General features: G+C 41.8%; 2 protein-coding genes across 2 annotated transcripts; one reads left to right on the top strand and one right to left on the bottom strand.

The window, feature by feature from the left end:
- Positions 1 to 64,840: 64,840 nt before the first annotated feature.
- On the bottom strand, positions 64,841 to 228,416 carry KCTD16 (potassium channel tetramerization domain containing 16). The gene is made up of 2 exons (XM_077825025.1): positions 227,585 to 228,416; positions 64,841 to 65,292 (listed from the first exon to the last, which is right to left on the bottom strand). Exons 1-2 carry the CDS (start codon positions 228,414 to 228,416, stop codon positions 64,841 to 64,843), a joined length of 1,284 nt encoding a protein of 427 aa, XP_077681151.1.
- A 25,874-nt stretch (positions 228,417 to 254,290) lies between these two features.
- Positions 254,291 to 266,050, top strand: YIPF5 (Yip1 domain family member 5). The gene is made up of 6 exons (XM_077824547.1): positions 254,291 to 254,396; positions 255,367 to 255,483; positions 259,592 to 259,764; positions 260,742 to 260,887; positions 263,961 to 264,142; positions 264,823 to 266,050. Exons 2-6 carry the CDS (start codon positions 255,377 to 255,379, stop codon positions 264,983 to 264,985), a joined length of 771 nt encoding a protein of 256 aa, XP_077680673.1. The 5' UTR covers positions 254,291 to 254,396; positions 255,367 to 255,376; the 3' UTR covers positions 264,986 to 266,050.
- Positions 266,051 to 288,358: the final 22,308 nt, after the last annotated feature.

Genomic DNA, 288,358 nt, shown 5'->3' with positions numbered 1-288,358 from the left:
CTAACGTAGACAATTGTATTCTACCTGGCTAAATTTTCCATATATTTTAACTGGATATGGTATTCTTCATTTCCTATTCTACACTGTTTTGTAGTGTGTTGCTTGGCACTGTTCAACACATGTTGTGTTCCAACCAAGAAGTGGCTGCATTTCAGTATTTTACTGGTGACTGTAGTGACAGATCTAGCTTTAATATGTATGTTTAGTAGCATCTATATCACAGTGGCATGTCAAAAGAGAGTTAATGATTACAAAAGCACTTCAAGATCTGTGGATGAAAGATACCGTGTGACTACTAACCATCCCTCCTATTTTAAACTAAGTTGTGTTGTCATTATTATTTATTATTTTTGAACTCCAGCAATGTGCTTGGTGCTATACATGACCCAAATGACAAGACAGTTCCTAGCTCAGGGAATTTAGAGTCTCAAAGGCAGAAAAGTAAGACAAGACATACTGTTTTGGGAGACCCAGGGGACGGAGCAATCATAGTTACTTTTAAATTCTGAGCTAAAATTCAATTTGGATACCACATCATGAGTAGCTTTCAGGAGCCAGTGAAAAATAGTAGCTTGCTTTCAAAGGCTGTACATTTCAGGAGTGGGCAGAACTGAGGTGGTGAAGGGATTCCCATTTACTCTGAAAATTAATTTCTCTATTACAGAAGAGTAACAGCTATAAGGAGCTTTAACCTAGATATTCTTCTGCTTATAGACAGATTTGCAGACCAATTGACAAACTAGTGTCTTATAGGGCACACAGGGAGCAGTACTCTATTGACACTGAGCTCCTGGGCTAGATTTAAGACCTGCTGAATTTTCTTACCATACAGGAGGTGCAGCTGACTGGTGAGGGAATATGTGATCAATTCCTGAATAATTCAGGTAGCCAGAGGCATTCCTAGGCACAGACGCACATAGCTCAAGCCTACATCACTTTCCATGTCCCAGTGTTGAACTTCTGGTGGCAACAGAATCCTTCTTTTCTGAGGATCCAATGCACATCTGTGAGAAAGTGCTGTCTGGGAGGCTTTCCAGAAGGAGTGCTATGAAAGGATGTTTAGACTGTGCTATTAAAATCTGATCTAATTGGAGACAGTCCCAAATAATTGAACTTGGATCCAGATTCATAGATTCTAAGGTCAGAAGGGAGTATTTTAACCATCTAGTCTGACCTCTTATATAACACAGGCCACAGAACTTCCCCAAACTAATTTCTAGAGCAGATCTTTGAGAAAAACTTTCGATCTTGATTTAAAAATTGTCAGTGGTAGAGAATCTAAGATTCTGAGCCTCCCTTTATTTTAGGGATTATTTAGATCCGGTATTTTGGTTCTGCCTATTACAGATATAAGGGAAAGTTGCAAAACTCAGATTCAGATCTATGTTTGGATTCCAGCCCATGTACGTTTTTGAGCCAAAGATTTGATATGGGGCCCATATCTAGTATAACACAGCTGCCTGTAGGACATTATCTCCTCAGATTTCTTTATTTCCCAATGGGCTGAATGTAATGAATAGTTCATGATTTTGGCCTTTCCCCCCTACATTATCTCTAGCTGGAGAGGAATAACATTTGATTGGGGTAAAGTATATGGTATCTTATATTGTTCTGGATTGTAATGACTGGATATTCAATAAAGTATGTCATTCTGTAGTGAGGCTGAGATTTTCAAAGCTAACCAGAGGATTTAGACATACAACTTCCATTGTAATTAATGAGATCTGTGTATCTAAATCCCCCAGTTAGCTCTGAAAAATCTGAACTTCAGTTACCACTGCAAACAAATGATTGTGGTACATTGCATATACAACTTCTCCACGTATTTGTGCAATTGCTGGATTATATCTTTGTCTGGCAACTAAATGTACTACTGCATATAGAATTCAAGCAGACAGCTAGAAGGAACCTAAATTCTTTGCAAACCTTCCATTACTTGTACATTCTTTCTTGGTGCCAATGTTTGATTCCTGATTTCCTGTAATTTGTAAAAAAAAAAAAAAAAAAAATACAGTTTTAGAAGTGAAAAACCACATTACTCAGCAGAAATAACTTTTATTGAAACTTTCTGGTTAAAACAATACAAAATGGTGGTTTCTCAAATATTTGCTGTATCATTTGCATGCAAGATCTCTTTAAGGTCAAAGGCCAGCATCAAAGGAAAATTCAGGGCAGTGATAGTGGCCCTGCAACCTACACATCAGAAAACAGGGTATAGGAAGTGGAAGCTAGTAACCTACATTATCTACCGGAACTGGACCCCTACTGTGTATGAAGGTGTTCTAGGTAGTGTGATTAGTTTCTGAAAGTTCACCTTCTTCAGACCAGGACTGGATTACCCTTACACCTACCCTAGAGTGCCAATTTAAAAAAGAAGCCCGATGCAAGTCTACAAAGGCCATGAAAATAAACATGTGAGATGTGTCATGAACTGCATCCTCTCTGTGTCATGTCTGCTCCTACTAGTTGAAAGTAATTGAAACAGGTCCTATATTAATATTTATAATTTCTCACTAAAACATTATTTGATCTAATCGTGTGAAATGCCACACTTGGGAAACTTCCCTTGAGATGGTTCTCAAGTGCTCAACTTCTCTCTGCATGTCTTGCATATATTATATACTTTGCCAGTGTTTTATGTATCACACTGAAGGGAGACAAATATGTCCCTTTCCCCCCATAGCTGGTCAGAGAAGACTGCTTACTGAAAGGTGCCTGTGTTCAAATAGGCTTCTTTTAAAAAAAATCAATCATGCATTTCTAAAAATGTCAGCAAGCATGCTTGGGGTCTTGCACCGTCATCAGTGTGGACTCTGTGTGATCTCTGAGGGGGCCTGCAGGACTCAGCAAGCCTCACTCTTAAAGCGATGGAAACGGTATGATCCTCTGCTATTTTCGCGACTCCAGAGTGCTAACCGCTCTAGCAGTTGCCGGATATCTGTTCTGATAGGAAGTAGCCCTGCATGGAGTTGACTAGAGATGATTCTAGGACTATTCACTGGGAATATGTATGCCTTTGTATGGCAGGCACAACCTTCTGCAAATGTAATCGCTATTTATAAATATCTGCTGATTCGTTTCAGTTTGCAATTATCAGCCTGTTGATTGTTTGTCAACTGTTTAATTGAGATAGTTCATGTTATATTTGTTACTGCTTGTATTTAACTGGTGTAGCTCACGCTCTCACCCCTTCTTATACAACTTGTCATCTTAGATTGCGATAGCTCTTTGCGGCAGGCATCCTAGGTATTGGTACAGCACGTAGAATGATGGCGCCTCAATCCTATAATTGTGTGATTTGTCACCTAAGTCACCCAGAATGTTTTCTGCTTCCGGGCTGAATGACTGTAGAACAGGAAAACAAGAGAAGATGAGTAATGAACATGTACAATGAATTTTTAAATGAATGCTAAAATTTGTGAGGCATTGCAAATATTTTCACAAATGGCCAACAATTGTCCAGATGCTCATAAGTAATGAATAATAGGGCTTAATGAACCTTAAGGACCTAAACTCAGCACTGTTATTCACAGAAATATTAATGAACCAGTTCTTTTTATTATTTTGTAGATTACAATGCCTGAGAGGACCACTGTCATCAGCTAGTTTAACCTCCTGCGTATACCGTTTGTGGTATCCCACTGTGTAATTACTTCATCAGGCCAAATAACTTGAAATTGATCTAAAACGTTTGATCAGCTTTAGACAAAAAAATCAATCCCCGCCCACTAGATCCCATTGCTCTCTTTAATTGAAGCGCATACTGCCTTTCACGAGTATTTGAGTTTAAAAATTAAAGTGAGAAAGCTAAGAAATTAGGAGATAACATTGCATGTCTCAGGCAAGGCTTAGACCCTCATTCAGATAACAATCCAACATTCCTAACTTCCAGGTCCCTGGTCTAGTTATAATTTACCATGTATAATCACACTTCACGGTTAGACACATACCCCAGCAAACAAGGAAGAGATAACATCTTTGCATAGGAGTATAGCTTGCATCTTATTTTTGGAGCGCAAGTGTTGCCTAGTCATTAGAGCAGGAAACTGCAAGCTAGGATTCCGAAGTTCCTTTCCTGGTTCTGCCACTGATTTGCTCTATGACCTTTCATAAAACCTATCAGTGCTTGGTTTATGATTCTGTAAAATGAATGTAGTAATATATATCCCCATAGGGCTTTATTCACTTTTAATGTATACATGTTTGTAAGTTACTTGAAGAGCTTCAGATTAAAGGTGCTGTATGCTATCAATACAATGCATCACTCCCTGCCCTGGAAATCCATGTGTAACTCCCACTAGGGATCATGGGGAGTTTGTTACATGCACTGAGCAGAAAGCAAGTCCTTGAATGTTTGCCTATATCCAGTGTAAGTATGAGAGTTTCTCTTCCTCAAACCTTTTATGGGAAAAACAGCCTATAGCTATAAACTGGCCATTATGAGCACTACTAGGGATGAAGAGGTTCATAAAAAGAGTCTTAGGGGTCTATCCAGCAAGATAATCCTTATAGGAGGGTTCTTATTCTTGGTCCACCTCAAGGTCTATACAGCACTCAGCCTTATGTGATCATTACAGTTATGGTCCATTCCTTCCAAGTGTTCATCCAGAAAGACTGATGGGATGCAGTAATCACAGTTCCATGGGCAGGCTCTATATAGCAATTGCCATTTCAAAATGAAATCTTCCTTGTCCTGTAAGGCCACTGAACTTGCCCTTAAAGGTTTTTCTCCTCACCTCCCATGCAGACAAGTATAACTTTGCACTGGGCCAGTGCTCAAATTGAGCAAGTATTCATAGACCTGAAATAGGAGCAACAGATTGGGGCATAGTTGCTCCTGCTGAAAAACAAAAACCCACTGCAGAAATTGAAAGAATGAATTAGAAGATTAAAGAGAGTGAAACTTGTAGATGGAAGAAGGAAAGAGAATGGATAATTGAAAAGTCCAGTTCAACTTTTTCTGTAAAATTCAGGCATCCTTTATTTTTGCTCTGCTCTCCAGCTCTGCATTCTGCTCCAGGTCTATAAAATGGGGGGCTGGTGTTGTATTGGGGGAGGTTATGCCTTTAAGAGCTGAGCTTCCCACGCCACAATTGTTAGCACTGCCTCTTATTAAGATTGCCCAACACTTCTCATTATAAGAGGTTTTTTTCAGATGCTTACAAGTAAGGCTGCGAGTTTGTCTTGGATTCTGTGACCTTCCATGACCTCCGTGAAATTCCTCCACTGCAGCAGCCAGTCTGCCAGACCCCAGGGCTGACCAAGCAACTGCCACCGGGGGCGGTTGCTCAGATGGCACCAAAGCCAGCCACACCAGCCGCTGCTGGAGCCGACCCCCAGCCAGCTGCTCAGGTGGCCCCGCAGCCTGCTGCAATGGCTGCTGTTGGAGCAGCCCCAGGGGCAGCTGCACCAGCTGCTGCTCGGCATTGCCCAGGCAGCTGGCCCCGCAGAGCAGCGGCCTGTGGTTCTGGCTGTGGGGCCCCACAGAGTAGGGGCTGGTGGTTCTGGCCCTGGGGTCCCCCAAAGCAGGGGCTCGACCCATGGCCCCCCAGAGCAGCAGCGCCCCAGGAGCAGCTAATATTTAGTCAGGGGTGTTTTATAGTAAAAGTCATGGACAGGTCACGGTGTTTGGCCAGTGTCTTGACAGTCTTTGTATGAACTAATTTAATTGCATGAGCTACCAACTGGCATGCAGTTGCCATGATGGCGAGGAGATTCAGTCCTTTTGGTTTTTATGACCCTGTTCCCATATGAACAAATCTCAGCTTTATGGCTTGTTTGAAACCGTTCATTTCTACTTTTTGCTGTCTGTGATGGGTCACCTACATCACATGCTATTGTTTCTGGTTGGGTGACTAAACCTTTTTACAGCAGAAGATTAACCAACAGGGAATATTGTTCTTTGGACATGAATATACCCATTCCCGTGCAAATATGGATATTTGTATGAAGAACAAACATTCTTCCTACACTGAAGCAGGCAAAAGCCCAGTAGCGAAAACATTCATGAAAAGCCAATAGCAAAGAGAATAAAAATGACCAAATCAAACAGCTGTTCAGAGAATTGGAAAGAAAGTTTGCAGATACTATTTTGGAGTACTTGACCGACCGGAACTATTAATAATAAATGATACTGTTTTCTCTTTACCACTGAAGGCTGAAGTTGAGGGAACAGGATGAGTCACTCTTTAAGCATACAAATAAATCAGCTACTTTTTTGAAATTTTTTGAAAAAATATGTATCTGTTCATAAAACAGTTTATTGCTTCCAGTGCTTGGTGATGAGGAATCTAGGCGAGGGGGTGATGATATCCATCCTTTAAATCTCTCCTAAAAACTCAGACCTCCTGTGGCATCTACAAAAAACAAAAAAGAACTAGATAGATTCAGGGAGGATAGGTCCATCAATGGCTATTAGCCAGGTGGACAGGGATGGTGTCCCTAGCCTCTGTTTGCCAGAAGCTGGGAATTGGCGATAGGGGATGGATCACTTGATGATTACCTGTTCCGTCCATTCCCTCTGGGGCACCTGGCAGTGGCCACTCTCAGAAGACAGAATACTGGGCTAGATGGACCTTTGGTCTGAGCCACTAGGGCCGTTCTTATGTTCTTATGACAATGACTAGGCAGTTGATGTGCTGTGATCTCTGCTTAATAAACTAATCATAATCATTGTACTGGTCCCTTGACTTCATCTGTTTGTTGTATCCACCTGTTTTCTCTCATCATATACTCAGACTGCAGGATATTTGGGGCAGAGACTATCATTTTGTTGGACTAGCAGAATGGGGTCCCCCAAACCCAGCTGGAGCCTCTAGGCATTGCTGCCACGCAAGTAATAAATTATAATAAATAAATAAAGTTAGTCATAGTAGTAACAGTCAGTGGAGGTGGGGTAGAATCTACTGCATCAGATCTGAACACTTCCAAACTTTGGGTGTGCCTCAGATGCGCTCTCTGAACTAAATCCAAGTTTCACAGAAGACCCTGCCCTTTATAATGGGCTGGAAAAAAAAAAAACAGTGGATTCAAACACCCCAGAACTCTGGAGAGTTTGCAATGCAAACTTACTTCCCTTTTATTGAAGACAGTAACATAGCACATGCTTCGCTCAAAATGCGAGGCTGGAGAAGTAAACACACGGGTGATAAAACAATGGTAACGACTCAGGAGATTTATGCCTCTCTTCGTTTAGGCAAGCTTCCGCCATCTCCGTACTATTCTCAGACTCTGCATTAAAATGCCCTCATAAATAGCTTTCAACAACTCTCCCTTATTACCAGCTTGTCCTTCATTTCAGATTCCTATTCGTCTTGATTCCATGCAAACCTTCTGCTACCACTTTTATTATTATAAATTATGTTGCTCCAAAAACACAGCCTGGTGAAGCTGAGGTTATTGTTTGTGCTAATGAAATGAACATGACAGAATTTCAAGCCTTCTGTGCTGCTATTTTGTCTTGGGTGTTTCTACCCCACTGCAGCTCCCATTTGAGTCTGTGTCACTTGGAAGGCACAGCAGAAGGCGTTACATTGAAAGGGGCCAACAAATGCCGCAGTTGCTTCTTTTGAAGCAACAAAGCAAAGGAAACTCAAATAAAAAATTGGATGCCGGGGAAATCAAACAATGACCTGGGAACAGCTAGATGGCTGGTTTCTTATGAAGATCCAGTGAATTCAGGCTGTTGGAAAGCCAGTGACCATTGTTATCCCATCTTTAGGGAATTGGGGACATTCCCCTAAACGAGAGACTTTACAAAATAGCACCTGTCTGGGGAGGGAGCCTTCTCCAGTGCTGAGACCTTGAGCCTGCAGCTTTGTGTGTCGTGCACAGCAGGAAGCATGGGGTTTGTGCGCTTGTGCACATGTGTTGGGATGGCTCTCAGGCGACATTGTAGGGGCTTGATGCTTCCAGGACACAAGTATGGACTGTTGCACCCGTAATTGCAAGGAAACAGTGATAAGCAGACCTGATTCTGCCACAGTGGGGGTGGAGCAAAGCTACTCCTGCTTAGTAGCAGGACTAAGACACAGAGGAGAGCCTATAGCAATGCCCCTCATTTGAATAATGAGAACTGGGCTTGAACCCATGTCGCCTCAGTAACACCAATTCTCTGCCCACCCTTTTTACCCTGAAAGGGACCTGATCGCCACACAACACTATCGTTAATGCTGCATCAGTTTTCCCTCTTCTGCCTGTTCTGTTCCTGTGTTCTTTAACCTTGTGCTTCTATGTACAGCATGCCCTACCTACACTGTGATGGATCAAGCGAGGCATATGGAATACTAGTGGTTATTTTGGATGCCAGTGGGCTTTCTATTGTCTCCTGAGGCGTGTATGCCGGAAGCTATAATAAGAAAGATTTGACTCTACATAAGGACTGAGCAGAGATGAAGAGACTTGTACTGGCAGAGTGATGATTATGATAAACTAGAAGCAGCTAGGAGCTGTCTGCCACACCCGGCTCTCTGTCTCTCTGCAAGCCTCATATCTAGAGAGCAGAGCAGCAGCGCTGGTACATTACGTGGGCACAAATGATAGAGGGTGAAACGTCCCAGCAAGGATAGAACAATTCCACTCTTTTCTCAGGCAATTTCTCAAGTATTAGCAACCATGGTAACTGGAATAGAAATGTAACCAGTGCACTGTGCATTCACAGTTTGACATAATAATAACAAAAAACCCTTTATCTACATAGAATATTCATGTTCCAAGTAAATGTAACTTGCATCAGCTGCCTCAGTTACTTAAGTATATGAGGCATGGTTAAACTGCCAAATGTTTGGTTTAGTCTGTTAAAAGTACCCAAAGATTCGGTAGCGCATGTGATCAATAGAAGCCAACGGCATTCAGCACCTCTCAGAATCAGAAATCTTCCAGGGGTGCCTAGATTAGAGTTGGCTGGACAATTTTCATCAAAAGTTTTCTGTTGGAAAAATGCCATTTCGATGAAACCGAACTTACTCGCAGACTCCTATTGCTTTTTGGCAACATTTCAGTTTGGAAAAAAGTACATTTTGAAAATGTCAAAACATCCTACTTCAACATTTTCTGAATGGAACGTTTCAATTTAAATGCTTTTTAAATTTCAAAATGTACTTTATTTTGTATTTTAAAATATTTTAAAAGGGATCAACATTGAAAAGAAACAGTCTGAATTTATCAAAATGCGATGTTTTAATCTGACCCAGACAGGTTTGTTTGTTTTTTCTGGAATTTTGTTTAGCTTGAAATTTTGTCTTTTCTTAAATTAAATTAAAAATCTTAAAATTTTTCATAGCCTGAAAAATCCATTTTCTGACCATCTGTAGTCTAGATTTTAGCCCAAGCAGCTTGGAAATATAACAAGAATAGGTCTTTTTCATTGTATTTCAGCACCTTCAAAATACCCTTAGTCCTCCCTCTGTTTGAAATCCTGAGATTAAAACATGTAGTTTGCAGCGTACCCTTTAGAGTAACAAATGAATCATTGTTTTGCCCTAGAAAAACAAAGATGTGTTATTGAGAAGGCAAACCTTGCACATAGTTTCTAGTCTGTGAGAAAAAAGGTTACATGTTTAAAATGTGACAGGGACCAATTAAATAAAAACATCATAGCAAAATTCTGCTCTCATTGACACTTGGTGGATCGAGTTGAATTGGTGTGAGTGGGAGCAGCATTTCCACAAAACGCCCAATCTGTTCAATAGAATAAGCTGCCAAGGGGGAATGTAGAATTGACATAATTGGAGACACGTAAGGTGAGACTAGAATTGCCATCACTGGAGACATCCAAGGCCTTCTTCCCTTAGTTTTGGCTTACGCAGAGGGAAATCATTTCTACCAAAAGGGGTGTGTGGGGGGGTAGCTAGAATGACGGCAGTCCCATATTGTTATTGAACATCAGCTGTATACGGCACAGAAATGCTACGCAGTCCAGACCAGCTTGTCAATGCAGCTCAGGAGCACACCTCACTGAGTAGAAGAGGAAGGGACTTTCAGTCATCTTTGGATTCCCCACATCATGGACCAGGTGTGCACCAGGCTAGAGCCTCTGGCATGAGTTAGAGCAGTAGAAGTATAATGGCCCCAAAGAGCCAATATATCAGCGATGGATTGTGGGGTGCAATTCAGCTTAACCACCTGTGCCTTTCTCCCAGCTATACAGACTGAGTCATCTGCAGGTAGAAGCAGGGCCATTTTGCTTGCTCTATGACACCAGAGGTTCCCCTATTCCAGGGTGGGCCTATGCTGACTTTAAGGCTGTTTAGTGCCAATGATGTGGCACAAAATGGCCCCAGCACTGTTTCTTTAAATTTCTACACTGGGGTTCAGTGCTGATGTGAAGCAACCTTCTGATAAAGTAGACAGAGACTGGCATCCACTGAGACCTTTATTTTAATTACCATGTCCAATTTTGCTCCACTCTTCTGTGGTTAAGGGAAATCCTTAAACTTTGACTGAATCTATAAGAAAGACAGCCAGGCATTTTCCATTAAGTAAGTATATATAGACAAGTTAGCTGGTTTCAAAAAAGATGATTGGTATTTCTAAAGTTATTTATTGTACAGCACTTCGAAAATTTATTACCAACCTAAAAAATCTAGAGTCAATGTTTACTCCCAATTGCACTGGTCTAAATCAGGAATATTTTAGATCTGATTTACACCATATATAGAATTTACCATATATATAGAATTATAGAATTTGTCTTCTAGCATGTATAATGTCACATGAATATGTCATATATCAAATTCTGCCACCCTTACCTTGTCTGAATAGTACCAGCAACACAATACTTTACTCATCCTGAGTACTGCCTTATACCACAAGTAGTCCCACTGATTTGTAAAGGATAATAGACTCTGACTTTAACAGAATCCATCAAAACACAAATGTAGGAGAAAAAAAATATTCAGATTTTTTTGGAAGGGTTCTGTTTGTTTCACCAACAATCATTGTTTAAAATTCAGATTTTAGTTTCTGATTCAAAACCTGTTTCACCCTTGCGTCTTCTTCACCTTTTTACGAAAAATAAGGGCTGAATTAATTTTACCAAAAAGTCACTAACAAGCTGGCCCAGTTTAAAATCAGCGTTCCTGAATTGGTTTGTCTGTTTCAAGCACTGACTCACTCGCTATGCTGGAGACACAGTCCAAACCTGGCACACATCTCTCATTTGTAAAGTTACAAAGAATTCCACTTTTGTCTCAAATGGCTGACTGGGTTTGAAAAGAAGCACACCAATTACTCTTGTAGTTAACAGTCGCTCTTCATTTTCCTTTGAATGCATTGGCAGCATTGATAGCATTTTGCCCTGCTTAGCTTTCTGCAGGAAAAGGTCATTAACTAACTTCACTCTGGCAAACCTTAAGAGGAAAAATAAAACAAGCTAAACAGCCACTAAGGTGTTGTGGGTTTTCTTTTATTTTCAAATATTTGGCAGGTGTTCCTTGTGTTTGCTACCCCAGCAAGGAAGAGAGCACTGGACAAATTTAAAAAAACAAACAAACCTAAGCTGCCGTCCTTAATGTGGTAGCAATTAATAAGCAAAAGCACATGGCAGCAGGGGGAAGGCTGAGAGCATATGCAAGCATAGGGATTACAACCTATTTTTCAGAGACAGGAACATCCTTCCCTCCCCACATTGGAAGATGTGAATGTCAGGGGGAAAGGTATAAATAGCATCGATTCCAGGCTGCTAGCCACCAAATTAGCAAGAGGTTAATAGAACAGACCACCATTTCCCAAAATGTGCTCCATTACACATAGAAGGCCTGATTCTTTAAAGCTTTAATGGACTGAACAATGTGCAGTAACCCCAGATGACCATTGCTACACCCCATGGCTGTACAGATGAAAAGACTTTTCTCCCTTTCAATTAAGATGTTACAGCAACTGTTCCTGCTGCACATGCCTGGGGCTCTTATCCAAGCAGAAGATAAAAGATAATTGTCAGTAAAGAAAGAGGGGTGTCCACGGTGTCTTGCATAACAATTCTTGTCTCAATGAAATAGGTTCTCCTGTGATATCCAAGGCTTGGTGAGGGAAGGGGGATCATCAGCATGCAGTAGACATGACCATCCTTGATCATACAGTCGCTGTACCACTGGAGCCTAGCTTGTGGCTCTGTAAAAATCTACTTGGCACATGAAAGGTGCTACAGAGAAACAAGTACTTGTAACTAGACCATGCTGGGCTCGCACTACACTGCAAAAAGCACATGCATGCTGGAGAAGCATGACGCGTAAAACTGACACCATTGCAGCATGACCCGTCTCGATGCTCTTTCTGGGGCAGAATGATCTGCTGAAAAGAGAGCTGGATAATGTGCTATCTGCCTGTTTTTGAAATGAGATTCAACAATGCTGCAGCAGTTCATGCCCTGTGCCAAAATAATCAGGGACTTTGCTGTTGCCAAAGTTGATTTGGCAGGGAGCCAAATAAGGAACAATCAACTGTCCTCCCAGGAATACATTTTGGGCACCTACATGTTCCTATGATTTCTTTGGAATCAAGGACTAGGAAACCTAATTGCTGATAAATGCCCAGAACTGATTCAGTGGACTAGAATGCATTTGTCAGTTACAGGAACGAATATAGTTAATCAGGCTTAACAAACCAGCACTGAACCTTCCCTATAACTAGAGCGTGCAAATAACTGGTTTTGTTTTGTGTTTTTGATTCAATGGCCAAATAAAAAAAATAAAGTCATTTCAGGTCAAATGAAACATTTTATTTAATTTTCAGGGTTTATAAACTTTTTAATTGTATTATAAAATTCAGTAAAATTCAAAATGTAAAAGCGTTTTGAATAAAAAAAAATCTAAATGTTTCATTTTGAAAATGTCAAAAATGAACATTTTGCTTTCTAGGGATTTATTTCCTCAATCAAAGCAGTTTGATTAATTTAACCCAGATTCACAAATTGTTTTGGTCACCCCAAAGCTGCATTTTTCTACCTACAGTCACACAGAGAGTAGGCTCCAATATACCTGCTGGTTCATGATGGAACAACGTGATGCTATTTTAATACTGGCTTTTGCCAGGGCGGAGAGGAGAGGAAAGAGGGTCTCAAAGCTTGCTGCCTTTTGCCTTGATGTGTTAGATAGTCACAAGTTAAATAAATGGCTTGTGCATGAAAGGCTGCTCCAGGATTTTAAAAAACAGAATGACCCACTATCAGATGGTTCAGTCTGTCTATCGGCTGTAATGCCAAAGGGGGAAGATACCCAAAATGCTACAAACACCAAGGGCGAAAGGACTGGTCCAAACAGACTTTAAAGAAACAGGGAGAAGTAATAGTTTTGTGGTTAAGATGCTGGGATGGGGGGCCAGGCAACCTAGAGGCTATGCCAAGCACTGCCACTGACTCACAGTGTGCCCTTGGACAAGTCACCTAACCTCCCTGTTCCGTTTTCCTATTTGTAAAATGTTTCAGAGCTGTTGGCCAATCCCCAACGCTTCAGCTGTCAGTCAGACAGAAAGACCTTATCTCCCATGACGGTAAGCCAAGAGAGGCGTATCCTGATATCAATCCATAGCAACCCTCAAGTCAGTGGGGCAAGAGGGTTGGAGTCTCAGGCTAGGAAAAGTGTGGGGTTAAGCAGCTGTGCATGCTGACTACCTTAGTGAGCATTTGGCCCTATATTCCAAATGTGTGCCTCAAGGACTTATTTATACCATAGCAACGTAAACGTGGGCCTATTGTACGGTACACATCAAGCATATGACTAAACAGATATATCTCATCTTCCTTAAATGGGATTTTTCCACGATTTGTCATCGGGACTTACATATTCTGCAATATTGTATTATCTGTGACAGCTGCCAGCAACAACAGATGGTTTGGTCTTCTGTCCCCAGCACTTTGAAAATGTGGAAATATAGTCATTTAAATGTTCTCAGGGCTTATTCATTGCCTTTGCAATTCTGTGAGTGCAGCAACACATGGGTAAGTCTGCACTGAACTCTGCTGGACTTTCTTTATGGACATCTTCATTTGTATGGTACCACAGATCCAAAGGTACCAAATTCTCCCTCAACTTTTTGAAATATATGGTCTAGCATTTCTTTCCCAAAGGAGCAACAACTTTGCCTATAAATTCTTCATCTATTCATCTTTGACCTAGCTTAGGTCATTATAATTGCTTCTGATTCAGGCCTATAAATGATATTTTGTTCATCGTACAAACATTAGTTTCACCTCCGTGTCATAGAGAGAAATAGATCTGTTGCTTTCTGATGGTGACGCATGATGCACTTTGTGAACTTGCATGAGTCTCAGGGTCATTCTCATGGACAAATAGCTATTAGTGGCCAACTAATTATTTGTCCTCAGGAAGGTTTATCTTCAGTGAAGCTATTTCAGAAGTTTAGTACTCTACTTACTTCTTAAAATGCTGCCTACTTCATTTAAAGATTAAGCATTGTACCCTTCGGCCCCAGTCCTTGCTAACCCCTGGGAAGCTGAACTCTTGCAACACAGTGGGAACAACTGCCCTTTGAAAGTTCAGCAAAGATTTGATGATGTTATTCAAAATAATAACTAATATTTCTAATGCATTTTTGTTTTGACATCTCAGACCCTATAGACTGCTGATCCTAGGGCTTGCTGAATCGTTACTGCATTTCAGTTAGACACTGCTAGCTGGTGGCTGCTGCCGATCTGACTTACACTTCATTTTGATCAAGGAAACAGGACCAATGGCTTTCACTGAGCGCTTCCAGGCAATTAATCTTATAGCATCCTCTCTCATCTATTGCTTAAAGCCTTCTAATGAAGCCATATCGAATTCTTATACCTGTATGAAAACATGACATGAGAGGACAACCTGATCAATGGGGAGGGGTGAAGACTCCATCATCTTGTCCCCAGGTGGCATTTGGCCAGTTTGTGTGCAAGGACTCACTCATTCACATTGTTTTCTTTCACAATAGTTGCTTCTTTCAGCTCCCTCAACACTGTGCACTCAATATTCTTTTCCGGAGCAGGAGGCTTGTTTATACAATGTTTATACAGTGCCTTGAAAAAAATGGATTCCTTATGTAGTTGCTGCCTCTAGGCACTGTTGTATTAATTTAGATGAAATATAGGGGACCAAAGAGTCAAAGGTGTTAACCTGACTCTGAAACTGTCCAATATTAAACAAGGTTCAGAAGTTGGTCTATAGAGACCACAGCCCACTTAGTACCATGGCAAGCATATTAAGAAATTCATGCCAAAGGTTAGAAATGTATTGACTGAAACACACACAAAAGAAAAACGAAGGGGTGGGGTGATGTTCCCCTAGTGTTATCTGGACCAGTGATCTGCTAGGTCACTCCAATCCTCAACTCTAGGAGCCAGCTTTACCCTGCTCTGCTGTGAGAACCCCCATCCAGGGCTGTTCACGCACAGCCTCTGGCATGTAATGCTGCTCCCAGCTACGTGAGTGAGCACCAGCTGCTGCTTGGATTGTGCAACTGACTGACACACGCCAATATTTCTGGTCCCAGACACAACCCTAGGAACCTCCATCTTGCAGTGTCCAGTTATGCACACTGGACGCTGCAAGCTTATATGAGTTCATCAATTTAACAGAGAAATTTATATGTACCGGGCTTGTTATTCCAAGGGGAGTCTCTGACACGCTTCAAACCAAACACACTGCTTCAGGTAGAATAAACAAACAAATTTATTAACTACAAAAAATAGATTTAAGTGATTATAAGTCAAAGCACAAGAAGTCAGATTTGGTCAAATGAAATAAAAGCAAAACGCATTCTAAGCTGATCTTAACACTTTCAGTGCCCGTACAAACTTAGATGCTTCTCACCACAGGCTGGCTGGTTGCCCTTCAGCCAGGCTCTCCCTTTTGTTCAGTGCTTCAGTCTCTTGGTGGTGGTGTCTGTAGATGGAGGTGGAAGAGAGAGAGCAAGGCAAACATCTCTCTCTTTTATCATGTTCTTTCTTCCCTCGTGGCTTTGCCCCCCGCCCCTTCAGAGTCAGGTGAGCATTACCTCATCATAGTCCCAAACTGACCAAGGGAAGGTGGGTGACTCACTCGAGAGTCCAAAAGATCCTTTGTTGCTGCCTAGGCCAGTGTCCTTTGTTCTGGCGAGGCTGGGCTGAGTTTGTCCCATACATGCCCTGATGAGGAGTGAACTGCCCCTCTGCTCCTGGAGAGTATTGCCTGGGCTTGTTTTAAGCCATGAGGTCACATTTTCAGCCTCATAACTATATACATGAAATTACAACCTATAACATTATGATAACAATACTCAGTGCATCATGAGCCTTCCGAAGACACCCAACATGACAAACTTTGCATTGGATACCACACAATCATATTATAAGGACGAACATGGGGGTGCAGGGTGTTCCCCCGAGGTACAGAGTGTCCTGGGTGTGGGGAGGGGCATCAAAACAAGACAACAAAGCACTGAAATTGAGTCATTATGCAAAACAATCAAAACCCAGCTAAGTCCCTTTTTGGAGATGGTAGATACTGGTTAAAGTTTTTTATTCAGTCAGACAGTCCTCCTTGGTGGAGAAGAAAGGGTTATTTCTGTTGTTCAGTTCTGGGCTGGGGAATGATAGTTACTTTCCTGGTTTTAAGAATGCAGACCGACACAGAAAGGATAGTAAAGATGGGGAGGAAATATAGCTTTTGTTGATGTTCTCAGGATACAGAATGGCTGGTCAGTCACAGGCTTTGGGCTAGCAGGTTGGACCCCAGCTCACCTCCCCAGTGAGGGATATCATCTGATTGATCTGGTCTGGACCCTCTCCTTCACTGGTCCTTCTCAGGGCTTGTCTACACTACCGGCCAGATCGACGGGCAGCAATCGATCCAGCAGTGGTCGATTTATCATGTCTAGTATAGACATGATAAATCGACCTCCAATCACTCTAGCGTCGACTCCAGTACTACACCTCAACAAGAAGCGCAAGGGGAGTCGACAGGAGAGAATCCCATAGACTGCAGTGAAAACACCACAGTAAGTAGATCTAAGTATGTTGACTTCAGCTACGTTATTCACATAGCTCAAGTTGCTTAACTTAGATCGAATGCCCCCCGTCCCTTCCCCCCCCCCATAGTGTAGACCAGCCCTCAGGTTGAGCAAATCTGTCTGGGCCATCTCATCTTGCTATGCTACTGCTGTGCAGTACCGCTGAGAAAGAGATAGAGCAGGATGATAGTGGGGGATGGAAAGGAACACAAGAATTGGGGGGAAGACGGAGCAGGATCTCACATGTATCAGGCTGAGGTCCTCACTGGTATAGTGATGATGGTCAAGCTTTCCCACTGGAGCATCAAGGTCTGGTGTCACAGCAACAACCCTTCATCAGTCTCTTTATAAGAGCCCCAAAAAGGCAGTGGATGGAATAATTTCCCCCACTAATTAGGCCTAATTTCAATTTTGGTCCATTGATTTCCAGTCCTTTCTCCTCTTGTTTACCAGTCATAATCTTAATACAGTCCTTGACTAGCCTCAGTAAACTCTTGTTATTTAAATTAATTCAGCCTGTCTCCTTCTCACACCTTTTCTTAAACAGTTTTATATAACACATCATTGTGACCGTTCATAAACTGTTACCCACTTTACACAGCCGAGCTCACAACTAGGGAAAATTTGTAGGCCCAATTATTACAACAGCACTAGCACAATTGTGTACCTCTACTAGTATAGTTTTACCCTTATGATTTGGGGCTTGCATCCATACAGCATCTACTCTATGGTCCTTTCTGCCTCAGTAGATGGTAAGAATGAAGAGTCCATTCCATTGAGTCAAAGATGTATCTGCACCAATCAAGGCCAGAGTTCCAGTCGAGTATATCAAATCCTGACTCCACTGCAGTCAATTGCAAAATTCACATGGGCTTCGGTATGACCAGGATTTGGCCCTGAATGTCAAAAGCAGCCCCTGAGAAGAGAAGAAAATAAATAAAAAGAACGTGGTTACCACAGCCCCAGTTCAAACCCCTAGCAAACTCCCAGTTCCACATAGCTTCCACTTTACTTTGATTGTTCCTGTACACACACACATTATGGATAAGGCCCTGTTGTGCATGTGTTTCGTGAGGGGACCCCAGCTGCCCACAGAATGAAATAAAGGAGACTGTTTGTTCAGTGGGGCAAAGGAGATTCATTAGTTCCCAGATTTATTAAATATGACTTATAGGTGCCATCTTAGGCTCTGGGCACTTATCCAATAGGTTCTAATACACAAAGCTAAGGACCAATGTCAACCCTGGTGTAAGTAGGTGCAGTGTCCACTGGTTTCAAAACTTACACCAGGGAGGAACTTGATCCAACTTCCACAATTCCCCTCACAAACAACACTTCTATATCCCATCTTTATAACCCAGAATTTGCTGCAGCTGCTTCTGAGACAGATGTTGAAAGAGATTGGCAACGTTCTTAGTGCCAGATGCAACATTTTTTGTTGACAAACTGTTAAAAAAAGATTTACTATTACTGGCCTGTTTTCCCCTTAGGTTCCTTTGCTACAGGGAATAATTTGAATTCTGTCAGTGTTAAGGACTTGTGGGAATACAGCGCAAGAATATACATGGGCTGTAAGACTCAGGAGTCAGATGGCGTTTCGCTCTCAGCTTTTTTTAAGGTTAACAGAAATCGTGTGACTCTATACTTCCATTCAGCTCATTGTAAATATCCATTTATTCAGGGAGTGTCTTGTGGCTATATTGCCATACTGCCTTTTTTGTACTGACAGGAATCAATAGCTGTATTTATGTGGCAACAATGTCCAAAACAACTATACATGTATATATCCAATAAATGGAGGAAATCATTGTCCAGCACAAGATGGTTTCACAAATATCCACTTGTCTCCGCATTTGCTTATTTCTCAGAGAAAACATTCAGTTACACGTGTTATTCAGTTCACCTTGAATGTGCCTGAACTCTCCAATCTCTCTTGAACATATTTTCAGCATTTTGCAATGTCAGACGTTGCTTCCAGCTGTAAAAGAATTTATCCTTTATGCTCCTTTAAAGTAAAAGCAATTTAAAACATTTACGTCTGTAGGAATAGTAGCGCCTTGTGGAGTCCAACACCCAAGAGGTGCTTGGTTTTATACAAAATTGGACTATATCAAAGGTGGCATTGTAGAGTAGTTAATGATTGCCTTTTCATGTCAGGTTTTAAATTCCAGTGTAGAGTCTTTATTATTCATACCAATCTGTCTTTTAGATTATCTTTCATAGACACTCCAGATTAAATTTTCTTCATTATCATTACAGAACTAGATGAATAAGTGGCACATCTGTTCATGAAGTGGTTTATTATCTGTCCTGATGAGGTTTTCGATGAATAGTGGAATGACTTAAATACGGAGCAGACAAATGCACACAGGTTTATGCATAATCTTAAATTCACAGCCAGTTGTGCTAGCTTAAGAAATCTGATTTTACACTGACGAGATAATCATTAACTAATGATCTGGATCAATTTAGCATGAGGAAAACCTAATGTAGGGACATGGCAAAACAAAATAAAAACCTGGCACGTGAAACAGTGCTGACAAAGACCCCACATTGTTTGATTGTTTCCCATTCCATTGCTGCAAAGCAAAATGTTGAGCTATGTAAATATTTTATAAACACACCAGTATTTCATCCTATCCATGTACAGCCAAATTGCATCAATAAATCTATTTATCTGGAAGCCATTAACTATCTCATTACAACTGCATCATTTACAAAGGAGAACTGTGATCATTGGTTTGTAGTACAGGGGCTCACGCTGAACCGTCAGTACACAGGTGACTGATGCCATTAGATATGATTTCTAGAAATACCTCCAGATGACTGGAACACATAAAAAGTCATGGTAGCTGTGACGTTATCTGATTAAAGTATGACCATATAGATCATTGCTGCAACCACTGTTATATATTTACAACAAATCTTGTACAAATGTGGCATGTAAGATGTCTATGAAAAGGTTATGATTTGCTGGTTATGATTATGCTATCTGTATGCATGTATCATTTTTGTATTTGAAGTTATGAGTATTGACTCTATACCTGTATTTCAAATATTTGCTCCTGGGGTAACACCCACAAGGTAGTTAGCCAGCACATCTTGAAGGGACTATTCAAATTAAGAGGCTCATCAAGAAACACTTAACTGACAATGGACCATGGGAGACACCCATCTACCTGAATGGACTGTCCAGCAAATATTCCATCTGAAGTATAGGTAATGGCTTCCTGCAATGACTAGGCGAAATGCATGGACATGTGACTTGCCCATGTGACTCCAACCATCTTGTTACTGTACTTTTCCACTGTACTTTTCCAATGGGTTTCTCTTAGGGTGACCAGACAGCAAATGTGAAAAATCGGGACAGGGGGTAGGGGGTAATAGGAGCCTATATAAGAAAAAGACCCAAAACTTGGGACTGTCCCTATAAAATCAGAACATCTGGTCACCCTAGTTTCCCTCCATGTGGCAGAAGATATAAAAGGCCCTGGAAACCCCTCTATTTTTCCTCTTTCCTTCCCAAACCTCTGCACTATGGACTATACCAATGGGAGTATTCTAACCAAGGGACTGAGGTCCTTCCAATGATTTGGAAGCAGCCCGAGACTTGACTTAAACCAGCAGTTTATTCCATCACTGCTACAAGCCTGAACCAAGAACTTTGCATTTATTGTATGTATTTGACTCCTTTAACCAATTTGAACTCTCACCTTTCTTTCTTTCTTTCTTTCTTTGAAGAAAACGTTAGATTTTAGATACTAAAGGATTGGCATCAGCGTGATTTTTGGGTAAGATCTAAATTATATACTGACCTGGGTGTGTGGCTGGTGCTTTGGGATCAGAAGAACCTTTTATTTGAAGAGACTGGTTATAAAGAACCATCTCTAATTTTAGTGTTTTCAGTAGTAATACAAGGACTGGAATGCCTGAGAACACTGCCTTTATGACTTCTTGTTAGCCAGTGTGGTGAAAAGGAAGTTTACTTTTGTTGCTGGTTTGGTATATCCTATGGGGGATTAGCCACTAGTCTTGGGGTATATCTGCCCTATTTCTCAGCAGTTCAGCCTTAATTTGGCATTCTCAGTTGTGGCTCACTGAGGCATGGTTACAGTAGTGGTAATGTGTGGCTGGCCCTGAGTGCGTGTACAAAGTGGGGGGAGTGGACAGGAGGTACAAATGCCAGCTCCCCGTTATGGTTCTGTGCTGTGGTCAGCCACAGTTGCAGCCTTTGTGTTCCGTGCTGCAGTTGTTTCACCACAAAAGGAGTAGGGAGAGCAAGGCTGTGAACCCACCAACCCTCTGAATCAGCCAGGGGTTATACATTGCACATTGTCCAGAATGACTCCGGGGCTTTTTGTTGCAGCATGGCCTTTCCTCTTCTCACAATATGGGCTAGGGGTCAAAGTGACAGGGCTAGATCTTCAGCCCATATTAAGTCTCCTTAATCCAGGACCCATGATAATTGGGGAAGGAGGGGAAGCAGAAAGGTGGTGTAAAGCTACAGGTGAGTTTTACAGGTGAGCCCTGTTTCACCTGTGGATTGAGCCCATCCTCTGTAGTACAGATGTGCTATCACACGTATCAGTATGAGGTTCCTATAGGAGCTTTTTTATTATTAGGAGGCCACTGTCATAACCATAAAGCTAAGAGTAGTCTAGAATTCCTCCTTACCTGTAAGGGGTTAAGAAGTTCAAATAACCTGGTTGGTATCTGACCAAAAGGAACAATGGGGAAAGAAGATACTTTCAAATCTTGGGCGGGAGTGCGGGGGGGGGAAGGTTTTGTTTTGTGTGTTCTCTTGGGAAGCAGAGAAGCATCAGGTCAGAAAACTCCTTCTCCTATAACCCATCCTAAAAGTCTCTCATATTACAAAAATTGTAAGTAAAAGCCAGGCAAGGCGTCGTTAGATTATCTTTTGTTTTGCTTGTGAATTTTTCCTTTGCTGGAAGGAGGTTTATTCCTGTTTTCTGTAACTTTGAAACTAAGCCTAGAGGAAGTTCTGCTGTGTTTTTGAATCTTTTGTTACCCTGTAAAGTTATTTTCCATCCTGATTTTACAGAGGTGATTTTTACCTTTTTTTTTTAAATAAAATCCTTCTTTTAAGAACCTGACTGATTTCTCTATTGTCCTAAGGGGTTGGGGTCTCCGATCACTTTGTAACCAATTGGTTAGGATATTATTCTCAAGCCTCCCCAGGAAAGGGAGTATAAGGGCTTGGGGGGATATTTTGGGGGAATAGGAACTCCAAGTGGTCCTTTCCCGGATTCTTTGTTAAATCTCTTGATGGTGGCAGCGTACCCTCCAAGGGCAGAGAATTTGTGCCTTGGGGAAGTTTTAACGTAAGCTGGTGGAGAAAAGCCTGGCGAGTCTTTCATGCGGGTCCCCAAATCTGTACCATAGAGTTCAGAGTAGGGAGGAAACCCTGACAACCGCTACATGTAAACAGATTATGTGTAAAATATGAAACAATGTAATACAGGAACATTCCATCTTGAGAAGCTAGTGAAAAATCACTTGAGGAACATCAGCTGACATAGTGTATGAAGTTGCCTGGAACAATCAATGAAATTATTGCCTTATACAACATGGTTGTTTATCTATTGTTATGGAAATAAGGTGCCATCAAAACTGTTGAAAAAACCTTGAGGATTATAGTATGCCACACAATTTTTAGGCATGACAGCAACATTTAATCATGTTATTCTGACAGGGCCTGTTCTTAAAAAAGTCATAAACATCTCCTGCAGTTGACTGCAGGTATCTGAAAGGCTAGTAATTAATATTATTTATTAGCTCTTAAGCAAGAACAAATTTGGAGCACCATACAGTGCCTCACCAGTCTGGAGTCCCAGGAGTATAAGTAAAATAACAAACAGAAGGTTATTAGCATGTCTTCCACCAAGGAGAAGTGAGGATACATCAGATCCTAGGAGGTGTTAATACATGTATCATCCTTCTCTATTTATATATATAAATCTGTACTTGAACTTTAACGATAACCAACAGAAGTTATGTTTCAGAGTAGCAGCCGTGTTCATCTGTATCTGCAAAAAGAAAAGGAGGACTTGTGGCACCTGAGGGACTAACAAATTTATTTGAGCATAAGCTTTCGTGAGCTACAGCTCACTAAGGTGCCACAACAGAAGTTAGCCGTCTAGAAAAGGGTCCCCACTCTGTTTCAACCCTATGTATATAGAGAAAAGAAAAGAAAAAAAAAGCCTCAAGACTTATGAAAGAGCAATTCTGGACAGTTAAACATGTGTGTTTGCTGTTCAAGTGCAGAGTAGCTATTCTGCTCTCCATTAATAACATTGCCAGCCTCACTGTCCCAGGATATTATGTGCACAGTCAAATTCTCAACTATACAGCATCTCTTAAGAATTGTAAATCTTAGATAGATAGATAGATTAGATAGATAGATGATAGCATCTATGCTGAAGTGGGTTTCAGCAAAAGATTTTTTCTATCTAAGTTACTTATATGGCAGCCAGCACCACGATAACTGAGAATCCCACAATCTTTCAATGTATTTATCCTCACAACACCCTTGGAGCTAGGGAAGTGCCATTTTACAGATGGGAACTGAGACACAGAAGACTAAGGGCCATTGGGAGTTAGGCACCTCAGCATGTTTGAAAATCCCACTAGGTGCTTCTCTGCATCTTTAAGCACCTAAAACCTTTAAAATGTAGCCCACAGTGACTTGCTCAAGATGATACAGGCAGTCTGTGGTAGAACAGGGACTTAAACCTAGGCCTCCTAAGCCCTAGGTTAGTGCCCTAACCGGAGGCCCATCCCTCCTCTTTCACAGAGAGTCTCTTAAGTCCAAATGTATATATGTAAACAGGTTACTGAATTCCTAAAATATAGATTTAAACAGCTTATTGAATTCCTTAATACTGACTTGTCTCCCTCCTTGGACTTATGTAGCTCACTTCACCACACCTATCAAATTCCTATTTCCCCTTATCATTTTCTATCTCAAAGAGCCAAATTTGCCCTTCAGCAGCTCCATCAATTTCAATGGGAGGAGCTGAGCACAGAGGAAGAGAATGACTCAGAGTAACTAAGGCAATTTCAACAAGCACCATTGAAGGCAAAGACTCTAAAACAGTTGGGATTTTTTAAGCTATTCTGTAGTTGATAACTTGAAGTCAGTGGAGCTACACTGATTTACATCCAAGGATCTGGCCCACTGCTGCACTAACTCCGAAAGTGTTTTGAGCTCTGGAACCTATTTAGTAAAGAAAAAGAATACTAGCCATTTGGAACAATCAGGTCATCTCGTTTGCTGTTCAGAAGTGCCACAGAGCCTTTAGCTTCCATCAAGACAGATATAAAGGATCATTCAATGTCTTATTTGAAAGATGGAGTATTTACCACTCAAACCCCTTCACTCCTAAGAAGACACAATGATGTTACTGTTGAGGATGAGCTCAGGCCTGATATGGAACGGAAATGTATTAACCTTCAGGCTCAGAGTTGGGAACACTCAAAAGTTACATTGATATGTAACTAACTGAGCTTTGACAATCATAAACATAGAATAAACAGTTCTCCTAACAATACATTTACAGTACACCTAAGATATGCCACTTTATAGGTAGGATATCAACATCACTTTCCATATTTATGTCTCAGATTGTACAGGTCAGGTTGGTCTTCATAATGATTTGGATAAAGAAATGAGATTTATACCTTGACTGCTGTTGCGGGCAAGTTAAATATAAAATCCATTTAGTACAGGTTAGCCTTAGAACATTATTTCTGTAATGTGTCGCAATGGCAGATACGATACAGAACATTATCCTCCTCCTATTATCAAAACAATCTCCTCTAGACTTGCCAACCCCTAAGGAGAGGAACATTAATCAGTGTATACTAGGAGAATCTAAATAAAATAAAGAACCCTGGCATGACTGTTTATCTAGCAAATATGAATGGATTGCAAAATGGCAGAAGAAGAATGTTTTGACTCAAAACCCACTATCCATGGCACTTATGTAGCCACAGCACTATATTAGCGGAGCACCTCACATTCTTGTTTAGTATATTTATCCTCACACCACCACTCTAAGGCAGGCAATGCTGTTATTTGCAATTTACAGCTAGGGCCCTGAGGCACAGAGACGCTAAGTGACTTACCCAAGTCCAAGGCTAATGCCTTAAACATTGGACCATCCTTCTTCTCCCTGCCCCGCTACATGTTACTGGAGCAGTCAGTATTGCTCAGTTACTGGCAGCTCAGCTTAATCAAGAGTTACGATCCCCTGGGAAATGCGTAAGACTTGTAATGTAATATGATGGGTTGTACAGTGTAATGATCAGTACTGCGCTCTCCAAGCAATGTGAAATGTATGAATAAAAGGACGCCTTTTAATTTAGGATTTGCATGAGAGGTGGGTTACCCAATGAATCCAAACAGGCAATAACATTGCTCTCTCTGGAACCCTCCATCTCCTTTCTCAGGCCTACATAACCAACATCCATGCAAGAAGATCCTGTACTGCAAGACCAATGTGCTTGTACAGTGCCTAGGTACAAGAAGCCCTGAATCTCAGTTGTGGCCATTAGGCATGAGTATAATCCAAATAAGTAATGCTAATAACAACAGTAAGTGATCATGCCATTTTTTACTGTCTTGTCTTTGAAATGCTCTCAGTGGGCACTGCTGCCCTGCATCTCTGAACGCGTTAACAATACTTTCTGGGTCAGATTTTCTGCCAGCAGCAGCAAAACAAACAAACAAAAACTGTTACAGTCTGGAAGCAGATGATAAGCAGGTGAAATAATTGCATCCCTAGAAGAGAAAAGATAGGTCTTGTCTCCTTTTAGACAAGAGGATTCATGGGAAGCAGAAGTCATTTGTATGGTGAAAGGAGATATTGAAGTCGGAAAGGCTAGTGTGGTTCATGGAATATCAGGGTTGGAAGGGACCTCAGGAGATCATCTAGTCCAACCCCCTGCTTAAAGCAGGACCAATCCCCAAGCTGTGCCCCAGATCCCTAAATGGCCCCCTCAAGGATTGAACTCACAACCTGAGGTTTAGCAGGCCAACGCTCAAACCACTGAGCTATCCCTCTCCCCCGAGATGGATTGTTTCTTCTGTAAAACACTTTGGGCAACTGGCTGCTTTTCCTCCTCAAATTAAGTGGCAAGTGGAACTCGTGCCTGGTGTGTCTCATCGTTTGGCTTTTTAAAATTCCAAGCTTTTGACTTAACATGGAAAACAACTGTATGTAGTGTCAATAATAAGACAGAGCTGACCCCCTACCCCCAGCACAGAATGTGCCAAAATCACGTGACCACAGCTATTTAACCTCAGCGACCATATTCCCCTCAATGTTCTCTGAGACTCAATGTTATGTTTGTCAGGAACTGGCAAAGCTGTTGAGCAAGAATGTAATTCAGGGTGAATGTAGACAGGGCTTCCAACAGCTGTTGTGAGAGGCAGGCCAGATTTGGCCTTCCTTTGGCTAGCAGTTTTCTCTGCTGAGGTCTGATGCCTTCTTGCAGCACACACACAGTTTCTGCCTGAATAACAGCTATGCCAAGGCTTTTATTTATGGTTTTTTTCCCGAGAGCTAATTCGACTGTGCTGCTTCCAAATGCAATCCCAAAATGGGCCCTGTTCTGGCTGCTTGCAAAGAAGGATGAAGCAGACACAATCAAAGCTAAGTAGGCTTTGAGATTGCCCAAACAATTTGAGATTAGACATTTGTACTACAACAAAACCAGCATTTGATTTCTGTAGTAACTAATCGACCGGAACCAATGTCAGAAGAAATGCAATTGTTTCTGTACCTTGCTAATGACACAGGAGCCGGTTTGTGCTTATCTTTTAAAGGAAGCCAGTGTTTTGGAAAAATAACATAGGGTAAATACAATGGATAGCAGGCAGGTCAGAGAGCTGCAGTTCTAAGCACTACCGCTTATCTAAGTGCATTTCTTTCTGAGCTTCTTTATTGAATGTATGGAATAAAACGTAACGCTGAAACAAAATCTTACTCTAAAGCCTCCATCATTTTCTGCATGGGTTATTTTAGTCACAGTTTAGAGTCTACTTGCAAAACATAAATCCCAAAGAATGGATTTGCTGAGGCTGAGAATTTCAAAGGACCGCTAGAAAAAAACCCACCTTTGTGATACTTTCTCAGAGAAGTGTGAAAAGTTGTTATAAAAGAGACCACAGAGCTAGAGCCCCCACCAAGGAATACCCTCAGAGCATGAGGCTCCTACCACCAAGGGAAGAGCTGGCTCTGGCAGTTCCATGCAACCCTTAGGGCAGGGATGCACGGGGGAAGGCCTGGGTGGACTAGAGGAGGAGATTTGGCATAGAGAAGGGTGGAATTGGGTCATTCTTATCTCCCCCCACCTTGATTCCATGCCCCTGCTTACCTCATACTGGCCAGTGGAGTAGGGGCACAAATAACTTGTGCCAGGGCTCACACCCATCCGCACTATTCTCTGAACAGGAGAGAGAGACAAATTCCTCTCTGCTGCTGCAACATTGCCTCAAACAGCACAGAGGTGAATCAAGCCTTATATGATATGACCAAAGCAGTTATGAATAGCTTCCCTGAGCATTCAATGAGAGTGCATCTTCAGTGCTTGAAACCAGTGACAGTAAACCGAGGACCCTCTGCCTGACTATGAAGGTAGAGCACCTTGCCAATACTGTGTTTTGTTAGCTATTCCCAGTAATATTGGAATCTTCTGAGAAAGAAAGGCAGAGCCGTAATATACAGCAGAGTGAGGAGCACATGAATAAGGACATCATAATTTTAAGCCACATAGTGTGTCAGCATGTGTAAAAATGTTAGCACTATACTAGACAAAAGTTGAAGCGTTGGTATGCATAAATGCATTTTCTTTTCTTCCTATACAGTTCAACTGAAGAATTGTCCCATACTTAATAGCCCCACATATATTAGCTGCAATAGTTAAAAAAAAGTAACATTATTAAAGCAGATTATACACTAATAATTATGCAAATATTCCTTCAGTGCAACTATAAAAAGTTTTGACGCTCTCGTGCATTGCTCTTATAAGGTTAGAAATATGTGGCAAGTGAAACTGAAGATCATTAACTTTAAGGAGTTGAGGGAATATTTTCCTAGAATTTAAATACATGATCTGGGTCTCCTTTGAAGGTTTAACTTGGAAGTGATTATTAGTTTGTGCTAAAATACAGCTGCAGGATGAAACCTGGATCTGCCTAGAGGAATAGTCACACAAACCAGATCTCAAATGCTTTGTCCTTTCGCAGAAAATTTTAAAAAATAGGTATTTATGGGAACTGGAATAACATTTGCAACTGCGATAAGTAAATGAAAAAGTTCTATGGGACAGGAAGCCTCATGCTTCAGGGCATAAATGAATCATGGGGGGTGGGATTAGGAACAGATTTTCCCCATTTTCTAGCGATGCACATTAGGCTGTGTATTTTATGGAGTGTGGTTTTTTTTTAAAAAATAACTTATTGACCATGACTGTAGGTACTGGACTAAATGGAAACAAGGAAGTTAATTTGTTGGCCCACTTGTAAATAACGGTCCAAAATTAATCTTAGAGCAGTGCTGAGACCTGACTTCTCACTCCATTGACAGACCAAGAATACACCTAAAATGACACAAGACTCCCATGGAGAGCATTTCTCTATATATTTTATTCAATCCATGTACAACTCTCAGGCCATGATCCAGCAATGCACATAAGCAGGTGCTTAGTTTTAAGCATGAGTACAACCATTGACGCCTTAGATACGGCAATGATAGGGACTTCATAAATAGTGACAGAGCTGTTCTGGTAGAGTTGCTTGTATTTCTTTGTTATGTACAACAGACTCAATTATTCTCAACTAAATATCAGCATGTACAGGGTATGATCAGCGCCCTAGGGTTCCTAGGTGTACCTGGTCAAGTTGTCAGAACACATGGTGAATTCTTAGAGCCATATTGCATTTGGTACATTCAGGAGCTTCCACTCAGTTAATAGGCTATTTTTATTTTCTATACAGATATCTCAGTGAACTCTTCCTTCCATTAATAATCCTTTCCTGAATTACCAGAGTAAAGGATGGAGTCAATGGTCTGTTCTACTGCCTTGGATCACTCTGGCAACACACAGGAGCTGGAAAGCCAGTTTACCTGGCTCCCTGAGGATGCCCACTGTGCATAATAATACCTAGGTAGCACAGAGTCAGGTTAACAGCGCCTACACCATCCTGTACAGCAGTGGTTCTCAAGCAGGGGTCTGGGGCCCACAGGGGGACCATGAGCAGGTTTCAGGGAGTCTGCCAAACATGGCCAGCTTTTGACATGCTAGAACCCAGGGCAGAAAGCCGAAGCCCTACCGCACGGGATTACAGCATGGGGCACTGAGCTCCACCACCTGGGGCTGAAGCCAAAGCCTGAGCAACTCTGCTTTGCAGTGTCCTCTGTGGTGTGGGGCCCCAGGCAACTGCCCTGTTTGCTACCCCGTAATGCTGGCCATGGCTTTTATATGCAGAAAAACAGTTGTTGTGGCACACCTGGGCCATGAAGTTTTTATAGCTTTGGGGGGGGGGACGGGACACGTGGCTCAGAAACAAAAAAGTTCAGAACCCCTGCTCTACAGCCCTGGTACAGAAGCCGTTGCTGGAGCATTGCTGTGTGTCAGTGACCCCACAGCTAGGTGTAAATAGAGCAGCCCAGATGCTGCTCTAATTTATGCTGTGGGCCTGACTGGCTCCGTGATTGGGGGAGTGAAAAGGAGGTGGGACGCCACCATGCCTCCCCCTACTGAGCAGTTTGACCAGACTAAGGCATCCCATCCCAGATGACAAGTAACTAACACATCAAGGTAACAGGAAAGGAATACTCACATGACTGCCCAAATTTATTTTAATGGGGAGGGGATTCCTATCATATTGTACTACTCCATCTAATGGATTCAATATTGCCTCATTAGCCAAATTACCACCATCTTATTTATTATTCTTATTTATCATTAGTGCTGGAAAATGTGCATGGCACTTTACAGTTGGCCAGATACAATCCCTGCCTAGAGGTACTCATGGGCTAAATGCATAAGTGTTCACAGTATAATGTAAGATAGGACATAACAGTACAGGCACGTGTCATCGAGGCACTCACAGATGTGGTCATTGTAGCTGGATGCTTCCTGGGATAGGTGGGTTTTCAAGACCTTCTCTAACAAAATTAGGGAGGGCCTTGGCTTATAGAACAGGCAGCTTGTTCTAGTCATAAGGGATAGAGTGAAAGAAGGCATAAAGATATGAAGGAAGGGAACTATCAGGAGGGTTGGCCCAAAAGAAGAGAGGAAAGAAATGTTTATACTGTGTATATATATATATATATATATATATATATGCACTCTAAAGATGTGTAATGCTTAGAAGATGAAGAGGAAAAGCTTGAAACTTTACACACTTTCTTGTTATGTCACATCATGTTAACTGAAAACCTGCTGTCAGATTAGCACATCATGCTTTGTGCGGTTCCACATCATCCCTACAGTAACTATTTGCCTTTAAAAGCCTGCACCTTGTGGTTGGGTGAAATGTGAAAGAGACAGATGGAATCCACATGTTATGGGTGCAGGGGCTCGGTGCTCACAAACAGCTCTGAATTAATCCCAGGCAGGACCCTCTTCAATGTGACAACCCCTCACCTCAGGGCATACTCTCACTAGGGTAAACCTTGACTTCATCACCTCCTGGGAGCAACCTTTGAGCCTTCAGCACCCCTATTACACGCCATGAGCTCCCCGCAGTCCTCATGAATAAAGTACCTGGGAAAGCCTTACACACACCCCAAAGGGCAGTCGTGCACCCCCAACTTCCACAGTCCACAATGGCTCTCAGTCAGCATTTAAAACAGAAGGGTATATTAGTTGTCTGGAACACAGCGTGAAAAAGTTCTTTGTTAGCACTTAAAACAGGAAATGAGAGCAAAGTCCATCTTAGTCAGACCAGAGCCCTGTCTCTCCCCCGCCCCCACCCTTCTACCAACCCCAAAACAGAAGAGTGTCCTGTTCCAGCAACCCACCCAAAGTCACGCGCATTTGCCCCTCCTCTGTCCTTCTCCTCTGTCCTTTGTTCCTCTTCCCCGGGCAAACAGGGTCTCCACCTCAGCTCTTTGTTCTCCAACTTGTCACAGCCAGCTCGCTTCTGCAGAGGATGGGTCCCCGGTCCTCAGTTGCTAGGTTACAAAAGGTCCGGCCATTGTCTGGTCCAGGCAGCTAGAAAACAGTCACACCTGGTCCTGTAGAGGTCTCAGCAAAGATCAAACACTCTTGTCTCACCGCCTAGTTAATCATGCAATACCTAGGGGAAACTGAGGCACACACACAGTATTCATACAGAACATTAAGAAAATCCCCCACTTTGTCACACAACCGCGGTAATAGTCCCTGTGTAATGGTATCTAAGCCATTAGCATGGATTGAACATGAGATCTTCGGGCCAGACCTTGACACTCAGCTATAGGCATAACTCCATTAGGTAGAGGTATTAGTCGACTCTTATGTAATTGGAGTAGCCACTAGAGGGGGATGTAACACAGTTATCCAGTGCGTTATATACTTCCCTTTACTGGGAAGCTGAGCCTGAGCAATACAGGCATTCATATCATTGTATAGGCCACGACTTTGCAAAAGCCCTTGCCTCTGTTAGCAGGGCTTGAACACCAGACAGCCAGATAACAAAAGTAGACACCTCTACCATTTGAGCTAAGAGAATAACTCAACTAGGTGGTAATAGTAGTGGGCTCTTATCCGTTATGCCTGCCACTAGAAAGAGGACATGACATATTTAGCCAATCCCCACCCCCAGGGATATTTGTTAAAAAATTAAACATGAGCAGCACTGAAAGCCTCCCGTGAAGCAGGTAGGGAACGACTGGGCGGGCTGATATGGAAGGATAAAATTGGCATAAAATACAACACCACGTGTAACCTTATTTGACAACTGTGTGAGTCATTTTCCGACAAAACTGGCCTATTGTTAAGCTAAATCAATCCATTCTCTTAAGACAGGACTCCCAAGGCAAAAACTCAGAGCTACAGTGCAGGCTAAAAGTTATATAAGCAAGCGTGGATGTGTGCATGAAGAGCATGACAAAAAAATATCTGCTCGGTGGATAATCTAATCAATAAACTAAATCTGCAGACACCAAAAGAGAACTAAATTGCAATCTGTAGTGATTTAACACAAGTGGCAACAGATGGGCATGGAATAATTCATCTCAGAATGACAGCCACAAACAGGAGACAAAAATGGAGAAAAACAAGGTGGACATGTGGGTAGATGCCTGGCTTTTGCTTAGGTTGGCTAAAGAGACCTTCCCTTCTATTTCTGAAGGCCAAATCATGCTCTTCTTGAGGTCAATAGCAGGTTTCCCCTCTGATGACGTTTTCTACTAGAGAACATGCTGCAAGGCTTCTGCTTCTGAGGTTGATATTGGTGTTAGTGATGATAGATTGAAGGAGTTGTTTCCTGGGGCTCTGGGGCCCATCTGTGTGAGGTCTGATAACCCAAACCAATAACCAAAAAAGGACCAAAGGAGTCAGTGTACCTGCTGAGATCTTTAATTAACCACTTAGCAAGGTGAAACAGACAAAACTCTTTTGGGTCAGCTGGTCGTGGAATTGCTATGTGAACAGTGGATCTGGTTGTCTGAGGACATTGTTCTGATGGGCATAGGAGTGCTCTGATTTCTGCAGGGTGACATATACTAAAGGAGGAGCATCACCGGAGATAATAAGCCAGCAATCTGTCTCTATATTCACGCTTGTTTTCCCCTTCACATATTCAGTGAAAAAGTCCATTAGGCGATTAATAGAGGGCATTCTGGGAAAGAATGCTGTAATTTGTGTGTGCGTTTTCATCATGTGAGTCACATGGGTGCAGAAGGCAGTTGTAGGGTGCGAATCCAGAAAGAAAGTGGGTAAATCTACAGTATGGAGCATCACTCACAAAAGTAAATTGTCTTGAAACCCCACCCTCCCTTTCTGTGATAGCAAAACAAAGATGCTGTGGGTAGTGAAGGTTAAGCCAGGGAGGTATAGGCAGCTTCCCAGCCTTCAGGAAGCCTTCAGCAGCTGGAGGGTATGCTAGACAGACTGGTCCATCCTAAAGTCTATGGGAGATCACTTGGATTAAAAGGATGGGATGAAGCCACTCAGGATGGAATTGTTCCTAGGTGAGTGATGATTGATTCAGTCATTTAGTTTGCAATTCTACTCCTGCTGCATTTGTGGGCAGAAGCTTTTTTGTTGTTGTCTTTTTAAGCTGTTTAACTCTGTAATGTAGAAGTTCAGCAACTTGTCCACATTAACTGTTGGAGATCACTTTTTATGTTATTGGTGTTCTGAAACTGCAGCTTTGCATATGTACTCAGTGTCACTTATGGCAGTGATAGAAGTTATCCCATTTCAGGATGAGCTCTCTTCAGATCTCACCAGTCAGGTAGGTTTTGGACCAGGTTTGATGGCAGGTGCTATGGGGAACGCAGTGGTTACAAGAAGTAGTAATATTTGTGCTTTTAAAAGTGAAATGGTACATTTATTTATCACATGGCTCTACCATTTATTATGTGGATATCATCACAACATATACTATGAACAGTCTATCTGTAGCTATAGACATACAATGATCAAGAAGTGTATGTTGCATTGCAGCCATTGGTGAAACTCAGCACCTCTTGGGTAGAACTCAGCAAGTGTTCAACACCCCACTGCCACAACACTCCACAGCATCTTATGGTAGAATGAAAAATAACGTGTTTGGGGATAAAATATAAATGATTATAGTGAATAATTATGAGTGTGTCACTGTCAGCTCTTTGGGCTAAGTCTGAAAATAATAAAACCTCAACTACAGGTACAAACTAGCACCTAAGTACTGAGGTAGGATGAAAATGCACCATCCTTGATTCCATTTATTTGTGCATTGTTAATATCACGGAACCATATACGTTACATAATGAGTGACATTAAAATTTTACAATCCCGGCTATTTTAGCTGAATCTTACTTGTAATTAACTGGGACATTTTAATAAAACAAATTCAAGAATGATACTGAGAAGGCAACATCACAAAGTGGAAATGATAGTATAAATAATATTAAATTCTCTACAACTACATGTAGCCTTGCAAATAGATGGAATGCAAAGGAGCTATTTTAATACCAGGCTGTAGTGTATTTAATTTCTGGAGTGTGAATAAATAAAAGAATGAAACTGATTTGTCTTCAAACGTGCAGTCAAGGTCACTTATTCCTTTTAAATCAATGTATATAGTCCATTCCATGCTTGAAGCTCTTTATCTCTTATTGTTCATCTGTTGTACTAGCTTATCTTCATTTTATCACAATTTATAAGCAAGGGAACAAAAAGGGGAGGAGGGAGGCAGAAGTTAATAATGTTAGGAGGATTTCATTTCTCTCCTTTAAAGCCAAAGGCACCTTCTTCTTGCTGGGTGAAAGTCTGGAATGAAAAGATTAGCTTTGTTTGTCTCAGTTCACTTGATGAGGACACTTACCTTCAGTCATTTTGTTGATGTAGCTGATTGACCACTAGACACTGAAATAACCTCAGCAGCAGCATGAAACAACCAGAGTTCTGTGCAGAGTGATTGCCAATATTCAGTTAGCCTACAGCTTTCCTCTGCATCCATTTCAGAGTGGGCTACCTGTCGCCTGCAATTCAAGAGATATTGGAGCTTAGAGTCCAGCTCAGAGCTGAGGCAATACTGGGGGGGGGAGGGAGGGAGGCAGAGGGGGTGGATTTGTGAACATTCATTTGGGAAAACCCTTGAATTTTCCTTCATTGACTTTTCCATTGGCTTCCCTTGGCTAGTCATACAAGAGATTTGCCGGGGGGGAGGCGCTTGCAAGAATGTTCATAGACAATGAATGTGTCATGCTTACCCATGGGGATATATTATTATGAATTTGCACCATAGTAGCACCTAGAAGCCAGAGTAATGGACTAATGCCCCATAGTGCTAGGTACTGTTTAAAAAACAAACCAGCCCTTCAAATGTATATTCACACCAGAGGAGCACAACTACTTGTGAGAATGGGAGGGACTTTATTTGAACCTGGTTATAAAATGTTCAGTCATCATCCAATCAGGGTGCAGCAACAATACCAAGTGAGGGATCAGATAGAGTGTCGTGAATTATGAATGGCCGATATTCTTCATAGCAGCTGTGGTCTCTTATTCATAACAAATCCATGGTTTGACATTTGTTTACATTAACATTCATTAAATGGGGTCAGAAAATTTACTAGTGTAAAACAGAGTTCAATTATGGGTGCTTCATATGAAGAAAAGCAGGTTACATTTGCAGCCTAAATTGTTTGCTGGGTTTGGTTCATCGAGCTCTAACTAGAGGATCTTGGGGAGAACTATGAGTTGCAGTGTCTTGGGTCTAGTCCTGGTACTGCCACTAAGTCAAAGCTGAATCTTGCTCCCAAAGAAATGAGTCAAAATTTTGCTTTAGTAAAGTCATGAGTAAAGGCTTCACATTTGGCAGCATGGTCCAGCAGGACTGGGAATAAGGTGAAATGGACTCTATTCCCAGTTCTGCCACTGATTTTCTGTATGCCCTATGGAAGTTATTCAAATCGTTGTGCCTCAGTTTCCCCTTCTGTAAGATAAGCGTAGGGAGGCACCCCTCTATAAAAGTCTATGAGGCCTACAAATAAACATTTGGCACAATGAAAATTTAATGCCAAGTATTATTTATTAATATCACAGATCTCTACTGGAAAATGTATATCACAGACAGCATGTTTATAATAGTTTATAGTATTAATATTTTCGATGGTTTTAATGAGCTTGTCATGAAATCATTTTTCAAAGGCTTTCTTTTGGGATCCAGCTAATCTACTTGCAGCTCAGTTACTCTCTATTTTGTTTGACCTGATATGCTTTAAAAATGTTGAGCGTTTGGGGATGATTTGTCAACGCTTAGTGAAGTTATCACAGACGAAGACTCCTGCTCTGTGAATCAATATCACACCAATAATCCTGTTACAATCCTTTCTAATGTGCAAGATGTATCTACAGCAAATAATGTAGGACCTGATCCTACTCCCACTGACGTCAATGGGAGTTTTGCTATTTACTTAAATGAGAGTGAGACTGGGGCTTTAATATTCAATCATTTAGCTGCTTAAATTCTGCAATTTGGTGTAGTTTACAAATCCAGGTGAGAAAACCTGGATTTGTGCTGGAAATGGCCCACCTTGATTATCATACACATTGTAAAGAGAGTAGTCACTTTGGATGGGCTATTACCAGCAGGAGAGTGAGTTTGTGGGGGGGGAGGGCGGAGGGTGAGAAAACCTGGATTTGTGCTGGAAATGGCCCAACTTGATTATCATACACATTGTAAGGAGAATGATCACTTTAGATAAGCTATTACCAGCAGGAGAGTGGGGTGGGAGGAGGTATTGTTTCATGGTCTCTGTGTATATAATGTCTTCTGCAGTTTCCACAGTATGCATCCGATGAAGTGAGCTGTAGCTCACGAAAGCTTATGCTCAAATAAATTGGTTAGTCTCTAAGGTGCCACAAGTACTCCTTTTCTTTTTGCGAATACAGACTAACACGGCTGTTACTCTGAAACCTGTCATTTTTTCATGGTTTGTGTGTATAAAAACGTCTTCTCTACTTTCCACAGTATGCATCCGATGAAGTGATCTGTAGCTCAGGAAAGCTTATGCGCAAATAAATTGGTTAGTCTCTAAGGTGCCACAAGTACTCCTTTTCTTTTTGCAAATACAGACTAACACGGCTGTTACTCTGAAACCTGTCATTATGCAAGGCACTCCATTTAGCCGTATGGAGTGGAAATCTATCAACTGCATGAAAAGACCTGTACAGATACAGACAGACATCATCTTCCTTTCCAAATGCAAACAGATGGACATCGTACCAAAAGGACTGAAGGTAAAAAATCCATTACAGTCTACATACCACACAGACTATGCTGACAGCTTGTGCCACACGCTCTCAAAGAAACTGCGGAACCACCTGATCAACATCCTTTACAGGAAACAGGGAAAGATAAAGAATGAGCTCTCAAAAATGGATACTCTCATAAAAGAACCAACCTTCCACACAAACTTCCTCGTGGCTGGACTTTACTAAAACTAGACAAGCCATTTACAACACACACTTTGCTTCTCTACAAAAGAAAAAGGACACTAAACTTTCTAAACTACTACATGCCACAAAGGGCCACAGCAATGGTTCCCTCAACCCACCCAGCAATATTGTTAACCTATCCAACTATACTTTTAGCCCAGCAGAAGCAGCTGTCCTATCTCGGGGCCTCTCCTTCTGCCCCTCCACCCCCACGAACATGATACAGTTCTGTGGTGACCTAGAATCCTATTTGACGTCTCCAACTCAAGGAATATTTCCAACACATCTCTGAACAACATACTAATCCACAGAGACCTCCCTACCAACACTACAAAAAGAAGGATTCTAGGTGGACTCCTCCTGAAGGTCGAGACAGCAGACTGGACTTCTACATAGAGTGCTTCCGCCGACGTGCATGGGCTGAAGTTGTGGAAAAGCAGCATCACTTGCCCCACAACCTCAGCTGTGCAGAAACAATGCCATCCACAGCCTCAGAAACAACTCTGACATCATAATCAAAAAGGCTGACAAAGGAGGTGCTGTTGTCATCATGAATAGGTCAGAATATGAACAAGAGGCTGCTCGGCAGCTCTCCAACACCACTTTCTACGAGCCATTACCCTCTGATCCCACTGAGCGTTACCAAAAGAAACTACAGCATTTGCTCAAGAAACTCCCTGAAAAAGCACAAGATCAAATCCGCACAGACACACCCCTGGAACCCCGACCTGGGATATTCTATCTACTACCCAAGATCCATAAACCTGGAAATCCTGGGCGCCCCATCATCTCAGGCATTGGCACCCTGACAGCAGGATTGTCTGGCTATGTAGACTCCCTCCTCAGGCCCTACGCTACCAGCACTCCCAGCTACCTTCGAGACACCACTGACTTCCTGAGGAAACTTCAATCCATCGGTGATCTTCCTGATAACACCATCCTGGCCACTATGGATGTAGAAGCCCTCTACACCAACATTCCACACAAAGATGGACCAAAAGCCGTCAAGAACACTATCCCCGATAATGTCACGGCTAACCTGGTGGCTGAACTTTGTGACTTTGTCCTTACCCATAACTATTTTACATTTGTGGACAATGTATACCTTCAAATCAGTGGCACTGCTATGGGTACCCGCATGGCCCCACAGTATGCCAACATTTTTATGGCTGACTTAGAACAATGCTTCCTCAGCTCTCATCCCCTAACGCCTCTACTCTACTTGCGCTATATTGATGACATCTTCATCATCTGGACCCATGGAAAAGAAGCCCTTGAGGAATTCCACCATGATTTCAACAATTTCCATCCCACCATCAACCTCAGCCTGGTCCAGTTCACACAAGAGATCCACTTCCTGGACACTACAGTGCTCATAAACAATGGTCACATAAACACCACCCTATACCGGAAACCTACTGACTGCTATTCCTACCTACATGCCTCCAGCTTTCACCCTGACCACACCACATGATCCATTGTCTACAGCCAAGCTCTGCGATACAACCGCATTTGCTTCAACCCCTCAGACAGAGACAAACACCTACAAGATCTCTATCAAGCATTCTTACAACTACAATACCCACCTGCAGAAGTGAAGAAACAGATTGATAGAGCCAGAAGAGTTCCCAGAAGTCACCTACTACAGGACAGGCCTAACAAAGAAAATAACAGAACGCCACTAGCCGTCACCTTCAGCCCCCAACTAAAACCCCTCCAACGCATTATCAAGGATCTACAACCTATCCTGAAGGATGACCCAACACTCTCACAAATCTTGGGAGACAGGCCAGTCCTTGCCTACAGACAGCCCCGCAACCTGAAGTGAATACTCACCAGCAACCACATACCATACAACAGAACCACTAACCCAGGAACCTATCCTTGCAACAAAGCCCGTTGCCAACTGTGCCCACATATCTATTCAGGGGACACCATCACAGGGCCTAATAACATCAGCCACACTATCAGAGGCTCGTTCACCTGCACATCCACCAATGTGATATATGCCATCATGTGCCAGCAATGCCCCTCAGCCATGTACATTGGTCAAACTGGACAGTCTCTACGTAAAAGAATAAATGGACACAAATCAGATGTCAAGAATTATAACATTCATAAACCACTTGGAGAACACTTCAATCTCTCTGGTCACGTGATTACAGACATGAAAGTTGCGATATTGCAACAGAAAAACTTTAAATCCAGACTCCAGCGAGAGACTGCTGAATTGGAATTCATTTGCAAATTGTATGCAATTAACTTAGGCTTGAATAGAGACTGGGAGTGGCTAAGTCATTATGCAAGGTAACCTATTTCCCCCTGTTTTTTCCTACCCTACCCCCCTTCCTCAGACATTCTTGTTAAACCCTGGATTTGTGCTGGAAATGGCCCACCTTGATTATCATACACATTGTAAGGAGAGTCATCACTTTAGATAAGCTATTACCAACAGAAGAGTGGGTTTGTGTGTGTGTTGGGGGGGGAAACCTGGATTTGTGCTGGAAATGGCCCACCTTGATTATCATACACATTGTAAGGAGAGTGATCACTTTAGATAAGCTATTACCAACAGGAGAGTGGGGTGGGGGGAGAGAAAACCTTTTGTAGTGATAATCACCCATTTTTTCATGGTTTGTGTGTATAAAAACGTCTTCTGTACTTTCCACAGTATGCATCCGATGAAGTGAGCTGTAGCTCACGAAAGCTTATGCTCAAATCAATTGGTTAGTCTCTAAGGTGCCACAGGTACTCCTTTTCTTTTTGCAAATGGAGCTAAGGGGCTCTGAAAACCGGGATGAGGGTATAACAAGTTGCGGCTCTCAAAGTCAGTGGCCAATCATGAAAACGTTGGCTTTACGCTTTGTGTGTCTCCACTGCCCCATCTGAAAAACGGTGTTAGCAATATTAACCTAAGTCGCAGGGTGACCATAGGATTCACTTCTTTTTTTTTAAATTGGTTTCAGAGCCTTGCATGTGTCATAAATATAAAGGGAAGGGTAAACCCCTTTGAAATCCCTCCTGGCCAGGGGAAAGCTCCTCTCACCTGTAAAGGGTTAAGAAGCTAAAGGTAACCTTGCTGGCACCTGACCAAAATGACCAATGAGGAGACAAGATACTTTCAAAAGCTGGGAGGAGGGAGAGAAACAAAGGGTCTGTGTGTCTGTCTATAGTCTGGCTTTGTCTGGGATAGACCAGGAATGGAGTCTTAGAACTTTTAGTAAGTAATCTAGCTAGGTATGTGTTAGATTATGATTTCTTTAAATGGCTGAGAAAAGAACTGTGCTGAATAGAATAACTATTTCTGTCTGTGTATCTTTTTTGTAACTTAAGGTTTTGCCTAGAGGGGTTCTCTGTGTTTTTGAATCTAATTACCCTGTAAGATATCTACCATCCTGATTTTACAGGGGGGATTTCTTTATTTCTATTTACTTCTATTTTTATTAAAAGTCTTCTTGTAAGAAAACTGAATGCTTTTTCATTGTTCTCAGATCCAAGGGTTTGGGTCTGTGGTCACCTATGCAAATTGGTGAGGCTTTTTATCCAACATTTCCCAGGAAAGGGGGGGTGCAAGTGTTGGGAGGATTGTTCATTGTTCTTAAGATCCAAGGGTCTGGGTCTGTAATCACCTAGGCAAATTGGTGAGGCTTTTTACCAAACCTTGTCCAGGAAGTGGGGTGCAAGGTTTTGGGAAGTATTTTGGGGGGAAAGATGCGTCCAAACAGCTCTTCCCCAGTAACCAGTATTAGTTTGGTGGTGGTAGCGGCCAATCCAAGGACGATGGGTGGAATATTTTGTACCTTGGGGAAGTTTTGACCTAAGCTGGTAAAGATAAGCTTAGGAGGTTTTTCATGCAGGTCCCCACATCTGTACCCTAGAGTTCAGAGTGGGGGAGGAACCTTGACAGCATGTAAGGTGCTAAAGAAATAAACCTTTGGCGTGTAAACACAGTAAACAGCATAGACAGCTCAGATAGGTGCCAGTGCTCATGACTACGCAGAATCAGAGAGTATAAGGAGAACTATTTCAGTATCTGTCTCTTTCAGATTAAAAAAACAACAACAACAGAGCACAGTTAGTGTGAATGTTTTAGCTTTAATACTTCCCATCACAAAGAAAACTAACTGTGCAGAGACCCTCCCAGTGATGCAACCTGCTAGCTTGTGTTAGTAAATTGACTATTTCAGGTTCACTGGTAGCATCACACATACCATTTGTCAAAACAGAGATGCGGGATTATTGTTTTTGCTCTAAACGTATCTTCTCCAGCTGTGAAGAAAATGTGAGTTTTACACAGCTTTGCAAGGGTCTCTTGCAGTTGCACTCCTGAAAGGGGTGTACAAAACCCCGTATATCAATCAACCTAAGGACACACTGCCCTTCTGACATCCAGTGAAACTAGTTTTGTCCTTTACTCTTAAAAGGAGCAAAAGCTTCTTTGTTTCACAGTGTGGAATAAGTAGCACATGGATTCCAGTGTTAAAAACTCTATGACAAAAGCCCCCATCGTTCACAGGAGTGGGGTCACTAAAATGTTAGCGTTGGCGTCACTCACAATCCACCCCTGAGGTATCCTGTGGCACAATTAGAATCTCTCTTTCTCCCATGTCCCTATCTCCGTCTCCATCTGTGCAGCCTGTCTCTCCCACTCCACAGCTGTGTCTTAATATTTCCTCTCTCTCCTTGAAATCATAATCCTCCATCTCTCCTCTCACTCAATCTCTGTGCCTCCTTTGTTGAGATACTATCCTTCCCCCACCCGCTGGGCCTCCCTCCTGCTTGTACACCCATCTTCCCAAATTTCAGAGCTGTCTCTCTGTCTCATCCATGAATGCTACTTTCTGGAGACAAATCCATGAAAGGAAGAACAACTTAAAAAGCCACTCCCCTTGAGGTATTTCCTCCCAACCTCGAAACGGAAAGGCCTAACTCAGAGATAGGCAACCTATGGCACTCGTGCCGAAGGCGGCACGCGAGCTGATTTTCAGTAGCACTCACACTGCCTGGGTCCTGGCCACCGGTCCTGGGGGCTCCACTGCTGACCTGGGGTACCGGCTGCCGGCCCCCTGCCAGCTGGGGTTCCATCCGCTGGCCTCACTCAGCCTGCTGCCAGCCCCGGGTCCCAGCCACCAGTCCTGGCGGCTCTGCTGCCAGCCTGGGGTCCTGGCTGCCGGCCCGGGGCTCTGCAGCCACCCTGAGCTGTGGCCCACTGGCCCCAGCCTGGGGCAGTGAGGGGTGCAGACAGGAGCAAGAGGGGGCACAGCTCAGCACCCCCACCTTAACAATTGTTCCAGAGCCACTGTACTGGGATATTTTTAAGTCCTGATTTGCTGCTTACATCACTCTCACACCACATGGAACAGCGCACTGCATTTGACGCTGAGATTAGAATGTACATGCAAGAACTGGAATCACAATCTTCTGACAGATTTCAAGATTTCCAGCGATTTGGCCCAATGCTTTCTTTTCTAATTAAACCCGAACTGTTCAATGAAAGCGACTTGGATTTGTCTATATTTCAGTGGATGGGTGTTGAAGATTTTGAAATGCAGCTTATTCAGTTAAAAAGCTCAGAATTGTGGGCATCAAAGTTTGGAGATCTGCGGAGTGCACTTGAAGCTACCAAGAGAGATCCTGGGGCCTCTATTCTGACCTGCTGGACGTCCCTGCCAGTGAAATTTAACTGTTTGAAGCAAATTGCATTTGCAATGCTTTCAGCATTTGGATCCACATACCTGTGTGAATAGGTATTTTCACACGTGAAATCTGTCTTCTGTCCCTCTCGGAGCCGGTTAACAACTGATCACTTGTGTGCAGCTTAAAGTATCCAAATACGTGCCAGACATTGGGAAACTCAGCAAGGAAAAGCAAGGACAAGGATCACACTAAACTGATGAGATCTGCATTTTAATTTAATTTCAAATGAAGCTTCTTAAACATTTTTAAAACCTTATTTACTTTACATACAACAATAGCTTAGTTATATATTGTAGACTTATAGAAAGATACCTTCTAAAAACATTAAAATGTATTACTGGCACGCGAAACCTTGAATTAGAGTGAATAAATGAAGACTCGGCACACCACTTCTGAAAAGTTGCCGACCCCTGGCCTAACTCCTTAATTTAATAGCTGATCAAAATCCAAAAATCAGATACAGGTCCCGCCTATCCCAAATTTGGGGTCAGGATTCTAATTGAATTCTAGTATTTTCTTGTGACCCAGTTCCATATGTTTCACCAGGCTCTGCCCTCTTGTAGTTTTGTGGCAAAGCAAAGGGTTCACAGATAAAATTTTCAACATAAAAAGAACTAAATATGTCCTTGTGCTACCTCAAATAATCTTCAGAATTACTATCTTACTTTTCAGCAGATCTATTCACCTGGAGGATCCCAATTAAAAACTTTATGTACACAAGTGTCAAGCTACTGACTTCAACCATCACTGACTGGCATGCCCTTGTGGGATGGAACTATGAATAGCACACCACGACAGTACACAACAGTGGCACCCAGAGCCGTAGGCATATTATGTACAATTGGCAGTGAAGAGGACCAGCAGCGCTGGCCATCTGCTGCCCACTCAGGTTTGACCTTATGTTCCTTTCACCCTGGATGGGGGGGGGGTCAAACCTGAGTGGCACTGTGACCCCAGTGCAGCAGGGTCATCATGCCACTCACTCAATTGTGGCCCTGCAACCCCTTTGTCATGACAGTGGGCCAGTGGGGCCAAACTTGGGTGGCCATTGCTGCTCCTTCTTGCCACTGCTGTAGGTCTGGCTCCTGCAGCAAGGCTCTCCCCAGAGGCCTGCCTGGTCTCATCCCTCTTCCAGCTGCCAGGTCCCCTCTCAGGGATGGGAAGTGAAACTGCAGCTGCATGGGCTGAGCTGGAAGGCAGGGGCTGGGCATACCATAGACTCAGTGAGCAAAGTGCTGGGGCCGGCGGCTGCAGTGGGGATGGCTCCACAGGGACTGACAGTGCGTACCATGGGAAAAATTTCAGGGGGGGACCCTGCTACTCAACAGTGTAGGGCAGAAAACAAAGAAGGGTGTAATAGCTAAATGAAATTATACAGCCGATGTACAATTAAGGTAGGGAGAGCATATATCCCAAATATTTCAATGTGTAATTTTACTCTTTGTGCCAGAAAAAAGTTACGGTCACTCATGGAAACGCTGACGTTTTGAACAAATTCTGAAATTTGCACAATGGTAGGGAACATCCAGGCATTTACATGAGTTCATCTAAGTCACACCCAGCCAAACCCAAGGGGGCCTGTGCAAGCTCAGCTCCCTTGAAATATGAGTGTCATCAAGCTATTTCCTGGTGAGTCCTGATGACCACAGAGAAAAAAGGGGAGAAGGGAGTAGCAGAAATAGGAGCCAGAGAGAATGATGTTAATACTTATAAAAGGGGTATCATATTTAGTTTATCATCATCTCTACTCAGAGCCTTTAGTCCCATTTCCCCATAAGGTCTCTTATCTCTTAGGAAAGTCCAAAGTTTTCTAAAGAGGATTTGGTTTCCCACTCTTCCCAGACTTGTACTTTTTTCCCAGGGTGTTTGCCTCTCCTTCTGACCCTTCTCTGGAGCTCTTTCAGCCTCAGTCTCTCAAACACTCACTCACACACACACTCCCAGCAGCCTCTGAGCGAATTGGAATCAGCTGCTTGGGGATTTGTTTCCTCCCTGCACATGTCAGTTCACTCTGTCACAATAAGACCCAATGTGTCCAAAGTTAGACACCCAAAAACAAAGGCACCGAAAATAACAGACCACTTTGGAAGATGTGTCCCTATGTGAATTGTCCAAGGACACACAGAGTCAGTAGAAAAGGCAAGGATTAGATCTCAGGAGTTCCTAACTCTCAGGCCGGAACTCAGTTCATTCAGTCATGCTGTCTGTCTGAGTGGTATTTTGTATTAATATTTAAACTGAATTTTCAACACTTCACTGACCAGAAACAGTACAGCACAGCCAGCAGCACTGTATTCCGTCAAATGTGTCTCACCATGGACTTTAAGGCCAAACGGGACCATCATGATCATCTAGTCTGACCTGGAGAGGGCTGGAGAAATCTTTCTAAAAGCAGACAGTGAGCCCATGACCTATCTGGTGAGCTGTCAACAATGGTGCCAATTAGTATAATTTTTACTGTATTTGTTGTTTTATTTTATGTTTTTAAAAATGGGGCTGAACCAAACTCCTGATCCAGATCCTTGTTTGGCTCTGAATTCCAACCAATTTCTATAACAGCCTTATCTGAATACTGGCTCTGAACAGCTCCACATTTGTGAATGTTCATGTTCAGATCTGGATTTCTAATCCACACACCTGAAAGTTGTGTTTAGACCTACTGTACAGTATGAAATTCAATTCTAGGTTTCTAACATCAGCACAGGGGCTTTGGTTCAGACCTTGTAGTGTCCTTCAAAACAGACCAGAGAATAGAAGACTTGACCGTAATGAATAAAAAGGGGATTCTTTATTGAAGCTGCTAGATTCAGATGGACTTTGTAGCTCCTGTGTTTAGCTAGTCAAGAAGCTGGGGAGCCAGAAAAAATGACAGGGTCAATCTGAATCCTGCAGCCTCAGTAAAGAATCTCCAGTTTATTCATACAGCTGAGCCATGGGCTGCCTAGATTATGTCTGGAAAGGTTAAACTGTTTAGTTACTTTTGTTCAAAGACTATGTGTGCAACTTTTGTAAAGGACCACTCAGTGCACAAGAAAGTACTGCTCTACTCACTACATCTACAGTTCTGCAGACTAGGAGGGAAGTGCTGCTCTATTCAATTGCATAACAAAGGAGGGGTGGTGAGGAGGAAACATCCCCTAAGGAAACAGGAAGATAAGGAAGAGGTGGAAAATGGCCCCTACCCATAAAACGCTGAATAACCCGGTTAACCCCCTGATGACCACTTTGCTACACAAACACTGGATCTCTCTAAGTCCTGGTCTAGACTGAGCAATCAGGGAAGACACTGATGGCAACAGCACAGACCCAGCTCAAACATTTATGTGGTATGGATACTTGTCCACTAGAAACTAGACTGAAACCAAACTTCATTTACCTAGGGCACCAGCTATCAGATGACATAGACTTTCAGTCAACACCAGAGTTGGATTCAAAGCCATGATGTACTCTCAGGTGAAAGACTCTGTATCTCATTACCAGCTCCCTGAGTTCCCCCTAGTTAAATTTTATTTAAATTGGGTTGGCATTGTTTTTGTTCTAGCTGAGAAACTTTCCTAATATCTCACTGTAAGTGGTGAAAGTCTCTGTAAGCGGGTCATTTTCCTATCATATGTCATAGCTGCAGTCTCATCAATGGGAATATGTGGTATACGTCTCAAAATTCACATGCAGTAACTTTGCTATTCAGTTCCGAGACACGCAGCCGCATATCTGAAGTCCTTTCAATAAATTTCTCATCTTGAACCTGCAAGACCTAAAAAATAAATCTGGAAGGGTCACTTTTATATCTGCTGCTCTGCACCATTCACTTTCCAAAAATAAGGCAAGTGCTTATATGTTTCATTTTCAGGGCCTTATTTCTCTCCTGGCTGAACTTGGTGATCCCAGAGTAATCACAGCAGATTGCTATATTTGTTACAGAGAAACTTACACTGAAATGTGCAATCTGATTTCAACAGGCTCCTTTTGGATTAGAACCATATTTCATTTTTCAAATAAAGTGAGTCTGCCGTGTCATTGTGCTGCCAGCTCCGGTGAAAAGACAGGATACAGTTCTGTTTTTTATGAGATGTTTTTAACGACTGTTTCATTTATGGAAGCAATTTTCCTGGTCTAGGAGGATATCTGGAGTAAGAGATGTACTGGGATATCCAGAGTCTGAGATTGTTTTGGCAGTGACTCAGAGGGGGGTGGAGTTGGAGAGGGGAGACAAGGAAGTTCACGGTAGTCAGGATCAAAGCAAGCAAATTGGGGGCAAAAATCATCCAGTTGTATGCTCCCAGATGCTACCCAAGGTTTAGAGTGTGACCCACACTCTGATGTCCATATATTGTGGCAGCTGTATTAATGAGATGGGAGAGTGGTGAACTCGGTATTGTGTGTAGAACTGGTGTACATATATGGAGTGAATTAAGGAATTAGTGGTTGAAGGATTCCTGTTAAACAAGAGGAGCAACGAAGCTCCATAACAATGACCTGGTTAAAGAGAAAGAGCTTGTGATTCCCAAAGGGAGGATTAGAGTTGTCAATACACAGCTCCCAGACAGAGAATACACAGAAGCTCTTACGTCACACCACATGCCATTGCATTTCACACTAGCATGTCAACCTGTTTCTTAGTATTTAGTCTCTTCTCTCTTCCCCACTGGCTACAGCTTTCACAGCCTTGTCTTGGGCATGAAAACAATTCCCTGTCCAATGGGAAACAGACATTTGAGATCAAATATGGAATTCATCCTCCTTCGGTGCGTTAAGGCCAGCTGTAAGGCTTGTGCAAACATCCCCATCCCTAAGTCTTAACTGGAGAGCTATTAAGGGGTAACATCCTTAGATGGCTGCTGACAAGGATGTGGGAAACTGAAGAAATAAGGTATGTCAGCAAACATTTATTGTCTCTTGCAGAATGATGAGAATGTTTGCCCTATGGCACTGGCATGGCCCTGACTAGATGGAATTAAGAAGGAACACTGTTAGTTTTCAGTATTTTTTTGGTCAATTGGTGTCTTGTTAAAGGTGCTGGATTTACAAGGGCAGAGAGTGCAGTCCTTTTCTGTTGACTTCAATGGATTGTAAGCATATGCTTAAAGTTAAGCACAACATTTAAGTGCCTTGCTTTACAAGCCTTTGCTGAATCAGGGCAAGAAGGCGCTGTCCCTTCAAGGACAAGAGACCATTTATCCGTTTGTATGTTTTCTTGTACCATACCCATCACCATGATATCTCTGCAATGCCGAGGTCTTGTTATAATGCCTAAGTTTTGAAAAGTAACTCGTGCTTCTGTTTGAGGGCTCCCACCTTCAAGCACCTTAAAGATGCCTGGTTTTCAGAAGTACTAGGGGCATCTCACCTCTGAAAAACAGGTCCCTTTAAGCTAGCTGAGGTTGAACACCCAAAAATCACAAGAGCTTTTGGAAAATTAAGGCCATGGAATCTAAAGTCACCTGGTCCATTTGCTTTACTCCAACACAGAGCTGTTGCAGAGGTTACAGGTTAATCGGAGTAAGGGAAATGTTTATTGTGCCTTTAAATGGCTTCGAGAGATTGCTGTGTTTGAAGCAGCCCATCTGTAAGCATTTCCTGATGACTCTAAGAATGTATTAATGAACTAGCAGGAGTGCTGAGACTTCAGTGTACTACCAGGACAGGACATTACTTGACTAATGATATAACGGCAACAAATGTGCATGATCTTAAAGTGCTGACTTGAATAATAGTGGCCCCAGGATAAGATACACAGCTTATAGCCCTGATTTTGCTGTCATTTCAGTTGGTGCAAATGAGGAGTTAATCCACTGAAATCATCTGATTACACAGTGTAAATGTATGAGTAAAAAAAAGGAGAATCAGACCATTAAATCGCATTCCCTAGACATGTTGGTCTACAAAGGAGCAAGGGAATGAAGAGAGTGTTCTGCTGTTACCCCTAGGTCATTACAGAGTAATTTTAGAGCTCATTTCCTAGGTGGGAAAGGGAAAAAAAATGAGTAACAGATGGGTTTGGCCTCTGGAAGAGAAAGAATGAATACCAAGTATCAGAGGGGTAGCCGTGTTAGTCTTTAAGGTGCCACTGGACTCCTCGTTGTTTTTGTGGAGACAGACTAACAGAGTTATTTGGGCATAAGCTTTTGTGGATAAAAAACCCACTTCTTCCATGCATCTGAAGAAGTGGGTTTTTTACCCACAAAAGTGTATACCCAAATAAATCTGTTAGTCTTTAAGGTGCCACCGGACTGAAAGAATGACTGATGCATCATCTACATATAAGAGTTTCATTGGGAGTTGTACCAAAGCAACTGACCACCAGTGGCTGCAATCAGGACAAATCCCAGTGTACACCAGGCCTTAGAGAAGGGTACAGTGAGCTGTTGTTTCTCAAGTCACTGGGAGTCTTTAACTGAAAATCTAGTGCTCAGTAGGAAGTAAAGTAAAGCGGCTTTACTATCTCCAGCATTGCCAGCGGGCTAGCTAGAACAAACTACAAAGTGTTATGCAACAGCATGTACTGGATTCTTCTGGGCCTCTCGCTCCTTCAGTTGTTCCTAAATCCTGCTCTGGAACGTGAACCTTTCCAGCACAATATGCCTCCCGGTATGGTGCCTGATACCTTCAATACCACCAAGAAAGTTGTTCCCATTCCCAAGTCACACATACAATGTCACATTATTGGGGTTTTTGTTTGTTTGTTTTGTTTTGTTTTTTTGGTCTTTGGTTGATTTTTATTTTTCAATAAAACAATACTACAAAACATGGGAAACAGCTGCATTAAATATAGATCTGCAGTTACTTTGCCAACTTTTAACCTGCTGTATTTACAGAGTTTTCTCACAACCTCCACATAAATATTGATCAGAAGGGACCCAATGGATAGTCACCACCAGCCAGGTCACTGAAGGGCAGAACCTGCCTCCCCTGGCATGTTTCATAAGGAATGGCAATCTGAAAGAGCACGAGATGCAGACTTCAGCTGCATTCTGTGCTAGCTAGTGCCAGCATGGCTGTGTCTCTATTCCCTGCAATCCCTATGGTAGGTCTCATCTTTGCCCTGTTTCTGCTATCTTTAAAGAAGGACAAGGATGCTGTGGTGGGATGGGGCATGCACTGACCTTTCAGAGCTGATGAGATTTTACAAACCATCCCAGTCCCACCCCTGAGCCCTGGTATCTTTAGAAAGGATCCTTTTTCACTGTGCGTTATATCAAGCCAATTTCCATGGTTTTACGTCACTCCAGTTTTATTGAGCTTTTAGACATGGTATTAATTTACTGCCATTTATATTGAGCCTTTGGACAGTTCTGACAGTTAACGTATTTCCTTCCCTGCCTAAAAGCTGCATCCTGTGGCATTTGCTAATATCAGGGAGTGGAGAGTAACCAAAGTATTAACCTGTAACCTTCCAATCAGAGACCTCCATCTGCATATTATAAATGCTCTGACAGCTTTTCATTTACTAGGTCAGAGATGCACTTCATCTCCAGGAAGCTGTCCTGTCCTCTTACAAAGATCTGGACACGTGACTCATTCTGAGTGCTATTCCTCCCACTCACAAGCACCTGTCCAGCCTTTTAAAATAAAGTTTCATAATTTCATGTCCAGCACAGGACAAGATTAAAATTTAGGTTGGGATTACTGATCTTCTGGTTTCCTACAATCTAGAGATGGGGTGGACTTGAACTTAATAAACAGAGATGGGGTGGATTTGAACTACTTGTTGATACCGCATGGCATCAAAGAAAAAAACCTTCTACTCCCATGTTCAACACATAGTTGGATTGTGATTACAACTGCAGCCAACTATTGGGCAGAGATTGTAACCTGAAAACTCACTATAAATTAGCACCAGCCTTAAATTAAAGAAAATAAAAATCACCTGCCATCCTCCTCCCACTCCATGTAGGATTACTGCAAAGATCAAAACTCAAGTTCCTGCTAAGAATTACACCACCAACCACCGGGGGAAATTGAAAATGGTCTTTACATAGTAGCCACTGGCCCAGCTGAAACCTCCTCAGGGACACCAAGTAAGAGCCAATGCTTGATCATCAGTAGAGCTGAGAAGGGAAAGGATGGCAGAGGCGTATGAACAGGGAACCAGAACAAAAGGAGAATTCTAAATGTATTTTTATTTTCCCCTTCTCTGAGAATCAGAGGTTGAGAGAGCAATGAAGAGTTGGATTAAGCTGCAAAGAGCCCAGTGTAAGGGCTTTTTACACGTGCACTGGAGAGAGCGAAAGAAGAAGAGAGGCAGAGAGTGGGTTGAATCACAAATGAGTATTTCAAAGTGTTTCTTTTTCCTCCTGATTTGTTGTGCCTCATCCTTATATCACTGGTCAGTACAGAGAAAGAGTTGGGGGGTTTTTGTGAGCACTGAAGGGAATTATCACAACTCCTCATTCCTTTTCTTCTCCTGGAGGTTCCTTACTCGCAGAGCCAAACCTCACTAATATGCATTTGGCTAAACTATACTATACATAATCCACACCAAAAAAAAATATGACTGTCTCTCCACTCATCTTAACAAAGATTTGGTAGCAATGACACCGTTATAGTGAAGCATCAGATCATTACCAGCACCATTTTTGCAAAATATACACCAAACACCAACTAAAACATAATTATTATCTTAACTAAGTAAAGACAAAGTAAATGAATGAATACGTAAGGCTCTACTACACTCTGCTTTGTGATCTCTTAAGACATTAAGGGAAAGCAAAGAACTTTTGTGAAACTAAAACATTCAGTCCCTGAGGGGGTTCTTTTGTCTTTGTGCATATGACCTACAAGTCAATGAAAATAGCATGGATTTGGTGTGGTCATCAGTGAGATCTCAAGAACTCAGAAGTCTTAAAGGAACTTTGGTGGGTTTGAATGAAGAGGTTCATCTTGTATTCCATAGATGAAATTCACGCCTGTCTGAAATCCAGTCCCATGCCTGTGCATCACTTTAAAATAGCGCTTAAATGGGATTTCTGGAAGACAATCATCCTTGAACTCTTAGGGATCGCTGACTGCTACGACTAAATGGGATTTAAGAAAATGATTAGAGCTGATCAAAATATGCTGTTTCATTGCAGCCACAACATTTCGATTTTGACAAATTTTTCAATAGAAAGGTTTTTCTGAGCTTCAGGATTTTCTCGTCACTTCTGACCAGAGAGAGACCCAAAGGAAAAACCCGACCTTTTCAACTGGAAAACAATGTTTTGACACAATTCCGAAATGTTGCCAAAAATGTTTGTAAGGCTTTGTTTTCATTGTAATGTGGACCAAAAATACATTTTGAAACTAAACAAGTTGTTGCAAAATGAAAATGTTGTCCTCTGGCCAGGTCTAAGAGTGGCCACGCAATCCTGTTTTACTGAGCCTGTTCCAGTTTTTTAGGTGATATCCTGGTGTCCAGGGAGTTTCTTTCAGGACATCTGATGTGTTGCAGTTTATCATGTAATCCATCAAAATATTTGTTTTTTTATAACTACAAAATGGTTGTTCCCGACGTAGTGCTATGCCTAGTAGAATTTGCTTTATGTTTACTAGGAAGAAACATTGCAGTGGATGGAGTGTTCCATTTGATAAACACTATTTGGAGCGAAGAGAAAGGAAAAGTGAAGTCAACTGAGTACATTATTATTTAGACAATAATATACTCAGCTCTAATACAGGCCAGTCACATCCCTCTTTATTTTCTGTGCTATCTGCATCGTTTTACTATCTGCTGCAGTATTTTCAAAAACCACTGCCATACATTATTCCTACATCTCTACCAACATGGATCATTGATTGAATCAAGACTGACTGTGGACAGCTGTTGTCTGGGAAACTACACTTGAAGCAAGTGAGTAGTGATGGACTTCCTAGCCTCACACTGACAGTTTGGCCACTTGGTCAGAGATTTCATTTCACAATATCACAATCTACCAATATTTCCTCACAATTTTTCCTGCCTAGTTTCTGTATTCTATGCCATCGCCTCAGCCCCCTGCGGTAGTTGGTTAGTTTAGAAAAAAATCAGCTGAGATCTATAATGGCTATTGGAAACCACAAAAGAAAACCATTTAAAGGCCACGATTGCTGGTTCTACAGAGCTGATACAGAGCGGATAACACAAAACAACAATGTGACAGAATTGTATAAGTTAGGGATAGATAAGTTAGATCATCAGGCCCATATTGCTACTAAGCCATGGTCCTGTGTAGGCTGCCAGTTACTAAGGCTTGGCACAATATGATGTAATATACAAATCAGTGCAGTGCACCACACTGCACCATCTGAGACCATTGAACTTCCATAAACACTTTGCTTTCCATATGCTTGTGTGGATTTTGTAACAGTAGCCACTTCTCTTCCATGGGGACACACCATTTGCAGAGAGCCCTGCAGATCCTGGATCCTGTCAGCATCCCTCAAGAACTAGCCATCAGAAGGAACTGTCCTTGAAGATCAGCAAGGTATCAACGATAAATAACTGTCTGAAAAACTCAGTGACACAAGTGCATAACTGTCCCTTTCTCCTTCCTCTTTCATATCTAGATTGCTTGCAGCTGCAGCACTTAACTGGAATTGCATTAGGACCGATATGAATTGGGAGAGGGTCAATGGGGTCACATCAGTGGAGTGTGAGATCAGAATCAGATCAGAGAATATTAGGAGTATATCAAGATTGAGCTCCAATTATCCACTAGACAGCTGTGCAGAAAAGGGAAAAAATATGATAGCAACCCCAAACTGTGTGTGCTGTTCAAATGCAAAAGGCTGTTTTGGGAAAGGATTAAAAATAGTTCCCACTCACCCCACCACCCCCCCTTCTATCTTTGCAACACGTAGAGGAGAAACCTTCTAAAGATCTAACTGCTCTTATGCAGAGCTGAGAGCTAGTGTGCATTGCTGATCCAGTTATGGAATGTAACACATGCCTTGGGTGGATGACAAGGGGATCCAACACAGAGAAAGTTCCATGGCTGTTTCTTTTCCTTTGTATCACATCTCTCCTTATGGGGCTTTCCCTTCCTTTGCTCGATGCCCTATATTCCCCCAGTTGTAATTCACCCATTGTCTTCAAGGAAGGCTCCTTGTCAAGCCATATTAAAAAGTACAGAAGAAAAATAAATATCTCCCTCTTCAGATGTTTTCCTTTCCTAAGCTCTCACAGTTCCAGCTGTAACATGTAGTTTCCCAGTGGAAGTATCATAGTGGCAGGTAGTCCATATCTCCGATGGGATGAGGTCAATCCTACAAATGCTGCTTTTGATGACAGTACTTTCAGCAGTGGCATCAGAAAAAACTGTATCAGAAGGATTGGCAGGTAGTAAACAAGGATTGGCAGATCCACTGAGCTGTAATTTTTGGCCCATCTCTAAACTAAAGTAGGAAGAAACAGAGTTCAAGGGGAATTACCTCCAATCTAAGACATAACAGGCAACATCAGTTGGTGCTAAATTATAGTGTAACATGTCAGCATGTACACATCTTTATATATGACAACTACATGATACCAAATGATTTATTATGATTTGTGCCAATACAATGTAGATGAAATTTTTTTTTGAATGGTGAGACAAAATAGCAGCAGATTTGCAGCCACACAGTTTCACAATACTGATAGCTGTATGTTTTCGCTAGACTACTGCATAAAGACTAAAACAGTATATGGAAGCTATTAATATCTAATTAGAATCACTAGCAATGAAGAGAGTAAACAAAACCGCATGATTCTCTGCCAGAAGTGCAGCTAAAGCAGAATGGTAAGAGCTTCAGTTATATCTACCATTGAAGACCCAGTGCTTTTGTATATAGGCAGTTTGTCTAGTAGTTGGACCAGATATGTCCAGCAGATGCCATTCCAAGAATGACTACTCTCAGATCACAGGCATCTCCCCCCAAGCATCTCTTTCTTTCAGGATTTTATTTTTAACAGGGAAATACAGCAGGCTAAAAGCTACATGTTTTACATACCACAGTAAAAACAGGTACTGAGTTATATTTGCTAGAGTCACAGTAGTTTATGTATATTTGCTATTCACAGACTGCAGAATATTGCCAAATAACCTCACTGGTGGGGACTGACAACATGGAGATACATGCATTCATGTGAGACCTTAATCAATGATGTCTATACTGTATTAAGCACATTCATTTTTTTAAACACCTTCCAGTAAAGTTGATTCCTTTAAACTTTTAGTTAAAACTGCATTTTTTTTTTTTTACAATTACTCACAAAATAACCTGTAAACAAGTTGACATTACACTTATGTACAAGTGAACCACATTGGAAAGTAGAAGAGGTAATTCAGTAGGTGCCACTTGATATACATCAATGTGCAACAGACTGACTCAGGCCCGGCAAAGTCATTAAGTGCTTGTATGAGGTCAGAAAATGTAATATGAGCAAGGCCCCGTATAGATCACAATATCACAGAAGTCACAAAAGAAACACAAAATCCTATGTTTGCTGTGGAAATATTGCATTAGATGCATTTACTCTATGGTTGTGTGTCTATGTGAAATCTAAAGAGTTGAGTTATATTTTTGGCTAGCTCAGTACCAATTGCTGACAAAAGGCCAAAATCCTCTTCTAACATTCCCTCCTATACTCCAGTTTCTCTACATGTGAGGGGCTCCCATTAATGATGTCAATGAGAGAGCCATGCGTGAACCAGAGCAGAGGTTTCTATGTGGAGCTGAGAGAAGAATTTTGCCCATTAAAGCAATTGGGCCTGATGCTTCACCCACTGACATCAATAGGAGTTCTGTTTCTGTTCTAAAGACCAGTTCCTTTTTATTTGTTCCTTGCCATAGATTCAAATTCACAACATCATAATCATAAGCTGATTTTCATTAGCAATATCAATGCCAAAAAACGTAAAATATGTCTTTAATGATTTGAACAGTGCTTTCTTGTCCCTTTCCAATACTCCACATACAAAACCCCTTTGGGCATGAACAATCCATGATACCTGGCAATGTTTTGTACCATGATTTACATGGGGCCTTATACATAAGGTATTTGTAAAGTCAAGTCTACATGCATACACATAGCTGATGAAATGGGGTGTATGGAAGGGTAAGAAATGGGACTACCTTCTTTTGGTTTTTAGGGCAAAGAAGTGGTGGGATGAGAGGGGGGATCACTTGATTAATTTCTGGTCATTGCCAGTAGTGATCAGACTTGCTTTCATTTTCTACTTCAGCACAATTCTTTGCAAAGAAAAAGACCAAATGGACCCATCAGAACTGGAATGAAAGTACAAAACCTGCCCTCCACTGCCACACTACTATGAATCATTTACACGACACTGGGAAGTACTGCACTTACAGATAACTTAGGAAAAAAAGTAACTGGGAGTTATGAAGATTTGTGTGCTCTTCCTTCCTCTCCCTTTTATGCTTTGAGTTATACTTAACTTATCGAGGGGTATATCTCTGTGTTTGGATTTATGAAATGAAACACCTTCAGAAGGGACAAGATTATTTTTCAGATAGCCACCTTAGAAGCTGCAAGCCAAATCCACTTCTTGAGGAAGAGTACACAAATCCACAGAAGCCCACAGAGTTGCACCTACTTACACCAGTGGTGAATTTATCATTGGATGGCTCCCATACCCCAGGGGTACAACACATCATCATGGTTGTGAAAGGTAGGTGATGGCAGCTGCATAATATATTCAGAATACAGTCACTCCAAGGTGCACTTGTGCTATTTACAACAGAACTTTTTAAACTATGTCTTAAGCAAATCAGCAACTGTACCTAAAAGATCACAAAAGGGAACAAGTTAACCAAAGACTGGTTTTGCAATGCCTTCACAGAAGTAATAAGGCCTGTTCACCACATAATACGGGTGGATTTGTGCCACATTAAAGGTTAACAGCTTTCCTCTCACTCACTCTCAGACACACACATTTTTATTACTAACAGAAGTTTAATTTGTTATTCAGGTCCCAATGAACTCAATGGAAGTTTTTAAATTGACTTCAAAGGAACTTGGATTTGGCCCTTATTATGTGTGGAAAATAACTCAAATATCCAGTTTGTTCCCCAAATATTTCAGAAAGGTAATTGCATTGCAATTTGACTTCAGATCTGTGATATAACTGACCACACATATTCTAACAAGGGGCATACATGGCTGGATAAAAATAAAATAAAAATGACTGAACCTATATTCTCAATCCAAACTCAAGCCCGATAAACATTTTTAGAGCTCAAAATATTAGCTTTTGAGTTTTGTTATTTCAATTTCATTTTCACACTCTCTGTATTACCTGGCATCAACCAGAAACAGAAATAGCAAAAAAAAAGAAGCGCATAATTTTCTGGTATTTCTCACTAAAGAAAAAAGTAATGGAAATATTACTAGAAAGGCTAGTCTCAAAACATACATATCTGGTTCTATTTCTAGACCAAACCTGTATGCCTAAGAATCCAAAAGTTAGCGTGCTTAATCAAATGGAATTTACCAAGCTTAGCCCTTACCTAATAAGTATTTTCCACTGTATTTTACTTCCAAGTTGAAACCTGCTGCCATTAAAAATCACTGGGAGTTTTTGCCATTGAGTTTAACAGGAGTTAGATTGGACCTTATGCCTCTTGCAGCTATATGTATACATTTGTAAGCAGCTGATATGTTACCTTAAGTTGCAAATACAGAATGCTTTGTTTTTGCTGTCAGTATCTGGTGTCTGATCCTTTGTTCTAACCAGAAACGTTTTTTTTTTTTTACTAAGGAAGAAAGGAATGTACTGTTGGCAAATTTTAAACAAGTGCCTTTGTAAGGGAATTGCCTGGTGATTTCCACATTCACAATGGAAGAAAATTCTGTTGCAAAGGCAAATTCCCAGGTCAAAGGTGCACAGTCAACCTGGGGATGCATTACAGAATCAGTTATTTTTAAGAGTGAAATCGAAATAGCCAACGGTCAGCTCCTCCCCTAGGTATGCACATAAAGCTTCTATTGACATCAATGGGAGTTGTACATGGGTATATGAGAGCACAATTTAGCTCCTAATAATTGTTTCTAAAATAGGCTAATTTCTTAAGCCCAATTGGATAAACATGTAGGGACAATATTGCTGCTGCCGAAGTCAATAAGACTTTTGCCGTTTGGCAGGCTTATTTCTAGTGGAACGGATCGGTTCTTTGCACCCGTGTAAATTATTGTGCATGGTGCAGGGCAATAGGATCTTCATGACTAGCCATGCACCTTAAATCCTCTGTGGGTTTTTTTACCTCTGTTTTTCTACTATCTTTTCTTCTTCCCTCTTTCAGTTTTCTCATTCACATACATAAGGATAGCTCGGACTACAGCCCTGACAATGGTTTGCTACCTCATTTTGTATAGCCAGGGGAAAACGCTTGAAAGGCCCATGTGAAATGAAAAGGCTCCTTAAATTTTGAGTAAGGATAACATTTCACTTCCATTATAGTTCTGACAGCTGCGACCGAGGTACAATTCTGCTACCCGCCTTCTGCAGGAATTACTCCTGCATCTTCTAACAGAGCGCTGTGAGTAGTCCTGTGCCCTATAAATCTATGAGAACAAACTCCACAAAGTCCTGTGTGTGTGGGTGCATACACACACATACACACAGATCAAGTCTTCCAAAGTTTATATATTACAGTTCTCAGAGAAGAAGAAAAAAATCAGCCCCTTGTTACATCTCTAGGTACTGTCAGCTGCTTGTGTTTATTATGGGGCCAGGTAAAGGATCTGCTGCTTGGTTCTAACCCATTGCTGCATGTAAATGAATGAAAAGGCCAGCACTGAGATCAGGCTGACAAGAAAAAAAAAAGAGTCTGTACAGTGAAGAGAGTTGATATCCTAATGTAAGAATTGTGACTACGACTGTCACATTGAGTAACAGAAAAATTACCCTGTCTGGACAATGCCCACGACGGCTCCTAATCTGGGGGTATGTAATTTCCCCTCATTTCTTCTACTTTAGTGTTAAAGACAGGTGCCAGAGTGACACTTCTAGAGTCCAAAGTCCTCTCTCCACAGAATGTGTACATCAGAGGCAGAAGCAGTGTAAGCTTCGCACATATCAACCCCTCCACCAATACCGCTAATGATTAAGTCTTAATTGTGGCTTTATTCTTCAGGCAGTAATGGGTAGGACAGCCCCACGCCACATCAGGAGAAGCACCAGACAGATAGGCAAATCTCTGCAGCTTTTCTGTGTGCACTGGAGGGGAAGCCAGGGAGGGAGGAAGGAGGAGTGCGGGTGGAAACAGTTTCCCTGGTGCACCAGCCTGCAGCTAGTGCCGGGGGGGGGGGGGACAGCCAACATCCCACCCCTTTTCAACATCCTGTTTCCTGAGTAGAGAGAGTGAGCAAACAGCCCCTTCACTCTACAAAGCATAGGGTGCGCAGAGCCTACTATCATGGGAAATTCTTGCATAGCTATGCAAACTGGGGTGTGGCTTCTTGTGCACCACCCAGACCCTGAGCAGACAAGCAAGGGCCTCTGATAATCAACCCCCCATATAGAGACCAAATTCCTTCCTCAGAAACCCATGCACCTACAAGAAATTAACCCGGTACAAACAGCAAGAATGAGGATAACATGGAGGGATAGTTTATATGCTAATAAACCCCATATTAACTCCCTACTATCCAAGCCTGGCCCGTCGTCCCACGGAGCACTGCGTTTTTACATTGTACATGTCCCCTTGTAGCTCGTCTGTTCGTCTGCGTGTCTCTCATCTGGCAGGCAGGGACTATGCTCTCATCATCAGCACAGCACTCACCACATTATGGGTGCTCCTGCAAACAACTGACAATATAAGACTTGTTTTATTAAAAGGGCCTAAGGGAGTTAGGCACTCATCAGCGATTGAAAGTTGGCACCTAACTTCCTTAAGTCCCAGCCATAATATGGAGGGAGCATCTTTAAGGGAAAAGTGTAGTTCCTTCCTATCTGGCCATTTTCTGTGACCTGACTCACAGAACCCAGTCAGTGCATGCTATTTCTTACTCTCCTTTCGGAAGCTGATATTCCCAGCAGAAGGGTTTGTCTTTTCGAGTAAGTGCCTAATTTTAGAGGATTGCTATGTCTAGGGTTCCTCTTGCATTGAGTAACAGGCTGTAAAAAAATGAAACATATGCGTTTGTTTCTGCACAGCACATACACTGTCATGCGGGAGCCGCGAGTTCCACATCAGCTTCCTAGCTCTGAGGCTAGAAAGGGATTGGGAAAACTCTTTGACACATACAGGCAGCAACAGGGACAAGTTTGAGTTTAGTCCTCTCTGGGCTGTTTTTAGGATACTTCCCATGCAGAGCTGTCCAACCTCCTTCCCAAGGCTGCACGTACCCCAAACAGAAGAATTTACTTAAGACACTTATGGGCAAAAAGCATTTCACTGAGGGGCCAGATTCTCATTTTCACGAAGGCCTCGTACACCACTCCAGCACTGTAAACCAATCTCAAAGTGGGTGACTTTACATTGCCAAGGCTGCGCAAAGTTATGCCTACACATGGAGCTGGGGGGTGCAATGCCTAGCTTGCTCTCATTGAAACTAGCACATTAAATATAATAGTGTCGTTGCAGCAGCTCGGGCTCACCACCAGGGTACAGACTCATGGGGTTTGTACTCAGGCTGACTAGCCTCTCCCACCACTCACCACTGTCTGTGCTACTGGGACTACAGTACCGTAACTCCTCACTTAAAGTTGTCCTGGTTAACATTGTTGCGTTATTAGGTTGCTGATCTATTAGAGAACATACTCATTTAAAGTTGTGCAATGTTCCGTTATAAGGTTGTTTGGCTCCCCTGCTCCACCCGCAGCTCCTTCCGGCAAGTGGGGTCGGGGCATGGGGGCTTGCCCCACTCTGCCCACCCGGCGCTCCTGCTCAGGAGTGGGATCGGGGCATGGGAGCTTACCCCTCTCCGCCTGCCCGTCATTCCTGCCGGGGAGCAGGCAAGCCCCCGACCCCACTCCCCGGCAGGAGCTGTAGGCAGAGTAGGGGAGCCAAACAAGCCTCCGTGCCCCAACCCCACTACGCCCCTGCCTCAACCAAGCTTCACAATCATCATTGGTGAGTACACTATTAAATTGTTTGTTTACAATTATTTAAAACTTATACTGCATATGTATATAATGTCTTTTGCCTGGCGAAAAAAAAATTCCCTGGAACCTAACCACACCCCCCATTTACATTAATTCTTATGGGGAAATGGGATTCGCTTAACATCGTTTTGCTTAAAGTAGCATTTTTCAGGAACAAAACTACAACGTTAAGCAAGGAGCATATTTAGCATGCTAGCTCGGAGAGAGCTAGCATTATGTCTACACAAGCTGGGATTCACCCCTCCAGCTTCAGCTGTAACCATCCCTTCGAATCAGGCCCAGGAAGTCTATACTGATGTTAAACAAGTGGAGCAGTCACTCTTTCAATTGAAATAATGAGGAGCATGACCTGAAATGGAGAGCTGAAATCTCCAGGGAACAAAGCTATCTTTGATGGAACTTCACCATAGTCAGTGGAGTTAATCCTGAGATAAATTTGGTCCTGGGAATGGATATACTATATAAGTTCCCTACAGTAACAAAGCAGAATATACATATAAGCTTTCCGGCTAGTGATCATTAAAGTTCAAGACTCTTATTTCGGTAGTGGTGCAGAGTAATAATCATTTAATCTAAAATGGGAAATATGAAGGCCACATGGATCAAAGCCATTCTGGTGCATTTCATTTGGTCTAATTTTTTCTGCAGATATTAATCATTGTACAGTCCTGTGCAAACTGAGTCAAGTCCATTCAAACTCTGAGAGAAAGAAAGAAAAACAGGGTACACTCTCCTTCTCTTGGTCCCTCATATTGTGTAATGCAATGTTTTGGAGATTAAAAAGAAAAAGTGAAACTCTGAAGCTGAGGATGCCAGGTTCTAGCCATTCTGGGTTATCAAAGTAGAGAAATGGTTTATGTTGTGCATGGAAATCTCAAAACAAATTCCTGCTGAAGCGAGAGTGAGAGTCAACCCTCTGCTCATTTTCTCCCTAATTTGCTAATACAATGAATTAATGTTAGACTTCTTCCTTGTGACTTGCAGAGAGCAGAACTGATAGTGGAGGAGGATTCTGCATAATGCCTGATGGTATCAAAACCTCGCAAAAGGCTCACTTTCTGATTTGGCATGTCTTCCTGATACTGACTGGCTCAAAATAGAAAAATCACAGTTTCGAAGTCTTAAAGTGTCAGAGACAATGGAGCTGTTCTCTGGTGTGGACATAACAAGAAAGAGAAAAAGCACCATTTAAGCCAATCCGTATGTCTTGGGAGCCAGCCTAGTGTTCTTGCTTTGCATTGACACACACAAGGAAAGTTGCAGGAAAACTTTTTAACACAGTGCTATCAAGAGTGATTCCAGGTCAGCAGCTGTAAATAGGGATGAGTGAATGTACAAGAGAGACAATTGTTTTTAAAAAGAGGAAAAGCAAATCTGTGGCAAGCAGATGTATGTGTGCAAGCACATGGATGTGCAAAGGTGCATGTGAATATGTGTGTGCAAGCATGTGAATGTGGGTAGGTGTGCATCTGAAATGCATCTGTTTGAGTGTGAACGTGTGTTTTAATAATTGAATTTGTTTACTGCCTGATCCTGTGTGGTGCAGAGCTGTTCAATTTAGCTCAGCACTTCTCAGGTCAGGCTTTTGCTTACTATATTTACTCTACACATGACAATAATTAGGAATCCCTAGAACTAGCATCCCTCTCTCATGTAAAATATCTTGGTAAATCCTTGCAACCTTAACTAGAGATGACTCCAAACTACAAAATCCAGATCTCATATCCCTGTAATTTGAGGGTGTTTTGATCTGGGGATTTGGTTTATGCTCAGCTCTGTTCACAAGCATCTCACATTTTTCAGTAGTTTGAGACATGTCACTTCCCTTTTGCACATGCAATTAGCACCCACAAAACCTGTACCTGCATTGCACTTGCAGTTCAATGGTAGACACAAATCTGAATGACAGGACCTTTACCTATCTGATTATGCAGATTTGCCATCACAGTTCATTTTGCAGGTGAAAAAAAAATGTAAGTTCAAATTATGTGGGAGCAAATTGCACCTGCAGGCAAGGAGACTGGGCCTCAGACCTACTCAAATATACTACGTTCAATCCAAATGTACCTCTATTCTATGCACACTTGAAGTCATCTCCCTTGTAGCATTGTGAATTGGGAATGCTAGAGATAGTGAAGCTTTAGAAATGTTACTGATTCTAAACAAGGCAATATCACCGCTTATAAAGCTATCGGCTTTATTGGTTTCTGTGCCTCTGCTTTATGTCTTGAGACATTGATTGACATGTGCCAAACTCCCCAGCTAACTAGCTCCCATCTGCAGCCAGTGGAAGGCCCACGTGGACCCACTGATGCAATGCATTTCTAGGTAACTGCTTTACAGACTGTTTAGACACCAATCTCATCCCACCAGATGCAGTCTGTCCCTGGGACTCCCCTTCATTACCTGACTCTTCACTTTTCAAATCCCATCCATGGGACCTTTGGCTCCCACTGGACTGTGGAGGGACATCAGGTTCTTACTGGTCTGTGGAAAGAATTAGCTCCGGAATGACAACTAAGAGGCAGTTTTAGGCGAACCTGTCAAGGAAGGACTGTGCTTTCTTGTTGTTGTTGCCTGGGCTCAGTAGGTTCTTGTACTGCTGTGCCTGCGTGCGGCATCCCTTCCTCCCCGCAGTCCCATCAAACTGAGCTTGCCGATAATTTCCCATTTATTACACATTATGGGTAACGAATGGTACTAAATTAAGCCTGCCACCCAATGGGTTATCCTACAGACTACAGAAAGGATGCTGATAAGGCAGTTTCCATTACAGAGTGTGTTTGGTTTCTATTCAATTTTTAATTTCCTTTTGAAATGTATCTAGCTGGAATGGCGTGGTGCCTGCCATTTTACCAATCAATTTCCTGCCAGTCAGAGCACAAAATGCATCTTGTTAGGTTTATCATTTCTTATAATTGCATCTGCGTCGGATGGGAACGGGAGGCGGCTCTCCTCATTTGTTTGGGCCAAAGACTCTTTGGCAGCAGGGTCTGGCAGGCTTACATAAATCAGCTGAGATCACTGGCTCAGCGGCTTGACCCGCCATCTCTGGATCCCCCTTTCCAATTTGAATCGTTCCTTAATAAACCCTTTGTCATCCGGAAGCTTTGGGGAAGAGGTGTTGGAACAAAGGAGATTAAAATATACATCATATCAAAAATTCATGGAATATTTTGCCCACAGTTGCAACAGACACAAACACTTTTACAGTGCTCCACTTCCAAACTCCCCCCGCCCCAAAAAATAACAGATGGAGAGAGATGGTCTTCTACTGTTCACACCTCATAAAGCTAGAGGGGAAATGGAGCACACAGAGTGCTAAGAATTGCTTTTTCATTGTTGTTGTTGAGAAAGTGCAGTTATAAGGAGAGAACCAGAAAAATTCATTATGCAATATAAATATACACACATGTATATGTATATTCATGTGTATACATACATATATATATATACACACATCCTTCATGTAAACTGACATGGCATAGTGTGTTTCTTTAAATCATGTACATCTGCCCCTCCCTGACTCCTCCAAATAAATTAATTAAAAGGAGAACTCAAAAGGCATGTAGTTTGCGGAAACCCCCCGGCCACTGCCTGATCATGTGTGGGACTTTCTCCACCGGTACCAGGTGCATCTGTGTGTGGGTTTCTTTAGTTGGTGATGTTGTTGTGCCTTTAGTGTGTAAAGTATTCATCTTGCGTAAGACTAGGAGCTTACAAACAAAAGCATTTTTCATTGTGCTTCCACAACTTGAAAAATATCATTACCCTGTGACTATAAATGTTAAGGTGAAATAGGCAAATTAGGCAGTACTATCAAGATGGATTTGTTTTGTGACCTAACAAATTGTTATGATTCCTTTTATTTCCTTATCGTTAAGGATCTTGATCTGTAAATTGCAATAAGGTTATTTTCCCCCTGCCCCGCCCCACTCTTATAGATGATACTTTCGTAGCAGTTCAGATTGCCAGGGGTGTTTCCTTTCTGGAAACCTGTCTGGGATTTTGATTTTAAGGAAATCCTGGATGCATTTTTCTAACTCTTCCTCAATAGAGAGCTTTTCTTTCACTGCTTTTTTTTTGCTAGAGTTGGATTCCCTGGAGCCAGACGTTAGAGTTCGGAGCAGGTCACTTTTTCTTCGGATTTCAGACTGTTGAAGTAGCTGTACTGGGCCCTTCTTGATTGGCCGATCTAGAGTCTGTATGTTGGGCTGGCGGGTGACAGGGCCACAGATGACAGTCTCTTGTGGGGAGCTGGCTTCTGATTGGCTGTCACAGCTGGAAGTGGATAGTTCATTGCAAGATGTGCCACTTTCCCCCTCTTTATCTCCTTTGCCATTTTTGCAGCAGCAGTCACAATGGGATGAAGACCACCTTGAAGGCTCACCTAAAAGAAAGAACAAAGCACACAGTGCGGTTACAAAAAGCACAGACATCTGGGCTGCCATACACACACAGCAGGGTATTCCTTCATATGCCACCAAATAAACTACTGTCTATTAAGTACACTTGTGGTAGCAGAAGAAAATGGGGAGGAAAGGAATCTAGTATAGTGGTTAGAGCAGGATAAAACCTCTCAGAACTCCTGGGTTCTAGTCTAAGTTTTCTCAGTATAATCTTGGGTAAGTCAGTGTGATCAACATCTTACACACATGTGGAAGTGCTTTGCTGGATCAGGAACTTAAACTCGCTGGGCCTGATTCTCATTAACAATAATATTCCTTTATTCCACTCTGCCAGTGTAAAGGGGCATTAATGTCCACTTTAAGGCCCCTTTAGATTGCCACAGCAGAGCAAAGACCCTTCGTGCAAGTGAGAATCTGTTCCCCTGTGTTTCAGTTTATGTATGTGTAAAATGGTTTTGCTGTTAGACTTCATTAATGAATGTTTGAAAAGTGCTTTGAGATCCTCAGATGAAACCACTATGTTAATGCAAAGAGCTATGTTGTTATTTTCTGATAAGTGAACAATGATTGTTTCAGAAAGCCGGGGTAAATCTCAGGAGTGGTTCATTTGCTGCTAACTCCATAGCAGTTTACTAACAGGCCAAATCCTGAGATGCTCACTCAGATTCTTCATAGCCAAATTCCCACTGACTGTAAGATCTGAGTAAAATCAGAATAAGGTCTTCAACCTTTGGCCCATTCCTTCAACCCTCACTCACATTAGTAGTTCCATTGATGCCAATAAGATTCCTAGGTAAATAAAGGTTGTAGGATCTAGCCCAGGATCACTAATCCAGAAAAAAAAGGTAAGTGATAAACTAACAGCCAAATGGAGCCAATATCCAGCTGGATGTCCCTCAGCAAAAATCCAGTGTTTAAGCTGCTGCCAATTCATGGACAAAGTTATGGCCTCACAACATGTAAATGGTCCACAAGCTCATTCTCATGTTTGGTCTTCCAAAGGTTTTGATTTAATAAGTAAAGGGCCAGGCAAAAGGGAACAAAACATGCTTGAAGAGAAAGGAATGAAGATATAATTCTTGTTCAGGGAATAGGTGTCGCAGAGTAAAAATCAAGCTATCCCTGAAACAGCTGCATAGACCTAGGAATTTTCTTACTTAGAATATTCAAACTGTTCAGGTATTGATTGATGAAATGTTATTCTATGTCCCGTCAAATTTCCCCATTAATAGTATGTTGTCAAGATTGATAGGCTCAAAATCCAACCTATCTTTTTTGCTAATATATGTTTGTAATGTCCATTAATTCTTTCTGTCTTTACTGAATTCTGCAATTATCTTTTTGTAAAATAAAATACGAAAGCCAAAAAACGTAGCACTCATGAGCTAGCCTACAATAACAAAACAGCCCGCACAGCTTAGTCTCATGAGCAACCCTACGACAACAAGCCAGGCTGAGCAGATTAACACTGACAGGCAGTCCTAAAATAATAAGGTAGGACATACAACCTACCAGTTATGGGCATCCCTACAATAACATGCTAGGGTGAAACCCTGACTCCATTGAAGCCAATAGAAAATTTGTCCTTAACTTCAAATAGGACCAGGATTTAATCCCCGGTGTTTACAGGCCAGCACTCACAAAAAAACCTACAAGACAAAGCTGGGAGAACTCCTCTGCCTAATGCGTTAATTTGAGTTACTTGGCTGGGTGCAGAGCACACGTGGGGACGCAGATGGAGTCATTTTGTATGCAGACACTGTTGCTGCTCTCTATCATTGTGTCCTTATAGTCAAGTGTGCACTGCTTCATCATGTGGCTCCATCACAAAGCTCCCCCCCCCCCCGCCCGCATGTAATGCATTGGTGGCACTCTGGAGCAAGATGCGATACTCCTGATAGCTCATTTGTTGAAAGAGCAAGAATAACTGCTCTGAGGTCCAGGGCAGGCTGTGAATGTGCTGGAGACAGCTGACATATCCCTATTGTAAGCAAACAGTGAGATCTACATTCAGAAGTAGCATCCTTCTCACAATGGAGCCCAGAGAATAGAATTTAATCTAGTGGAGTCGACACGTATGTACACGCACACAAAAATATACCCTAATGCATTGCCTTGGGAATGTGACTTCTTCTAAGGAAAAAACCAAAATGTTCTCTATGTCAAAATAAAATCCAGACTATAATGCTTCAACGGCCTGCAACTTGCTATTGAGAAAGATGCTGTCATTATTATTTTAATCACCATCCTCTCTATTCTTTCATTTAATTAAATGTAGCTTTTTATTCTTTTTAAAAAAGAAACAAAAAGCAGCACTAAAGTTCCAGTTATTGCAGACTATTTATGCAAAGTAAACATTTCTCACCCCACACACGCAAAAAATTTACACAACAGTCATATACTGGAAAAAAAGGGAGCTGACTGCAAGAAGGGGTTGTCTGTGTCAACATGTCTCTTGTCTACAAAGTACAGGGAATTCTTTTTTTTTTCCATGTTCTACTGGAGAACTGCCCAATAGCCATAATCCATGACAAAGAAGGAAAGCTGGCCCTGATAAAAAGTGTGTCCTGACCAAACTGCCGAGATAATCATGGATTTAAATGTCATTTGGAAGCATCCATCTTCCCAGTAAAATGTAATTATCACCTCCAACTAGTGCAGATTGGTAGCATTATTAAGGTCAAGAAAAGTGTAATTCAGCATGCTGTAGAGCAGCCTTATATCAGCAACACGGCATTTTATTCCACCCATAAAACAGACACTGGGCATGGCTTTTAGTGCTTCACATGCAATGCTTCACATTTTACTCTTCCAGGGAAGCTCTCTGCAATTCACACTGTACAAATGAAACCGAAAGAAAAGCAAGTAGTTTGTACTTTATGGAAAGATTGTGGAGGACAGACAAAGCCTCAAAGGCTTTCTGATCAGGCTGTTGGTAAGTAACCGGAAGGAGATGTCGTTCTGATTTCTGCATTATGTATCTTTAAATGTAGGGTTGTCTCCCTTTCTGTTGCAGAGGCTTCTGGGAATCACTTGCCATTTAGTGCTTCAGTTCAGCTGTGGAGTGACTGATATTTTCGCTCATGGAGACTTTGGGCTAGGTTCTCGTTTACACTACACAACGCTGCTGTGGTCAAGGGGCTTTAAAACGAAGGCACACACTACAGTCGTATCTTCTTTGGGGCTTCTTTACACACCAGAACTCCCTTAACTGGCTGGGCATTGTTGAAAAACATGGGCACAGAGGTCCTGCTCCAGTTCCAATGGGGCCTCTTTTGCCATTGCTCTGAACCTTGTGTGGGTGTGAAACACTTGCAAATCAGAATGGTAGCATTTGACTTCCACTTGGCACTCATTTTGCACTGATATGAATGACTAAATGAAGGGCAGGGCAGTAGTGAATCAGGCCCACTGAATGCAACAGAAGTGTTGCCACTGTACCCAGTACTAGCTAGACTGGCCCTCTGCAATCTTAACTGGGCCATGGCTGTTGGGCATATACTAAAACATATCGCTGAACAGAAACTGCTGATTTTTATTCCATGAGAAAGTCAAGCCCACTGGAGTGAAACAGGGCTTTGCAAGCTCACAAAATGCTCATGCGTTCTTTAAAAAGATGCACTGCTGAAACCTGCCGCACCCGTCTTTCAAATTCTCCATCTTGCTAGGAGCTGTGACCAAAGTTCACATCAATTATAGAAACAGTTGGAAAAAAAACTTCCCCACCCTGTTACTTGCTGTTCCCTGTCAACGATGAAGGAGTCTTGCAGTCTGTGTGGCGAAATTTAATTCGTAGACTTGCTTCAAGACTGGTTCTTTATCTAGTCTGAAAAAGTCAATAATGGCTAAATTGAATTTTTTTCTTATAATTCTCCCAGCTCTGGAAAAGACATTGCATACACGAGGCTTGGTACAAACTGATTGTGTGAAATTTGGAAAAACACATCCATAAGCCTTATTGATTTGCAGCTCCTTATTGTGGTTGACATTTTAACTTGATGGCATTTTTCCTCTGCTGCAACTACCTATTGTTTCCTGGTAAGAAGAGAACTGGTACAGAACTCCTGTACTGCATAAACAGAAAATGATTTATTCCAGCAAGCAACCGAAGTGTTCAAAAAGGCAGAAATCCATCAGGTGCAAACTAGCTGATAGGGATGTACGTGACTGCACAGTGGACTCTTGGAAAATATCAGGAATCCAGTAAATAGCTTTCTTAAAGTGACACTGTTAACTTAAAAAACACATTTTTTCTGAAAATATTAAGTTTGATACAAGGGAGAGATTAGAAGGAAAAATATGTTTCTCTCTTTTTTCCTGTGTTTACTTTGTCCAGTTGACAGCACTTTGTGCATAGTTATTTTCACTGTATTCCCCTGTACAGTCAGGCATTTTTCCCTGTTGTCTGTGAGTATCTTTCATAAAGCAACTATGGAAGGGAAACACTTACATCTTGAGAAAAATGCTGTTGTGAACCCAAGAAAATTAGTAGAAGAAGATTGGGAGCAGCAGTAGGAAATGTAACTACTTTTATCTTCTTTGTTTAATTGACTAGATTTCAAGTTGACAATTTTCAGAGTAACAGCCGTGTTAGTCTGTATTCGCAAAAAGAAAAGGAGTACTTGTGGCACCTTAGAGACTAACCAATTTATTTGAGCATGAGCTTTCGTGAGCTACAGCTCACTTCATCGGATGCATACCGTGGAAACTGCAGCAGATATTATATACACACAGAGATCATGAAACAATACCTCCTCCCACCCCACTGTCCTGCTGGTAATAGCTTATCTAAAGTATTTGAGCATGAGCTTTCGTGAGCTACAGCTCACTTCAACTTGATGATCACTTTAGATAAGCTATTACCATCAGGACAGTGGGGTGGGAGGAGGTATTGTTTCATGATCTCTGTGTGTATATAATATCTGCTGCAGTTTCCACGGTATGCATCCGATGAAGTGAGCTGTAGCTCACGAAAGCTCATGCTCAAATAAATTGGTTAGTCTCTAAGGTGCCACAAGTACTCCTTTTCTTTTTGCAAGTTGACAATGACTCTGTAATTAAAACTTGTAAAGAGGAAACCCATTTTAGTAATGCTACTCCTACCTATCTCTTATAGAGTACTTTTTTTCAATAGATTGCAACATGCTTTACAAAGGAGATAAGCATTGTGATCCCCATTTTACAGATGGGGAACCTGTGGCACAAGAGGTAAACTGACTTGCCCAAGGTCACCCAGTGGCCAAGCCATGAATAAGACTCAGTCTCCTCAGTCCCAGAGCTATCCACAGAAGTTAGAGACTCAGCTTATCTCCTTGCCTGTGCAGGATTCTTCTCTACAGCACAGTCTCTAGAGTTTTGTGCCAACAAGCTTAATGTGTCCCTAGTGATGGAGCTTCAACCACTTCCTTTGGGAAGCCATTCCACAAACTAATACATTGAGCTCATCAGCAGCAAGATTTTTTGATACCAACCCTGAATTTTTCCTTCCTTGACATCATCCCATTATTCTCTATTTATACCCCCCATCTACCACATTACAAGCCAGATCCTCAGCTGGTATAAATCTGCACAGCCCCATGGACAACAATGGAACTATGCCATTTACACCAGCAGAGAATCTGGCCCAGATTGGCTGTGACCATTGCAAAGGTGCACAGGGGGGGAAGATGACAGGTTTCAGAGTAGCAGCTGTGTTAGTCTGTATCCGCAAAAAGAAAAGGAGTACTTGTGGCACCTTAGAGACTAACAAATTTATTTGAGCATAAGCTTTTGTGAGCTACAGCTCACTTCATCGGATGGAAAATACAGTGGGGAGATTTATATACACAGAGAACATGAAACAATGGGTGTTACCATACACACTGTAACCAGAGCGATCAGGTAAGGTGAGCTATTACCAGCAGGAGAGTAGGAGGGGGAAAAAAACCTTTTGTAGTGATAATCAAGGTGGGCCATTTCCAGCAGTTGACAAGAACGTCTGAGGAACAGTGAGGCGAGGGGGGAGAATAAACATGGGGAAATAATTTTACTTTGTGTAATGACCCATCCACTCCCAGTCTTTATTCAAGCCTAAATTAATTGTATCCCGTTTGCAAATTAATTCCAATTCAGCAGTCTCTCCTTGGAGTCTGTTTTTGAAGTTTTTTTGCAGAAGAACCTGCCACTTTTAGGTCTGTAATAGAGTGACCAAAGAGATTGAAGTGTTCTCCGACTGGTTTTTGAATGTTATAATTCTTGACGTCTGATTTGTGTCCATTTATTCTTTTACATAGAGACTGTCCAGTTTGGCCAATGTACACGGCAGAGTGCCTGCCATGAACCTCCTATGCAAGGACTAGAGATAATCACCGACCATGCACTCAGGAGAACACAGGGGTTGCTCCCTCCATCCTTCCTAAAAGTAAGGGAGCGGGTGGACAGGGCCACCATGGGGAGGGAGCTTCAGCATGTACCCTAAAAGGTGAGCCTGAGTGCTATTCAAGTGCATCCCAGAAACAGAAACAGATCAGATTGCCCTTCCCTCTGAATGGAGAATCAGACAGAAATTCTGGGAGTGCAACGTGTAACCCTGAATCCAATGAAGTGAGCTGTAGCTCAAGAAAGCTTATGCTCAAATAAATTGGTTAGTCTCTAAGGTGCCACAAGTACTCCTTTTCTTTTGGCAAATACAGACTAACACGGCTGTTACTCTGAAACGTGTTTATATTGTGTACTAAGTGGTTTAGGGTACACCTGTGTTTTTAGTTTTCTGTCACATTGCCACGATGACTGCATCACTGAAATAGTCTCATCACCTGCAAATGGTCCAGGCACTGACCTCCTTTTGGCCTAGAGATAAAGATATACAAAACACCTCCAGTCAAAGAAAACAACTTGACTGATTCAGCACACCACAGGATTCAGCCCTGAGAGAATCAACTGGAAGTGTTAAAAGCAGGGACCTTTCAATTGCCATTTATCCTCTATGTTGAAAATACATTTACATCAGGAGGGAAAAAATCTATAGCTCTCTCCTTTTGATAGATATATTTTTGACAGTTTTGGGAAAGGTGTGAAACTCTGCTAAACATTCTCTTGAAGATCAAGGGGCTCAGTTTACTGGTTTCAAATTGCTGTAAATCAACTGGTTCTACTGGAGTTACTCCAAAATTACTCAGGTGTCAGTGAAATCAGAATCACACCCAGGCTTTCAGGCTACATAAAGTGCCATAAGTGTAATTTTTATTGGCTTCTGGCGACAACTTGTGAACCTCAAGGTTTTACACTAAAACCCCATGGCATCATCATTATAAAGATAACATATCACACTAGTCAGACCAGTACATAAGGAAACCTAGAGAAAGAGGAAGAAAGCAAGGGAGGAAATTGAATTGCCCTTTAACATTTAATGAAATGGGGGGGAAATAGTTTTCATTAGACCATCTTCTGATAATAGAAAAGGGGAGGAAAAGAAGCTTTTCAGAATTAAGCAGGAATGCATAAAATATATATTTGTGTGAATCAGTATCAAATTAATTACTGTACAGCTTAACCAGTATTTCAAATGTTAGTTCAAACAGTCCTGCCCACTGCATTTCTGCCACAAATTCCAGTTTCAAGTTGAGTCCTTTCTTCATTGATTTCAGAGCTCACCGTCCACTTTTCTAAATGTCATTCCAAGGCCCAGGCTGTTTTGCCACAAGAAGGGTGAACAGCTCCAATTTTTTTCCCCATGCCAATGATGTGCAAATAAATAATAACTGAAATATGAAGGAAAAGTTTTTCCAAGGTGAGAGCATCATCTGCAAAACAGTGTGAGCACCAGTTGTGCATAGATAGCTTTTCTTTCACGTGCACGAGGTATACCTGTGCATGTGAAGGTCTGCCTGCATGCACAGTTGCCCAGTTGTTATTTTGCAAACTCACTTTGTGTAATTTTGACCCCTGTCAGGCACTGTGGATTCCAAAAGCTTTCCTTAAATTCTTGGTTCTGTTGAACCAACCTTGTGCCTGTTGAAGTCAATGGCCAAACTCCCATTGATTTCAGTGGCGCAGGATCAGGATTAGGAAATCAGGATTAAAAGATGTGTGGATAAGCATAGGGAGAGCGTTCCCTGGTCTTCTTGGCTTGGGCAATTTGCTTTCCCTGAACTCCCCCTTTTCTCTGACTCATGATGTGAGTTCTCATCAGGAAGGGGAACTTGAAATGGAAGGAGTAGAAAGAGCTGATGCCTGGCTGCGGGATTTGAGAGGCTCTCGATCTCTTGTCCGGGGTGAAGAAGCAGCAACTTCTCCTCTACAGGAAGATTTGTCCCACCTGCTGGCCCCATCCAGTCTAAGAAGTAAAGAAAAGGAAACTCTCACATCAGCTGCCGCATTTTGCATAACGTGTGTTCTTTGAAATGTCCCAAACTTCTAACAGGCTGGACACCGCATCAGGTATCTGAACAATTTCTGGGGAAGAAGCTTTCAGACCCACACTTCATTCCCATTTTACTAGATTTTTTTTATCAGTACAAATACTCCATCCTGGTAGAGAAGGGAATGGGGAGAACCAGGGACGTACCCCTCACCAGCTGTACACAAAGAACACACACACGTTTCTTTGCTGCTGATAGGCCCAGCGGTGCTGGAACAATTTTTATAGTGAGGGTGTGGCAGAAACCATGTATCTGGGTTGTTATTACTACTTCAAGCCAGGGGGGCGGTAGCACTCCCAGCATCCCTAGTTCCAGCACTTATGTATGGGTTTACCTGGGGACAGCAGAGCCTTTCAGACAGATTTTTAATCCTGTCCCCATTCCTTTCCCTTTGCTGCGTCCTGTCACTAGATGATGATTTAATGTGACATCATCACCTCGTTACCAGTGGTGAGAGCCACCACAATTGTTCTGTTCCCGCCTCCTTTTTTTGGATCTATTTTAACGACTGTGGAGGTGAGAAGCAAAACAGGGAGAAACAGCCTGTTAGAGACCAGAGGGCCACTATCTCAACAGCCCGGCAAGAGAAGCTACTTGGACAACCAGCCAGCAGACCTCAGCTGCCAACCCAGGAAAGACAACCTAACCAGCTTGTATACTGAGCTAACTAAAACAGTCCTTGAGTCTACTATGGGTGAGTTTGGCCTGAAATTAGCTGTCCTGGTTTGGAAAGAAGAAAAATGTTTTTGCTCAACAGAAAGGAGACAGCACTGACTGTTCAATTATGCCATGGAGGCCAGTTTGACTGCTCTTGTCTCTCTCTATACACCGTACATTAAAGCACTTATTAGGTTAGGCCGTCTGTTCCTGCACACCTGCTGGGGGTTGCTTGATTGACTCCATTGACTGGGTGCCTGGAGTCTAATTCTACAATCAGGATTCATTATATTGTTTGTAAACAATGACAGACTATGATAAATATGCATTTCAGTTAATTATTGCCTTCCCGTGTGCTGTACCACTTTCTCATTTTCATCTGCATGTCACATCTTAGCACCTGATCTTGCCTTCCTCTGGCTGTGACTAAGTAGATCTGCTTGTGGTAAAACAGATCAGACAGACCCACATCCATGGCCAAAGCCTGAATGCTGCTAAGCTCCTGCTGTGCACCTTCAGTTACTATTGACTTCAGCAAAGGCTCCCTGAACCTCCCAGGAGCTGGTCCTCAGTTTCTACAAGCCATTACCCTATGATCCCACTGAGAGTTCCTGAACTTCCTGAAAAAGCACAAGATCAAATCCGCACAGACACACCCCTGGAACCCCGACCTGGGATATTCTATCTACTACCCAAGATCCATAAACCTGGAAATCCTGGGCGCCCCATCATCTCAGGCATTGGCACCCTGACAGCAGGATTGTCTGGCTATGTAGACTCTCTCCTCAGGCCCTACGCTACCAGCACTCCCAGCTACCTTCGAGACACCACTGGCTTCCTGAGGAAACTTCAATCCATCGGTGATCTTCCTGATAACACCATCCTGGCCACTATGGATGTAGAAGCCCTCTACACCAACATTCCACACAAAGATGGACTACAAGCCGTCAAGAACACTATCCCCGATAATGTCACGGCTAACCTGGTGGCTGAACTTTGTGACTTTGTCCTTACCCATAACTATTTTACATTTGGGGACAATGTATACCTTCAGATCAGCGGCACTGCTATGGGTACCCGCATGGCCCCACAGTATGCCAACATTTTTATGGCTGATTTAGAACAACGCTTCCTCAGCTCTCGTCCCCTAAAGCCCCTACTCTACTTGCGCTATACTGATGACATCTTCATCATCTGGACCCATGGAAAAGAAGCCCTTGAGGAATTCCACCATGATTTCAACAATTTCCATCCCACCATCAACCTCAGCCTGGTCCAGTCCACACAAGAGATCCACTTCCTGGACACTACAGTGCTCATAAACAATGGTCAAATAAACACCACCCTATACCAGAAACCTACTGACCGCTATTCCTACCTGCATGCCTCCAGCTTTCACCCTGACCACACCACACGATCCATCGTCTACAGCCAAGCTCTGCGATACAACCGCATTTGCTCCAACCCCTCAGACAGAGACAAACACCTACAAGATCTCTGTCAAGCTTTCTTACAACTACAATACCCACCTGCGGAAGTGAAGAAACAGATTGATAGAGCCAGAAGAGTTCCCAGAAGTTACCTACTACAGGACAGGCCTAACAAAGAAAATAACAGAACGCCACTAGCCGTCACCTTCAGCCCCCAACTAAAACCCCTCCAACGCATTATTAAGGATCTACAACCTATCCTAAAGGATGACCCAACACTCTCACAAATCTTGGGAGACAGGCCAGTCCTTGCCTACAGACAGCCCCGCAACCTGAAGCAAATACTCACCAACAACCACATACCACACAACAGAACCACTAACCCAGGAACTTATCCTTGCAACAAAGCCCGTTGCCAACTGTGCCCACATATCTATTCAGGGGACACCATCACAGGGCCTAATAACATCAGCCACACTATCAGAGGCTCGTTCACCTGCACATCCACCAATGTGATATATGCCATCATGTGCCAGCAATGCCCCTCTGCCATTTACATTGGTCAAACTGGACAGTCTCTACGTAAAAGAATAAATGGACACAAATCAGATGTCAAGAATTATAACATTCATAAACCAGTAGGAGAACACTTCAATCTCTCTGGTCACGCAATCACAGACATGAAGGTCGCTATCTTAAAACAAAAAAACTTCAAATCCAGACTCCAGCGAGAAACTGCTGAATTGGAATTCATTTGCAAATTGGATACTATTAATTTAGGCTTAAATAGAGACTGGGAGTGGCTAAGTCATTATGCAAGGTAACCTATTTCCCCTTGTTTTTTCCTACCCCCCCCCCCACAGATGTTCTGGTTTAACTTGGATTTAAACTTGGAAAGTGGTCAGTTTGGATGAGCTATTACCAGCAGGAGAGTGAGTTTGTGTGTGTATGGGGGTGGGGGGGTGAGAAAACCTGGATTTGTGCTGGAAATGGCCCACCTTGATTATCACGCACATTGTAGGGAGAGTGGTCACTTTGGATGAGCTATTACCAGCAGGATAGTGAGTTTGTGTGTGTGGTTTTTGGGAGGGGGGTGAGGGGGTGAGAGAACCTGGATTTGTGCAGGAAATGGCCCAACTTGATTATCATGCACATTGTGTAGAGAGTTGTCACTTTGGATGGGCTATCACCAGCAGGAGAGTGAATTTGTGTGGGGGGGTGGAGGGTGAGAAAACCTGGATTTGTGCTGGAAATGGCCCACTTGATGATCACTTTAGATAAGCTATTACCAGCAGGACAGTGGGGTGGGAGGAGGTATTGTTTCATATTCTCTGTGTGTATGTAAAGTCTGCTGCAGTTTCCACAGTATGCATCCGATGAAGTGAGCTGTAGCTCACGAAAGCTCATGCTCAAATAAATTGGTTAGTCTCTAAGGTGCCACAAGTACTCCTTTTCTTTTTGCGAATACAGACTAACACGGCTGTTACTCTGAAACCTGTCCCATTTTTGTAGCTTTAGATTATTCTTCGCCCTTCTCTTTTTATAAAAAGATCTTTAAAAACACAACTCCCCACCTTCCTTTAAGGTAGGACAATATCGCTCCCATTTTACGGATGGAAGAACTGAGACACAGAAAGAGACATACCAATATCACGCAGGCATGTGTCAGTATCAGAAGCAGGAACAGTCCCCTGGAAACCCTGATCCTCAAACTCTAATCAACTTTTTCTACCAACTGAGCTAGGAAGCAGACATTCGCTATAGGTTTCATCTGATTTCATTAAACATAAGTCGTTATTTAGGTGCAACATACAGGACAAACCTGCCTCAGTTTGCTATCGCTACAAACATGTGAACAAGCTACAGTAGAGTTCAAATATATTAAACAATATGTTAATATAATTTACCATCTATTTAACTTTGGACACCATGGGCCAAATCCTCAGCACATGTAAATTGCTGTTATATTAGCTGAGGATTTGGCCCAACTTTTCCTCTCAGTTATGCACACATTAGTTAGTTGGAAAATGCTTAGTATTTTTCAAGGAAAATCCCTTTTTAAAGTTACCTGTGTACATGTTTTGGTTTTTTGACAAAAAAAAGAAAAACAAACAGCCCCTGCCTCACGTTTTCTAAACTGCTTTTGATTTTAAAAAAAGAAAATCTGAAGGTTTGGTTAAAAAATGGGTTTTGCGAACTATAAATCGCTTCACCTGTCTTTCTACTGCAGCGGGACCCGAAAGGCTCCACTGGGTCCTGCACTGGGTGTTTTAATCCAGAAGCTAAGAGACATCCTAATGTGCACCACACTATTGGGAAGGCAGATTTTATTCTGGGGGGGAAATAGTGCGGTGCATACTGGCCACCTTTCTCTCCAGAACAAGGTATGTGGTCATCATAGTTGCAGCAATGGAACCTAACGAAATCTTTTGGGCCTCCTGGTTGCATAACTGGGGAGAGCACGCTGCCAGCTCCCTGGAACTTAGCAGGCAGAAGGCCAGGAGTGGAGCCACCTTGCAAGAGATATCAAAGAAGCAGGACATTTATTTTAAATTGGAGGGGAAGGATGATATTGTGGAAATGGCACAGAACTAAAAGTATGGAGAACAGGGTACTTTTCTTAGCTCTGTCACTGACTTGGTAGGTGACCTTCAGTAAGTTACTTATCTCTTTTGTCCCTCAATTTCCCTCTAGATACAATGGAGGCAGTGTTGCCTAGTGGATAGCGCACTGGATTGGGAATAAGGAGACCTGGATTCTATTCCTGGCTTTGTTATTTGCCTGCTGTGTGACCTTGAGCAAGTCACTTCACCCCTCTATGTGTCAGTTTCTGCATCTATAAAATGGGGATACTGATAACGTTGTAAACCACTTTGAGCTCTGTCGATGAAAAGCGCTATATAAGCACTGGGAATTGTTATTAGTTCTTCCTGACCTCCCAGGGGACTATTCAGATTGAATTTGTTAACTTTGCAAAGCATGTTGAGTGCCTTGGACGGAAGGGGCTATTAAAGTGCAAATTAGTATTATTATTTCTAGACAAACCAACATTCATATATGCACTCAGTAAAAGGGCTTTTTATACCCTGCCTAAAAATTGAAGGATTCTGAGCAGTTTCAAAGGCAGTCCTGCCAAAAGAAATTTAAAAGCCAAAATCTGAACCAACTATCAATTTATCAGTCAAAAATGCATTCACCAGTTAAATGAATTCATTGAATGATGCATAGAGAAGAGTGACTAAATGCAAAACGGTAGCAATTTAACACAATCTGCTGAACAAAAATAAATGAAAGGTCTATGTAGCTCAGGTTTCACTGTTAAGTTTCTTTTAGAGATTGGTACAATCTTAGAGCCAGATTCTGATCTCACTCTGAATCTGAAATAACTCCATTGACTTCAGTAGAATCAATCCAGATTGATACCTGCTCTGAATATTAGAAAGCAGAGATGGGTTGTAATATGCCAGGTTCACTTATATTTTTAAAACCCCACCCACATCTTCTCTTTCAAGTTTAAATTCCAATCTTACAGTCAGAGTGTAGGAGCATGTGCTATGTTCTTTTAGTATCTATATTCACTAAGAATTTTCAGAAAGTTTTGCAGAATAGGAAAAAGGAAATACAGAAAAAATATAATTTGACAAGGAGAAGAAGAAAGCTTAAAATTTTAGACATTATAGAAGCCATAATTTTATCATCTTAAGTGGCTAATTTGCCCTCTGTTACATCAAGCAAAATGGTCGACATCAAAGCCAGTGAAAATGATTAGTTAGCCTAGTGCAGTGACTCAGCCCATAACCCCAGAATTATGGGTAATTGCATACTCTTAAAGTCTACTGAAAAATAAAATCTTTAGCACTGCTATTAGGAAGGAAAAATTACTGTGGGACTTGATGGCTCAGAATATTGCTAATGGGATACAAAAACATGTCACCTCTAGCCCAACAGTGCAAATCAAGTCCAGAACTATGAGTGCACATCAATACTACATGAAGACGGCTTGATGGCCTGTGTGAAATGAATTGGTGGTCTCAATCCAGCTCCTAATGAACAAGTATCAATACAGCAAAAAAACGAAAAATAATTCAAATATTCATTTGAACTGGTTGGGTTGTTTGTTTGTTTGTGGGGAGGGTTCGTTTTGTTGTTTTTTGGAACCTCAGAAAATGTCTTTGAGTGTTCAGAATAGATTCAAGTTTAATTCCTATTTTTCCCAAACCAGCTCACCGATACTTAGTTTCCCTATTTGGGAAGGCCATCAACAACTTAATATGCCTTAACCCTGTACACCCCCCAATCAAGGCTAACTGACTGAGTTCTCTACTCTACCACTATTCCCAGCACTGAAAAGTTGGCTTACGTAGCAGGGGGAAGCTTTAAAGAGCTAAGCAGGAAAATATTTTCTTGAGGAAGAAGCAGGCTACTTAGGAAAAAAGTTAGGAAATCGCAGTGGAATCATTTCTGCACATTCCATGCCTGTTCCAAGACATTGAAGCATTCCTGAGAGCACTTCTTTCACAGTGGCAATCTGTCAGAAGCCCCGGTCACTTCAGAGAACTCTCACTCCTGACATGATTGAGAGACCTGGTTTTGATGGATTTACTAACTGTGTGTCTCCGCGAGAGTGAGATACTTTGGGGATGACTGCTGCTGCAACCTATTCGCAGCCTCGCTCCTCTCAGAATGTCATCGGAAAACCAAGATCTCCCCCACTGTGCCACCAATGAAGATTTTTGCATTTTGAAACTTCTGAAGCATGACAACTTTACAGAGCCCTGGTGCATTCACTTGGAGGCTTAAAATCGTGTTCAGTATTTGGGCTGAGGTTGTTAGTCACCTGAATGAGATAAAGAGGCCAGCTTGCCTTTTCTTTTAGCAGTTTAGGGCAATTTGGACATTTCTGGGTCAGCTCTTGTACACTGTGGTTAGGTAAAAAGAAAAGGAGTACTTGTGGCACCTTAGAGACTAACCAATTTATTTGAGCATAAGCTTTCGTGAACTACAGCTCACTTCATCGGATGCATCTGATGAAGTGAGCTGTAGCTCACGAAAGCTTATGCTCAAATAAATTGGTTAGTCTCTAAGGTGCCACAAGTACTCCTTTTCTTTTTGCGAATACAGACTAACACGGCTGTTACTCTGAAACCTGTGGTTAGGTAAATAGCTAGACTGATATGCAGTATCTGGGTGTCCACTTTTCAGTTAGAGGTCTGCTGTCTGTGTTGTCCTCTTTTCTTTAGTCCTCCTACCTCTACCTGTTGACACCTCGTAGAAGAGGTGCAGTTAAAGGACAAAGCATTCTTGAGAGGCCTGACAAAGTCACTACATCCAACACATTGCTTTCATAAGTATTTATCCAAAGGGTGAAGTGAGGTATGTAATGAAAGCTTATGTCATACTGATCTTCACAGTCATTGTGAGATATATGTAGAGATGATATTTAAGGAGTTGTGTGTATGTACTAAAGATATGTTTAGAGACTGTCCCAGGCGCAGCTGACAAAAGGTTTTTTCCAGACAGGAGATAAGATGGATATCTCTCGGTCAGATGTAAATTAAGCATTGTAAGTCAATAAAATGGAAACCCCATTTGCATACAGAACCAATACGGGCATGTGAAATCAACAGGGAAGAGGACATAGGAGAACAAACATCAGAAGGCTATTTCAAAGGTTTTCTGGACTATAACTGGGGCACAAGTAAGACATTTTGTCATCCATTCCTAGAGGAAACCTCTTGAATGGCATGGGGTATTCATGAAAAGTTGGATCCTGGTTATGACTGAAAATCAGCAGCTCTGTCAAAGGCTTAATCCTTGGAAGAAAATCTACTTTATTAAATAGTAAAGTTAACCACTGATAAGTATAAATCTATTTTATGTTTTGTTTTATATGTGTAACCATTTCCACTTATTCTCCTTACTCATTATCTCTTAAAATTTAACCTTTGATAATAAACTTATGATTGTTCCAATATAAATATATTTCAGTGCTGTAATGTTATAAAGGATCTGAACCTGAGTTGTGCCAGCCAAGCTGTGTCTACACAGTCTCTGGAAAAAAGTAAAATCTTATAGACGGTCAGAAAACCAATTTTTTTCCTGGGAGGAATTTTGAATGAAAACAATCTTTCTTTGAACTTTTTCAGTTGAAAATTTTCAGTTTTCTCGCCAGGAGCTTCAAATGAACTGAAACAAAAATCGTTTCAAAGTGACATTTGAAATGAGAGGGACCAGACCCGTAGTTTTCTTTGCAAGTGTTCTGGAATGACCATATATAATAGGAAATCCCCATGAGGTACATTTAACCATTATTCAAAAATGTTGGCTGATGTGAACTACAAAATAAGAAATACTAAAGTTAAGAATGGCCAGTTAAGTCTAATTCATCCCCCTACCGGGGCAGAATTGTTCCCTACAACATATTCCCAAGTATTTTCCATGCTCAAATTGCAAGAATTCGAGTGATCGGGCTTCCACTAATTCTTCTGGCATGTGGTTCCCAGGCCAACAGATTTCACTGTTGGAAAGCAGTTATTGATGTTTAGTCTAAATATGCTGCTGCACAATTTTACCCTAATTACTCTGTGTGAATTGAAAGTGGTGTGATTGGAGAGGGGAAAATTCAATTCACAATCCTAACCTGGGGTCACGTTTTAGGGTTGCAGTACAGGCCCTTCATCTCTCTCTCTCGCTGTCTCTCTCTCACACACACACACAACCACACACACACACACACACTATTGCACTTGCACCAATTAATGGGGCCATGAGATTTGTGTAAACACAGGTGTATGCCCCTTTCCTAGCTAACCGCCAAAGTAACCTTCTGTGCAAGCCTTGCACAGAGTCCAGTGCTATAGAGGGCCTTGTACTACCTCCCTCCACCCAGATGAATTTCACATGGTGCTGCTGTATGATTGAAATATGACCATGTATATCATTAATATTGCCATTGGTAGACAACTGCAACAAATGTTGTACAAAGTATATCTTGTAAGGTGTCAATGGAAAAGTTATGAGTTGCTAAATAAGATTATCCTGTTTAAATCCATGTATCCTCACTGTATCTGAAGTTATGGATATTGGCTATGTATCTGTATGCCAGATGTGTGTGTTCCTGGGTTAACACTCACGAGGTAAAATCTACATTGAAGCCAGACAGCTATGCGTTGATGGCCCATTAAAAACACTTAACTCTCACAGTGGGCCACAGAAGAAACTCATCCCACCCAGCAAGTCTTCCTGTGGACGACTTAGCAGGGCTATGGCCCTGTGAGTCAGCAAGCCATATAAGAACATGTAATATGCTCATGTGACCCTGGACTCCATTCTTGTGCTGGTAACTTTCCACAAACAAAAAGAAAAGGAGTACTTGTGGCACCTTAGAGACTAACCAATTTATTTTGAAAGCTCATGCTCAAATAAATTGGTTAGTCTCTAAGGTGCCACAAGTACTCCTTTTCTTTTTGCGAATACAGACTAACACGGCTGTTACTCTGAAACCTTTCCACAGACAGGGGCCGTGAGCTTTGTTTGGGACAGTAAAATTCCAAGCACATGTCAGAGGATATAAAAGACCCTTGAAACATCTCCATGTTGCCTTTTTCCTGCTCTGATTCTCCGGACTGTGGATTTACAACTAAAAGGAGCCCATTGGATTACGGACTGAGGATCTTCCAGTCTTTTGGAAGTTAACAGAGACTTTACAAGCCAGCAGTGCGTAACATCACTGCTATAAACCTGATATGAGAACATTCCATTGTTGTGTGTATATGATCTACAGTATTAACCATTTTTAACTCTCTTCTTTTCTTTATTAATAAACCTCTAGCTTTTAGTTATTAAACGATTGGCAGCAGTGTGGTTATTGGGTAAGATCTGAGTTATATACTGACCTGGGTATGTGGCTGATCTCTTGAGATCAGAAGAACCCTTTGTTTGATGGAACTGGTTTTCAATAACCACTCCTCATAAAGTCTAGTGTCTGGGTGGTGAAATAAGGGCTAGAATGCCTAAGGAGACTGCATTTTTGACTTCCTGTTAACCAATGTGGTGAGAGAGAAGTTTACTTCTGTTACTGGCGTGGTACAATATAATAATGGAATAAACAGCAATGTAGGGTCAGTCTGCCCTATTTCGCAGCAGTTTGTCCTGAATCTGGCATTCTCATCTGTTGCCAACTGAGACACGATGACACACCCTAAAATGAAAAGGAGTACGAGTGGCACCTTAGAGACTAACCAATTTATTTGAGCATAAGCTTTCGTGAGCTACAGCTCACTTCATCGGACGCTCACGAAAGCCTATGCTCAAATAAATTGGTTAGTCTCTAAGGTGCCACTCGTACTCCTTTTCTTTTTGCGAATACAGCTGATACTCTGACACCCTAAAATGTATTACTACCTAAAGGCAAATTGTTTCTCTTTTTACACACTTTGATATAAAACTAAACACCATAGTAATTGCTGGCTGTGTGGTGGCTTGTGGCAGTTGTACCAATGAAGTAAACTTGCTAATCACCACAATAAAAAGCGAATAGCATGCTTTGGGTGATTCTTTCGTATTATCAGATTTGTCCTCCTGCATTCAAATTCCTGGCAGCACATCAACAGGCACAATATCTTATTAAAACAGATTCAAAAGGTGGGTATAAATAAATGAGATATACAATGGTCCTCACAGACATAATTTGTATTCTTTCCTATACCTCAAGAGGATTATTGGAATTCACTTAAACGGTGCTATTCCATGAGTTATGATCTTCTATATGTTGTAAAATAAATACAATATCTTATGCATAGTGTGAACCACCCTCAGGGTGTGAACGACAATTAATTCTGTCATTAAACACTAATCAAGTAACAAAATGCAACTATTGTATCGAGAAAGCCAGGAGGGGCATAATTCTTACAGGCTGGGAAAGTTTCTTATACTGTATAACAAAAGCTTGCCTATTAAGGTACAAAATGTCTGAATGGTCAGAGTTTTACTGTTCTGTGTAATAAACATTTGTGGTAGTTTATCCCTTGGATTCTAACTGCAGTAGGGAAGTAATCTCACTGAGTAAGGGGCCAGATCGGTAGATAGCCTTGTTTCATTGTAGAAAGCAATTAGCTTTTGGGGTGCTGGAAAGTGGAAAACAATTTCACAGATTAACAGAATTTAGTGTTGCTCCTTGGTGATGTCAGAAAGTGGAAAGAAACATTTTCCACTCATTCTTCAGAGCCATTATAATCCTTGGAACATTTAATGTTCTGCAGAAGGAATGCTCCCTCCCTGACAAACAGAATGTTCCTTGTGTCAGAAGAAAGAATGTATTTAATACTGATGTATTAAATAAAATCTGGGAAGGAGTGCAGAAAAATGTGAGGGGTGTACTTTGCCTTATTCAAAAACTAACCATATCCTTTCTGTTGGACTTTAGACTGAGACAGCAATGCAAGAAAGAACAAAAGCAAAGTCTTCATAAGGTGGCATGGAGTGTCAGAATCACCTGCATCAGAATACAAAGCAGCAGATGGGCTGCAGCAGGGAGGGAGTGGGAGCATCTTCATTTAAAGATGCTGAGGTGCACTGCAAAGAAGCAAATGATGACAGATGCCACAGGGATGGAATGGGCTCTGGTGATTAGAATAAGAGACTGGTAGGTAGCACTACTGGGTTCCTTCCCCAGCTCTGCCACTGACTTGGTATGTGACTTTGGGCAAGTTTCTAAACCTATCTGTTTACCCTCCAGTAAAAGGAATACAATAATGCCTGACTACTACAGTATGTACCTTATATGCATTTATCCATCAATATTCCTAGATTCCAAGGCCACAAGGGACCATTGTGATCATCTAGTCTGCCCTCCTGCACAACACAGGCCACAACACAGAACTTTCCCAAAACAATCTTGATTTAAAAATTGTCAGTGATGGAGAATCAAACACAATCCTTCGTAAATTGTTCCAATGGTTAATTATACTCATTGATAAATATTTACATTTTATTTCCAGTTTGAATTTGCCTAGCTTCCACTTCAAGCCCTTGGATTGCATTATACCTTTCTCTGCAAGACTGAAGGGACTATTGTTAAATATTTGCTCCCCATGTAGGTACTTATAGACTTTAATCAAGTCACCCTTTAACCTTCTCTTTGTTACGATAAATAGATTTGGCTCCTTCAGTCTACCACTCTATGGCAGTTTTCTAATCCTTTAATCATTCTTGTGGCTCTTCTCTCTTCTTTATTAACATTCCTTTGGAATTGTGGGCACCACAATCTGGACACAATATTCCAGCAGTGGTCACACCAGTTCCAAATACATAGGTAAAATAACCTCTCTATTCCTACCCGAGATTTCCCTGCATCCAATGATTGCATTAGTCCTTTTGGCCACAGTGTCACACTGGGAGTTTGTTTTCAGCTGATTATCCCCCAGGACCTCCAAATCCTTTTCAGAATCACTGCTTCCCAGGATAGAGTCCCCAGTTGTGTAACTATAGCCTACATTCTTTGTTCCTAATGATAATATTTATCACATTTATCATTATCATCATCCACTTAGTAAGGAACAATCAGTTCCACACATACAAAATGGGAAATGACTGCCTAGGAGGGAGTACTGCAGAAAGGGATCTGGGAGTCATAGTGGATCACAAGCTAAATACGAGTCAACAGTGGAACTCTCTTGCAAAAAAAGAAAACATCATTCTGGGATGTATTAGCAGGAGTGTTGTAAGCCAGACATGAGAAGTAATTCTTCCACTCTACTCCGCACTGATTAGGCCTCAACTGGAGTATTGTATCCAGTTCTGGGCACCACATTTCAGGAAACGTGTGGACAAATTGGATAAAGTCCAGAAAAGAGCAACAAAAATTATTAAAGGTCTAGAAAACATGACCTATGAGGGAAGACTGAAAAAAAATGTGTTTGTTTAGTCTGGAGAAGAGAAAACTGAGAGGTGACATGATAACAGTTTTCAAGTATATAAATATGTTACAAGAAGGAGGAAGAAAAATTATTCTTTTTAACCTCTGATAGGACAAGAAGCAATGGGCTTAAATTGCAGCAAGAACGGTTTAGGTTGGACAGTAGAAAAAACTTCCTAACTGTCAGGGTAGTTAAGCACTGGAATAAATTGCCTAGGGATACTGTGGAATCTCTATCACTTAAGATTTTTAAGAGCAGGTTAGACAAACACCTGTCAGGGATGGTCTAGATAATACTTAGTGCTGCCATGAGTGCAGGAGACTGGACTAGATGACCTCTCAAGTTCCCGTCCAGTCTTATGATTCTGATTCCATCATTATTGGTTGTATTTACAGTTATCACATATAGGCCCCTGAGAGCAAGGGCCTATTGTGCTAGGCACTGTACAAACACATAATTAGATATGGTTCTTCCTTAGAAGAGTTTATAATCTAAATAAAAAAGACAGACAAAGGGTGGAAGAAACGAAATATTACTGTCCCCATTTTACAGCTGGAGAACTGAGACATAGAGAGATTAAGTGACTTGCCCTGGGTCACACAGAGCATCTGTAGCAGAGTCAGGAAGTGAACCCAGAACTCCAGAGTCCCAGTTCCAGTGCCCTAAACACAGGATCATCCGTCCTTTCAATAAAATGGACATGCTACTAATTTAACCAGGATCCGTTAATTAATGTTTAAATGGTTTGAGATTCCTGGATAAAGAGGGCTAATTAATTCTAGCCTGCTCTCTTGCCTCTCCTTCCTGAACCCAGCACATCTCTCTCCTACTGCCCTCATTATTATTATATTATTAGAAGCAATGGAAATATTTCTGAAGAAGCATTAAATCTCTGATGTATAACTGATACCTAAAATATCAGCCTTCCAGCATTTCTCTTCTCCTTTCCCTTCTTTCCAATGTACACACACAGACACTCCCCCTCAGCTAGGGTAAACATCCCATCCAAGGAGTCTGCCTCTTATGTCTATATAAATCTGCTGAGATGATAGCAGTTCTGGTTTTTCAAAGAAAAATTACCAGATTAGCACAAAACCTCAAAACTCCCAAATCAATAGAGTATTTGGTGAGGAATGATTGATGGACCTTGAGACTAGACACTATAAACCCATCCCAGATACAAAGAGGCGCAGATACTGTGGTGATGATAAGCATGGATAAATAACTAGATGGAGAGACAGATCTAGATACTTAGATGGCTCCGCAACAACATAATCTCTGAACACCCAAATACAATCCAGGGACAATTTGTAATGAAATGACACTAGATTTTATGGAGGCACAAGAGAAAGTGCAAGCGGTTTGTACCATACGAGAGTAATATGCAGCAGTAGGGCAGGTTTGGATACTGCCATTTCTACGGAACATTGGTATGGATATTTCTAGGAATTTAAATCCTCCGTCCTGTGGGTCAGTTCCTGCCACAAAAGGCTGTGGCGAGACCAAATATTACCTCTCATTTAAATACAAGAAAGTATTATTGGTGCCTGGTATTCACAGTACTCCTTTTGTCCCACATGATCCCAATGCTTTTTGCCAACATGAATCAATGTAGCCACCACTCGGATGCATTCACATTCCGGATGGAATGCAGCAGCTGTTTCACAGAGCACAGTATAATACACAAGGGAATTGGAAAGGAAGCAGAATATGGTGTGCAATTGAAACTGATAAACAAAATCTAGCACACTGTACATCAATTATTGATTAGAGCTGAATAGTCAAGCTGGAACAAGGAACACATTTTTAGTGACCATTTTAGGTCAACTTTGTCTCTTTTTTCTCAAAACATTTCAAACTTTGAAAATTTCCAAGCAGCTCTTATATTTTTCATAGAAAGATTTCAGAATTGAAATTTTTTTGACTGGCTGTCCTGAATAGCCATTGATTGCCAAGAGCAAACAGGACAAATGCCTAGTTTTGCTAATAAGTGGAGCAGGTCCCAACCCCAACCCAGCGGGGTGCAGAGGCATGTTTTGGGGGGGGTGTCGAGCAGTGACGCCATGCTGCTTGGGCCAGAAATGAGAAATTTTGAAATGTCAACTTTTTCCTTTCTGAGTCAAAATGAAAACAAAAGTTATAATGTTGGAATTTCCTATGGGATGGAAATTCTGTTTCCCGATCAGCTCTAGTCCCCTGCTCTTACATTCTTGGTGTGAAAGCTCATTGCTTTGTTTTATTCAACCTCTAAATTTTTCAAATACATTTTTCTATTTTTTGGAGGGTGGGGATTGAGACTATCATACAAAACAATGAATGGCAGTTGTATTGCTACAGATATGGAAATGAAAATGAATTAGTAATCAAACAACATATGTAAGTTTTCTTTCTCAGAAAGGAATAACAATTGTGCAGTAACATGGCTTCCAACATTAACAGAATGATAACAGAAAGGTACAGAGCTAGACTGACTAGATTACAAGCTAGGATGTTATTCTATAAGTACAGGGCACAGTGCATATGCAAGGCTATAATGCAAACAAGTTCTGATGTCTCATGAACCATCTATTCTAGAAAGTTCTGCAGTCCATTATTGTTACCACCTCCAGTGGTATATGGTAGAACAGAAGTTTCAGGAGCTGACATAGCTTGAAATGATGACTGGTCCTTAGACAGGTCAAAGAAACCATCCATCACAGGCTATTTATTGGGAAGGCCAGGATGTTTCAGCATCCCATGCAGCTTGGTCCGGTCCATATCTGGAAAGGAACTAGTTTAGAGTCTGCGATCATCTCAGTTTTCCCACTTACTTTGCTTGCCCTGCTCTCCATCCCCCTAACTCAATTGTCTCCCTTTCCCTAGCACCTTCTTTTTTGTTTCTACAACCCCATTTCCTCCCTTTCTTCATTCTGCCCACTTGTTTCTTTTCTTTCTCTCTTGTCTCTTCCCTTTCTATCCTACCATTTTCCTCACTTCTCCTTTCTGCTGCTTTTACTTAGCTTCCCTTTTTACTATCTTCTCTCCACAACTCCCTTCCTCTTTGTTTATTCTCCCTTCTCATCAACCTTTGTTCCTATGCCTTCTCCTTTCTTGGCTCCATTCTCCTTCACACATTGGAAGCATCAACATCCGCCCATCAGTGGGGAGCTACTGCTTCTGAAGGTGCTGAACCAATGCAGCAGAAAAGATGAGCCACTGGAGGTGAGGAACAGCAAGAGGACAAGGAACTGGGAGAAGCTTTTAAAATCTACCCAAGTTATTATTGGCAATTGATCTCAACTTAAAAACAAAAAAACAACAACTCAAAACTAAACAGATCATGCTGGGAGAAGATCAGCCCAAATCAATAAGCAGTGGAGGAAGGACCTAGCCCCTTCTCACTCATGCAGATAGGAGCTATTTGTCTCAATGCTCGTACTCTCTACACTCATCTAACTATGGTTCACTTCACCTAAAATCACCTTCTAGTTTGAGAATCCCATGGCCTGTTTCACTCACCTCCACAGTCACCTTTGTTTTCAGCTCTGAAAAGCAAGTATTCACCTTTCAACACCAAAAAATTAAACGTTCAGGCTTTGAAAAAATATCACACATTATTCCTATGGTAAATAAAAAATGGATTGCCTCTAGGTCTAGAGATAAGGTAATGCTAGTAAAGTGACAATTTGATTAAGATCACTCATTCATGCATACACAACACCTCAAACTGTTTTTGTATCCACGCATGAATTAAAGGTCTTGTGATTGATGAGAGAGCAAGATCTAATTAGTGTTTTAATAAATACATTCTGACTTGGTAATCTAGCTAGATTTATCAGCAGAAAATGCCCCCGTCTAAATAAAATTACTAAGGTAAAGCTTAGGAACAATGACAAATGCCATGTAAGTAATTGACACTTGTTCTGGAGTTGGTGGCGGGAGGATATGCAGTAGATTAATTTGGGTATAGGATTAAGTTTCTTGAGTAAAAATCCAGCAAGCAAACAAAACTAAGGGATGACATGATCATCATTTAATTTGCTTTGAACTAGCCCATATGCAAAGAGATAGTAGTCATCTGAACAGTTATGGAGTCATGGAAATGTAACATCTGGTGTTAGGTACTGGAACAAATTAACATTACCTACTGTACAGTCAAAGTGCAATCACAGGTGGCATGGGTATAAGGCTGGCTGCAAAAACAAGAATTGTATTTCATGAAAAATGTCAAGGTTTTAACATTTGGTTTCAGTCCACATCGGGATGAAACCAGGACCTTCAAAATGTTTCATGAAAAGACAGATCGAGGGAGAGAACCACCCCAGTAGTGAGGGCACTCACCTAGGATGTAGAAAACCCAGGTTTTAGTCCTGGCTCTGCCCGAGTCAGAATTCCCTACCCACAGTGCCATTCTGGGGTCTGTCCCTCTGTCTGGTTTGATCTGAAATTCCACCCTGGACTTGAGAAACCTTCCCAACAAAAATTTCATCAAAACTGATATCTTTGGACGAATCTGCATTTTCCAAGGAACAACATTGTGTCAGAAAAATTCCAACTAGCTCTACCTGGGTGCAGGTATCTGTACCATCAACCCCACCTTCCTAAGTTGCCCTTCTTTCTTCCACATTCTGCTATGGATTTGAGTGCAGTGCTCCTCGATGAAGTCAACTGGGACTTTCCTATAAAAATCTGTGGCAGGATGTAGCCTCAATTTGGATGGTTCTCCAGAAACATAGAATCACAGAATCAGAGTACTGGAAGGGACCTTGAGAGGTCATCTAGTCCAGTCCCCTGCACTCATGGCAGGACTAAGTATTATCTAAAACCATCCCTGAGGTGTTTGTCTAACCTGCTCTTAAAAATCTCCAGTGATGGAGATTCCACAACCTCCCAGGGCAATTTATTCCAGTGCTTATGTACCCTGAGAGGAAATTTTTCCTAATGTCCAACCTGAATCTTCCTTGCTGCAATTTAAGCCCATTGCTTCTTGTCCTATCCTCTGAGGTTAAGGAGAACAATTTTTCTCCCTCCTTGTAGCAATCTTTTATGTACAGTAGAACCTCAGAGTTACAAACACCAGAGATACGACCTGATGAGTCAACTACACACCTCATTTGGAACTGGAAGTACACAATCAGGCAACAGCAGAGAAACACACAAAAAAGCAAATACAGTACTGTGCTAAACATAAACTACCAAAAAAAATAAAGGCAAAGCAACATTTTTCTTCTGCATAGTAACCTTCAAAGCTGTATTAAGCCAATGTTCAGTTGTAAACTTTTGAAAGAAGAACCATAACATTTTGTTCAGAGTTACGAACAACCTCCATTCCTCTGGTGTTCGTAATTCTGAGGTTCTACTGTACTTGAAAACTCTGGTCTTGTCCCCTCTCAATCTTCTCTTCTACTGTACTGTCCCCTCTCAATCTTCTCTTCTCCAGACTAAACAAACCCAGTTTTTTCATTCTTCCCTCGCAGGTCATGTTTTCAAGACCTTTAATCATTTTTGTTGCTCTCCTCTGGACTTTGTCCAGTTTGTCCACATCTTTCCGGAAATATGATGTCCAAAACTGAACACAATACTCCAACTGAAGCCTAATCAGTGTGGAGTAGAGCAGAAGAACTACTTCTTGTGTCTTGCTTAAAGCACTCCTGCTAATATATCCCAGAATGATGTTTGCTTTTTTTACAAGTGTTACACTGATAACTCATATTTAGCTTGTGATCCACTATGACCCCCAGATCCCTTTCTGCAGTACTCCTTCCTAGACAGTCATTTCCTGTTTCGTATGTGTGCAACTGATGGTTCTTTCCTAAGTGGAGTACTTTGCATTTGTCCTTATTAAATTGCATCCTGTTTACTTCAGATCATTTCTCCAGTTTGTCCAGATCATTTTAAATTTTGATCAACTATACAGAGCCTTTCTAAGTTGGATTCCATCCCATATCTATACTTATTTGTTTAAACTTTCCTTTCCGTGTACACAAGCTAGCCTGACATAAAAATCACCTGCACGTGACCTCCTCAATCAACCCTGGTGCAGCAGAACCCTATAGTAGGGCACCACTGGAGAGAACTTTAATTACTACTCTGTGTTGCCAACTGTAGCAGTTTTATCATAAGTCTCATGACATTTCTTACAGTCCCAGCTCCTGAAGTCAGGAGATTGTGAGAATCTCACATTTCATTAAAAAAAAAAAAAGTAAACCCTCATGATTGTGAGAAAAAGTGTGAAAACATGACTACTAAAGGCTAAAATATCAAAAGGCAAATCAAAAGACACAAAATTGATTGTTTTAAAATCTCATTATTTTTAATCAAGACTCATGATTTTGAAAGCTTGGGGTTGGCACTGCTGAGCTCTCAGTGAATCAGATTCATTCAAGGACCAGGGGGCAATATTATTTCATTTTTTTAAATGCTAAAGGCCAATTTTAAAAGTAATTTTTGGGTTGCATTAATAGAGGCGTGAGAAGTCCATATGAAGGGAAGTGTTATCTTTGTTAAATATAGTTTTCAGTATTGCCAATATGTGCACATCAACAAATATATGCACATCAAGACCAAATGAATATTTCAATTAAAATGTGGGGACTGAATTTGACAAGCTCTTTTACTTCATGTTAGCACAAAATCACAGGCACTTGGCCTCAGCCATTTAACAGTTGAGGTCTATTTCAGCGAAGAAGGAAGGGGACAGCTGTATCTGGGTGTTACTCCACAGTATCACTGCTTTTCCCAGATTGGCAGCTAATGTCACATTGACAGGGATGTGCTGCTTGCTTGTAGATTCTGCCTGACTGTAGACATGCCATCCAGAGCTAGGAGAATTTTGTGTGCATGTGTGTGTCCACAGAATATCCTTTAGCCTAGGGGAAGAATGTATACTGAGCTAGAAGCCAGGAGACCATGAGTTCTTGTTTCACCTCTTCTACTGACTGGAGCTCATATTTCTGTGAAGCTCACAACCACGGCCTCTCACTTTCCTTCTTTCTCTTATCCTTCCAGGAGGCAGGTAAGTATTATTACCCACATTTTACAAAACAGGTAACAGACTGCACAATAGCACCCCCCTCTGATATATAACAGACCCAACTCTGAACCACATTGTCTTTCAGAATGAATGTGTCAATCTGTGTACATGGCTATGCTATCTGTAACCACTACTCTAGCCTCTAGACCACACTGTTCCCAGGAAGACAACTCAGGATACCTGACATCCAACATCCCACTACTGTCTCACACATAGTTGTATAAGTCTCTTGTAAAATGCATATCATGTCCCCATCAATGGGCTGGCCCACATAGCAGCCTACTTCTGCTATCAATTACTTCTTTTGCTCATGTAGTTGAGTCTGTGCTGTGGATCTGGGTCTATTTTGGAGATCTGGGCAAGAAAAAATACTGTGTGATCATGTAATTAAAAACTATCATAATGCATATGGGGCAAAATTAAGATTGAACATCTGAGTGCTTAACTTTGCAACTTTAAAGCTCTTTTAAACAGTGTGTGTGTGTGGGGGGGGAGAGGTGTTAATCCTCTAGAGAATATATAAATGCAAAAAAACAAAAGGCACACAAACTGACATTCAAGGGAGATAAATATTACCCATAGTTAAATATGGGGAAGCTGAATCGACAGATACTCATTAACTTACCCAGGGTTACAAAGCAAACTAATGAGAGCTGGAAATAGAATTCAAGAATGCAAAAATTCTGATTTCCAGTCTCCATTCTAGCATATTGTGCTTCTAGTTGCTTTAGATTCATGATTGTGGAGTACTGATCTGATAGGAAATAGTTTTTAATAGTAATCATAGGTGTCACATATTACATACTCGCAGCCACAAATGTGATTTTGCAGCTGATGGTGCCCCTTTAAACTTCAAGCTTAACATTCAGCATTCATTGTGGACATTTGCTTTTATTAACAAAGGCAACATGAGTGCTATCAGGAAGCACTAATTCTAGGAGAAAAAGATTGGAAATTAGTGACAGATGGTTACAATAATATGGGAATCTCTGTTTTGAATTTTTTAAAAATTAGGACTCATAAATTCAAAAGGACTCTAGAGATATGGAGTCATCATGTCAGCCCATGTTGTTCCAATTAATTGCAATCAATTGGTAATTGAGAGCTATTTAAAGACTTGCAGTTGAACTGAACATAATGTGAAACAGTTTCTTGGGGCTTTTCTCCACCATTAATGACACAAATGCAAAGAACTCCATCCCTTTCCTGCACAGGAAATAAAGAAAGGCTGACCACCTGTATCTCTTTGGAGTTCTTTGGAAATATGCTGTAGACTCTTAAAAGAAATGAAAAACCATTTTACTTTTACACCCAGAGAAAAAGCAAGGATTAAAATAGCCCTCAATTAGTATTTTCCCAAAAGCATTGCTTGTGTAGCACCATGACATGTTGCGCTGACAATCTTGAGATCTAGTATAGTCTCCAGACCTAGTCAGGTTGAAGAATGAGTGTTTTTCAACAGAAATATGGGCAGAAAGGATAAGGCTGAGTGTGTGCGCCACCCACTGGAAAGGCTTTGCACCGAATCCTGCAGTCCTTCATTTGGCAGAATTTCTGTTGTGGTCAATGGGAAATTAGCTTGAGTAAACACTGCAGGAAGGGATCATTTGGGGAAATCAGCACAGTCAACAAAACATGTCATCAGCCATCGATAATAATCAAAGTTTATAGATAGGCAAAGTAAGAAAAATTTTGCTTGATAGCTTATTCAGGTTTGATTTAAGGATATTTACTTTGTACATTTTGTCATGTGATGTTGATCATTTGTAGTTTAACAGTTACAAGGTTTAACTTTTGGAATCTCAACAGCTACTGTCATTAAATAAGTATTGTCTGATCACACACACCACCATTGTCTGACCCCCATCATTTTCCACACCTGGGAAAATGTAAATAGATACAAAAATTTTAAAATGCTTAAAACCCATAATTTTGCACAACTGTGAAAATCTAAATGGATAAAAAAGTTGAAAAAATGCTTTAAAATGAACATCAAAACTATTGAAAAATAAAAATCAAATTTTGCCATGCCTCCCTGCACTCCACACTCATTTATGGTGCTAGATTAATAATGATAGGAAATAAGCTGTTACCACTGATACAAGTTTCAACTTGGAAAATGGGTGTGGGAGGAAGTTTTCTGCATTTAGTATTAAGATGTGAATGAAGGCTGCTGGAATGACAATCCTGGAGACACATATACGGTGTTGTTAACAGTCCTGGAGACAGAAATTCTGTTCAAAGCTAGATCAGGTAAAGGCTGGGTTCCCCCCTTGCCAATGCTTCTCACCAATTGGGATAAGAAGATCATTCAGTCTCCATGGCCCATTGCAGCTGGATCCACAAAGGGATTTAGGCATCCAACTGCCACTTTAGGTACCTAAATCCAAAATGTATATCCTCAGAACTGCTCAGCTGCCACCTAAACCTGTAGATACCTAAATTCCCTAGGCACTTAAGTTTCCACTGGTAAAGCTCCCTATGTGCCTGAATTTCTTCTGGGCATGCACACAGCTGCCTAAGTGCTGACACCCAGCGCTTAGCCCACTTAAGACCTGGAGATATTTACAAACGAGGCATTCCCCTGCTTAATTTGCCTGGAGGGCCCAATCCAGTAGGTGTGCTCAGAGAGCACATATCAGACCGAGCCCCACAATCAAAAGCACAGGAGAAGGTGGCATTGTTACCATCTCCCTTTTACTCAATAGAACAGTGGCTAGAGCAGTCACTGAGGATGTGGGAGACCCAGGTTCAAATCCCTTCCCTTCTTGATGTGGCTCATTTGAGACAGTGGTTTTTTGTGATATGGATACCTGTCCAGCAGGAACAGGACTGACTGAACCACCTCATTTCACATGGGCCCTTAACTGCCTTCAGATGGCAACAGTTACAGAACCCATTATAATGTCTGCTGTAATATCTTCTAAGGTTTGTGTAGGAAAATATCAGGGAGGATGAAGCTATGTATATTAAGCACTGTTACACAGGTAATGAAGAAGTTTTTACTATCTACCTATATGTAATAACCAACAATTAGTTCATTAACAATAGTCCTTTCTGCCTAAGTCCAGCTCAATTTGCTATAGATTCCCTTCTGCAGTCTCGGACAGCACGGATGCTCTTGGCAGAGCTCACAGAAACAGGTGTTTTCTTGATTATCAACAGCAATGTGATGTATGCCGTTATTATGGAATGAGATGAACCATAACGTGTGCATCTGGATCATGCTACAATAAGAGGGGAGAAGAATCCCAGAGTTCAGCAAATCAGGAAGAATTGTCCCTGCTACTAATAAATGAACATTTTCCGAGAAGACTATAGCAATTGGGGGCAGGAGAAGTTGTTTAAAGAAAGCAATTACTTTGGAAATCACTGTCTTTTTCTTGATTAAAACCATTACTAATCCCCTAATTGCTAGGATTTGGTTTTCTTTTAGCTTTATTTTAAACAATCTAATGTCCTTTGCTAACCATAAATATTTCACAAAGAGAGGAACTAACCAAGTGCATCCAATGATGGGGAAACACTGATTACAAACCTAGAGGCATGACTTGTGAATATAACATTTATTGACCAAACAGGGTGTACTCTGCTTCGTTTTCCCTGATTGATCTGAGACATCATTTTTACATCCTCGGGAGTCATCCTTGAGTGGTGTCATGAATTATTTCCATAGTTATCATGAGTTAACATCACAACAGAATCATGATTTACTGCATGGCATGGCTAGCCTTGTTTGCAATGCATTTACTGCATACTCCCTGCTTAGCATCACACAGAATCCTTTGTGGTATTTCCCTCTGACAGCAGGACCGAATAAATAACTTTGTTCGTTTCAGTAACAGCGTGTTTTCAATAGCATCAAACCAAGCCTCATTTTTCATAAATGACTTCTTAACAATAACATTGTGTAGTACTGGCAAATCGGCCAATGGATCACAAGCACATGGAAGTGTCACGTGTATGCATCCGGTGCCATCAACAACATCCCATAAAAACATGGGCGGTGGTAACTCATCAATTCTTACTGAGCTGGCCCTGCTATTCAGTGTCATACTGTGCTATACTGCAGGAGTGTTGCTTTTGTTCTCCATACATTTCAAATCAATTGTATCTAGAGAGACATTTTCGTTACAAAGAAAATCAAAAAGTGAAAGGCTGCTGTATAAGGAGGAGTCCTGCAGGACGGGCTCCTGAAGGAATATTACTTGTTAATTGAGTGTGTCGGGCAAGTCTCTAACAAACTGCGACACAAAGCCAACCTCACCAAGCATAGAGGGGAAGAATTCTAAGGTTCCATCAGGTTCTTGTGGATGCTGCCGATAGGCCTGCATCTGGGGAGTTGTGTTAATGGAAACTCTGGGTAGCCGTCCTTAGATGCAGGTGGTCATTTTGTGTAAGCTGTCTGCAGCACAGCTTTGCCTAGAACACAGCTGGGTCTGCCCATTCTTGGGGAAGAGCCTGGCCAGCTCTTTCTGGAAGCTTTTACATCCTTTTGCTATGTCCCCCATTAAAAAGCTGCCTGCGATGCAGAGATAAACCGGGTTTATGTGTGAGAAACACTCGTCACCACAGGGAGACTGAAAGAAGGCTGTGATTTAAAGTCTGTATCTTTCTGTTTAATGTTGTTGACTTCTTCTTGTAAGTGGTGAACTGAACTTTAAAAATAAATGATTTATCAGCCTTAACTTGTGGAGCAGAGCAATTCTGCATCCTATAAACCCATGTGGTAAGAGACCCTCCGCATACTGCATTATTAAAAAAAGAAACCCAGCAGTTCTTTTCAAACATTTTTAGCACCAGCATCAAGACCAATTAAGTGATCAAATGTCTGAGCAACTCTAACCACTCCCAAAGAGCAGCCTTTCTGTTCCAGAAAAACAAGGCTTTAGGGTACATTGAGGATGGCATTGCTGCTGATGCAGGCAACCTGACAAGGAGAGGAAATGCAAAAGCTCTGTTCGTTTTCCTTCACACAAAGCAGGTCTCTATGTAGGTCAGTCAGAAGCTCTTTCCAACACAGTGAGTTAACGTGAACACGTTGCCTTCGCTATAACTGGCTGCTTCTATTTTTGCAATGTATAAAAAATGAATGTAGGAAACCAAGCAAAGTCTCATCTTCCTGGTAAATGCTGTTTTAAAGGGAGCTTTGTGGGCAGAAGGGAAAGCAGAATTGGGCCCTGTGAGTAGTATTTCCATTAAATGAATCAGTTACACCTGTAAGCCTGATCTGTGGGAGGAAATCCAAGTGGCATCTGGAGTAAATGACATTTAAAAAAACAAAACAAAGCATCCGTGCCCAGGTGATGGAAAGGATGCTCTGGAACAACATGAATCAGAAAAAGTGCTGACTGGAAGGTGATGCAGAAACAGACTCATTTACATGAACAGTGTCAAGTCTCTCTAACCCCTCCATGGCCAGAAAAAGCAAAACAGCCAAAGAGGCATGTGTGACTTGGCTGATTTTCAGATGAATGGCTTGGCTGGGCACAGAAGCCAGATCTCTAGACACATGCGAAGTGCAAGGTTACAAATCTTTTCAGCTGAGTAAAGATCAGAGTCACTAACAGGTCTCTCCTTGCATACCAGAAACATTACTGGACAAATTCCCTCTAAACAGTATTTGCAGGCTTGGGATACCTTGGTTTTCTGCATTCAGATTTTATACCTTGCAACAAATAGAAAATAAATAAATAAACTCAAAACCTGATGCTTTTGTCTGTTCTCATGTGTAAGCTTATAACGTTTTTCTGGGATGCGTGTTTTGGGTGTGCAGGAACTGCAGAACTCAGCTCTGAATAAATGAAGATATAACCCGTATAGTCTTCTGACCCTCACCCAGTAGACAATAGCATCTTTAGTTTCATTAATTGCTAGGCAAAGGCAGTTTCACTAGGACAAACTGGTAACACAACTTTGTACTCACTTAGCAATAAATCCTTGCATAATAAGAGAACAAGACAAGCATTTGTTTATTATTGTTACAAACCAATACAATGTGCTGGAGAACAGTAGCCTTTCTATATGTCTTTTGAACCATCCACTAAAATTCTAAAGCAGGGATATTTTTTTCTATTACATTCTGATAGAGGATTCAAAAACCGTATAGAAAGCTTCAATTCTGCTATTAAATACTACAGGGTTTTTCCTTGCTGGGCCTAGAGAATGAAATGAACTCATTTTTACAGGTGGTCCCTCTGGGTTGGATAATGTGTGGGAGATGGGACTGCTGCTGTCTGTCTATTATATGGGACTGTTGCTGTCTATTCTGCTCTTATGAAATAGCCCTATGTAATAAAAAAATGATTACTTTACAGGTGTTTTGAACCATCCTATAGAACTGAACAGAATGGTATATTTTTCCATAGAATTCTACAGAATGGAACAAAAACTTTTGCAGAGAGGTTAGTGTTTCCTATTAAACTCTGTAGGTTTTTAGAGTCACGTCCTCAGAACCCCATTGGTTTCATCCTTATTAAAGATGTTGGTAGGTTATCAATCCTGCACTTTCATGAATGCTCACACAAAAACTCAGAACATTTCAGATGCCTTAAAAGGTTAAAAGAAGGGAATTTTGTACTGGCTACTGTCTGGAAATGCATTGAAAACGGTGGGAAAAAGAGACTAACTGTCCTGTATTTCAGAATAAAGTTAAATTCAGAAGTAAAATAATCTCTCACATATATAAGAGCCTGATCCAAATGCCATTGAAGACAATGGGAGTCTTTTTATTGACTTCAGTGGGCTTTGTGTCAACATCCTCTAAAAGAACACACCAGCTGAAGGTTAGCAATACACTCTCTTTTTATTGTGCTGTTTTTCTATAGAAACGCTAGTACTCTAGAAACTACTAGATCTGTTGCTGCCATTCAATAACTTTTAAGGTTGACTGTTAAGGTGGGCTACAGATTTCATAGAAAACCTCAGAGAATACAAAGATATATTAGATTAATTTCAGATTTAGTACAAAGATTGTGGTCAGTCCTCCAAAGCTGATTTACCAATTCCTTGACATAATAGTCCATACTAGATGTGCTGTTCAGGAGTCACTAGTAATTACACTCTGAGTACACAGCTCCCCGCCCCCACCCGGCTCTCCTGCTGGTAATAGCTCATCCTACATGATCTCTCTGGTTACAGTGTGTATGGTAACACCCATTGTTTCATGTTCTCTGTGTATATAAATCTCCCCACTGTATTTTCCACTGAATGCATCCGATGAAGTGAGCTGTAGCTCACGAAAGCTTATGCTCAAATAAATTGGTTCGTCTCTAAGGTGCCACAAGTCCTCCTTTTCTTTTTGCGGATACAGACTAACACGGCTGCTACTCTGAACTCTGAGTACTATCATTCAGGTAACCAACTGGTTGCTTGTGCAGTTACAGATGAGGCTGCAACATACTTTTGCAAAGGAAACCTTCTACAGAAAAAAAAAGCAAGCTCTAGATAGTAATGCATTACCATACTGTTTACATCTCATTCATGTCAAGGTGATTGCAAAGCAGTTCCCTATTTCTCTGAAGTACCAGCACAATGCGCAGCTATGCTACTTCAGTCTGTTTGAAACTGGTAGAGCTGCAATGTAGCTGAACTCTTTTTCTTTTTTTTGCATTTTCTTGATTTCCAGTGTTACATTTTAGGTTTGATTGTAAGTGTTTGTAATGCATTTCTGGAGTGACTGAACTGTATTATTCTCAGCTAACAGCCTGCAAGCATGAATTACAGAAACCATTTCCATCTCGCTCCTGAAATGGAGCTCCCAGTTTGGACCCTGTTCACCTACATTTCTACAGTCAGCCCTTTTAAATGGAATGCAGTGACGTTTGTCTGATTTTCAGAGATTCCATGTAATGACCCAGAAGAGATGGGGAGATGGGGCACCTGCAGTAAGGCTAAGGGAACTTATTCAGATAAAAAGAGAACTGACCCAAACTAAACCAAACTATTGCTGAAAATTGAAAACATTTGGGTAACACTTTTCCCCATCATGTTCCATGTTAGTTTCCTTTGCATCGCCCCATTCTGGCTTAGTCTGGAAAGGGGAAAACTAAATTACCAAGAAGTAATATTTTGTCTTGTTTTTCTCAGCATGCCTAAAAAGTAAGAGGTCACTTTCAAGGTCCTACGAACCTCTGTGCTGGTCTAGATCTCAAACCGTGTACTTCTGCCTACACTCCACCGGCCTTGGTGTCCTGTTAATCGTTTTTCTCAGGCAGTTGTTGCTATGCCTTTTTACACACCGCCATGTCTGTATGACATGCCCTATTATAGTCCACCACCTACATTCAAATCCCTCCTATAGACTCACTTCTTCCATGATGCCTCCAAGAATAATAATACTTATGTCTTACTTAGTATTTTCATCCACAGATCTCAACACACTTTACAAATCAGGCAGGTATTTTAAAGATGGGGAAACTGAGGAAGAGAGAGATGTGGTTTGTCCAAGATCACACAGGAAGTCAGTGGCAGAGACAGGCCTCCTCCTGACTTCCTTTCCAGCCCCCTAGCCACTGGACCACACTGGCTCTCCTTACACAAAGGAAGTCCAAAATGCTAATAATTACAAAGAAAAACTTTAACGTAAGCATGTGACTCATTCACCAGCATGCCCCGAGTGACTGAGCATTGTGTAGCAGGCTGTCCTCCTTTAGTGCCCCCTGCTGACAGACCTTCAAGCTCAGCAGAGGTCTGCTTCTTATCTCTCAGCTCTCCAGCTGGGGCACATGAAGTCCCGCTCCTTCTGGGGTAAATCAGTAGTCCAACAACTAATATTCCTTCAGCCGTACGTAGGACCTTCAATCCGAATCTGGACTCACTAGTCCTTATCCTGGTAACAGTGAGTTTCAGGAGTACATAGCCCTTGTCAGAGGGGTTTCGGCTCCATCTTCCTTGGTGGGCTGGTAGGCGCCTTCCCTCTCCACTGAGTTCTGGTCTCAGGACCCTTGAATAGGCAGTCAAGGCCTAACTACACAGACTCTCTTTGCTGCCTCCCTGGACTAATTCCGACTTTACCCTGTCTTGGGCCTTTACCCCGGCCTCTTCCCAGGTTCCCTGCAGAGTTTTTTAGCACATTCTGCTACTCAGCTGGTTCTGCTGCAGGAAAGTTTTCTCCACTCCCCTCACAGGGCAGTCCCTGACTCAGTAGGAGTCCTCCTGTTCCCTGCAGGCCTCTTGCGACACTTCCCTGCGCGGTGAGGCACCTTGCTGCCCCTTGCCCTTAGTGAGGAAGCCTTGTCTGTGTCAGCCGAGGATCAGCTCCCCACCTCCACTGGCCACCCGCAACACAAGCACTCCACTCTTAGCCTATGCGGGCTCTGCTGTCCCTCTGCAGGTTAGTGATAGGCATGCTCCAACCAGAGGTGAAAGGAAGCCGGTATGCCCTGGTATGGCGTGCCGGCAAGAACCAGTGCGCTGTACCGGGATGGATCGGCTTCCCCAAGCGCAATTTAAAGGGCCTGTGGCTCCCAGCAGCGGCTGGAGCCCCCGGCCCTTTAAATTGCTGCCAGAGCCCCACTGCCGGAGCCCTCGGGTAGCGGCGGCGGGGCTGGGGCGGTGATTTAAAGGGCCCAGGGCGGTAGCGGTGGCCGGAGCCCTGTCCCCGCAGCCCTGCTGCCAGAGCCCTAGGGAAGCGGTGGCGGGGCTCTGGGGACGATTTAAAGGGCCCAGGGCTCTGGCCGCTGCCACCACCCCAGGCCCTTTAAACTGCTGCCAGAGACCCCGGCTGCCACTGTTACCCCAGGGAGGGGGAAGGAGGCACTTGCTGGTATAGGGTGGGCCTGGGCTGGCTCTGACCTCCCTGAGCCCCGCCCCTTCTGCCCGAGGCCCTGCCCCTTCCAGAGGCCAGAGCTGGCCCCGGGCCAGAGCTGGCCCCAACCCAGCCCCGTATCGGTAAGTCCCTAGACTTACTTTCACCCCGGCTCCAACCTCCAAGCTTTCCCCTGGAGTGACCAACCCGTGCTCCACTGGACACTCACAGAATTCACAGATCAGCTGCTCCCAAAGACACAGTACCCACCAGTTTACCAGTGTCACCTCAGATCACTGCTCCGCTTCACACACAGCACTTAGCTATATTTATAGTGAAAACATATGAAAGTTTATTGAATAAAGTGTAGAGATATGCATGATAGCAAGTAGAAATATTGGAAATAAATTGTTACATGTAAAATAAAATCATAACATGCCTTCTAAAACCTAAATTTACTTAACCAATTGCCCTCATGTCTTACAGTATTGCTCCCCAGCGTTTTTCAGTGCTTGTGATCCCTTTTTCATGAAAAAATGCATACTCTCAACTTGTCTCCTCCATGAAGGATATCCTATGTCCCCCTGTGGTTCTGCATTCTCCTCATATTCCAGACTAATTCTTTTAGTCATAAGCAGGACATAATCCTGCTAGACATTCCTTCCTGTTGATTTTGTGATCTCTTGTCAAATTTGCAACCTTGATTAGCTGGCAGCTCCATATGCAAATAGACTTACACTGTAAGCCGCACAATGGGCAATGACTAGCTGGAGAGAAATAAGCATGTCCTACCCCTTTCCTAAACAGAATGTGTTTAGAACCTTCCGGTGACCTGTCTTAACTTACATACCATAAGAACATAGTTTTCAGTATAGATATATGACTCCTTAAATATCATCCACACATGCACCTCACCATGATTAGGACAAATAGTGCATTATTGGCTGTTGGTAGTGACCTCAAATACCACCCTTTCAGTGCAGTATTATTTAGACATCAGACCAGGAGATCCATATAAACCCCTACACACCCCTTATGCCCTCTGCCAGATAGCAGCAAGGGGTCTCTAGATCTCACTCCTCCACCAGGGCACAGAATCCTGGGCAGACTCATTTCCTGATGCTCTTACCCAACTACGTTAAGCTCCCTGTTGTAGCTGTACCTTCCTCCAGGGAGGTATCAGCCAGCAGATCTATGCAGCTCCCTGACTCCAGCCAGGCTTCTCTCACTGCATGACAGGCAAAGATCTACTCTTCTTCCTAATCAGGCCCTAACTGAGCCAGGTTCAGCCCTTTTAACTCCTTCCTCTAGTGTACCAGGATGTACCGGGGTGAGGCTGATTGAACCTACAAGCTCTCATTAGCCCCTTCAGGCCCAGTGTGAGATTTGTATACCCCATCACACCTAATCATTCCTTTGTTCCGGTTTCCCAATGTGTCCTGTTTACTCTGTGTCTATTTGGGGTAGGGCATGTCTGTATTTTCAGTTTTGTATGGCATTGAGCAGCATGTCAGCACTTAAGCAATAATAAAGAGCCAGAAATCTTGGAAAGAAGTGTGTTCTTATGGGGCATTCAATCCATTTGTGCTGCCTTAAAGGGTTCAGATAATTTGAATAAGATATATCAAACTTTGTGGATCTTAATTCAGGCCTCTGAATCTTTTAATGCAGTTCAACTAAGTCACCTGTCTTGGTGGAAAGTGTGTGTAGGGTAGGGAATACTGGTACTGGAGTTGTCTCATAGTTGTAACTGTAATTGTCACTCAGCTCAAGCAAATGATTTACTTATTCCAGCAGTTCACATATCAGCACTTGGAGGTCCTATATTGTTCTCATGGGTCATTAGCTGTTTCTGTTCACTTTAGAGAGATCATCTGTGGTCACAAAATGATTCGTTCGTACTGCAACCTGCCATCCACCTCAATCCATATGACAGGCAACTTATCCTTAGTGGATACAATGCCCCCCTTCCAGCCACACACTCCCAATAAATTACATTAAGGAAGGTGCCCTGCTGGATGGCAGGTAATTTACATAACGTCACCAATTCATCCAGCACAGAAAGGATATGGAAGAGAGCTTACTGACATATTGTCTGACATTGTCATGATCCATGAGTGGCAGAAAATAGACACCCTATAAGCAGGCAGAGTTCCATCTGGCAAGGAGTTGGCTTTAAAGAGTGGCAGTGTAAAATGACAGATAGAAAGTCAGATTGGAAGATTAGCTTTCCCAGTTTTACATCTGCACAACGGGGGCCGCTGCCAATCACTGCCTCCAGAGGAAGGTTTATCTGGGTTCCCGACCACGTGCAAAGTCATGTTCCTCTCACTTAAAAAGCAGCATGAAAAAATGAATCAGCCTGTTAGAGAGCTTTAAACAAACGTGGGGATGAGAAACAAGCTGTTGCAAATGGGCACAGAGAATGCAAAAAATTAATGTGAAATGAAAGCTGCATTTTCTAATAAAATAAAGCAGTCACTTAACTCTTCTTTCCCTCGCAACACTGCAAAGCATTTAAACACTTGAAGAGCTCCCTGAAGTGAATGTAAATGGTACATGAGGCACGTATGTTTTGCAGGGGCGAGTAAAAAACATGGGTGGCTCAAGTAAGCAATTGATTTCCAATAATCCCTACATGTCCTTCACGTCATAAAGCACCAGTAACATCACCAAGGCACAGGTCAGCCTGTCATGGCCACTCTCTCTGCTTTAGTATGAATTTAGTGGTGGGCGGGGAGGGAATCTATCCACAAATCGGGTGTGTAGTGTCAGGTTTCACTGTACTGGCTTGCCCAGTGTGCTTTAACACTAAGTTAGAGGGATCACTCTAAGGGTAAGAAACCCATATCCAGGCCCCCTCAGTCTTTGGGCTCTCTGTCAAAACTCGCAAAGACACCAGTTACAATGAGACTGGGCTGAGACCTTCAAGTCCTTTCTCATAATAAGTTACCAAAGCAATGGCGGTCAGCTACTAATAAACTAGTTTTGCTTCTGAACTTGTGATCTCTCTCACATGCCCTCTCTTATATTTTCAAGACTCCTGCTACTCATCCATCCATCCATCCACCTGTAGTAGGAAGAAAGCCAGAGACATAAGCCCTTGCATCAGAGGCCTGGTGTAAGGCCTAAGGCCTGAACTAAAGTAGTGGTCAAACCTTGCTAATATGAAAGCAAAAGTTAGCAAGAGACAGGCTGTGAGCTCACAGAACCTGGCAAAAACAGAGCTGGTATTGCAAAAACACACACATTCCTAAGAAAGGCTACACACAGGACACTCATGCAAACACATTGCAGAAGAATGCTACCAGAACACCCCAATGCCAAGTACAGTACAAATACCCCCACCCCAAAGGTAGTAAGAACATACTGACCCCTTCTAAAGATAAGGTCAGGATGACAGTGTGATGGATAGAGATGTTCTGATTGAACCAACAGGTACAAGGTTATGGGGGCACCCACGTCAGGGATAGTAACTACCCACGGCAGGGGGCAGTAACTAACCACATGAGAGGGGCAATACTTAACTTTTTGGATTGATGTATAAAATGAAGCCTCAAAGGGAGTGTCTTTTTCTGGCCTAGGGGGGGAACGGAAAGTCCCACTATTCACTGAGCTGGTCCATTGTTATGGGCATACATGTATTAGTGGTCTGACAGAGTCTGCAGTATACTAGTACCATGCTTCATTGACAATAAACCTGGCCAAGTGCCTTCGTACCTTAACGGATCTTGTGGTCACTGGGCGGTTTGCTCGAGGTCCGCTGTGCCAGCTGCCTGCGCAGAGCTGGGATTGCTCACAGAGGGAACACACGCAGCCAAACATCTGACAACACCACCATAGTTATGAGAAATCCAAGTTCAGGGCCTTTGGTACCCAGAACACCCCACAATGGAAGATGGAGCAGTGGAGAGGGCTGGCTATAGTGGAGGGAAGGCAGCTCCACCAGCATCATGCAACAGGAGTTCTGGATACTTACTTTCCCACTCTCTGGAAGGGATGGGTAGAACAAACAGGCTTTGCAGCCATAGCTATCCCCTACTTCCTATCAGCGGACAGTCTCTCTTATTTCTTATTTAGTGTACTGTGGTTGGTCTTTTAGTGTGTTGTCCCTCTGCTGTACTTTAGGCCATTCAGTTATATGGACATATTGACTTTCTGGACTTTGACCTAATTAAAAATTATTTCTGAAGAGTTGACGATTTGGATGTCGACAAGACAACCCAAAACCTATTGCTGCATGACTGCAAGAATTTTTCTAATGTTTATAATTTGCACCAACAGAAACACAGTAACAAAGCCACCTTTGGGTGATTAAAAACCCTTGAGGAAGGGGCACATTCTGGCATTGAAGGAGGTACACAAGAATGCAACTGCACATGGCTGCCATTTAATGGTGTTATTTAGTCCTATTACATTAATTCCCATAGGAATTCATTCGTCCTATACATGCAGTACTTCAAAAGCTGCATGAAATGTTTCCATGAAACCAAGTGAAACACACATGATTTCCAGGTTGTATTTATTTTCAAATAAATCCAGATCATGTTCACCAAGGGACAAATTTTGCCACTCTTATTCATGTTCAGCAACTGAGATGAATGGAATTACTAGAGGGGTCATGTGCTACCTCAAATACAACACAGGTGGCAATATTTGGCCCTAAGTTTTGAGAACATACAAGTCCAGTTTCAAATGAAACTATGAATCAGCCTATGGCTTTGCATCAAAGACCTAATCCAAAATCCATTGAAATCAATGGGAGTCTCTTCATCAACTTGCAATGGCTTTTAGATCAGGCTCCAAAACCGTGTGAAATTCATGTCAGAGTTTCAATGTGAAATCAGATGAGAATTGTCTGTATCAGCTGGAGTTTTGGGGGTAATTGAAACCGGAAATTCAAAATGAAACTGGAGGGAGTGTGAACTGTAGGATCTAACCTAAAGAAACTAAAACAGTCTCAAGAACTAATGTAAAGGGAAAATATGGCTCTAGAGATTTCCAGTATTCATTATGTTTTGTTGGGGGAGGGAGATTTTTCCTCTCTATATAAATATATATCATTCACATTAACAATCATGGGCTGTGTGCTCATGCATGCATACGCACACACAGAGGGAAGACTAGGCACCCTTGTCATAATAATTAGGGATTAGGACTGAGATTCACTGGAAATATTATGCAGCGGGAGCTTGTACAGTCCCTGCCTGTGCTGTGCAGGTACCTAGCACCGCCATAAATAACAAATTTGCTTACAATGTCCAAATAAGTAAATGAAGAATCAGATATGACAATTCAAACACCTCATAAACGTGACCTTTTCATTAGTCTGCATTTTGATTGGCTGCTTATTCCAGCTTTCCCTTAGGTGATAACCAGAGTATGCAGGGAATGGGCAACAAGTCAAATTACAAAAATACTGAAAAGGTCAGAGCAGCACAGCTTGCTGTTATCTTTCACTGAGCTGATGCTGCATGAACATCCTCCCACCTTACTGATCAGGACAGTGAACAGAAAATCTTAATGGAGTGACTCGTTCTAGTGGCTGTTTTTGGAATGGCACACACAGTGGCCCTCTTTGGAGCATTCCATTGCTGGAAGAATTGGTGTTGGGGTTTTTTGTATATTATTTTAAAATACCTTTATTTGTAAACGTGGAGCCAGATCCTCCAGTCTGGCCAAGTGGGGCTTAGCATAATACCTAGGGATAGCTTTATGACACCTTTACACTGCCCCAGTCCTGAGGCGGACCTGGAGCCAGGCTGATCCCCACAGTGAACTACAGTAGACTCACGGCCCCAACGGGCTGTTCCAGCAGTTGGGTCCCTGGGTTATAGAGACACCCTGACCATACCCTAGGAAAACTCCTTTCACCTAGGAATTCCCCCTTCAACAGTGGCTGGGGGAAGGGTGACAGAGCAGCCACTACAGATCTCTTTGCTCCTGGGAATTAATCTTAAGGGAAACGGAAGATGCCAGAGACAGGCTGAAACTGTAAAGGGAAATGAGGAGACTTTAGAAGCTGGGAATTGGAACAACAGGGGTTATGTCATTTCCAAATTTAGCTTCGTAGATTTAAGAGCTGACCCTTTCTGGAGATTCAGAAACTGGGTCCTGTATATGTATGAAACAGGGGAGTTCATGAGAGCTGCAAAAGGTCAGGTGCATGTCGCAGTATGCTCTCATTTTAAATTAACTTCTATTTCCACCTTATTTTCCTTTGTGAACCCCTCAAAATTCTCCTCTTCTGTAATGCCTACAGAAAACTGATCTGTGGGCATCTGATAATGGCTACGCAGGTGATGAATCTGATTGCTGTAACTGATAGGCTAAGAATAAAGCACACAGTAAACCTTTGCTAAAACATCCTATTATTCCCCTCTCCACATCCTCTCCCACTCCAGCTAACTTTTAGTCTCCTGCACCTGTAATGTTTTGCCTTTTAAACTATAAGTAAGAACAGTTCCGTGCTTAAAGCAATGGGGTCCCAATCCAGTGGATGCCTCTGGATGCTCCTGTAATATACATGTTAACAATAATAATAAATAATAATAATAATAATCTTTTCCAATTAAACTTCAAGTTTGCAATGCAGAATTCTAATGACCACCTGTTCTGTAACTAGCCAGTGACAATCGTCTGGCCTATGTAGCTTCCCAAGAGAAGGCCTCTGTGCCTGGACTGAGCATCAAAAGTGTCAAAGACAGGACATTTTCAAGTGGCATTACTGCAGACACTTCCCTGAAAGAGTTAATTCTTTCGCTGTCAGTCATCTTCATCAAAATCATGTCTGTGGACAGCATGAAGATTAAGAATATACACAATGCCCCACTTATCCCCAGACCTTTAACCTGAAAAAAAGTGAGAACCCTACAGAGTGGATTTCTAACTGGTTGTGCATTGGATTTTCAAATTTTACTTGACTGGCCTATCTCACATCGAATGCATAACTACAGTATCAGACATTCCCATAGGTAAAATAGATGCACATTTAAACTATAATGCCATGTCTGGCTACTGTATGAACTACAGTTAGAAACTAAGCCTAGGAGAACTTTGGTGACAAAGTGAACCTTCAGAAAAAAAAGATTAAAATATCCAAATAATAATAAAAAAAGAATCACTGCTCTTTTTAAGGGAGAATCTCTGCCCTCCGCACTGTCTGCTGGTTCACTCCACTCCAAACCCATTAACTTAGGTTCTACCTCCTGGTTTTTCCTCCCTTCTTTATTTTCTTATGAACTTCCTCTCTTGAACCACTAGGTGCCATCAGTGCATGCTCACCCGGTGCTACCTACAAAGACTATAAAACTAAACTAGTTCGAGGCTGAATACAGTTTTTTTGCAGGCAGGTCTGTCTGTGTTAGATTAGAAGGAGTAACTTTTCACTAACAAATGCTTCTTGACTGAAAAATCCTCTCATTCACATATATTACGGTTTTATAAATAGGGCCCTAACAAATTCACAGCCATGAAAAACGCATCACGGATCGTGAAATCTGGTCCCCCCTCATGAAATCTGGTTTTTTGCATGCTTTTACCCTATACTTATACAGATTTCACGGGGGGAAGGGGGGTAGAGACCAGCATTTCTCAAATTGGGGGTCTTGACCCAAAAGGGGTTGGGGGGGGTCACAAGGTTATTTTAGGGGAGTCACAGTATTGCCACCCTTACTTCTGCACTGCCTTCAGAGATGGGTGGCCAGAGAGCAGTGGCTAGTGGCCGGAGAGTGGTGTCTGGTGGCCGGGCACTTAGCTCTGAAGGCGGCGCCCCTCAGCAGCAGCACAGAAGTAAGGGTGGGAATACCATACCATGTCATCCTTACTTCTGCGCTGCTGCTGGCAGCATCTCTGCCTTCGGAGCTGGGCTCCTGACCAACAGTCGCCGCTCTCCAGCTGCCCAGCTCTGAAGGCAGCGCCACGGCCAGCAGCAGCACAGAAGTAAGGGTAGCAGTATCGCAACCCCCCTACAATAACTGTACGGGGAGACTTTGGCAAACCAGTAAAGTGCCTGAAACCACTATGGCTTATTGCTAAAAGCAGCCAAGTCAGCGGGCCGTAAATTGGCCATTCAGCACTCTCAGTTTGACCAAGGCAGGAGGGGAGGGGGGAGTTTTAGGTGCCACAGAAAGGGCAGCTTGACCCCACGTCCTTCCTGATCCAGGAATGTCTATTGGGGCCTCAAGGCTGCAAACTCTGGAAAAAACCCACACCTGGTTAATCGGTAATCAGAAGGAACCTCCTGCTTGACTATTGAAACTGCTTACTTAACTAGCTTTCTTTAAGGGACATGTCATTCTATTACTAATGTATAAATAAGGAGGAAAAGTTTGAGGTAGTGGGGACTGGACTCTCGCTCTCTGAATGCATCTTGAGTTTCGCTCAGCTTTGGTAATTATCAAGGGTTGGGGGTGTTTTACTAATCTCTTGCTGACGTGTATAAGTGCTTGAGGCTAAGTAAAGTTTAGCTTTAAGTGAAAGCACTCTTGTGTTGTCCTTTTTGTGCCAGCCATCTATCGGTCAGACGGCCATGTCTCCCCTGATTTATTTCCTAATGCCACCTCGCATAGAGTAAAAGTTACCAAGAGCTTTGGGTTGAAAGAACCCCGAGTAACATAACCTTGAAACCCCCCCACAACTCCTTTTTGGGTCAGGACCTTTACAATTACAACATCATGCAAGAAATTTCAGATTTGAATAGCTGAAATCATGAAATTAAAGATTTTTAAAATCCTATGACCGTGAAATGTACCAAAATAGACCGTGAATTTGGTAGTGCCCTTTTTATAAAATATTAAAATGTGGGTAACTATTCAGCTGCAGTGATAAATGGGCCATACCATTACTCTTGGCAAAACTTGAATACTGTTTTACGATTGCGATTACAGACTAGATACTTCAATTTCAGTCCCAATGCACATCTCTCGTTGTTATTTAAATCTTCTATATTACTCTTACAGGGCAGTTCTCCTTTAGGCCTGAAAAACCTGTGATAACAACAGGCATATTAACATTACATAAACTCTGTCCTTACATCTTCACTTCATTTTTAGCATGATGAAAACCATTTAATCTCTTTTTGTCATCTGAAAATGCATGACCTGCTGTTCATTAATCACAGTTTATTCCATTTCTTTTGCCACAGGCATCATGATAACATATTCATTGGCTAGCAGGGTGGGGAAAATGCAGCAATTTCAGGCACGACTGTGGGCAGTGAAACCAAAAGTGCCCACAAAACTCCATCTTGATTGGAGTTGCTCTCTGAATAACATCCACAATTCAGACCCACAAAATGAAAACTGTTTTAGCAGATACATTGATGAAAGAACCTGAAGGGATATCTGGGTATCCAGTTCCTTTATACTCCATGAATGCCTGCATACTTTCCAGTCTTACTGCACAGAGCAGTAAGATCCTGGGGTGGGGGAGAGGGGAGAGGATATATTTTCTTGGGCTATAATTGTAGCGTTAGAACAAAGATCGATTGCCAAACATTAAGAAACCATCTAATGTTACAGTACCAAAGACTTTATTTTTTTCTTTCAAGAAGAGAGATGGATTCCTTGGCTTCATTCACTATAGATGTTCAATACTGGGATGGAATATGATTCTCAAGTGAGTTTCCCTGCAGATGCACTCAATTCCTTGATGGGAACCAAGCGTGGGTTATGTGAGGGCATAGGAAGGGAAGGAAGATTTGTGAAACCCTGCGCCTCTCCTAGCCAACTACTGCAGGAGGAGCAAAGCTCAGTTGATATGTACTGGGCACTGTGCATATCTGTCAATATTTTGAAAAGTTTTGCAAGGGACAAAAGTCCAAATAGGCTGGAGTTCTGTGGTACAGGGTTACCAGCACATGGTGAGTTTTGTGTACATACCAGAGAGGTTTAAGATTTACCTAGCAGTTTATAACATTGACCCATGCCTGGGCTATGACAGTGCAACTCAAGATGGGTTTTAGCAAAGGCAGCTTTATGTCACCTATTCTCTGATCACTCCTGGGGCTAGCCTGTTTCCTAGACACTGATGTTTTCCATTAAAGTGCACATTCAGTGAAAAACAAGTTTTGAAATAATTGAAGGGACTCTCAGCCCTGAGGCTGCTCTACATTATTAATGATTTGTATTGCAGTAGTGCGTAAAGGCCCCCATCAGGGATCAGGGCCTTATTGGGTTAGGCAGTGTACACTCATGCATAATGAAAAGTCAGGGCCTGGCACAAAGAGCTTAAAATCTAAACCCTGGGTCCTCTCCTGGTCTGCCCCAGGACTGGAAACTACAGAAGTAAAGCAAAGCATGTTACTGTGCTGTTATTTGAGTCTAGTACGGTCAGCAATATCAACTGCATATTCTACATTCATTCTGTGAATGGGGCTGACACTGCAAATGTGGAACAAACACTGTATATACACCATAGAGATTCACAGTATGGAGAAACCTTTAGTTTTGGCACTGATTTCTGTGTGTAACTGAAACATCTCATCTCAATGAGTGACTGGTTCATAGAAAATCAGTTCTTGTAATTGACATTTTGCATCCATTGCATTTTCCACTATGCTTCCCTCAACCAGACAGATATGTACCTATATTTTGCATTACTCTGATTTTAGCAATTTATCCAAATGTCCTTTATTTCCTCACTGCTTTAAACTCATTGGAAGTCAATCTGACCTCTTGGTATCAGGAAAGGCGCAACAAAGCCAATTAGGACTAGGAGATAACTGAACTGAGCCCAGGGCCGGTAAATATTCATGTGTTTTTAAATTTCCATTGTATGCTGCTTATGACTCTCTTTAATGAAAGATTTTCAGTCTCCACTTGACTGGAAAACATCCACAAGAAAGCCATGTAGGCTATCATATAGTACAAATCTCCTGAGAAAATAATGCAGTTTTAGTAAGGCAGGGGTTTCAGCTGCTCTAATCATTCTAATTACTTGAGAATGTTTCCTTCTTCCCCCTGCATCCTCTAGGGCCTTTTTGCCTTCAGATCAGCTATAGAAACAAAGTAATTTAGCCAAGTAAAAAGCTTATTAACACATGATGCAGTTCACTGGCACAGGAAAAGTACATTTCCATCCCACCCACTCCTCAAACAGGTAGACCTCAGTATTACAAAGGGGCTTTGTCTGGCATAGAATAACTCAATATGGACAAAGAAGGAAGGCCAGAGGCAGAAGTTGTGTGTGTGAAGGGAAGTTACAATGTACAGGGTGGAAGAAGCCAGTTCAATTCCAAGATCAAGTCAGGAGTGACAGCGACAGCAGGCAATTTTGTAAATCCTGAGCTATTAATTAAGAGGGTCCTCAGATTATTTTTGCTTTCCTGAGGAACTTGTGTTTTGCTAAATTGCCAGGCATCACTGGACATGGGAATAGCTGCAGGTGCCTGTTAGTACTCAAAGTGCGACTATTGGACTTAAACCGAGATATCTGAAGAATTTTTTTATTATTATTTATAATTGTTATTTATTTTTCCTAATACTACAAATGTCAGTGATATCACTGAGGCAGGCATCAATATTTGGTGGGGATCGACTTTTCCATTTTTGCAGGATTAATTTTTTAGCAACCAAAGCGGCACATTGGAACCAGGCCACCTTGTTATCAGTAATCTCTATGTATCAGGAATATATCCAAGAGTAAAATTTAAGGGGAAGGGCTCCAACTTAGCATCCAATATCACATTGGTCCTTTAACCCACCTCAAAGCAGAACCTCTTGATACTGTGGCACTCCCAAAACAGATGAGCTAATGTAGCACCAAGGAAGTTACACTTCCTACAGCAGTCAGCATTTATAAGTACTCTTTACCATTAGCCTACGTGGAGACAAATATATTCACAAAAGCATCTTTCTCTGGTCTATAGTTGCTTTAACATTAGATACATTTGTATTCAATTGGGTCAGAGATAATAGGGTATCCAAATCTCTATTCCAAACAACTCATAAATTATCCATTTATGGCAGAGTTTTTTAGGCCAGAAAATCATAAAAAGATACCATTGGCCAATAAATCCAGGAAGTTTCTTTTAAAACAATAAAAGTTCTGGAGGTTCTGGAGCTCCCAGTGCATCTGGTCCAAAGACATTCATAAGTAAATGCATTAACTGGAGATGTTTCCATTCTCTGGTGCAGGGAAAGCCAGATTGTTGCTGAAGATCTACAAATGGTTTAAATTTATCATTGTTAATTAGCTGCGATGCAGTCATAATTTCTCCGTCTATCGAAACCCTCCACATCAAGGTTTTGTCACTGATTTTCAGAATAAGATTGCCTCAGAGGACGGCTTCTGCATGGAAAAATGGATGGAAGTGGAACTTTTTAGCCAAGTATGACCAACCTCCCCTCAGCCATTATTGTGGGAACTCTGGAGCCATCAACTCTATAAAAATTTGATGCTACAATGCCTGAAAAGGGGTGAGCGTATACCAATTCTTATTCAATCTGAACCCAAGGTGGGATCTGTGGGGTCATATCTAATAGCCACAAAGACACCTCGCTCAACAGAAAAGAGATACGTTAATTTTCCAAGTTGGGAAAATGAAATCCTCCCAGTGATAGGCGGAGCTGTAATTTGTTCAGAGATAATCTAGGTTTCTTACCTCAGCCCTGAAGGAATGTTCTGAAAATATTGTTGAATTTCTTAAAATGTTTGCAGAATAGAAACATGGAGACCCCTCAGGACATACAAAATTCTGGGAAGGGCATTCATTTTCAGTATATTAATTTTACCCCACAAACTGGAGGATGCTTTTTGATAAACGAGCCAGACTTATTGTAGGTCAAACTCTGACGTCCATCCTTTAGCAAAACTCTCTTTGGGCTATATCCTTAATTTGGGCTAAATTATTCAGTTCTTATTTCATCTTTGTTAGGGCAAAACCCCCAATGGTCCAGTTCTGTTCTCAGATACTCAGATACAAAATGAGAGGAATCTCACTGAAGTCAACACAGTTACATTTGTGAAAACCTCGAGTACCTCTGACTGTAAAGAGTGTACACTTGAATAACGATTCAGCAGGGATTTCAGAATTTGGCACAGAGACAATATGAAAAATGGCATGGCTGCCTTTAGAGCCAACAAAGCCTGTGTGGTAGAACAAATATAGGTCTTCACATTAACGTGCTTTCTCTCTACTGAATCGACCTTTAAAATCAACCATTTGGGGAATGAATTTAGTGAGAGTTTTAGAGGCTTGAAATCAAGGGCAAGGAGAGGGAAGTTGGCTTGTGTTTGTACAATAGGAATAAAGAATGACTTCTAGGGACTGGGAGGAGAAACCCTGTTTCATTCTAGTTGTGACCTATGTCAGGATTTAAACCCAGAAATAAAAGACTAGTGCAATAATCCATCACCCTGCATGCTAGTTACTAACTATAACTTAACACATGGGGCCAGATTCTGTAAATATAGAAGCTTGCTGTGCACCTGGCTGGTCGCTTGCTGCCTCACCCTGCTGCTGCCCCCCTGACACCCTCTTCCCTTTTCACCTTGAAGCACAAATAACATTCCCCAAGGGAACTGAAGAGGCAACAGGCATAGCTCGATTGCCAGATAGATTCTCCTCTGCATGGCAGGGAGTTTGGTGTTTGCTGTAGAGAGAGAGACAAAAAAACAGGCTACCTGCGCCAACCTGAAGCCTAATCTCTTCTTTTGAAAAAGTGCCTGTCATTGACAGCCTGCATTAAGGCAGTAGTTTAATCACAGAATTCCCTGCAAGACTCGTTTACTTAAACTGGAATAAAATGGCTAGATTGAATAAAACATTGAATAAAATGACTAGATCAAGAAATAAACTCACTGACTGTGTCAGCTCCTCTTTGAGCCAGGTTAGTAGTTACTTCTTCTGGGTACAGAGAATAACTGACAGGGCATCATTGGGAAACTATTTTGACCCCAAATAACACATTTTCCTACAATATAAAAGCCTGCTGAATGTGGCGAAAGGCTTTCTGGGTGTTGGCAAATGGCTTCATTACCACTTTATTGGCTCTAACAGTTTCAGTGATCTCTGCTACTAGGTCTCTGGAAGGCTTTTTCATTGTGTAAAGTTACTCAGGGATCCACTCTGCTCGCCTCCTCACTCTCCCCATCTGCCACTGACTCCCCGCTTGCATTCTCACACACACACCAGGCCCCGCAGGGGGCAAAGGGAGAGGAGAGACACGGCTGGCAGCTGTGGTGACCTCCGAGGGGGGAAGAGGATGGGTGGAGGAGAGGATAGGAGGAAGATTCACCCGAGGCTGCAGCAGCAGCAAGTCGTGGGAGCCTCGGGGAAGAGTCAGAGCAAGGAGGGGAAGAGGCAGGAGTGGGGGGCACCACAGCCCATGTGTTGGGCAACGCCTCCCCTTGCCTATTATACCTGTCACCCATGGCTGACAGCCAGTGCTCAAGTGGGGCCAGGACATGAAATAGCAAAGGATGCTGCAAACCAGGATTCCCATGTGCTAGTACGGGTGTCTGGAGACCCCAGGACTGGAATTGCAAGGTATACAGCATGTCAAGTTTGAAGTGCAATGGCAGAACTATGTGGGAGACGATGCATGCAGAACACTTACCTGCATCTAACTGGTATGATTACATCCCTACTTTAGAAAAAGAAGGTAAAAAACCTGACATTTTATCCTGGGCTCCTGAATTACAGTGCATATAATATTTGTGACTGGATGTTTGGGTTGGCAGACAATATGTATATCATCCTGGGGTTAATATTTCATTACAAAAAGAAAAGGAGTACATGTGGCACCTTAGAGACTAACCAATTTATTTGAGCATAAGCTTTCGTGAGCTACAGCTCACTTCATCGGATGCATATGTAGCTCACGAAAGGTTATGCTCAGATAAATTGGTTAGTCTCTAAGGTGCCACAAGTACTCCTTTTCTTTTTGCGAATACAGACTAACACGCTGCTACTCTGAAACCTGTCAAATATTTCACTACAGATCCTCACAGTTCATCCCACTTCCTGGAAAAATCAAATAAACTGGTATCTACTATAGGAGACAAATCTCTTAATACAAAATATTTAATAGAGTGAAATTTCATTTCATGGATGCTTGCATTTCTGCAATGATAAGTCTTATCTTGAGACCAGTATATTACCAAATACTGCCTAAGACAAAGCAATCGTTTGTCTTTATTGCAGTCAAGCATAACAAATAGCTGAGTAATATTTTGGCACCGATCTGTAATGTCTGATGCATTATTCCCTCACATGAAAAATTTATCACTACAGGTCTGTCTCGCTGCCATTATCAAAGCAAAGGCTTCTTGCACTTATTATGTGATCACAGTGATTCCTTGCATAAGAAGTCTTAACTATGCTTATCTATGCATTTCATTTAGACTTTACTGCATGATTCTTACAACATTAAATAAATGACAAATTAATACAAATAAACATATTTAACAGAGTTGGGCAGCTGGGAAATAGATGCCATTTTATTGCACAGTTGTTACCTTTGCAGGAAAGGGCTTTAGAACCAGATTCTCTGTCCCACTCGGCTTCCTTTGCACTGCTGTGCAGACATAAAGAGAGCAGAAACCTCTCCTGGTGTGGGGAAAAACCCAATGGGCATACCGGGGCAGATGTAGCTAGCTCCTATTTGATCCTCCCCACAGCCACTGGAGCTGGGTGTGAATCTGGGTGGGAAGGAGGCATAGCACTGCACTGCACCTCTCCTCAGAGGGTGGACAGTCCCTTGGGGATTCATGCTACCTGCACACGTTAGAGCAGCACTAGGACCACGCAAAGAATCAGGGAGCTGTAACCTACTCCTGTATGGTCTTCCTCCCATCACTGCTTCACTGAGCATAAACTGAGCAAAGCAGGGAATATGGCTCATAGATTTTTCCTGATGTGCTGTCAGTGATATCAGACCCTTGTCAGTAGACATACAAGTGTAACTACTTTCCAGGCAGTGCATTTCTAGGGGATTACTGCATCTCATGCATTGTTAAAGTCACTCATTCTTTGGTCTTCTGCCTTACAACATCATTATGGAAAACACTCTAGATAATAGAGGTTCAAATGGTAGGGTTCTAGAATGTAAATATATTCACGTTCAATAGAAAGCACTTAAAAAATCTATAGAAGTTAATAAAGAATGCTAACTTTCTGTAGGTTTTTTGAACCATCTAATAAAATTCTATAGTGGGACTATTATCTTCTATTCAGTTCTCTAGAATTGTTCTGCCCCAAAAGGCTTAAAAGGGGTATTACTGCTTTAAACAGCATGTGCTAACTGACTTTTTGAATCTAGGTGACATTGAACTGGCATAGTTGCTTACTAACAGCAACTTATAGTGACAGATCTTCAGCTGGTGTACATTGTCTTAGCTACATGAAAGTCAACGAATTTGACTGACAGTTTCCACCTGCAGAGGATCTGCCCAGATGGTTAAATCCTGCAGTCCTTTCTCAGGTAAAACTTCCACTGACTTCAATGTGAGCTTGGTCTGGGTAGAACTGCAGAAGCTGGGACACAAAGAATCCTAAGGTCTGATTCTCATTTACATTCAGGCCAATTTGCACCACTCTGGCAGTGTCAAAGGGCTCACAGCAGATGCAAACGTAATTTATTCCCACAGTAAGGCCCCTTTACACTTTCAGAATGATGTACAAGAGCCTAAAGGCAAGCCTGCCTTTAAAGCCGCCCAGCTGTAGCACTTTAGTGAAGATGCTCTAAGCCACCAGGAGCGAGCTCTCTCCTGTCAGCATAGTTAATCCACCCCCCCGAGGGGCGGTAGCTATGTTGGTGGGAGAAGCGCTCCCATCAACATAGCACTGTCTACCCAGGAGCTTAGGTCAGTATAACTACGTCGCTCAGGGATGTGGCTTTTTCGCATCCCTGAGCGACATAGTTATACTGATATTGGGTCTGTAGCGTAGACCAGACATTAGTGTAAATGACAATCAGGCTCTTCATGTTTAACAGCTGTAAAATATTATCCATATATTATACAGCCACTGAATTATGTTAATCCTCTACACATGTTAAGATAAATGTGTATAAATTAATGCTAGTCAAACACTATCCACTGAATAACTTATTCAGAATATTTTGTGATTTAAAAAAATATTCAACAAGTACATTTGTCTACCTAGCTCTAGAATAAATACATATCTACGTTATGGCTGTTTAACTTCAAAATACATTTTCTATGATCCTCATTTCAGTACACACATTAAGAGAGCCAAATTCATCTTCAAAGAAGGAAAGAAAGACTATGATGAACATACTAAGCCAACATTATAAAGTGCAGATAAAAGCACGTACTTGGAGCAATACTGTATGAGTACCTTACCTTAAATTAGAAAAATGAGCAATTGTTATCTCTTTAAATATTGATTACCAGGATGAAACTATTATGAAAGCACTAGATAAAGTACTTAGAGCTAATACAAAAGATTCAATACACAAAAGAATAGGGAGGCTGCAGTAATCATAATAAGACTGTATGGCATAGATTCCAGCATCACGCATACTATATATATTGACAGCTCCAGGACCAGATCTCACACATCTAGGTTTTTTATTTGTCTCTTGTCTTCCTCCTGCATTTATCTCCTCTCTGTGGAAGTATAACATTGTATAAGTATAACGTATAAGCGGACATGCTGGATACATTGTATATGAGAGGGCATGCCAAAACATGTTACAAAGTATCTGAGGGAGCACACGCAGGGACAGTTAGCTTTTGAATGGAGAAGCAATTAAGATAGAGCCAGCACGTCTAAGAAGCAGGCATCAGAATGGAAGGTGTGAAGGGCAATTAGTTAACTGGAAGCTGTTAAAGGAGATTGTTAAGGGTGGCAGGTAACTGAAGATACATGACTGGTCTCAGGGATCTCGAAGGGTGGTGACTAAAATCTTTTTCTTCTTTTGTCTGTAACTTCTCTGCAACTTGTTCTCCAAAAAACTGTATAAATTAAGAGACACAAGCCCCACTCAGGGGGCTCACTTCTAAATGTATTAGCAGAGCAGCTTTGCTAATAAAACAGAGTGGTCTGATAAATTGTGAGTCTGAGTCAAACTTTGACAATTTGGAGGTTCCACCGAGATGGCAAGCGGCTTCACTGAGGCTGTGTGATCCCTGACTGCCTTGCAGGACGATCGTGGCAGCTGGCGCCTGGACGCTTAGTCCAAGCGATCCTCCACAAGACAGAAAGGTACACAGCAGCAGCGCAGTCTACGCCATTGAACTTGTTGGTTCCCACTCTGTTCGGGTAGGGGTCTTTGGATCCAGCTTCTGGAATCAGACGTCTCAGGTAATTATTATTTTTGTGCTTTAACTGGTTTGAGGACTGTCTTGTCTTTGTCTCTATCCGTCTTCCCCGTGGTGTGTGTGTGAATCTGGGAGCCATCTCTGTCCGGAGACTGACTGACCAAGTGGTCCCCGTCCCCACGGTCTGAATAAGTGGAATCTGCACAGCTGCAGCCACACCACGCCTTGGGTATAACCCCTGGTGTGAAAGCAAGGGCAGTTGAGGCAGTAGCCTGTGGGCTCCTTTCTGTGTGTTGCACCGGGTACCGCTCTGCTGAGAAATTTCCTTCTTGTGTGAGTGCTGTGTGAAGTCCTCCTGGATGGATAATCAGAAGTCTAAGGTAGAACAGTTTCCTAAGGGAACTCCAGCTTATTTTATGTATTTTAAGAGGGGTCCGGACTCTTGTAGGTTTCTTGAAAAATGGTCCAAATTAGCTCTAGAGAACCCCAAATTACAGTGGCCACTGTTAGGTTCTTGGGACAAGGATCGAGTGGACGCTTTAAAAAGCAAACTCGTCCTCCCAAAAACCAAATTGGAGAGAGGAGAAGTAGACTGCTTCATGCAGTGGTGGGAAGAGGCAAATCGTAGATGGACTGAGTCAAAACTCACCTCTCTTAAAAATTCTATCAAAAAACTAACAGTTCAATTGGATGCAGTCTCTCCCACCACTAGTCCGAGCGCTCCCCTTTGCCCAGTCCTGTGCAATGATCTGGATCAAACCCGACCCCCACCATACTCCTGCGCAAATAAGAAATCAGAAAAGGAAAAATCTTCAGTGACTACAGATAATGAAAGTGAAGAAGATACCCTCATTGGCCTCACAGCTCTGCAAAATATTATGAAGAAGAAATCCAAAGCAGACTGCAAAGATTCTCTTGACATCTCTTCTTGGAAAAGAGAACCTGATGGGAGGTTAATGAGAGACTCTGATCAAACTGTTGTGGCACCCTTACGAGTCCTTAAGATGGGAGAAAGTGAGTCCATATGGGATTATAAGCCCTGGACTCGTACGGAACTTTTATCTATAGTTAAAAGTTTTCCCAAACCACAGGAAAACTCTGTCAAATTTGCTGAGGAGTTTCTGTTAATCTGTGAAACCTATGAACCCTCTGAGACAGATCTCCTCCAACTGTGTAAATTGTTAGCTCCTGCCAGTTATTATGAAAAATGGTTGGCTGCCACAGACTGGCCAGCTGAGGCACGCCACTCAACCATAAAAAGTACTGGCCCAGATTTGCCATACAGAGACCGGTGTATGGCTCTTTGGAAGCGCCTGCATCAAGCCATTCCCAAAGTGTGGTCTCCTAAAACAAACTGGACAGCAATACGTTGCTGTAAGCCAGGGCAAGGAGAAAGCCCAGGCGACTATAGGTCCCGGCTAACTGATATTTTCCTACAACATTCAGGAATACAAGAGCCCGATGTAAATAGGCAGGGGGCCTTGGCACATGCATTTGTTGATGGTCTTCTCCCTGCCACAGGCAGCATGTTAAAACGAATAACGTGTGGGATGGGAGACTGAAACCATGGACAAATTGCTGGCAGTAGCAGAGCATTGCCACCGCACTTTAAAAGGAAAGGAGGAACAGTCCTCCCAAAAGTTAACGGCTCTGCAGATACAGCATTATTCAGGCCTAAGCAGGCCACACCGGGGACAGGGACGGGGTTGCAGAAGGGGGCGGGGGGCTGGATTTACTGGGGTTTGTAACTACTGTAAACAGCCTGGACACTGGAAAAAAGAGTGTCCAAGATGACCTAATAATTGTATGGGAAATGAAGTGAACCCCCCGCTGGTTCCTCCAGCTGATCCCCAACCCTATTTTTCACCCCAACAATGATGGGATGCTGGGGAACCTCACAAAGTTTTAGCTCCCTTATTACCTCTGTCCCCTACTGGAGAATGTGTCCTGACTGTAAATGATCTCTCTCTCCCTTTCCTTGTTGATACTGGAGCTTCTCTTTCTACAATCCGCACCACTGACTTGCCTGAGGTTCCCCGATCTGGAAAATCTGTGTCTGCTGTTGGCATTACAGGGATCCCTACCTCTTTTCCCCTCTCAAAACCTTTGTCTGTTCAGGTCGGTCCCCTCTCTGAGGAGCATTCATTCCTCCTCTCTGATTCCACCCCTGCAAACCTTCTGGGACGGGACTTGCTATGCAAACTTGGCTGTTCTATTTACTGCTCCCCAGATGGTGTCTATCTGCAAATCCCTCAGTCTTTCTTATGTGATTCTGTAGCCTCCCTGCTGTCTGAAACTTCCCTCTCCACTCCGGTCCCTTGCTGTCCCTTAACTCCGTCCCTAGAGCACCTAATCTCTCAGGTTCCTTCCTCCCTATGGCCATCTTACCCATCTGAAGTGAGCCGATTAAATACTGACCCAGTTCGGATTACAGTAGACAATTCCAAACCTCTGCCTCGCCTGTCTCAGTATCCTTTGAATCCTGAGACAGAGGCTGGGATTGCTCCAGTTACATCTGCATTAAAAGAACAAGGAATTATTGTCCCTTGTTCCAGCCCCTGTAACACCCTTATCCTCCCAGTTCAAAAGGCTGATGGCAAATCGTGGTGATTTGTTCAAGACCTTTGAGCTATTAACCGTATTGTCATACCTTCTTTTCCAGTGGTTCCTAACCCTGCTACAATACTACCATCTATTCCTCCAAATGCAACCCACTTTACTGTTGTAGATTTGTGCTCCGCTTTCTTCCCTGTCCCAGTTCACCCTGAATCCCAGTATCTCTTTGCCTTCTCCTACAAGGGTCAGCAATATACATGGACTACCCTTCCCCAGGGGTATACAGAGAGTCCATCCTATTTTTCTCAAGCCCTAGCCAGGGATCTCGCTGATCTGGTTTTCCCATCAGGATCCACACTGATGCAATATGTGGACGACTTACTCCTGTGCTCCCCCTCTCTGTCTGCCTCAGAAACTGATTCACTAACACTTCTCACAGCTTTAGCAAACAAGGGTCATAAGGCTTCTCGCACAAAATTGCAGCTCTGCCAAACCTCTGTCACATACCTAGGCTTCCTTCTCTCCCAGGGCTCCCGTACACTCTCTCCAGCCCGGGTACAAGCCATCCTTAGCTTTCCCCAGCCTTGCTCTCCACGCCAGGTCAGAAAATTCTTAGGCATGACAGGGTTCTGTAGGCAATGGATTCCCCAATATGCTTCTCTGGCTAAACCACTCCAAGAACTCACTCGATCCTCTGTACCTAACCCCATGCCATGGCCACTTGAAGCAAATGCTGCTTTCATCTCCCTTAAGCAGAATTTAGCCTCTGCCCCTGCCTTAGGGTTACCAACTGTAAGCAGTGTCAGGATGAGCTCCACCCTGACATCTGGTGGTGAGGTGTGGCAAGTTGTGGAAAAGAACTTCAGGGGCCGATGTCATTTGCATAGGCACACCCACCACGCCTAGAATGAGACCATAGCTGCTCAAATGGTCACTTTGGCTGCTGTGGGATCCCCAGCGTCTCTGTTATTGGGGCAGGAAGAATAAATTGTTATTACCCTGATTATGGGAACTGTGCTTGGAACTGTACGTGGCCTTTTGTTATGATGGAGGGATTCACCATCAACTAAGTAGCACTCGCTAGGCAAGGGTCATGGGTTCCAAAACTGTGTGAATGGAGAGAGGCTGGGGACAAGTATTAATACTTGGTGGCATGGGCCCCTTGGTGAGGGCCTTACATGCTAATTGCACTTCCTCCTCTCTCCACTGTGGAATATCAGAGCTAATTTTGATTTCATTAGAAGTCTAGTTATAGGCTGCTGAGCTCACTTTGGGCTGACAGTGCACCAGCACTGGGGCTCCCCTACTACAAGCTGAATTCACCTAAGAGCTGAAATCACTGAGTGTTGTGTTAAGTAGTGGGGGAGCCTGAAGATATATTGTGGAGCAGTTTGCGGCACGGCTGGTGAAGCAGTTCAACGCGGAGCAGTGTGTGGATGGCAGGAGCTGCTTGTGGGTCGTGGAGCTGAGCGAAGGAGTTCGTGGGGCGGCTGGCGGAGCGGAGCACAGCGGAGCGAAGGAGTTCGTGGGGCGGCTGGCGGAGCAGAGCGCAGCGGAGCGAAGGAGTTTGTGGGGCGGCTGGCGGAGTGGAGCGCTGCTATGGAGCTGTGGGGCGGTCAGCTTCAGATCATGTAAGGTGCCTCTTACCCCGGCCCATTTCCACCCAGGTTGGGAGGTAAAGCTCCGCAGATAAACTTTCGAACTCTGGGGCTGCCCTGACCAGGGACAGAGACTTTTGGGGCATTGGACTTTTGGGACCTTGGGTGATTTGGGGTTGCTGGACTCAAGAACCAAAGGGAAAAGGGCATGCCCCAATTTGCCTGGGGTGGGTTTTTTTTGCTCATGGGTTGTGTTATGAATCCTGTTGGTGGTGTTTCCCCAACATAATGCCACATTGTTTCTCTCTGTTATTAAAAGGCTTTTGCTACACTCAGGCTATGTGCTTGCGAGAGGGGAAGTATTGCCTCTTGGAGGCGCCCAGCGGGGGTGGTATATATTTGTCCCAGGTCACTGGGTGGGGGCTCGAGCCGGTTTGCATTGTGTTATTGGAATGGATCCCCTAGATATTGAACCCGGCCCTTGTTGCTGCCAACTCTGACGGGCAGAAGGGTTACATTATTGGGGGCTCGTCCGGGATAGCCTGGGTCAGTACCCCTCGCAAGCACCTGTTGAGTGATCCACTACATTGGGAAACAATTTATATTTTTTTTTTGTTTTGTTTGTGCTTATATTTTGAGGAAATTACTGTTTGTATAATGGCTAATATGTCAGGTTTGTTGGGCCCTGGCTCAGCAGCTTCTAGCTCAGGGGCTGCAGCCTCGGCTGATGATTGGACAAAAGCTCTGGGGCAAATTTTGGAAAAGGTTGTGCTGCCCCATGCTGAGTCAGACTCTTGTCGTAAGTTAAGATTATTTGCTGGGGAGGAGGAGTTTGAACCCTGGTTAGAGCATACCACTGAAATGCTGCAAGAGTGGGCCGTACCAGATGCAGAAAAGCGAAGATGCCTTATAGAGAGCCTTGGCGGCCCAGCATTAGATGTGATTCGCACCCTGAAGCTCATTGACCCTGGGGTCAGTGTGAAGGACTGCCTAGAGGCCCTTGAACACAACTTTGGGAGCGTAGAGGGCCCTGAAGACAGCTACTGTAAGTTCCTTAATTCCCGACAACAAAAGGGCGAGAAGGCTTCAGCCTACATACAGAGACTGGAGAGACTGCTTCAGAGAGCTGTCATGAGGGGAGCAGTGACTGCTGAGCAGATGGATCAGACCAGACTGGCTCAAATTGTAAGAGGAACTCAGTATCAGAACCCGATTCTACTTCATCTCCAGCTAAGAGAACGACGGGAACATCCCCCAAGTTACTCCCAGCTGATAAAAGAGGTCCGAGAGGAGGAAGAAAGGCAGGCTGCCAGTGAGTTTTGGGAAGCCCAAACATCGGAGCCAGGCAGCACAACGCCACTGCAAACGGCCAGTGTACTGATGGTGAGCACCAGAGAGGAACTTGCCCAACAAATGCAGGTCCTGACGGAACGGATAGCTGAGCTGCAAAGTACCGTTGACCGAGTTAAGACTTCCAGGAATAAGAAGCCTCAAACTGTGGCGATTGAGAAGCCCGCACTTAGAGCCACCATCCCCCCCAGGCGAAGGGGAAAAGGTCAATTCTTCTGCTACCGATGTGGTCAGGATGGACACAGTGCTGCCAAGTGCCGTAATGAAGAAAACCCCTCCTTAGTGTATGGAAAGCTGAGGATCAGTTGGGAGAGATCCGGTAGCTGCCAGAGGGTCTGGGGACGGGGACCCCCCAGGTCTGCAGGATTTGAAGATTCCCCCAGAAAAGACTGTCCAGCTGGGATCCCTGCAGGACTGATAGGGCCTCGAGCAGAGGTCACGGTGAGGATTGAAGGGGTGGAGTGTAAAGCAGTGCTTGACACTGGATCTCAAGTGACTATTATATTTCAGTCATTCTACCAACAGATGCTTAGGCACCTGCCTATACAGCCACTGACTGGCCTTGGCCTGTGTGGCCTCAGCATGGATGAATACCCCTACCAAGGGTATGTCATAGTGCACCTGGAATTCCCAGAGGAGGTTGCTGGGGTAAGAGAAGAGGTAGACACAGCTGCCTTAATATGCCCTGACCCTAAAGGGACTTCTGATGTGTCTGTGCTGATAGGGACCAACTCCAGTCTCTTCAAGGTACTCGCGGATTACTGCAGAAGGCGGGCTGGGGACCAATACCTGAATACCCTGATGATCCATACGCTTTGTGCTGAAGCCTATAGGAAAATTGAGAGCGCTAAAAGGGACACATCTGAGCTACCGCTTGGGGCACTGAAGTACGCGGGCACAACCCCCTTAGTAGTGCCTGCAAGGACGGAGCAAGAAGTGCTTGTCATGAGTACCTGTCTGAAAGGCAGTAAAGGGACATTAGCAATGATAGAGCAGCCGATGGGAGGAGAGCTCCCTGAAGGAGTGTTGGTCCCCAGTGGAGTCATAACCCTACCTGCTGAAGCCCAGGAAAGGGTGACTATACTGATTGCTAATGAAACGAGTCGTGATGTTGTTGTGAAGCAAGGACAAAAGATAGCAGACCTCTTTGAGCCTGAGTCGATTGTAAAACCCCAGTGTGAAACTCAAGTTCCGACAATAGACCCAGCAAAGTTTGACTTTGGAGATTCACCAGTGTCCGAGGACTGGAAAGATCGCCTGAGGAAGAAACTTTGTGAAAGATCCAAGGTGTTCTCACTGCATGAGTGGGATGTGGGATGTGCAAAAGGAGTAGAGCACAATATCAGACTACATGACTCTCGACCTTTCAGGGAGAGATCTAGGAAGATTGCTCTCTCTGAGATGGAAGATGTGCGACATCATCTTCAGGAGCTGGCTGCGAATGGCATCATTACAGAGTCCCGTAGCCCATACGCCTCACCCATTGTGGTAGTCCGCAAAAAGAATGGGAAAATCCGGATGTGTATTGACTACCGCACCCTAAACAGCCGTACTGTGGTCGACCAGTACACTATGCCTCGAGTGCAAGATGCCTTAGACTGTTTGCTGGGAAGCCAGTGGTTCTCTGTGTTGGATCTTCGAAGTGGATACTACCAGATCCCTCTGGGAGAAGAAGATAAGGAGAAGACAGCCTTCATCTGCCCATTAGGGTTTTATCAGTTCGAACGCATGCCCCAAGGGATTTCTGGAGCACCTGCCACCTTTCAACGTCTCATGGAGAAAGTTGTGGGAGACATGAATTTACTGCAAGTGTTAGTTTATTTGGATGACCTGATTGTGTTTGGAAGAACCTTAGAGGAGCATGAAGAAAGACTTCTTAAAGTGCTTGATAGGTTGGAGGATTATGGTCTGAAGCTTTCAATTGACAAATGCCAGTTCTGCAGAACCTCAGTGAAGTATGTGGGTCACATTGTGTCCCAAGAAGGTGTGAGTACTGATCCTGATAAAATAGAAGCACTCACTACATGGCCACATCCAAGTAACTACAGAGAACTCAAGACCTTTCTTGGATTTAGTGGCTACTACCGCAGATTTGTGAAAAACTATGCTACGATTGTAAAGCCTCTGAATGATCTTACCAGGGGACATCAGTCCAGCAAGAACAAATCTAAGTCCAAGAATAAGGGGAGGTCCCCAAAGCCTCCTGTGCAGAGACACAATGGCCCCTTTGCACCATTTGGGCCACGGTGGGATGAGAGATGTGAAAGGGCTTTTCGAGAAATCATTACTTGCCTAACTCATGCTCCAGTCCTAGTTTTTGCTGACCCAAGCAAACCATTTATCCTGCATACTGATGCCAGTTTGGAGGGTCTGGGAGCAGTCCTGTACCAGGAAGTGGAAGGCAAATGTAAACCTGTAGCCTTTGCCAGCCGAGGATTGTCTGATAGTGAAACTCGCTATCCCACCCACAAGCTGGAATTTTTGGCCTTGAAATGGGCCATCACTGAGAAATTTCGAGACTACTTGTATGGTGCTCAGTTCCAGGTGTGGACAGACAACAATCCACTGACTTATGTGTTAACAAGTGCTAAGCTGGATGCTACAGGGCAGAGATGGGTGGCTGCCTTGGCTAGCTATGAGTTCAGCATTCAGTACCGATCAGGGAGAAGCAATGTAGATGCAGATGCATTGTCCAGGCGTCCGCAGGCTCCAGAAGTTGCTGTGATACCCACAGATGGAGTGAGAGCTATTTGCAGTGTGAGTCGCCGAGAGCCAGAGGCCCGTGAGGGCTTTCAGGGATGTGTTGCAGAAGCTTTGGGCCTGCCCCCTGAATGCATGCCTTCTGCTTCAGTGAACTATATTGCATTAGACCAATCTCCTTTGCCCATGCTCAATGCGGCTGACTGGCAAGAAGCCCAGCGGCAAGATATTGACATTCGTGATACACTACTTGCCAAAAGGGAGGGGCGAAGCCCAGCTGCGGTTGTCCCACCTAACCCGGAGGGTAAACTACTATTGAGAGAATGGACCAAACTAAAACTGATTCAGGGAGTGCTACACCGAATGACCACTGACCCTTTACAAAAACAACGAGCACAACTAGTACTGCCAAAAAAGTACAGAGCCCTGGCCATGAGGGCCCTGCATGATGACTTTGGGCATTTAGGGATGGAGAGGACCCTGGAACTTATTCGTAGTAGGTTCTATTGGCCCCGAATGGCTGAAGATGTTCACAGGAAATGTGAGACTTGCGCTCGATGTGTTCAAAGGAAAACTCTGCCCACGAGGGCTGCATATCTCAAGAACATCACCAGCAACAAACCTTTGGAGTTGGTATGCATTGATTTCTTGTCTGTAGAGGTAGACAAGAGGAATGTTGGAAACATTCTAGTAGTGACTGACCATTTTACACGGTATGCACAAGCATATCCCACACGTGATCAGAGGGCCACCACCGTTGCTCGAGTATTGTGGGACAAATATTTCTCAGTCTATGGATTCCCGGCTCGGATACACTCTGATCAGGGGCGGGATTTTGAGAGTCACCTTCTGAAGGAGGTGCTGAAGATAGCAGGAATTAAAAAGTCTAGGACAACGCCTTATCACCCCCAAGGTGATCCTCAGCCAGAGAGGTTCAATCGAACCCTATTAGATATGTTGGGAACTTTGCGACCAGAGCAGAAGGCAACCTGGAGCCAGCATGTCGCATTTCTGGTGCATGCCTACAATGCCACAAAGAACGATGCTACGGGAGTCACCCCATATCTCTTGATGTTTGGGCGAGAACCAAGATTACCCATAGACTTGTGCTTTGGTGTATCAGAGGATGGAGATAGCTATGAAACTCATCAGCAATATGTATCCCGACTAAGAGAAAAGCTGCGGGATGCTTATCGCTTAGCTACCGCTGCGGCTCGGAAGAACGCAGACCGCAACAAACATCGATATGATGCTAGAGTGCGTTCGCAGGAGCTCCAGCCGGGGGACAGAGTCCTGCTGCGAAATTTGGGTATTGCTGGCAAACACAAGATAGCTGACAGATGGAAGGCAATACCTTACCTGGTGATGGAAAAGCTGGGAGATCTGCCGGTCTACAAGATCAAACCTGAAGACGGTCCAGGGCAAATAAAGACGGTGCATAGAAACCTTTTGCTCCCTGTGGGGGAATTGGTAAGCACCCCTTATGAGATGGGCCACGGCAGGGCCGCCGGGCAGAACAGAGGTGCTAGACCAAAGCCGCCATCCAACACAGACAGTGGGCCCCCTGCAGCTAACTTACCCCTATTCTGCACATCTGAGAGTGAGTCTGAGGAGGAAGACACAACCCTGGTGTATCCTGGGATGGAGACAAGATTTCAGTCTCGATCAGCTGAACCAAACGAGAGTTTTCCCTCTTCCGCCCTAAACCCAATGGCGGAACTATTTAGGCCCCTTTCTGATACCCCGGTGCTGCTGATGAGACCCCCCTGTGATGACACACACAGGTTACTGGACAATGGGGACAGACAGGTAGAGGATGTCCTGGGCACCTTGGACCCTCCAGCGTTAGAACTAGGAGTGCAGGGGCCTACACCAGTAGCCGAGGGACCCTCCAGGGAAGCCTCTCCATCCGTCACTCAAGAGGATGTTCCCCCTACCTCGGCAACAGAGATTCTCAATAGACGAGACAGGGTGATAAGACCAGTGAAACGGTTAACTTATGATGCACCTGGGGTGACTAGTGAGGAGCCAATACATTTAGCACACAGGCTTGTGGAAGCTAAAGTGGGCTTCCTGAGGCCCTTTGGAGGAAACCAATGAGTTGGTATAAAGGGGGTGTGATTTGTCGGGACGACAAAGTCTCGGCTGGGGGGAGGATGTAAGCAGTGTCAGGATGAGCTCCACCCTGACATCTGGTGGTGAGGTGTGGCAAGTTGTGGAAAAGAACTTCAGGGGCCGATGTCATTTGCATAGGCACACCCACCACGCCTAGAATGAGACCATAGCTGCTCAAATGGTCACTTTGGCTGCTGTGGGATCCCCAGCGTCTCTGTTATTGGGGCAGGAAGAATAAATTGTTATTACCCTGATTATGGGAACTGTGCTTGGAACTGTACGTGGCCTTTTGTTATGATGGAGGGATTCACCATCAACTAAGTAGCACTCGCTAGGCAAGGGTCATGGGTTCCAAAACTGTGTGAATGGAGAGAGGCTGGGGACAAGTATTAATACTTGGTGGCATGGGCCCCTTGGTGAGGGGCCTTACATGCTAATTGCACTTCCTCCTCTCTCCACTGTGGAATATCAGAGCTAATTTTGATTTCATTAGAAGTCTAGTTATAGGCTGCTGAGCTCACTTTGGGCTGACAGTGCACCAGCACTGGGGCTCCCCTACTACAAGCTGAATTCACCTAAGAGCTGAAATCACTGAGTGTTGTGTTAAGTAGTGGGGGAGCCTGAAGATATATTGTGGAGCAGTTTGCGGCACGGCTGGTGAAGCAGTTCAACGCGGAGCAGTGTGTGGATGGCAGGAGCTGCTTGTGGGTCGTGGAGCTGAGCGAAGGAGTTCGTGGGGCGGCTGGCGGAGCGGAGCGCAGCGGAGCGAAGGAGTTCGTGGGGCGGCTGGCGGAGCGGAGCGCAGCGGAGCGAAGGAGTTTGTGGGGCGGCTGGCGGAGCGGAGCGCAGCTATGGAGCTGTGGGGCGGTCAGCTTCAGATCATGTAAGGTGCCTCTTACCCCGGCCCATTTCCACCCAGGTTGGGAGGTAAAGCTCCGCAGATAAACTTTCGAACTCTGGGGCTGCCCTGACCAGGGACAGAGACTTTTGGGGCATTGGACTTTTGGGACCTTGGGTGATTTGGGGTTGCTGGACTCAAGAACCAAAGGGAAAAGGGCATGCCCCAATTTGCCTGGGGTGGGTTTTTTTTGCTCATGGGTTGTGTTATGAATCCTGTTGGTGGTGTTTCCCCAACATAATGCCACATTGTTTCTCTCTGTTATTAAAAGGCTTTTGCTACACTCAGGCTATGTGCTTGCGAGAGGGGAAGTATTGCCTCTTGGAGGCGCCCAGCGGGGGTGGTATATATTTGTCCCAGGTCACTGGGTGGGGGCTCGAGCCGGTTTGCATTGTGTTATTGGAATGGATCCCCTAGATATTGAACCCGGCCCTTGTTGCTGCCAACTCTGACGGGCAGAAGGGTTACACAACTATGACAAGCCTTTTACCCTTTTCTGTCACGAACAATCTGCTTGTGCCCTCGGGGTTCTTACTCAGGAGCACGGTGACAGAAATCGCCCGGTGGCTTATTTTTCTGCAACCTTGGACCCTGTAGCCCAGGGTTTACCCCCTTGCCTACGCGCTGTAGCTGCTGCAGCGCGCCTGGTCGAGATGTCTGAGTCCCTTGTCCTCCGCTCTCCTCTCACTCTCATGATTCCCCATTCTGTGGAAACTCTCCTTCTGCAACGCAACACTGCTCACCTCTCCTCTGCTCACCTCACTAGGTATGAACTTTTGCTGCTTTCAGCCTCACATATCACTATTAAGCGCTGCTCCCGGTTAAACCCTGCTACCCTCCTTCCTTTACCTAGTGATGGTGAACCCCATGACTGCCTTGCAACTGTCTCCGCTATCACTGTCCCGCGCCCCGACCTTTCAGATGTACCTCTCCCTAACTCTGACCTGGTATTATTCACTGATGGGTCCTGTTATAGAAATGACCAAGGCCACCTTCTTGCAGGGTACGCTGTGGTCTCTCTCTCTGAGACCACAGAAGCTGCGCCCTTACCCTCTGTGACCTCTGCCCAGGTGACTGAACTGATTGCTCTAACCCGTGCCTGCTTTCTAGCCGAGGGGCTCTCTGCCACTATTTTTACTGATTCTCAGTATGCCTTTGGGGTTGTGCATGACTTTGGCACCCTCTGGCAGGCTCGAGGTTTTCTTACCTCTACTGGTACCCCTATCAAGAATGGCCCCTACATTGCCGCCCTCCTGTATGCAGTTTTACTACCGTCTGCCTTGGCAATTGTTAAGTGTACTGGCCACTCAGCGGCAGACACCGAGGTGGCAAAAGGTAATGCACTTGCTGCTGCTGCTGCAAAACATGCTGCCACTATAAAACCTTCACCAGAAGCGTTTCTTGGTCCCCTCTCTGTCTCTGTAATGCCACCATCCCTGTCTCACCTCGCTCAGCTCCAGGATTCTGCCCCAGAAACAGAGAAAGACTCCTGAAGTGCTTTGGGTTGCTCTTTGCATTCTGAGTCCCTTTGGCAATTGCCCACCGGTACCTTTGTAGCCCCCCTCTCACTCTACCCGTCTCTAGCCGCCCTGCTATATGGTGTTTCACATGTCGGCAAGGAGGGGATGGTCTCTGCTATGAGTAAGGCGGGGTGGTGGGCTCCCCATTTCAGCTCCTTTGCAACCCGCCACTGTGCCGCTTGTGTTACTTGTCAAAGCCACAATGTAGGCAAATCTGTAAAAGTAACACAAGGGTTCCGGGGTTTGTCTCAAGCACCTTTCCTACACTGGCAACTTGATTTTGTACAAATGCCAAAGTGTCAGAAATATGAATTCATTTTAGTTATAATATGTCTGTTTTCGGGTTGGATTGAAGCCTTTCCCTGTCACAAAGCTGATTCATTGTCCGTTGCAAAATGTCTGTTAAACCACATTATCCCTACCAAGGGAATTCCTGCCACTTTGTCTAGTGACCGGGGAACACATTTTACTGGAAAAATTGTTCAACCTCTAAACCAGGTATTACATGTCACCCACCTGTTGCACTGCCCTTACCATCCACAGAGTGCAGGGGCAGTTGAAAGGCGAAATGGTGTGCTTAAAAATAAGCTGGCAAAAATCTGTAGTTCCACAGGGTTAAACTGGCCAGCTGCTTTACCACTGGCCCTTATGGAAATTCGGTCATCCCCATCCCAGAGACACAAATTGAGTCCATTTGAAATCATCATGGGACGCCCTATGCGAACAATGGCTACTATTACCCCAGCCCCAGACCTAAACCTAACTCACAGCACGCTCCTCCAGTACTGCAAAGGGTTAATGCAAGCTGTGAGCACCTTCCATTCGCAGGTGCGAGCAGCTTGGCCGACAGAACCCACCTCTGCTGCCTGTCACACTCTTGAGCCTGGTGATTGGGTCTACCTGCAGCACCACCTTCGGAAGCATGCCTTGAACCCCGGTGGAAGGGTCCATACCAGATACTGCTCACCACCCAGACAGCAGTGAAATTATCCGGCATCGCTGCATGGATCCACGCCTCACAGTGTAAGCTAGCGCCACCTCAAGGGGACCAAGCACCTCTGCAAGACCACGCAGAACCAGCTTCAACCCCAGAAGACAAAGAGGAACAGCCTGCAATACCTTACAATCTGCGCTCTCATAGGGTTGCCAGAAGCAGAGGGTAAGCAGACAGCAGGACCCAACAAACAAGAAGCAGTAGTGAGCCTAGCGCCTGCTGCCTGGTGGACGTAAAACCGTGACTGCGGTTCCCTCGAAAGGGGTTGTCGGAACCAGAAAGGGTCCTGCTTCCAACATGTGTCCTTTGAGAAGCTTAATCCTCAGCTACTGTGTCCTGAGGGTCTGGGGAATCCAGAGTGACAGTGACAATTCTTTCATCCAACAACAGGTGCAGATAGCCCAGATCCTGAATATTTCTAATTGCTGGGTCTGCAGCCACATCCCAGCTCACTCACAAGCTAGTATCCCCACCATGGCAATCCCTTTGAATTCCTCAGAGCTTGCTGGAGAACCCTATCCACTTAAAAGGACATGGAAGGAAAATGACACTTGGGGGCTGGGAAAAACATATGTTCCTAAACCTATAAGTGTGGTGAAAGGAAAGGGCCACTGGTGCTGGGTGTGTAATGGGACAGGGCTGAATCTAGGGAGGAGCAGCTGTCTCCAATACATAGTGTCCCATGGTGTATGGGACTATTCAAACAAGGCTGGAGAATGGCGAACCGGGTCTGGAAAGACAAACTTCCTCTCAACCTGGGACCAAACCAAAGATTCAATCTCTTGCTCCCCCTACAGCCTCCCTGAGAAAAACAGCACCATCTACAAATGGCATGTGAATGCTACCTCTTCTCCCAGTGAAAATCATCCTGTGCCCTTTGGGGGATACTATTCCTCCTTCGTAAATTCTTACATGTCAAAGGGTTTCAGTCAACCCTTCCCAGCTTTAATGGGACATCATTGGGTTTGTGGGGAAAATGCTTACACTGTGTTACCAGCAAATTGGTCAGGTATCTGTTATCCTGCTCAGCTTTTCCCACAATTCCGGGTGCTTCAATCCCTCCCATGAAATCGCCTCCGTAATTTCAGGCGAAAAAGGAGGGACTTGCCAGATGCTAAATGGTATGTGGATTACATAAGCCCCCTAATTTGGGAAGAAGCTGTTGGCATTTCTTTAGTCCCAGTGGAGGGGGGGGGGGTAATCCACCATGCAAAAAGGCTTTTAAGGTTGCAAGCGGTGGTTGAGATCATGGCCAATGAAACAGGAGAGAGCTTAAAAGCTCTAGCCAAAGAAGCAGGAGCGGTCCGACAAGTGGCCCTCCAAAACCATCGGGCATTAGATATAATACTGGCAGCCAAAGGAGGGACCTGTGCTGTAATTGGAACAGAATGCTGTGTATACATACCTGATAATACTAATGAGGTAATAAATCATGCTAGCCATCTGGAGCAAATTGCATACCTTCCCCACGAAGAACCAAGTTCCTTGTGGAAATGGATAAGTAACTTATTCAATTTCTCTAGTCTGGGAAACTGGTTGTTTCAAGGAATCCTGACTGTCCTATTTGGAATTCTAATAATCTTTGTGTGTTTTCAATTGATTTCTTGTTGTATCCAAAACTGCACAAGACACACCATCCATCAGGTTACCCCTAACCAGAGTGCTAATCTAACGTTGTTAAATGTCACCAGTGAAAGTAATGAAAAAGAACGATTGATGTATGGAATCCAGTAAGTCATTGGTTATGGGCGTAGCCTTGACCAAAAGGGGGGATTGTGGAAGTATAACATTGTATAAGTATAACGTTGTATAAGGGGACATGCTGGATACATTGTATATGAGAGGACATGCCAAAACATGTTACAAAGTATCTGAGGGAGCACACGCAGGGACAGTTAGCTTTTGAATGGAGAAGCAATTAAGATAGAGCCAGCACGTCTAAGAAGCAGGCATCAGAATGGAAGGTGTGAAGGGCAATTAGTTAAGTTAACTGGAAGCTGTTAAAGGAGATTGTTAAGGGTGGCAGGTAATTGAAGATACGTGACTGGTCTCAGGGATCTCGAAGGGTGGTGACTAAAATCTTTTTCTTCTTTTGTCTGTAACTTCTCTGCAACTTGTTCTCCAAAAAACTGTATAAATTAAAAGACACAAGCCCCACTCGGGGTGCTCACTTCTAAATGTATTAGCAGAGCAGCTTTGCCAATAAAACAGAGTGGTCTGATAAATTGTGAGTCTGAGTCAAACTTTGACATCTCCTAGCACATGTCCAAGGAAGGAGAGTGCAAACAGAAATGGGGAAAAGAGATCCATATAAACCAGTAATTGGGATTTGGTCTCCAAACATTTTTCAGTTTCGGAAGAAGATGTCTGTGTGTGTTAAAGAGGCCATCTGGCAGTTCAAATCTCCGTGACATTCAGTCACAGGAAGCAGGTCACTGAACAGTCAGTCTCACGGAACATCGGAGTGCTTATAGCATTTTTCACGTGGATTAATTGTTCTGAAATATATTAGGCACCAACAAGCTTTTTTTCAGCAGACAGCATGAAGCTTCCTGGTCCACTTCCTTGATCCTCAGCAAACACATTTACTTTGAGTTTACTGTGTGACATAGCCAGATAGATAACACAAGTGATCTGCAAATATTTTCATGGATAAATGTTGATGGAAGCCTGACCCTAGGTCTGTGCATGCTAGCCTCTCTTTGGCTACAATGCTTTGCAGCTGCCTACCGCAACTGAGGACCGGGCAGGGGAGAAAAACCTGACACACGTCAATCCAAGAGTGAGAATAGAACCTTTACGATCCCTGCTTCCCCTGCCCAAGTTTACAGTCACGTTGCATGGTCCGAAAAGAAGTCAAGGACAAAGCGAGCAGGCATCCAGACACAAAGGCAGATGTCAGTTACATGCATCCTGCACTGTTAGTACTGCCAATGTAGATTCTCATCTTTTGAAAGCCTGTGTCTCAATCCTGATATTTTTTTATCTATGTAGGATTGTGTTTGGAGGCCTTCACAGCTGATGGGCAACTTTTAAACAAAACCAGGCTGCATGACTATTGAATTAAAAGTAGTGTAATTGCAGCTGTGTCGGTCCCAGGATATCAGGGAGGGAAGGTAAGTGAGGCTGGAGACAAGCTTTCCAGCCACACACAGATGAAGAAGAGCTTGTCTCTCTCACCAACAGAAGTTGGTCCAGCAAAAGATATTACCTCATCCACCTTGTCTCTCTATTGAATTAAAAGTCATTTGGGCTGTTGGTTTAGCTAAACCCCTTTCTTCACAGTAAACCAGAGTAAATTGGTTAGTCTCTAAGGTGCCACAAGTACTCCTTTTCTTTTTGCGAATACAGACTAACAGGGCTGTTACTCTGAAACCTGCAGGATTATGCACTCTTTTCTCCAGGTCTTGCTCCTTCATTCACCCCTCCTCTGTTCACTGCAGGAGGACACTGTCATTGCAATGGCTTTCATTTGACTGAGCTGAAAGGTATGTAAATGCTCTCAGTGCCTCTCCTTTCATCAACCAGCAGGCATGCAAAAGCAGCAAGATCACTGACTCCTTTTACCAGTGGGTGAACATGGCCCATTAGGGACACATTTAGGCTCCCTCTGTCTGAGGCCTGAAATCCTTTCTCGGTCCCTAAACAGGACTCTCTTGGCTGGCAGTCACAGAAAGTGCTATGAAGCATGAGATGTGTAAGCCTGGAAGATGCATTGTATAGTTAGTTTGCTTTTAAACCAAATGAAAACAAGCTTGAAATGCCATCCCCTAATTCCCACGGTGATGAAAAGCTCCTAGCAGTATTTATTTCCTTTATTTTTATTTCTTCCATATGAGCCTGTTGGGGGTATTGAGATGTCATGCTTTAATAAGTGAATTTTGTCTCCAACTGCAGCTCAATATCTCTTAAAAGGACATTTTAATACTGTATGTAATTATATGGAATTTGATGCTCAGGGGATGTGAGGAGGCAGGCAGAGAAAGCAGGGTTTTCCGGGGGGTATGAGGGATTGAAGAGAGGGTTGAGGACAGTGAGTGAGTCAGCAGGAATGAGTAGCAGGTCAGGGAAGGCAGAGATTTGGGGTGGAGTTGGAGTTGTAAGCTGTACGGGGTGCCTGGTGTGGGAGGGGGAACTAAATGTCTCTTCAAAGAGACTTCAGAGTGTGAAGTGCTCCCCCGGTATTGCTACTGACTCAGCACACCAAACCAGCAGCACCGTGGGCAGCCTTGTAAGTGACATTAGCTACCCTCACAAGATTTCTACCAACACTGGCTGAAGCCATGGGAGAACAGCTATCCTGGTGAGATTTCAACCACATCCAAACCAGAATTGGAAACAAGGTCCCTTCTGATTTGGGATAAAGCCTGGAACAAAAACTGTAGAGGAGAATTCCAATTCAGCAATATCAGTCTGGAATTTAAACGCATTCAGATTTCAGCTGCCTGTGTCAGCCCATTTCTTCTAGTAAAGGAGTACTTGTGGCACCTTAGAGACTAACCAATTTATTTGAGCATGAGCTTTCGTGAGCTACAGCTCACTTCATCGGATGCTGTATCTCACGAAAGCTCATGCTCAAATAAATTGGTTAGTCTCTAAGGTGCCACAAGTACTCCTTTTCTTTTTGCGAAGACAGACTAACACGGCTGTTACTCTGAAACCTTTCTTCTAGTAGTTACTGAGAACTGATTAACCCTTTAACGGGTATTACGTGCACTTCACATAGGATCTTTCATGTCCACAGAGGGGACCCCTCCACACACTCAGCGAAGGGCAGGGACTTCTGTATAAATTGGATTTAAAGAGTAAAGTAGAGAAATAAGTTTGTAGGCTGTGAAAGCTCCCTAGCTACCTCACATCATTTCCATTACAGCTATAAAACTGACATGCTTTAAGAAAATATAAACTTAATTTTAAAACATTTGGGAAATTCCATTAAGTGATTTATCATGCATCTGAAGAAAACGTAATTTAACACTGAAGCTCTAAACAGTATTAAAGCAAGCCCCATGTGTTCAAATTAACAGTAAAATATTTGACACAAAATTATTGGAACAGCAAATAGTGCTGTTCTCTAATTATCCTAATGCAATAGATCACCATTTGGGCAAGCATCCCAGCAGGCATTCGCTTGGATGTATATGTTCAGGGTATTTTATTTTTCTGTTAAATGCTTGTTGCACTATGCTGTGTGTGCAAAACAGAGTGCTCAGGTGAGTTAAATCTGCCTTGTCTTAACCCTTTACTATGTGATTCACTGACGTCACTCAGAGCTGGCTGGCATCCTGATTCATGTGAATACAGCAAAACATCACCTTACCGACTGCAGCCTAATCACTTTCCATATCTCATCTCTTTAACATTACACATACCATAAGATATTACAGGAATTAAACTGGCTAAAAAATATCCTCTTGCAGCAAATGATCTGTGCCATTGCTTCAGCCTAGAGCACTCTGAGGTTATTTTAACTTCACATAAGAAACAGAGGGCAGGAAGAGAAAGTATTTCTCAGCCAGGGTATGCTTAATTAGTTTACGACTGTCTTTCTCAATAACTTGTGAATATGATCCCTATTGATCTAATTAGCAGTAGTGGGAGAAAATTCTGCTTTCCAGGGCTGCAGGTACCTTCCAGATTCTAGATAAACAGATCGGCTGTTTCCCACGTGACCAAGAATGGGCAGCAGGGGCGGTTGCCTTAGGCACAAAGCATTTGGGAGCCCTGTAAATCCGAGGATTTGGGGAGATTCCTAATTTAAATGCTTCACTGAATGGAAACCATGTGATTTGAATGAATAATTGTCTGTTGGCATTCTGTGCTATTGTTAAAGAGCCTGTACTATGACAATTCTGAGCCAGGTTTATGGGCCCCTACCAGCTCCCCTTACAATGGAAATTGGCTTGTATAAAGACATTGGCCCTTTTCTGGAGCTGCTGCTAAGCTGAACTCAGCACAGGCCAAGGACAAGACAGAGGTGTATGCGCATCACCTGTGTGCTTCCCAGACTCTAGAGGCAATGCTCAAACAGCCCCAGTGGTTACTCTAATTTATGCTGCCTGCAATGACCCTGAGAAGCCAACCAGCAGCCCAGAACAGTCGGAGTGCAGTGTGTATCTGCCGTGCCTCCTCCCACAAACTGCTCCCAGCTAGGCCCATAGTTCTTGTCTACACTTAAAATTTAGGTCTACATAGCTCTGTCGCTCAGGGACGACAAAATCCACATCCTGAACAACATTGCTATGGTAACGCACCATATAGACGCATTGCTCAGGGAGGTAGTGTTGCCACACTGACAGGAAAAAGCCTTTCCATCAGTGTAAGCTGTATCGACATTATGAGGTTATGCCAGCATTGCTCCGATGCCATCACTATGCCGATATAGTGCCCAGAGTGTAGACATGGCCTCAGTGTGTCCCCGTGCTTGGAGTTGTAAAGCAAGCTGTTATATCCACTCACTAGCCTTACACCACCACAGAACTCCCCTTCCTTCTCAGTGAGAACCACCAGCTTTGCAGCCTCTGTAAGCCAGCACATCCACCGCACAGGTGCCACAGTACTGCCAATTACCCACTGGGCCTGATTCTCTGCTGCCTTGTGTGATCCTTTACACCTCTGCAAAGGGAGTTTCCCCGGCACAGTTATTCTGAAATTTTCAGCCTCTAGAAAAAGAAGGAAGTGAGAAGGCTGGAAAACATTGAGGTGATTATTATTTTTTTTTTTTACAGGAAAAGAAAAAGTCAATAGGCTGTTCTGCTCTGCTCTTGCTGGAATGGCAGCTGGTGGGATGCTGCCAAATTATTATCAGGAATTACTGTGCTTGATAGGAATGTAGCAAGGCTTGGTACGTCTGAATCTTCTAAAGGATTCTGGGAACGGAGGTCTCTTAGAATCAGTAGTATGCTGAAATTGCATTTGAATGCTGATATAATTATGGATTATGAATGATTAACCAGAGGCTCGATGTGTGTGTGTATTTCAGCTTGGAATTTTGGTCATTGTCTGTCGATGGCCAGTTCACTAAGTAAATACTCAGGAAATAAGTAAATAGTGAGCTTGGTACTAACTGACCTGGGTCAAAATGATCCCTTTAGGATGGCACCACACTAATAGCTTAAGTCAGTGGTGGGCAACCTGCGGCCCGTCAGGGTAATTCGCTGGTGGGCCGCAAGACAGTGTTTACACTGACCGTCTGCAGGCATAGCCCTGCGGCCCACGCTGCTTCCCGCAGCTCCCATTGGCTGGAAACGGCAAACCGCAGCCACTGGGAGCTGCGGGCAGCCATGCCTGTGGATGGTCAATGTAAACACTGTCTCGCAGCCTGACAGTGGATTACGCTGACAGGCCAAGTTGCCTACCACTGGCTTCAGTGAATGATCAATGAGAGAGTAAATGTCAAATGGCTTTTGGTCTGTCCCTTTTTGCCCCCTTCCAAAATATTAATTAGAAAAACAAGTAATGAAATGCCCACAGGCATATTTCGGGGGCATTTGACTCCTCTGAGAGTGAGGGGTATAAGTACTAAGAATATCATATGTGCAGTGGCTGCTCCCCAATTAATATCTGAAGAGGTCCGTGACACTGTTAACACAGAGGGTCTGAGGGTAGCCAACACCCTGCTACGAGGGACTTTTGTGGGACTTTTGGACCAGAGGGCCTCAGGGTAGCCAAAATCCTACTTTGGGGACATTTGACAGGCCAAGTACTTCAGAATAGAAGACTTCATGTAGGACTGGTAGCTATACCTGATTTGTTTGCCAATCAGAATACTCTGTAGGGCCACCATAGTTACTTAGGGTTTATGCTTGGGGAATTGAGGCTTAATAAGAAGACATATTGTATATATGACATATTTTACTGCTTGTGTGATTCTTTCCCAAATAAATTGCTGTGCTGTGCGCACATTGTATCTGATTTTTCACTGATACTGGTAACAATCTGCCCAGCTGTGGGCCATTAAAGATCCATTTCAGCAACAGCTTTTGCTACTTGCCCAACTAATATTCTTCAGGTTATAACCTGAAGTGGAATTAGGATGTGTTAATGGAGAGACAGGGAGAGCATCAGAGAATACAGGAAAGGATCTGCTATCCTCCATCAAAACCAACAGCATCTACAAGGCTGAATCATCCAGTTCATTTCATTGCTCCTTCTAGTTTCTTGGAGGAGACAGTTTCTCTGAAAGGATAGTGTGTTCTCCAAGTTCCCCGAGGTGTTGCCTCTGGTTAATATCAATTGCTCCATTGCACAAGCCAGGAAGTCAAAAAACCCCAAACAGACTGGATGATTCCAACCACTCCTCACATGTACTGCGATCGGGTTTCAGTTGAAGAATAGCTTACCCTATCAAATTAAAGATTCATCTGTTTATCTCCAGTTGTTTTCATTGAAACAATTTCTCTCTCAGAATAATAATAAAGCAATTACTTGTTGGTTTTCATTTTATTGGTTACTACTTTTACTCAAAGCATGCCAATTATGATCTAATTACAGTGCATGGTTCTGTGAGCATGCCAGACTGTTCTTACACACGATAAATCACAGTCAGTTACTGCAATTATTTAATCGGCAGAGCATAAATATGTAATGACTATGTAATTACACATTAATAAATGCCAAGATAGTTATTTAAGCCTCAAAAGATAAAGTACTCTTCCCTGCATTTTAATCCTGTCACCTCTAGGGTCACAATAAGTGTTTGATATATATCCCTGAGCAAGCAAAAAGAACTGTAGTCTGGTATTGTGCACAGTGTGCTGAACAACAATGTTCAGTCTAATCTAAGAGTCTTTTGATTAGTTCAGAGAGAAAATAGCCTGAATCAGTTAAGGTAAAATTTGCTGCAGCCATTGCACCTGCAAGCATTTTTTATGTTAGCAAAGCAGTAGCTATGGCTCAGATTCAAGACTTACAGGTGTACACATAGTAGCTCAAATCTTCCTACTATTACTAAACCTCCATGCAATTATAGTATAAAAATGATTAGACTGGGAAATAAGGGGAAGGATAAGAAAGGATTCTTATTTTTCCATTTAGGGGAAGATTTTCAAATGCACAAAAGACAGTTAGGTGCCCAACTCTCACTGAAAGTCCCATTGAAAGTTGGGATGCCTAACTAACCTTTGTGCCCCTAAACATCTCTCTTTCAGTGACTAATTTATTGTTTTCCTAGATCTGTTCTCAATTTAACAAGAACCATAATGGGAAAATATCACTTTATTAGTTCCTAAAGTTGCATCTCCAATTGTGACGGGTTCAGTCACAGAGACCCCCTTGGGACTGTCACCTGATGTGCTGAATTTACCTCTGAGTCCGTTGTCCCTGCCAGCTTGAAACTCCAGAACCCTGTCTTGTTGAGCCAGACACGCTAGTGTGCTGCAACACAGACCCAGGGTCTGAACCACACCCCAAAAGCTGCAGACTTAACTGAAAACAGCTCAGCAAGTACTCCTGTCTCCAGCACCCAGACACCCAGTTCCCAATGGGATCCAAACCCCAAATAAATCCGTTTTACTCTGTATAAAGCTTATGCAGCGTAAACTCATAAACTGTCCACCCTCTATAACACTGATAGAGAGATATGCACAGCTGTTTGCTCCCCCAGGTATTAATCACGTAGTCTGGGTTAATTAATAAACAAAAGTAATTTTATTAAGTATAAAAAGTAGGATTTAAGTGGTTCCAAGTAATAACAGACAGAACAAAAGTAAGTTACCAAGCAAAATAAAACATGCAAGTCTAAGCCTAAAACATTAAGAAACTGAATACAGGTAAATCTCACCCTTAGGGACGTTCCAATAAGCTTCTTTCACAGACTAGACTTCTTCCTAGTCTGGGCCCAATCCTTTCCCCTGGTACAATCCTTGGTAGTTCCAGCTCAGGTAGTAAATCAGGGAATTTCTAATGACTGGCAGACCTTTTGTTCTGTTCCACCCCCTTTTATATCTTTGGCACAAGGCAGGAATCCTTTGTCTCTCTCTAGGTTCCCACCCCTCCTTCTAAATGGAAAAGCACCAGGTTAAAAATGGATTCCAGTATCATGTGACATGTTCACATGTCCTGCAAGACTTCATTACCCACTGCTGGTACACACCTATATAGGAAGGCTTACAAGTAAACAGAGCTATCTACAACCAATTGTCCTAGTTAATGGGAGCCATCAAGATTCTAAACCACCATTAATGGCCCACACTTTGCATAATTACAATAGGATCTCCGAGTTATGCTACATATTCCTAGTTTCAGATACAAAAATGATACATTCATACAGATAGTTTATAATCTACTGAGTGTGTTCATCCTTTGTAATGATACCTTACAAGAGACCCTTTGCATAAAGCATATTCATTACATCATATTTACACTCATAAACATATTTCCATAAAATATTATGGAGTGCAACGTCACACCAGTATTTCATACTTTTGTATTATTAGTGTATTATTGTATTGGTTGTTATTTATTTATTTCAGGGTCATTTTGGATTATAGTCTAAATTTCTGGTAATGAAGTTGCACTCAGACAGCAGTGCAAAACCCTTCACTCTAGAGCTGATAAAAAAACAGAAACATTTTTTGTGCGGAAAAAAATCGTATCTTTTCCCCTACACAGAAAAATCCTGAATTGCAAAAATTTTCAGTTAGCTCCACAGCCAGTGAACAAACTGGATGTATTTTTCATGAGCATGTTTGCAAAAAATAAAAAACCCTTGTTCCTCTTTTAAATTGTAATATTTCTGCATTCAGTTTTTTTCAACCATCTCTACATTACACCATATTATACAAGGGACAGCTAGTCTGTAGAAAAATAGCATTTGATCCCAATTTGAAAGCAGCAGTCATTTTAGTTTCTGTATTTCAGGCCCCTTAATTTATATTTTAAGCATTATTTTTAACTCTACTCCATGTCCAAATCCATCCAAGATGTAACTCCACTGGCAAGCACAAGAACTGCAAATGTGACAAGCACTCTTGTATACACAAACAGGAAACTGTACCTTGAGCCCTTTTCTTCCTGAATGCACTTGGGTAGCAGTTAGTCATAATCTGGCCCATAGTCAACTGGCAGCAGCCAGGAACAAAATTCTGGTGTTCCTTGGCTCTCATTACCCTGCACTAATCAAGAACTGCTTTGCTTTGCTGTAGGTGACCCTGTGCTATCATGTAAAGCCAGGAAGGCAGCATTAGTTGTGCCTCTCTGCCCCACCCCTGGTGTTGACACAGACCTTAGGAGTAGCGGTAGCCAGCACAGTGCTCATGACCTCATTTCTTGTGAAGGACAAACTTTTGGATGTAGTCATCACACCACTCATTGTCATCACCTCCACCTGTCCCATTTGTTTACAGCCAATTTTAGAACCAGAACTATATATAGGCCCTTGCAAACTGGGCAAATGATTTGGTCCTCTAAGTGAATTGATTTAAAAGCAGCATTAGGTCAAACATAAACTCTTATTCACTGTTTTTATTAAGAGCTGACATGATTTTCCTGATGTTATTCAACATCTTGCTCACCCATCCAGACAGATTCCCAGTGCCCAAGGCAGTTCAGACCTGCCTTTTGCTCAGTGTTTAGTGCTCAGTATAGAGCACGTAAGTACAAATGACTCTTTCTTCCTCTCTTTTAACTGATTGTTTCCCCCTCATCTGTTATGCTTTCTTTTCCTCCCTCCTCCTCTTGTCATAGTTTACCTATTGGTTGGGCGAGCGAGTGAGGTGCAGCCTGTGAAGCTACTGCTTTGTGGAGGCAAGACTAGTTAAAGCTTCTATTCCAAAAGAATGGCACTGTGGCATGGCAGATGGGTTTATAGAATTGTATTTGGGCACCAAGGGCAAGACTCTCCATTCTGATCCACACTGTGCAGTGCTCATCTACACTGTATCTTTCTACTGCTTATTCCTTGCTTGTTCAATACACTGATGGGAGTTACGTGCAGGGAACAATGCTACCAAGTGCATCAGACATGCAGTGTGAATCAGACAGAGGAATTCTGCCCATGATTTGAGACAAAGTTCTGGGCTGGTGTTCCCTTGAGGGAGGGAAGAGGGTCATGCATGCAGGAACAGGGACCAATTGTGTCCTTGAGGATTACAACTAACAAGCCTGGTGGTGCTCTGTGGTCCCAAAAGGCATAGTTAAAACAAAGCCCTGATCCTTGTAGGCATGCTGCCACTGGCAGCAGGGCTGGGGAACTCCTGATGAGCATTTGTGGAGCTGTGTTAAGGAGCACTGCAATGTGTTGCATCACATACTCACAGAATCATCCTGGTCAGTACAGGCAGCATGACTCAAAAACCTTCTACTTGGCCATTCCCCAAAGCTTCTCACAGTTTTACGGATAGGATCTGGCAGAAACATATACCTGCAATCTACACTGGTGCATATACAGATGCATTCATCTAAAAGAGAGCTGTAGGTTGGAATTTTCAAGTATCTAAAGGAGTTAGGTTTTCAACTCCTTTGTGGTGTAATGATCTGATAATTGACATGGGAACAAGGAATCCTGACGTATTTCTGACTTGGACACAGTCTTCTCCTTTTTGGCCATTGGAGAAGCAACACTTCATAGGCAAGGTGTGCAAAATAGCCATAATAAAATAACAAAATGCAACACCATTCAAAAAGCATCTTCATTTTGTTTATTTGTTTTGTTGTTGGGATTTTCCTACAATTAAAATCAGGTTCATTTCAAGCAAATATGTTTTTTTTTTCTGGTCAAAAGTTGCAAAAAAGTAGGGATGAAAATACATGCAATAATGAAAGGGAAAAAATATATATATAAAAACTCATGAAAGAAAAAAAAAAGAAATTTCTGCCTAGATTTTAATGAATGCCTCTTCTGTTTAACTATCTAGTTCTCTCTCCATTCATCCATCTATCCATCATCCACTCTGTATTTTCCACTGAATGCATCCGATGAAGTGAGCTGTAGCTCACGAAATCTTATGCTCAAATAAATCTGTTAGTCTCTAAGGTGCCACGAGTCCTCCTTTTCTCATTCACTAGGCATCTTTCATGTCTATTTTCTACAATTCTATGAGAAATATTTACATACATTTAGCTGCCAGTACTTACACAAAAGTTTAACAATTTTAATTACCCAGTTTCTTTAAGAAATATCTATCTTCAAATCAAGGGTTTAATTTATTCTCAGACTGCCACAAGAGGCAAGCAGTAGACATGATCAAAAAAGGAGAGGGGGAGGAAATGCAGGATTTTTTTTTTCAAAAACATTTTCCTGGTTGGTTGGGGGTGGGGGTTAATTCAAAAGTAAATTGAAATTTCAAAATTTGAAAAGTTTTGACTGGTTCTATATTTGGTTGAAAAATACAGGAACTTTTTTTTTGTAAAAACATCCTCAAAATTTTTCCCATTTCTTAAATTTTGAATTTTAAATTTTTGAAAACTGTGACCAACCCTATTGAGCAGTGATAGATAGATAGATAATTACTCCCCTTTCCATCGCCCTGTGTTTCATGCATTCTTTTTTTCAGATAGAGTGGAAATTACAGACAGGACCAGCTACAAAATTCAGATTTAAAGCAGACTTTGAGCACTCTGAAAGTCTGGAGTATTCAGATCTGGGGTTCTGACTCAGCCTATTGCTAAAGTAGGTTGGAAAATGTGGATCTGGAGCTTGGTTTGTATTTCAAACACCCCCAAAGTTCAAAGGTATTGAGACACAAAGTTTTGGCTAAGGCTCTTTCACCAGAATGGTTGCAATAAGCAGAACAGCAACCTAAAGTGGGAGACGTTTTCTATAAGACCATCTATTTAGCCTTCAGTACTGAAGGCATCTTGTGCGCTAAAATATAGAAGAGCTTCATATCACTGTTTCAGAATGTGCTGTGGAAAGGGCCCAGCTTCAGTCTACCCAGGGGTCTGTAAAACTGATTCAGTTCCCATTCCTGGGTCTTTCAGGTGGCAGTAATTTCATACAAGCGCTGTTATTATGCCAACAAGCCAAGCTCACACTGAACACTTCCTGGGAGAAGGAGGAGTTCCCTGAGGTGACAGCTACTTCCCAGTGACATCATTATAAATACTGTATGCCAGTGTAAGTACACAGCCACTCAAAACCATAGTCAAAATGCCAAGAGCAATTACTTAATCTCTTTGATCTGTGTGCTTACAAAAAGGATGGAGCATAATTGTATTCTTGCTTTAAAAAGGGCTATGGAAAAAAAGGCTTTATTTTGATGTTTTACTGTTTGCTTCTCATCAATATGTGCTCAAAGGGAACTACAGTAATTTATCCTTCCAATGCCTGTTTCCACATTAAAAAAAAAAAGAGAGAGAGCGAGAGAGAGTAATAGCTGCTGTACATTTGCAACACAATTTTAGTTCAACAACATGACAAGGATTCAACAAAATGAATCACTACAGTGTGCAAAGAAAGCAGCTGAAGTAAATTAAAAACCCCAGGGATGCTGACAAAAAAAATGCATTAGGATCTCTTCTGCAATGGTGAAGTAAATCCAGCACTGAGGGCCCGATCCAAAGTTCATAGAAGTTTTCCTGTTGACTTCAGTAAGCTTTGGATCACAAAGCTTGATGGCAAAGTCATGATGATCTTTATTCCTGCTAAACTTCCACTGCAATCAAAGGTCCCAGTGAGAATCTGATTCTCCTCTGCCTGGCACCTTGAGTAGCCATTTATACCAGCACAAAGTGAGAACAAAGCGAGTGTAAACCGCTACCACAGAATGGTGTAAATGACAATAATCTACAATGTCATCTAGATACAGAATCCATATTTTGGTATCCCATGATGAACTTCCCTGAAAACAGATGGTAGGAGAGTGTCTGTAGTAATGAGGTTAATGGGAATTTTGCAAGTAACGATAGAGAACCTACCTGTTATGGGAGCCGTAATGTTTCATTCAAAGGGGATGCTCCCTTCAGGAACATAATGGCTGCACTGAACATGCTGACTAGGGCTTGGTCCAAAGCCCCCTGAAGTCAATGGGAGTCTTTCCATTAATTTCTTGATCAAGCCATAGGTGAATTCAGTGTCAGAGCTATTACAAAAAGAAAAGGAGGACTAGTGGCACCTTAGAGACTAACCAATTTATTTGAGCATAAGCTTTCGTGAGCCACAGCTCACTTCATCGGATGCTATTACAGAAAAGGTACTTTCTAGAGCAGACCCAAAGCACTTTCAGTTAGAATAGCTATTATGTATATGGACATAACTTGGGAGGTACCTGTAGGTGGCACAAGCAGATAGTGCATATTTTAGTTATAGCTCAGTCATCTCTAATTTAGAGACCAGTGTCAGAGCTGAACCTATTCATAATATACGTAAGTTTCATAAGCCTCTGTATTACATTTTAAAGGTTGAGAGCAATGAGCAAAGCCTAATTCAATGTGAAGTTTAGGCTGGTACGCTATTCACAAACAGACAGATCCAGGACTGTATGTCCACATTCGCACATCACAACAGACGTTCTGCATGCCATGATAACTAAAAAATAGATGAATAAAAAATGAACAGAGCGAACCCACTACAGTTCCTTGATAATTTATTCCCCTATGCAACTTCATCTTTTATGTCTTTTGTTCTAAAATTGTCTTGAACCATTTTCCAAATTCTTCTCTTCTCTCTCTCTCTCTCTCTCTTTTTTTTTTTTTTTTTGAATGCTGCTGAGTAGAAAACATTTAAAGGGACCTCACTCCTTCAAGAAGAGCAAGGCCAAATTTAAATCAGTTGCAATATGCAAGTTCATTTTTGAACCCAGTTATACTTTTGGTCTTCACAACAACCATGTTGTTGGCATGGCAACAAGTTCCACAGTTTGTGTGCTGTGTGAAGAAGTACTTTCCTTTGTTTGCTTTAAACCTGCACCTATTAATTTAATTGGTTAATCCCTAGATTTTATGTTCTGTAAAGGGGTAAATAACACTTCCCTATTCACTTTCTTCACACCATTCATGATTTTATAGACCTCTATCATGTCCCCCCTTAGTTGTCTCTTTTCTAAGTCCCTGGTTTTTTTAAAATCTCTTCTCATATGGAAGCTGTTCCCTTCCCCTAATCATTTTTGTTGCCTGTCTCTGCAGTTTTTTTCAATTCTAATATGTCTTTTTTGAGATGGAGTGACGAGAACTGCACTCTGTATTCAAGATATGGGCATACCATGGATTTATATAGGGGCATTATGATATTTTCTGTTTTATTATGCATCCCTTTCCTAATGGTTCCTATCATTCTGTTAGCCTTTTTGATTGCCACTGCACATTGAGCAGATGTTTTCAGAGAACTATCCACAATGACACCAAGATCTCTTTCTTGAGTAGTAAAAGCTGATTTAGAACTCAGCATTTTCTATATATAGTTAGAATTATTTTTCCAATATATATTACTGCGCATTTATCAACATAGAATTTTATCTGCAGTTTTGTTGCCCAGTCACCCAGGTTTGTAAGATCCCTTTGTAACTCTTCTCAATCAGCTTTGGTCTTAACTATCTTGAGCAATTTTGTATCGTCTTCAAATTTTGCCACCTCATTGTTCACCGCCTTTTCCAGATTATTTATGAATATGTTGAACAGCACAGGCCCCCAGTACAGATCCTTGGGGGACCCAGCTATTTACCTCTCTCCATTGTGAAAACTGACCATTCACTCCTACCCTTTGTTTCCTATTTTTAAATAGTTGCTAATCCACGAATGAGGACCTTCCTTCATATCCCATGACTGCTTACTTCGCTTATGAGCCTTTGGTGAGGGACCTGGTCAAAGGCTTTCTGAAAGTCCAAGTACACTATATCGACTGGGTCAACCTTGTCCACATGCTTGTTGACTCCCTCAAAGAATTCTAATAGACTGATGAGGCATGATTTCCCTTTACAAGAGCCATGTCGACTATTTCCTGACATGTCGTATTTATCTCCGTGTCTGATAATTCTGTTCTGAAGTTAGGCTTCCTGACTGTAATTGTTGGGATCACCTGAAGAGTCTTTCTTAAAATAGGTGTTACATTAGGTACCCTCCAGTCACCTCATACAGAGGCTGATTTAAGCGATAGGTTACATGCCACAGTTAATAGTTCTGCAATTTCATAATTGAGAAAGAAAAAAGATCCTGGCCCCTTTGAAGCCAGTGGGTGTTTTGCCATTTACTTCAATGAGGCTAGGATTACAAAAGGGCTATTGCCTTTATTACGTCTTTACTCAGGGCCAGATCCTCTGCAGGGGTAAACTGTCATAGCTCCATTGACTTCAACTGAGCCGCAACAATTTACACAAGTTGGGGACCTGGCCCTCTGTGTTAAACCTGCAATTATCCAAAGGTCATGTGGGCTCCTAAAGTGGGCTTTCAGAAGCATTTGACATTGCCCTAGCTCTACTCCTTGACTTCAATGGGAGCAGAGTTAGGTTAATGCTGAGCACTTTTGAAAATCCCACCCAGGCTCCACACTATTTTAATATACTGTGTTGAACTTATAGGGACACTAACGGCAAGGGAGAGAGGAACATAATTGTGGAAGCTGAGTATATCAGTTTATTTAGTAAGACAGAACTTGGGCAGAATTCTTTCATCTTTTGATCCAACAAAGAAAGAGGAGATGGGAGAGAGAGATGCTTTAACAAAGGTGCCCATTGCCCTAGGCTTGCTTTCATTAGTTATAGTTCCCTGTTGTTATTCAGTTCCTTTTGGTTTGGGGAACTGGGTCACTTTTAATGATTCACTTATTTTATATGAGAGAGTGGGACGGAAAAAAATTGCTGCATAATAACGTGAAGCTTGATTTGACTGGTGTCCCACAGCTGATGCCTCGCAATGCTACAGTGGCATCTGCCAGCCACTGTATTTTTTTTTTATACCAAGGTTGTCCAAAATGCAATCCCAGGGACAAATATAGCTCATTCGGCCATACATTGCAGCCTACTATGACTGTGTCCCAGGTTGAGCATAAAGAGTGATCAGATGCAGGTTTTTATTGCAAGATGCAACTGCAGTGGATGCCATTAAAATATCACCATTTACTGCTCCATGTATCTGCAGGACATGTGCTATCTTCCCTTGAGCAGAAGCGTAATCAATAACACTGTCTAAGCAAATATTTATGGTTATATATATTTAAGAACTAGGGGCCACCAAAGGAAATTAATGGGCAGCAGGTTTAAAACAAATAAAAGGAAGTTTTTCTTCACTCAGCACACAGTCAGCCTGTGGAACTCCTTGCCTGAGGAGGTTTTGAAGGCTAGGACTATAACAGGGTTTAAAAGAGAACTGGATAAATTCATGGAGGTTAAGTCCATTAATGGCTATTAGCCAGGATGGTAAGGAATGGTGTCCCTAGCCTCTGTTTGTCAGAAGGTGGAGATGGATCGCAGGAGAGAGATCACTTGATTAATACCTGTTAGGTTCACTCCTTCTGGGGCACCTGGCATTGGCCACTGTCGGTAGACAGGATACTGGGCTCGATGGACCTTTGGTCTGACCCAGTATGGCCATTCTTATGTTCTTATGCTCCATACATTTATTTTTTATTTAAAAGTTCTATATATTTATATTCAAATTAGGTGCAGTTTTGAGACTCTGGCAGTACTGGTATATATGGGTGAAGGTGACAAGACAACTTCCTGTGCTGTCCTTTGTAGACTTGCACCAAATCTTTGTTACAAAGCCGCAGACTTGAAGAACTTGTCTGATTTCAGAGAGCAGAAGAAACATAAAATTCAGTTCAGATTTTGGCAAGACAGTCACTAAGCTCCATCGGCCTTTAGAGCTAACCAAGGACAACTTCTGACAGTACATTAACACCATCCAACATTTACTTTTTCACACGGTTTCATTATGAAACCAGTTTCCATGTGGTTTGAAATTTAGTTCTATCCAAAACTCATTGTTGGAAAGGAATGAAGACAAACCACTGATTTTCACAAAATGCTAGGTCTGAGTAGAAAGCTAATGTAAGCTACAGAAGGCTAGAGTCGCTCAAAAAAAGCTCTTGTCTGATTTGCTTGCTATGCTCTGTGTATCATTCATGGTAGTTAAGAATCCACATAAATCCTTGTCCTTTTCTCACCATTAAAAAAAGCACACAGTTTTGCTAGCAAAAAAAAGTTTACAAAGTAAAAATCAGCCTTTCCTTCGACCCATCCTATGCTTATCCCTCCAGAGCAGAATGTGGCCACTGGCACAGACTACTCCAAATAATGCATTTCAGAGTCCTTTGATGGTCAGTTCAATTGGGGCACAAGGAGAAAGAGGCTTTAGCCGTACACTATTCACAATGACAACCTTATTCACAATGACATGTCTAAAGACTATTTTGGGGGCATAGAGGTTGGATTGGTGCTGGATACCCGTGGATTCCATCCAGAGATCGATTGCTTTCCAATTTACACAGTGCAAATGCGGACGCTATTCTTGGCTCTTCACCAAATTCTTGTACAGCATGTTCAGTTTTAAAGTAGCAACATTTAATACAGTTGCAGTAAAAAGAAAACCAAAGCTCTGTATCCCACACCACCTGTATTTGCTTATTTTGTTATTGCTGTTTATGGTGCTATATAGCTCCTAACCTCATGGTGTTGGAAATCAACCCATAAAATGTCTTAGCAAATGAGCTGGAGACTAATGAATAGAGCCCTGATTTTACAAATATTTCAGTACTGTCCAAGTCCCTTTTAAAACCCAGGCTGCACTGTGTTTATGCCAAAACATTGTTTTGTTTAAAGATGTCACCTAATAAAAATGGTGTTGATCCTGTGACTCCTTCTTGTAGTAACACAATGAAATAAGAAAACTGGAGGGCCAGCAAGACTAAAAGAAAAGCCCCAAGGAAAATGTCCCCATACACATGCCCCCCCCCGCCGCCTTTTTCACCTCAAGGGAGCGTTAACTCTCTAGCTTAGCCATGTTGAGGATCAAAATGCCAATGATGCTAACCATAATAAGAGAGGTCAGATCTAAGTACAGGTTTCTGAGTTCATACCCCAGCTCCCTGGGCTTAGCTAAGTCACTTGATTTCTCCCCCCATCATCTGCATAATGAGGGTAATAATACCTCACTTGTGTGTGCTGATATTAATTATATGGCAAGTGCTTGGAAAATTAAAAGTGCTTTATGGCCTCATCTAAAACCTAGCGAAGTTTGATGGAAGAATACTCATTAACATAAATGGATTTTGGCTCAGAGCCAACAAAATCATCATTATCATCATCATCATCAATATGTTCAGCCCTCTCTCTGTGATTCAGTTTTGATTTATGCTACAATTACCTTACATGGAACTTCACTACAACCACCTTGAAGTGAATATTTCCAAGACCTTTGCTGTACAGTGAGAGAAAGGAGCCAAGAAACATGACATCTATAGAATCCAGGGACACTTAGTGGGCAAAAGGCGCTGCTCATTTTATTTTTAAATCTGAATCTTCTTAAGAATCCATGGTATCTTTACTAGAGCTCGTCAGGACATTTTGACAAAAAAATTCAATGAAAAAAGAGAACAATTTTTTTTCAGTTTTCTGAGCAGCTGTAATATTTACTCATGGGGGAGAACAGCCTAAGGGGCCGGAGCAGCGGTAAGGGGAGGTTCAACATCCACCCATCAGATGAAGAGGAAGGGGCAACATGATGTTTTTTCAGAACATTTTTCCAGATTTGTTTCAACGTAATTCACTCATGTATTTCAACATGATCCAATGGAGGCTCTAATCACTTGGAAAATATGGCCAATCAATTCTTGCTAACAATTCCAGTTTTGTACCCTCGGCAGTCTGCAGGGGCTCAGGTCGGGGAAGCTGCTTTTGTTTGTTTGTTTGTTTGTTTTCTCCTTAAGTGGATCAAGACAGGGGGCAACATCTCAGTCTCAGAGCAGTGGATGGGGTTAATCCATTTCTGCTAAGGAAAGCGATAGGCATGCTCCATTACTTTGCAAATAATGTAAATGCATTGTGCTTTACATGTAAGGATCACTTTAATTAAGCTGCAAGTAACATTTTTCCCTCAATACAGTAAGCATATTTTACCCCCGTGGGTTTTAACCAATGGATCCCATCAGTGGAAACTTCCTCTGTAAAAAGATTTGAAACATCAGAGATTATTGAGATACTATCACCTCAGACAAATGATATCTTATCAAAGAAGCACTGAAGTACATAATATAATCATTCTAAGAGCAATTTACTGATGCCAGAAGATAGACTATTTTACATATGCCATTGAGTTTATGATTTAAGAACAATATTTCCAAGTACTATCAATGAGCAATGTTCTGATAGCGTTCCTTTCTTTCTTTTTCTCTACCCTCCGCCCACCCCGGTTTCTTTGGTCATTAAATCACGAACTAGTACATCGTTGGAATTAATGAGAGTATAGACAGAGCTTAGCAAGATACCTGATAAATGTCTGAGCAGCATCCAGCATGGAAGAGAGAACTATATTGCCTCAACAAAAATCAGTTAGTTATCCTTCAATATAAACAAGAGAGTGCCCCTAACAAGGCATTCGTTGTGAGGCTCTCAGCTCTGGACAGCTCCTTCCCCAAATATGTGTTCAAGGCATGATGCAAAATTCCACCTTTTTAAGGGACTGTTGTCTAACTAGACAATATTCAGAGAGGGTTCTTTTTCATGGATTTGATCTAAGGGTTAGTTACTTACTGCCATATAGAGTGAAAGATTTTTCTGAGTCTGCCTTCATGTTTTGAATTATATTTTAAAGAACTGATAAAAGTTCCTAGACCCTGACACACATACTTTTTTGGTGTTCTATTTTTATTAATCTAAATCATTCAAGAAATACCATTTTCAGTTACGGGACATGATAGCAAAGCCATGAATTAGTCAGGGAGTTACACCAGGGATAATTACTACCCATTTTTTCTGTTATGCCAAAAAGATCAAGTTTGTTAACTGTTAGGGGGGTCGGAGGGAGCCTTGGGGGAGAGGGGAGGGGCAAAGAGGAGGTCATTTTGTACTGTTTTGGGGGGTGGTTTCTGGTTTTCTTTGATGCTGGAATCGATGAAACATTTTATTGGTATACATGATATTTCCCAGTTTCCTAGATGCTGACTTGCAAAGTTTACACAGCTCTAAACATGACCCATCATGTAGTGCTCTACTGCTGATTTACTTTTTATATTCCACAGAGCAGAACATAAATATGGTTAGCACATTAACACTAACCAGAAGAAACAAAACTCTGGAGAACTTTTTTTTTTATTCTCTGCTATTGGGACCATAAATACTGCCAGACTGCATAGCAAAGGCAGCCTTTAAATTATTATACCAAAACCAACCTCAGTGAGGGAGTCAGGCTAATAAGTAGTAAGAGTTCAATGTCAGCAAGCAATCTGTGTGCTCCAGTACACCTGGGCTGGGCTGGTCAGTGAGGACCCGCTGTGCAGACATTATCCAGAGGGGAAGGAATAAGCACTTTATCTAAAAGAATCTATTTTTGCCCAGTGTTGGAGAGAAGCACCCAAACAATGTTCCAAATGAATGAACACTGTTGGAGCAATGTTTTGGAGAAATTGAGTACTCAATACCTTGAGCTTGAATGATTTAATATTGATGGGTGACATGCTTACATGTCATACACTAGTAAGGCCTAGCCTGGATAAAAATCACCCTGGTATCCAGTGAGTATCCAAGTCATAGGCTGTTAATACAACACAATGAGTTTGAGAACCTGTCCTTTCCAAAAATATTATGAGTCAAATTCACTGGTCCTGATTTTCATGTACACTGAGCATTGGCACCTAGTTTGACCTCTTCTCCCTGGCAGAATGGTGCAAAGGGGCCAATAAGAATCAGGACCACTCTCTTGAAATAACTTCCTTGGAGTTACACCTGGCCTTATAATTTGGCTTTTTGAGCCATGGGTACAGCAGAGTCAGCACCTGGCTAATAGAGGGCATGATCCAGAGCCTACTGAAGTCAAAGGAAGCCTTTCCATTATCTTCAATGAGCTCTGGATCAGGCTGAAGTAATACTCAGCAGAAGACTGATAATTTAAGGCTTGATTCACATACACAGAAAGGGATTTAGATAGGGTGACCGGATGTCCCGATTTTATAGGGACAGTCCTGATATTTGGGGCTTTGTCTTATATAAGCTCCTATTATCCCCCATCCCCTGACCCGATTTCTCCCACTTGCTGTCTGAGCACCCTAGCTTTGGAAGTCTAGAGCTTAGATCTGTTTCTCTCCTTCTAAAAGTGAACTCAGTAGTGATAAAAGGTACCAGATTAGCAGCACTGGAAAACAGTCCTGCATTCATTTACAGAATAGGCTCAGCACAACCAATGCTAGATCCCTCCATCCTCCCTCGTGCCCCAGTTCTCTAACCTAAAGGAACCCCTGCTATGAATTAGAAGGTAGTGCAGTCTCTATGCTTTCTCTGTTGGTGACCTCTTAGAGGTAGACATCTGTCAATTAAACTGTATGAGATCACCAAATAGTTTCATGCAGATCATTGAATTGCTACAACTTTCAGTCAATACAACCTGCCCAGTGACCTAGAAGTGGGAGATTTCATAACCCATTATTGGATCTAAGAGAAAACAACTATGAACTTTTCACTATATTTGCACAATTTTTTTCTGAGCTACTTCGCACAGAATTTTTTTTGAGACATTTCAGCAAAGTGACCATTTTACATCAGTGTTTTTAATGGATCATTTAAAAAGTGCCAAGTTTGAAAGTTTTTGATTTTCATTTGGAATTTTTCATGCCTTTGCCCAGTAATTAACTCTGACAATCTGTCTTCTTAAGCTTTACCTATGCAGGTATTTTTAATTCACAAAGATATACAAAAGTCTCATATCAGATATTGTTCAAATGTTATAACTGCTATATATTGGACTTCTTCTAATAATGTAACGTATTTGGAAAGAACACAATCTTTCTGAAATTCCCCCCATCACATCTATATTTACTGTAGCTCAACCTGGCAGCATTCAAAACAAGCCTCCAAATTTTTGGGTGCTTATCTTAAAGCAAACTAAACTGACCCTTTGAATCATTCAGGAACATTTACCATCCATAATGAATACCATGGGAATTGAATCCATTCCAAATGAAAACACTTACATGGTTTAATGGAATGAACACATACTGGTAGCCATGTGCTCCCAGACTCTAATCTAAGCACTAGCTGTGTGGTCCTGGACAACTAATTTAACCTCTTGCTATGAAGAATAATAAATTAATATTTGCAAAGGGCTCTATAAACACTAAGTTTCATTACTAATAAAAAGGTCCATCCAACAAAAAACCCACAAAATCCTATGGACCAGATCCTCAGCAGATGTAAACCAGTGTAGTTCCAGTGACGACATAGGAGTTAATCTGATTTACGCCAGCATTTGCCCAAATTCCTAAAAAAACCAATATTTTATCTAGTATTAGAAATACCAAATGCAGAAAAATAGTTTATGTCTTCCATTTCTCAAACAAACCCAGTTAAGAAGACAAAAGTTATTCATGGCCAAAAAATCCAAAATTGCCATCATGGCAATTGGGCTTTGGCATGGGTATCAAGCTGTAATGAACTTTGCTTCCACAAATAAATGTAGACTCAAGGTTTAATTCTCTGCCTACATATAGGGCCAATCATTTCGCTAGAGTTATACCAGGAATGAATTTGGCTTTTGGCCTCTTTTATGCAGTCTTTCTTGTTTCTCAGAAGTTCCCACAACATTTTGGAAATCAACCAAATCCTGATATATTTAAACAAACTTGATTACTTCCTAGTGCACTGGATGCAATATTTCACATCACACTAAGGAGTGGGGGAAGGAAATGAAAGTTGCATTTCCCTGAACACTATATGCCTGTTTTCCACAGATTCAGTGTGATATGTTATTGATTGGTGCCAAGGGCCTTTTTTATTTTCTCCTTAGGAAATCTTTCATAGTAAAATATGGAGACTCATTTTTTTTCTCCAACTCTCTCTTTTTCTGAATTATTTGCACACTCAAACATGGGAAATCAACAAAGCCAGCTCTCTTGGCAAAGAGAATCACTTCCCTAAGGGCCATACTGCATTAGTGAACATGGGGAGATGAAGAATATTTACAACTGGACTTCTCCAAGGAAACAGTTTGATGAAGACCATTTTATGCTGTTGATCAAATCTATTATATCTCCCAGATTTTATGGCCCTGTTAGGACTATGACACAATTATTTCCAGTTTATTTTACTAGTCTGAGCTACAAACACCGACAATGAAATTTAATAGGGCAGATGCTAAGTACTACATTATCCATGACGAGATAGTACACACCATGACGGACAGCATAAATCAGAGAAAAATAGCAATGCATAGACGGAGATGTTTGCTATTGTATATGTTTTTTGTTGCTTGACTTCTATGATATGCTTATTTTGAATGGTCTGTGTTTCTTTGACTTAATTGTGGCAGCAATCAGAGCTCATGAATTCATGAAAAGCACTGATTATAATGGAATTTAACACTTCCGGCTGCCAACTTCATGTAAGGTGAAACTGGCTATTGTAGCCCTTAAATGCCTTAGTGGCTCTGTACATAAGGAAGCCATGTTAGGGCAGGGTCTCTGCACTTCCTAAAAACCCCCAAAGGCATCACACTGGTCTTAAACAGGCTGGCATATGGGGGAGGTTTGAGGGTGGGAGCTGCACAGATCCAGTGGTCCTAACCCCTAATACAGGGTGAAAAGCAGCAGTAGTTGATGTTCCAGCCTGATGTTTGAAGTAGCAGCTCTACAGAAGTTGGGCTGCAGCCCTTGGTCTTCCAAGGGATTGGAGGTATGAATTCTATCCCCCCATTCCTGCTTGGAACCTGCCACAGTGTGCCACTTTCATGTGCTTTTAGAGGAAGTGTGAGATGAGCCAGGAGACAGAGGTTAACAGTCTCTTCACTCCTATCCTCCCACCAGTAGGCTCTGGCTCCTCACTGCCCCCTTTCCATCCTCGTGCAGCTCTCTGCTATTCTCCCTTCCTCCCCCGTCTTCACTGCTGCTTCTCCCAATCGCAGCTCTTTGGGTGCCAAAGGGGACATGGGCAAGAAGACACCTTGCACTGCCAGCCTACTGCCATGTTGAAAACTGAGCATTTAATCCTTCTCTTTGCCTTCTGTCTCTTAGCCAATTTCAGATGCACGAAAGTATTTTACTTGTTCTCTTGAGAGCAAACAATTTCCTCAGTAACCTCTTGTGATGGACTTTATTAGAGGCTTTTGGAAAGGTCAAATAAATTATGTCAGCTGGGTCTTCTTCATCCATTATGTTGCTGACACATTCAAAGAATTCTAGTAGATTGGAGAGGCACAATTTTCCAAAACAGAAGCCAGACGGGTTATCTCCCTCTCATTTCATGTCATTCTAGGTTCTCTAAGGATAAATATGTCTAATGTTTTTATTTTGGGTCTTTCCAACAGATGCTACTCCTGAAAAGAGATATCTCTTGAGGCTGATGCTAATGGAAATTAAGTAACACCCCCCATCCAGTGGTGGATAGTCATGAAAATATTCCCATACAAAGACTACCAATACCTCTGTTGTTCCAGAACTGAAAGTGTCCAAATATGAAGGGTAAGAGTTACTCTGTGGCATGCAAAGAGTAAGGAAAAGCAATATAGTGCAGTACTACAACAAACACCATACACCAGATTAACCTATTTCTTTGTATCCTAAAAACATATTTGCTTCCCATTTTTAATATTTTATAGAAATGCAATATATACTGTAGTGCATACAGATTTAATTATAAGCAGTTAATGAAAAACCTTCAGTTAATAAAAATCCCAAAGTAGCATGCACAGATAGAATACGGAACAATTTTGCATATAAATGAAAAATGAAGACAATGTATACTCTAGGCCTACTTAGCTAAATTCATGCAGGTTAATTAACTCCTACTCAAACAATTATTAACATTTCTCTGTTGTTTCTCTTCCTGTTGGTTAGCTCAGGCACTGCAGAGCAAGTTCATTTAATGCCATATTTTCAGTAGTGATACATACATTTCAGTAAATGCTGCCTTATGCAAAGGATTTGCCCTCTTTTATGCCATTTTGTTTTAGCCTTTTAAAAAGCCCTGCAGTGTACAAGAAAGGTGAAATAACAGGTATCTTCAGATATGTGTCTTTCAGAAGCTGCCTCTGATGCATGTAATCTATTTTTTAAGGGACAAAAGACAAGCAATATAGGCCCAAAATTTAGAATCTATAAAATAATGACTTTTTCATGTAATGTATATTTAGCTTGTGGAATTCACTGCCACAAGAGACCACTGAAGTCAAGAGCTTAATAGGAATCAACAGATAGTATTGGACATTTATATGGATAATGGGAATATCATAATTACAACAGCAAGTCTTAAAATGAATAATCCAAGAGTACAAACCTTCATGCTTCAGGGCATAAACCTACTTCTGATTAATGGGAATTAGGAAGAAACTTTTTCTGTGGGTAAGTAATTTCTCAAAAGCCTGTTGCATGTTTTTTGCCTCCTCCTCTATAGCATCTGGTATTGGCCACTGTCCAAGACATTAACTAGATTATATGCCCCACGGACCTGATTTGGTAGGGCAATTCCTCTATCCCACTTTAAATGATTAAAATAATTTCCTTCCTTCAAAAAACAAAACCAGAAACACCTTACAGTGAAAAATAATGCCTGTTTTTAAATGTAAACCTTCCTGTGCAGTTCTTGAAATTCAAACACAACAACATCCCCAGCATTCTGCTAGTTCAGAAGAACCAGAAGTGAAGTACAAACAGGGAAAGTGGTCAGTCTAGTTTTGTTATCCAAATGTAGTAATATGCAGAAAGTTTTTTTTAAAAGAGTGCAAATGGTGCAAAGTACATTAGATTGCTAACGGGGGTGTGATTGGGAGGGTTGTTTTTTTGAAAAAATAATCTAAGGAGTTATTAACATAAGTAAGGAGACGTTTGATTGGCTTTTTGTTGTAGCAGTGTCCCTATGATGCTTATTGGAACAAGTTCAACTCTCCCGTACATCTGTGTCAATCTGGAGCATGTCCCTGGAAACCACTGGAGTTACTCTAGAAAGTCACAAGTATAAATTGGTACTCACTGACACAGGTCTAAGGGCCTGATTCAAAGCTCACTGAAGTCAGTCAAAAATGCCCATTGTCTTAATGGAATTTGGATCAGGCCCATTGTTCTTATTTTATATTTCTGTATAAAATTTTATTTTATTATTTTTTAAAAACTTTTATAGGGATGAATTCTGGGATTCTTACTGAGTTCTACCTGAGTAACGGTTTAGTAAAAAGTAAGTAAGGACTCCAGGATTTGTCTCTACACATGTCAATGAAGCCTTTGGATTCAGTGAGAATTTGCACTGACTAAAAAGTGAAGTGAAGAGAAGAGAAGAACTTGGTACATCAGAAGGGCCCATTGTGATCATCTAGTCTAAGCTCCTGTATAAAACACAGGACAGAGAATGTCTACAAGATAATGGATATTTTAACTTGAGCTTATCTTTAAAAAAAATCTACTTTTGATTTTAAAATTACCAGTGATTGAAAATCCACTATAATCCTTGATAAATTGCTCCAATGGTTAATTACCTTCACTGTTAAAAATTCACACCATATTTTCCGTCTGAATTTGTCTGGCTTCAATTTACAGCCACTGGATCTTGTTATATCTTTGTCTGCTAGACTGAAGAGCCCATTATCAAAGATTTGTTCCACATGTAGGTACTTACAGACTATGACCAAGTCACCCTATTACCTTCTTTTTTTTAAGCAAAAATAGATTGAGTTCCATGAGTCTTTCACTTTAATCATTCTCGAAGCTCTTCTCTGAACCCTCACCAATTTATCAGCACCTCTGTTGAATTGCAGCATTCCAGCAGCTGTAGCATCAATGCCAAATACAGAAGTAACACAGTCTCCCAACTTCCAGTCAAAAGATTCTCCTGAGCAGGAATGGGAGAAGAATGGACAAAGGACTCCCAAGTGCTTAGTTGCCATAGTTGCACCAGTGTAAGTACACAGTGCCAAGTATAGTCCTGGGGCAGGCTACCCGCCCCCCAGAGCAAGGGGAGAACCAAAAGCAGATTATGACTCAGAGTCTGCTCTTGCTGGAGCACAACAATGCAGGACTTGTGTCAATACCATGATTTAGCACCAAGGAAGGACTTCAGGATCTGACCCATTATGTTTATCTTGTATATGGTTTTAATTTTTCTGAGCGATTCATTAATGTATTTTAGAAATATTAATAGGAAATTGGATTTTTATATCACAAATTAACAAAGTTCAGAATGGGTCTGATTGTGGGGGAAATAATTAGACATTTGTTGTGAAATCTACAGAGGGTTGGAGATGGGAATTTTATCGCTTTTATCACACCCATTATATTATCTCTACACAGCAATGGGAGCCTTAAAATGAGTTTAAATCTCCTCTGCAGTTTACAATACAAATTAATAATGGCTTAGAAGATGAGGTCTTACATATTATTCATGATCTTGAAACTATTATCATAATATGAAGCAATTATCAACACACACAACAACAACTAGAGTAATTAAAACATCTTAACTAATAAAATAAGGTCATCAAATCAAAATACAAGATAATTACATTACAGAACTACACAACTGAAGGAAAAAATAATATGGAAAATGAATTAAAAATAAGCGAATCAGTGAGATCATTAAGCTGATTGGAACTATATTGATGTCACTGTGGCAAAACAAGGTAAAATTCCACTGTTTTGTTCCTGAGGTGGCATGAAAGTTGCCATTCATAATTGGCATATGCATTATAAACACAATAGTCTATGATCCCCATTACCTTCGCTATGGTATGACCCTCTTGTCTCTGAACCCATCATAGAAAGGATGCATAAATGCAACAAATCAATGAGGAAATTAACAATTATCAGCTTTTAAGAAAATTCCCTGAACATGCAGCTCTTTCACCCTGTAACACTTACGAACCATCGAAGACAAGGTGGAGAATGAAACAGCCAGTGGAAATTGTGTAATCAAAGAATTCCTTATAATTTAATTGGCACTCAGAAAATCCATACACACAGGATTAGATAGAGAAGTGATATTTTCACTGTGACAAAGACCAAATGGAATATTAGCATGGCTATAGAAAGATAAAATTATAGACAAATACTTATGCATACTACTGTATATTCACTCCTTGACAAAAACTTATAACTATATCCCATTAGTTTTCCTCATTAGAGATCAGTGAAGCAGAATGAGACAGTGCTGGATTGATATTAGGTGTTTGCACCTCAATACAGGTCAGAAGAGAGAATTGCTACTATCTCAGGATATGCTACACTGCAGCTTCTTCAGAAAGGAAGCTCCATAAAATGAGGGTGTATGGATCTCAAGTGCATGAACCGAGAATGATGGATGAGCAGAGCATCAAATATTTCTATCACTGAGCGCTATTATAGACATCTGCAGTCTACTCTCAGTGAAGCTGTGAGTTGGTCAGTGAGAAGTCTAAAAAAGCATTCTTTATGTGGTAGGTATATGATGTGGCTGTACAAAGGTCAGCAGGAGATGCCATATGGTGGAATCATCTTTAGTGTTCTGACACCTTCCTTAATGCCTACTTGCCATGTAATATCTAAAGATGAGACACCCCCTCCACTGTCCCCAACAAGTACTCCCCAAATTTAGGAACCATTTGGATCTAGAGCAGTTCTTTGTGACTGGTCCCTTTCCCTGTAATGAACCAAACCGATGCCCCATATCTGAACAACCATGCCGCATATCTGAATGACCTTGGTGCAAGTTTACTTTGAGTTCCAAACTTGCAACTAGACCGTTTGTATGGTGACCCATATATCACAAACTCTGGGAAATTTTGCAGGCCAAGCCATCTCTGATTATAGCATATATGGAAACCTATATAGGACCATAAACAGAGATGAAGAAAGAAAGACAGCAAGAAAGACAGAAAGAAAGAGATTGTCACACTTATCTACAATCTTTTTCTTTTTCTTTCTTTCTGACCCTGGCTTCTGCAGGGGACAGGGAACCAGAAAGTATCTCTGATGTAGCATTTGAAGAATTGTTTCCCTGAAAGGGATCTTGAATCATCAATTTGTCTTCAACCCATGACTACCTGGTAGCTACTCCTGATAAGTCAATGGTGCTTTAGGGTTACATATGGCAGCAATTGTGACGTTGGGTATGGTCTTCTCACATGTGATGCATTACTATGAGATTTCACATAGTTACTCTATTTTATTCAGCAAAATTACTCAATGAAATTTAGTTATTATAAAATACTGAGGAAATTAACCTATGTTACCAGTGAAGAAACAGCTCCCCCATGATGGGCCTTCTTTGGCTCTGACTGACACCAGCATAATTTAGGACCAACTCCATTCAGCTCAATGGAGTTATAGTGGAGTTAAATCTGGTGTAACTGAGCTCAGACTGAGGCCCTGCATTCTTTTTTCCTCTCTAGAAATTACTTTTCCTGGAGGAGGAAAGAATCAGTACTCATTGATATTGAAACCCTGAAGCGCTGATGGAAAAGAAGAGATATGCAACTGAGAACATAACTGAAACATCTTCAAATGCAGAAATGTAGAGCACCATGTATAGAATCATAGAATATCAGGGCTGGAAGGGACCTCAGGAGGTCATCTAGTCCCACCCCCTGCTCAAAGCAGGACCAATCCCCAATTTTTGCCCCAGATCCCTAAATGGCCCCCTCAAGGATTGAACTCACAACCCTGGGTTTAGCAGACCAATGCTCAAACCATTGAGCTATCCCTCCCAAGTATATAGGCTGCAAGTTAGATAAATCTTCTGGCTGAAAGATGGCCTGAGGGAAATTACTTTAATGGAGAAAAGGCAACCAGAAAAGATGGTAAGATCAGACTTCTGCCTTATGTGGACTTAATGAGACTGTGAATAGCAGGAAAGTAAAGCAATTACCATTCTGTAACAAAGGATATTGACTATAGCAGCCCTAGAATCCCATTATGTGCACATACTTATATCTTCTTAGAATAAATTACACTTGACAAAATAAACTTATACATCTCTTCGGCCTCTTTCAGCCCTCAGACACACATCCTGTTGTTACATTAATCCACAGTGTTTCCCACAGGCAACATATTCTGTATATCATTCATGCTTGTTAAGCTAAACTGATACATGCTGAAACACACATAGGAGTATATGTATTCATACCATTATTTTAGAATTACCCTTTTCATAGGAGTTAATATTATTGTTATTATTATGAGCATTTATTTGGCATCCATCATCCTGGCATGTGAGTGCCCAGTAGAGGGAAGCTCTATATTAGGAAACCAGAACACAGAACATTAACTTGCACAACAAATAAAAATTCTGGTTGTTTTCTCATCCTGGTCCCACTTTGTCCCACTCATAAAACCACTTCTCTGTCTGTCCTGATGAGCAACAGCTGCTCAAGAGAGGATCAGAACTGGAGTAGCAAGGGTATGCCAGTGTTTGCGACGTTGTACAGAGGCTCAAACGTAGTTTAAATAAATATCATTCACAATTTTCAAAATAATAAAAGAATTACTGTTGCCATCAAGGCTAGTTCAAACTTTAAAGATAACAGTGTGCATATTAAGGACAAGAATACAACAACTGCACTTTTTAAAAAGTTAATTTAATTCAGTTTATTCTCATTTTAGGCCTAGATACTTAATACTGCATGCAGAGATACTTTCTGCATGTAATTATGTCAATCACACACACAAACATAATACCCACTCATAGAAATGAGTTCTTATACATCTAAATAGTCATTTTCAACATAACTGTACAGTTACTCAGATTCCACATAGTCATTTTCAAGTTCAGTTATTCAGATTACCCATGCAATTGCACATGAAAAAAATTCATGCAGATATCTTACTATGCACTGTTCCCAAAACCTGGGATCACATTCTGCTCTCAGTTATACTGGTGTAAATCTGGAGTAATTCTATCTAAAATCAATGGATTAACTAATCACAGATTCTGGCCCTGGCCCTTAAAATGTAACTTCTGAAGCTAGCAGCAGTATAATATTGGAGATTTGATCCTGGTCCCAAGTAAATCTATGGGACACTGCCCTTTATCTTCAGTGAATGAAGCTACAAGTCCTAGATTCAGTTTTGAACCACTTCACATATTTTTTCTGTTGTGGTGTTAATATGAAGCAATTCTCTGTACCTTTATTATCCTTTTCACTGTTTGTTCAGTTGTTTGATAGTATCCTACCTCTCTTCACTGACAAGTGTAATAAATTACTGTGAGTTACAGGACATTGGTTCTTTACTTTACTTCTTTAAAGGCACTTTACTTTACATGCCACTACAGTCCCACTTCAGAAGATAACACTTTTCTTCCTTTCTTTATTATTTAAATTTCATTGGTGACCAATATAAGGGGAAATGAGGGAAAGAAAAGTAGTGCAGAAGATTATTTTTTAATTTTCATTTAAAGTTATTTTGAATATTTTCAGTTGCTGAAAAGTTACACTGTTTCAGTGAAAATTGGTTATTTTTTCACAAAAATTGTTTTGTCAACAAGCTACATTTCCTCAAAGAAAAAGAAAAGCTATTTCCTTCAAAAAACAATTATGGAACGTTTTTATTCAGCTCTAGAAAATAATTAATGTTTAAAGCAAGTACTGGGGAAAACAGTGTTTCCCATCTGCCAAATGGGAGATTTATGCAGGGGCATGACCTTCAGTTATGTAACACACATTCTACTAGAGAGGACGCCAATATACAACTAGCAGCAGCAGCTAAAGAAGCAGGACACTGGCCCCTGCCCAATGCTTGAGTATGAGCAGCTAAGACATTATGCCCGCTGCAAAATGTATGACTTTGAGTTGATACTGAACATACCATGCCACTGATGCATTTAAACAAAACTCCCCTTGATTTCAGTGTCAATCCTATGAAGGGATCTGTGGAAGGCTATGGCCCTAATTAGTATTCTTTTTTCTCTGATGTTATGGTCCCCAGGGGATAAAGAGGAGTGAGCTTGGCTTGTGAGACTGAGGGAGGTGATGACTCTTAGTCAGCAGAGTTGCAATCTGTTGCAAATAACTTGCTGAGCACTGCTGACGAAAGTGTTTAATCATCTCCTATTGGTGCACAATTGGCTAACAAACACAACACCTTCAAAATACCAATGCTGCCAAAAGGCTGGAGCAGTGAGCACAGAAATATTAACACAAATAGCACATCGAGATTTTATACTGGAGAAGGTGTTAAGAGTCCATATTTAAAAGACTGAATTAGATGGGTACAGAAAATAAACCAAAAGCGTTGAAGAGCAGTTACTCACATCTGCTGAGGCCTCAAAAATCACAGGCTGTACTATGATTTTTGTGGCCCCTCTTGAAAAATAAGTTTACAGGCATTGGTTTGTGTCATATCTATTCACACAAAACTTTGGGTTGGTTGTATTTTTATAAATGCAAAGAAATACACAAATAACAATTAAAAATTTTCCCTGACTTTTAAGAGAGTATTTGCTTGCCTTGGTTGTACCGCCTTGAACTTGCATGTCAATAATGCTAGTAGTTAGCTGAGTATATTATCATCTGAAAGCAGGTATCGATATCCTAATGAGGTCTATTACATAATGTGAATACTAAATAATACAGGGGGGAAAAAAGGCTGGATAAATGATCCATAGAAATAAATTAGATTTCCTAAAGATTTTACTGATTTTCATACTTCACAAGATAATAAAACTCATTCTTTAGCCTTTTATTCTATGTATCTCCAACAAAGGTAAGTAAAATCAGAACTAATGTAAAATCCACTTTTTTAAAAATTATCAGTGGTTTTGCATTTGGGGATTTTTTGGTTGTTATTTTTTCCTATAACTAATAGATTATAATAAAAAAAATCTTTCCTTCTATCTACTGCAATGATGGTAGCATATATGATTTCTTTCAATGAACATCGTACATATGGCAAATTTCTCCCTTCCCTGAAATGATTAAAACTGAATCCTTAGAGTGAATCAGTAGCAAATGGAAACAGTTAATCTGTATCAAGCTTTCACAACCTTTTGATCCTAAGTGCTGGAGATATCACTCATGAACATATGGGAGTAATCTTGACACTTGGATAGGAATCATGATCTTGCATAAATTGCAAGATATGTAGCAGATAGCTTTCCTAGTGGATGAACTCTACATGTAGAGAAGTGTGGCCAATGGGTCAAACTATAGCCTGTGAGTTAGGAATATAGGGGGCCTCTTCCCAGCTCTGCCACTGACTTGCTGTATGATTTTAAGCAAGACACGTAACCACCTTGTATCTGGGTTTGTAAAATAGGCATAACACTGACCCATGATTGGAGGCTTAATGTTCATAAAGCATTATTTACCTCTTTATCTATATAGGTATTTATATCATCACAATAGTTCTTGAGTGCTGTGATGTTTTCAGAAAAAAAGGATCATTAAAGATTTATTATTAACCAGTGATATTTATATTTTGAAAAAGTTTGTCTAGCAGCATCAATTTCTTTACTATCGTGAATGCACTCCTCAAGATGCTTTAAAAAGAGTAATGGATACTTAGAATGAGGCAGCACATATAAACAAGCATTATTAAAACAACACACACAAAAAGCAAAAATTCAATATTACTAGTAATCGGAAGCATGAGAATCTTCAACAAACAGTCCATGAAAAATCTTCTTACGGAAAATAAAAGGGCAATATTTAAATTTTCTAGAACAATTCCTTACTTTCCTTGTTCCGCAGCCAAAACTAAATTAGCATCATATACTTCAGTGGTCACACAGTGGTATGGTTCCTATCAGCACTCATTTTATGTAAAAAAAAAACCCAAGGAGTCTGGTGGCACCTTAAAGATAACAGATTTATTTGGGCATAAGCTTTCGTGGGTAAAACACTACTTCTTCACCTGGGTGATATTATACATTTGGATTTCTTGTGCCACCAGTTGGGTGCAGAAATGTCAGTTACGGTGGCTGTGTCTGGATCATCAATACAGTCTGTCCCCTCAAGGAGAACACACAGATTCAAAGGGAGAGGTCACCACTGAACCAGATAAGCAGTTACTGGTATTGACAGGGCCCTGCTTCAGGGAGTCTGCCATGCCATCACATCCTGTTTTCACCTGTTACTGTTAGCCTAAGAGGTTGTTAGCCCAAGGGTGCTGCATGAAAGAAAATGAAGGGAGGTTTAAAAAAACCAAAAACTTATCTGCCAATCAAAAACAGACATATTAAGCTATTAGCAATGTTCCCTAGAATCTTTCATGTGCAGTTATTTTGCACTTAGTGGAAATGATGCCTGTAACAAATTCTGCAGACTGGAAATTTCTTTGTACAGGATAAATCAGATCAGAATCACTTTCATAACAAATGTACAAAGAACCCTATCTGAAGGGGAAAAAATTAAAACCTACTGACTGCTGCTGCATGTCTTATTATAGACTTGTAGCTGCAGCAACAGATGCACATTAGAGATATACTAATATTGTAATTGGAAAATATTATGGTATTGTCAGCATATATTTCGCTGGTATCCATAGAAAGAAAGAAAGTCAACAGATGTTTAAAAATTCATTATCTTTTTTTGTTACTCTGTCATTATTTTCACTTTAATGTCACAAGAAACAAAACAAGATAAAACTTAGTGATGTTGATCCACAAGAGAAAGTGAAGTTTCCACGGCTTAACATGACTTATTACTGCCTATTTAGCTTGACTAGAGAGTCTTCAACTAATGGAAAATAGCTATCAAGGAATCGCCTGATCAAAGTTGAATTCAGTTCATGTTAACTATATACAGTGTCTAAAAAAAAATTAATATATATTTCACTTATTAAAATACAGTTGTGGTTAATATATATTTCATTTATTAAAACCAGTTGAGGTTTGGGGAAGGCTTTCTGTTAACAGCAGATGTAGTATTTCTTTCCCCTTCCTGTTGACCTTTCTGTTGTGGTACAGCCCAGATTATAGTCTTTTCAGGACTTTTTATATCTATCTACCTACCTACCTCATATATTCATATTAGATTGCTGACAAGAGAGTGGCACAAACTCTCTATAGGAAAATGTTCAATATATACAAATACATAATAGTTTACTTGCAACCCTTGACATAATTGTGAATATAGCTAACAACTTATTCAAAGACAACACTTTCAGGGCAGGGCTCCTCAATTTTTGTATTTGTTATTTTTACAAGTTCAAATGCAAAATATATTTATGCACATGCATATACATACCTCTCCATGGGCACTTCTCGGAGGCAATTTATTCTTCTAAGTCTCTGTGGAATGGTGTCCACGTCCTTTGTATGGTATATAAACACCAGAAAATCTGGGAAAGAAGTGATAATCCCAGTCTCTTCAAACTCATTTTGAGTCTCTGCAAGGGCAACCTAACATAATTCTAGTCCAGTTCTTCTTCTCCGGTGGGATGAGGTGGCCTACAGTCTAAACCCAACAAACTTCCTAAATCCCTGGAATACAACCCTTATACCAGACCCGTCTGGCCCTTGCACAGCTCCACTACTAAGGGTTATTTTGATTGTTCTTTTCAGTCAGGCTCCCACTCCTTCCATTTGCTATATACTCCTCCCCCTCCAGTTGAGTTCCTGTTGATTCTATGTTCAGAGAGTGACTCTGGATGTGTCCTGCCAGGCTGCTTGCCCACAATGGAAATCACCCAAGCAGCTTCGTAGCTAATGAGTACACCTAGTGTCTGCCACACCCAATTTCTTGTGATGCTGGCCCTAGACTGGCTATGGCAAGTTTGTAGGCGCACAGAGTCTCCCAAAACAAAAGCAAGAACTAAGTATCCTCCCTACTGTTTCTTCCCTCACTTACCACACTAAATGTTGCAATGCATGCATGTCAGATACATTAGCACTTTAACAGCTGTAGGAATTGAGCTATTTGACATTCCGGATACAACCAACCGAGTTATGGACTTCCTGTTTCAATGTCCACTTCTCTCCTCATTTCCTTGTCTGGGGTTTAAATTTCAGTTCAAGTCTTAAGAGTGAATTTCCAGAATGGAATTGCTTGTGCAAGTCTATAGAACTGTGCATCTGCGTATCTCTACTGGCCCCATTGCCATAGCAAATAGGTTCCAAATACCAAAGTAAGAGGTGTAATATTTTTCCAAGAAATAGAATTCAGTTTCTTTAATGTGTGGAATCATTTTATGATACTGTCCAGGAAGCTGATGAGAGGCTATCCTATCCAACATTATTGGGGGATGGCCTGCACAAAGAATAGGTTCTTATACTGACCCCTAAAAGCAGCAACCTCATTTCTTGTGGATAAGAATTCCATAGCCTACAACCTTCCATTGAGAATACCCTGCCTCCAAACTTCAGGAGTTTTGCCAGGGCACCCTCACCTGTAGCATCTGATGACTGTAGCTGTTGTAGGAAGCAATGAAGGGAGAAGCAGCCCTTGAGACACCTCAGTTTGGACTCATTCAATGCTCCAAGTTGTGTGTATTTATCTTCATTTTTTCTTGACTACAAATAAAAGCAAAATTATGCTTTAGAATCTTGGAGTCCAAGCAGCAGTGGAGGGCTTAGGATGCACAGAAGAAAGTGGAAGGAGAGAAAACTGAGAACTATGGGAGGGGTTCACAGAAGCAGCATAAATATGAAAAAAAAAGTGCCATTAGGTTTCTGTTTGTTCTAAAAATGGGAAATTTCCTGTTTTAAAATGCTAATAATTTTGGGCCCAGTCCTGTAACCAGATCTGTGTGGGTGACAGGATCCATCTGTGCTGAGCCAACTGCAGAACTGGGGCCTTAAACTCTGCAATCCCCATCTCACAGGGGAAAACACTGCTGTAAGCAATTCAGTGAGGTACCTATTGCCTGGCACCCATGAACCCTTTCCCAAGACAGGAAGATTTCAATACCTTGGGTTAAAAAAATAAAATAAATTACCAACAATGTGATATGGTAAAAATGAAGTTGCTTTTCTAACCCATTTCCCACTGACTGCTTCTTTATACATTTTCCCTAGAGCACAGAACGCAGCTTCACAGAAATACTGTTAAGTACTGAATACTGTTCTAGGAACATTTGAGAAAATGCATTTCGTCATTATTACCTAGGGCACGTTGAGTGGGCTGGGTGATTTCTATGAAGAGAAATGCATCCTGTGCATTAATAAGGGAAATGTGTTGGGGGCGGAGGGGGTCTGTGGCTTTTTAAAAATTATTTTTATTTAAAGAAACATCAGACAAATTCCAGTCACTGCATACTTCTGGTTGCTCAGTCAGCTCCAATGCAGAGAGAGTGGATTCCATAACACCAGAGGAATAGCCTGCCTTGTGCTATAGGCAAAAGCAAGAGCAAAGGAAATGAAATGAAGGGAGGAAAGAACTGTTTGCAGATACCAATTTGTAACCTGAAAAGCATATGTTCTCACAAGACAGGCGATTACCAGTCAAAGGAAGAAAGAATGATGAGAGGTAGATAATAAGCAGTTCCTATAGACGGATGTCTACACAGGCTTAGGCACTCAGGAAATTTTTATGGCACTGCATGCTCACTGCCTTGGACTTCAATTTTCCTAAAATCTTAGCAGAAAGGCATTAGAGATAGGCCTGGAAAACGTAATGCTGACTGAAATGGCTAGATCTGCGTTCTGCTTTCATACAGCAGGATGAATGGGGCTGTTTTATAACTAGTGATTGTAAATTACTTCGTTCCCCTCCAGGTAAAATGCAGTAGCAAGCAAAGTTTCTGGGCACAGCCACAGCTCCCTGTAGGAAAAGACTGAGGTACTAATAAATAAATAGCAGGTTTCTTTCTTTTATACTAAGTCAGTATAATGGGGGGACCGAAATGACACATGCTTAAGCAGCAGTTAAAGAGGAAGTACATATGAGAAATGGAATCTTAAGCCAATAAAAATAGTCAGATGTTGGGTCTGTGAAAGTTAGGAAGCTATTAGCAAGTAAAGCTACAACAATTAACCTCTCTTACTATGGATAGGTCAGACTGCTTGGCAGTAGCTCACGTACCTCCAAATCTGAGTGTGCTTCCTTACCCACAAAGTGAGTTTTCACTGCCTGAGACCGCCCGTGGGAAATGGGTCATAGAAGTCAGATGAACTGCAGCTGTGGAGTTTTCCTTAAGGAATTTAGAGCTGCTTTTCCTCCAAAAGAAAGTTGCCCTTTATGAACTAAGCTTCCTATGAATTTCCAGCACTGCCAGAAATGGTTTCATCTGGCAATGAGACAGAAAACACTGATGCTGGGGAGGAGCACGCCCAAAGAACCAAACTGATAAACAATTAGCTCAGTTCTTCATTAAAATCAACACTGCACTTTAAATATCTATAAAGTGTATGAAGGTGAGTTGGGGGGTTTGTTTTTGTTTTAATTGCTATCTTTCTTTTAAACGAGAAAGGACAACCCCAGAAATAAAGCCCAGCCATAAATAGCTCATTTGTATTTGTTGTCAACATTTGTAAATCTTACTGGATCAAAAACAATGTATTTTTCTAATGCAATCTGTATTGTATGAATCACATAAAGTGGTATGTCCAGGAGTCATTGAGATTTTTATATTTCTTGGCTTTTCTGTGTTTAAGTTACACTTCTTAAGATGGGTTATATCTGAGGGATGTCTCACAAGACTCGGCGGCCTGATACTATCTTTCCAGAGTTGACTACCAGAGTTGACTATCTTGCTGTTTGATACAGTTTGAAGGATGAGATTCTCAACATTTTGGCTTTCAAATAATTGATTTTTTACATAATATAATCTCTTTCAGCTTTAGAACCTCAGAGGGATTGTTCTTGTTAATAAACACATCTGAAGCTCAGCTCTCTCTCTCTCTCTCTCTCTCTCTCTCTCTTGCAGGAGTTGGGAAGATACAACACTACTCTGCTTAAAAACCTTTGAGTGGGTTTTATGGTAAAACAGAGAAATAAATCAAATGTAGAGAAATCCCTAGTCTTGTAAAGCATACACATAAATGCAGCAAGGCTCTCCTCAGCCAGAGTCCAAGCTAAGAACATAAAGAGAGTTCCAGCCACACACAAAACAAAGGTCTGAAATGTGATTCCCTTCAGCTCCGCTCAAGAGAGAAAGAGGAACTCAATCCACACAGCTCAACTCCTCAACCTACAGATCATACCCCCTTGCCAGACATCTCCCACTTATACAATGCTTGAGGGAATTAATAGACTTTTCGCAGCTGGTCCAGCTCTCCCTCCTTCCAGCTAGAGGGAGAGAGTTAACCCATTCTCTGCCAATATCTGGATGTATTCTATACACCCCCTCACTGAAGGGATTCACTGGAGGAGAGCGGAACAATCCTGCTCCCACTGAAAGCCAGTGGCAGAACTCTAACTGACTTTAAGGAGATCAGGATCAGGGGCAGCATCTCCATAGCACAGTCTGGGAAACATTTCCCCTGACACAACAGTGCTGGACAAACTCAGGCATGGAGTAAAATCCTGTGGCTTATGCTGGGGTAAGTGAGAGCAACTCCACAAACAACTCTGTATCAAATTCTGAGATGATGTAAATGGTTGTGTAAATTACATATAACGCCAGAGTAAAATCAATTAACTTAACTTCTGATTTACATTGGTGTAAAGTGAGAGAAGAATCTGACATTGATTGTTCCATTGATTTTTAAAGCTGAACTCTATTCTGAGTTCGATGGGAGCTCTGCTTCAAAGTCCATAGTACAAAATGGCCCAGACTGGAGAAACTTGCACATCTGCATCCCTTCTTCTATGTATAAAAAGCTAAATTCATCCCATTTCATTCATTTATACTGTTGCAACTCCATGTAAATCAATGGAGTTGCAATGGTGTACTAAGAATGGAATTTGGCCCAAGAAGTTAAGAACACTTTAGCCATTTCTCCTCCAGGAGAGCTACTTCCTCCTCAAATTTCACCCCCACCCACTCCCAGCCATTTCAGATGTAAAAGCTGTTTTGGAAAGTATATATAAATTGAGAAATTAATTTCTCCCTCCCTCTCTGCTCAAACTTTCTAGTAAAATTGTCCATTATGCAGACATCAGGCCTGTAAAATTTCATACAGATGACACTTTCAGAATGTGAGCAAACCGGGGGTTATAGTGGAAACAATTCAATAGGGTAACCATATGTCTCATTTTGGCCAGGACTGTCCATTTTTTAAGCCCTGTTCCAGCCGACCCAACTTTTTTGGCCAAAGTGAGCATTTTTCCCGTTGTCAAGAACAAACGGGACAAATGCCAACTTTTGTCAATAAAGTGGGGTGTGGAGGAATGTGCTGGGGGGGGAAGCAAGCAGCGATGCCAGACCCGCGCAGGGCAGGGCTCCAGTGGGGGGCAGGCAGGACTCGAGCGAGCAGCAATGCCAGCCCCAGCCTCACCTGGGAGGCTGGCAGGTTCAGGTGAGCAGCAACCCCAGCCTCGTGTGGAAGGCAGGCAGGGCTCGGGTGAGCAGCGACCCCGGCCCCAAGCGGGGATGTGCGGGCAGGACTTGGGCGAGCAGCTTGGGCCAGCCCTGTGTGAGGTGTAGGGAGGGCTCAGAAGAGCGGCTCGGGCCAGCCCCGCGCAGGTGGGGGCTCAGACTAGCCCCATGTGGTGTCTCATTTTCCCCTTGGGAAATATGGTCACCCTATAATTCAACAACCCTAATTATTCTGTCACTGGGGCTCCATCTGTAATGAAGATAAAATTGTTTCTGTGACGTTTTCCTCCTTTGTTTGATGACAGTGGTTCTGATCGCTGGGGAAAGGATACTTAGTCCTGTGGTTCCTGACTGTCATTTTTCATGTGGTTTCATATGATGCTGAATATCGGATTCATGGAGCTTTTTGGCTAGGTTTTTAACCTAGCTGTTAGGATTATCTGATTGATTCAAGTATTTTGGTGGCACACCAGCAGTGCATGTATTTTCAAAGCACTCGGCTAGCTGTCATCAATGATTCCTCAGATATGCTCTCATACGACTAATGGCATCAGCTATGATAGGCGGTGAATCAATCTTCTGTGAAGCAATTCAGACTCCATGGCATCTCACCGGCGTGCCCCTACTAAACGCTGACTTGTGGCAATGTACATGAAGTATTTCTCTGAGATGCACTTCAAACTGCCCACTAGAAATGTAGCTGAAACACCCCTGACATCAGTGGAATTATTCCAGCTTTTACACCAGAATGAGCGAAACCAGAACTTGACCCTCAATTCCTCTGATCATCAGACGACATTAAAAAAATTGAGCATAGACTCATAGACTATCAGAGTTGGAAGGGACCTCAGGAGATCATCTAGTCCAACCCCTGGTCAAAGCAGGCACAATTCCCAATTTTTTTTTTCCCCAGATCCCTAAATGGCCCCCTCAAGGATTGAACTCACAAGCCTGGGTTTATCTTTGTCTACTGTATGTCACCACTGGCACCTGTGAACAGTGAGTGTGAAAAGGGCACAGCATGCTACTTTTCTGATTTGTCAGCATTTTACCACCATTTTGCACCATTAGAAATGTCAAATGCACCATGACAAAGTGCAAGGCAGTGGGCAACTGGGTCCTTGGAGGCCTGGGGGCCAAATTTTCCTCTCATTTAAATCAGAGTAACTCCTCCCTAACTCCCAGTGAGTGGAATTACTCTGGATTCAGACAGGTGAAATTCGAAGGAGAATTTGTCTCTGGACTCTTTCCTAAGGCTCCCATCCACTCAGCATTCTGGTGTTTACAATATTTTTCCTGCTTTGCTTTTCACAACACAAAAGCATTTGGTATGAAAGGAGGGGAAAAGACAAATGACACTTGGCTACATATGTCCAAGAAAAGAACAGAAATTTGTCCTATTCTTTATATTCTTTTAAAATACTGAAATACAGCAGGCAGCAATTACTGGCAACTTATTGTACAGACGAACTGTACTGTATCATTCAATATTATTTGGGAGTAATACTTATTTTTCATGTTAGCACAAAAACAGTGCATGGGGGGGAGGGGGGGATGACAAGATTAATTTTGTCCACAAGAATATCTGTACAATACCACTTCTCTGGGGTTTTTTTTAATCTATCTTTGAAAATAGGAAAAAAGCAATTTTTTTCTTTACAAAAATCTGCTGATGATATATGCTAAGCAGTAAAATAGTTCAGTTCTGCTCATCAAGCTGCATTTGAGTGGCAAACCTTTGAGATAAAAAGGCCCTGATTAGCACATGAAATGTCATAACCATTGACATATAAGCAAAATCTCAGGTTTCTGAAGTGCAAATATCCCGATAAAGCCCTTAGTGTTTATAAAGCTTGTTTTTGGGATGTTAGACACCCCTCGGAGAAGAATCTGAGGTTTTTTTTCTTTAGGGAGGAATCTGCGTTGTCAGATACACATCAGCCATTAATAAAAATTGATGTGTCAAATCAACATCACAGTGTGAGACTACAGAGCCACCTGTCATTTGCTCTTCGTTGACTAGAACTGGTGGAATAATGAAACAGATTTGCTAATATTTGTAAACAAACAACTCCTATCTGAGTCACTTCAATTCCTGGGAACATATTAATCATTGTATGGCTTCACACAATCATTTGTGAATATTTGAACAATTGTTGTTCATGAAAATGTTTGTGATACTTTAATGTTTAACTAATTTATTCCAGAAGTATGTTAAATCTCATTCTTCCTGTTAATGCACTACGCCATCCAACAGGGGAACAGAAATACCACCATATGATAAATCACAGTCCCCCAGTCGTAAATAACAAATAGTGAAGAGCTGCAGCAAATAGCTTGTGAAACACATGTAGTGTGGAGATTTCTAATTCAAACCGTTCAGTGAATATTAATAATGTAGAAAGTTGAAGAAATCAACAACAGTTTGCCTATGATTAACAAACAAAGGCTAAATTCATCTCATTTGGGGTTCGTCAAATTCTACTCAACCAACTCTACCATAAATAACATATTTCTTCCTACAAATCACAGCACTTGATTCTTTTATATTATTTTAATCCTTTAATTATGCTCTTAGGTATGTCATATTGCTGAATTCCACTGAGGGCAGAAAGCATATAATCTAATCAGCTTAGGAAAGGGCTCCTATTATCAGTCAAGGAATGTACAAGTTTTGAATCCTAACTTATTCTTCCATATCCTGCATCAGGGTCCTATGTGTGAAGATAATTCAGCAACATGCATAAGCAAGTGGTGCTCTGTTTGACTTTTTTAAGTGATTTTAGGAAAGGAGGATTGGTAGAGTAACGGCATAATGGGAAATTTCAAGCATAAAATAGGCTTGGTCCTGAGAAATGCTAAGCACTTGCAGCTCCCATTGACTTCACTGACACTCAGCAGGTGTGCCACATCTCTTAGGATTGTCCCTCACTTTGTAAATGTTTAACTCTGATCCCTTTTGTTTTTGCTAACCCTCTCCCTGCCAAATGGGGCTGCAGTATATGTACTGCAATAGCAACAGCATTTGGTGGCATTGTTTTAAGTGCCAGCATTCAGACTTCAATTCGTAGGAACACAGGAACTGCCATATTGGATCAGATCCGGAGTCCATCTGCTCTAGTATCCTGTGTTCAATATGCTTCTGTTCTTTGCTAAATCAAGGCCTTACTGAGGACTCTCCCAGCTCTTGAGGTACATTTTCTCCAAAGTACCAGGTATATCCATGTAGAGGCAATGCAGTTAAAGGGATACTGTCCATTTTACAATCACATTTCCAACTGAAAATGCTAAACCAACTATTATTACACATAATCCCTAAGAACAGAAATAGGTTAGAAAAAAATATGTTTCTCTATTTCTTTCATTTGTTTACGTAGTTCATTGGACAGCATTTTGTGGGGATGGTCCATTGTATCTGGAGCTGGTCGGGAATTATTCTACAAACTTTTTTTTGCCCAGATATGCCTGTTTGTCACAACTGAAACTGTTGGCAGTTTCAACTAAGCTCCCAACTTGAAAAAAATATGGGAATTTTTTTTTTTTTAATTGTTGAACCAGAAAGTTTTGGGATGTGAGTCAAGATGACTTTGTTTAGAAATTTTAGGACATTTAGATTAATGAAAGGTAAAAAAAGAGGGAAAATGGTCAAATTCAAAATGAAATGTTCCTGAATCAAATTTTTGAGTTTGTCAGTTTGTGAAAATTATTGAGTGTTTTACTTTTCATCCCAATTCAGGATGGGGGAAAAAAATCAAAATCTCAAAACTTCTTGAGGGACAGGAAATCCATTTCCCACCCAGCCTTCACTGTATCTTTCTCATGCACTGTTCTGAGGGAACTTATGTGAACACTCTTCCCCCATCTCTGCAAGAGGGTGTTTACTAGTAGCAGCAGCTAAACTGAAACTGAGGAGGAAGCAGGTAGTTGTGGGCACAGGGAGGAAAAGAGTACTGGGGAAAGCATGTTTGTACTGTTGCTCTTGGGCCTTCCCAAAAGAACCTAATAAGCACACCAGGGAAACAGAAAAAATCATATACATTTTTAGAAGGGATTTTTAAAAACTCAAACTATACATTTTAAGGAGTGCTCTATCAGAAAAAAAAATTATTTAAAATTAGTTAATTTTGTTTTTAAAAAAGTCCAGGTTGACTGTGTCCCCTTATTACTGTTGCTGTCAGGACTGGACTCCAGACATAGGGTGAAATCCTGGCCCCTTTGAAGTCAGAGGAAGTTCTGTCACTGACTCTAATGGTGCCAAAATTACACCCACAAACTCACAGGTGCTTTCTGGGAATCTTTAAAAATCCAAACATGGTCTGGGCTTCTTTCCCGCAAAATTGTTAGTAATCACGTCTATTCTCTCACATTTAAAACTACCATTGGACCCACTTGTGCTTCCTGTGTGTTTTTAAGTCTTTGAGCTCATACAAGCAGAGTTGTGGGCCCCCATATTCTTATCCCTGCACATATGTTGATGACATCTCTATCTCCAAACTGGACAAGAAGAGGACCTAATCCTGTTAGAATATTTACTTTAAGATGAAATCTTAACATTTGCATTCCATCAGAGAAAATCCCTATTAATTCTCCCATCTCAAAACCCCATGAGGCGTGGAAATTCAGTCCCACTTAGGACAGCAAAAGCTTTAAAGAACAGCTTTATTAGGGTTATACACCCCTCAGAAACGTCAAGTTCAGTTACAGGTTCCTAGCCACAAGGTTCAGCAAACCAGAATCCAGTCAACATTACAACGTGCGGCCATGTACATTCCAGACAAATGTTATGACATAAAAACAATCATGTCCAGCACATTCCAAGAATGAAGCACAGGAGCAGGATGGCCATGTGGGGAAGTGGCTAGCATATTCCTTCTCTCTCTAGGAAGGACCCACCGAAGGGATGTTCTGAACTGACGTTGAGAAATGACAACACTGAAATGGAAAACGAATAACCTCCTAACATCAAGACTGCAGAACTCGAACCTGTGACATCTATTGGTTCCAGGCCAGACAATTTGCAAAGGCTGGTCTTTCATTAACTGTTCACCCAGCTCTGCTTATGACTTGGTGTCTAGAAAGCCAGACAGACCTTGTGCTGAGCCTCCTCATATATACTTTTAAAACTGCACTGATTTTACCGAGATGTATAAAGCTTCTCTATTTTAATTTCAGCATGTGGATCAAATAATTATTTGGTTTTTAATATTGAGTCTACGTTTCAGCGATTTGCATTTAAATGTGTTGTCAGAGAAATTCCAGAAATCTTTAATAAGAAGACCGATTTGCATTTTAATGTGCACTTAAAGAATTTCAAGAAATCTTTTAATGTGAATACTGTGTTATCTGAGCAATGTTCACATTTTGAGGGGAATGAGAACTGTCGATTTACTGAGAAGTACAGTTCAAACAAAACTGGCTTTCAGAGATACTATAGCTTTATTTGACTTTGTTTTTTTAAAAAAAGATGGGCCTACTGAAGATGTGATTTGGAAGGGAAGTCAAGGGTGACAGAAATGCACTGTATAGAGAACAGGAGTATTGCAAAGGACTCAGAAGAGTCAGGCAAGCACTGCACATGCATTTCAAGATGTCAGCCTGTTTAGTACTCTATCCACACTGGGACCAAACATATTTCTGGTGAGCTGAGAAGAGCTGGCACATTGCCAGAGGCTATCTACACCTGGCAGGATCAGGTCCTAAGTGATTAATTTCCTATGATGTATGCACATTATTCTCATTAATCATTTTGAGAACCCCTGCATTAGACACATCATTACCTGTTTTAACTTCTTGGTTATTGAGAACCCCAGGACCTTGAATGGATGGGGATCAATCTGCTAACTAACACAGCTCAGCAGATGAACCGGTGGGGGGCTGGCACAGTTCACTGAATCCAAACCAGAGAGCAGGAAATGTTTCTCTTTTTGCACCTGTCTGTGACTTGTGGGAAGAAATTCATGCATATTTATGCATGAATATTATTATTATGTTATACATGCATATTTACAAGAGAATGTGGGCCTCATTCTGGTCTCACCCATGGATAGGAATCAGAAGAACTTCAACTGCACCTTAGTAAAAAACGAAGTCAGAATCAGAATGCTCCTTGTGTGTCTTCAATATAACTCTTCCTTATGTCCTGGAAACACCAAGCATTAACATGCCTGCTTGTAATTTTGGAATTAAGTTTCTGTTCTCATTACAAGTCTTGAGTGAGGCCTAATTCCAGGAGACATAGTGCAAGCTTTCCAGCAGATTCCAAGCTACACATCTCAGTCCTGACTCACAGGCTTGAGGCAAAATCTTGGCGTAGAGATTTCATTCTAAATACTCCTTTGCTTTGCTTTCAGCAGCCTGTGCTCGGGAGCAGACTGAATTTCCTGATGGACTAAATTTGGGAAGGAATTTTCAGGATTCATGCTTCTGTACAATTGAGATGAATGGGAGCATTTGGGTGAAGATGGAGCCTACCTGACAAAAAATAAACAGATGGATTGTGAGCTTTAAAGGGTTTGTTTGCCAGAGTTTGCTGTAGCTTTATAAATAATTCAGTTAGGTAATGTCTCACCTTGAGCTGCACTGTAATTTAAAGAGCCAGAAGCTCATTTTTTAAAGTCAGAAGTGGAAATAGACGAAAGGCTAATTTCTCTATTGTTAGCTTCAATGAAATGCATATTTTAACCTTCTTTTGAATCCCTCTTGCACTTCATCTTTCTGAGACTTCTTATAATATTTGAACAGTGCTGGTACACTTATGCCTTGGAGTTATAAGGTGACTCATCTGTGTTCAAATCAATCTAGCAACATTTATATCAAACCGATACCAACATCAGGCAAGTTATTAGGAAAAGAAAGCGCAGAGACTTGGCAAAGAATTCCTGAGTACAAAAAAACGGAATAAATCCTAATGAAAGCTTGTAATGAGACTAAGTAAAAATGCCTGCTTTAACCAGCAACATTTAGACTGAACACACTTTCCATTTATAACATTACTGGTCTCAGTCCCCACTTCCTCCTCTCTCCCCACTGTCTTTCTCTGTAACAGCTATATTATGAAGGAAGAAAGATACAACATTCGGAGTATGCACTGTCATCTTCAAATGAAAGGAAAGAAGACTTCAGGTGCTGTACTAATGATGTACAGTTGACCAACATGTGCGGAGGACCAACTGTCTGTTAGCAACAGCAGTGCAGATGTCTGAAATACCTTATTTGCATTATTTTTCCTTCAAAGCAGCAGAATATTAAGACATCTCACTAATATTATGTTAATCACAGGAAAGCCGAATTGCTTTAAAAAGAAAAACAATAATCTGTTCTTCTGATGATCAGTTTGACTTGTCTATCTAAGTCTGTGTATAATACACTTGGTAAGGAAATGGTAAGGAAACACATTATGAAGTAGCAGTGACTTAACAACTCTTTGGAGCGGAAGAAAGGATTCACTTTCACATCAGCTTGGAATTTGGTACAGTTCAGCATCCAGTAAGAGATCAAACAGAATAGTCATGTCTAAGGGCTGCATCGTAAAGTTTCAAACTTGCATTAAGTCAGTGTTCTGTTGTAAATGTTTGAAAAAACAACAATTATGTTTTGTTCAGAGTTACGAACATTTCAGAGTTAAAACAAGCTCCATTCCCAAGGTGTTTGTAACTCTGGGGTTCTATTGTATCTCTAAAATTGATCAAAACACAATTCCAAGCTTTGGGAAAGTTTGGATTCAGATCAGATGGTGGATCTTAATGTCACATCTAATTCCCTTCCCCATACGTATAACCGATTATCTTCACTCTATGATGTTTAACTAAAGCTAACTCCACCAGGGATGAATGTGCTGTGATTTTTGCATTGAAAGCTGTATCAAATACATAAGGACAGGCCATAGATGGTGTTGGTTGTAACAAAGGGATGGAGAAAGAGAGAGATTCACCCATGGAGCCAGAGAGAGAGAAAGAAAGAGTGGATTTTAAAGGCATGGGCAACAACAATTAATGATGTGATCCATTCTTACAGACTTCAAAAGTTACTTGAGAGGCAATGCCAATCGGACTAAAAACATTGTCACAGGATGGTGATCTCCTTTTACTAGACAAATGAGAGGCCAAACTGAGTAATTTATCAGAATATATGATGATGGGAAACCAAGATGTTTATTTTTAGAACATAAATCGTTCTCTGACGACATTCCATCCAATTCACATAACTTCACTTATAGCAAGTGGTTCATTTTGTTTTAATTACTTCTTCTGATGGATGTTAGCACACTACAGTGACAGCTACTCACTGCATGTAAAATTTACTAATTTGTTGCACTGTGACTGGATTGAGTACAGACCTGTTTAGGGCTGCAAGAGAAAGTAGGAAAGCTCAAATGTAGCCCTAAATTAAGCATTTACTAACCCTAAGAGTAATAGAAATGTTTCCAAGAATTTTTAAAAATGTATATCTAAAGTTACTTTTCAACAAACGCACACTACTCTGCAGTGTTTGCAACCCAAACATCACAGGAACCTGCAGATATTTCACACTGTAAACAAAAGTGAAATTTTCATCATTGATTACTATTGCCCAAGCAGAGAGATATGCAGAAAAGAAAACACAATAAACAGCAAAAAGTCAAACTGGAGTAATTTCTGTTTAAATAATCTAAGGTGTAATTAGTAAGACAAGTAAACATACCGGAGGCATGCTGTTCCCATTATGTTCAGTGACAAAACTCCCATTGATTTTGATTGGAATAGGCCCCTGATTTTTAAGCTAACAATTTTCCAATCAGAGACCAGTCTGTTGGTTGTGTGGGGGGAAGGGGAGAAGGTTATGTTTCTTAATTGAGGTGAGTGTAAAAAGTATCGCATCGATTACTGCTGCAACTTTTGTGATTCTACTACAAGGCTTATGATATCTGGTGTTTTTCTTAAAGCTCCAGCTCCTGGGGCCAGGAAGTTACATGCAAATCTGAGCGTTCATTTAAAAAAAACCAAAACCTGAGTTTTTAGACTTCATAGTTGCAGAGAAAAGCATTAAAAGTGAACCCTCAATGCTAAATGACACGATTTTTTAATCATTGTGGCTGGCGATACTGCTAAGGTTGCCAACTTTCTAATCACACAAAACCCAACACCCCTGCCCTACCCTTCTCCGAGGCCCCACCTCTGCTCGCTCCATCCCTCTTCCCTCCCTTGCTCGCTCTCCCCCAACCTCACTCACTTTCACCAGGCTAGGGCAGGGAGCTGTGGTCTGGGGGGTGGGGGGGTGAGGATTCCGGCTGGAGGTGCAGGCTCTGGGGTGGGGCCAAGGGGTTCAGAGTGCGGGAGAGGGTGTGGGCTCCAGATGGGGGTGTGGGCTCTGGGGTGGGTCCAGGGATGAGGGGTTTGGGTGTGGGAGGGAACTCCGGGCTGGGGCAGGGGGTTGGGATGCGGGAGGAGGTTCGGGGTCCCGGCGGTGCTTACCACGGCTCCCAGGAAGCAGCCGTCAGGTCTCTGCAGCCCCTAGCCTCCCTGGCCACCCATGCGCCTAGAGGTCTCAATGACCAAGAGCCATGCAGAGCTAGGGCAGACAGGGAGCCTGCCTTAGCCCCAGGCCTCCACTGCATCACCGACCAGACTTTTAACTGCCCGGTTGGCAGTGCCTACCAGAGCCGCCAGGATCCCTTTTCAACCGGGTGTTCCGGTCGGAAACCGGACACCTAGCTATCCTAGATACTGCTGCCATACAAGTAGTAGGATACTAGCAGGCCTTCAATTTTACAAACACAACCCAGTCTTGCAAACTGATCCACAGGTGGGCCCCATGTCTCATAGAGTGCCCTAAAGGGATATGACAAAGCGAGTCAACTTGGAGGATAGAGCTGCCAGGCCCAATAACAGGCCATATGCTCACTGCTGAGAATAACCCATCCAGTAGTAAATGTTTGCGCTCACAGAGAGCACACTGAGAAGGATAGCCTATTTATACCATCCTTTATCTCACCAAGGATTACATATTTTAAGAAAATTCATGCTTCCGTTTCTCATTCTATAAACCAGTTCTACACTGGTGGTGATCTTCTGAAGTCCATTCATGTATTATTGTGATCTTTTCAGATTTCCAGTAGAGTGGGGTACTTAAAGTTGCACTCAAATTGAAATCAGAAAAAATTATATTTGGAAGAAGTAGAATAATCTCCAGGTGGCATACCCAAGAGGTCCATGCTAACCATAATTGGATCTAATGGAGAATTTTCACTGATTTTTTGACTGGTTGGTTGGTTGGTTATGCATTGGCCACTGCTGGCAGACAGGATACTGGGCTGGATGGACCTTTGGTCTGACCCAGTATGTCCATTCTTATGCTCTTATTTCTAAAGATAGCTACAGCACTCAATCCAAGTTTTAAGAATCTGAAGTGCCTTCCAAAACCTGAGGGGGACAAGGTGTGGAGCCTGCTTTCAGAAGTCATTTTAACTTTTGAAAGCCAATTATTGACAGGAATTCAGGAATATGACTGGGAGTCACAAATTCCATTAGGATGCCTGGTGTGCAATATATAACAAATAAAACTTGTGCATGTGTCTTCTGAGAATATTTTAAAGGAATCTTTTAAATGGGACTATTTAGCAGGATTAGTGTAATGACCTTTTGCAATTCAGTTTGAGTCCAAGCCCCAGAAGAGCTATGAAAAGATTTAAGAATTTTCACCGAGGGCCTTTTGATTAGTATATGCAAGCTCTACGCTTTGATAATCAAGAGATGATCAGACGAGTTCAACTTTTTTCCTTTCCTATAAAAGAAGGTAGCTCTATATGAGGTGCTATTTTCAGGCAGACACATTAGATCCAGTTTGTATTCAGATGGACATGTACTTAGTAGTTCAGTGAAAACTTGAATACCACATATTCAAACAGCTTTTGGCAAATTATGTCCCTTTGAATTTCTCAAGCTTGATGTATCTTTGGGAGGATGCTGTGTCACTATAGGTTAAATAGGTGCATTGCATTGCCGAGTGTATGATGAAAGGTTAAGATACAAAGGATTTCTCAAACAGTGTTTGCATTTTTGTTTTTGTCTGTACTTTTAAATGTGTATAACAGAAAGTGCTTTGGGTCCAGAGTTTTTAACTTAGTCAAAGTCTATAGGCTAAATCCTTAGTGACACCTCACTGGAACAAAGTTTAGCACAACTGAGTTAGAGAGGCAAAGGCAAAGTTACCTTTCCAAACACTCCCTTCCCCCAGTCCTGGTGCTGACCATGTGCCATTATACCAGCAAGGATTATACCAGCCTCCCCTCCTCTGACCCTTGGAATATCAGTAGCTCTTTTGGGTTCATCCCCTATGATGGGGCTGGTGCGGGGGAAGGAGTGGAAGGGCATGGCATAGATCTGGCTACTTTAGCTTTATACCAAAGAAAGATTCTTTCCTGACAGGGGAATCCTCAGTTACCCATTTAGAACATGTTTTGGGGGCTTTGCACCTCTCTAGTGTTCCTATTGTTTACCAGGAGACAACTTTCCAATCTTCCACAAGGCTGATTAAATATCACTGACTATAGGTCATACAGACTCCTGAGCCAGGATTTGGCCATAAGGTGTCGCAGAAATCAGAAAAGTACACTGCTAAGTAAGCCCTCGTGCCATGCACATGAACCGTCATTTGGATAAATAGTTAGAAATATAAACAATCAAATACCTAATAATGCTTTTTAAAGTAAGTCAAAGCCCTTCATAGAGCATATCCTTCTCCCTAAGAAGCACAAAACATACTTTAAGGTTTCATTAACATTTCACTTTATCTGTTCTCTTCAGTCACTCCATTTCTTGGGAACAAGCACATTAAATGTGGATCTCTACAAGCAAGAATGGGCATTATATTTCAATTACCAGTACAAACTGATTTAAAACTGCTTTCAGTAGTTAAGTACGAGCTATAGAAGGATTGCAAATATAATCTTCTATCACTTTTTCAAACAATATTTTGACCTTTGCTATAGCCACAGCTTTGTAAAACTGCATCTACAAACAAAAATAGTATGGTATTTAATTAGAGTTGTCATTAAAGCTGAACAAATGAATTTGAACTAACAATGTATTTATCAAATTTCACTTTCTCCCCCCAACTCCTTTTCTATTTGAGAAATGTTCAGAAACAGGTTAGGAAATTCACAGGTATTTTCCTCCCCAATTTTTCCTGAATTTCTCCATGAAATGGTTTACTGGGTGAATAGCTCACAAACACTTCTTTGTGAGCATGGATATTGGAATTTTGCAATTTTTGCTGGATTGGCTATTTACATAAGTTACAATGGAACTGTTTCTGTTCCTTGGGTGGATGATTTCTGTAACACAGTGGGAATTTGCAATATCGCATCTGAGTACACCATTTACTTTAGTAAAGCTATTGACATACTTTCACATGACATACAAGCAATATGGGGAAATGTGGTCTAGATTAAATTACTATAAAGTGGGTGCACAAATGGTTGAAAAATCGAACTCAAAGAGTAGATATCAACAATTATCAATTGTAGTGATCAATGGCTCCATGTCTAGTTGGCAGCCGGTATCTAGCAGAGTGCCCCAAGGGTCGGTCCTGGGGCCAGTTTTGTTCAATATCTTCATAAATGATCTGGAGGATGGTGTGGATTGCACCCTCAGCAAGTTTGCAGATGACACTAAACTGGGAGGAGTGGTAGATACGCTGGAGGGCAGGGATAGGATACAGAGGGACCTAGACAAATTGGACGATTGGGCCAAAAGAAATCTGATGAGGTTCAACAAGGACAAGTGCAGAGTCTTGCACTTAGGACGGAAGAATCCAATGCACTGCTACAGACTAGGGACCGAATGGCTAGGCAGCAGTTCTGCAGAGAAGGACCTAGGGGTGACTGGACGAGAAGCTGGATATGAGTCAACAGTGTGCCCTTGTTGCCAAGAAGGCCAATGGCATTTTGGGGTGTATAAGTAGGGACATTGCCAGCAGATCGAGGGACGTGATCGTTCCCCTCTAGTCAACATTGGTGAGGCCTCATCTGGAGTACTGTGTCCAGTTTTGGGCCCCACACTACAAGAAGGAAGTGGAGAAATTGGAGAGAGTCCAGCGAAGGGCAACAAAAATGATTAGGGGACTGGAACACATGAGTTATGAGGAGAGGCAGAGGGAACTGGGATTGTTTAGTCTATGGAAGAGAAGAATGAGGGGGGATTTGATAGCTGCTTTTAACTACCTGAAAGGTGGATCCAAAGAGGATGGATCTAGACTATTCTCAGTGATAGCAGATGACAAGACAAGGAGTAATGGTCTCAAGTTGCAGTGGGGGAGGTTTAGGTTGGATATTAGGAAAAACTTTTTCACTAGGAGGGTGGTGAAACACTGGAATGCGTTACCTAGGGAGGTGGTGGAATCCCCTTCGTTAGAAGTTTTTAAGGTCACGCTTGACAAAGCCCTGGCTGGGATGATTTAGTTGGGATTGGTCCTGCTCTGGGCAGGGGGTTGGACTAGATGGCCCTTCCAACTCTGTTATTCTATGATTCTATGAATTATCTGTCAATCTAGTGTTTAGTGGATTCTGCAGGGGTCTGTCCTGGGTCTGTTGCTATTCAATATTTTCATTAATTACTTGGATAATGGAGTGGAGGGTATGCTTATAAAATTTGCAGATGACACGAAGATGGGAGGGATTGCAGGCACTTGGAGGACAGGTTTAAAATTCAAAATGACCTTTACAAATTGAAGAATTCAACAAACATGAAATTTGATAAAGAAAGGTGCAAAGTACTTAGAAAGGGAAAAAATCAAATGTACAAAACTGGCTAGGTGTTAGCACTTCTGAATAGAATCTGGGGATTGCAGTAGATCACAAACTGAATATGAATCAACAATGTGATGCAGTTGCACTGGCTAATACCAGTGTTGGAACTAAAACACACAAGGTAATTGTTCCTCTCTAGTTGATGCTGGTGAGCCCATAGCTCAATATTGTGTCCAGTTTGGGGCACCACACTTCAAAGAAAGATGTGGACAGATTGGAGAGATTCCAGATGAAAGCAACAAAAATGATACAAGGTTTAGAACACTTGATCTATGGGAAAAGGTTAAAAACACTGGGCATGTTTAGTCTTCAGAAAAGACGACTGAGTGGGGACTTTATTATAATCTTCAAATATGTTAAGGGCTGTTATAAAGAGGATGGTGATCAGCGGTTCTTCATGTCCACTGAAGGTAGGACAAGAAGTAATTGGCTTAATCTGCAGCAAGGGAGATTTAGATCAGATATTAGAAAGTTTTTCCTAACTATACGAATAATTAAGTACTGGAAAAAGTTACCAAGGGAGGTTATGGAATCCTCATCACTGGAGGTTTTTAAGAACAGATTAGACAGTCAGGGATAGTCTAGGTATACTTGATCCTGCCTCAGCACAGGGGGCTAGATGACCTCTTGAGGTCCCTTTCAGCCCTACACTTCTATGATTCTATGATCATTTGAAATTTACTTTGGGGGTAAGAGTCACTCCTGTGCACAGGACCTACATAAGCCTCTGCATCACTTACATTTCACATTAGCTCTATTTTGAAGACTTATATGGGACTTAAGGGCCAAATTCAGACCAGATACAAGCAGATGTACGTCCACTGACTTCAGAGGTACGTCCATTGATGTGTGACCCACTTCATTTTTTAAGTTCAGGTCATCGTGCAGCAGCATACGGTGATGTAAACTGTGAGGCTGAGGCCTGAAAAGACGTGCATGGGATTACAAACTGGTGAAAGCAGGTATAACTGGAGTTAAATGGGGAGGAGGAGTGGTGTGTCAGTGCCAACTGTAAAAGGGGGAAAGGTTGTATCACATGGGATAGAGTGCAGTGCAACCCAGTAGATGGCTTACTAAGGCCCCGTCTACACTACTGAGTTTTGTCGACAAAAGTTATGCCGCTTTAATTAAATAAGCACTTTAATTAAACTGCTGTTGCATGTCCACACTATGCGTCTTGTGTCGGCAGAATGTATCCACGCCAGCTCTTGCTTCAACACAGAGCAGTGCACTGTGGGTAGCTACCCCTCTGTGCAACTGGCCACAAGATGCTTTGGGAAAGATTTGCAATGCCTCATGGGGCAGATACGGCATCACATGATGCAGGTTTCTCAATCCCATCATTCCATGGGCATCCTATTAAATTGCCAGCTGCTTTTCAACTGAAGTGTGAAAAGCAGCTGACATTTAACTCGTTATATCTGCCTTTTGCCAACAAAACCATGTAGTATAGACAAGGCCTAATAGCATAAAGTACAACTGTCCTGGGCTGCTGTAACTCAAGCAGAGAGCAAATCAAGCACCCATCATTGTAAAGCTATAACTATGTCACGCACAGGGTCATAGGAGAATGATAATGCTTAAGATCCTCAGAGAGAAAATAAGCAAGTGGAGTATATATAAGCAAGGAGTTGTATAAAGTATGTAACACCCTCACTCCAGTGAGGAACAGCTGTACAGTGTAAGGTGAAGTCTAAGGCGCAGTCCACCTGTTCCTCTTCAGTATTTTCACAGCCAGCTGAGAAATGGCTTCATGACTAATACAGGAGTCACAATGAGATACCTGAACGTCGACCTGACCACAACAATAATAGTTGGGCATCTGCAATCACAAAAGAAGGGCTAAAAACTTGTGTGCACATTCCCATTCTGCTGTCCAAATACACACGTCACTGTGGCAAACGCCCATAGGCTAAACTCCCACACCCATACAATTCACTGCATGGCTACACTTGGCATACTCACAATGACAAATGACAATGTTAGATATCGAAACCTGTAGCCAGAAAGACAATGATTTTGGTAAAAAGGCATGATCATCAGCACAGCCCCTTAAATGCAGTGTATGGTGTCACGGAGTGTGGGGGAGTCCAGGCCCTGCACCCCTCTTCCTGGGATTCACTGAGACTCTCAGCCAGCCAGTAAAACAGAAGGTGTATTGGACAACAGGAACACAGTCCAAAACAGAGGTTGTGGGTACAACCAGGACCCCTCCGTCAAGTCCTTCTGGGGGAGCAGGGAGCTTAGACCCCAGCCCTGGGGTACCCTGCGTTCCTCCACCCAGCCCCAAACTGACACTAAACCCCCCCCAGCAGGCTCTCTCCTGCAACCTCTGTTCACATTCCTGGGCAGAGGTGTTACCTCCCCCTCCCCCTCCTGGCTCAGGTGACAGGCTCTCAGGTCTCCCATCCCCAGGGCACATTCCCAGGTCAACACTCCCCCCTCCCTCACATCGTCACATATGGTAACCTCAAACATGAATACAGCTATTCAGCAAAACGTACCCTGTACACTGACCTTACTGTACGAACAGTGAAAGGGAAGGGATACAACTGATTAGTGTCAAAATCAAACGCTTAGTGCAAGAAGTGGCATGTGAATGTGTGGTAACCATTTTATACTTGTAGATAGTTTTGTTAAATGTTTATTACATGCAGGCTCTGTCTACACTAGTATGTGAAACAGCATTAGCAAAATTCACATTTAAACAGCTTCAGCACTAATATATAAAGGACCATAGAACTTCACATATATTGGGAAGTTTTCAGCTTTTCTTTCTAAGACCCACAATGGATCTGTAGGCCTGAGACCTGATCAACCCACCCACCCCCCTATTAAACCAGCCTGGGGTGAAACTCAGGGAGTTTACCACTAAAACTGAAAAAAATAATTCTCTGCTGCTGATAAAGCACCCCCACCTCAGGGAGTTATAACCACCAAGGTTGTAAAGTAGAGACACCCAGGCACTGGGAAATTAGGGAAGATACAGAAAGAGACTCAACAAATGGTAAAATAAGCTCTAACCTGATCATCTGCATAAACAGAGAAGGTCACAACTAAGTTACAATTTAGGCATGAAAGATAAAATGTAAAAACTTGGGCAGAAAGGAGGACACATAGGTGCCAGTGTGTGCAGGGGAATCGCTGGGAACCCCCAGATGAGTAGATCCTGACTGGCCATTGGGTGAAATTTGTCTGTATATTGGGAGTGATGAGCATAAGAGATTTGCGTGGTATATGTATTTCTGTGTGTTGCTAATAAATAGATGTTTAGAGCACAACTGTTTAAGGTTCTTTCGCTGGGAAAAGGTTCTGCAGACCCGTAAAGCCCTGAGACCTGAGGGAAAGGGCGGGTACTTAAATTGACCAGGTTTCTTCCTGAGCCCCATGGGTGAGGATAGCTGCCTTAAGCCCTGAGTCCTTGGAAGGGAAAGGATGGGGGTGCTCTAAATTGACCAGGTCATGCCTTGAGCCCTCGGTAAGATATAGGCAGGGTGCCCTAGATTTTTACAGGTAACAGATTCTTAGATCCTTATAGGAGGGGCATTTCCAAATTCCCACTAAAAAGGAAGCGTTATCGATTATATTAAATGCAGCAGCCTAAACTGCTTGCCACTTGTATCTGAAATGCAGATTGTTCTCACGTTGCATCTCCTGCATGTGAAGAATACATCACTTTATGCCACAAGACTTTTTTTGTTAATCTTATACTGCTGGCCACATTTCAGTGTCGTGGTTTGACGAGGTATTGCGCCATCGCCTAGCAACTCAACACCCACCAATGAAACAGATAAGTATACACAGGGCTCTCCTACAGACAGAAGGAACTTTTCCAGATAAACAAAAGGTTTCATGCTTAAAAAGAAAATAGGGGAAGTCTTCTCCTGCTTATTAAACCAATACGAAATTGAAACTGTGTTGAAATCCCTGAAAACGTTTACGGTGTCTATGCTGCTGCTTTCACAACTAGTGCCACTTTTTCAGCAACAGAGCGGAGGACAGAAGGAGGCTCAAACCCTCCCAATGTTAAACAACAAGCTTATTTTCATAAACTGTATGTGGTCTTCACAGAAGGAGTTTTGCTCACTGCTTCTCTTCTGCTCCTTCCTCATTCTGGTGGAGGAGTAAGTTAAGTATGGCTCCATGTCTAGTTGGCAGCCGGTGTCAAGTGGAGTGCCCCAGGGGTCGGTCCTGGGGCCGGTTTTGTTCAATATCTTCATAAATGATCTGGAGGATGTTGTGGATTGCACTCTCAGCAAATTTGCGGACGATACTAAACTGGGAGGAGTGGTAGATATGCTGGAGGGGAGGGATAGGATACAGAAGGACCTAGACAAATTGGAGGATTGGGCCAAAAGAAATCTGATGAGGTTCAATAAGGATAAGTGCAGGGTCCTGCACTTAGGACGGAAGAATCCAATGCACCGCTACAGACTAGGGACCGAATGGCTAGGCAGCAGTTCTGCGGAAAAGGACCTAGGGGTGACAGTGGACGAGAAGCTGGATATGAGTCAGCAGTGTGCCCTTGTTGCCAAGAAGGCCAATGGCATTTTGGGATGTATAAGTAGGGGCATAGCGAGCAGATCGAGGGACGTGATCGTCCCCCTCTATTCGACATTGGTGAGGCCTCATCTGGAGTACTGTGTCCAGTTTTGGGCCCCACACTACAAGAAGGATGTGGATAAATTGGAGAGAGTCCAGCGAAGGGCAACAAAAATGATTAGGGGACTGGAACACATGAGTTATGAGGAGAGGCTGAGGGAACTGGGATTGTTTAGTCTATGGAAGAGAAGAATGAGGGGGGATTTGATAGCTGCTTTTAACTACCTGAAAGGGGGTTCCAAAGAGGATGGCTCTAGACTGTTCTCAATGGTAGCAGATGACAGAACGAGGAGTAATGGCCTCAAGTTGCAGTGGGGGAGGTTTAGATTGGATATTAGGAAAAGCTTTTTCACTAAGAGGGTGGTGAAACACTGGAATGCGTTGCCTAGGGAGGTGGTGGAATCTCCTTCCTTGGAAGTTTTTAAGGTCAGGCTTGACAAAGGAATTTAACTGGGAATTGGTCCTGCTTCGAGCAGGGGGTTGGACTAGATGACCTTCAGGGGTCCCTTCCAACCCTGATATTCTATGATTCTATGATTCTATGATTCACCCCTTTTTGTGGAGCAGCTTCCTGCCCACTGTGCACCTGGCCAACTACTCTGGCTAGCAAGATAGGAGCAGAGCCAAAACTATTCCCACTCCCTGCCCACTTGTTCACGGTGGAGTGGTGGAGGACATGAAACCCAGCAAGGTCAAAATCTGAGCAGGGGAGCAAGGGAGATAACCCTTGTGACTGAGTAAGGGGTATGAAAATCTCACCCTCAATGAGGGTGGAATTTGGCCCATCTGATCTTCACTGACCTGCAGGAATCAGAGGGTCACTTTAATTGGTGACTTCTTCTAAAGTTTGTCTTACTTCCTCCTCAGCTTAAAGGGTTCTCTGGGGTAGTGAGCTCAAACATGCCAACCTTACAAGGAATGTTGTGCTATGTAGGAGAGAGGCAGAGAAATATTTTTCATGGCTGGGCCACATGGTCATGACAGAATGAGGCTTTCAGCCAGAGCAGCTGTCTCCCCGCCAAGCTGCTGCTCCTTCTCTTTCCTACTAGCATGTTACATTACTTCATGCGGCTACCTCTTTGCTCACCTGTCCCCTGGGAGCTCACCTGCTTTACAGCACAATCTTTTACAGTGTGAAATGTGATTTTATTTCTGCTTCACAGTCACCTCCTTTCTCTCTTCCTATTAACTGATGGGATCAAACAGAAGTCAGAGATTAATGTACCCTTCAGCTCCTAGAGCATGATGCAGCTGTTGTGCAGCAGGCAGCACATGTGAAAAACGTCGCTTTCATTGCAGACTACAGTATACCAAGTCTATGGGTCTCACTTTGGGCATCCCCTGGTGTACATCGGGGTTTGCACACTGTGGTCTGCAGATCACTAGTGGTCTAGTGAGCACTTTAAGTTGATTCCCAGAATACCTTCTGGCATAACCATGAAGAATTTGTGGCACCTTAGAGACTAACCAATTTATTTGAGCATAAGCTTTCGTGAGCTACAGCTCACTTCATTGGATGCATTCAGTGGAATGCATTTTTCCACTGAATGCATCCGATGAAGTGAGCTGTAGCTCACGAAAGCTTATGCTCAAATAAATTGGTTAGTCTCTAAGGTGCCACAAGTCCTCCTTTTCTTTTTGCGAGTACAGACTAACACGGCTGCTACTCTGAAACCTGTCATGAAGAATTTGTCAGCCATAGAAGGCCTCTGGGAGGCATCTGCAAGGGAGAGCATTCCAGAGATGAGGCCAATAACTGCCCTTATCCTGAGGGGAACATTCCCTACCTAATCTCAATTATATTGACAAGATACTGGTGAAATACAGTCCACAAATATGCTAGTCCTGAATTATTAGGACCCCTCTCCCCATCATCATTTATCCCAATAATATTTAATGCTATTGAAGCCTGTATGGTAAGCCTGTATGAGTGAGGGAAGCTGCTTTCATAATACAGTGCTTCAGTATTAGCTTTCAAGACTAATTTTATACAGATGGTGCACACTGCTGTGAGTGCTGGTGACAAGTTTTCTATCGTAGAGGCCATTGCGTGATGAAAGGAAAATGCCCACTAGGCCGTGCACTTTCTTATTTATGTAGCAGCAACATAAAAAAGAGAGAGAGGGGTAAAAATATTCACTTTAAACTTCCAGCATGCATACTGAAGTGCTGGTTGTGTGATCCCTGACAGGGCACAGACAGAGCAATGACCACGTGGCTCCGTACAAGTTGGGAGATCAGGCAAGTCTGAGGAAAGGGAACTCTGCTTTGGTTCATCTTTGAACTCAGCTATTATCTGAAAGAGGAACCATGAGGGTTTTCGCAGTTTGTGGGCTCAGAGAGGCCAATTCCTGCTGTATCATTTTGACTGCAAAGTGTTAAATGAAGAAAAATTGGTGAGGGAAGGGAGGGGAAGACACTTTTCACATTTCACAGTCTTTTTGTTTTTGAAGGTAATGTTTCCACCGTAGCATAAAGCGCAGAAGTTAATATTTCATAGCTACTCAATCCATTCATCTAGAAATAGCAATGCAAACTTTCAAATATTTATGCTTCAGAGGCAAAACATTTCAGATTGAATTAGTGCACTGTACTTTTTCCTCTGCTACTGACTCATGATTCACTCCACAACAGGTAAGCAAAAAGACAAAAATATCGTCTTCAGTAAGGAAGTGGCAGTGATGATGTGATGACATAAGTTGCTTTTATATACAGCATTTTAACTGTTAATCATGCACAAGTTCCCATCACCCACCTATACCTCATTAAATATTTAAATGTCCACAAAAGCCACTCAGTGCAAAATACAGGTTGAACTGTGTCCTCAAATAACCTGTCAATACCTATAAATAGCATCTTGTAGGTTACACAGTGTGTGGCTAGTTTTTTGAGGTAGTCTGGAAGAAAAGCAAATGGGTTACATTACCTAAGAACAATGGGTGGGTTCACAATAAATTCCAGCCTTAACCAGGATAAATCTGTGGCATAACAATAATTATATATAATAAATTATGTCTGATGTTTTATAGCACCTCAAATTCTGTAGGACCCCAAATAGGAATCACTCGACCTGCCACTGCCATGCAGTCACCTCTAGAATGGTGTGCAATGGGGCACAACCAATGTGGTGGCAAGGAATAACTTTAGCAAAACCTTCCTCTAAAAGTGTCCTGGGATCCTTACTGCCCATGTCCAGCAGATGAGCTCTGATTTTATTAAGTTTTTATTAGAGAGACCCTAACCATACATTATATGAAATTCTGCTTATCTAGCTTGGAAAAATAATGAGCTGAATCAGCCATGCAGCCATTTGAACCTGCAGTTCCAAGTAAACCAAGCGTTTCAAACCTGAAGTGTAAACCACTAACCATCCCCTGTGGTGCCAATATGACAGCTACTAATTACTGTAAAATAATTTGCATGCACTGGGATTTTGGAGACTGAGTTCTTGGCTTTATTTTATATGTTCTTTTTATTTAATCTCCTTTTACTTGTAACAAAGATCTGATAAAAGGCCTCATTCCAGTCTCATTGGATGGCAAAACACCCAGTGACTTTGTAAGACTCCCAGCCTTCTCACCGAGAAGGGATATCAGACAATCTGGTTAATGTCTTGGGATGCATCAGGCGAGGTATTTCCAGTAGAGATAAGGAGGTGTTAGTACCGTTAAACAAGGCACTGGTGAGACCTCACCTGGAATACTGTGTGCAGTTCTGGTCTCCCATGTTTAAGAAGAATGAATTCAAACTTGAACAGGTACAGAGAAGGGCTACTAGGATGATCCGAGGAATGGAAAACCTGTCTTATGAAAGGAGACTCAAGGAGCTTGGCTTGTTTAGCCTAACCAAAAGAAGGTTGAGGGGAGATATGATTGCTCTCTATAAATATATCAGAGGGATAAATACTGGAGAGGGAGAGGAATTATATAAGCTCAGTACCAATGTGGATAAAAGAACAAATGGATATAAACTGGCCATCGGGAAGTTTAGACTTGAAATTAGACAAAGGTTTCTAACCATCAGAGGAGTGAAGTTATGGAATAGCCTTCTAAGGGAAGCAGTGGGGGCAAAAGACTTATCTGGCTTCAAGATTAAACTCAATAAGTTTATGGAGGAGATGGTATGATGGGATAACATGATTTTGGCAATTAACTGATCTTTAACTATTCATGGTAAATAGGACCAATGGCCTGTGATGGGATGTTAGATGGGGTGGGATCTGAATAACTACAGAGAATTCTTTCCTGGGTATCTGGCTGGTGAATCTTGCCCATATGCTCTGGGTTCAGCTGATCACCATATTTGGGGTCGGGAAGGAATTTTCCTCCAGGGCAGATTGGAAGAGGCCCTGGGGGTTTTTTGCCTTCCTCTGTAGCATGGGGCACGGGGCACTTGCTGGAGGATTCTCTGCACCTTCAAGTCTTTAAACCATGATTTGAGGACTTCAATAGCTCAGACATAGGTAAGAGGTTTATTGCAGGAGTGGGTGGGTGAAATTCTGTGGCCTGCATTGTGCAGGAGGTCAGACTAGATGATCATAATGGTCCCTTCTGACCTTAATATCTATGAGTCTATAATGGCAAAGGTGTCACTTCTCTTTTTTTTCCTGGTGTGGCTGCTGTTCACTGCTCTGGTGACATAATAGCCCCTGCATAAAGGAGCTTCCCTTATGATGAAGGGCTGGCAGAGCAGCCCTAGGCCACCCTCTTACACACTTTGCACAGGATGTGGTCCTGTGGCAAGAAGAAGCATGTCTGGGGTAGGAACAGGCATGGCCAGCGCATTGCACTCTGACTCTTCTGGCTCGGCAGTGTCCAAAGTTGGCTGTGGGAAACTGCTCTACTACTACTACTAATGTCCAGCTCTTATCACTAGCTCTAAGCACTTACACCAGCCAGGAAACTCAGCCACAAAGAGGTGAATTCACTTGCGTAAGATCATGCATCAGACCAGTGGCACAGCTTGGTGTAGATCCCAGGTCTCCGATACCCAGTATGGGCGTTATCCACTGGGCAACACTGCCTCCTCTGTAGCACATAAAAGAGACCCATTGCACTGGGGGGACAAACTCATAAACTGGAGGCACAAAAGCTCCCGTTGCTTCTTGGGCTATGCCTCTTTAAAAGCAGAGAACTGGGGCCAGAGTCTTTCCCCTTCCTAAGACCAGGTCTATACTAAAAAAGTTAGATGGACCCAGCTACGTCACGCAGGGGTGTGAAAAAATCCATGCTCCTGAACAACATGGTCAAGCCAACCTAAACCGCAGGGTAGACAGTGGCAGGTCAATGGAAAAATTCTTCCATCAACCTAGCTACCGGCTCTCGGGGAGGTAGACTAATGACAGCAACAGGAGAACGCCTCCCCTCGCTGTGATGAGTGGCTACACTGAAGCCCTACAGCAACGCAGCTGCAGCATTTTGAGTGAAGACATAGCCCAAGATGCTGTCTTTATTTAGGCGGTCAGGAGCGGGAGGGGAAACAGCATAAGACACACCAAGAACATCTCTTCTTAGGTTCCCAGGGTGCATCAGTCACAGTCATTGGCTACAGCAAGAAAGAAACTGTCCAAAATACAGAGAACTCCCCTCTACTGCTATTTGGAACTGCTTTTTCCTTTAGGCTTTTTGACTTCTCACTGGTCACCAGGTTGTGACATCCTGCTCAGTTAACTGTCATGGCAACAAGGGCTACTGGCCAAGAACACCTCTTTATCCACAGCTAGTCCTGGATCTCTGCAGCAAATACAGGAGTAGCATGTTTTCTTCCAAGGAATCAGCTTAGGCTGTGATCCTTTCAGCACAGACGATCTCTCTCCTGGAAGCCCAAAGGAGGAGAACATCCAGCCACAGACTTGAGTGAGAAGAAGGTGCTCCAAGGCCCTTATTTTTTTAGAAATGTGTATTCAGACCTACCCCCAACAAACACATCAGTCAAAACAGTCTGCCTCATCCTGGTCCCACGCCATGTCTGTTTTTCTGGTCTCTCTTTTATTTTTGTAATAGTGACTGTGCCTGCCTTCATTTCAGGAAAGCATTTAACACATCATGGGCCCTTTCAGAAACAAATCATAATCATAACAATTAAGTCAATGAGAGTTTTGTCATTGATTTCTAAGAGTGGCCCCTTCAAAATACAAGCAAACCCCAATCCTGCCCTAATAATAACCCTAATATATTACTGAATCAATTAAAATCTGGGCCAAACAAATAGGTCTTTAAAAAAAAAAAAAAGCATGCATGTTCTTGTACTGGCCTGACTCTGAACTCAATTCCACACTCTACATAACTGCTCCTGTGGTTTAAGTGAACTCAGGAGCTGCCCTGGAGTATTTAAAATATGCAGTATTTGCCTAATTGACTATCATATGAATATAAACTTGGGGTCTTTTCATAAAAAAAGATAATGAAAATATAATACTAAGATTAGCATTTAAATAGATACTTAAGGGCTTTGTAAAAATGCTGCTTATTTACTCAGTAAATCTTAATGGCTCATTAGTATAAATTCCTATCTTGGGACTCTGTAAAAAGGCTGATCTTTAACCTGACAGACCCTAATGACATCAGACAAGCTCATGTGGTCCTATTCCATCATTCAGAATTTAGGAACTTGTAAATTAGGCACCTGGAAGATCACATGGGATTGGCTGAAAATCCAGCATAATATGCTCCTGGAAAATTTGGTTTTCCTGAGTAAAACCTAAGATCCTATAATTCCATCTGCTTCCTCTGGAGGAGGGGAGCCTGCACCCATGGATAATGCCAGCTGGGAGAACATGGCAGGGGATAAGTGTCATCCATTCTCAAAGTATGCCGCCCCATTACCCAACCCTTGGTAAGCTAGCTATGGTGGCTATAGTGCTGCGGATTTATTAGGAGTGGAGAGCTGGTGAGCTGACAACAGGAGAAGCATGGGGAGGGGGAAGCCAAATTCCTTTGGATTCTCTGATCCAATTTACAGAAAAGGAAAATAAGGTCCCAGTGCAACTCTCAGAGGGAATGGGATTCTGAATTAGGTCTTCAGGATATAGGACTCCATCAAGACTCCTTTGATTCTCTATCCCCCCTCAATAGAAAATAGGGAGGACAGGACATAGCCCCTTTTCTGAACTGGTCAACAGAGCCCTTCCTAATATGCATAAGAATCATGAGGGCTACCACAGCTTCTCTGTTTTAAAACATTGTAGGCAGTGATATTGGGTAGGGAGACTTTTACATTTAAAGTGAGAGACATGGGTAATGGCAACAAGCATAAGGAAAGTATAAATGAGCCCATATTACCCATGTACCTGCAACTGTATCATCTGTCCTTGTGTCTTATGTTTGTATTTTCTTTCAAGGACATGTTTTCCATGGCCTTTAATGCCAGGATGTAATAAATGTGTGACACACATGAAGGCTGGTAAGAGACTTAACTTTATTTTTTCCTGGCGCTAGTCATCTGTCCTAAGTCAGAGGTTCAGAGGTTAATTCCCGTCGAATGACAAGGGTCAATATCCACTGGTTCCAAAGGTTATTGTTACACAGGGTCAAAATGCATCATTTTTAATGTGAGAAAATGTATGGATTTTTTTTTCTAATTATAGGAGTGGCATAAAGTGCCTGAAAATGGTAACTTTTCCTCCTGGTGCTTCTTTGATCTTAAAAACAGATGGGGATTTTAAAAATATATTTCCTTCAAACTGGATTTAATTTTTTTCCCCTGGAATATGACTTTTTATGCCTCATCTCAGGGCACCGAAATTTTCCAAAATTAATTAACTGCTGGAAATTATGGGTTCTTCTAAAGGCTCAATCCTGAACAGTGCCAAGCACCCTCAGATCACTTTAAAACCAGTAGAAGCAGCGGGTGATGAGTATCTTGCAGGACTGGACCCTTAATGAAAAACTGGCCTATGCTTTTGCAGTAGAATTATGGACACAACCAACCACTATCATAAACCCTGAAGATGCAGATACTGTATTTTTTCTTATATAAAAATGTTCCTTGTGTGAATCAGAAGCAGTGGCTAAATGCTGTTTGGTGATCTGGCAGGGGACTGAAAATCAAGTATTCTGGGTTCTACTCTACGGTTACTGAATGAGCTTGGCCATACCATGTGTGCTTCACTTTACAAAGCTATGTATTCCACCTGCCTACCTACTTCAAGGATGTTCAGAGAAATAATTAAGGTTTTTAAAGCACCTGGATATCTCTACATAAAAGGTTGTAATACACAGTACATTCAGAAATTGGCTCCCATTTGGCTGGACCAATGTACACCAGCAGAGAACTTGGCCCATTATTTTATTCTTCTCTATAAATGAATGCATAGTCTTACAAATTGTGACACAAAATAAAGAGAATGAAGGACAGTTCTTTTTAAAGATCTTCTCTTAGGGTTACAAGAGACATAGGTTGCTTCAAAACAATATTAGACATCAGGGCCCAGATTCTGCTCCAGTATAAATCTGCAGTAACTTTGGAGTTATCACAATGTAATTGGACTCAGAATCTTGCCCTTGTTACAACAGTCTTTCATTTTTCCATTTCCCAAAATCTGGTTGCCCAAGCCCCCTCCTGGGAATCGGCCCCATGGAGATATTTCGGCGTGTCTGGTTTTCAGTGAGCCTGGCATGGGATTTATTCTCCTTGGTGACAAAGAGGGCAATTTTCCTCAGGAGGGGAATAAGCTGAACACACAGCACTGACACCTCCTGAGAGCTACGCAACTGTAATTGTTCCAGTCAGGTCTTCTCTTGCAGTTCTCCCTGCAAGGGTTTCAATGACACCAGCAACAGGATTGAGGTGAAATCAAAAGGGCCTTGGGAAAGGAGAGAGGGAATAAAGAGATGGGGGGGGGAATGAAATTTAGGCATAGGAGTGGTTTGTTTTAATCACAGAGTTATAAGGAAGAGACAAGTTATTAGAGCATTTGCAAAAAAAAAAAAAAAAAAAACCAACAACCTAAAATGACAAGTATGGTGATAATAATAATCATAAAGTAATTTGTGCTTAACCTGCTCAATATAAAAATAACTAGCACACAAGTTCACTACTTGGGCCATCTGCATCTCATAAGCATAAGTTTCAATCCTGACACCATCTGTTCAATTGGAATTTTAATACTGTACCAATATGCCAAATCACAATTATGTTAGCAAGGACAGCAGTCTCCTCATTTACAAAATAACTCGCTATCGTACTTTAATGAGATGGGGAACTAGAGGCAGCCAGCTTGGAGCAAAATGAATTGGGTTGCTTGCTGTTAGCCCTGATGTGGAATAAACAGACACATGCTGTCAGTGGAACTCAGGTAACCACTCTCTCACAGTAAGATATGAAAAAGTCAATTTGTACAATATACAAGACGACCAGTAAGAAAACAAATAATTCTGCAGATTGTGGCACAGTACATTTATTCACAGCACCAACAGCCTCTTTGTCATTCTTTGGCTGCCCAAAGAATCTTTCCTTCACTGTTGAGATAGCATGTGAAGTCACTTTATGCAATGACTAAAATCACCTACTTATTGCATTATCAAGGGGACAGATAGCATAGTCCAATTGCTCCTGTCCACCTCTAAATGAAGTCAATTTAGTGTCAACTACAGCTCCATCTTCTACATCTCTTTCAGAGATGGTCCAAAGGGAGCTGGTGTTCAAATCTGTATCTGCATCCAGATCCCAGTTCGATTTAGATTAGGGTTTAGAGTACAACTTCATTGGTGACCCAAAACTTGAGATGTCACCAAAATCTTGCAAGCTGCTGCAGTGAGATATGGTCAGAATCTTATAAGATAATAGTCTCATAAGATTTCTATCATCTTGGGCTACATCCAAACCAGATCTGAAAAATTGGTTCTAACTGGTTTTGGATCTGACCCAGAACCAAAACTACAGTGCGAACTGGGCTTGGGGATTCCAAACTAAACCCCCTGAAGTTCAAGGGGAACTGTATTTGAAATTCTGATTTAGGGCCATCATTAATCTGTTTAATTTAGTGTTTTGTGAACACCTCTGCATATGGCTCTGCAAAACCCACAGGCAAAGTTCAGGGCCAATAGGGTCATGCACATTCACATAAATCTGCATAGATTCACGCAGGGTTTGTTGGCCTCTGAAGCAAGAAGAGAGTGACATACCATGGGACCTGCATCAGGTGACTTGTTCCATGAGAACTCATTCCTGACTCTCAGCTGAAGATGGGTCCTAAAATTTGAATACAAAATTCACCAGCAAACAACAGATTTCAAAAGTTTATTGCTAAAAATCCAGAAAAAAAATTGCAAAATGTCTCAATGGGCATAAAAAATTATAATATATAATGCAGATCAAACTCAAAGTAAAGTCACTTAGGCTCTTTTGAAAATTCTCCCTACGTATCTGTGAGAGAACAAGTTCCTTCACACCTAAAATCTGGGCTTCCCTTCCCTTCTCAGCTATGTTAGTTATTGTTGATACCCAACAAAAGAATGAATTTTATTTCTAAAAGATGTTTAAACAAACAAAATTCATGGAGAATTTTAACCTAATTATAAGCAGATGCAACTCCTACTGGAGTCAATCAGAGATTTGACTGCTTACATCGAGCCTGAATTTGGCCCTAAGTTTGTTATTGTTGCACACTAAAATCTTTTATACAAATAAACAGTTTCAAAGCTCTCTGCTGCTGCAGTGGAGTTAATTTTAGAATGGCAAGCTGTGCAATTGTTGCAACACCTGGGCAAAAGAGAAGAAATCCTTCTCAGATGTATGGATTGGTGCTCTTCCAAATGGGAGGTCTGAACTGTTTATCTTGTCTTTAGAAATGAGAGATTAAAGAAATGCTTGTGGGGGAGAGAAAAGAATCCGTCATTTTCCAAGCATTAACATGACTTGGCTGCTAATGCACCACCTGTTAAATATTAGTATAACTGAGAATCTGAGAGCTGCAGTTGAGGAAAAAATACAATTATTGGAGCTTAAAATGGATCATCTTCTACAGACTTTGAAGTTTATTTTCTACACTGGGTTAGTCTGTGTAAGGTTAGTCTGTTTTTTTTAATCTCAGACTTTTATAAAGTAAATACTGCCATTTCCTAGGTACAAATCAAGAATTACCGAAATTAAAAGAGAATGAAAATTAGAGATTGATTTTGATTCCTTCATGATCCACTGGATCTGCCAGTATACAGTGTACACAGGTTTATCATGAGTTGATAAAAGTGGTCTGCAAAATTCCTTACCTGGGCAATTCTGCTTTATCTTAGAACAGTAAAATCAGTTTCTTATACTAATTATCTGTCCCACAAACAAAAGATTGAAACAAATGTAAAACAAGAGAAACAGACTGTAATATCCATTTCCATTTTATATTCAAATTATTCAAATTTAGACTTTCTGGGATGGAATTTATTTATTGTATTTCTTTATATCATACAGGGCAGTCCTGGTGCCTAACGTAGAGAATAATACCCTTGCCACGAAACTCTCCCTCTTTATGATAACATGAGAAAATGTAAGCATGTTTAGAGGTTTGATTTCTAAAATCAGAAGCACCTTTTTCAGGCCTGTGGTGAGCAGAGTAAGGCTCCCTGATTGTTAAGATCACTCAAACAGAGAAGCAGGTGCATTGATCTTAGCAAATACCCAAACATTGCAAATTTCACTGGAGGAACCTAATGAAGTATTGATGATGCGTCTGGTTCCCCCCACAAGAGTCCATTGAAATGATGATAGCCATTGACCTACAATATATTTTCCCACAGATAGACCAAAAGTTAGCTTCTCAGTCCTTTTTGCAGTAAATAATATCCCTAGATTTTTGCCTTGACCTACAGGATCCTTCCTGGCAAATGATTGTCTCTCATAAAATCATTACTGAAATAAATCTTTTATCAGAACTTGTATTTAAACATTCTCTGTCTATTTAAAAGGTAAGCAGAATAGGTTTCTATTGGCCAGGACCTGAGTTTGAGGGAAGAATGATATTGTGGCTAAATATACGATTAAGAGTCAAGTGATATTGTTAGGTACCTACCAAATTCATGACCATGAAAAACACGTCACAGACTGTGAAAACTGGTCTTTTGTGTGCTTTCACCCTATATTATACAGATTTCATGGGGGAGACCAGCGTTTCTCAGATTGGGGTTCCTGACCCAAAAGGGGATCATGGGGGGGGTCACAAGGTTATTTTGAGGGGGGGGGTCACAGTATTGCCATTCTTACTTCTGTGCTGCCTTCAGAACTGGACAGCTGGAGAGTGGCGGCTGTTGGCCGGGCGCCCAGATCTGAAGTCAGCACCCTGCCAGCAGCAGCACAGAAGTAAGGGTGGCAATACCATATCATGCCACCCTTACTTCCATGCTGCTGCCGTCAGAGATGGGCGGCCGGAGAATGGCGGCTGTTGGCGAGGCACCCAGCTCCGCAGGCAGAAGTGCAGAAGTAAGAATACCATACCATGCCATCCTTACTTCTGCGCTGCTGTTGGCAGCGGATCTGCCTTCAAAGCTGCGCTCCTGGCCAACAGCTACCGCTCTCCAGTTGCCCAGCTCTGAAGGCAGTACTGCTGCCAGAAGCATCACAGAAGTAAGGGGTAGCAGTATCGCAACCCCTCCACCACTCCTTTTTGGGTCAGGACCCCTACAATTACAACACCGAGAAATTTCAGATTTAAATAGCTGAAATCATGAAATTTAAGGTTTTTAAAATCCTATGACCGTGAAATTAACCAAAATGGACCCTGAATTTGGTAGGCCCCTAGATATTGTAGACAAGTGCCCCCAGGTGGCCTCAGGGCAGCCCTGAACACAGCCCCTCACCTCAGTTTCCCTTCCTGGATCCCCAAATAAACTCCACCCAGGATTTTTCCACTATTAGTCACCTCCTTAGGGTCTGATATATTAACTTAAAGTTCAAAACTAAACACAAACATTTTCCCTCCAGCTGAGAACAGCCCAAACTCCCCTGCTCAGGTCAAAGTCCTTTCTACCATAGCAGGCTACTCCCAGCCCTTCGCGGCTCAAGCAATTCCCTTGGTCTCAGAGTCTTCCCTGCAGGAGCTTCTCTCACTCTCTACAGTCTTACTAAAACTCCTGAGCTTCCTCCTTATTGCAGCCACCTCCTTCTCTTTATAGGAAATTGCCTGATTCCCCTCAATGGAGCTCATTCTGTAACCAGGGTTGGCTTGGCCCCAGGCTACCCAGCCCAAGCCATTCTGTTACAGATATCCATTCCATCAGACTGTCATGGACTTCTTGTGTGACCTTCTGCAGGCCACTTAACTGCTCAGTATTTCAGTTCCATCACCTGATGATAAAACTCGCTTATCTTACAGCAGTGGAAGAAGTGAGGGAGCATGAGCCTTACTCAAATATTTCTAAAGCACTTTAATATTTCTGGATGGAAGTTTCCATAGTTCCTGTGCTGGTAGTAGGGGAAATAAATACCTGGATGAGCAAAATTACAAGACCAATATTGGGCCTCAGTTCAGTACAAACCAAGAGTGAATCAGGGGGAAGCAATGGCTGTGCTTTTTGTACACAGTCTCAAATGTAGGAGGTTGTCTACTACAAAACTGCATTTTAACCAGATATATCTGTCCACTGTAATGGAGTGAAGACAAGGTTAATGTTGGTGTGCAGATCTCACTACTCCATCATGGAAGCTTTTTTTCTCAGGTTTCTCTTTCTTGTAGCTAGAGTTGCCAGGTGCCTGGTTTTTGACTGGAAAGTCAAATGTGTCGGACACCAGGTGGGGGGGAAAGGGGGGATATCAACCCTCACCAGCCCCTACTCAGCTGGGGCCACTTCCTACCTGCATCTAGTGGGCAGGTACTAGGTTCCTTGTCAGGCTGCAGCTCCCAGAGCTGAGGGAGTCCAGCTGGGGGAAGAGAGGGAGGTGGAAACGATTCAGCAAGGAGGAAGAAGAAGGGGGACATCAGTGAACGACAGAGGGAGGGAAGAGGCAGAAAAGGGCTTTGCGGGGAAAGGGGCACGGCAGGTGGCGGAGCAAGAGAAGAAGAGGCAGGGCAAGGAGGGCTCCAGTTTTCAGCAATTGGAAAGTTGACAACCCTACTTGTGGCACTGGGGATTCTAGATGACTTCACTGTCTGTCTATGGAGATAATGATTTTTCTGATTTGACTCAAAAGTTCACGGCTTTCGTAGCACCCAGGAGGCGCTCCAGGTGACTTCTTGCTCCTCATATGTAGTTGGTCACACTCTGGATCCAGTGTTCAGAAGAGGGTTGGAAGTGATCAAATGACCATTCATATATTAGAACTTTTTATATGACTATTGATACGGTGCTTCCTAAACACCCTTTCCCTTGGATTTACTTTCCCATGTCACCACAGTTTATAGAGGATACATGACAGTTTATTTGAAAGGGAACACAGTTAGACAGCTGGTAATGAAAGTCCCAGTCAAGGGTCCTGCTGATTGCAACACAAAGAATTTTTAAAGATTTATGCCATGGATGCCACATCTGCATAGTGTCTGCAAGATCATACATAATAGAATGGTTCCGTCTATTTGGTAGCTTGGTTTTTCTTGCTCTGAAGAATTTTCTGGTTACTTTGTGGGTAAATTTGTTTAGATTCAGATGTGGCTTACTACATCTGCATGTTTAAGCAACCTCCTGAGTGGACAAACATGGAAATTTCTCTGCTTGAGTTTCAGTCAGTGTTGCTCCTTGAAGTTCTAGAAGTGTTGGAGGACTTCATCCTCCACCTGTACTTTGGATATTTAATTGCAGTGGTGAGTCAGATCATGAATGGCTCCTTGTGTGAGAATTCAGGGTTATTCTATAAATTATCATTTTTATGAAACATCAAGCTAATTAACTTTTTTCAAACAGATGAAGTTTATCACTGTTGTAACTCCACTGCCCATTAGTTTTACAAACCTATGCTGAATGATCAGAACATGATGTGTGTGTGACAAGGAAAAGATGGATGAGCCTGGCCTACTCCAAGATATTTCAGCATCTACCGGGCCTTTTCTGTTGTTTTGACTGAACTGCATTTCATCAAGCAATACTAAGGCAAGAGTTCACAAAGAATTGGCTCAGATGCAGGTTTACTGAGCAGAATGTGCATATTGTCGATACAGAGCAGATAACCTGCTTATTCATTCCTAATACATGGAGGAAACTTAAGTCGATATTTTCAAAGAGTTATATGCCTATAAGGCACATTTTTAAACAACTATGGGCATGCACACACATTCGGTTATACATATTCAGATTGCATGCAAACCGGTCTATATGCATGCATCAAGGATTTTTCACATCTAACTCACAGACAGGCATGTAAACAGCCACACATGCTTAAGCATAGGTCCAAAATATGTTCTTCACATTCCTGGACTAGGGTACAGATCTAGTTAGAAAATTATCAATGTACTGGACATAAGCAAACATTGGTTAGATCATAGGATCTTTGGAGCAAGGACCTTGTCTTCACATCTGTCTGTAAAGGTCTAGCACCCTATGAGTATTATAAAATTAACATTAATGATAACAACGAATCCCTATCTACCATTACAGTGGGCGTTATGAGCGGGACAAGCTATTATTCCCCAAGTCATAGAAATGCACCAATTCAATACATAAATGAAGATCTAGTCTAACGGCTGCTGTAGAATGAACATAATGTAATTTGCTAAGAGATACTGCATAGCTCTATGGTTAGAAGACATGGTCTTGATGCACCATTGCTGCTCCAGAGGAAGTACAGGACAGTCTTGAAAAATATATGGAATATACAAAGGGTTAAAGACAAATAATGTCCAAGAGAGTGAAAGCGTCTAGTCAAGCAATGGGTTCAATAACTCTCTGACAAACCTAAAGGCCAACTGTTCCAGGAGCGTGCTGAGAAGCCAGCTGCTGTTGCCACAGGACAATAAGAGCAATAAGTAAGTACAGTAATAAAATACTTTAGAAATTCTCTTGGCCAGATCCTCAGCTGCTTTATATTGGTACCGCTCCACTGAAGTCAATGGAGCAATGCCAATTAACACTAGTTGGAGATTTACCTCTCTACCACTAGAGCTATACTACTGGGACAGTGAGCCATTTGGTGGAAAACAGAAGAACAGAGTGAGTGAACTATTGGATGGGAAAGGGCAAGAAGAGATGTTAAATAAAAATACTGCATGTATGGTATCTATTACAGTGAGGTTTGGGCAAGTATATTGTATTGGGGGGAAATATTTTTATTGTTGCTATAAATATAATTTATTTCTGTCTTACTGTAATAATTTGATTTACTGAGTACCAAAGATTTTTACATAAAATATGAATGATACCTGTGAAGCCCAGAAAACACATATGACATCATTAGATGAACAATGCTATATAAATGCAAAGTTTTATTATTATTTTGCCATTGATTCTGAAACAGAATTCCCCTTTGACTTCCTGGAAAATTACAAATTTGAAAGGGAGTTCTGCTGAAAAATCAGTGGCACAATATGACCTACTGCTATGGTGCAATATATGAAAATGAAGGAGATACAATTCAGAACTAGCCACGCATGTTTTCAAAAGTACTTGTTTTTTTAAAGTTTGTCTGATCTATTTGGACAGTTGCTCCCCAAATTGAACTGAAGATAGGCTCAAAAACTAGAAACTAAACTAAATAAAGCCAAAGTACTTATGAATTAGTACAAACCTGTCAAATTCTTCCTGATGGGCTCAGTACAAATGTCGTAATTGTGCATGTCATAATTAACTTTTTTTTGCATCTTTTGCTACTTTTTTCAACGCCTTTAAACTTTTTCAAGAATTACAATCTTAACTTTTTATTCACAGTCCAAGCCTCCTTTTTAATGCAGTTCCTAAAACATTCACCCAGTGAGACAAAAAAATCTGTCTAACTTCAATAAGGAAAATAATCTGCATGTATGTTAGATGTGGGCATTTTTACACATAGTTCGGTTGATTATCAATAATCACATTTTGAAAGGCATATACAAAGTATACATCTGCAGAAAGCCAACTATGCTTTCAAATGCAGCTCTCATGACAACCTTTGGAAATCTGGCCGTAAATATCTGAACATTCCTATATTACCAGTTAAAACTCTGCGCTAAGAGGAACTTAATTGGTTTCCTTAAAAGGGGCACATGCAAAAACTTCTTCAGATTCTATCCCAGCAAAGTCTCACTCATCAAATTTTGCTCTGAGATTTTGGCTTTGAACAAACTTAAAAACTCAGTCAAACCACTATTTCATTTATTCTATTTCAACTTGGTTTGACTTTGATATAAAAATATAAACTGAAATGTGCTGGAAACTTAATTCATGTTCTCTTGAAGTGGGGCTAAGGTTCCCTCCAAAGAGAAAGAGAGTGAGAATGCTCCTCTGAATAAGGTTTACAGGATCTGGATAGAGGCTTAGAAACCCAGAGAGAGTTTGGAACTCCATTCCCAAACTAACTGTGTTCAGATTTAGATCACCCTCATACTGCAAAATTACATTATCCCTGAAATGCAGCATGTGATCTCGATAACAATTACATCCCAAAATCTTCATGTCAAGCATATAACCTCCATATCAAGCCCAGAACTTTCATGTCAGAACCATGGCTGAGCAGGTTTATAGATTACAACATGGGTGACAAACAGGGGCTAGATTTTTGAGTAGGGAGGATTTGGAATGTGGAAAGCAGGCTTCAAACTATTCCTGAGGTTACAAAAAGTAGTTTCAATGGGAGGAGCAATATATTAAGGACCAGTTATAATAAAAAGAGTGCTGGGAAAGTGAATTGGTTACAGTGTTTGGAAAGCACAGTCAAGGAAATTAACAACAACCACTGTCTAGTCACTGAGCTGCCAAATTTACCAAAAAAACCCCAAACAAACCCTATTCAATAATTTTGCCTCCAGGAGTTCAAAGGGGCATTTTAAACCTCTATAAACAGAGAGCACCAACGATATTTCCAAGAATGTTTGCAACTTATAAATAAAACAAAAGTTTAGGATGTTTTAGGAATGGTGAGGAAATGAAAACCAGCAATTGTTTCTTAAGCCTCTTAGTATACTGAAGTAATTCACATATTGACTCTAGGGAAAACTTCATTTAATGGGGACTGAAATAGTATGATGAATTCAAGGCTCTCCCCTTCCTTTTTGCTGAACACCACTAAGATGCCATTTGGTATTACTTCATCAGGGCCTCTTGCTTTTAAAACTAACAGGTACATTACAGTACTAAGTATTTTCTTCCCAGGAGTCACTACCAAGCAATGTAAAAATCATCTAGGCACTCAACACCGAGAGCAAAGTGCTGACCAGGCTCACAGCACCAGTATTTCGGTAGTCTCTGGAGCCCAAAGGAAGCAAACAGAACACTCCAGTAATCAGCTGAAGCACAGTGTTCAGCTGTTCATTAAATAAGGCGATTTTTATAAGGGGTTTTTAGGATGGATTAGAAACCAAGATGGCCAGGCTTTTCTTTATTATCATTCTTTTATCCTGTTTTTTTGACTGCCTGCAGCAGCTAATCAATGAGCCACTACAAATTGCTAATCACTTTGCCAGAAGATTCTGAAAAAGCACTAGGAAATTATTAATATTGCCAATTTAAGCACCAGCTTCCTAAGCCTGTTTGTCTATTACAGCTGTAGCGTGTTCAACATCAACATTTGGCTTACACATGGAAAGGCACGTACGTGACTGATATTCAATTAAAAGTGGCCAGTAAGATTACAGTGTGTAACTGAACAGTTTATATTTATGGGTACCTCAACAATGTAAAAGTTTTATCACATCATCAGATTATTAGTTACCTTTTAAAATATTATTAGAAGGCTAATACAACAAGCTTAACTGTGGAAACCAAGAATAATAGCATGCATTGTGCTAATGCCAAAGACATAAGAGCTCCCATATAGGATCAGAGCATGCTCCATCTTGCCTAGTATCCTGTCTCCTACAGTGGTCCATGCCAGAGCGTCAGGGGGAATGTACAGAATTGGGCAATTATGGAGTGATCCAACTCTGTCTTCCACTTCCAGCTTTTGGCAGTCAGAGGTTTAGGGTTGCCCCGACCAGGGGGTTGGGTCCCTGGCTCTCTGGGCTAATAGCCATTGATGGACTTATCCGCCATGAACTTATTCCATTCTTTGAGTTACACTTTTGGGCATCACAACATCCCAAGGCAATGAGTTTCACAAATTAGTTGTGCACTGTGTGAAAAAGTACTTCCTCTTGTTTGTATTAAACCTGCTGCCTTTTAATTTCATTGGGTGATCCCATCTTTTTGTATTGGGTGAAAGGGTAAATAACACTACTCTATTCTCTTTTTCCACACCATTCATGATTGTATAGACCTCTATCATATTCCCCCTTAACTGTCTCCTTTCGAAGCTGAACAACCATAATTGTTTTAGTCTTTCCTTGTATGGAAGCTGTTCCATTACCCTTGATCATCTTTGTTGCCCTTCTCTGAACATTTTCCCGTTCCACTATACCTTTTTTCAGATAGGGTGATCTGAACTGGACACATATTCAATATGTGGGCACACCATGGATTTATATATTGGCATGATGATATTTTCTGTCACTTGTGGTGGGATAGCATTTCTGCCCAGCCTAAGAGCTGAAAATCACTAATAGCTGGGTGGAACCTCAAGAGACTGACCTGCACAGGTCACAGCAGAGAGGAATGTGGCATAAGGTGACTGGTGAGTGGAACCATGGCTCGCATGGCAGCCAGCGAAGAGGAACCATGGCTCGCAGGGCGGCCAGCCAGAGCAAGTGCTCAGATGGAGGAGCAAGCAAGGTGCCTTCTTCCCTGGGTGGGAGATGAACTCACACAGATGCACCTCTGACCCTGGGTCCTCACTGACCAAAAGGACAACCACCGTGAGTAGGGTATGGTGAAGGAGCTGAGGGGCACAGAAAAGGACCTTTTGGTTGTAGAACTCAAGAACATGAGGCAGAAGACACTGTCCCACGTACTCTGGGGTGGGTGTCCTCCTCACAGTTTATGATTATGAACCTTGCTTGTGGCATTTTCCCTAATTAATGTCAGATGATTTGCCTCCTTTCATTAAAAGTTTCTTTTCCACACTCAGACTCTGTGCTTGTGAGTGGGGAAGTATTGCCTCTCAGAGGCGCCCAGGGGTGGTATTCAGAGTAGCAGCCGTGTTAGTCTGTATTCGCAAAATGAAAAGGAGTACTTGTGGCACCTTAGAGACTAACCAATTTATTTGAGCATAAGCTTTCGTGAGCTACAGCTCACTTCATCGGATGACTGTATTTTCCACTGAATGCATCAGACGAAGTGAGCTGTAGCTCACGAAAGCTTATGCTCAAATAAATTTATTAGTCTCTAAGGTGCCACAAGTACTCCTTTTCTTTTTACAGGGGTGGTATGTAATTTTCCCAGGTTAATGGGTAGGGGCTTGAGCTGGTTCTGTGTTGTATCGTTGAAAAGGAACCCCTAGATATTAAACCCGGCCCTCATTGCTGCCGGCTCCACATGGCAGAAGGGTTACATATAATCAGGATTATTTTTCCAATATGCCTTACCAACACTGAATTTCATGTCATTTTGTTGCCCAATCACCAAGTTTTGTGGGCTCCCTCTCTATAACTCCTTACAGTCTGCTTTGGATTTATCTATCTTGAATCATTTTGTATCATCTGCAAACATTGATGCACTGCAAACTTCACTGTTCACCCCATTTTCCAAATCATTAATGAATATGTTGAACAGCACATGTCCTACTACGGATCATGGGGCACCCTGCTGTTCATCTCTCTCCATTGTGAAACCTGACCCTTTATTCCGAAATTTTTTTCCCCTACATTTCAACTAGTGATGATTCATGAGAGGACCTTCCCTCTTATCCCATGGCTATTTAGTTTTCTTAAGAGCCTTTGGTGAGGGACCTTGTCAAAAGCTCTCTGATAATCCAAAAAAGAAAAGGATGAAGTGATGCTGTAGCTCACGAAAGCATATGCTCAAAAAAGTCTCTAAGGTGCCACAAGTACTCCTTTTCTTTTTGCCGATACAGACTAACACAGCCGCTACTCTGAAACCTGATAATCCAAGTACAGTATATCGACTGGATCACCCTTATCCACAATCCTGTTGACTCCCTCAAAGAATTCTAATAAATTCTGAGGCATAACTTCCTTTTACAAAAGCCATGCTGACTCTTTCCCAGCAAATTGTGTTTATCTAGGTGTCTGGTCATTCTGTTCTTTACTACAGTTTCTACCAATTTGTCGGGTACTGAAGTTAGACTAACCTGCAATCGCCAGGATCACCTCTTCCAGTAATCTGGTATTGAGGCTAATTTTAGTGACAGGTTACATACTACAGTTATTAACTCTGCAATTTCATAACTGAGTTCCTTCAGAGCCCGTAGGTGAATACCATCTGGTCCTGGTGACTTATTACTATTTAGTTTGTCAATTTGTTCAATACCTCCTCTACTAATACATCAATCTGGGACAGCACTTCAGATCTGTCACCCAAAAAGAATAGCTCTGATGTGGGTATTCCCCCCACATCCTCTGCAGTGACGACGGATGCAAAGAATTCATTTAGCGTCTCTGTAATAGCCTTGTCTTCCTTGCATGCTCCTTTGACACCTTTGTCATCTAGTGGCCCCACTGCCTCTTTGGCAGACTTCCTGCTTCTGATGTACTTAAAAACCTGTTTATTATTAGTTTTTTTGCATCTTCAGCAAGCTGCTCCTCAAATTCTTTCTTGGCCTTCCTTATGATACTTTTACATTTTACTTGACAGAGTTTGTGTGTTTGATTTCATTGGGAACTAGAAGGTGCTCAGCAATTCTAAAAATCAGGCAAACAGTGGGCCATATTGGAACATAAGTTTTTAAGTAGGACTATTTTTAATGAGTCATAATAGCACAATATGGCTCACTATATGTGTAATACATTGATTTAATGCATATGATTTTAATAGGAAAATTTGCTTAAAATAGATAGCGTGATATGGCTTAGTATTTGTCTTCAATTTTGTTTATTTTTATCGCTATATTAAACTTGTTCACATCCTCTGAAAGCGATAAGGCAAAAATCACTCATGTAATGTTCTTCTGCATGGCATACTCATTCCCCACTTCATTTTCAGAGACAATTTAAATCATTCCACCAACTCTAACCCACTCAATAACTATTTTCCTTCTTTACCAAGAAGAATACGTTTTATGGTAAGATTCATAAAAGGTTACTTTAATTCAGTCTGAACATGCAATTTAAATTGTGCTTCCAGTTTCCAAATGTGCCATACATTACCTTAGCCTTTGAAAAGCTGCAAAAATGAGAAGTGGAGGAAAATGCTGCTGTTTAAAATTCCAACCATTCCAGAATAACTGAAAAACAATTGCCACAGTGAAACATTTGTCTGTGTATTTTCGTAAGTTTGTTAAAATCTAATTAAAATAAGTAGCTTCACTGTGCTATCTCATACTTGCTCTTTTATTCTTTCCTATTTTGTCTCTCTTAAAGAACCACAGCTACATGCCAGCCAACTTTTTTTAAAAAAAAATCTGAAGTCATCAGACTGGAAAAAGCACCAGAGAACAGACTGTTGAGAAAAATTTTGAACTGGTCCTCAGGGAACATATAAAATGACAGTCAAACACTTCCATTTCTAATTTCTATAATTCTATTCTCTTCAGGGAACCTAGCAACTGGAATTTTTCCTCCCACAGTATCTTCAGAGAGTTCAGTGTTAGGGTTCCTTTCTTCCATGTCTTTTCCAGGGAGTTTGGTACTAAAACTCCCCAGAGAACTATTACATATATTATATAAATTACAATGCAATTCTAAATTCAAAAGTGAATCTGTGAAACAGGCATTGTTGAGGTCCCACGGTTAGTGCCTCTCAATAACATCCAGATCAAATGTGATTAGTTTACTATTAAAATGATGGGGGGGGTGTTTAACTGCCAGTCCTGTAAACTCAGAATGGGCACTGGAAGTCAAACCAAATTATTTATGGCTTGTACATGAGCAGCAGCAATAAAGATTCTGCAAATCAGATTCTGTCTTCAATTATACCTGTTAACCCCACTGCAGAAAACAGGCTTCGCAGGCATAACTGAAGGCAAAATTTTGCTTTGCATATATGCCACTGAATTCAATAGACTTCCATTAACTTCACTGGCATTTGGATTAAGTCCTTAAAGTTTAGTTAACATTTCTGTTGATGATACCCAAGCCAGAAGAGAATTCAGCTCACATTCCTCAAGTTGTTGTGGATCTGCGGCGCTAACAAAAAGAAAAGAGTAGTAAAAATATTTTGTCACTAAAGTAAGCCAATGTGAGCTGGGATACACAGCAGATCCATAGCACTACATAAGGTGCCATTTTTACATAGTTCCTTTTCAGATTAGAAAGGACCAGATCATTTCATGGAAAAGCCCCTAAAAAATTTATTAGAGAATTATAACTTTTTTAAACATTCCTTAAACCATTCTACAGAGATTCATAAAGAACCATACCCATTTTATAGGATGGTTAAAATACCTATAGAGAGGTGATCACCCTTTATTAAATTCTTTAGGTCTCTAGAGTAATTTCTAGAAAAAATACATTACCATACAACCCTATTGTGTTTACATTTGTTAAATTCTATGGGATTTTTCCATAGAGATCATGACCCCTACTTTTAAGATTTCATCATTGGCCTATTCTGCTTAAAAGCTGATGGCACAATATGACCCAACACAATCAGGCAAATTACCACTCAGAGTTAGAGAGCCCAAGTGACAGAAGGTTTGAGTGACCAGCAGAAAGTCAGCAAAAGGATGCAGCCTCTGCCAGTGGGACTCCACAAGAGTACTAACTATAATGAGGGCCCTACCAAATTCACAGTCCATTTTGGTCAATTTCATGGTCCTAGGATTTTAAAAATTGTAAATTTCATGATTTAAGCTATTTAAATCTGAAATTTCAGTGTTGTAACTGCAGGGGTTCTGAACCAAAGAGGGTGGGAGTGTGGGGGCGGGAGGTCGCAAGGTTCTTGTAGGGTGGGGTTACGGTACTGCCACCCTTGCTGCTGGCGGCCGAGCTGCCTTCAGAGCTGGGCGGCCAGAGAGCGGAGGCTGCGAGCCAGGAACCCAGCTCTGAAGGCCGTGCCGCTGCCGCCAGCAGCAACGCAGAAGTGAGGCAAGGGTATCATAGAATCATAGAACATCAGGGTTGGAAGGGAGCTCAGGAGGTCATCTAGTCCAACCCCTGCTCAAAGCAGGACCAGTCCCCACCTAAATCATCCCAGCCAGGGCTTCGTCAAGCCTGACCTTAAAAACTTCTAAGGAAGGAGATTCCACCACCTCCCTAGATAACGCATTCCAGTGCTTCACCACCCTCCTAGTGAAAAAGTTTTTCCTAATATCCAACCTAAACCTCCCCCACTGCAACCTAAACCTCCCCCACGGTATGGTCTTGCCACCCTTACTTCTGCGCTGCTGCCTTCAGAGCTGGGCCCTCAGCCAGCAGCCGCCACTCTCCGGCCACCCAGCTCTGAAGGGAGCAGCACAGAAGTAAGGGTGGCAATAATGCGACCCCCTACAATAACATCATGCATCCGATGAAGTGAGCTGTAGCTTAGGCTCAAATAAATTTGTTAGTCTCTAAGGTGCCACAAGTCCTCCTTTTCTTTTTATAGTCTATATGGTATTCATATGGCATATTTTACCTGAGATTCATGTAACCAGCTGCAGCAGCAGGTCAGTGTTTTCATGTGAATACAGCTGAAAGAGCATTTAATTAGTGTGTGTGTGTCTCTAAGCGGGGGGGGACGGGGACCAGACTTCACAGTCTGTGATGAATTTTTCACGGCCGTGAATTTGGTAGGGCCTTAAGTATAACTCAGAGCTCTTCTTCCCCAACGGAGAGCTAGGTAACAATATTGAGTGCCTCTACTTGTAGTGAATTCACCCAGAAATCAGCCTGACACTGAAGGAGGTCAGTACAAATTACATTCCCCAATGTGGAATAATTTTGGACCAGGAATTAAATGGTATTTTTAATTACAGCACCATGATAGGTCTACATATTTATACTAAACATGCAAGCCTACACAGGGCATATCCAAGGTGAGATTTAAGATAACTATTCCTCACAGTGAGTACTGTGTATCTAGAAAGGCACCAATTCAGGAGTGAGAGTAGGCCAGTACAGCGTACCAGCAAGAAGTGGCCGACAGGGGCCGCCGACAGGGGACGGCAAAAGGGGCAGTGATGTTGAAGCGCTGCCACGGCAGCTCTTTAAGGACTCTCCTTAAAGCACTGCCATGGCAGTACTTTAACATTGTTGCCCCTTTTGCCCCCCTCAGGGCTGTCAACTGGGGGTGGGGGAGGCAAAAGGGGGCAGCTGCCCCAGGGCCTGGTGATTTAAAAGGGCCCAGGGCTCCCAGCCGCCGCTACTGTGGCAGCGGCTGGAGCCCTGGGCCCTTTAAATCGCTGCCGGAGCCCTGGGCGGCGTGGGCCGGGCAGCGTGGATGGGCTGGCTGGGGGAGGCTGAGCCCAGTCCCCGCCCCTTCTACCTGAGGCCCTGCCCCTTACGGCATCCCACACCGGTATCTCTCTTATGTTACTTTCATCCCTGCACCAACAGTGCCATCTCCTGCTTTAAATCTCCCGAACAACAATAGCTATATGTAGTTTAATATGACCAGAGAAGCATGAAGACAAAACAATGAAGTCAGACTCCTTAAAACCAGCAAAACCACTTTTTAAGGGTTTGTTTCACGTAACTGCTGAGATGAGACCTTAACCTAAATCTTTAGGTCAATTTGTTTATAATCAGATTAGAATAACGAGATTATTCAGGTTACGTTATCAACATCTAAATAATCAAACTTCTGATCAGTGGGCTGACTCTAACCAAACTGTTCCATGATGGTAAAATCAAGATCACCCTATTCAGTCTAGATAAGAAGTCGGACACAATTTGTCCTTCACCCAAATTTGACACAGTGCCTCTAAGCCTTTGACACAGTGCCTCTTGAAACCTCCTGATTTGGTGGTAACATAAGCAGAGTCACACCCTCATCAAGGTGTGGAAGTGAAGCCTACTGAGACTTCAGACAAGCCTCTTATTCAGCATGATGGACAAGGAACACTGCTGAATAAGCTTTTCACCCAGCAGTAGAATAAGAAGCACAGATAATGATGATGATGAACTGAAGGCAACACAGTGGGCGGATGGGGGCGTTGAACATCTCACATCAGCAGGAACTGAAGATTGAATCATTTTTAGGGCCTGGTTTCATTTACTTATTTTTCTGGTCATTTTGATCCTCTTCACTCAAGCCATTTAAAATTAGACTGAAGAAAATACTAGAAAATATGCTAGAGAACAATATAAAGAGAACAATTTGAAGAGGCAGAAAGATGGATAAGATAATTTAATAGCCTTTTCTTCTATGCCTAATCCATGTGGTTTTACATCTTGTGGATTTCAAAATACATTTGCATTGAATTTTGTCTGTCAAACTTCTGCCTTGAGGCTCAAGTTATTTATAGTATGTACGTGTACACACACACACACACACACACACACACTAATTAAATGCTCTTTCAGCTGTATTCACATGAAAACACTGACCTGCTGCTGCAGCTGGTTACATGAATCTCGGGTAAAATATGCCATATGAATACCATACAGACTATAAAAAGAAAAGGAGTACTTGTGGCACTTTAGAGATTAACAAATTTATTTGAGCATAAGCTTTCGTGAGCTACAGCTCACTTCATCGGATGCATGCAGTGCATATATATGTGATATTTGCACTTTCAGTTAAAGGCCATCAGCTAAATTCTAAGTGGATACCAATTACTTTACTTCTTCCCCCATCCAACCCCACTTAATAGGATATGATCATTAAACTGAAGATAATTTGAAAATACCCCACAACCATCTCTTTATACCAAACTGCTATGATCAAAGTAGAAAAATTCCCCAACAAACATCATTTTGTTAAAAGGATAAGGTGAGAATGGGGCCAAAGTCTACAACTCCTGCCATAATGAGTGGTGGCACAGCATGTCTTTAAGGAGCAAGAATCCTGTCAATTAATTTTCTACCTACAGTCATATTGCCATGGATGTTTCAAAGTTTCCTTTGAACATTACAGCTACTTGAGATGCTCTGCGTGCATGACTATGAAGTGGCCTACTCAAGGCCAGGCTTAGGGAAATGTACATAATTTCCTCAAATTTAAAAGTAACTTTCATGCTTGCTTAGATTTTGGAAAATGGCTTGACGAATAATTTATTTGCATGTATCTCTGCACTCATTACGTGGACAATAATCTAATCTAGTTCAGTGGCTCCCCCAACCTTTTCTTGTTGGAAAATCATTAGAATACACTGGTGGATGGGCACCCTCACCAAGTCCCTTTCCACCACATTTTGGCACAGCTGTTACTGTCTCTTCTTCTGTCTGTTCATTTGCTCTCTCTCTCCAATTCTTTTCTGTATTTTCTCTTCTTTTCCCTATCAGTTTTTTGTGTTTTTCTTTCTCATTGACTCTCTACTCCTCCTCCAACTCAACAGAAAGCTACCTCTTATTTGGGGTGTGTATCAGGTTATTAGTTGGTGTCACCCACAGCTATAATGAGAGCCGCAAGAGCGGAGAACAGGAGCTTAGAATGGCAGGCTACAGTCTAGACTTGCAGCCATATGCATGTGAGCTGCTCCCACAGCCATGAGAGGCCACCGAGAAGCAGAGAGAGAAGGTGAGTGTCAGTGGCTTTAAGGAAACCACCTACTACTTTACTTACAGCAGCAGACTTGTTTGCAGTGGGAGCAGAATGGCTATGAGTTGTGTAGCTTTCTCCAACCCGCTTCACATTGCTATTCTCCTCTGCCCTGTACTGCCGAACCACTGTGGTATACAAATGCACACACACAAATTGGGAGCCACTGAGCTAATGTTTAAAACTGGGGCTTTTCAGTTTTCCAACCTCTTCTCTCCTACATCCAGTTTAAGAACTCACAGATATTTTTGTGTGAGACCCAAGCCAACTGCTCTGGCAAGGGTATAATTTTGGAATCAAGTGGAAAGATTTACTTTGTAATCTGCTCCTAAAATAAGAGGGGGGAAGTCTGTATGTACATATTGCCTTAAAATTAGAGGGACTCAAGCCACAAAATTCTGACCCAATTCCAGATTTCAAAACACACCAAAGTTTAAGGGATATCCAAACCCAAGCTTTTGGTTCAGTTTATGACAAAGATTGAAAACATTTCAAAAAGGAATATCCAAGTGCAGAGAGTGAACACTAAAAGATCAGGGTGTTTGGATGTAAGGTGTTAATTCAGGACTATCTGTACTTAAAGTAGTAGTAGAGAAAGCATATCAAAGGTTGACACTCTTCTCACTGGATCAAATTCACCCTTCGCCAATATAAACTCTGCTTAAACAGCCTTAGCACAGGAAAACTAGGGGATAGAGTAGGAGAAAAGAAATCTGTCCTTGATCCTCAACTACTGTCCCACCTCTGAGAAGGAATTGTTTACTCCCTACACAAATACTGCAGTCCCTGGATCTGTTTAACTGTGGACCCACTGTACAAACATAGCTTGTCTCCAAATTCCCCTTTGCACTGGCCCATTTGAAACTGGAGTGGAGCCCAGCTGCACTGCACACAAGGGGGAGGGAGGTTGCACATTCATTCTGTGTGCTTGCTCTGCAGCCCTTCTCGGCAACATGTTTGCAGTGTTGGTTACTTTCTGTGGCCCCTGAAATTCTGGTTAAATTTCACCCATTGTGAACATTAATCTCCCATTAGCCTTAATGGCACCTACATATGCATACATGTTCCTTAGTATTAACGTTACGTTTTGTTGACTGCACAGTCTGTAGCTATTAGCTTATTTGGAAAACTTCCACTTTGCTTATTTGTCTTCGGTCCATCTCATTACTTTCAAATGGATTAATTTCCACATGCATGATATTCTTTATCTGCATGCCAACTATGGGCTTTCAGATTCCAAGCATTTGGAACATACATTATCAGAGACCAACATGGTTTTTCCCTCCATTCTTCTTTCTTTTAAAAATGAACATCTTTCATGTCCATTCCCCACCTCCGAGGAGTATCTGAGCTTTACATTTTCACAGGAGGTAGTTAAGCTGCTCTGCTAAGAATATCTTAGCAAATAACTACAGTAACTAGTTGCCTTAGAGCACCTCCCATTGTTTCGGCCCATTAACCTGAGCACAACAGCTTGATTAATTAATGTTTATATAGGCACAGTTGGCAGCTTCTAATGAAATAATTATGGCTAAGCAGCTGCACAGAAGTTGTAATGTCCCACTAGAAAGCCAGCTGTCAATTTTACTGGTCTTCAAAGCTTTCAAAAAATGACTTTTGGAGATTAGATGTGAAAGGGTTTTTTCCACTCTACACATAATCTGTATGTATTGCCTCTGTAAAATCCCTGCAATTCAACAATGGCAATTGTTACAGTAACTGGAAACAAACTAGTCACAACAGTCTGAATTGGATCTAGATTGAGTAGGATGAGTTTGCATCATGGTCATTGGTTTGGCCCATTACACAGATAGGGACCATTTGAAAAATGCACGTCTGGATCTAGGTTAGAATTTCAAATATCCACAAAATTGAACTGTGTTCAGAGAGGATCAGACACAAATCCTACTGAATTCAATGACAGTCTTTCCAGGGACTTCAATAGGTTTGGCTCAGGCCTGTATTGATGGCCTAGGGAAGCGAGGTTAGATCAAGCTCATTACACACACTCACACTCTCTTTTTGCTCACAGATATTTCTAAGGCCCTTATCACTGTGGTATCTAAGCATCATCACTAATCATCACAAAAAGAAGGCCAATACCTAGCACAGTCTATGAAGCATAAAGTTCTGAAGAATATGAATAAACGATATCAGTGATCTCTATTTGCTAATTAACATAACATTATTTTGGTCCTGCTTCAGTTTTTAAAATAGTTGGTAAAATTCCAGCAAGCTTATACATTTTTCTGATGTTTTTAAAATTTAAATATGATTTACTACCATACATTTCTGGAATCACACTAATTTTACTGTAACTTCATGTCAGATATTGATTTCAGATATTAGAAACCTAGTAATATAAATCATCCAGCTCAGCCTGAGTTTGAGCTGATCCAAGACCTCTGAAGTATTTTACAAAGAAGCCCTGATATAAAACTAATTTTCAATAAATCAATGCATATCAAAAATACAGAAGGCTTTTTTGGAATGTTAACTTAAGCACTATTACATGAGCAGATTTCGGCTGCCTGTTGAGCTCAGTAACAGTAGGTGGTACTCAACCTAGTGTTGCATTGTAGTTTATTACATGTCAATAAATTACTCAAGTTCTGGGCAACTTTCAGCAAAGTCAACTCTTCATGGTACTGGGGATATAATGACTACGGTAGTTATACAGCGTAGCAGGTGAGACAAGTAGCTGTTATTCACCTTTCTATCTCTCTGCCCAACACATGATCTTTGAAAGATGATAAAATCCACTTGTGCAAAGGGACTAGAGAAACATTCTCTCCTTTACCTTAGCCTAACCCACTCCTAGAATATTTAAGTCCCAGAGCTGTGGAATGATTTTCTGATACAGGATTATGGAATCAAAATTACCCTGATGTTACCATTGGTAACAGTGTCCCTGGCTGAATATCAATTTAGGAAGTTAATGAGCCTGCTAGAGCTATCAGATCAAAATTAGTACAACAGTATGTGATCTGATGTGATTCCAGTTAGCAGGACATATCCATCTAGTTAGGAAGGGTCTGATTTTCATAACGTGTTTCATAATAGCATGTAGCCACCTGCCTATCTATCCACTGAATCCTTATTTTAAAGAACATAAGTTGGTTCTGAAAAAGATCCCTGTTGAAAAGGAGCCAGCACGACTGCACTTTTTCCCTCCTCCCTGCATGTGTGTGTGTCAGCCTTGTTGACAGATGGCTTGGCTGAATGTGCTTATTATCAAACATCTATTACCTTTGTATATTGAATCTCATTTGAAGATTTTCTGTAATTAAATCTACAGTGTGTTTGCAAGGCTTACATTACATCCAGGGAGTACTCAGGCAATGTGTAAGGCAGTCAAATGGCTGATTCACAAAGCCTCAGATAGCAACACCTTTCGGTTGTGGGGAGAAAAGGTGCTTTTGGCAGTCTGTGCTGCCACCTAGCCAAGACCACGCCATTGAGTTCAATGTTAATTTACATTTTAAAAGCTTAAACTAAAGCATATCCCCTTGGATTCTGTTTTATCAGAAGAGAACTCCCATCAGCTGCAGAGAAAATGAAATCAAACTTGCTAGTGCTCTGAAAATGAAATGCACACCAAATAAGACAGGCTTTAACCAGATAATTATTTTTTCCCTACAAATCTCTTGTACTTACGGTAGAAGACATATTCAGTGTAGCTGGACCAGACTTTATCATCTGTGTACTGATTGACAAAAGAAGCCGTCACTGAGGAATTGCAGGCCACCATGTGGAATCCACATTCTGACAACATGTCAAAAGCCCTCTCCAGGTGCTTGAACTTGAGATAGAACCTGGAGGTGTATCTTTCCGGTGCCCTGTCTGGGTCTCTACTCTCATTCAAACTTTCTCCAAAGACCTCTTTGACTAGAGCAATCCTTCCACAAACCAAAATCCTCGGGACTCTCCTGAACTTGGCATCAGCTTGGCTCTCTCTGCCCATGGTGCACGACCCCCTGTACCCAATGGTAATGAAACCCCATTTTCGATCTGAAGGTAAGAGCGATGATGGGGGGCATATTCTTGTATCACTGCCTTGGGAGACCTCCTCATAGTCGCTGTGGCAATAGTCATCGGGGCTTTGCTTGACATCATCAGGAGTTAGGAGTTTGACCAAGTCTGGGAGCTGAAAATATTCAGCTTCCCTTTTAAGCCTTCCCTTTTCTGGGAAGTGATCAGGCAGGACCACTTGCTTGTCCCTGAGATAGTCCAGAATGTAGCGGAAGAGGAAACCATCTCTATCAATGAAGAACCTTCCCTTGGAGTCCTTAGCTAGATCACTGGTTGTGTCTCTCTTGGGGGTGAACATTTTCCACAGCAATGAGTGGGGGATGCCCACCAAGGTGGAATGGCGAGTGAAGTATACTTGACCACCTACGTTTAGCTCCACCACCTCTGGGAAGGAATGTAGACCAGCCCCTTGTTCTCTAGGAGGGAGGTAAGTCCTGCAGTTTCCACTCAAAGCCATTGTATTTTAAAACAAAAATCAGCCACAAGGAATGGCAGGACTATCAATCACATCAAAGAGTAGAATGAAGCTCCTCCACCAGACCCCCAAAAGGGCTCATAATATTTAAGAAGGGGTGGGGGACAAAAAGTTAGTATATTAAAAAAATCAGAATTGTCCAGAAATGACTATGTCACGGAAGCTGGCAAAGCAGCTTAAAACCTAAACAGTGGATGGAGAGCAATAACTTCATGAAATGCAATCCGATCTTCCAACAAAGTCCCAAAAATCAAGATCAAGCCAAGCCTACGATTATTCCCAGGTCTGTTGAAGGGGGGAAACAAAATAAGACAATTATTTCCCTAAGCATCGTAAAAGTAAAAATAGAGGGAATTAGGTCAGTTCACAAAGCCCCCTCTAGTACTGATTGCAGGAGAGAAAAATCAAGATCTTTTGCTAGATAAATTTTTTGGCAAGTTTTTTTTCTCCCCAAGCAATAATTAACATATTTGGGGGAGGGGATACATATGGCAACATTTTGTTAAAAAGAAAATACATACCTCAACTTTAAACAAGTGTCTAATTTAGAGCCTTTACAGATGAGAGAATGAGAGAGCATCAAGTCTTACCTTGGTTACAGTTAATGTATAGTTCTTGTGAAAGAAAGAAAATTTTCAGACCAATCAGAACACACACAGGCACACTGAGTCCAGTTAATATCAAATCCAACCCCAGAAAGGGAAAGAAAAGGTAAGAAAAGTGCTTTTAAGAATAGCCATCCATGTAGATCTCAAGAGTTAAACTGAGTCACAGGAAAGTTAACCGGGATGGGTAACGATGAAAAACCAATCTATATAGCAATATCTGAGATGGAAAAAAACAAAATAAATCCCAATCAGGATCCTTAAAAGAAAGAGAGTTTCAGAAAGGACCTTGGTTTAGATGACTTGCAGAAACCCCAGAATCTGAGAAAAGAACTGACATATTTCAGTGGGTTCCCAAAGTGTTATCCTGCCTGGCAGGAAGGGCAAAGAAGCTCCCATGTTCCCAGCAAGGGAAAGAGAAGACAAGCCTGCAGCCGTTTGAAAGGATGCCCAGGGTAGCTGCTTGGTCTGCTCTTGCTGCCCGAGCTGCTGCTCTGGCTGCTGAGCTGGGTGGTTCCACAGTTCCCAGTGCAGTTCAGATGCTGTTGTTTCAGCAGTGCAGGGAAGAAACCATCCAGGGAAATGACTATTACATCATCTTAAAGGAATATGGCTTTGAGAAAACAGAAGAACCTAGAGGGGCACTTTCTGGTTCATTTTCCTTTTGTTTATTTTTTAACAAGTTACAGAAGCAGCAGCACTGTCCAATGCTGCCACAGACAGCTATTCCCAAAGCAGCTAGAGGCTCCTCCAGGGAAGGTTGAACTATGACTTTCCATTTAATCCTCTGGATGGACAGAGAGATTCCAATTGCTGCTTCTTTTGCAGACTTCTGTTTTTTAAGTTCAAATAAAGTTCTTTCCTGTTCTAAGCATAGGGTTTTTTCCATTAATCTTTTAGCATTACATATATTTCTCCTACAACACAAAAATTAATGCACCTATATAGCACAGAACCAAATGTGATTTTACTCAGGGAAACACAGATACATAGAGCAAATGATCAAACGTGTAAAGACTCAAAATGAACTTTTCTATATTTTACCACAGTAGGTTCATTCATCTTTCAATTCCCTGACGCAGAACTTACTGGGACCAATTATAAAAATATTGTGGAATATGCAAGAGAGAAGCAAGTTTTTAAAAAAATAATCAGAATAGGAGCACAATTTTGCCATAGAACTGTAATTTCATAGTTAAACTAATTTGTAGGGGATTTCTAACACAGGAGTTAAAAATAACCATGGGGACTTTGTCAAAGGGCTTGTAAGGTTGTAAAAATGAGCAATGTTTGAAAACATTTTAGCGAATATGTGTTAATTAAGCTGTATTTTACTGGTACAGCAGCTTTATTGGGCCATTATAGTTTTGAGTAGACCTTCAGGCAATGCGATAAATGTAATATGCGCCATTCAGCTGAAGGCCTTATTCTGCTCTCACCTGTGATGGTGTAAATAGGCATTAACTCCACTGAAGTCAGTGGAGTCACACCTTTGTAGAACTGTCAACAGCAAGGCAGGGGAGAATCATGGATATTGTTTTCCAATAGTTCAACTATGATAGTTTCTATTTGGCCCTTCCTAGACCCTAGAATTGACCGTGACCACGTAACACATTTTTAAACACTGCTGTCTTTGTCTACTATATGTGCTAAATGGTATACAATATGTTAATTAACACATATTAGCTGAAACATTTTCAAACACTGCTCACTTTCCCAATCTAGACAAGCCTTTCGACAAAATTAATAAACTTCTCGACTCATAAATATGCCTGAAATAATCACCTTGCTGAATGACAAGTGAACTTATAACTTAAGAAATATTTTACTTCCTATATTATGAGGCAGATTCTGATCTCACGCCAGTGTAACTCCATTGGCTTCCACTGAAGTTACGATTTACAACAGTGTAGGTCACATCAGCATCATCCTCAGTATATTTAAACACGATCAAAATCGTGTGCCAACCAATATATCGAATTCATATCAATCAGGCATTCTGCAGTACTTAAACACTGATTTCAGCCAGGCAAACACAACTTTTAATTCACATTTTAAACCTTTTTAATCTTTAATTTGTTGCAAAATACAAGTATCTCCATGTATAATGCCTAATTTTATTACTACCCTGCTAATAATGTCCAGGTCACTTTACACAGTCAGCACATTAATAAACTTCTCATTGCTTATTTCTATTTAATTCAGCCTCTTCAACAAACACATTAACCTGTTGTAGCTTCAATAACTTTGTTCATGTGCAAGACTAACCTACAGTATATTTTTAGCATGCTTACAGCTCCACCTTATGGTTTGTAGATATAATTACAGTTAAATTATTTAAGAACATGATGGCTGTAATTCTACATCTTTAGCTAGCTTTCAACTTTTATCCAGGAACCACTGTTGTGTGAACTATTTTTGCTTTTTGTCTTTAGCTATTCAAATTAAGTCATAAATTCAAAGAAAATACCAATTATACATTGTTAGGGAAACAACTTTTTTATGGAATGCTGTACTTCTAATTATATAGGTCCCCAATCAGAAAACACATATTCAAGTCCATTCCTATTCAGCAAAGTATTAAACACATGCTTAAAGTTAAGTCAATAGGTCTTAAGCACACGCTTAAATGCTTTATTAAATCAAAGCCATAATTGTACATGTCGTAACTGTTTACAACAAACATCACCCTGAAATTATATATGCATTGAAAGGCAGATCCTATGCCTTTCACATCATCTTTACCCAAAAACAAATGCTATGCAAAATTCTCTGAAAGTATAATAATCACATAAGAGTCTTAGTTTCAAAAACCAAAGGCACAGTTTTAAGCACAACTCCATTTTCATCACTGTGTTTTTGCATGGTTTAGTTGTCTATACCTGTCTTGGGGCATTCAAAACTAATTTGCATACTCAATCTGAGGTTTTGTGCTTGCAAAAATGGGGTAATGAAAAATTGCTCATTCAAAGTTGTGCCTGCAATTTCAGAGGCCAGACTGAGATTTTGAAAATGTATCCATAATTTTATTTACAGAAAATACCAACACAGTGATTTGAAAGATGTACTTTACTGTAATGTATCAAAATTAAAGGGGGGGGAATTATTTATTTAATTTCTGATTTTAAAAGCGAATGATGTATGATGAAATCTAAACCTGATGTTCAAAAGGAGAGCTAAACATTTATTCAAATCTGTATTTTTTCTTAAAATGGTTTCAGTTGGAGGCAATGGTTGGGCTCCCAGGTTAAGTATCTCAATCAGATTTCTGGATTTGACTTTTAATTCCAGTTCAGCAGGGCCTGGGGACACTGTGGAGGTTACGCAATTGAACGTCAGAAGGAGGAGGGATAGGGAATCTTGCATCATTTGGTTGTAGTCCTTTTAGCCCAATTTAATAGTTGCTATGTTAAGATCACAAAGGCCTTTTCTAGACTAGGATTTAAAGATGTGATGTTAGAACATGTTAGTTAACATGTCTGAATTAACACATTGGAAAAGCCTAGTACAAGCAAGGTAGTGTAGGCTTCCAGTAGGATTTAACTCAGTTTAGGACCTGTTAAAAGCAGTGTGCCTTGTTTACACTCTTTAGAGTTCTCAGATATGTTAGATGGAACCTGCTAATTTATATGTTCTAACACCACATCTTTTATCCTAATCTAGACGAGGCCAATCGCAGCCTACAGACTGGGTGGGAGTTTTAGGATCAGTTCACCACTGGTCAGTAAAAGCTGAGCCTGCACATACCAGAGCTAAATTTGCCCCTAGTGACTACACAACATGCTACCATGAGTAAGATCTGAATTCCAATTCCAAGCTTTTGGGAGAGCATGTCTTGGAAGTACTGCAGAGGCTTCAGGCTCACTCTGCCTCACTTCACTTTATACTGAGTGTCTCAATGATAAACAGATTCCAGTAAAGAGCATGGTGGTGCCTGTAAACATTCCCACAAAGTACGCTGGCAATGATACCATTGCGTGATTAGTAACACTGATGTGTTTAAGCTCTAAATCCTTTTGAAACATTATAATCAGAATTGCCTTTTGAAAAGAACAATTACTTTAGAATTTTAGTCATAACAGGTTTAGAAATGCAGTAACTTTTCAAATAACAAATGAAATAAATTCAGCCTAAGATCTTGTTTCTTTTCACAGGGTTTTTCAATGCTGAAATAGAATGCAATTTCTTTTGGTACAATTGCTTCCTTAGTAAAGCATCACATAAAGCTTCAAAGCCAAGCACAAGCCATCAGCCAAATTCAACTAAATGCAGCCTGAAAAGAGTAAAACTCCCACTCTCTGAGTCAAATATTGGTGTAACATATACATAAGGTCAGGTATAAAATATATATTAGGTATATACATATATAAGGTCAGGTATAAAGTTATGATCTTAGTTACTCCAGTGTAAAACCACAACTCATCTGAAATCCAATGTAGAAGAAATGCAGCACCTATCCGAAAGAAGTAAGATTAAACATGTTCTTCCTTTTAACTAATACCAGAACCACCTTCAGTACTCCTGAAGGAAAATTTAGTCCTGGAATAAAGTGTAGCTTCCAAAGTGACAGGAAAGCTATGCTCAAATCTGGTAAATCAAGGGTGTGACATCATTCCTGGAAACATCACCATTTAGATGCAATTGTTTTTTCCAAAGTGGCATAATAACATTAAGGCTTTCTACGATTCATGGGACTAACGTGTAAGACAAACATTGTGGGTGTCTATCTCTAATAAAGAAACATTGACAATTTAAAGTAAAGAGTACATATTTGCCTAAATCTATAACAATCATAATAGATATATAGAAAATATATCACATACCATCCCCCAGAACCGCTTTAAAGACAAATATACAAACTATATACAGGAATCAATTTATGTATCTACATTGTGAAATGTGGAAGCTGTTTAACAGCACACAGCAACACTACCCAATAGTTTAAGATAGTAAGTGAAGAACATAGTACCCAGCTGAAATTTAAGAAAGAATTTTGAGAGGGAGAACATAATAATCTGAGTTGAAATTTGGCTGGGACATTTGAGTGGGGAACTTTGATGACTACAAGTGATCAGGATCTAATTTTTATGCGATACCCCAAAGACAACACATTCCAGCAGCACAGTGGTCTCTAACATCATCACTGATTCAGAAATGACTGGGAGGGAAAGTGCCATATCCTGCAGTTGTTCTTTGGCAGGTTTGTATTTACATCCTGATCCAACCCAACCCTGTTTATATTATGAGAGAGAAGCAGATCACAGCATATCGTGCTATTCCTGGGGAACATTTACACAAAGCCTTATGTACACTTTAAGGCCCCTTTAGACTGCCAGATCACTATAAAGAAGCCTACTGTAAATGAGAATCAGATACCAACTCCAGTAGACAAACTCTGGCTGTTACAATCAAATCTCCAATCTAAACCTGTGACATTTTCTTTTCACAGAGAAGCAAAAGAGTACTTGAAGGTGTGAACTCCAAGCTGCTCCAAAGTAATGTACCTTTAAATAAAATAAGTTGTTCTAGAAATGTTTATAAAATGCATCCTGCTCAGTGCTCACTTTCTAGCACTCAGCAGTCTTCACATCACTCAGGGAGCTTTGGAAACTGACAAAGAACTCCAAGTTCCGAATATGACAAGGAAAGGTACAGTAATCAGTTGAAATAAGTTTCCTATTGATACAGCAGTATGAGTTACATATGGTAAAAGTCTCACCTGCTGAAACTCAGCAATTCTTGTGAATGAGAAGTCCTAATAAAATCTTTCACTTTGAAGAAGCTACATAAAGAAACATGAAATGGCAGACTTGTCCCAGAAAAGGGCTTTCCAGCCAAAAAGCTTGAATACCATAAAGTACAATTCATCAAAATATACATAGTCAGGCATTATGAAATTCCGCTCTAGATCTTTTATTCATAAGCCAAGTGCATAATGTACGTCCATCAGAAGAGAGAGTAAAAGAATGACTTTTACAGCTGCTCAGCATGTGGGGGGCAAGGTATAAAGGGGAGAGAGCCTGCAATTGAAATATGGGATGTGGGAAAACATTGTTTCTTCACCATGTAAAATACAGGATGTGTGCACAGCTTCTGCAGAGAAAACTGCATGCTACCTTTATCAACCACCATCCAAAGGACAAACATATCGCACCAGGCCCAGGTTTTCAGAAACTAACAGCAAGGGCAGGCATGTTCAATCAAATTCAGTGACTGTCACTGCACATCAGACAATATTTCAACCAGGAACTGATGTATCCTTTGTTGGCAAACGTGTTAGGATTTTCTTCATTCTGTTCAATAGCACAGATTAACATACAAATGGTCCTGTGTGTATGTGACACAACAGTACACCACTGCACAGACCCATGGGTAGACAGAGACCTCATCTACATTCACACAAACACCCAGAGATTAATTGAAACTGTAAAGAAATTGTCCTGTTTATCACCCAATTACCTTTTTATAAGGCAGTTTTATTTTATTTCTGTCCAAAAATATTCCTTATCATATCCCTTATCTGACAAATCCTCTCCTGATTTCAAAGCCCTCTTAAGATGTGTCATATTTATCCACAATAGACCTAAGAGTGTTGTTCTGCCTCCGGTCCAAATTCTCCTTTAATTTACACTAGTGCAACCTCACTGAAATCAATGTGGATTCAATGGATACCCAGTGTTGCAACTGAGTGAGAATTTGAACCTCAGTGTGTAGTAGGTGTTTGTACAGTACATAATAATGTGCATGTTAATAAAACAGGGCCCTTGTCTCCAAACATGGGAATAACTCACATGTAGCAATGAAAATGCCTTGAGTTCTAATTCTTGCAGGGAGAAGGGCAAGCTTTTTTCTCCACTGCAGAAGTGACAAAGGGGAATGCCATGTCTCTTGGGAGATCATCTGGAGCCTATGGATTCCTCCTTGCCTCTGCTTGACTACCTGGTTCCTGCCATCCTGTGGTTCATGGACACAGAGATTTCCCTATACTCCCTCACAGAATTTCCCCAACACCTCTCCTCCCGAATTGTCAACTAGTTATATGCAGTGTTGCCAATATAGCCATTGGTTGGAAATTTGAATTGAAATTGAAACATTAATACACACTTTAAATGTATATACAGTATATGATAAAATACCTGTACCTGAAAGCATAATAGGTTTGAAAAGTATGAACAAAGACTAGCTTCCTCACACAGCTGTTTTTATGACAATTTTGGCACATTTGTTTTGGTGATGTTGGCCAACCTAAGAATTTCAAATTATGATTTGTAAGTAAGGTCTAAATGAGTTCTCCACTGTTGCTGAGCCAGGGAGTTGGGGAAAAAGGCCTCAGGACCAGACTGTATTTACATGAACACACCTATTCTGCTTAGGTATCCAGTAGACAGAGCTGTGTTGCCCAAGTGATCAATTTTGCTGGTGTTGGGTTACAAATCACTTTTGTATTCAAAGTGAGGGTAATGAAATGTTGTTATCCCTCTTGTATGAGTAAAAGAGCAGCAGAACTGTGCTTAGCCTTTCCTGATTGAGGTAGTCACCCTCAACTGAAATGCACTCGCTGAGCAGGGGGTTCAGATGCCAGATGCCATTGGAGAGAGAGCGGGTGGGGACAGGTGTTTTGCCTAAGCGTCACAAGTACTATTTGACCTGTCCCTTTCCATTGTTTAAAGATAGAGCTGATTAGGCTCCACAGAGATTTTTGTTTTGTTAAATGACCACTAGAGCAAAAATCATTGATAATCAGATCTAAGTGCTTAGACCTGCTGTGGAACAGTGTTTCTGTAGAAGGGACTGCCCAGCCTGCACGAGCAATGATTTTCCGCAGTGAGAGCTGGGTGGAACCTCAAGAGACTAACTCACAGAGGTCACAGTGGCTGGCGGCAGCAGGTGACAGTGCAGGGCCATTGGCAACACAGCAGTGGAATGAACAGTGGCACAACAAACAGTGGCCAGAGCGAGCGGGAGCGGCTGGAGGAAAGAGCAAGGTGCTTTCTTCTCTCCACCCTCCACCCCCCGCGGGGAGGAGAACTCATGTGAAAGCACCTCTGAGTTTACACTGGCCAAGGACAATGGTGAGTGGGGTACAGGGGAAAAGTGAGGGGCACATTAAAGAAACATTTGTGGCATTGGCCACTGTCAGAAGACAGGATACTGGGCAAGATGGACCTTTGGTCTGACCCAGTATGGCAGCCCAATAAACAAATAAGAACATAAGAATGATGTTTTAGTGACTTTGCTCCAGAATGCTAGATTTGTGACTGGGAAACTTATATGTTTCCTAGTAGGCCAAGATTTTTAAAATGCATTATTTGCCAAGGTCATTATCCTCACATTGTTGCTATTTTGAGAGGTCATTATCTTCGGGAGTTTCTGAACTAAACACTTTTATTATTATAATTAATTTTTACATAAGAATGGCCATACTGGATCAGACCAATGGTCCATCTAGCCCAGTATCCTGTCTTCCGACAGTGGCCAATGTCAGGTGCTTCACAGGGAATGAACAGAACATGCAAACATCATGTGATCCATCCCCTGTCATCCAGTCCCATTCTGGCAAACAGAGGCTAGGGACACTCAGAGCATGGTGTTGCATCCCTACCCATCCTGGCTAATAGACACTGACGGAGCTATCCTCCTGGAACTTATCTAGTTCTTTTTTTAAACCCTGTTATAGTTTTGGCCTTCACAACATCCCTTGGCAAAGAGTTCCGTGGTTTGACTATGCGTTGTGTAAAGAAGTATTTCCTTTTGTTTTTTTTTTAAACTTGCTGCCTATTAATTTTATTTGGTGACTCCTAGTTCTTGTGTTATGTGAAGGATTAAATAACATTTCCTTATTCACTTTCTTCACACCAGTCAAGATTTTATAGACCTCTATCATATCCCCACTTTGTTGTCTCTTTTCCAAGCTGAAAAGTCCCAGTCATTTTAATCTCTCCTCCTGTTTCATACCACTAATCATTTTAGTTGCCCTTCTCTGTACCTTTTCCAATTCCAGTATATCTTTTTGGGGATGGGGTGACCAGATGTGCACACAGTATTCAAGATGTGAGTGTACCATCAATTTATATAGTGGCTTTCTGATAATTTCGGTCTTGTTATCTATCCCTTTCCTAATGGTTCTTAACATTCAGTTAACTTTTTTGACTACCACTGTACATTGAGTGGATGTTTCCAGAGAACCATCCACAATAACTCCAAGATCTGTTTCTTGAGTAGTAACAGCTAACTTAGACCACATCATTTTGTATGTATATTTGAGATTGTGTGTTCCAATGTGCATTACTTTTCATTTATCAACACTGAATTTCATCTGCCATTTTGTTGCCCAGTCACGCAGTTTTGCGAGAGCCCTTTGTAAATCTTTGCAGTCTGCTTTGGATTTAACTATCTTGAGTAGTTTTGTATCATCTGCAAATTTTGCCTCCTCACTGTTTACCCATTTTTCCAGATCATTTATGGATATGTTGAACAGTATTGGTCCCAGTACAGACCCCTGAGGGACACCACTATTTCTCTCTCTCCATTCTGAGAACTGATAATTTATTCCTACCCTTTGTTTTCCATCTTTTTACCAGTTACTGATCCATGGGATAAGAGGGAAGGTCCTCTCATGACTGCTTACTTTTCAAAAGTCAATTTAAATTAAATACATTTTTAATTTTTCTATACTTGTTTTAGAAATCTAGAACTGTTATGTGTTTTGGTGTAATTTGTATAATCCTTATGTTAAATTTGCATTATCCTAACAAAACATTTAATGTATTCATATATCTTTTATATGTTGCAGGCCAAAGTGAAAACAAAAAGACAAAAAACAATGCAAAAATTTTTCTACTCATGTGTCACAAAAACCAACCAAGGTAAAGAACACACCAAGAACATATCAACATCATCTGAACATCCAAGTGATGTATCTACAGCCGACCAGCTTGAAGCCCAGATTCATCTACCTACTGAAGAAACAGTGTCTCCAAATCCTAAAGGCAGTTCCTGATGTTTATCGGTCAAAGTTTTCCCATTTATTGAAGTTACAAAAGATGGCTACTGGTACACCTCTTGCAAAAAAGCTTACGAAAGCTTCCCAATTTATAAGTGGTAAAAGTGGAGGAGTTTGGTTTGCCAGACTGATCAGCAAAGCCAATGCTGACAAACTATGTGAAAAGGCTGCAAAACACCAAGGCTCTGGACTGCATCAACATGCAGGAATGAGGTTGTTAAGAATGCTGGAGACACAACACAGTTCATGAGAACAAACATGGCTGTGGCATTATACTTTCTATTTAAGCAAGATATACCACACACTGCAAACTGGAGGCCAATGTTAAGTGCATTGTCACTTGTTCATCCTGAAGTTGGACACTGGTTCCAAACAACTGACTGGTTAGAAGCATGTCGTGCAACAGTGAAAGACTCAGCAGTTGAAAAAGTGAAGAACTCTCTCACCACATTCAAAAAATTTGCATACATGGCTGATGAATGCACCAATGCAATGCAAATGGGTGTCAAGTATTAAGTCATTGCGTACGTTATCTTGATGTCAGTGGTAGGTCAGTAGATGCATTTCTAGATGTTCAAGTCAGAGGAGACACATCGGCTGCATCTGTGACAACCCACATCTATGAAGACTTAAATGCTTGTAAATTGGACCCCAAACAGATAGCTGCTTGTGCATTTGATGGAGCTGCAAACTTCTCTGGAAGACATGGTGGAGTACAAGCTTTGCTCAGAGAAAAGTATAACCCTAATCTCTCCTATACACACTGCAGAGGCCATCTAACCCAACTAGCAGTAGTAAGAGCTGCAGACTCTTCAAAAGACATTTAAAAAGCCATACATTTAATGTCTTCATTATGGGTTTTTTTTCCAGCAAGAGTCCAAAAAGACTGAACGTCTTGGAAAAATAGAAGATACACTGGGACTGAAGTTCAAATTAGTCCAACCTGGGAAAACCCACTGGCTTTCTCATGAGCAATCCTTGGTTGTTGTCTTAAAATTACTGCAACTGTTATTACTGGCTTTGAAAAGTATCTACCAAACTGGGATGGATCTAAGTACTGAGGCTGGTGGACTACTTTTGCTACTTCATTCAGAGAAGACCATTTCCATTCTGTCTCTTGTAAGTCTACTGTTGAAACTAATTGGGTCATTAAACAATACCATCCAGGCATCTGCTACAACAGTAGTAGATCTTTGTCCAGCAATAAAAGCTACAGTTGAATCAGAGATGTCCATTGAAAACATAATGAAAGAAGCAAAGACTTCAGTCCAGAAGTTGACTAATGATGGCATTTATATTGAATCCTTAAGTGAAGACGACAAGAAGTGTTTGTTAAGATAGCTGAGAAAGTACACAAACTTGATTCTTACAAATGTACAACAGCAACTTCTGGATTCTACTCAACCTCTATGTAGCTTTTACAGAACCCTGTCCTATAAAAACACCAACAGTCAAGTGGAGTGCAATGGGGCTGCCATGTGATCAAGACAGAATAGAGAATTTGAACACAGAGTTGAATATCATATGATGAATGAATGAAGATTTGACTTCAACTTCTTTTATATCATCACTAGTGGCTCGACCTGATCTTTGTGGTATGTTTCCTGGGATGAAAGAAGTAGAAATTCATCTCTTGCTACTCCTAGTCACAACAGCTACAGTTGAGCATTCTTTTTTTGTCATTGACTAGAATTTTGTGTTCTGAAATAAGTCGCCTTCTGCCTGATCATGTGAATGAACTAATGAGCATATCAATTGAAGGAATGGAAGTACTGGACACGAGAAGCCACCGAAGATGAACGCAGTGCATTCAAGAAGTTTATTAACAGAGTTGTGCAAAATTGTAACAAGAAACCGAGAAGGATGTAGATGTAGTGCGTTACAGAAGGCTTGAGTAGCCAACTTTAATTTGTGTGATGATTTTAAGACATGAGTTAAAGCTAATAAAATGGTCATGAAACATTTTTCAGTTTTTACTATGGTGCCATAAAGCCCACTTTCACCCTTACAGTCTCACCCCACATCGGCCCTCACGCCCCCCCCCCATTTCAATTCCCAGGAAAAACACTGCATGGACAGCATATGAGCCTTGTTATGTGTGGCTTGTTCATAGGAGGAACAAGTGGAATTAGAGGAAGGATGGCCAGTGGTTAGGGTGCTAGCCTGGGACTTGGGACACCCACATAAAACGCCCAGGTCCACCACAGACATTCTCTATGACTTTAGGCAAGTCATTTAGTCTCTCTAGTCCAGATCCTCAAAGGTATTTAGGCACCTAACTCCCACTGATTAGGTGCCTAAATACCTTTGAGGATCTGGGCCTCAGTCTCCCATCTGTAAAAGGGGACAATAGTACTGCTCTACCTCTCAGGGGTATTATGAAGATAAATGCATTAAAGATTGCGAGGTGCTCAGATACTACAGTAATGTGTCACACTTATATAAAAGACACAGTAGATTCTCTTTTAGCAGCCTTCTTTCAAAAGACTACTGATCGCTATTGCCCACATAAACAAACCTGTAGAGAAGGGGAAAACAAACTACTGCAGACTCTGTAGGGGTGTCCGTCCCTACTTCTAGAGCAGGATCCTCAGGAAGTCCTTTTGGGAAAAGGAAGGAGCATGTTGTGATCTGGCACGTCTCCATTCTGCTCAAGGACACATGATTTCCTCGACTGACAGGAGCACAACAGTTTCTCTTTCATCCTCTCAGGTATGAAAATTCAATAGCTGCAATATGTTATTAAAACACCAAGGTGGTCTGGCTGTGCAGGACAGGCTTTTGAAAAATCAAATGCTTTATTCTGAAATAAGGTCAGAAAATCCTCCAAAAGACCATGTAAATTGCAGCAACTTGAAAGCGAAGGCCTGTATTAGCTTTATATGATGGCAAATAAAGACTACTTTGAAGGGATGACACTTTTCATGCACCTTTAATTTGAGAAAATTATAGAATTAAAAGAAGAAGAAAGTCAGAGAGAAATAACAATCCATCAGTCAAAAATTAAGAGTATTGTCAAACCTGCCATTGAGATTTACTGATAAATTGAACATCTCAGATTTGCTTTTAGGTAAGATAGATATAAAGAAGGCATTATTACAGAAGCATCTGCATTGTATCATCCAAATTACCCAGAGTAAAATCAGTATAAAATCCAAATTAGTCAAGCCAGAAAAAGAACTTTAACAATAGAGCCTACTCCTAATGAGCTTCTGAAATACGCACATGCAGCCAGGGAAAAAAGAAACAGAGAGTATTCATAACAACCTTCTTGAAATGCGGGTCTGCAGAAAGGGGTCCAGAGCTGAGGTTTGCAGCACACAACTATCTGTCCTTTTATTTCAGAGACCAAAGAGGGGATTGTTTTGTTTGGAAGTATGTCTTTGTGACGGAGCACAATATATACTTGGTAATAGTAATGAGAAGATATCCCAATTAAAATTCAATTTCTAATTCTCACGCCTGGAGCAGGAGTGCCCCAGAAACAGGGGCTACTCCACTGCAGCTCTATAGCCCACTGGGAGGACCCCTACCCATCCAAGCACCTACAGAATTCCTAGCATACAACCCAGCCACTTCAGCTGGCTGGGTTCGAGGATTTGAACTACAACATGTAGTATGTAATAGGCACACAGGAATCTCCATATCAGGTAACTTCCAGGGTGAAAGAAAATCAAAATAAAAGGGGGAGTTTACCAATTTTGGTGGCTGTCATCATGGCTCTTGAAGTCGTGTGGTGCAGCAGCAGTGCACCGTCACTTTACAACAGAAAGTATCAATAAAGGACAAGAGAAGAAAAGTATCTGAAGGAGTTCATGTCCCCATGCAGATTTATGTACGATAGTCGTGTGTCTGTGTGTGCATGGACACGTGCCTACCTGGGTAGGGTCACATCCCTGACCACACCCTTTCCTATAAAAGCATCAATTAGGTGTGACCAGAATAGATAGCCTATAGTGATTCGGGGAAGGTCCTTCCTCAGAAATTTGTGAAATATCCAATGAAATGTCCTGTATTTTAGATTTTAAAACATTTCAAAATGAAAATGCTATGCAAAATCTCTATGTATTACATATCATACTGGTTCTGCCTGCTGGTGTCTTTTCTCCATTGGAGAGAGGATGCTGGTAGTGGCAGGTTTCCTTCTTCTCTCTCCTTTGTGGTGGACAGCTATTCCTGTGGAGGTGCATAGCGACTGCAGATCATGCTGCTCCACCTACTGGCAGGCCCAGAAACTTTGTAACCTGGCATCAGCCTCCCCCCCCACCCCGCAGCTCCCACTTCAGTAAATCCTCACCTCACTAGCCAAGAGGAAAAGGAACACAGGAGGAGATCAGCTCCCCCACGTTAGGCAGAGGAGGAGAAGGGAGATGTCTCCTACTGTTCCCTCCTACGTTCTATTCTATTCAGGTTCATATACTGCTCTCATCATTGTGGTACCTTTTTAACCCCTGATACTGATCCATAATCTACTTTTGGCAATACCTGGTGCTTCATGAGATGGTGAAAACCTCTCCAATACACCTAGCCAACTGTGCATTGCTGCACATGAGAATGAATTTCTCCCTAACCATTGCAGTGGCCAGGGTATGCCCTGAAGTAATGTCATTCTGCCTAGTGCAAACCGAGAAAGCTAAGGTAATGAAAGCACTATCCTGACCTGCAATTGTAAGCACAGCCTAATAATCTAAATGAATCCAAATAGATTTATGACCACAGAAAATTTAATCACCAAATCACAATTAAAGAGTATGCAGAGTGAGATTTGGGATTGAGGGCTCTTAACTAACTGTCTAGTGAACTGTAACAAAACAAAATTGCAAAAAGAAGCCTGCGCTGTGGTTGCTGATTTATGCCCTACCTGTGGTTATAATTCCAGCACTGTTATTCCATTCAGTTTCCACAGGCACAGTGCTTACTTTCTACAGGACTCCTCTTAGGAGAGCCAGCATTTAGATTTCATTGCAAGGCGTGTCGTATAAGGGAGATTTGATAAAAGACTTCAATAGAACTAAAATCTGAATACAGTAATCTCACCAAGAGAGCATTACATAGCGGAGAGCTTCATAATAAAATAACTGTGAACATATTCCAAAAATGGAAACAAAAAGGCAAAGAAAAATATTTAAATATTTAAAAAATAAAGGTTCACATTTTCTAAAGCTCATGTGCCCAGCTGGCAAGTGTTTAATCCCAATGTGCATATACAAGTCAGACTCACATACAGTGGGGATTGTAAGTGTTGGTAAGTGCTCAATTAACACATTTTCTGATCCTTATTACCATGCACATATTCAGCAACAATAACAAACCTGCAATTATGATTCATATCATTATGAATTCTCAGTTAAACTACCTCAGCTGGGGGTTTCCCTGTCTCTGCCCACATGGAAGCTCATCTTAGTCAGCAGTAAATGCTTGCTTCCTCCTGTACTAAATAGCTCTAGTTTTTATGAGAGGTTGTAAAAACAAACCCAAATTAACACAGCCTGAGAATATGCCCCTTCCCCTGGCCCTACAATGAGAAGGGGGAGAAAATGAGGACACTGGAAAAAGTAAACAGAGCAACTGGCAAAGGAATGCAAGATAAAGCTCTGAGGACAAATTAGCAACAGGCCAGCGGCAGCAGCGGTACAATGTGAGAGCACTGGAAACATAAACACAACACTAGAATAGTTCTGTAATATTTATATATCATTACATAAAAAACTACTTTAAAAGAATGTTACAGTTGCAAAGGTCAGCACTCCAAAGTTAAGGAATGCTAGAGATAAGGTTGCCTGTGCAAATTCAGTCCCTTTGTGCATATGCATTATGACACAGTCTTTAACTATAGGATCACACACTTTTTTTTTTCCACTAGACTGTCTCTCCAAACTTGACCTCTTCTGTCCTTGGCCCCTCCAGCCTATCCATTTTCCTGCCTGTCTTCCCCCAAGCCTCTCTCAGCTCCTTGCCACAGATTGTCATAGCGCTGTCCACCCCTCCGCTGGCTCTTTGCCCCAGTCATCCTATGGCCACCTCATCTTCACAGATCCACATCCCAGTTCCAGTCCCCCTACCCCTTCAGCCACTTGTCCCAGTCCCCACTCCAGACTCTGAGTCTTCCTCATGTACCCCAGGCCTGGCTCCTCACTGTCACAGTTTGGGGTAACTACACCTTCAGCAACCGTGATGATCTGCACAAGGAATGCCCTCTCAGGCCTTCAGCCATCACCTCTCTGGGCAGGGTCCTGTATCTGTCTTCCTTTCAGATTTAAGCTTGCAGCCCTCTTGCACTTCAGTGTGTTTATCCCAGCAGATCTGACAACAGTCCAGGCCTAGATCCATCCTAACATTCAGATAGTTGAAAGCAGCTATCAAATCCCCCCTCATTCTTCTCTTCTGCAGATTAAATAATCCCAGTTCCCTCCGCCTCTCCTCATAAATCATGTGCTCCAGATCCCTAATCATTTTTGTTGCACTCTGCTGGACTCTTTCCAATCTTCCACATCCTTCTTGTAGTGTGGGGCCCAAAACTGGACACAGTACTCCAGATGAGGCCTCACCAATGCTGAATAGAGGGGAATGATCACATCTCTCGATTTGCTGGCAATGTGAAAAGGTGTCAGTGATGCGGCCCTCGGCCAATGTACTAGTCCTCATGTGGCCCTCATGGTGATTTGAGTTTGAGATCCCTGCTCTAGCCCATGGGCTGAAATAGGTATCCCAACCCTTCTACTCTACTTTTGTTGTGCGGAAGATTCACTGGATTCATATAAAGCAGATCCCATGGTCCCTCCCCCATGGTCTGCCCCAGACACATTTCACATTGACCTATGCAGGGGGGCTGACATGGACAACCCTTCCTGCACAGAGGAAGGTCCTCTTCCTGATTGAACTGGCATATTCTTTCTCCACCATCCAAGCAAGGGGCTTCATGGGTGTGGCACGCTTGCGCTGACCCTCCATGTCAGAGTAATACTACTACGTGGAATTATGATGACCAATATTAAGCTTTACATTTTAATCCCAGTCCTCGTCAAATGGGTCACTAAAATAAAAAAATAACACTTTTAACAATAATTTAGCACTTTACAACTCCCCTTTCAGATAAATGGGTATTATTATTATTCTCATATTACGGATGGAGAATCTGAGGCCCAGAGAAGTTGATGATGCAAATCAATAAGATTTCTAAAGGACATAAACCCAGATTCTCAAAGATATTTAAGTGCCTAACTCCCACTGAGGTGGGCCATAGTGACTATTAATTCATTATTTTAACTCCCGCTGGAGCCTGGTCTTGCATACTTGTGTATCCAAAACTTCCAATTAACTCAGGTGAGATTTAGATTATTATTATTTATTTGTACTGCAGTATCTCCTAAAGGCCTCAACCCCATTGTGCTAGGCACTATACAAACACACAATGCATGATTAAAGCAGGGTTGGGTTCATGATGAGCAACAAATTTTGCAACATAACAGAACATATAAGATGCCTGTTTTCCACTGATGCATAGGAAATGCATAAGACAAAATTTCATTAATAGGAGTCATCTACAGTAGACTCATGCATCAACAGAAAAACAGACAGTTTTGACTTCTTCATGCTATCAAGTATGAAAATGAACTATCAGGAATTGAGGGGGAAAAAACAAACCCAGCTCTGAGATCTCTGAAATGTAAAATAATTAACATTGACTATATGTTACTTGTGTGTGCACATGGCATTCTGGAAATATGATGTAAATTAATCTCCGAATGCTTTACTAACCACTTTGTATTGTGTTTTCTATTTCTTTACTAGGTACTGAGACTTGACACTTTACCACATCTCTCTGTATGATTGCAAAAAACAAAAATTAAGTCCTGTAATTCAAACTGAAAGTTTAAAAAAAATATAAAAAATAGAAAGATTTGATTAGTTTGCAGAATCTGCAGTTCAAGTTTATGTGATCCTTCTTACTGACACACAGAATTATGGAAAAGATAGTGTCTACAAGACTATAAATCAGATATCTGCAAATCCCAAACTCATGCTCTGATGCAAAATGGAAGATTTAAACATGCAGTAAAACCAGGCGAGACATATTGATCAAAGAACACTCTGCAACATCCATCACACAGTATAAAACAGGAGGAAATAACAATTCCACGTGAACACAAACATTTTGGTGATTTAACGGATTCACAAAAAAATTGTTCCAGGGAATGTCCCAAATAAAGACTTAAATCTGGGTACAAGTATGTTCTTAGCACATTTTGATTAATAAACATCACCATTTCTGACAAACTCTTACTTGCATGAGTAGTAGCCTCACTGGTTTCACTAATGTTATTCACACGAAGAAAGGTTTGCAAGATTAAGTCCTTTGGTATCCACAGCAACATCAAAAGAAAACTGTATTCTTCACTCATGAGGAATGGGGGATCTTCTTTCAAAACACTGACATAAGTATCACAATAAGTCTCTAAAATCATTGTTTAAAAAACTCTTTTAATACATGTATTGTCTGTTCATCCCTGAGTTACTGCCCTTACATGTTGTAAATCAGCCATTTCAGAAACTAAAGAAAAAATGAATTAAATACTACTCAGTAGACAATGTATTGACTAAAATTTTATTTAAATTTCAGTCACTAACTATACACACAGAAAGAAAATCACAAGTGCATCATTAGCTGACTAAGACAAGGCTTGAAACGTATTACAGTTACACCATTCACAATACTGCACTTAAAAATCTCTCAGCCTTCTTCTAATAGACCAAAAAAAATTGATCATGCACCCAGTCAGTTCAATGGGAGTTTCAAAGGCAACCTCAATGGCAGCAGAGTAGGGGCCAGGAATATTGAAAGCATTATAATTCTGCATTAAAAATGTCCATAGGATTAAATTCCCAAGCAATTCCTTAGTGCAGGAGGAGGCTTGTGTATAAAATATAAAGGGGAAAATTTCAATTGTAGTTTTCCTGATGGGTTTTTTTGTTTGGTTGGTTATACCAAGTTAGTTTTTGCATCTTTTTTGCATCTACAACAGCAAAACAAAACATTTATGCTATATGAGGGCAATATTTCTTTAATACCAAAACTTGTGATTCAATAACCTAAAAAAGTAATGAAATCTAAAACCAGGCCATTTCAAGCCATTACATTTTAAGAAAAACTCTCCACCAACTCCAGTGGGGTTCTGCTTATCACTTGATGGCACACTATTTCCCATGACTTCTTTTTAATATGAAATTACCAATCATTGAAAAATATCACACTTACAGGCAGACAGGATCTCTTAACCTGACAGGGTGATTTCTGTTGTTGTGGTTTGAGTTCTGTATAAATAATGGCTGGTGAATTTTTCTGTTTAAAGAAGGTTACGCATGAGGTCAGTCTCAGAAGATGATCAAAACAAGCAACCTTATTTATGATGCATAAGTAGCATGAGCCAGTGATATAAGCACAGGCTTAGACACTCCTGAGTTCTAATTTTGGTCCTTGATGCTAACTTTCTTTAACCCCAGAGGTTAGCCTCTTTCACCTCTCTGCCTAAGTTTCCCAGCCTGTAAAATGGAGATAAAAAAAATTTCATATACCTAACAGGTTTCGTATGAAGATTAACTAGTTAGTGTTCTAACACTACAGTACATATTGTTATTAAGTGAAGGGTGAATTTGTTAAAACAAGATGTCACTGTTAATTTTTGTCTCATTAAGAACAGCTACTTCTGACCATCTATCTAATGGCTGTTTCACAGCCTTTTTGGAAGGAGTTAATGGCATAATACTGGAAAGAATTAACAAACAAAATATCCCCAGTTAGTAATTGGCATGTGTCATAAATATAAAGGGAAGGGTAAACACCTTTAAAATCCCTCCTGGCCAGAGGAAAAGCCCTTTCACCTGTAAAGGGTTAAGAAGCTAGGATAACCTCGCTGGCACCTGTCCAAAATGACCAATGAGGAGACAAGATACTTTCAAAAGCTGGAGGGGGGGGAGAAACAAAGGCTCTCTCTGTCTGTGTGATGCTTTTCCTGGGGACAGAACAGGAATGGAGTCTTAGAACTTAGTAAGTAATCTAGCTAGATATGCGTTAGATTCTGGTTTCTTTAAATGGCTGAGAAAATAAGCTATGCTGAAGGAAATGTAGAGTCCTGGTTTTGTGTCTTTTTGTAACTTAAGGTTTTGCCTAGAGGGATTCTCTATGTTTTGAATCTAATTACCCTGTAAGGTATTTACCATCCTGATTTTACAGAGGTGATTCTTTTACTTTTTCCTCTATTAAAATCCTTCTTAGGCTTGGCCAGTTATTACAGACATTTGTACTGCAATACAGCCAAATCGCCGCCCCACTGACAGACCTAACTAAAAAGAAACAGCCAAATGCCGTTCAGTGGACCGAAGAGTGTCAGAAGGCCTTTAACCAGCTTAAAGCGACACTCATGTCTGACCCTGTACTAAAGGCCCCAGACGTTGACAAACCGTTCCTAGTAACCACAGATGTGTCCAAGCGTGGTGTGGGAGCAGTTTTAATGCAGGAAGGACCGGATCAAGAATTCCACCCTGTAGTGTTTCTCAGCAAGAAGCTGTCTGAGAGGGAAAGCAACTGGTCAGTCAGTGAAAAAGAATGTTATGCCATTGTCTACGCTCTGGAAAAGCTACGCCCATATGTTTGGGGATGGCGTTTCCACCTGCAAACCGATCATGCTGTGCTACAGTGGTTTCATACCGCCATGGGAAATAACAAAAACCTTATTCGGTGGAGTTTAGCTCTACAAGATTTTGATTTCGACATCGAACACATCTCAGGAGCTTCTAACAAAGTGGCTGATGCACTCTCCCGTGAAAGTTTCCCAGATTCAACTGGTTAAAATCATCCTTGAGATGTGGAAAATATTGTTAGTCTTCATACAGTTGGTAGTATATTTAGAGGTGTATGTGTCTTATTAACTCTGTTTTCTCCTAGAACTCCAGGAAGAAATCACAGCCAGCGTTTCACCCTATCTGTGATTTGGGGGGCGTGTCATAAATATAAAGGGAAGGGTAAACACCTTTAAAATCCCTCCTGGCCAGAGGAAAAACCCTTTCACCTGTAAAGGGTTAAGAAGCTAGGATAACCTCACTGGCACCTGCCCAAAATGACCAATGAGGAGACAAGTTACTTTCAAAAGCTGGAGGGGGGGAGAAACAAAGGCTCTCTCTGTCTGTGTGATGCTTTTGCTGGGGACAGAACAGGAATGGAGTCTTAGAACTTAGTAAGTAATCTAGCTAGATATGCATTAGATTCTGTTTTCTTTAAATGGCTGAGAAAATAAGCTGTGCTGAATGGAATGTAGATTCCTGTTTGTGTCTTTTTGTACCTTAAGGTTTTGCCTAGAGGGATTCTCTATGTTTTGAATCTAATTACCCTGTAAGGTATTTACCATCCTGACTTTACAGGTGATTCTTTGTTACTTTTTACTTCTATTAAAATTCTTCTTTTAAGAACCTAATTGCTTTTTTCATTATTCTTAAGATCCAAGGGTTTGGGCCTGTGTTCATATATGCAAATTGGTGAGGATTTTTGTCAAGCCTTCCCCACGAAAGGAGGTGTAGGGTTTGGGGAGGATTTTGGGGGGAAAGACATTTCCAAGCGGGCTCTTTCCCAGTTAGATATCTGTTAGACGCTTGGTGGTGGCAGCAATAAAGTCGGAGGGGAAAAAGGAAAATAGCTTGTACCCTGGGGAAGTTTCAACCTAAGCTGGTAAAAATAAGCTTAGGAGGTTTTCATGCAGGTCCCCACATCTGTACCCTAGAGTTCAGAGTGGGGAAGGAACCTTGAGAGCATGCTTATTGACAGCCTCAGCAAAGATGCCAAAGAATGAACAGGCAAGGAAAATAAACTAATCTCTATTCCCTAGACGTGGCTCCACCATGTCAGGGTTGAGGCACATTGGTGGAGTCATTATGTGGGGGAAGCTTGCTCTGCCACAACACATGCTATAACTTTGCATAAAGATAGGATTTCTGAGCCTGGTTCCGATCTCATTTATCCTAGGGTAAACCAACAATGTCAATGTCGTTACAACAGAATGAAAACAGTCTTGTGATCAGAATCAGGCTTTCAGTTTCCAGTGTTGTAATGTTATCAACACCTGATTCACTTTAAAAGGTGAGAATAGCCACTAATATTGGCAATGTTGTTCTGGATCTCCAGCTTGCAACGTTTACACATTAATAACATCTTTGTTTTCAATATGTGACAAGACAACAAATGAAATGCCTACAATCCCACTGGTATAAGCAACATTTTCATTATGTCTGTGAAAATCTCTTCCTAAAAAAACTCTCCAGGGTTCCTATTATGGAGTCTGTCTTGGATCACCAGAAGCTGCAGCTAGTCCTGGTAATACTGTATCCTGGAAGACTAATACATGCTGGCACTCTTAAAGACAAATGCTGAATCCTGTTAAATTCTGATGATAACCAGCAGAAATTTGTTTATAAGATAACACTGTGGGAAGCAGTGGCAAAAAGAATACTGAGCAGTTCTAATTAAAAAGCCCTAGCAACCTGAGCAAACTGGTATTGTATGTGTGTACTAGTGATACATGTAGTGTTACCCTTCTTCTGTAAAAGTTTACTGTAATTCACATTAACTAACATTGTATAAAACATTTTAGATCTGCATTTAATCTTTTTTCTTCTGCTATTAAATCTTGTTTTCTCCTATGCAGAAATACACAATGATTTTTCCAACCTATTATTTCATAAGTGCTACCATCTCATAATAAGTTAATACGTTCAGTCATTCATGGAAAAATACAAGCAGGTAAATGAAAAAATTAAAAGATAGATTTTATAAAAATCAGCACATTTTGAACCCAGGGAGTTAGATAATTAACTTTCTGAACCAATTACTATTGTTCTTTTAATATCATGGAAAGTACAAGAAGTTTGCAAAAATATATGATCATTAAATTGAAAAACAAAACAAAAACCTGAAACCTAAACTACTCCTCCCTGAAACAATCAAGCAGAGGTGAGGTGGCGAGGGGGAGGTCACATGCTTGCCCAGATTTCTGCCAGGGTTGTCTTTTCTTTTTCCCCCAAGGGAAGTGGGTTCAGAATTGAGCCCTCCCCCATCAACAGTTACCTGTGGCCTCTGCAATCATGTCAGTTACCACAGGCAAATCTCATTTCAATCACTAGTAAAATAATGACAGGTTTCAGAGTAACAGCCGTGTTAGTCTGTATTCGCCAAAAGAAAAGGAGTACTTGTGGCACCTTAGAGACTAACCAATTTATTTGAGCATAAGCTTTCGTGAGCTACAGCTCACTTCATCGGATGCATACTGTGGAAACTGCAGAAGACATTATATATACACACAGAGACCATGAAACAATACCTCCTCCCACCCCACTCTCCTGCTGGTAATAGCTTATCTAAAGTGATCACTTTGTAAGGAAAGTGATAGCTTTAGATAAGCTATTACCAGCAGGAGAGTGGGGTGGGAGGAGGTATTGTTTCATGGTCTCTGTGTGTATATATAATGTCTTCTGCAGTTTCCACAGTATGCATCCGATGAAGTGAGCTGTAGCTCACGAAAGCTTATGCTCAAATAAATTGGTTAGTCTCTAAGGTGCCACAAGTACTCCTTTTCTTTTAGTAAAATAATGAAACCATCAGAGAGAAAGGAAAGGATACCAGAACCATAACTAGTAAACATCTCCAAACAGTGAGATCTATTGGGCTGTGGAACACTCTCTCAAAAGAAGCCCCAAAACTTCAGTAATTTAAAACAGGGTGAGCAAATCATACCACAGGGAACAATAAACAAGAACCTTGTTTATGTGATAGAGTCCCCCCAAACAATAATTTATCTCACAGAGATCTCTTTCCCAGTTGCAGGTATACTTTTAATACAGTTTGCAGAGTAGCAGCCATCTTAGTCTGTATTCGCAAAAAGAAAAGGAGTCCTTGTGGCACCTTAGACTAACAAATTTATTTGAGCATAAGCTTTCATGAGCTACAGCTCACTTCGTCGGATGCATTCAGTGGAAAATACAGTGGGGAGATTTATATACACAGAGAACATGAAACAATGGGTGTTACCCTACATACTGTAACCAGAGTGATCACTTAAGGTGAGCTATTACCAGCAGGAGAGTGGGGGGGAGGGGGAACTTTTGTAGCGATAATCAAGGTGAGCGGTTTCCAGCAGTTGACAAGAACATCTGAGGAATTGGGGGGGGGGAGGAGGGAGATAAACATGGGGAAATAGTTTTACTTTGTGTAATGACCCATCCACTCCCAGTCTCTATTCAAGCCTAAGTTAATTGTATCCAGTTTGCAAATTAATTCCAATTCTGCAGTCTCTCCTTGGAGTCTGTTTTTGAAGTTTTTTTGTTGAAGTATTGCCACTTTTAGGTCTGTAATTGAGTGACCAAGGAGGTTGAAGTGTTCTCCAACTGGTTTTTGAATGTTATAATTCTTGACATCTGATTTGTGGTCATTTATTCTTTTATGTAGCGACTGTCCAGTTTGCCCAATGTACATGGCAGAGGGGCATTGCTGGCACACGATGGCATATATCACATTGGTAGATGTGCAGGTGAACAAGCCTCTGATAGTGTGGCTGATGCAATTAGGCCTTATGATGGTGTCCCCTGAATAGATATGTGGCCACAGTTGGCAACGGGCTTTGTTGCAAGGCTGGGTTCCTGGGTTAGTGGTTCTGTTGTGTGGGGCGCTGGTTCGTGCTGGACATTTCCATTCATTGTCACACAGCTAGAAATCTGCCTGCAAGAAGGGGAATGGAGGTGCCGCGGAGAACAGCGCGAGGTGAACGTGCAACCCAAGCACTCCAGGGACGACAGGAGGGGGACCCAGACGGTGCCTTGAGCCTTCCCGCCAAAGAGAGGGAGAGGCGGTGTGTGAATTGACCAACTGGAGCCGGGCAGGAATCCCAATCCCCTCCCGCACCCGAGCTCCCTGGGCACCCTCCGCCCCTCCCCCACTCCTTGCCGAAATTTCATGGTTTCCAACCAAAATACACCTAAGGGCAGCCAGCGCCTCCCCCACCCACCCCTCTTCTCCTACCCTTCTTCCCGCCTTCCCTTGTCCCATCACGCAAGCCCTCCGCTCAACCCCCGCACCGTAACCCCCACGGCGCCAGACACGCTCCACGGCGCACGCGCAACCGGCGCCACCTGAGGGACGTTACGGCGCGTGCTCAGTCACTCGGAGGTCTAGAGGACGGCCGGAACCGCCGCTGCGCATGCCCCGTCCCGCTTGATCCGGAAGTGGTTCTTTTGTTTCGTGACACGTCGCAGCGGAGGAGGGTGAGGGCTGGCAGCCGGGGGGGTTCTCTCAGCGCTGCGAGGAGGGGTTGCCAGGTGAGTTTGCGGAAAGGTAGCGGCCGCTCCCCTAACGGGGAGCCCTTTCCCCAGCCTCCCTGGCGCTGCCCCGCTCCTCCCCGGGCCTCGACCCACCCCGTCCCGGGGCTCCAAGCGGCTGCCCCCCAGCGGGAGGTTGGGTCGGGGTCCCCTCTTTCCAGAGGGGAAAGCTGAGCCACAGAGGCGTAAGCTGATTGGCTCCGGGTTACTACTGCGAGGCCCTGGCAGGAGTTGCGGGTGGGCCCCGACTCCGGGCGTGCGGATTGGGGCGTCAGGGCCGCGAACGGGCGCTGGGAGCCACACACACGTCGTTGTTGTTACTTAAAGCTGCGCCTCGTGCTTGTAATGTTGAAAACGCAGCGAGGTTTGTGGTGTAGCTTCTTGGCTGTACGGCGCCTGTTGTTGCTTGGCCCGCTTGTTAAATCATCCCCATTGTAACTATTAATCGTTACCGGTGACATGTTTAACTTATGTATTAGTGACTGTGGAAAGAAACACTCCTCCTATATCCATTATAATCTACATGTTTTGAGCTCTTATGGCACTGTAAAATGTTATACATTTACACACACATAGATCACAGGTTTCAGAGTAGCAGCCGTGTTAGTCTGTATCCCCAAAAAGAAAAGGAGTCCGTGGCACCTTAGAGACTAACCAGTTTATTTGAGCATAAGTGGCTCAGCTACAGCTACAGCTCACTTCATCGGATGCATTACACAATCTTCTAAAGTATGTATATTAGAGGGGTAGCCGTCAGTATCCAGAAAAACAAGGAGGAGTCTGGTGGCACTGCAAAGACTAACAGATTTATTGGGGTATTACAATCATTTTCAGAGTGTTCTTGAGTTTGCCTTCTTTCTAGCAAATATTTGTCCCTAACCACATCAACAATTTATTACAGTTGTATGACAGCCAGAGGCCAGAGTAACCCTTTGTGACTCATACAAGCTTTAATGTTCTTATTTTACAGATAATTTGCAATGTCTGGGTTTGACAATTTCAATACAGATTTCTACCAAACAAGTTATAGCATTGATGACCAGGCACACTCCTATGATTACAGTGGAAGCGGAGAACCATACAATAAGTAATTTGTACATTTTTTTCCATTCTTTAACTTGTATAGTATTAGTTTATCGTGTCTATGATTGCATTTCTTTATATGTCTAACACTTACACACACACACAAACAACAAAACCGCTCCAGATAAGAATGGCTATACTGGATTAGACCAGTGGTCCATCTAGCCCAGTAACCTGTCTTCTGACAGTGACCAATGCCCAGTGCTTCGGCAGGAATGAACAGAATAGCAATTACGAGTAATCCATCCCCTGCCATCTACTCCCAGTTTCTGGAAGTCAGAAGCTAGGGACACCTGGAGAATGGGGTTGTGTCCCTAACCATCTTGGCTAATACCCATTGATGTACCTATCCTACATGAACTTATCTAATTCTTTTTTGAACTCAGTTATAGTTTTGACCTTCACAGCATCCCCTGGCAACAAGTTCTACAGGTTGACTGTGCGTTGTATGAAGAAAAACTTTTTTATTTTAAACCTGCTGCCTATTAATTACATTGGGTGACCCCTGGTTCTTGTGCGGTGTAGGAGTAAATAATACTTCCTTATTCACTTTCTTCACACCATTCATGATTTTATAGACCTCTATCGTATCCGCCCTTAGTCATCTTTTTTCCAAGTTGAAAAGTCCCCATCTCCTTAATCTCCTCTCATATGGAAGCTGTTCCATACCCTTAATCATTTTTGTTACCCTTTTCTGCACCTTTTCCAATTCTAATATACGTTTTTTTGAGATAGGGTGATCAGAGCCGCACACAGTATTTAAGATATGGCTGTACCATGATTTATATAGTGGCATTATGATATTTTGTCTTATTACTCTCTTTCCAAATGGTTCCTAACGTTCTGTTAGCCTTTTTTGACAGCCACTGCACACTGAGCAGATGTTTTCAGAGAATGGGGGGGGAAACGGTAGATGTGGTATTCCTTAACTTGAGTAAAGGTTTTCATACTGTCTTGCATGACCTTCTCATAAACAAACTAGGAAATATAACCTAGATGGAGCTACTATAAGGTGGGTGCAGAACTGGTTGGAACACCATTCCCAGAGAGAATTCATTAGTGGTTCACAGTCAAGCTGGAAGGGCTTATCAAGTGGGATCCTGCAGGGATCAGGTCTGGGTCTGTTCAATATCTTCATCTATGATTTATATAATAACATAGAGAATACACTTATAAAGTTTGCAGATGATACTGTACCAAGATGGGAAGGGTTGCAAGTGCTTTGGAGGTTAGGATTACAATTCAAAATGATCTGGACAAATAGTCTGCAGTAAATAGGATGAAATTCAATAAGGACAAATGCAAAGTACTCCACCTAGGAAGGAACAATCAGTTGCACACATGCAAAATGGGAAATGATTGCCTGTGAAGGAGTATTGCAGAAATGGATTTGGAAATCATAATGGATCACAAGCTAAATAGGATACAACAGTGTAACACTGTTGCAAAAAAAGCAAACGTCATTCTGGGATGTATTAGCAGGAGTATTGTAAGCAAGACACGAGAAGTAATTCTTCCACTCTACTCCTCACTGATTAGGCTTCAAGTGGAGTATTGTGTCTAGTTCTGGGTGCCACATTTCAGAAAAGATGCGGACAAACTGGAGAAGGTCCAGAGAAGAGCAACAAAAATTATTAAAGGTCTAGAAAACATGACCCATGAAGGAAAACTGAAAAAATTGGGTTTGTTTAGTCTGGAGAAGAAGAGACTGAAGGGGGACATAACAGTTTTCAAGTACATAAAAGGTTAAAAGGAGGAGGGAGAAAAATTGTTCTCCTTAACCTCTGAGGATAGGACAAGAAGCAATGGGCTTAAACTGCAGCAAAGGGCAGTTTAGCCTGGACATCAGGAAATACTTCCTAAATGTCAAGGTAGTTAAGCACTGGAAAAAGTGCCTAGGGAGGTTGTAGAATTTGTCAAAATTGGAGATTTTTAAGAACACTTGTCAGGTATGGTCTAGATAAAGTACGCAGTCCTGCTGTGAAGTGCAGAGGACTGGACTAGAAGACCTCTCAAGGTCCCTTTTAGTTCTACAGTTCTATGATTGTATGAAGTAGCAATAATGATGCCAAGATTTTTTTTTTTGAGTGCTAACAGCTAATTTAAATCCCATTATTTTGTATATATAGTTGGAATTATGTTTTCCAATGTGCATTTGTCAGCAGTGAATTTCATCTGTCATTTTGTTGTCCAGTTATCCAGTTTTGTGAGATCCCTTTGTAAATCTTCGTAATCTGTTTTGGATTTAACTATTTTGAATAATTTTGTATAATCTGTAAATTACGCCACCTCATTGTTTACCCCTTTTTCCAAATCATTTTTGAATATGTTAAACAGCACTGTTCCCAATACAGATCCCTGGGGGACAGTCCTATTTACCACTCTCCATTCTGAAAAATGATAATTTATTCCTACCCTCTGTTTTTTAACCAGTTACTGATCCTTGAGAGGACCTTCCCTCTTATCCCGTGAATGCTTACTTTGCTCAAGAGCCTTTGGTGAGGGAACCTTGTCAAAGGCTTTCTGAAAGTCCAAGTGCACTATATCCACTGGATCACCCTTGTTCACATGTTTGTTGACACCCTTTAAAAAATTCTAATAGATTGGTGAGACGTGATTTCCCTGTACACAAAGCCATATTGACTCTTCCCCCAACAAATTGTGTTCATCTATGTGAGAAGGCATGTCGGCTTAGAAAGGGGAATTTCTGTGTGGGTGGGGGAAAAGGGGAAGGGAAGAGAAGTAAATGTGTTAGTGCTTCCTCAGGAGGGTCCATAGGATCAGAGTGCTGCAGAGGTGTCTGAGTTTTCCTCCCATAGGGGTGGAAAAGGAGATTTGATGGTGAAGGGTCCCTTCTGGGCGTGGGTTTTGAGCAGATGGAGATAGGGAAATTACAGAACCTTGTAATGAAATTATTCGTTTTTTCTTAAATGTCTCTGTAAAGTCTTGGCAGTTTCTTTCATTGATGTGCAGAAAGAACTTATTAGCATTAAATTATACAATGTACTTACATTTACATAATGAGTAGAGAAAAGAGACCTATTGAAGAACAACAATCTGTTAGATATACATTTATTTTTATGTAACATCTATAAGAGGAGGTTTCTCAGAAGAGATTAGGTACCCCTCTGGGTGTCACAGTAGTGATCCTTTGCTGGTGAATTTTTGCAGTACTAGTTTCAGGCTACCTGTGAGATAGTAAAGTGTTAAAATCATTTTGTTTTGAAGTGTGTGGCGCAAGCTGCTTGTATTCAAACAGCTTGTATTCAAAAGTGCAAACTTGACACAGAACTAGTCTTCTGTGACCAGAGTTTGAGAAAATTTGAGTTAGAAAGTGAAATATTACTTTCATCTGCATGTGTCATGATGGTAGATGTCATAATGTGTGCTTATGCTCTGAATGTCATAATCCTCATCATATGTATGCTAGGAGTGGTATCTGATACAATTGATATATGGGAAGGGGGAAGATAGTCAATTTGACTAGGCTGTCTTTCAACTCTATGAAAATATCATACGGGAAGCTTAAATAATATGAAGACTTTGGATCTCCTTTCAAGATTGAGCTCTGTTAAATATAGGATTTAATACTGAGTATAAATTCATGCTGTCATTTGATAAATTATAGGAGTGAGATATACAACTGAAGGGGCTATATTTGGATTGACAGATACCTTTTGCTAGTCTTCTGTAGGCCCAATCTTGTCATATTTTCAAATTAAATGGGCTTGGATTGGTTTTGACCTGAAAATGTTACTACTTGGAGGCTTCTAAATTTTCTTATCATTATGTGATATCTGATGGTAAAAAGGTGAAAAACTTACAAACTAAGCAAGATTTGACCTGATTACTTAAATTAGAGAACTTGAGATAAGGAGTCCATAAACCCATATACCTTTTCAAGTCACACTTTACTCCTTGTGGTGCGTTGGGGTGAGTGCATCTGTGCAACTACACATTTAGGGTGGGAGGAGTAATTAACTTCACTTTAAAAATTAGCTAAACAAGATTATATGTTGTATACTAAGTTGTTATAGAAAGTGTGTCTTATGTGACTGGGTAAGGTTTAAAAAAACCTGTGCCTGCCAGTAATATTATGTTGTTCTCCACAGACAATATAGTGGCTATGACTACTCTCAGCAAAGTGGATTTGTCCCTCCAGAGATGATTCAGCAACAGCAGCCTTACACAGGGCAGATTTACCAGCCAACACAAACATACACTCCAACTACAGCACAGTCTTTCTATGGAAGCAATTTTGAGGATGAGCCACCCTTACTAGAAGGTATAACTTGTTCTTTACTAGTCCTCTCCAAAACTGCCCCTAACTTTGGAGTAACCTAAGAAGTAAGGAACGTACTCTCTAGTTAACTAAAAAAGAAAAAAAAAAATTAGAAGTAATTGCATCTGTCATGCTTGCCTCTGAGTTCCCCTGCCAATTTCTCACTTTAGTCACATTCTCTTATTTCTCTCCCCTGTTGGTTTCTGAAGGCCACACAAATTTAAATGGGAAATTGACTGTACACAACATTATGTCAAATGGGGGAATAAAAGCATAGATTTTTTTCCTCAGTCTGTTATAAAAGCTGTTATTTGCAACAACAAAAGGTTAAGTTTTTTTAATTGATAGTGTCTCTTTAATTATAAATAACTGACTTTGGTGTTTAGAACCCAAATTCTAATTTGAGGAAAGGAGTAATAAATGTGTAGGATATGTCCTACATAGAATACAAGGTGCTGGAATTGATACATATTGAGAATACTTGGACTAATGGCAGGATTTTTCACCTTCTCTATGCATTACACTCTCAGTGAGAGCTTAAGACAAATTACCTTTCCTGTTACTAAATGACAAGGGAAGTACTAAGCAAAATTTGTTTACTAATCTACATAGATAGTGTCCCATTCCTTGTGTTGGTAAATCAAATCTGTACCATGCAGAGGGTCAGTCTTAGAATCAATCCTGTCTTAGAAGCAATCCCAAGGAGTTCTGATTGCAGAATCTGGGCCTTAGAGACTAGCAGTCCCTGATTCCTGAGTAGTTGAGAAATGGAGTGCCACGGAGACAGTGCGCTCAACCGCCTAAAGGAGAAATGGAATGTCTTCTATCATTCTTTGGTCATCTAAGGAATAGTACTTGATAACCATCATGTCTTGCCTTCAGTCTGGAGCAGATTTGAAAGTGAAGGGGCAGGAAAATGGGGGCAAAGGAGAAATAAAAAGGGAAACAAATCTTCATAATTTTTTTCATGTAACCTGTAGAATTAGGGATCAATTTCGACCACATCTGGCAGAAGACACTAACAGTTCTACACCCATTAAAAGTAGCAGATGGCAGCATCATGAATGAAACTGATTTGGCAGGACCAATGGTCTTCTGTCTTGCCTTTGGAGCCACGTTATTGCTGGTAAGATACAGATTGCAAAATATTAATGTGTATCATAGTCCAAAAACTTTGAGAAAATCTAAATTATTCTTGGGGGTCTCATAAGAATCTCCATGGCCTGGAAGTCACAAAACAGGTCTTGACCAAGGATTTGTGGCTCATTAGTACATGATTTTGGGCCTGATTCAAAGCCCCTTGATGGAAGTCTTTCCATTGTTCTCACCATGCTTTGGGTCAGGCCCTTCAAGTAATGTGCCATGTTTCTTTATGTAGTGGCTTCTTTGCATATCTTCCTTTTGTGAATATGGCTTCTGTTGTCATGAAGACTGAGGACCATAGTCACAATTTTTGGGGTGGGGAGGATCAGATGAGTCATTGTCCTTGGTTTTATAAAGTTAAATCTTCAATTTCTTCAATCTGGTACAAATCAAGATGTGTTGTTTGCTGTCAAACACAGGTTCAATAGAATTTATTGAATTTGTTTTATTTGCACAAAATGTTTTAATTTGGTTGCCTTATCCATAGTTTTGGCTCTTGGTACATATTCCGTTTATACATTTATTAGCTGTTTCTATCATGCCAGTTTCTGATGCACTGAAATTTTACTTTGGGATATTCTAGTATTTCTTTGTTCAGTATACTTAGTTTATTGTTGGTAGTTTTCCTTTAGCTGATTGTCTTTAAGAAAAAAATACTAATAAAGGAAATTCACAATTATTCAATTACTTTTTAAAATTATATTGATGTGGTTGACATTAGACAGGTTGACACCACCAACAGTGTCAGCATTATTAAACATGATTTACCACTAGTTCAGCAAAACAATGGCCAAAACTGTTAACATTTGCTGATTGACCTATAGGCTTTGATGGGAACAGGCCTGTGGTCTCCAACCTTTTCACATCCAAGATCACTTTTTGAACTTAAGGGCAACCCAGGATCTACCCTGCCCCTTCCCCAAAACCCTGCCAGGCTCACTCCATCCCTCGCTCTCCCCCCACCCTCACTCACTCTCTCTCCGGGCTGGAGTTGGGGTTCAGGACGGAGTGCAGGCTCTCGGCTGGGGCCGAGGGGTTTGCAGTATGGGAGGGGGCTCCGGACTGAGCCTGGGGTAGGGGGTTGGGATGCAAGAGGGGGTGAGGGGTGCAGGCTCTGGGAGGGAGTTGGGGTGCAGGAGGGGGCTCTGGTCTGGGGCAGAGTGTTGTGGTGCAGGGTGCTGGCTCTGGGAGGTGGGTCAGAGCTGGGGCAGGGAGCTGGGGTGCTGGCTCCAGGAGGGGGCTCAGGTTTGAGGTGTGGCCTCCCACGGGGCGGCACTTACCTTGGGCAGCTCCCAGTCAGCAGCGCAGTAAGGCTAGGGCAGGCTCCCTGCCTACCCCAGCCCGATGCGTTTCCGGAAGGGGCCAATGTGCCCCTGCAGCTCCTGGGGCGGGGAGGTTGCCATGTGGCTCCATGTGCTGCCTCTCTCTGCAAGCACCGCCCCCACAGCTCCCATTGGCCACAGCTCGCCGTTCCTGTCCAATGGGAGCTTTGGGGGCGGTGTTTGCAGGCAGGAGCAGCTCACAGAGGAAGATCCTTGCGCCCCCCCGGGGCTGCGCTGACCGCTTCCAGGAGCGGTGTGGCACTGGGACAGGCAGGGAGCCTGGCCTTAGTGGCAGCCCGCTGTACCACCGGAGATTGTGTTCGACTGGGAGATTCTCTAGAATCGACCAGTCGATTGCAATTGACCAGTTGGTGACCACTGCTACAGGTGTTTTGCCATTAAACTTAATTGGAATAAGATTGACTCCCAGGATCTCTGCCAATCTGACCTAGGGGAAAATTCCTTCCCGACCCCAAATATAGCGATCAGTTAGATCCTGAGCATGTGGGCAAGACCCACCAGGGAAAGAATTCTCAGTAGTAACTCAGAGCCCTCCCCCTTTAGAGTGAAGAAAGTAACCACTTGTGTGTGTTACCAGTTTGAGAGTGAATTGAAAACTAATCTGAAAATGGTTAAGACGATAGAAAATACACTGAAATGAAAACAGCTGAGAAATTGGCGTATTGGAGGATATTACAATGGTGGGTAATCACTTAACAAAACTCAGGATTCTGTTTTATTGAATGTCTTGAATTTATTGCAGTTTCAGTCACTTGGCTGATCCTGTTTCTGAACAGCACTGCTTTTGGGTCCAGAATTCAGAGTGTCACAGCCTGCTTTTCCCAGATATTTCACTATATCTGTACAGCATTCAGTCATTTGGTACAGTTTTCTTGGTCTGTCTAAAAATTAAAGAATGACTTCCCTGTGCTTCGAGCACTCTAGTTCAAACATTTTCCTATCTGCCAATCTAATGCAGTCACGCAGCTCTGTCCATATTGGATGCATTCTTAAGCTGGGTCTCCAAGTCATGCTCTGAGAGGATACATACCTAAATAAAATGGAATCAGATTTTTAAATATTATATTACCACTATTTTACAAGACCAAAAATAATTCTAGATGGGAAACAAAAAACTTGAAATATTTTATGATGATGAATTTACGGTATGCCATAACTCTGTGTGGCACTTCACACAAAAAATTTACCCCCTTAAGGCAAAAATCAAGCATCTGAATCATTGGTAGAGATGGAAAGAGTTATGTCACATGCAGCATTTTTCAGTGCATTGCTAATTTACATTTTTTATTTAGCCTTTGATCACTGCTGCAGTAAAGGTGCTGATAAAAAAACTATTCAGATAATCCTCAGAGTAGGATGAACATGCAAATATAATGGAGTAAATCGAGCGAAGTTGATAAGATTTTTGTAGCTCAGCTAGAATTACATGTTACATAAGCACACTAAGTTTGCAGCTGGTTAGATGCACCACCTTTTGTAATTGAAAACTGATATGGTAAATATGCCTATTAGACATTTCGGTATACAAGTACTCTGTTTGGATTGTGGGATACCTTTCTTAATCCTCTTCATCTTTATCCCTAAATCCTACGTCAGATTCATCCCTAGGTCAAAGATTACCACAATTTTATACTCTCCTTATTTGTAAAATGCAGTATTTAGTCAACTTTAAGACAAAACATGTTTAACTTGTATTACTCCTCTCATCTTTAGGTTGGTAAAATTCAGTTTGGGTATGTATATGGAATTAGTGCAATTGGATGTTTAGGAATGTTTTGCCTGCTGAACTTAATGAGCATGACGGGCGTCTCGTTTGGCTGTGTTGCTAGTGTCCTGGGATACTGTCTTCTTCCTATGATCCTGCTTTCCAGTTTTGCAGTTATATTTTCTTTGCAGTAAGTATCAATACTAACTATTTATAATAAAATCCTGCTTCCATATATTGTGGATTTTTCTCCCATTGGGGGGAAGTTCTCTTAGATGGAATTTATATTATATTAATAATGGATTTGTCAAATGAAGTGAACGCTTATACAGCATGAACACTTATTCACTATCCATTTTCAGTTATTACAAATTACTTTTAGATTCAAATTATAGTATACTTCAAACATGTTTATTTGTCAAACAACTCAAACAAGTTGTATATCAGGATATAGAAAACTGAAATGATTTAAGAAATATAGATTAAATTTTAATTAATGTTGAGTCTGGAAAACTAAGTTAAATGCCCAGCACAAATCACTAACTTCATTACTCATCACAGAAAGCTACTTGTACAGAAGTACAAAAGAACACCTTGTTTTGAGTTTACTCAGTTCTAAACCTTTTTGTACTTTTTTTACTAGTCATTCTAAAATCTTTACTGAATAATAAATACTAATTTAATATTTACTGAAATTCCATATACATTTTATTTAAAAACCTCAATGATAAAATTCAGTATAAAGTTTTAAAACAATCAGCCTTTGAAGCATATTTAACTTACTAGAAAATATTCTAATTCCTGCATTCCTCTAAGGATAGACACACACACACACACCTTTTTAAACTGTTCTTTTCTTGTATGTTACAGGGGAATGATGGGAATTATTCTCACTGCTGGAATTATTGGATGGTGCAGTTTTTCTGCTTCCAAAATCTTCATTTCTGCCTTAGCAATGGAAGGACAACAGCTTCTAGTAGCATATCCCTGTGCTTTATTATATGGAGTCTTTGCTCTTATTTCTGTGTTTTGAACTGACTATTCTGATTACTGGACTTCAGTGGGCCAAACTGAAAGGAGAAAGAAGAAAAAAAAAAAGAAACCTTGGAACACTTAATTGGACTAGCAAACAGCTGCGTCGCTGCTATCATGCAAACTTAACTCTTGAATTGTCTGATGGAGCAATGGAAACATGTCTTGTTCACTTTTATAGGACTCGTGAATACTGTTTGAATTGACCTGCAGTGTCTATAGCTTTAAGTTTTCATGCTTATACAGTTAAATATGTAATGTTTCTTTACCATTTCTACAGCCTTTAGAAAAGTAACTTTGGGGGTTTTTGGGAGGGTTGGGGGTGGGAGGAGAAGTGGGGTTGTAGTTATATTTGGTAGGTTTTCAATCAGCAAAAGTAAATGAAACTACAGTCATTGCAGTCTTTATTTTTAAAAAAAAAAAAAAACCCAAACAATCTTTGGCCAACCCAATTCCTGTCACCTCTATTGCAAAGAGTTTCTCAAGCAAGTTGACAATTGCATATTTTCTGTATTTTAACAAATACTCTTTAAGCTGTTATTTATACAATGTGTTGGTATTTCAGAATTCAATATGCAATTTAAATTGTTTAATTTGAAAACAAATCCTTTAGTCAAAAGTATACAAATAAATTTGAGACTTGAAATGTGAATGTGTTTAGATGTTAGCATCAGTTTAAGTGGTTATACCTTCTTGGGTTTACCAAGATTACTTGCAGGAGCTTGTTCTAATAATGCACATATTAATGGCTTCAGGGTAGACTTTTTTCTTTTTTTTTTTCTCTCTCTCTTTTTTTGGGGGGGGGCGTATTTACTTCCAGGAAAAAAACCCCACCATTTTGAAAAGCATATTAAAGTGTCATGGTTGTCAGTATTGTAGTTATTGTAAAGGTCATTTGATGCATATTGATTAAATTTTCCCCTAAATAATTTTGAGATGGTGCTGGAATTGACTTTCTAACCCTCTTTCTGCTTTATGGTTTTGAATGACCAGAATTAGAGAATTTCAGCTATTAAAATGAAATTGGAGCTTTCACATTGGAATAAACCACAACACTTAAATAAAACAGCAATACTCTCCCTTCTTCTGGTTACTCTTTTGATACATTTGAATTAGTTTTTTACTGTGCTTAATCTTGCAGTAAAAGCATAAACTTGTTTTTGGTGACAGTCAACTCTCAGACTCAGCATTGTCCTAATTTCATGGAAAAAAATAAGTAGGAAAGGGAAGATGGGTAGTGTTAGTTTATACATTTTTTTTGTTTTTTAAAACATGCATGAAAGAAACCATTCTAATTTTGTGTTACACACTTGTGGTTATGAAATTCTTCTTGCTAGGGGCAGAGTCTGGTTTAAAGATTCAAATTCTGTCCCTGTTTTGGAAATATTTCTTGGTGAAAGCTCTTACCAAATACAAGTTCTTGGCTGAGATTTTGCTCTTACGGTGGTGTAAATCTGGAGTAACAGTTGACTGCATTGTAGTTACTCCAGTTTTGTACCAGTGTAACTATCAGATAGTGTAATCTACTTGTTCAGTTTGAGTTAAATTGCAAATCAGATACATGTAGTTTTAAACACTTTTTGATAGGACTAAAAGAGGGAAAAAGACTTACCATTCAGCTGATTTTTAGTATTGTAGAGAGAGGTTATAAAAATAGTATATTTGAAAACTTAAGCTTTGCATGTCTGGAAACTACGGTTCACTGCTTTCAGTAGCTGTTGTAAAAACTTGTGTAACTAAAATATTTTCTGGTATTCTTTCACTAGTCTTGCACAATGAATAGGAAAGGGTCTTCCCAGAAGGACTGCTCTGTGTAAACATCAAGGCCAAGTTACTTATGTATTCCCTGGTGAGAGATATTAATACTACTCCATCTAACAGAAGCAAAGCTGTAATCTATTTTAATTTAAATGATTGTTCCACTTTTCCTTCTCTGCCCTAATAGTGTTTACATTTCAACAGTTTGCTTTCAGTTAATACTCATGTGCCAAGGTAGTGCAGTCATCTTGGAAATAACTTCTTGAGAAACTGGCTGCACTTTTGAACCTTTTTCTGTTAAATTCAGTTGTTGAATACACAACGGTGGGTAAGTTCTGTGTTTGCAATAGGTCTTATTTTAAAGGGAGATTTAACAAAGCAATCGGGTACTAAAAGCTACTGCCATTTTCAATGCAAGCTCTAATCATAACATTGCAAGTGTCTTCTTAATGTTGCATGGATGGTGAGTTTTAAAGGGACCGTACAAGAGACATTTGTTAACCCTTCTCCCACTGTTGTGGGAAAGTGAGTTAGAGATAACCATCTCACAGTAACATCTGTGGAAGTTGGGCCTGCTCTTCAGAGATGATGAATATCCCATTCATGGCAGCTGCAGATGGGGAACTGTAGATGCTCCCATATTCACAAAAAGTAAGGAGAGAATTTTATCCTTAGCTTATCACATACGATTAATTCAGTGTGGCAGACTTCTCAAAACTGATTTGAAGTGTCATATAATACAGTATAGCTATATACTATGAGCCAGAGTAGATACACACATATATGCCTTAACTTTGAATTTCTTTTCATGAGAGTAGTTAAGATTGTCAACATAATCTTATCCTTTCAGTGCCTTATTACAAATTATCCAAACCAATATTAGGAAAATCCATTTTCTTGACTTTGCCATAAAGTTAAAAGCATTTTACTCAATATTTTCTAGTTGGTTTTCATCATAGATGGAAAAACCACAGCTGCCCCAGTGCACAAAGTTCTTACTCTGTTTAATGAAGAACATTATCTGCTGATGGAGCACAATGTCCTGTGTTTCTGCAAGTAAATTAAAATGATTACCTTTTTAAATGAGAAGTAATTAATTACAGAACCGTTCCCCTAATAAATTTCAGAGCTCAAATACTTTGAGCACATTAGGTTCTAAACTTGTATTGCATTTTTGAGAGCTAGAGTAATTAGTCCTATCTCGAATATATAAATTGGTTAATGTTTGAAAACTAGCAGTAAATCTGCAGATAGCTGGCATGGTGATTAATTATGCATTAAACTGTTTTTAAATAGCTTTTCTGACACTGGAACAATAAGAAAATGAAGTGCGAAGAAAAACTCATTCTTTTTTTGTTCTAGTCTACCAGTTGTCTTAACTTTTTATAGAAAGGGAAAACTTATTTATAATTTCTATACCACATTTTTGTAGATTCATAAAACATAGGTTTTGACATTTAGAGGGACACTGTCAGAATAAAACTCTCCACAAAAACTGTTTTACCAATAAAACCTAATTCACTTTTTCCATTTTACTATGGTCAGACAGTAAAATTAGACTAGTTAAATTCAATAGGTAGTTCCTGTGAACTAGTACTAACACAATTGTGGTATCAGGGTTCACATTGCTACAGAAGTGAATTTTCAAAGTGTGTTAACTGAACCTTTTTCAGTTGTAGAAATTGTAAATTCAGTTTTAAAAGCCAAACTTAACTTTTGGGCCTAAATTCGTTGGACAGGCATTCTTTCAATGTAATGAATTTCCAAAAAAGAATAGGTAATATGACTCCACTGAGTTCATTTATCCAATTCTCCAAAATGAGCTGTTTCCTATAATCAGGTTCTCTGTCACCCCACCCCTGGATTCCTTCATATACCATATTGTAGGGTATCTTTCACAAATATATAGGAATGCGTGTTCTCACACACTAACATCTGAAGCCTAAATGTGGTTTTAGCATATCACTTTAAAAAGAACAAAAAGTTTAGATCATATGTTCTCCCCATCTTTTCAAACTCAGACATGGTCTACACTACAAGGTTAGGTCAACAAAGTGCCTTTCATCAACCTACCTGTGGAAGTGGCTTCACTTAAATTTGACACCCACTGGCGTAAGTGCCTCTCTATGTTGATTTAGGCCTGGTCTACACTGGGGGGCAAGCTAAGTCTGTCTAAGTTATGCAACTTCAGCTACGAAAATAGCATAACTGAAGTCGACGTACTTAGAGCTACTTACCGCTGTGTTTTCACTGTGGTAGGTCGACTGCTGATGCTCCCCCTTCGACTCTGCCTACACTTCTTATTCCGGTACTGGAGTCAACGGGAGAGCGCTTGACGGTTGATTTATTGTGTCTTCACTAGATGCGATAAATCAATCCCCACTGGATCAATCGCTCTGGAGTTAAGTGTAGACATGCCCTGAGTAACACCACCTCCCCGAGCAGCATAGAGTCACAGTCAATGTAATTAGGTCAATGCACTGTCAGTATAGACACTGCATTACTTACATCAACTGTTACTGGATTTCAGGAACTGTCCTACAAAGCTCAACGCTGACAATAAAATCAGTACAAGTGCTGCTGGTGGGGACGCACACTGCCGAGACCAGGAGCCAAACGTTCACTCATGCAAGATTTAATAAGTGCAGTGGCTGTATGCTGATCAGTGTTCCCTCTCATTTTTTCCACCCATGTGTGGAATTAATTTTGTTATGTGCACCAATAGGGAGGTGATGTGTGCACATAACAAAATTCACGTGGGAGGGGGCTGAGGGTTGGGGTGCGAGGGAGTGAGGGCTCCAGCTGGGGGTGTGGGCTCTGGGGTGGGGCTGCGGAGAGAGGACTCCCCTCAGCGCTCTCTCTCTCCCTGCAGCACCACCTAGGCTGCAGGGGAAGGACAACAAGCCCTCAGTTATGTTGCTTTTCTCTGGCTTGTCCATTTAAAAGTGATATTTTGACAGCAACTTTGTTTTCAGGTCACTTACTTTGAGGTACCTACTGCCTGCAATTTGATTTGTTTCTGTATGTAACAACTCTGGCAAGGACTGGACTTCAGGTTATGCCTAATATAAAAACTACCTGTTCTGGATTTTGTCTTTGCCTATAATGAACAAACATCTTCAGAACAAATGTTTTCATCTACCACTAATTGATTTGGAACTTTTAAATAAATAGAGGCAGCTGTTATTCAGGAGTCATTGTTAGGACATAATTCAGCTGTCAATAAAGTCCTAGTTACCTAGTAGACCCAACTTAAGTGTCACAGCAGCACTGTGGACTGTGCACTCTGGTCAGTTCAAATTGTTATCCACAAAGACTTTGAATGGTTTGGGAGCCAGCCACTGTAGAGACCACCTCTTTCCCTGGTATATGTTATCATTTTGACCCTTTAGGAAGGTCCTGTGATCATTCTTACTCCCCTCCCACACCACACACACACACACATCCTGTATAACTCCTGGGCACTAACATAAGATATTTTCAGAAGAGGATCTTGCACATGGTTGAACTCATTCCCTCTCACAGGTCACTGCAGACTGAGAAGTTATTTTAATATGTGCAGTAAAATGCATATGGTTTGGTGTTAGAGGAGGAAGTGATCTTGTGGTTGTGGAAAAGATTGTGATTGCAAGTGGCTTCTGGGGTGCAGCTTCTACCAGTCTGAAGGTCTGCAGTGCTGGACTATAGGAAAGGGAGAAAAGGGAAGGTGTGTACAATCTCCTACCCCTCTGTCTCCCAGCTGTCCATCATATCTGAAACTGAAATGTGGCACCTCTGCAAATGTGCTAGGAGAACAGCAAGTATCTGGTCATGACCTTGCTTGTCTTCCATTTCATAACTGTCTTACCTGGCCTTGAGCCAGTCCCGTTCTTAAATAATATTTCGTTACGTCATACTGGTCTAGCATCCTTCTCCCAGAGTCTACCAGGTGACCCCACAACACTAACTAGTTCTGGGCTTAATGCTGATTAAAATGATCATTTTTATATTAAGTATATGACAAGTAACTAGTAAACAGACTCTATAAAACAATCCAACACACTTCTTCCCATGTACTATAAACTTTGGGATTAGCACAATAGCAGGCACGGGGTGGGCTTATACAGATACCAAAGATACCAGTCTAACAAAAGACTCAACATTTTAAATGGCTCTCCCAAATTAAACCTCATGGAGAATTTGCTCACAGCACATTAGTTGGCTTACCCCCCCCTCCCCAAAGGGTTTGCCAAATGAAAGGTTTAAGAGAGACACCATGCTCTCCCTCTGCTGCATCTGTTTAAACTAACCTTCTTCCCAGAGCTCTTCAGGTGTTGATTATGCTAGTATACGAACCAAGGTGTTTTTGGCACAAGTGGTGCAGTATAAATTGCTGAAGAAAAGCATTTAGTAAGTCCCTCTGATCAAGACCCAGTGATCATCTCTGCCTATGCCTCCCAAAAGCAACATAAAACCACATTTCTTGCGGTCTGCTCTGTGAACTAGATCAGGCTACGGGAGTGCCTTCGCAGTTCGTGATGACTTCTCTTGGACTCTACCTTCCTCATTAATCATCTTCAGAACTATGGGCAAGGCCTTGATTTGGATCAATTCACCTCTGAATATTTTCTCTCTCAGTTCAGTTCTTCCTCTGTTTGTTTTCCACCCTTCCCAACTCCCATTTGGTTTGCCCTAACAACCCGAAACTCTGGGGAAGGCGAGAGATCTGGAACCAAATACTGAAGAGGTTTAGAGGCAACCTGTATTTGGGTTAGTGTTTTAAAAGCATTTACAGTATGGTCCTGCTATGGAAAGCTTGATAAAATAGATACATTTCAACTCCATTCAAAATACAGAAGAAAAGTAATGTTTCCTACACCGGGGAGGAGGAAAAGCAGTACTTTCTGGTTTCCAGAAGAAAAGTCCAAAATTTCTTTAAAGCCCTTTTATATTATCTCAAGATTAAATGTTTGGCATAGACTTCCTTGATCTTTTACGGCCCCACTCCGCCACATGAATTTTGTTATGTGCAGCAATATGGAGGTGATGTGTGATATATCACCTCCATATTGGTGCACATAAATTTCATTCTGCAACCTGGGTGGAAAAAATTAGAGGGAACACTGTACAAGAGTCAATAATGGTTTAAAAGGAAAGAAGAAGGAAAAAAAACCCTATTCTTGTTAAATAGCATACCACAGCCTCACAAAATTGTCTGGAAGTGTTACCAGCCCAGAAGAGTCAACTCACCTGCACTCATCATGATTATTGATGGTAATGGAAGAGTGATATTTTACCCACCCATCAAAAGACACAGAGTGCTGTTCACAAAGGTACATAGGCACCTAAGTCCCATTTTTATGTACTACTGCGATCTGCAAAACTCCCACTCAGCTACCACCTAATCTTACAGGTGCCTAAACTCACTCAGCGACTAAGATTCTGTTGTAAAAATTCCCTGGACAAAGCCTCTGGGCACATGCTTTGCTGCCTCCCTCTGGCACCTAGGTACCTACCTCCTGCCTACACCCTAGACTGATTCACCAACTGGAGAAGATAGGCGTTCATATGCCTGTCATGTGCAGGGGCCCAAACCAGTAGGTTTCCTCGAATTTTGCCTAGTGGATTGAGCCCCACATGTAAGTATACACAAAACAGCTAAGGGGAAGGCCTTTCCTTATAACCTGTAGCCTAGTAGACAGGGTACTCACCCAGGCTATGAGATACCCCTGCTTCAAGTCCCTTCCTCCTTGAGGGGGAGAAGATATTTGATCAGGAATCAGCCAGTTCAGGTGAGTGTCCCGACCTCTAGGATATAGAGTCATTCTAATGTTCTCTGGGCCAACTCATATTTCAAGTAGAACAACTTTAACAGGAGAGATTGAGAGAGATCCATGTCAAAATATTCCATAACCTAGTTGTTAGGGTATTCACTTGAGACAAATATGGCCTTCGCTAACATGTCTACAAGTTAATAACATTTAAATCCCAACTGATTGACTGACATTCAGTTAGCGGACGGTTCTGATTGCTTATGCCCTTCCCTAAGAGCACAATGTCTGAACAAAGATTGATTAATCTTTGATTAATATCTGTTTTATGAAAAAAGAAAAAGGAGTACTTATGGCACCTTAGAGACTAACCAATTTATTTGAGCATGAGCTTTCCTGAGCTACAGCTCACTTCATCGGATGATGAAATGATTGCATCCGATGAAGTGAGCTGTAGCTCACGAAAGCTCATGCTCAAATAAATTGGTTAGTCTCTAAGGTGCCACAAGTACTCCTTTTCTTTTTGCGAATACAGACTAACACGGCTGTTATTCTGAAATCTGTTTTATGAAAGTTATTAAACACAGAATTCACTGCGATAAAACCTACTTACTTAGACGTAATAGAGGGGAAACAATCCCCTGAAGTCAGTGATTTGGTTTTTTACCATAGGCTTGCTAACGTGACCTACTTATTGTAACTTCCTCCTCTTTGATAGCCACCCCAAATGCCACAGCTAAAATGATCTCCTCGTCTGGGGCCTGATCCGAAGTCTATGAGAGTCTTTCCTTTGTCTGCAACAAGCTTTGAATCAGGCCCTTGATCTGTCCACGCTACTCAATTCTTCAAATTCTCCCATCAGGACATCTTAGCCACCAAAATACTGATTGAAAAATTTAGTTACAAAGAAGCTTTGACAAAAAATTGGCTTTTTAATTAAATGAATATATTGGGGGTGAATTTAATTTTCATTAAAAATAGGTGTTTATAATAACCTGACAATTTCAAAGAACATCTTTGACAAAAGGGTTACTATTTGTCAAAAATGTTGATGGTAAAAGTGTCCAGACCAGTTCAAATAAGTTTGAGGGAGTTTTTCTTAATCTGCGAAGACATGCATAACTAACTGTGTCCTGGCCAAAAAACTTGTGGAGCTGCAAGGGAAAAGTTTGCATAGTTGTTGCCTCTGCCCGTACTTCTTTTGTAGACTTCAGTCTCCAGGACTATAAATCTTAAATCAACATGTACTCACAGTTATGTTACAACCGTGTCTCCCCATAAATTGCTGAGCCAGCATGTGTCTAGAACCATCATGTAGTTTCATACTATGCAACTTTTTATAACAAGAAATTGAAAAGAAAACATAACCCACTTGATCCTTCACTAAGGGCTACATTGAACAAAAGCTCAGGGACACAGCTGTGGAGGTGCCTCAGCTATTTAAGAGCCTAATTCTGATCCAGCAAGGAAATTGTCTCCTTTTGTCACCATTTGGTATACCTGCTTTTAGGTAGGCTACTCCTAGCTGAGACTGTGAAGATGCACTTTCACTTGAATACATATGTTAAATTCTCCCATACAGGTGAATTCAGAAGAACATAAGTGTGATTTCCAAATAGTATTGCACAAAAATACAGTGTTTTGCAAAGCACTCTGAGAAGGCTCTCAAGGAGCAATGGGAATCTCTGAATATTTTTGCTGGATAAACATCTTGGGTCAAAAACAGCTGGGCTGGAAATCTCATGAGAAAGCCCTCATGAGATTTCTAGTACATTACTCTATCCAGAAAGAGAAAGAACAATAGAACTGTTGCCTAAAACTTGAACCAACTCCTTTTGGGGATTGGAAAGTATTAAGTTCAATTTTTCTTTCTCTACTTTTTTGTGCACTTCTACACTTCCTTATTCCTGCTGAAACACTGGAAAAGAGGTTGTTTTTCTGGTATCTCAGGCCCAGAGGAAAGCAAAATTACCCGAATTTCCCAATAATCATGCAGGTTTACAGCCAAGTTTTGCAGACTCCAGAAGGCTGGAGGGTTAAAGTCAGCCTCAAGTGTCCAATCTTAGAGTAGATTTTCAAAGGAACAAATGGCAGTTAGGCACCTAGGGCTAGATTCACAAAAGGACTTAGCTGTTCCACTGTGGATAAATAATTTTTAAAAGGTCACTGGAGCAGGGGTACTGGATCTCCCGCTTCTCAGATGAGTGCTCCAACCACCAGGCTACCAACTCATGCTCAAGTTTGCTTTTCCCCTTGCTTTGGCCCAATCACTCTTTCATTATGAATCCAAACTGGAACAGCTTTCACAGGAGAGACTGAGGGAATCCCACATCAGAATATCTCATAGCCCAATGGTTAGGGCACCTCTCCTGGGAGACAACAAATCCCTTTTCCGCCTCAGGAGGAAGGGGGATTTGAATGCGGGGCGGGCTCCTATATCTCAGATGAGTACCCCAACCACTGGGCTAAAAGTTACAAGGGAGATCCTCCTCCTCCCCAGCTTCTTGCTGCAACAGCGTAGCACCTAACAGCAAGAGAGGGTTTGCCACAGAGAATCCCAAAGATAGGCACTTCGGTGCAGCCCAGAAGCCTACCCCTGAGAAAGGGGTAAGGCTTGGCACACAACTTGGCACCTCCCATTGGCTAGTTTAGGTGAGGTGCCACCCGGCATGCTCACTTTTGTGAATCCTATTCTGAGGCACTTATCCCCGCCCCCCCTATTTATTGTATAGGGAGCCAAGGTGTCTAACCCAGGCTTTGTGAATCCCAGTTATTTTCTAGGTGCCTAAAAGTTAGGCATGGCAATACTCAGCGTTGCCACCTCTAAATTCCCTTGTGAATCTAGCCCCTAATTCCCACTGAAGAAAATCACTGGGAGTTAGGCTCCTAACTTCTATTTGTGCCTTTGAAAATCTCCACCACTGGCTTTTTTCCCCTCCATTAGTTCAGAGGGTTTTTGTTTTATTTTTAATTAAAATGGTATCTCTGTGTTTTCTAAGGCTTTTTAAAGCTAAAAGCACAGGTGATACACATGTAAATGGTACAGATTAAAAACTAAACCTAAATGGGATGGCTTAAAGTATTTTATACCACACATTTAAAAAAACAAAAAGAAAAGAAAAAGAAGTTACTAGGACTTGTTATGTTTTAGGTCTCCACTAGGTGGGCCTGCAGCATGCCTGATGCAGTATTGCTCATTCTAAAGCTAAACTCTCATCTACGGCAGTTGAGCACAAGAAAAGCCTTTTGTCCTCCCTCTTCATCTGTACCCAGCTACATCAATAGGAATTCAATTACCAAGCAGTTAACTCACAACTTTACCAATTCAGATTTCTATTTCCTGCAAAGAACAAGGGATTCATTTCAATCGTGGCCTTTCAAATTAGCACAGATGTTGTTGTAAGCCCCAGTGCACTGGGTAACCCTGGTGATGACTGAGAAAGCATTGCCACTTCATGTTGTACATTGAGTGCTCCAATTTTGTAGTCTGAACCAGTTTTTCCTCCCTTTCACGGGGAAGCCTCTTCACCTTCCGCAACCACAACAAAGTCAAGAAAGATTTTGATTGGGCTCAGTGTAATTCCCCTCTCCCAGAGTAACACATCAGATCAGGGCTTCTCCAGCTTTTTCATAGTGTGGATCCCATTATAACAGACAGTCTTGTGGGCACCTCCCTCTCCATTCATAAAGACATATTCTCCTACCACCCTCTATTTGCAATTGCTAACATCCCTATGGCAACTAAAGCAATGGCTTACACGGAGAAGTGACATGAAAGAGTATTTAGTTTTCAGTTTAGCAGCTGTAAATAAGGCAGAGAAGCTATTTGGGTTCTTATCTGTTCCCATCACTATAGTATTTGAGCACCTCACACTTTAAATGTGTTTTTATCCTCACAACACTCCTGTCAAAAAGGGAAGTGCTATTATCCCCATTTTATAGATGGGGAACCTAAAGAAAAGAGGTGGAGTCACACAGGAAGTCTTTCAAGGAGCAGAGATTTGAACTCGGGTCTTCCAAGTCCTTACTAGTCTAACCACTGGACCTCTCTAGCTCCCTGTCACCAGCAGCTCTCCAAGAATGAATTCTCCAGCCTGCTCTCTAGGAACCCCAGTTAGAAAACTTTGCTATAGAATCTATTAACTGTTACCAACTCTTTTTTGCCCTGTATTCTTTCCTACTTCAAGCTGTCAAACCATTAGCAAGACATCACTTCAATACTTTTGGAAAAGGCTTAAATACTGTGCTCTTAGGTTTGTTTGTTTGTTTTTTACTTCTCTGATTTCTTTGCTTCCAGTGTGGGAAATATTGAAGGAAGAAAGCAAGGATTTCCTGCTGTTCATTAATAAAGAAATTCTGATGAAGTGGAAACCTGTATAACGTGAGGCATTAGTGTCCTTGAATTGGCCTCCCAATGCAATTTCTCCTCTTTATTAAGAGATGCTTCATTCCATCTCTTCACACACCCCAACTCCACCACACCATTAACAGTAATAGCGCTGCTTTGCCGAGTAACGCTCTACATCACTACTACTGATATTTGAATGTTGATTTCCCTAATTCCTCCCCCTTTGTAGCAACTTAGGGAAATCTAGTTTTCTTCTTGGCGACCGGCCTTATTTTCTCATCTACCAGATCCACTTGTTTTCCCAGCCATGTATAAAAGCAGATGTACATTTCAAGAGCTGATGCCAGAAAATAAGTAGCATTGTGTGGTTCTATTGGAAAGACCATACCATTACCCATGTTCCCACTTCACTTCCACTAGACACAATCCTTGTTTTGACATGAAGTTACCATCATGCTCTGGACCAGATCAAGCTAAATAGTCTTTTAACCTTGCCTGTGTCTTCTCTTGGGAGGAAGTCTATGAAACCCTGATTTACTGTTATGAGAAAGCCAGGAAAATTCCACACCTCTAATCTTTCTGCTCTCTTGCCCAAAGTGTTAAATAGCTCCCCATGCACAAGGTGTACTTTCCCCTCTCATGTGGGTTGCAAACCACAGAAACATTAGTTGCTAAATATATTATAACGTGCTATTATACCTTGGCCAGCACCTCCAAGACCTTCACATAGATCTCCTCTCACCCAGCTTTTCTGCTCTGAGGAATCTCCCAGATAAACCATTGGAGTAAAACATACTCCAGTGAATCAGCTAAACTCTAATCCAGGTCTTTTATTTCACATGCTTTCCAGACCCACTGGCAAAGCAGCATGCATCAGCAAGGATTTTATTTCTGAAGTGCACTTTCAAGTCAGCAGATTTCGATTCATGAGCACATCTTCAAAGCGATTTTTAATCATGGGATCAAATCCTGAGGTTTTATCTTGGGGCCCAATCCAGCTCCTATAGAAATCAAATGAAAGACTCCTATTGACTTCAGTAGGAATTGGATCAATATTCAATTTTCACTCTGACAAAATTCCCTTTGAGATCAATAGGAGATTTACTTGAATCAGAAACCTCAGGATTTGGACCATTACTATAATACAGTCAAATAAGTATGATTATCTCCATTTCACAGAGACAAACCTAGGCAGACAGATTAAGTAACTGGGCCAAAACTACAGTGAGAGTCAGTATCAGGATCAAAAGGCACCTGAGCTCCTGCCTCCTGCTTCTGCAATGTGAACCATGCCTCATCTACAGAGAAAAGGGTTTTATCTGTGATAAAGTAATGCCAGTCCCATACCCAACCTTTGAAGTGTTCCTATTCAATTTGAAAGGTATGTTAACACCAAAAATTCAGTTTAATAAATAAACTATGCCCTGCCTTCAGGAAAAAGAAAGAAAGAATTTTAATAACCTGTTAAATTATCCAAAAGGGTTGGAGGTCAGATTTATTATAATCACACCATAGAGACAAACACTGAAGATTCCTGGCAGGTTATTGGGAACCTTAATGAATTTAGTGCCTTCTGTTTTGTTCAGTTAATATTCACTTTATTAAAACAAGTCAGTCGTCTGATTTTTCAGTAGGTGGTTCAAATGTTAATTGTCAACAAGAGAAGATAATCCAGCATCTTGGCAACACTCTATTGATACTGCGGCTGCTTTATAGAATCACAGATGGAAACATTCAAATTCAGGATGATTTTCTTGTTCCAATTATCATGGAATCATGGAATCACAGAATATCAGGGTTGGAAGGGACCTCAGGAGGTCAAAACCTCAGTTCACCTGAGGTTAGGAGATCTGAAAATTGCAGCATCCACGCTTTTTACTAAAGCCATCAACAGACACCACATTTCTTTCCATAGCTCTTTCCTGCTTTCCTACCAGATTCATTTTAACACATTCTGCCAAGCACCCATTTGGTTCCTATTCACAAAAGGCCCAGGCCTGACCTTGCAAGGTCCTCAATTTTCGTTGATTTAAATGGCAGTAGAGAAAAATTTAGCATTTCTCAGGAGGCACCCAAGAGAGGTTTGTGTATTTTGGAACAGACAGTGCCGAAAAAGTGGAGTGGGGTACTCTGGAGAATAGATATAGGACAAAATCAGAAATGTTTGTCTAATTCTCCTCTACCTCATAACTTCGCCCAGACTCAGCCTGAACAAAGTAGGATCCCAATTATCGAACATTTTGGTTTTGTAAAACCAAAATGTTGACACATTTTGAAAATTCAAGACTCGCCCTCCACCCCCAATTTCATTTCTCTTTTGTAGATATTGTTATTAATTCACAAAGGTGAAATTTATTTCCCTGCATAAAGCATGAGTGATTGGGAGGGTTTAGAGGATGTGAAATCCACCATCCAACCTGGTCTGTAGGGTTAATACTGAAGCCCCATGCAGCCACTGTCAGACTAGGAGTTGGAATAACAACCCAAAGCCCCTCTGCAGAAGAGTACTGTACTGGGATGCCGGTTCAGCATAGATACAGATTATTTAGCTGTCCCCTTGTCTGCTTCACTTGCTTATTTCTGATGCAGCAAGCATCAGGTGTGGAGGCTAATACTCTGCCCTCAGTCCCACCACACAGCCCCAAAGTAGAGCTTAACAATGCAGAGGGGGAGAGGGCTTGCACTGGCTGGCCTTCTGAACTTCCTTTCACTTTAGGGCTTGATCTCTGGGAAATCTAGGTCCAATCTGGTCAAAAGTACCAGGTCGTGGTCTGAAAACAGATGTGACCTGACTAGATTTTTGTTAATGCCTTTGAATCATCCCACAATTCAGTGCGACTGGCAACCTCTGCTCAGAAGAATCCTTTGCTTGGAGCAGCGGGTAGATCCACAAGTCAGACTGAAGTGAATTAGCCAGATTTATTGGAGAAGGTTGCACAAGTCCCTAGAAAATAGAGTACTAAAAAATTCCCAAATTCACTAAAAAAAAATTTAAAAAATCAATGCATTTTGTACTAGTTTAATTCTTATTTCCATATGGAAAATGCCCTGGGCAAAGTATTTTTATAGTTTATTTATTGAACAAAAATACTAATAACTTGACCTACAAAATGTAAATGGGACCATAATTATGGACCAAATTGAAAACAAATTTAGGGGAAAACGAGAAAAGGAAGAAAGACAACACATAGAACATCAGTGAGTTCGAAGAGCTTACATTCAAACTACATGAAATAATCATCTGCATAAGAGAACTGTCTCAGAAATGCTAACTGTGAAATAACATTTTAAAGGTTAAAGAATAACTATTAAATTGAGGGCCCACTAATCTACACTTAATATGACAGGCACAAATGAGGAAAAAATAAGAGGAATTTTTATTAACTAAATCTGTAGAAAAAATATCTACAATTTTCACCTATAAATCTGGATTTATTAAGTTAACAGTGAAGTTAGCATCAGGCTCCAGGATCAGGGCTTTTAGCAGACAGTTTCTATTCAGTGAATATTTAACATCGGTCTGTGGAAATACATCTTTCCCACTCAGAAAAATTCAGGGCCAGATCGTTCCCTCACCACCCCAACCCAAACTGTATGTAGAGGAGTTCTCCCTTTTCTGAAGCAGGCACAAGCTCCTCCTCTGGCTTCCTCCAAGCCCCAGGGATGCTCAATCCCCACACTCCTGCTCTGCCCCAGGCCCAGACCCAACCCACTCCCTTCCCCCCAAGTCCCCGGCCTGCCCCTTCCTATCCCCGCTCTGCCCCAGGCCCCACCCCACCCCAACCCTTCCCCCAAGCCTCCAACCCTGCCTCTTCCCACACAGTTTCGCCCCTTCCCCCGCCTCCAAGCGCACCATCCCCACTCCTTTCCCTGGCCCCCTCAGGGGGCAGTGCTTGCGGGCAGCACACAGAGACACGCTGTTCCCCTCCCCACAGGGGCGCGCAGAGATGTGCCAGCAGCTGGCCACTTCCGGGAGCGGCGTGGGGCCACGGCAGGCAGGCAGCCTGCCTGAGTCCTGCTACATTGCTGGTCAGAAGCTGTCTGTGGTAAACACCTCCCGGCCGGAGTCTGCACCTCGCACCCCTTCCTGCACCCCAACCCCTTGCTCCAGGTCAGAATCCCCTCCTGCATCAAACTCCTGCCCAGCGCCCACACCCCTCACTCCCTCCTGCACCCCAACACTCTGCACCAGCCCAGAGCTCCCTCCTGCACCCAAACTTTCTCCCAGAAAGAAACTAATATAACAGCTGATCTAAGATAAGAAGTAGGCTATTTTGAATTAACTTAACCATATTCTATATGTTTTAAGATTGAAATGTAACCACCTACTGGCTTTATGTTAATTAAAAGGCAAGTTTAGTATAGCGTTAATAGCCTCGATGCCATAATTGTGATCATTTTGTTTTATATTAGGAAAAAGACTTCTACACAGGGGCCCCACAAAATCTAATAGCCCCAGCCCCACAGGAGAGTTAATCTGGCCCTGCTGAGCACCCACTAATTTTTTTCCATGGGTGCTCCAGCCTGGAAACAGCCACGGAGTCGGTGCCTATGACACCATCCCCACCAGTTAGATCCAGTGAAGGAAGAATGAAAGAGTATGGACTGGGGGCTAACACGTTGTTTCCCCATAAGTTAACACCAAGTTTACCCTTGTATGTAGCTTCCTGCTTCCTCGATGTCCTGATAGCACAGCTCCATTGGAGCCATATTGCCAGAGAGCTGGAGGCCAGGTTCCAGGTACCCGGTCTCTACTCACATTGTTCTGACCTCCCATGGATCATAGAGTTTAAGGTCAAAAGGACTACCCGATCATCTAGTCTGATCTCTACTATATCACAGGCAACTGAACACCACCAAGCCCAACAACTACAGTCAGACCAAAGTATTACAGTCCTTAGGAGACTAAACTATTGTGTGCCACAGGCAGAGACAGGAAGGATAAAGGTGCACCAATGCCCAAGGCCCCTACCAGTGCGGGGAACTGTTTAAGTGAGATATACCCAGATGGCCCTAGCATGTAACCTGCACCCCATGCTGCAGAGAAAGGCAATCTTATCTCCCACACAAGAGGACAATGCAGGAAAATCTCTGTAAGAGACTCCTCCCACAAAGCCTCTTTCCATGGGTTTTAACACAGGAGATGACTGTCTGGTCTATATATGTTAGTAGGGAAAAATGCAGCAACATTTGCATCACTCTGTGAGAATTTCTTTTTTTTTTTTTTAAATAAAGTTGCTTCCGTCTTTGGTCTGTCACCTGGAACAGATCCAGAAACGTAGCATTTTTCCTGGATGAAATAATGTTTTGTTCCATTTCTCTCTTGATTTGAAACATGTTTAAACATCACCATACAAATGTTTGATTGTTTTTCTTCCCGCTTTGGGCGACACAGTACTAGATTTTTACATGTCTAAGGGTTGCATACATTTTCACATCTCTATTCTTCCCTAAATAAAGATTATTTAAGAGAAAATCCAATATTCTACTATGGCCCGCGGGCTGGATCCAGGCTTCAGGGCTTTAAATGTGGCCCGCGGAATTGCCAGCCCTGTGGCACAGTGAGGCTAAGGCAGGCTCCCTTCCTCCCCTGGCCTCGTGCTGCTCCCAGAAGTGGCCGGCACCATGTCTCTGCGGCCCCTTGGGGGTGGGGTCAGAGGGCTCCGTGCGCTGCCCTCTCCTGCAGGCACCGCCCCCCCCCGCCCCCCACAGCTCCCATTGGCTGGGAACGGGGAATTGCAGCCAATAGGAGCTTTGGGAGTGGTACCAACAGGTGAGGGCAGCGCGCGGCAGAGTCGCCTATCCCACCCCACCCCCAGGAGCCACTGCCGGACATATTGGCCACTTCCAGGAGCGGCGTGGGGCCAGGCCAGGCAGGGAGTCTGCCTTAGCCCTGCTGCACGCCACTGCCACCCCGGAGCTGCTCGAGGTAAGCAGCGCCAGGCTGGAGCCCACACCCCAAACTCCTCCTGCACCCCGCACCCCAACACCCTGCCCTGAGCCCCCTAATGCCCTGCCAGGAGCCCCCTGACACACCCTTCCTGCACCCCAACCCCTTGCCCTGAGCCCCCTCCTGCACTTCATACCCTCTTCTGCATCCCAATCCCCTGTCCTGATCCCCCTCCTGCATGCCGTACCCCCTCCTGCACCCCAACCCCCTGCCCTGAGCCTCCTGCCACACCCTGCACCCCTCCTGCACCCCAACCCCCGCCCCAGCCCTACATTCAATTTTCCCACACAGATGTGGGCCTCGGGCCAAAAAGTTTTCCCACCCCTGTTCTACAGGTTTTTCCTTATACTTATGGTAACGTGATGTCTGATTCTTCTTTCTGGAAAGATATGCTGCAATGGTTTGAGGAATCTATATACAATTTACAGACAGTTCATTCAAACTGGAATTCATATTTTTATGTCTTAAGTTATGACTGTCTTTTATTGTATTCTACCTCAGATGCCTTATGCTCAGGAGACAGGCAAGGTGTTAATGCTGGATCTTAAAAGTTACAGATCCTGAGAGACTCAGAATAAACTCAAAGACCGAGAAAATTTGGGTAGGAAAGAAGAACAGAGGGGCCAGCCAAGGAAGAAGGAAGCTGGCTGCACAGAAAACAGAGACTCCATGATTTGGAGGAGAAGCCATAGGTGGTGGTGGTGGTGGGAGGGGATCCTGGATTTCTTAAAGGACACTGACCCAAGCTGAAAGAACACTCAAGGATGGGGAGGAAATCAAAGCAGGAAAATGTGTTTAGGTGTTTTATTGTTTTGTGTAGCTCAGTATATTTCTTGCTTTAACTGGATTTTGCCAAAGCCTGTGTGTCTCTTTGCTTCCACTATCACATGTTCTTGAAGAGGTGACCTGTACACAAGAGAATCCACGAGGTGGAACTCTGGGAAAAGGTATGCTTAAGCAACTGGGGTGGGTATGGAGGGCTGGAGGATGGAAGAGTCAGTACTAGTCCTGGGGGTCTAGGGCAGCTAGACTATCAAGTCCCATTTCGGTGAAGGAGCAACAAGAACCTGTGTCCAGGAAGTGTCCTAGAGAGCTCAAGGAAAGAGACAGTGCAGCCTTCTGAGATCCAAGGAAGCTTAAAGCACATGGGCCCAGTGTGTGAGGCCCAAACAGCAGCCTGGTGAGTGTCCAGCTGGAGGAGCTATACCAGGGCTGTGACATATGCATTGAGTTCTCCATGCCTGACATTTTCTAATCATAAACCTCTGAGATGTATGCATGGCCTGTATGTACAGTTAAAATCTTTTAGGCCAATTTTGCCTTCATATCTCACAAAATAGGTGCCTTTAAAAAACTATCACTTTGCAGAGGGGTATAAGACTACACAAAGTAGAAAGCTCTTTTTTTTTTTTTTTTTTTTTAAGAATGTAAAAAGTGTGTTAATGTCAAGGAAGTGATTGTGAAAGATCTTAGCCTGACAGCACAAGTGACCAACGCCTTTTAGCCACAAAATACAGACAGTGGAGATAGTAGAAAGGCAACTTTGCACCTTGCATCCTGTATTTTTAAGCAAAGATCTGCAGTAAAACTGCTTCCTTTTTAACAGTGCTAGACGTCTGGCATAAGAAATGTGCCATCCACCCAGTGCATCTGAAACCAGCACTCCATTTCATTTCAGGCAGTCACTTCTCTCTTTACCTTGCTGTCACTTCACTTTTTCCTGAATATTCAGGAAAAGAACATCAGATGGAACAGAAGGTAGTTAAATAAGATATTGATGAACATTGTCAGTGTACTTACAGGTATGTGTGAAAGTAATTAGCGGGCTGAGGTTCAAGGGACTAAGTCCTGCAGTCTTCATTTATGAGGACATTACTATTTTGATTGCTACAGTTGAATGCTGATGTTTTAAGAACTGTACAAATACAGTGTTATTCGTAGTTAATTTAATCTTGATTGAATCTGATGAATATGTTTCCAAGAATTCTGGTGGGCTTCCCAGTCACTATTCTGAATAATACTGCAACCTAAACGAGGTTGTAGTGTGCGCTGATAGTTTGATACAGGGTAAGCTTGCATTCCTCATTATTAGAATCCAGGCTACATTTGTCCTAGGATTAAAATAGGCAGTTCTGTCTCTTTGGGGATCAGAAATGCCAATATGGCCAAAACTGGCCAACTTGGATGCTTAAAGTTATTTGTTTATACACATTTAGGTAGCTAAATAAAAGTTGGCCGATTTTCAGAGCACAGCTCCCATTCAATTGTTATTGTTTGGAGTCAGAGCTGAACACCTCTGAAAGCCAGGTCATTTATTTAAAGCCTAATTTTAGGCATCAAAGAGTGCCTTTTTTTGGCCCAAGTTCAGTTCATAAATTAAAAATCTGGATCATTTTAGAATGGGCACACAGCAATGTTATATACATCTGTAGTGGGCTGGGGTTGGTTTCTTTCAAGGAAGTTTCAGACAAACTGATAGAAGCAAAGCAAAGCAATTTCATTTTTGACTATATGAGGCAAAAGCCAATACTGTGATACAAATGGAACCAATTTCAGTGATTTGTCTCTTCAGTACATTTTTACTAAATTTGTGCACTTTCGTGAAATTATGAATAGAGCACACTTAGTGTTTGATTTCTATAACTGTGAATACATATAATAAATTCACAGCAGTTGACCCCTTTCATAACTATACTTGCCCTTTGCTTATGGTTAAGAAATACATAGGGACCTTTGAACATATTGCCGAGTGGAAACAAGAGAGCCTAAATATGATTTTCAATAGGAATGGTCCATATCACTTGATTAGCTACGCTTGGTTTTAAAAATCAGCCTCTTTCTATTTTATAATTTCCAGGAATTCTGCTTATTTATCTATGTTACCTGAACTAAATATATTTATCTACCATCTTGCACTAGATTTGCTATGGTGGTCAAGAAATAAAGAAATCCAGTATAGCATTACTAACCCCTTTAGCCATCCAGCTGTTTCTTGTTAACTTGTTCCCAGTATCTCTCAATGGTTTCATTATATTGCATCCATTTGCAATTTATTCAAATGTATACACAATCTGGATCCCAATTTTGAAGCCCTGGTCCTTCAACAGAGAAGAACAAACAAACAAAAAACCCAGACAAGTTAAAATAGCATAATCTTACCATTGAAGGCCAATTATTTTAAAGAGGAATCTCTTTTCTCATTCCACTCCTGCCTACTAGCCTGACATGCTGTTGGGGTAGGATCCACAAAGGGACTTGGGTGTTGCAATACCAAGTGTCACAATGCCTACATTTAGGTGCCTAGAAAAAAAAAAAATCACAGGAAGAATCACTGCCTATACAATGAATGGGGAGAGATAAGCACCTTAGAATGTGATCCACAAAAACCAGCGTGCCCAATGATTATTTTAAGTATTTATCCACTCTGTACCAGAAAGCAAAAATGTCTCTGTAGTTCAGTGGTTAGGGCACTCACCCACTCGGGAGGTGGGAGACCCCAGGTCCAGTCCCTCTTTCATTATTTATCCACATCAGAATATCCCATAGCTCAGTGGTTAGAACACTCTCCCGAAGGTGGGAGACCCTCTTTAAATCCTTAGTCCGCCTCTGGCAGGCACGTGTTCTCATCACCATCTCCTCCTCCTCAGTTCTGAATGGGACCCAATCCAGTAGGTGTGCTCCAAGGCTGCCTACCAGATTGGGCCCACGTATGACTTAGGCGGCTGAAAGCCTATCTTCCCCCAGTTCATGAATCACTCTGGGAGGCAGCAGTGCACATGCCCCTGGTGCTAAAACTTAGGTGCTTAGGGAACTTTTACAATGGAGAGTTAGGCACCAAGTGAGTTTAGGCACCTTCAGAGTTGGGGCACACAAGCAGGAGTTTTGAGGATTGCAGTAGTGCTGCGTATGGGGATGTAGGCTCCTAACTCTGGAGGTTACATGCCTTAGGCTATGTCTGCACAGGGATAAAAAACCCACGACTGGCCCCGGTCAGCTGAATCAGGCTTGTGGGGCTGAAAAATTGCGGTGTAGATGTTCGGGCTTGGGCTGGAGCCTGAGCCCTGGGACCCTTCAAGGGTGGAGGGTCCCAGAGTCTGGGCTTCAGCCTGAGCCCAAATATCTGCACAGCAATTTTTCAGCCTCACAAGCCCGACTCAGTTGACCTGAATCAGCCATGACCGTGCCACAGGTCTTTTATCCTTGTGTTGAGATAGCCTAAGTGGCTTTGTGAATTGCACCCTTGGTAACTTCATTATCATGTCAGACTAGAGCAATAGAATGATACTTGAAGTTTACATTTTGAGAAAAAATTAGAGTCTCACAATAATGACAGATTGGTCGATGTACAAATTATGTGTCTGATTCTCTCTCTCTCTCAGTTACATCAGTGTAATTTACCAGGAGTAAATCCACTGAATTCAGCTGCATTTCAGCAGCATGGGTAGAATAACTGGCGCTTAATATTCTGCATTGTGAAGCTGACTAAAGTTAACTAAATTTAAAAGCCACATTCTGGTCTCAGTTATACCACCATAAATCTTAGGCTATGTCTGCACTTACAGTGGTTTGCAGAGTACCTACATTGCATGCCCAGCTAGCATAGGTATAAACATCAGTGTAGACAGTGAGGCACTGCTTAGGCAAGTAGAGAACAGACACATCAGTACCTTAGTGTGCACCCTACATAGCTCACAACATGCCCAAGCAGTGCCTCTCATGTCTACACTGCTGATTTTACCAGCGTAGCCTCCCCCCAGCCAGAGCCTTTCACTGCTGGTGTGTAGCCACATGCTGCAGTGTGGATGCAGCCTGTTTTTCACTGTGGCATGTAGCCACACGTACCCGACATGCCGCCACAAGCGTAGACAAGATCTTAGACTAACTTTGTTATCCTGGATTTGTTATTTGAATTACTGTAGCACCTAGGAGCCCCAATCCTGAACAAAGACCCCATTGTGCTAGGTGCTGTATAAACTCAGAACAAAAAAGACTGTCTCTACCTCAGAGAGCTTACAATTTAAGTACTGACAGAACAGAAATCGTCTAAAGCAGGGATTGGCAACCTTTGGCATGCGGCCCACCAGGGTAAGCCCCCTGGCGGGCTGGGCCGGTTTGTTTACTTGCTGCGTCCCCAGGTTCGGCAGACTGCAGCTCCCACTGGCCGCGGTTCGCCGCTCCAGGCCAATGGGGGCTGCGGGAAACGGCGGTCAGCACATCCGAACCTGCAGACGCAGCAAGTAAACAAACTGGCCCACCAAAGGTTGCCAATCCCTGGTCTAAAGCCTCTGAATTCAACTCCTCTGAAATGATCTGCACACACATCCACGAGAATGATGATAATAAAGCTAGTTTTACGTCATTCTTACATCACCATCATTTTTAGATCACAGTTTAACTCTCACCAAGCTTCTTTGCTATGGCAGTTACCTTAGGATTTAAACACACCAAGGATGTCCATACATTAAATAACTGATCGTTTTCCTGCTCTAACTTTTTCCATTAGTAGACACAGATTTTAATGCATTTAAGATATAGAATAGGTCATTTTTTCCCCCATTTAACTGCTAC

Source organism: Eretmochelys imbricata, chromosome 8, assembly GCF_965152235.1.
Source record: "Eretmochelys imbricata isolate rEreImb1 chromosome 8, rEreImb1.hap1, whole genome shotgun sequence".
Classification (NCBI taxonomy): Eukaryota; Metazoa; Chordata; order Testudines; family Cheloniidae; genus Eretmochelys; species Eretmochelys imbricata.
This window is presented reverse-complemented; position numbering and strand designations above follow the sequence as displayed.

Bases quoted from the DNA above. Each gene is read 5' to 3' on its own strand.
- KCTD16 (XM_077825025.1), bottom strand. From the start codon at position 228,416: ATGGCTTTGAGTGGAAACTGCAGGACTTACCTCCCTCCTAGAGAACAA. The intron at 65,293-227,584 runs GTAAGTACAAGA...TCTTTCTTTTAG, and splicing joins CACTGAATATGTCTTCTACC to GTGAGCCTTCAAGGTGGTCT.
- YIPF5 (XM_077824547.1), top strand. From the start codon at position 255,377: ATGTCTGGGTTTGACAATTTCAATACAGATTTCTACCAAACAAGTTAT. The intron at 260,888-263,960 runs GTAAGATACAGA...TCTCATCTTTAG, and splicing joins TTGGAGCCACGTTATTGCTG to GTTGGTAAAATTCAGTTTGG. The intron at 264,143-264,822 runs GTAAGTATCAAT...TGTATGTTACAG, and splicing joins GCAGTTATATTTTCTTTGCA to GGGAATGATGGGAATTATTC.